The sequence below is a fragment of the Ambystoma mexicanum genome, chromosome 9 (genome assembly GCF_040938575.1).
Source record: "Ambystoma mexicanum isolate Mex_15411 chromosome 9, UKY_AmexF1_1, whole genome shotgun sequence".
In the NCBI taxonomy this organism is placed as follows: domain Eukaryota; kingdom Metazoa; phylum Chordata; class Amphibia; order Caudata; family Ambystomatidae; genus Ambystoma; species Ambystoma mexicanum.
Window position 1 is genome coordinate 1,502,073,482 of NC_090931.1, and position 288,358 is coordinate 1,502,361,839.

Below are 288,358 nucleotides of genomic sequence, written 5' to 3' on the forward strand. Positions count from 1 at the left end.
CTATCGCACCGCTGTACACCAATGTGTTAATATGGATTTCTGAACTTTGACCTGGTGGGCAAAGGTTCAGAAGGCCAGTCTAGTTTCTTGGAACAGGGTAAACATCTGGACAAGCCAGACCAATCAAGGTAGCATTGGTGGCGGTCAAAACTAGGTCTCAGGAGGGATGAGGATGATCGAAAGCCCACAATGAGCACACACAGTAAACAACACCACAAATTACTCTCAGTCAGGTATATATATCAAAAATACATATACATGTATTAAAGGCCTTTTAACTCAAACACAATGTGAAACCACAGCAATATTAACAATACTAACACTAGGAAATTAATATACTGTAACTATTTGTCTGAAGTAATATTCAACGAGTAGAGATCCACAACCTGAAACAGAAAGGGGTGATACAGTTTAAATATACTTTAGGCAGTCCTTCATCAACTCAAACCCTACCTAATAGGCAGTCCAATCCCTACGAACTGTGGAGCCTTGTGCTCAAAAGTAATTTCAGCGCGGCAGCAATCGATTGTGTGTTAAAGTACACAAGGGGTCTCTTCAAGGGGCTGTAGTGTTGCAGGAAGGGGGGGTAAGGTGATGAAGAATAAAGTTCAACTATTCAAGGAAAGTCTCCACAAGAGGGCAGAGTGATTTCCAGGAATCGGGAATAGGATGGTAGCACAGGCTACCTTTAGAAAGTAGAGTGGCCCTAGGGGGACACTTGTGCGTAAGTGCGTAAAAGTCTATGGATGCACCAGGGGCCACCGGGAAGTGATGCAAGTACTCGCCGACCCTCAACGCACTCTGGACCAAACTTCATCAGTCAAGTCCTGTTGGCTTGCAGGTTCGAATCCAGCAGTTGCGCATCTCTCTGGCTTTCAGGGGCTGTGTTCTGGACCTCAGTCCGTGGTGAGACAGTGGCGATTTCTCTGCTTCTGGCAAAAGAATTGTGCCCGTTCTACTGCAGCTACTCTTACGGCACAGCACCAAGGCACCCACGAAGCTCGTCACCACAGTTGGGTGACACAGGTACCAGAGTCAGGTTCAGGCAGACTCTCCTAATTCCAGACCTAGGAATGCTAGGTATACGAAACTCAGTGGGAGAGTGTCTTCTATCAAGAGCTTACGGTTCCCCAAGACTCACATCAAAACTCGAGACAGCAGCGGTTCCAAGGCAAAGGTCCCGTACAAGCTGGTCAGTTCACTGGGCGGTCCAGGAACACTTCCGAAAAGACTCGCTTGCAGGTTAAGCAGGAGGTGCCGAGAATAGTTAGTCCCATTACTCCAACGGGTCAAAGCACCCTTGAGGGCCTTCTGTGATCGATGAGAAACAGGGGCTCCGACGGGACAACAGCAGGGTATGGGTGAGAAACCATCCAGCAGGTGGTTCCACGGATCTGCTTCTTCAGTTCAGAATACTTGGCTCCTTTACTAAGTTTGGTGTGAACTCAGAAGATCGACCTGGAATAAGTTTAGAGTGCCCTCTCTTATTAAGAATCTCCTTCGCACCAATACAAAGAGAAACCAATAGGCGATCTGCTCACATTCAACCATTCCAGACGTGGACCAATCACGGACCATGGTGGTCCCAGTCCTCCCAGCACACCAGACATCATGGCACCCAAGAGGTGTATTGGAACTAGACCGCTCCAGCCCACATCCTGAGCTCACACACACAAGGCATGCAGAAGCCCACAAAAGCTTCGATTGGCACAGGGTTCTGCATGACTGAATAAGGAATTTCCCATGTCTGCTCGACTTGGGGAAGGCAAAGGGACAAAATGGCCAAAGGACTGAACAAAGGACCTTGTGGCATGGCCATTTTAGGCACTGGCCACTATCCTGGGGCAAACACGGTAAACACGGTTTGGATCATAGAAAAGAGTTAAATATGCTTTAAAAGTAACTGCTGCCACTAGCTATGTCCTGGGCACACTCACTTGTACATTCACCAAAGGGTGTAAGGCCTTAAAAATGAACATGAGACCCCAGCGCACTGTACTGTAAGTTACATTGTGCACTGATAAAATATTACCAGCAAATGGCAACAAACTGAAAGACTAAGGGGAAAAAAAGTCTCCCAGTACTGACAGTCTGAAGGGCAGGTCAGTTTCCCCATAACAAAATGAGCAAAACCCAGCGGAGTACACCAGAAGGCTGGGTTCCACTGTTAAAAGTCAGGCTAGGATGGTCAGACAAAAGCAAAAGTTGGGGGGTTCACAACTGGAGGGAACATTTCCCATAAATGGAAAGCTTTCCTAACAGATGTCGAAGTCTTTCGAATGTGCGTGGTGTTCTTACAGACCAAGACCACTGCAGGACTACTTCGACTCAATGTTCACTATTTTACTTTCACTCTTGTCATTTATTCTCCTTTTAGCTTCAATGTACCTTTCACTGAGACTTTTGAATGGGCTACTTCCTTTCACCGGACCACTCCATTACTTAGTATCACTGATCTCTCTGCTGCATTTTACTTTAAAGTTCATTCACGGGTCTGCCTTCACTTGTAATATGATGTTGCTACTTCCATCACTTTAACAATTTAACACATACTGGTCTCTCAGGTCAATTGCCAACTCACCGGCTGTGTGCGCTTCTGATGCAGCTGAAAAGCGTGTTGGGCTTTGAATACTGCTAGAAGCTCCAAAAGGTTGCTCTGATTTGGGATGTGATCTGTGTCCACTTGCCATGCGCTGTGTGGTGGAGGCAATGGGGTCCCCACGTGGAGAGTGAGGCATCTGTTGTAAGTTTCACTTGAACTGGTGGATTGTCAAAGGGTTTTCCCTTTAACAGATTTTTCATTGTTCACCAGCGTAGCGCTTGAACTAGGGTTACCAAAACAACCACTACATTGTCCCACTGACTGCTTTCCTGAGACCATTTTTTCGCTAGCACTCTGCATTGGACACATGTGCAGCCGTGCATGTGGAACTAGATAAATGAATGAAGCCATCACCTAAGCAGGCTCATTGCCTTGCATTCGGTTATTTGGCGACAGGCAAGATAATGGGGTATCTGTAGCAGCATGTTTTGAACTCTTTCATTATAGGGGAAGACTACCCCCTCTCTTGTCCTTATGATAGCTCCCAGGAACTGCTTGGTTTGGTATGGAACGAGGCTTGATTTCTTCTCCTTGCTGTAAAACCCAAATTGGAACAGAAGGTTGATTGTTCTCTGGATATTCTGCTTGTAAATTTGAGGGCATTTCCCTTTTATCAGTCAATTGCCCAGCTACGGGTACACTGGATTATCTTCTCTGCGTAAGTGCGCCCCCACTACTGCCAATACCTTGGTGAATACCCTTGGAACTGAGGCTATGCTAAAGGGGAGCACCTTGAACTGGTAGTGTTGATTTGCTATTTTGAAGCGCCAGAATTTTCTGTGGGCTGGGAACATTGAAATATGAAAGTCTGCATCTTTCATATCCAATGTTGCCATGTAGTCCCATTGCTTCAGTAGGGGGATTACTTCCTGTAGCCTTGTCATGCGGAACCTTTGTGGCTTGACATATATGTTTGCAGGGCAGAGGTCTTGGACGGGGTACATTGTTAGGTCTTTCTTGGCACAAGGAAGTACATTGAATAGATACCCTTGTTTATCTGATTTGCTGGGACGATTTCTATAGCGTCCGTTTCCAGCAGTGCTTTGACCTCTTCTAGCAGAATGCATTCTTCCTGCTTTGTTTTACTGTCTTGGTGGGAGATTGGATGGTCTTTGTATACGTTTTATATAGTAGCCCCTGTGAGAAACCAAAGGGTGTCTCACCTACTAGTCCCCAGGGATCTCTCTCTCAGGTGGCCAGGGCACAGCCATCGCCTTTGGATCCAGACCTTGGGGGTGGACCAGTGCGGGAGGATTACCTTGGTGGGGGGTCTTCGGGGAGTGGTTGTAAGATAGCCGATGGTGAGACGTGGTATTCCCTACTTTCCCGTATACATGACCCATTCTATTTAGGATTCTCCACTGTCCCAACTCCCTCCCCTTTTCACACAAACACTGGGCTGAGGAAGAGGGCGAATGAGAGTAACAAGGCTTACACATTACATGGGACATGTCCCGCTAATCGGGTCAGGCAAAGTCAGGGACTTGACGTTAAGTGCATACATCTGATACAAATTAGCTCTTCTCACACTGACAAAAGGCGGAACATAGAGACCCACTCAGAGCAAGGTGGAACACTAGCAAGAGCAGTACTTCTGGTGCGAAGGTGAACCTACTAAAGCAGAGTGACAGACCAAGGAACGAGAGCAAAGGCAAGAGAATCCCAGGAGTTACCTGCAGGAGGTTGTTGCCTCCAGAAGGCCGTGAAAGACACATGGAGAAGGCCAAATCGCAGACAAAAAGGCTGCATTGTGTTTCAAGGACACCAGCGACCCTCCCGGGTGAACGGCAGAGGTGGGCAGGTGAGGCCAAACTTGTGGTATTAACCTTGACTCGTGAATTGAGAATGGCAAAGACAAAAAAGAAATGCACACAGCCGGTGAGTTGGCAAGCGACATGAAAGACCAGTGTGTGTTGAGGAAAGTTTGAAGTAGCAACAATATATCGCACAATGGAAGACTGCACACGTGTGGATGAGACGTGAAGAAAGGCCGGCCTGTGATGATCTTTGAATTACCGACAGCTGTGAAACAGCAATACTGAGCAGCAGAGTGGTCGGGCGAAAGGAAGTAGCCCACTCGAAAGTTTCTGTGAAAGGTGAAACGTTTGTGTTATGAAGCGATAAAGTGAAGGAACTATAAAAAGCAAAGTGATCTAAAGTAACCCCAAGAAAAGGGGAAAAGACAAACGTTTAACTTTTGTGCTTATGACAACGAACTACCCAGACCAAGAGACACTGGGGCAAACAACATAAAAGAGTAAGCTAATGGGAAAGTCGAAGTGGTCCTGCGGAGGTCTGTAGTAAAAGCCACGCATATTTGAAGGTCTGCGGCATCTAGAAAAGGTCTGAGCCCGAAGTGTAATATATTAGGGGAAGGGACCCCTTAATGGAAATTAATTAAACTTGGGCAAGGGAATCCCTGCAAGTGTTGTACTTGAAAGGTCCGATCCGACTAAGGGAGACCTTGGTGAACTTTGGTGTTGAACTGTGTTTTGGAAGTTGGAAAGAAAGACTAAGGTGGAAGGCCAAGCCGGCCTGGCTCCACGTTTTGAACTGCCTTGGTTTTGAGAACCTGAGCCAGAGTGTGTCATCCTGCCTTACTCCATGCTGTCTAACGTGGGGAGGAGAGCTGACTCAGCCACACTTATTCTTTATATTTAATTTTTTTATTTATTTATTTGATTTAATTGAATTTTAAATTTTTACAAACATTTTCAAGATTTATTACTTGTCCTCCTTTCGTTATTCTTGCTTTACATTTCTGCCCCTAGTTAGCTCAAAAGTCAGCTCGTTCATATTCAGCAAAACAAAGTAGAACTTTTTCACTTTAATGCAAGGTGATTAGTGATTTGCGTGTGGCGTGCATGTTTGGCAATTTCACCCTCAGTTCAACTGCACTTCCATTGCAGATTTATGTTCCTATTTTCCTTTAGGATTGTGCTTTATAAGATTAAACTTTGTCACTATTGTCTCAGTCAAAAGATAGTATATAATCACCTTGAACCCTTCAAGGTCCACCCCTTCGACTCAGGGCTTCTCCTGTTGCCCATCAAAGCCCAATGATCGAAAAAAGTGAACAGTCGCCAGCACCCATCGGACTTTCTCTCCACTCATTAACCTGGCCCACCATTCCTCTTGATCAAAACAGCATAGGTCTTTAAATAGGGGGCCTCGGTGTACAGTGCATGCCAGATTTGTGCCTAGGCATTCGAGAAGAAGATGTTTGATAGTTTCCACCACTTCCCTCTTGTTACAGAATCTGCAGTGATTTATACTTGATTGACCTCTAGCTGACAGGATTTCATTAGTCAATAACTAATTCATCCGGATTCTCAAAAAACTCTGCCGGATTGAAAGATCAAGAAAAATTGCCAATTATGTCCTTACTTCATTTAGCTTGATCGGGAAGTGTGGTAGAAATGAAACCAATTTCAATTTTGCTGTTTCATCCAAGGTTGTAATCCAATCTGCCTGAAGCAAATGCCTGTACACCTTGGTGGGGTTTCTTGTCAGCTCATCCTCTGAACTGCCTATTACGTCCAGGAGAGCACGGTTGATTTCACCCCAGCTTGATAATACTGTACATAGTCCTTTAGTTAGTTCATTAGGTAACTCCCTCAGAATCTTCGGCGGATTCTGTAGGAGTAATTTCCTGTAGAGCCTCAACTTGTTTCTGGCTACTGTGGATTTTAACGACGTAAGGCTCAATTCCTTATGGATAGCTGCCACTGGGGTAGAGTTTGGAAGATGCAGAACACGACGCCAGAAGAGCCCTTCCAATTCGGGCCACAGGTTATCAGGTAATGATGGCATGGCTTCCACCCCGTAGGTCAAACTAGGAACCACCTTTGCCTTATAAAAATGAATGGTAGGGATCAATGTGAAACAACCATATTTTTTATTAACAGTTTTTGCTTGCGATATATGGGCTTTGGTCTTTTCATAAAGGTGTTCCTGCAGAGGCGTTTCCTTTCCGTTGTTACTGATTATTACACCAGGTACCGAAATTGGTCCACCTTTTCCAACAGATCCCCATCAAGCCTTATTTTCTTTTTTTCCTTTTTTCTTGTTTGTTTATCAAAGGACATTATTTTTGTGTTGGCCTTGTTAGGTTCTAGGTTGTTATGTTTCAAATAATTTTGCAAATTTGACAACTGTCGCTGTAGGCCGATCATGGTCATATCCATCAATATAATATCATCTGCATATATGATTCTCGAGATTTTATCCTCGCCCAAGAGAGGGGGGAACAGGGCCTCATTACGACCCAAGCGGTAAGTTACCGCCTGGGTCGTACCTTTACCACCATGGCGTAAACTACGTTTACGCCATGGTGGTTGGCGGACTTACCGCCCCATTCCGAGGTTGGCGGGGCGGTAAGTCCCCAATCCCCATTTACCCTTCCCCATTCCCATTTTTGCCCCATAGGGCATAATGGGAGTGGGGAAGGCGTTAATTACGCCACCGTAAATTACGGTGGCGTAATTAACAACAAGGTCCCTTAGCGCCATGGATTTTAACACCTGCTAAGAGCAGGTGTTAAATCCTCCATGGCGCTAAGGGACCTCGGAATCAGGCGGTAAGGGTCGGCGCTGTTTACGCCGCTGTAAACCCCTTACCGCCTGGGACCTAATGAGGCCCTCTGACTTTACTTTCGTGATCTTTATAATCACTAGTATAAGCATTGTAAAGTGATGGGGCCAACCCCTCTTTCTGTACTTATCCCAGTTGATAATAGGCCTGCGTTGTTCAGCCTGACTTGGATCGATGTATCTGTATACAAGGCTTGGATTGGTTCCAAGATTGTTTCTGGACAGTTGTTTGCCTTCAGTTTGCTCCACAAGACTTCCCTGCTTACCTGGTCAAAAGCCTGGACCAGGTCAACGAATGCAAGAAAAGAACAAGTTACTCCTTACCTGGTAACGCTCTTTCGATGGGATGTTCCTCCGACGTATTCCTTATCATTTGTATCTGCAGCTTGCTGGCCTCGTAAAAAAAATTTCCCAGTAGAGGGCGCTGTGCGTCGACATCCGTCGAGTAGGTGTTCCTCGACAGCCACCGTATCGACGCCGACATCATCATGCCTATAAATGGCCACGCGCAGCGTCCGTTGCTCAGTTCCGTTTTGTAGAGTAAGGTAGTTATTGCATGAATGGTTACTACCCTTGAAGGAGCGTAAACTGCAACCACAAGGGAAATGTTACTGCGGGGATGGATGGGAGGGGCGATAAGGAATACTTCGGAGGAACATCCCATCGAAAGAACGTTACCAGGTAAGGAGTAACTTGTTCTTCGAATGGATTGTGTCCTCCGACGTATTCCTTATCTATGATAGACTCCCATAGCAGTGGTATGTGATTGGAGGCAGGAGTAAGAGATGCCATATTACTCTCTAAGAATGAACACAGCTTTGCCAAATCTAGTCTCTTGACTAGAGGAGGAATCCAGGCTATAAAATTTGGTAAAGGTATGTGCGGACGACCATGTGGCAGCCGCACATATGTCTCTAATTGGTACCCCTCTTTAAAGAGCTGAGGAGGCTGCGATACCCCTGGTCGAATGAGCCCTTAGATTTTGAGGGGGCTCTTTCCCTGCCAGTTTGTAGCATTCCAGAATGGCTAAAATAATCCATCTGGAGATGGTTTGTTTGGTTATTGGTAATCCCAACTTATGTCCTGCGTAACCTACAAAGAGTTGGTCTGCTTGTCTAATTTTAGCAAGTCTACTGATATAAAAACTCAAGGCTCGCTTAGGGTCCAGCCTGTGTAGTCTCTCTTCCTCTTTCCCCGGATGGGGAGGAGGATAGAATGAAGGTAAAGTAATCTTCTGAGTAATGTGAAATTCAGAAACTACCTTTGGGAGGAAGTTAGGCTTCACCTGTAGAACGACTTTGTCCTTGTGAAAAATTGTATGAGGAGGTTTACAAGATAGGGCTTGTATCTCGCTAACCCTTCTAGCAGATGTTAATGCTACCAATAAAACAGTTTTGAGGGTGAGAAACTTCAATGAACAAAAGTGGAGTGGTTCAAAAGGAGCACCCTTTAGGAAGTTTAAAACTAGATTTAAGTCCCATAAGGGAACTTGGAATGGTCTTGGAGGGTAAACATTAGTTAGACCTTTCAGGTATTGTATTACCAATGGAATTTTGAAATACGATGGCTCCTCTGCAGAGCCCTTAAAGATAGATAGCGCTGCGAGATAGCCCTTAATAGTACCAACTTGAAGGCCTGAATTTGCCAAATAAAGAAGGATAGCACCGCAGGTGTACCACATGAAAAGGGTTCGATATTCTTTTCTCTGCACCAACTGCAAAATTTATTCCAACGGCAGCGGTATAGAGTTTTAGTTGCTGGCCTTCTGGCCGAAAGCAACACCTCCATGATGTCATCTGGAAGGTCCCAATCCTTGTACCTCAACCTTTCAGATACCAAGCGTGAAGGTTGAGGGTCTTGATGGCTGGATGGAGAACCTGACCTCCCTTCTGCGAGAGAAGATCCTCTCTGTACGGTAGACGAATTGGAGGATGGATGGACATGTCCAGAAGGTCCGGGTACCACGTTCTCCTGGCCCAATCCGGGGCAATTAGGATCATGGTCTTCCGAAACCTTCTCAACCTCCTGATCATTTGAGGAATGACAGGGACCGGAGGAAACGCATACAGAAGTGGGAACTCCCAGTCCACTACGAACGCGTCTCCTAGAGCTCCTCTCGGGGGAAATTCCCTTGAGCAAAATCTGTCGCACTTCCTGTTAATACTGGTGGCAAACAGATCCACTTGATGGGTTCCCCAAAGGGCGAAGATCTCTTTAAGGACTTCCTGAGCTATCTCCCACTCGTGGGAGACTGTGTTCTGCCTGCTCAGAGCGTCCGTTGTCAAGTTCTTCTCTCCTGCTAGGTGAATTGCCGATAGAGAGATTCCTTCCTGAATTGCCCAAAATCAGAGCTGCATCGCCTCTCTGCACAGTGGCAGTGACCCTACGCCTCCTCTTTTGTTGAGGTAGTGCATGGCCACTGTATTGTCCATCATTATCAGGACGTTTCTCGCCCGTACAGACGGCAGAAAAGCCTTCAGTGCCAGTCTGATGGCTCTCAGCTCCAACAGGTTGATGTGTAGTCTGGACTCCGATGGAGACCAACGACCGCTGATGGTCAAGTCGTTGGCATGGGCTCCCCACCCCGTGAGTGAGGAGTCTGTGACTACTGTTATCTCCGGCCATGGTTGCCAAAACAGTTCTCCTTTCAAGATGTTCTATGGAGAGGCCCACCATTGAAGGTCGTGGGCTACCTTGTCCGGAATCCGGAAGAGATCTGTCATCCTCCCTGAGAATTGTGACCACTGAGTCCTCAGTGCCCACTGAAGGGATCTCATTCTCAGGCGAGCCTCTGGCACAAAGGATATGCAGGATGCCATGAGGCCTAGCAACCTCAAAAAGTCATAGGCTGGGAGACGTTGGGCATTTTGAAACCTGGTGACCATCTGCAGAATATCTTGAGCCCTCAACTCTGGTGGCGAGGCTTTTCCCAGGCACGTGTCCAGGACTGCTCCAATGAACTGGAGTCTCTGTGATGGTATCATCTGTGACTTCTTTAAATTGAGGGAGAAGCCCAGCTTGTGAAGGAAGTGGCAGACATAATCTAGTTGGATCCGAGCTTGTTCCGAAGAAACTGCTCTGATCAACCAATCGTCCAGGTAGGGGTAGACGTGAATCCCTTCCCTCTATAGACTTGCAGCCACAACCGACATTAGCTTGGTGAAGACCCTCGTGGCGGAGGTCAGCCCAAATGGCAGAACTCGAAATTGATAATGAGAGTTGCCAATTGCGAACCTCAGGTACTTCCTGTGCTTGGGATGGATTGGCACATAGAAATAAGCACCCTGAAGGTCCAGAGATACCAACCAGTCCTGAAGCTGAAGGGCCTGAAGGATCTGAGAGAGAGTTACCATCTTGAACTTGTCCTTTCTGAGGAACTTGTTCAATTCTCGTAAGTCCAGGATGGGTCTCAGTCCTCCGTCTTTCTTTGGTATGAGAAAGTAGGGGGAGTACCAGCCCTTGTTCCTGTCCGCTACAGGTACCGGTTCTATGGCACCTTTCTCTAGCAGGTCTACAATTTCCTGCAAGAGGAGCGGATCCGGCACTTTCAGAGAGCTGTTCCCTGGTGGATGGTTCTGAGGGATGCGTAGAAAAGGCAGGCAGTAACCTTGGGCAACTGTCTCCAATGCCCAAGCATCTGACGTAATAGCCTGCCATTCCATCAGATGGTGAGTTAACCTGCCCCCTACAGGTGTCTTGTGATGGGAGACCTCAGAGTGGTTTGGGAGCGGCTGATGCAGTTGCCGAAGGTAAAGCGGCTCCTGCTGATGTGGCTTTGTTTCCTTTACCCCGTCCACCACGGGTAAATTTTCCTTGGCCTCTTTGAGCCGGCCGTCCTCTGCCTCTTCCATATGAGGAATAATAGCGAAAGGACCTTCCTCTCCAAGAGGATCCTGAGGGACGAAAATTAGTTTGGCGGATTGCAGCTCCTAGTGACTTGGCTTCTGCTTTAGATGTTTGCAGTTTTTCCAAACTGTCATCCGCCTTCTTACTAAACAGGAAAGAGCCATCAAAGGGCATATTCAAAAGTCTGGCCTGTACGTCAGAAGCAAAGCCGGACTTTCTCAACCACGCATGCCTGTGGATTGTGGTACTTGCCGCCATGGCCCTGCTGATACTGTCAGCAGAATCAATGCCAGTTTGAATGGACTCACACATTGCATCTTTACCATCTCTGATGATATTTAAAAATGCGTCCCTTTCTTCTCCTTCCTGGAGGCAGTCAGCCGCTGATGAAGCACACTCCCAAAGAGTGTGGCTGAACCTAGCGAGCGTACAAGTCGCATTAACAGATTTTAAAGCCATGCTACAGGCCGAGAAGACTTTCTTAGCCATGGCATCATATTTTTTATCATCCCTATCCTGTGGAGCAGTGGGGTATGCAGATGTACTGCCTGATGAAGTTGCAGCCTGGACCACCAGACTCTCTGGAGTAGGGTGCTTAGATAGGTATTCAGGGTCAGCAGCAGATACCCTATATTTCGCTGACAACTTCTTGTTAACCGCAGGGACAACTTCAGGCGTTTCCCAGTTAGTTAAAATCTTTCTTTGTAAAGCAGAATGAAAGGGAACCACAGGATCCTCCTGTAAACCTTTATCCAGAATATCTGTGAGGTCATCCTGTTGAAAAACAGGTGAAGGCGCAGACCAACCCATGAACTCCATAATCCTTGACATTAGGGTTCTATAAGGGGTTTCAGCATGCTCCCCTGGGTCTGGTTTGACAAATTCCACTTCTGGGGAAGTGTCTAGGCCACTTGCTTCTTGTAATGCATCCTGAAGGTCTTTCAACCTTCTTTCCTCAGAGGCAAACGTCTCTGGTTCAGGTGATGTGGTCCTCTGCAGCCCAAAAGGCCTTTCTTGATCAGATTCTTCCCTTTCTTCATAAATTGAAGTTAAGGGGGGATGCTCTGGCCTGTGAAATGGTATAAAACCCATCTCTAAAGCAGAGGGAGCCATCATCAGTGGCCTTGAAAAGGTCGATGTCGTCGACGCCGATGTAAAAATCCTCGAAGGCACCGACAAAGGCGTCGAGAAAACTGGAAGAGGCCTCGAAGAACTCAAGAGGATCGGAATCCTGCTCGAGGATGTCGACGACGTTCTCGACGTCGTGTCGGAGGCTCTCGGTGTAACCGTTGGCTATGGAGTAGCCGTGGGTTTTTCTTTTATCGGCGTCGATGTCGGCGTCGACGCCGGCGTCGTCGTCTCGATCGACGGATGCGTCGAAGAACCCTTCGATAACGGCGTCGATCTATGCTTCGAAGGGGCTTTCGACGATGCTTTACTTCCCGATGGCTCATGGCGCTTTCGGGTCGACTCTTTCGCCGGGTGCTGCGACTCACAGCGTTTAGATTTTTTGGGCTTTTCACCCAGGGTATCACCCTCAGCTGACTTCGAGGGGGTCGAGGCCGCTTTCTCGAAGATGCTTAGCATCTTTTTTCTGAATTCCTCCCACTCAGCCTGAGAGCTGTGTTTTGTGGGGCAATTTACTCTTTCAGGGGAACTAGAAGACGACGACAAAGGAGATCTTCTAAGTCTCTTTTTCGAGTGTCTAGACCTCGACGAGTGGTGGGAGCCACTTCGAGACCTAGACCGAGAATGCTTTCGACGGTGAGGAGACGAATGTCTCGACTCTACCGCGGAAACTTTCGAGGAAGTTAAAACTGACTTACCTCTCTCGAGCTCCCTCTTACGCTCCTTCAAGGCTTTGGCCGTCATGGATAGGCATTCCTCACACTCCGAACACTGGTGTTCGATTACCAGACACCACAAACAGATCCTGTGAGGATCCGTCAATGACATTTTCTTCCCACAGTCTCGGCATTTTTTGAAACCGGACCGAGGAGTCGTCGGGTCGGAGGAGGAAGCCATCGAGTATGAGTCGGTTTTCTCGAGGAAATATGAATATATTTCAACTGACGAACTGAGCAACGGTATTCCGAGGCACACGAAGCATGGAAAAATGGAACTGAGCAACGGACCCTGCGCGTGGCCATTTATAGGCATGATGACGTCAGCGTCGATACGGTGGCTGTCGAGGAACACCTACTCGACGGATGTCGACGCACAGCGCCCTTTACTGGGAAAAAAAAATTCCGAGGCCAGCAAGCTGGAGATACAAATATCATAGATATGGAATACGTCGGAGGACACAATCCCTTCGAAATTGGTGGTTTATTTTCCTTGCATTTCGCCTTGAGGATATTCAATGCAAGGATATTTGCTGAGGTTCCCAGGCCTTTTACAAAACCCGCTTGCATTGGATCTGCAATGTTACTTTCTTGAGTCCACTCTTGAAGCTTATCCAAAGCCAGTGATCCAAAAATCTTGCCTATGGTATCAAGAAGGGCGATTGGCCTGTAATGTCTGGGGTCGTCCCTTGCGCTTTTCTTAAAAATTGGGATATGGGCTTTTTTCCAAGAGGAAGGGATTTGTCTTGCCCTCTTGCAGTTATTGAATACCTTACTTATAAATTCGGCCCACGCCTCTGGATGTTGTTTTAGATACAGGTTGGAGATCCCGTCAGGTCCCCCAGCTCTTGAAGTATTTAACTTTTTTATTTTGTCCATGATGGTTTCCGGGTCATGTGATATGGCCCAGTCATCGCTCGAGGGTACCGATGCTAGTGTAGGAATTAATTTGTTCGATGGCTTTCTATATAGAGTGGTAAAATGGTCTATCCATTTTTTTTCCTCCACGTTATTCTGGAGTTGATTTATTGAGGTGGTTGTTGGATTATTTATTAATGACCAGAAGGCGGAAGATGACTTGCCACTCAAATTTTTCAGCATTAATTCTGAGTAATGTTGATATAAAGTTGCGTGATGTTGTCTTAACCATGCTTTATATCTTTTCTACACCTTCAATGCTTCTGCATATAATTCTACAGTCCTATATTTGGAAGTCAATCTTTTTTCTTTCCTTACCAACCTGCGTTGCTCCACTAACTGTGTGTTAAATTCGTGGAGATGAACTTGAGCTTTCGGTTTCCCTGAGATTGAGGATTTCTTATAGACCTGTAACAGTGGTTGGTAATCAACTGGGGGATCTGTCTCCCCTTCCGTCTGGGTGGAGAGTCTGACGTATCTTGACTTAAGAGAAAGAATTGCTTCCTTTGTTAATTTCAGTTGTACTCCCTTTCCGCTAAGTTCGATTTTGGATTTTGGCGGACATCACTTGTTTTACATAGGGGGCCGATTTCCATGTAGTCGCAAGTAAGTTGTGATCACTGTGAGTAGTACGCTGGATTTTCGAAGGCTGTAATCAGAGCCAAAAATTCTCTAGATACATATGTATGATCGATGTTGAGCCCTCTCCCCAGATTTTCCCATGTGCAGATATCCGATGATTGTTCTGATTTCAACCAATGTAAATTGTGGAGATCCAGCCGGTTCATTAAGGAATCCCATTGCCGGCCGCGGGCTTCTCCGTCCATTGATACAGGTTTTCTTTTTTCCTGTTCGATTGGTTCCTGGCAACGGACATTCAGATCTCCAGTAATTATCACATGGTTTATATTGAAGTTGTCCCTTGCATCTTCTATTAACATTACCATACTCTCTAGAAAGGATTTGGTGGATATTGCGATCGGATTCCAGTACGTATTTACCAGGAGAATTAGTTCACTCTTAACTACCCCCTCAGTAGACCTGGATTGTTGGCAATCTAAGACCGTTGCTAACATAAATTCTGTAGTTTGTAAACAAGTCTTTATTGATAGGCTGCATTCTCTGAGAACTGCGGTGAGCAGACCCGATCGTGGGCACCCCTTTGGACCTTTTTTTGCACAAGAGACAGAGATGTCATATCCCTCCAGGGTTGGCTGTTCACAGAGCCAGGTTTTCTGGAAACACAAGATGTCAAAGCCTCCCAAATTAACGCCATTGTCGGAAGATAGGTGGCTAAAGCCTCTTGTGTTCCAAGTGCTGAGTTTAAGTGTTGTATCTGCTGATCTTTGGGGATTAGTCAAAAGTAAACCAATCCTGGCTACCTTTTCCTTCCTCTCTGATGGCTAACATCTAAGGTTTCTCTTTTCCTTTGATACTTTAGCCCCCCATCCTACTGGAGGCCTCCCGTTTCCTCATCCTTGCTTCCCTCTGCGGTGATGGAGAGCGGAGTGTTCTTGTGTAGGGGCCTCTTGGTTTTCTTCTCCTCAGGGTTCTTTCCCCTAAGACACAATCCTCTTGGTTACTGGTCTGCGAGATGTTAGATCTTTTTTCTCTCTTTTTCCCCTCTACATCCTGTGTAGAGGGGAAACATATTCTTTATATTCTAATCTCCTTTACACACTTTTTGTAAAAGAAGTAGGGCAGGCATCAGGTTTTGTTAATATAGGCAATTTTGATTTGAGAGACTCAACTAGGCCAGTTTATTCTTTGATGGTTGAGACTACTCCCATACTAGCTATAGGCAAAAGTAGTTTTTTCAAACCCCGAAAATTGAATAAAGGTTTTACAAATTGTACCTCTTGTGTCAGTGTCATACTTGTAATACCATGCCACCCTTAATCCCCCCACCATGGTGGATAGTACCCACTTGTCTGAGGTGATCTCCTTCCATGTGTGGGTAAATTGTAAAATGCAACTTCCTACAGGAGAGGCATGGGAGGGGACTTGGAGCAGGACGTCATTGTTTTGGGGGCGTTGCGCCTCTGGCTGCGGAGGCCTTGCCTCTACTCCTAGACCTTTTGTAGCCCCATTGAACATTTTGAGAGAAGGACTGTCCTTGCGAGGAACCCCAAGATGACATTTGTCCACCTTGACTATAGCTAGAGGAGTGTTGAGATTTTTGTACTCAAAACCGCTGTGTGTTGTGTGCGCCTCTTTGAAAAAAGGCTTGTTTCTTAGTTGTCCAATGAGGGCATCATGACATTATTTGACATGTACTGGTGATATATATGATTAGATTTACATTCACTTTCTTTTGAAAAATGTCTGATAAGAGTCCCGGCTGTTAAAATCAGTGTGTGCTTCTTTGGCTTAATCGTCAAAATAAAGCTACTGAAAATTCTACCAGGAGTACTGTCATGGGTTTTCTCAGCAGTACCCAGAAGTTGAAACTATACTTCACTTCAACAGGAGCCAGACAGCCTCCAAGTTACATTTGTTGGTCAAATGTATTCTGAATAGTCCTTTTGATAGAGCACAAATACTTGTTTGACATAACTAATATAGAACATGTATCAAAGAATATATCCATATACACCACTTTTATTATATACATGTATATTAACATAACATTTGCAAAGCTACATGTCTTCCTATCGAAAAACATACACGAGAACAAATAACAGGGCCTAGAGCACTGGTAGACCTATTCATCCAAGGAGTACAGTAAATATGCATATGTGCAGCATTCGTGTTCAATAATATTCAGCCAAGCAGTTCTTCTCATAGGGCAGCTTTCAGTTCTGCAATCTTTAGCAACCCTTTCAGCCAACACAATACTAAAACTCACATACAGTGTCACCTGCTGTGATAACCGTTCCACATGCATCAGGCCTGCTCAGGCAGAAACTGGAATCAGCCAGGGCTTCACCTGGCATCATTCCAGCTTGCGTGTCTCTTGCTGGCTGAACAATCAGATGTTCACTCTATTCCACTGCATTCTCAGAGCCAAAGTCCTTACAGCATGTATTAAGCCATCAGAGGCTCCAATTACGAAGAAAAGACCAAGCTTTCCATTTTTTTGAATATGTTGCACACATTCATTGAAAATCATGAAATAAACCAGGTGAAATGCAGAAACCCCAGGAGTAAAAACTCAAGGAAAAAGCGAACATGAAATTGAAATTCAACTTGCAAGATCCATCAGAAATGCTCCAAGTGTTTCTAAAAGTTGAAGCCCCAAACTCACTCCAATTTACCATTCGCTTGTCTCGCTGTGGCTTAAGACTGAATTTTTCCAAGCCCTGCTCTCTTCCAAGTCCACGTCCTGTTACCGGCGGCCACCTGCATAGAGAAATGTACAGCTCATTTCTCAATTCCCACATCATCTTTGCAACTCTGAGATTAGTTCTCATGTCAGTCACTGCTAGGGGAAACTTTGATGGAAGGAGTACTACTTAATGTGGAAAGAACCAAGAAACGAGATGCATGAGTACTTTGCGTGAACATAGACTGAAGGCACTGTAGGGTACTGAAGCAATACAGATATGGATAGGTTACCTTTGCCAAGACCTACTGCACTGAAATAATTTATAAGAGTGCAGCCTTCAGGACCTGGAGAAGACCTGACCTCAACATAGAGAGCTTTCAGTCGCAACAAGCACAAAAGCCTTAATGTATTGCACTGGTAAAATCCTATGTGTACATGGGACCACATAACCGTACGTAGATTAGGATCAGTGACTATAGCTAGAGACATTTAGGATTTTTTACTTTTCTAAGCCAAGTAGGAGGAATGGTACATTATCACCTTGCAGCGTTTGGTGGCAGCTCGTCGCAGAGAGATGTTTTTGCATTGGTGAACCTCGTTGGGTGGTCTGGCAAACACTTCCCTTTATAATGAGGCATGTGGGTGTAAAATAGAAACACAGAACCCAAAATGGTGTCTACGCTGCCATTAGATAAGTACAGGGTTCCCACCTCATTGGTCCTACAAACTGCAGATCCTTACCTTCACCAGGATTTTCATTGCCTTCATGCCTTCATGTCTTCTGAACACACCTGCACACAGTTCATTGAATACAAAATAAGTAAACACTCACTGCATTCATTAGTGCCAGGCTCATACGCATGCCATTGCTGTACTAGGCCTTCGTAATTTGCACTATACTTGAGAAGTCTCTTGTCTTTTCAAGAGGGACATAATTCATTGATTATTGTACTACTGTTTTTTTTATTTGTTGTTCACTTTTCTCTAGGGGCACATTTCTGCTTATTTGGGACATGTGTACCTAAATGTACTTACAGGAAAGTTGTAGCATCATAAATCAGCTTTACAGAGGACTAGCACAACAGCAGGAACTGTGCCAGTTTACCAAGGTGCATACTTTTCCAACCACTTCGAACCCACCAACATCCCCCCATGTTTAATGCAAGATGAGATTGTTTCCACACTGTTGCACTCCTAGGGCTTGTTCCTAGAATGGATCTTCTGATGCCTGTACAGATTTGATATCTGACTGAACCTTTTCTTGCACTTTGTGCACTCATAGGGCTTCTCCCCTGTATGAATCCTTCTATGCTTGATAAGATCAGAGTCTTGACTGAAGCTTTTCTTGCACTCTGTGCATTGATAGGGCTTTTCCCCCGTATGAATCCTCTGGTGGATGCTAAGGTTTGAACTCTGAGAGAAGCTTTTATCACACTCTGAACACTGATACAGTTTTTCCCCTGTGTAGGAACTCTGATATCGTCTAGGAATCGATGGCTGATTCAAGTACGTGCCAAACTCTGTGCTTTTGCGGGGTTTCTCCCCTGTATGGATCCTCTGATGGCTGTCCAGCTGCAACCTATGAGCAAAGCTTTTCTCACACTGAGGACACTTGTATGGTTTCTCCACAGAATGGATCTTCTGGTGCTGGTACAGACTTGAGCTTGAAGTAAAGATTTTCCCGCACGCTCTACAGTCATAGAGTTTCTTGCCCGTGTGTAAGGTTTTGTGTAGGATTAGATTGGTCCTGTTAGTGAAACACATTCCACAGATGCTGCAGGTAAATGCCTTCTTCTTCATGTGGCTCTTCATATGCGCCATCAGTTGCGAGTGATCGATAAAGCTCTGATCGCAGTGAGTGCATCTCCCAGGGTTCATATGCAGGCTCTCTATTCTGGTAATGGTGCCATCGCCTGTTGGAAGAATTAAAGGTTACAGGTATTATGTCAGGTGCACGTGCAGCATAACCATTAATAAACATATAAACTATTGTGATTTGTGCATAAAAATATAAATATATTAGAAAGCACACTGGAAAGTGTCCAGTCCCTGCTCTTCATTTCTGTGATTGAATGGGGAGAACATGGGTAGAAATTCACCTTTCACTATTTGATGCATGGATTTTTTATCATAAAAAATTCAGTTGAAACAAAGCTGATAATAACATTTGAAACTTATACTTGGCATACCCTGCTGTGTGTTCCCTCCTCACTGGCATCATTTATAATAGCAGCACATTGTGTAAAAACATGTGGAATTCAAGGACTGGGTTAAAGTTCATCAATAAGGAGTTAAAAATTCAGAGAAACAGAAATAAATTGTAACGTGAGGAGGACTCCACACACATTCAATACATTTACAAATGTTTCATGTTCATTGTTCTCAGCGGTTCAGCAGAGTACTACAGTTTGATTCACAGGCACAGGGAAAAGGGACAAGATAATGCATTCAAAAACCTCTGAATATTTCTATAATTGATTATAAGAGCTGAAAGATTATAGGTGTTATTTCATCAAAAATGCTTCATAATGTTTTTTATTTAATTTGATTTACAACAAGTGTCTGGAGGAGCTGGGATATTGCTGACTGTCTCTTTAGATTTTTGACAGGCATTTGGGATATATTTAGTGATGACTCGAGGACAGAGCTTCCAAGGATTTGAGAATATTGCAGGTTTTTTTATTAAACTGCTCATCTGAGAGGAATGGAGGTTTCTTTACATGCTGTTTTACCAAAAGCAAGTATCGGCAGAGCTTGGAGTTTATTATTTTGTTAACAGGATAGAGAGAGGCTAGGTAAGTAGTTTAGAAAATTGACAAACACAAAATTTCAACACACTTTGTGATCAGGGTAGTGTTGGGATGAATGCCTATGGGAGACTGGGGTGGTCACAGGTGGGGACCACAGATCATACAACACATAGGCACATTTAAACATATTCATATTGATGTTTAAGGGGGCTGGGATCAAGGAAGGCCTATGAGAAAGGGGAAGAACTCAAGTGGAGGGAGGTGGAATAACTAAAATCTAACGAGGACCTATTCTAATTGGATAGTGTGTGAAGAGTTGAATTTCCATTCCCTAAGGTAGAACAAAGACCACTGGCATCTCCACCCATAGGACAGAGTCCTCTAGATTACTCATAGTCTCAGGGTTGTTACCAGTGTCCCAGTGTACTTCCCAGTCTCTGCCTTAGCTGTTAGTCTCCGCTTGTTCATTTCCTTTGGTTCGCCTCAAATTGTATAGGTGTCGGTCTACCTGAGCAAGCCAGGTACTCTGTACCATACCCTTCTTGCCCTAGCGGTTTTCGGTGAAAGAACACTCCCCCATACTTAGGTATGTTCCAGTCATGTTTGCAATCAGGTTTCTGCTCACACAAGAAATACATTACTCACCATAATCATATTTCTGGTGCTTATATCTGCTTAGATTCACATACTGTGCATATAGACAGACACCTAGTGGTTATTGCAGAGTATTGCATCTTTTTTGCGAAAATTGAAAAGAGGCGTCGACATGGGCGTGACTGTAACACTATCCCTAACATGATGTGTATTGTACTCAAAATACTTCACATGTCGAGGTCCCCCCGGTTGTTTATGTTCTGTTATGAGCGAGCCTGATAGAATATGTGAGACAGTACAGAAGAAAATAAGGTGTCACATGTCTATGTTCCTTCAACGCCAAGAGGGGAGGAAGGGTGGAGCATGCAAATCTAAGTAGATACAAGCACCAGAAATATGGTTATGGTGAGTAATGTAGGTCTTCTGATGCTTGTGAATCTGCTTAGAATCACATGCTGTGCATAGACTAGCGAGCAGTACCAGGAGATGGTGGTGGGATGTTTGAAGGAACAGAAGCAAAGAGATGTCTTTGCACCGCCTGCCCCACCTGAGAATCAGTCTTAGAGTGGATTTTGATGCAGTAATGTTGCAAGTGTGAACAGAATTACAAGTAGCTGCTTTGCAAATAGAAACAAGAGGAATAGTTGCAAAAAAAGCTGTAGTAGCTCCTGTGCCTCAAGTGGAATGTGCTTTAGGTGTAAAGGATAAATCTCTCTTAGCAGGAAAGTAACATAGTTTAACAATTCATCTAGAGATTACTGACTTAGACAGGGTCCCCTTCTCTACCATTGGCAACAGAGACCAAGAACTGGTCTCTCTGTTAGAGATTTTGTTTGATCAAGGTAATACATCATTGCTCTCCTAACATCTAGTGTATGGAGGCTTCTTTCTGCTGAGTTAGTCAGATTCTGACAGAAAGTTGGACGTTTGCTTGATTGGTTCACATGGAGCTTTGAAATGAATTTAGGCGCAAAGTGTGGGTGTGGGCGTAGTACCACTTTGTCTTTATGAATGGTAACAAATGGGTCCTGAACTGAGAGAGCCTAAGGTTCACAAACTCTCCTGATAGAGGTACTAGCCACCAGGAAGGCAGTCTTAAAGGTGAGAGCCTTAAGACTAGCCTTATGAATTGGGTCAAAAGGAGGTCCCATTAGTCTTGGAAGAATAACATTCAAGTCCCATCAGGGAGATGGGTTAGAAAAAGGAGGGGGAAGTTGTTTTACCCCTTCCATGAATGCCTTAATTACTGGAAATGTCCACCAGGAAACATTGCTCTGAGCTGTGGTGTACGCAGAGAGGGCAGCAAGGTAGACCTTTAGTGAGTTTAAAACAAGTCCTGAATCTAAGAGGTGTGTTAGATAAAGGATTGTGGGCCTCAGTACAAGTTTGGCGGTCCGTAAACAAGGGTGCCGGTAAACTTACACTACGAGACTGCCTGACAGAGCCGCTGTGCCCGACAGGTCTGAACCTGCCCAGTGCAGCTGCCCTGGCAGGCAGAGTTGCCATGGAAGCACTGGCACCATCAGCAACAGTGCTGATGCTTCAGAGTCCCCATTCCCATGGAGTCCGATAGGGACTTACATTTTCTGGCGCCTGACTTCCCGGGCCGCTGGGACTTGTAATGTCCTGGTGGCGCCGGGAAGCTAGGTTCCAGAAACTGTGTTACGAGGTCGGCAGCAAACCGCCGGTCGCACCGGTGAGTTACTGCTAACCTCGTAATGAGGCCCTATGTATTTAGGTGAACAGTCACAATAGGGTTGTCAAAACATTTCCATTTATTGGAGTAGCAATGTCTGGTGTTAGGTTTCCGTATTCTCTAAGAATATCCATACATCTTTGATGCAATTGGAGTTGCCTAAACTCTAGGACTTCAGGAGATAGCTGCTACATTGAACATTTGAGGGCACGGGAGTAGTGTCTTCCCCTGGTCTTGTGACAGCATATTGTATGGGTAAGGCAGTTTCCTTAGTGGGGAGTCATTCTCATGAGATGCGAAAACCATGGCTGTCGAGCCCACATTGGTGCCAACAGGATCAGTGTGACCTGTTCCTGGTGCATCTTGTCAACTATCCCGTTGAATAGAGGAGCTGGGGAAAACAGTGTGTATTCCCGTTGGACCCACAGGACCCACTTATTTTCTAATCCACCCACCAAACGTGTTGCAGTATTAGGTCTAGGGTATTTGAGATTCCCCGATGACCAGCTGCTACTGAATCGAGGACTTCTTTCTGCAGATCAGTTGTTGGAAGAACACGTGGTTTCCATGAAAGATACAATTCCCTTCATAAGTCATCCCATGTTCGGCTGCTACTTGCTGACATGCCTCCAGATGTTCCTGGGTTTTGCAGGACAAGGTGTGTAAAAAGTAATTCACCACTGCTATAAAAGATGCATAAGGAAACAACCGTTCCGACTGAAACCCTGGAATATTCCTGAAAACCTTTCGGGATCAAGCGTCAGCTTGTAAATTGGTTTTCCCTGGTATAATGGTAAAGTGATGCCAGCTGTTACGTGTTTCTGCATACTGGAGACTTCACAGATTTTGATTATAAATTCTTACAATAGAATGCTGAGAACCCAAAAGTAGATGCCTAACTTTTTTAAGGCCCATTTTTATCGTGAGAAGTTCCTTTTCCAGGACTGTGTAGTCGATTTCGGAGGGAGTGAAAGTCTTTGGCATGTATGCTACCAGGAGTTCTTGACCTAACGAGGATGACTGTTTGAGCACAGCACACATGGCATCATGAGAAGCGTCCGTCTCCACTATGAAAGGTTGGTTTTGATCAGGAGTGCGTAGTACTAGAGCCGTATATAAAAGAGATTTTTAGCAACAAAGTCAGGGGAAGCACTATGGTGGATAAATTAGTTATAAACTTCCTGTAGAAGTTATTGAAGCCTAAGAAACTTTGTATCTCCTTGATGGTTTGTGGGAATGGCCAATCCAGGATTGCTGAGACCTTATCCCAATCTATCCAAAATCCCTGTGGAAGATAGTACATAGCCTAGGTACGTAACTTTGGGTTGGTGGAATGCACATTTTTACGGTTTGCAATAGAGGTAGCTTTCTCGTAGTCTCAGGAGTACGGTGCTCACATGTTTGTGGTGCTCTTCTGAGTTCTTTGATTCTTTGAATAGACCAAGATGTCAGCAAGATACCTACAACTCAATGGAGTAATAAGTCTGCAAAAACATGATCCATGAAGAGTAGGAAAAAGGCTTGAGTATTCGATAGCCCAAAGGGCATAACCCTATATTCAAACTGTCCAGAGTGCGGCAGGCCGTCTTCCACCAGTCTTCTTTCCTGATGTGGATGCGATGATAGGCGCACCTGAGGTCGAGCATTGTGTAAACTGAAGCCCCTTTCACAGCTTCCAAGATGTCAGGAAAGAGGGGCATGGGATACCGTCTCGAATATTTATCTTATATAGACCCCGATAATCGATACAGGGGCATAATTCATTAGTGTTTTTCTTTGGTATGAAAAAGAGAGAAGCCCCTGCTAGAGATGTGGATTCTGTGATCAGGCCATTCTTGAGATGGATTTGTAGGTATTGTTTTAGACCCAACTTCTCTCTTTCAGAAAGGATGTACATTGTGCCGAAAGGTAGCGGTTGATCAGAAAGGAGATTAACGGAGCAATCATCCCTATGATGAGGCGGGAGTTCTGAATACTGGGGAGGGGTAAAGATATCCAGGTGGTACTCATATTCTTTGGGTATGATGCTCACTTGATCTACCACTGTCCGAGCGCCGCAAGGTGGAAGAGGGCAGGTCTGACCCTAAAAATAAGTACCCCACAGCCCAGTTAATGAAAGGATTGTGCTGCCTTAACCAGGACAATCCCTAGATAACAGTGTAGTGGGCGGCATTAATTATGTTTAAAAAACAACTCTTCTTGATGGGAGGCAATAGACATACATATTGCTAGAGTCTGTTCACTTATGGGTCCCGAAACCAAAGGGTTCCCATCTACGCCTTCTACCGGAATGGTCACAGCTTTAGCAGACGGTGGTATATCTGGTTCTTGGCCATTGATCATCAATGAATAAACCGGCTGCTTTGCAGTCGATTAAAGCAGGAATGTTTGAGAGAGTCTTATCAGAAAAGAGTTACTTTTAGAACCACCATACTTGAGGATAATGCAGATGCTGCACGTACCTGGGTACCTCCATTGGCATCCTTCACCGTGGTTCCACCTATGGTTGGGATCTGGCGTTTCCCAACTTGCCTTGTCTTCTAGGAGGGACTACTGGACAGTCCCACACTAAATGTTCTGGAGAGGCATAATACATACAGAGACCTAAACTCCTTTGTCGAGTTCTGGAGAGGCATAATACATACAGAGACCTAAACTCCTCCGTAGATTCTGTTTCTCTGCTGTCAATGGACCTTGTGTAGCTCCCACTTGCATAGGTTGCATAGGTTCGTCGGGTTCTATACCTCTTGAGGAAGTACAAGGTTGTTCCATGTTTGTTCTTAAAGGACGGCTCCTTCTTCGTTCTACCCAACGCTCTTGGAGTCGATAGTCCAGCTGCATGGTGAGGGAGATAATTTCTGCTAATTACGTGGCTCTAGGTACCCGAGCAACCTCATTTTTTAGATCTTTGGCCAGAGCCCGCCTAAATAAAGTGACTAGGGTGTCACCTGGCCAAGCCGTCTCAGACGCTAATTGCTTGAACTGGGATATATAAGCAAGGACATCCTGTGTCCCTTGCTTATAGTCCAACAGCTTTTCTTGGGAGGATACTGTTATCTCTCTCCGGCCAAAGATAGCCTTAAGACTAGCAACAAAGGCGGGGAAGGAATCTAGCACTGCGTTATTGGTTGTTACTATGGGGGTGGCCCAGGCCAATGCTGACCCTGTGAAATGAGACACCCTGTCTCTATCTGTGGGGAAAAACAACATTCTAAATGCGAATTGCACTCTGCAAGCATCAAGAAATTCCTTGAGGCAATGTGGACTGCCGTCATACTTTCCTCCGGGCAGGGGACTCGTCGTACTTCAGGCACAGATGGCGGTCTGGCAGCCAACTGCTGCCTTAGAGTCGTATATTCTTGTTTTACAGCCTGAACTCCAAGGGACAAGTTTTGTACCACTGCGGCCAACTGCTGCACTTGTTCCATATCGGAATGATATGCAGGCGTCGCAAGCTGTAATCATTTTCCACTACATATGGTTCAAATATCAAATATCAAAATTACTGACCTTCCAAGTGCAGCAGTGACCTACCTCCACTACCTTTAGTTGTATGAAGGGAAGGGGCGTGGTGCTCAAGGTAAACCCTCTAGGGGGAAAAGAAACCTGCAACACTGGTATTAAGCGTAGTGCTGTGCTGCCTCTCAGGAAGCTGCCTGTGTAGATCCAGCAGTGCGGTAGTAGGTGTTGATTATCTGGAGTTCACTCACCCCAGGACCCCCAGACTAGCAACGAGAAACACAAGAGAGTAAGTACGAGAAGACCCATAAGAAGAGGGAAGAGTCAGAAGGTCGGTTTTGCAGCAGTTCCTAAGTGCTGTGGTAGGGGGGCTAACGGGAGTCTTTGAAGATGAGATCTTGTCGAGTGGAGTAATAGCAGGAGAGCCTAACGGAGAGGGGGCAGCAGGAGTTAGAGAATGGAAGAGGAAATCAGGTCAGAGAAAGAACAGGTAGGTAGGGATGCCTAGAGTTCATAATCACAGAGCGTCGGAAACAACAGTACCGAGTCAAGCCTATCCAAGACTAATTCCTGGTACGGGAACCAATGACGTCTGCAGCAGTAGGCACGCTGAACGTGAAACGACTGCATTCTGTCTTCGTACAGTCGCCGCCATCATAGGTGGAGGGAAACAGAGCAAACATGTAGCTTCCAATAGTGCCAGAACAAACAACACTGCACCCGGGACATGACAGCTTCTTCTTGGCGGTTCCGAGGGCTTCGTCCACCGCTTTTAAGAAATTGGGCTGAGTCTTCCACAGGTTTACTAATAAGTGAGGGCTGTGTCTCTGGCATGAAACCAGAATTCTTTAGCCATCCATGGCGCTTAAATGGAGTGCCTTCCACTAGTACCCTACACCTGGTCTCTGCCGAGTCCAGGGTATTTTTCAATATGTTTTGCACCACTTGACGACCTTCATGTACTAATGCCAGAAACTGAGATCTAGTAGGTGCTGGAACATTCTGCAGGCCTTTGTGCACTAGTCCCCACTGTACATCATTATACCTAGCAAGGAGTGTTGTGTTGTTAGCTATGCGGGTACTATAAGCAGCCAAAAAAGTGATACGCTTTCCAAGGGCATAAAGCGTATTGCAGTCTCTGTTTGGGGGATACTCAGATGAGGACAGTGGAACCCCTGCATGTTTCCTGGTCGCGGTAATGACCAGGGAGTCAGGAATGGAATGCCCTCTGTTGTATAGACGATCAGAAAGTGTGGGGCGATACATTTTATCGACCCGCAGGTTGACGGCTCGAGTAGGGGCAGGTGTCAGCAAGGAGGGGGCAAAGCGGTTCTTGACAGAGGTCAAAAGTGGGATGGCCTGGCTGACAGGGATTTTACCTCAACAAAATCCGAGATAGGCACTGACTCCTGTATCACAATCTTAAAATGGTCCACAGCCTTCCAGAGGAGGGTGTTGAACAGCATCTGATCATCTATTGGGGAAGCCTCCCAGGCACCCGAGAGATGGGAAAAGCATCCAGGAATATATTGTCCGGTTCAACCTCATGGGCAGGGGAAGAGGGCCAGGTCCCCTGGTCACCAACGGTGGTCCAGGCATCTGGATCCTGAGAAACTGGGTCCTGGGAGACATCATCCGGATTCGGGACATAATGGACATCATTGTCTGAGTCATATTGATCATCCTGAAATGTCCTCAGGGGTCCTTCTGCCTAGGAGAAGAGGAAAAACGAGCCCCAGGAGAGTGGTGCCTTGGGGACTTTAAGGGCTTAGGGATGTCATCCGTAGGACGTTGGGCCTCATTCGAGTCCGGCAGTAGCCGTGCCGGAAAAACCACCAGGCTGTCGCTTGACATGTAATACCATTCTGCCTCCGTGATTGCCGGAATCACCGGGGCATTACAACCCCGGTGACCTGGTAAATCCGGAGGCGGAATTTAGTAAATCCCCATTCCCATGGAGTCCCATCGGACTCCATGGGGATGGGGACCATGGAAACACTGGTTCTGTCTATGACAGAGCTGGTGTTTCCATGTCCACCTGCAGGCGGGTGGTGTTAATCCCGCCAGGTCAGACCTGGCGGGAGTGACACCTTCTGCCTGCAGGACTCTGAATCAGTCGGTCCGGAAAGAACAGTGGCAGCGGTTTTACTGCCACCGTTCTTTCCGGACCGGCAGGGTCGTAATAAGGCCCGTTGTCTCTTAAGGATGTTGTCAAATTTTCCAGAAAAGTCGATAAATTCCAACATTTTATTCATGCAGGCCACAAACCTTTCCCGTGTCTATGCAGAGGAAGAGGAGTCTTCAGGAAGAGGGAAAGATGAATCAGAAGGAACAGGGTCATGTTGCAGGGCCTGTGACAAGGGTGGTGAGGCTGGAGAATACCCTACAGGCAAACGGGAGGCCTTTGTGGAGAATCCTGCGATTCCCCCACTAAAGCCCTACCTGGAATCTCCTCCCAGGTGGCAAGCAGAGGGCAAACTCTTCCTGATCCCAATCCTGGGGGTGGTGTACGGCGGGAGGATCACCTGGGTGGAGACCAGGCCCAGGGAGGTGGTGAGAATTTGCAGGGTGGGACGTGGTATGATTTCTTGGACGATAGTAAGATAATTCCCAGAGAGGTTATGACGTCTTGTCATTCAGATGAAGGTCAGTCTAGGATTACCAGTAAACCGGTAAAATCTGGGACAAAGATGTCTAAAGATGGTTTTTCAGAACCATTCTTTTATAAACCCCAAACCCCACATCCTCCACAATATCAAAGGTATTCCAGGAAGAACAGTGAAAATTTGACCTTTTTGGACCCTTCCATTTCCCAAAGGGCTAAATCTTATAATTCTTCTCTTAATAACGTCTGGGCAAGAAAATGTATCTTAAAATCTTGTAAAGAATTAGCAAAATCGAATTTTCCCAAGATAAACTACAAGTCCCAGAATCCCTCAGGGACTCTGAAGAAGAGGGTTGAAGAGGCAGACAGGAGTCCAAGTCAGGCAGGCAAGTCTAATGGGTCTAAGCAAAGTCAGGCAATTTGTCTTAAGAATCTGTACCTGAAACCAATTAGCCCATCTGGGAGACATAAAAGGCTGCATCAGGGGGGAGCAGTAAAACAAGGCTGGGGCAGGAGACAGTAGCAGAAGCAGAAGAAGCAGGGCACATAGGAAGTGTGAACACAAAAGGGACGCTGGAGTAGAGAGGAGTCAGATTTCACCTAGAGACTCTGAGTTGGTTCTGTGCTCGCAGAACCTGTATAGCTGTGGCAGCACTGGAAGGGACTGTAATCAACAGGCAGTCTTTACAGGTGTGCTTCATAGCTGTGAATGCAGAGCGGAAAATTGCTGTTGTCCCGAAGGCCTGTGTGCAGAAGCAAGTCAACGGAAACTGGAAAGTCTGAGTCTATGCCTTAATGAGGCCAGATCGGAGACACCGGTGCAGCAAAGGGGTGTGGATCTCAAGAGTGCCCAAGGAAGTAGCAGGAGAAGAAACAGTGTCGGGAAGCAGCAGCAGCCTGCAATCTTTGTAATTAGAAGTCGGAAAGATAAGCTCCTTACTCCTGAACATCAGAATTTCCTTGCTGGTAACTGTAACCAGCTTTAATTGCACTTGCGCTGTCATCTAAGCGAGTAAAAGTTAACCGTAGAAGTGGGAAGTCTTTTTGTTAAGGGGAAAGCAACACGCACTGATAGTCAAAGCTCGTGTAGTGAAAGCCTTTCTTTCCCCAACATCAGTAATACTTTGTTGCCGAGCGGTCGCGTGGCTCCAGTTAACACAGAGAATGTTGCCAGTAGCCTAATTGAAATAAAACCGACTTTCCCAAAGTGTTGCAAGCAATATTTTACAAGCCTGTGCGCAAGACAATGTTTCCCGATACCTTGGAGGCTGAGTGCTGACTGTGAGGTGGGAACGTGTCTCTCTTTGAAGTGGCAGTTTGAGAGGGTAGCGAAATGGCATGTGCCTTGTTTTATTTGGAGTAGAAAATATATATCTTGCAACACATTAAAGGCTTAAGCAGAAGTCGTAGAACAGGTCAAAGCTGAAGGCAGAACATGTTTACCCAAGCCTTTAAAGCAAACTCTATAAAAGTGAATCCTTTTCTCTCAAGAACTATACACCATTGTTCTGAAGTTGGTAAAGATATTGTTACTCAAGATTCCTCTAAATTGAATAGGACAAGAACATCCAAAGCTGAAAGAGTGGCACAAAAGCTTTGGGGTAACCACTGAAGGAAGCGTGCATATGAAGCTGGCGAAGCGAGCTGGGTATTTGTTAACAGAAGTTGTTGTTTTCAAATCTGCATGGCGACGACTATATAAAGGAAGAACAAGTGGTCTAAAAGCAAACAGCTAATTTTATGGTAGGTGCAAGACAGGCAAATAGGCTGCCCTTTCTTATGGTATAGATGGAAGAGTTCCTTGCCAGCCTGTAGAGCGCAAAGAAGTCTTGTTAAGTTGTGTATCTTTGAGGTTGCAGTTGTAGCATCAAAATTACTTAATTTCAAAAGTTGTAGTAGTAGCATCAGCAGTCCTGTGGCCTAATCTCAGAAGTTGGTCGTCCTTATTCTTGTCAAAAGTATAAAAGCTGGAAGAAGTAGACACTGAAACTAACTTTGGGGCAAGAAAGTCTACTCTCACAGTGCTATAATAAAAAGGAAGTTGCTGAGAAGAGAGCAAATCTTAATGCATTGTGACAAAATTTGTAAATAAGACGCCGTAGATGTTGAAAGCAGAGAAGTTATTGTCAAAGTGGATGTGGTACATTTGTCTTCAACTTTATCTTTCCTTAAAAGTCATCCAGGAAACCCCGTTGGTGCTATTATTTTCTTTCTGGAGCTGTAAAAGGAGAATCTTTTCACCAAGCAAAGAAGAGACTTTTGCCGGTGGATTTTATTTGTGTGAGCTTTTGTTTCTTTGGAACTTTTCAATACTTTGGTTAAGACTTTTTGGATAGTGGAGGATAGGTCGTTTGACAAATTTCAGAAGGAGTATGCACTCAAACTATAAAAAAAAAACCTTTTTAAGGAGTTTGTGCCACACACAGTTACTAAGCAGGCTAGTCACGCATTACAGCCTCATCCTCCAGTTTTAGTAAAGCCTCCTCTGCCATCAGATCCAATTGCTCCTAAAGAGTCTTCATTACCAATGCCTGCTCCTGAAGCATCCATACCTGTGTCATCAATGGGCTCCAGGAAAGATGGTGCCCCTGTAGGTAGTGCTTCAGGCACGTCAGCCAGAGCTATGCAGGTTCAACCCTTGGCAGGTTTAGACCGTGTGCTAAATGATCCTACACGTGGTACAGCCAATTATGTGACACTGAGGAAGGAGCTCTCTTATCACAATGAGCTTGTCGAAGCAGAATGTTTTGTTATGTTATGGAATATTTATACTGTTCCCTTCAGTGTCAAAGCTGTCTTACGGTGCCGGATGCTTGCCCGAATGGTAGCGTATTGTGGCCTCGCCAGACCTTAGTTTGCTGAGGAGTAGGAAGGCGACTAAAGGGTAGGAGATAAAAAAGGGAAGTTAGCCAATAGCCAAACAAATTCAGTGGGGTAAAGATCTGGAGGGTGTTAGTATGGTTCCAGCAGTAGGGATACGTGTTTCTTAACTGTGAGTGGTTATAAGTAAGTGTGAGAGAAAGTTTCAGGAATGTTCTGCTCTGCTCTGCTTGAAGAGAATGCTTTAGTTACATGAGGGAGTTGAGATGTGCTGGAGTGGGCACTTGTGTGAGGCTTTCACTAGATTGTCTTGAAAGAAACACTCCCTTATCCAAGGACACACCTGGTTTTTCCAAGCCAGCTGTGTTGGTGGCAAGAGTTGGACGTGTATAGATGGATGCATTGGGAAAAAATGAGGTAATGTTAAAGGTGAGGAGGAGAAGGCATGATGAATCTGCGTCTCATTGTAGTAGGTTGCTATGTGTTCAACTAGGAATAATGTATCTTAAGCTTTTAAGATCACTTACCTATAACAATAAGGACTGTGGTGTCCTTATAAGCTAAAAAGGCATACGGAATGTCTGTTTGGCTCCCGAGTGGTAAGGGTCATTGTGCAGGAAAATCTGTTGTAGAACCGTCTTTTGGGGTTGAATCACAGTGTAATAATAAAGATACTCGTGTATGTGTGGTTCTAATTCTGTTATGTTCCTTGATATCTGCACTGTGCTCACTGTCACATGGTTTACAGCCCCTCGGCAGACCACAGTCCGAACAAACATGATAAAGATAAAGGAGCATTACATTGCATGCTAATGTGATCCATGGCTATACTGCGGCATCAACGTCATGGAGGCTACGCAGATAATACTGATGCAAACAAAGATGTACAAAGAATGGAAACAGACAACCCAGCGCTAAAATGCAAACTTCTCAGATTCACCATTAAACCGCCTTGAAGAAAACAACAAAGGCTGTATTGCGATGAATTAAGTTAGATAACAGGTGTACACGCCGACCCCATTCGCGAGCGTCTGAACAGCCCTACTTCCCGGGCAGCCAGCTTAGAATCTTGATAATGCATAGTAGTATTGAGTTTTGGAGAGAGGATAAATAGGACATAGAGGAGGAGTTCTATAAAAATGTGCTTGCTGTTCGCAGTTCTCTGTCCTGTACCATTCATAATTGTAAGGGATGATGTCGATTGATCAGGAGGGTCTGGCTCATTTGTCATTAATTTTAAATCACAGATTGTGAAATGAAAAGTTCTTGGCCCTAGTTGTCAGAAAGCAATCAGCTTTGTGAGGCTTTGCACAGAACTTGTATCCGGGTCGGAGATTGTTCAGTGAGTACCAGTGTTTGTGCGGCTATCGGCAGTCACCAGTTACGTAGAGAGAGCAACATATTAAACACCATGGGGTCTTGGCATCACATTTGATTAAACTGTTTCATGAAACGGAGCCAGCTGAACATTCCTGGGCAAATGCGCTTTCGGGAAGTGGGTTTAGCTCGTATTGTGGACCTCTATTTAATTTCCACAATAGTAACCTGTAACCTTCTCCCTTTCCTCATGGGGAGGTATAATAAAAGATAAACATAAATAAAAGAAGAAGAAAACACACTGTTGTTCCATAAACATGTGCTGTCACCAAACACATTACACAGAGTTAAATCAAATTGCATATTTATCCTTGATGTTTTAATCAACAGTACTTGCCACGTGTTTGGACCAATTTTGGGTTTTTTCAAAGCAAAGTTGCAAAACTATATTGTACACATTTGGGTAAAAAACAAGTACAAACATTCATTCATGTTATAGTTGTGTGACGAGTCAGTTAAGTTGGAAGCGTGTAAATGGCCAATGGTATATACACAAACCCCATTGTATAAAAAGGTTATAAACAACAATGGTAATAATGTTGTCCGTGATCATGAACAAAAAATAAGGGACATCAATGAGAAAAGAACAAGAGAGGGAAGAATGGGAGAAAAAAGAAAAGGGAGAAAGGCAAATATTATTATTGTCAAACTAATTATAAGGACAGTAAAAGAATGACTGACTATCAACCTTAAATCACCCATTTGGTGATGTGTTCCAATTAGCCTAAGTTGGTACATATGATATTGCTGAAAATGCATCATCTACCACCATTTGGTAAACCGTATACTGTGCTAAAGAATCCACATTCCAGGAGCACTGCCTCTTTATTGTGCACATTAAGGAAGGATGAATGTAACCATTTCCCTGGCGCTAAATATGATATTGGACAAGCAGCGGTTCAAACAATCCACCAAACATTACGTTCCAAGCCAGTAGACAATATGTAACCAGTAAAACTTCTCCCTTTTCTACCCCAGGCCATGCCTTAGATATAGGGTCTGCAGCATTATGGGGCTCGCTGTGAAGGAGGGTAGAGGTAGGCAAAAGTCTTTACCTCTCGAGATCCTTATAAGAGATAAACCCTGATATAGAACTATGGAGTGCAGTCATTCTCTGATAGAAAGTCATATAAGTAAGAAGTCCAGCATACTAGTGGTGGCCCTAGACCTCAATGCAGCGCACTGTAAAACACTCCTGCGTCTTGGCCAGAAAGCTATCCAAACAAAGAGTAGGACTCTGAATTAACATCACAAGGGTCACAGAACAAAGGTCCCTTTCCTGGTGCAATATCCACTATTATAATTCACTAGACACCTAGCCATAACTACTAAAAGCATGGCTTGTATATAGATATATTTGTATGCTTAAATATAATTTATATTATCTTACATTGTTAGGGCATCTTTGAAATAAAATAAAAGATACATTTTCAATAATTGAGATCATTTTGATGGGAGAACTAAACAAAGGCTTGAGAATCCCCCGAATGTATAACCAAAAACAAGGCCAGAAAACGTCATGTGGTCATGGCTGCACATACACAAAGGGCAACCAGTCCAGTCTGGCAAAGAGGCACACCCCAGCTTTACTGAGCATTTCAAGCATATATCTAATTATTTTTATTTTCGCAATAAATTGAGGCAGATCAATGCCTTGACCCATCAAAACATGCAAATCAGATGCAACTTGGAGAAAGTAGAGAGGCGAAAGAAAAGTGTCTTTCCACATCTATCTGTGATCCCCAACCAGACAACGGGAATGTTGCCTTTTGTTTCAGATCCACTGCAAGCTACAGAGGACTCAACATGACCTACTCCCAAATACCAGCTACTTCGTCTTCATGGAAAACTGTGCTTTCTGGGACTTGCAGTCTCAGACCCCCTTCCAAATGAATCAGGCAGATCAATATAACCAGTCAAAATGCATCCCAAAAGAAACAGCATTTGAACCAGTGTTTGATCAAGGATCAGACACCCAACAGGGCAAAGCAAAACAGCCAGTGGAGCCCCAAGCAAATCAGGAAGGTATGTCAGCCCACTACACAAAACACCTAATTCCCTGCGCGCCTCCCCAAAGAACTCTTGCACGCTATTCCATCCTGGCAAAGCCTGAACAAAACCTAGCATACACCCTGTCCCCAACTGCATCAAGCAACACGAAAGGGAACACCATCCACCTAAACCCGAACACCCCTCACCCCCGAAAGAACAGAACCCCACCTAAGAGGGCCAGCGCAGCTGAAAGCAGCCTGCAAGAGCTACATAGTGTGAACACCAAGTCTAAAATTGAAATCACAACAGAACACCATGTCTAAAAGCCCCTCCCACTGCTGCATTCCACAAATATGCCCTGCTCCTACTGCTCCAGACACCCTGCACCGAGTGGCCAGAAGCTGTCTAATAAACGATTTTTGCTATGAGCACTAAGCCCAGAACTGGAAAGGCCACAAAGCGCCATGTTTCAAAACCCAAAAAAAGGGATATAATCAAAAGACCAAATTAAGGCAATGAGAAGCTCTGCCGTCCTGACAAAAACAGACCTACAAAGGGAACTTCTCTGCTTTTGGTGAAGCTAATTTGAAGGAGTAGATGGCATGCAAAAAAAATGTATAATGATTGGAATTTTACCTGGGTCCAGGATAATCTTGAGGCAGTGATTTACCTGGTGGCAATCTTGCATGAAAGTGGGAAGTAAAGATGGGTAAAACCCTTGGGGAGTACAGGAATTCTCTGGCCTTCATGTCCCAGGGGAAGCGTCATCCAAGCTTGTCTCATCATCACGGGATTCCAATAAGTCTTATAAGTAAATAAGTCTACCTCATTGGGTAGGAATAACAGCACTTCGAAGTTGGAGAAATCTGGTATTAACCACTAAATACCTTTTTTGTTAAAGGTCTCTCTGATTGGCAGGTGTGCTCATTAGGTCACCAGACTCTCACTGTGAAAGATTACCAAGCAGCATTACAGGCTATTACAGCCTTTATCTATGCCATAATTGTACATTCCCAGTGTAGTAAGAGGGAGTAAACCAGGAGGAATGAGGGGCTTGTCCTCAAACTATGCTGCAGTAAAATGTGGTAAGCTGTCCCATGCGGCCAGATATCATGGATCCATGTTATCTAAGATCAGATTATATACAAGAGGAGCTTTGGGATACTTTAAGCAGACAAGTTCTCACTACTCAATTGCTGGACACCAGATGACAACCGTATCCAACCTCCGATTCTACCCACTCGGAGAACTCCCTGAGATTTCTTTAACGACAGATTCTAACCACCTGCAGGACTCTCGAAGCAGTCTCCAACCTTTGATTCTACCCACCTGTAAAACTCCCACAGAGATCTCCAATCTCTGATTCAACTGACCTGTATAACTCAAAAGGAATCCTTGTGCCATCTTTGACCTTAGATTCTATTCACCTGCTGGACTCTCCAAGACAGCAGCCACAAACCTCTGATTCTACATACTTAAAAGACTTCCTGTGCTAACATTAACCTCAGATGCGACCCACCTGTAGGGCTCCTATAGTACTCTCAAAACATCTGATTCCACTCACCTACAGGACTCCCAGTTCGTTCGCCAGTCTCTGATTCATGGAACTCCATGGAATAGGCGCCCGCCTCATCTTTAATGCACAAAATATCATTTGTTGCGATATCGCCATGTCCTGTAATCACATGAAGATATCAGTCCAATGAAAACAGGCACAGGCACTACTGATACTGACATTAATCATCAGTAATAAAGAAGTTGTAGGTATATAGTATCTCAACAAAACAGGTTACGCAATAACATGTTCCATATTTAGTCAAATATGTATATATTTTGGATATGTATAGTTCTATATGATGTACGAACCGTGGTAAAAACATTAAAAGCCCTCACCTCCATGATGGACATGGCAACAGATTGAATTATCCAGAACCATGGCATAGTGGTTCTCTCCTACTATGCAGCTCCATGCATTACATCTTTTCTCACATGATGTTTGATATATTAATCAATGCCTTTTGTTACAAAGCCGAGAGGGAATCAAAGAAACACATGGACCAGAGCTTCAGATTTCAATTAGGCTTAACAACACAAAAAAGGGCATCAACATACAACCCAAAAGCAGGATGGATTCTTCCGGGATTCCAAAATAAAGAAAACAAAACAATACTTGGAGAGTTTTCATTCACTCAGTTGGGGGAATTAAATGCTCCTGCCCTTCTTTTCCAAGTGTGTGGTGTTAGTTGTCCTCTTCTTAAATTTTCTGGTGGGAGCCTCATCCAGGAGTCACTGCCTGCCGCTGTCCAGATCTGGGCGACCACAGCGATGAGACTACAGGTGAACAGGCTGAAGTCCTGAGGCCTCTTGCTTGTCTCTGTCTGGGTGGTTTGGTAGCAGACAGGTTCTTCTAGCCTGAATCTGTGGACTATTTTACTGACACCCAACTCCCATTCTGTATATTCTCCTTGCACCTGCATAACAATATAATTCCATAGGAAACCAACCCTGTTGCTCTATGCACTCCAACACTATACTGCTCCTCACTCTGAGCCCCTGTTACTCCATCATTGCTTTGCCAAACAATTGCACCTCCTTTCCTACGCTGGTTCACTATGTCTGTTGTATACCTGAGAGACCTACCCATCTCTACATCAGCCTTCCAAGGCTCCTTATTATTTCTGTCCACTCTTCTACTGGCCTCACAACCTCCCAGCCTGTCGCCTTCACCTCCAGCTGATGTATCGCCCCCCCTCTTTACTTATTTGTTATCACCCCCCTCTTTACTGAATTGTTCCTTTAGGTGACTTATCGCCTCCTGTCCTCTCACCAAGTCCTCCTGTTCTACCTCTTCTCCTGTTGTTCTTGCACCACCTCTTCCTATTGTTCTCTTAACACATCCTAATGTTGCATCCTCTACCCTTTTGTCTCCACCTTCCTCTGTCGTTCACAATTTATCCATTCTCTAATCGCCCCTTTCCTCTACGCCAATCCAGAGATTCCAACCTCTTCCACTCCTCCTCTCCAGCCACTAGCAAACCAGCCTTATCCTCTTCTTTTGAAGACATTCCTTCATTACATCTCCACTCTCTCCAGACTCCTAGCCTCCACCTACTCCCTAACCAGGCCTTCCCTCTACATAGGGTTTTTGCTCCACCCCGGATGTGCCTTCCCTACAATGTGCAGTTTGATTAGCAAAGCTTTCGTAGGATTTGGTGTGTTTGAATGAATGTGCAGTTTCATTGCTGCTTCAGTGGCCTCACTCCCAGTGCCGCAGCACAAGCCATTATGAAAGCCGGCAACATCTTGAATCCGCACAGAGCTCATGCGTGCAGAACGGTGTCCACAAAGCTTCCAAACCCTCTGCTGTATCTCGCTCAGTGTCAATACACACTAGGTGCACAGCATTCAAAATACAGAAGTCCAGAGGGACTGTGTTCTAGACACCCTCTTTGCTCTCTACATTCTCCTTATCATAGAACATCAGGCACAATTCAGCAGGCATTCCGCTGAGCAAAAGCAAAAGATGTATAAAAGGGATTTCTACAGTGCATTGTAGGGAAGGGTAGGTCAATAGGACCCCCCCCTCCCACTACATGTCCCACCCTGGTTAAGACCCATGACTCATCGGCAGCCCCCGGCCTCAGGCGGCGGGGCGGCTGCAGGCCGACAGGTGGGGCTGCACCACCACGTTATATGGCAGAGCATAGACACCATCTTGTATTAAGCCATCCCCATCTTGCTAGAAACATGCATATCTAACCCAAGGCAGAGACACTGAACGCTGCAGAGTGACCCCCACTTGACCGCGCTCACAAAGGGCCACACTTCCCCCACCTCCCACTGCATGGCAGATCCGCTGAGGACTCGTTCTCACGAGTCACCAGAAGCGAGCAAACAACAAAATAAAACACTGTAGCTGTTAACCTTCCGCAGTACATCATTGACCCAGCAATGAACAGAAACATTAGGATGTAACTGAGACCAGCCCTGCAGGCCCTGACCCCTGCACCAAGCCCCCCCAACTATAGATGGCGTGGCGCCTCGCACCCATACCCACCCCGAAAGCCCTTGCAACGTGTAGAAACCATTTATGTAATATGTCCCTTGTTGACTAACGTTCGCTGCTAATGTAAAGGAGAATGGGTAAAGAGAAAATTGTGCAACCTATATTGCATATATTGAAGAGATATACAAAGACTGGACAGCTGATAACTGTGAACAATAACCTGTATTGCTCTCTTTATACACTCTTTATGCACACATGCCTGACACTACCTCATGTTCGTATGACAACTGTAGATGTGAAATGCTATGTAAAAAAGTATGATCCTCAGCTAGTATCCCATGTAAATGCAAATACATATGAGTGCTTTTAGAAACCCCATGTGTTGTTAGTCGCCCCTCACCCATACGACAGTTAAACCGCCTTGTGCAAGATGTCACGAACGGAGCTGCAAGGTCATTTCCCCCTCCTCCTGCCCAGGCCCTCTCGAGATAGACGGTGTTCAAACAGCACAGCCCTGCCTTCCCTCCCGACCCTGCTGGACCTGTTTCAAGCATCCGCCACCCTCCCCCGTGTCAGAGGCCGCCACAGCCTGACTCCATGACTTACGAGCTACCTGGTCCTAAATCCCACCGCCTTTCAGGCACCAGTCACATGCCCCCCACAGGCCAGCAGTACCTCCATCGACCCCGAATTAAAAACCCTAGAAAGAACCCCCGCCCATGCCCCAGACCATGCCCATGAGACCTGATTGTTTGAACCTGAGCTATCCCCCCAAACTGATATATTGAGACACTCCGGATCGCATATCAATGTTCCTGGCCATGCATTGATCTAAGGTCAGCGCTTACAAGAGTTGCAAATCAAGAGAACACATGAAGTGTGACGAATGGGTGGGAATGTGTGGCCAAAAGGGCAAATGTTAGTTTAGTTATCAATCGTTGTTACAAGGCATGTCCGGCCCGGCGCTACACCCCGATGAGCCCAGCTGACCTCCCACCCCACGTGGTGCAGCACCAATGTCCGCCAATCCCGGAGAAGCAACTGTAGACATTGTATACCACCTAGCCATCACCACCCAATCCCTAAGACTCTGTGGCCCCTATAGCTTACCTCATGCATGACGTGTATTTGTAATATAACTGACTGTCTTTGCTATTGTCAGACAGAGCGCTCTCGGAGTTTGCAGAGTCCTTTGCATGCCCTATATTGAATTAAATAAAGCTCTTTTTGATCTCACCAGCACTTGGTCCTGGCCTCATTCCCCTTCTGGGGTGTGTCCATTATTGCCTCTCACTAAGGGGGGTGCGTTTCTGGGGATACTTACATTCAGTGGTGACCCCGTAGACGTGATTTGTTTTGTTAACTTTAAACTGTCCCCTTGGCACGAGACGACCCCGGCTGCAGTGGAGACGCATGGCGCGCCCGCTCAACAGAGCTGCCCACCTACGGCAACTGGTACGCAGAAACGTGTGCACGCAGTTAGGGCGAGAGGGTATGGGTCCCGTTTCAAAAAACCCTTAGTACCGCTCGCGGGAGCCGGGTGGGGCCATTGAGTGTGAGGCCGCGCTCCTTGGACAGACCAAATCCGGAGAGTCTCGGATCAAGACGGACACGTGAGTATTAAGTGCGAGTGATATTAAAAGGGAACATTTTTAGTTCTTTGAAGGACAAGGGGAAACGAGAAAAAGGGAGTGGGGAATATAAGGGGAACTTTCTTACTTCTAATACTTTCTCTTTCTTTGCATATGGCCATTAGGACACTAAAGTGAAAAGGGAAAAGAGGACGGGAACCTATCTCTTTAAGGGGGTAGAAGGCGGCGCCGCGTAGTGCTATCTTGACTAGTGCTGGGAATAAGTAAAACTGTGAAATGATAAACTAAGGGTGTCTAAGTGAAGAGACACAGAAAATACATTAGAACTAGCTTTTCTTCTTATTATTCTCTAAATTCCTCTCATCTCAGGGTAGAAATAAGGTCTAAAAAAAACCTAAAAGAATATAAATACATTTTTTTTTTAAAAAAAAGGGTTGTGTAAGGGGTAGAGGGGGTCGCCGTAGAAGGCGAAGAGCAAGACAGGGAGGGTAAATGCTATATGTGGATGCTGAGGTATGATGAATGTCTGGAGCCTGTTGTACACATTGTATGGTTGTGATTTTCTGTAATTACGTGACATTATATAATTGTACTGTTTCCAAGCACTTTTCTAGGGGGGTATGGTCATTTTAAGTATGGCCTGGTAAGATTTGACAACCCAGCACCTTTTTCATTGAGCAAAGTGTGAATTGTTTATTATAACGTGAAAGGGGTTGAAGTCGCATGTACACAGTAACCCACACATAGTGACAGAACAGACTAATACGGGAGAACAGAGTAACACCGATCTAGGGATGGGAGCGGAGACACCCCTAGCGCACATCTGTAAAAGTTTACCAGGCCATGCAGAAAGAATAACTAAGTACCATGACCAGTGGATAAGGGAACTGAAGGGGGAGGGTCTCCCCCAGGTCTGAGTACAAGGAGGGTCCTTTGATAAAGGTGTTCTGGGCATGGTAGCCACCTGTATATTCCTAAAATACAAGGGGAAATAATTTCACAATAGGAGAGAGATACTAGATCTATGGCGATTATTCGAGGAAATACCTCCACCAAAGAAAATAGACACCACACTCGATCAACCCGCCCTCACGGCTACCCCATCAGCGCGAGCAGAGGGTAGCAAGGAGGATGAGGGAAAAGAGGGAGTCATAGAGGTGACTCGATTGTACCCACTTCTAAATAAACCCCCACCCGCTGAAGGATACAGCGATCCCACATACGTGCCCACTAGCACCCCCACACTAGCAAGACCAACTGCACCACCGCCATACGAGTGCCCCCGATCAAATGGGCAGGTGAGTACCCCCTCGGTAAACATATGTAAATTGACAGAAGATTTAGACGCCAGACTCTCAATAGCAAGGGAAGAGTTGTCAAGGATACAAAGCCTATGTGAACAAGGTGAGCCAAGTACAACAAGGTCAGAACGATTGTCCCGGTCCCACCCCATAGATAAGACAAATGAGGAAGGGTGGAAGAAAGGGGAGATACTATTCAGAATACAAGAGGAGCCCACCCAGATAGTAGAACTAGGAGCGAATAATATGGGAGGAAGTGTAGAGGGAAAAGGAGTGGAAGGTGATGGGAGAGAAGAGCTGTGGTGTGACCTAGATGAAGATGAGCAGGAAGCTGGGAGATTGGGAATGGCGGCAGGTGGAAGTTTAGTGGAATTAGGGGAAACACCACTTGGGAGGACAATAGAACAAGAGTGGACAGCGAGGTTAAGAAACAGGACGGGAAGGATAGCCATGGTGGGAAAAAAGGGAACAAAGGTGAGTATTGGGAAAGGATGTAAGGGATGACTACAACTCCTACTAATACATCGGGGGCGGGGAGACCGAATTATATACCTTGGGCACAGATGGATAAGGCAAACCTATTAAAATCTTTGCCCCCACTATCAGGTGGAGCTAGCAAATGGATATACGCCTTTGAGAAACACACTGCAGGGGTGCCCCTGGCCATTGGAGATGTAAAGAGTTTACTCGTGTCAGCAGTAGGGGACCAATCAGACAGGGTGTGGACAAAAGCAGGTTTCCCGGGAATAACGCTGGATAGTGACAGACATGATGGCACTGCCTTCAATACCGTGCGCGCGCGCGTTTGGGACCCATTGAGGGAAACATTCCCAGACACGCCAGATTTACAGTCAGTAATGCAATGCACTATGAATGATGGGGAAGAAGTTACGGATTACATTTTTCGGGTACAGGAGATGTGGAGAACTGAAATGGGTACACCTTATGACCAATCAACATCGTTATTTTACTTCATAATAAAGAGAGGGCTCCCGAAAGAAGTGCAAAAAGCGCTTGACAAAATGGCAGGGATCGAAGCGAAAGGATGGCCAGAGATACAGAGCATAATAGTGCACCATTTCAAAAGAATTAAGGAACGAGAAAAGGAGGTGGCGCAAAAGAGGTTGGCAGACGAAGCCAAGCTAGTACAAACGAAACTGGTGAAGGTCGCAGCAGCTGTAGCAGTACTCCCACACGACAGAGACCCAGAGGAGGAGGAGGGGGGATTAGTAGCAATACAGGGGAGGATGGCTGCAAACTGGGCAGACAAAGGGCAAAGGCAGTAGAATGGACAGGAGGAGTACGGAGGACTGAGTGGCAAGCGTGGCACCCCAGCAACAGAAGAGGTGGGTACAGGGGGTGAAGAGGGGGTGGACAGGGATATGGAGGTAATGGCGGAAATGGGGGACCAGGACCCAGAAGGGGGCAAGGAAATTGTTGGAATTGTGGGAGGTGGGGACATTTCTCGCGCAAGTGCAGGAGCAGGCCTAACCCGAGTTACCACGATGATCAGTATTACGGGCACCCCCATCCGGGGAGCCCATATGGGTTGCCCTGGGATGGAGGACGAGAACAGCAAGACCAAAGAGGGCAAGTACAATACAGGGAAAGAGCACACCACACTCAACAACATCCACAAAGCAGTGAACACATACCATACACACAAAACAACCCATTCACTACGACATCTAACGGCGCGCCTGCCCCATATGGAGGAGTAGCAGTAGTTTCAGGTAACGTTTCAGCCAAAGGGGAACAACTAGGCATCCAGCATAGGACAGCCCACAGAGAACACTTGCATGTCCAATCCTATCGACAACCTTCAATGCAAGTGAGGAACCATTGATAGGAGCAGAGATAGGAAACAGACAATTCATCTTTATGGTAGATTCGGAATCGTGCATACGCGAGGGCCGGTTTCTGCTATCTAATCGTAAATTGGAGACGCAGGGGTTCTCTGTGGCGGTGGTCGAAGTTCCTTACACTGATGATTTGGACGTAACAGTGGGGGGAAAAACAGTGAGGGCACCCCTATTGTATTATGAACAATCACCCGTGAACCTGCTGGGATGGGATCTCCTCAGTAAGTTGAACATGACTATCTCATTCACAAAAAGGGGAGGGATTGTATGCTCAACCCCAGGGATGTGTTCTATGCGTGCAATGCTAGTGATATATTCAAGAGCGACATGCCCAGAGGTGCGCGGCATACCCGTGGACCCAGATATGTTCATTCATGGGATGGGCTAAAAACATTAGCTAGGGTGGACCCGGAGTTGAAAAAGCTAGAATGGAGAGTACCAGCAGAATGTGTCTTTCGCCCAATAGCCATCCCCGAGATAGTGCCAGGAACAGTAATGTCATTGGACATACATGCTGTACAAATCACAGCCAAAAGAATAGTTGTAATTGCAATGGATATGCACGGCTGCGAGTGGCGCACGGTATTGTGCATAAACGCTGACATTGCACTCCAAGATCTGTCAGATGAGGAGCTTTTCACAGATTCAGAGAGTGACGGAGAAATAATCATGGAAATAGCCATACCTTGTGAAATAATGATACAGCAAAGGCAGGTGCCAGTACAGCTGATGGCAGTGCTGGGTGCCCCACCTTCATTCTTTAATAATGACATGCAGTCAGTGCCCTGGCAATTGTGGACGACCGGTCCCCATGACGTAGGGCTACTACACGGGATCACACCAGTAAAGATCAATCTCAAGCCTGGAGCGATTCTGCCCCGGGTCAAACAATATCCCTTGTTCCGGGAAGCAGAGGAAGGGATAAAAGAAACAATAAATGCTCTACTCGCACAGGAGATAATAGTACCCTCGAACTCCCCGTGCAACACCTGCATTCATCCAATCAAAAAAGCGAAAGGAGGAGCCTGGAGGATGATCCAGGACTTACGCCCACTAAATGACGTCATCCAGAAAGAGTTCCCTTTCGTCCCAAATCTGGCATCCATCCTATGCAGCATATCAAAAGACGCATCTCACTTCACTGTAGTGGATTTAAAAAACGCATTTTTCTCAATACCACTCGCAGAAGAATGCAGATACCTGACAGCATTCACCCTAGGGGGAGGAGGTACGAACACTGCAGATTGCCCCAGGGATATTGTGAAAGCACCAGCATATTCAATAGAATATTGCATGAAGATCTTGGAAACATGACTGCCGACAGCACAATCATACAGTATGTGGACGACTTATTGATTTGCAGCAAAATCGAGGGAGAGTGTAGAAAAGACTCCATAGCCCTTTTAACATTGCTATCCCAAAAGGGGTACAAAGTGGACAAAGAAAAGTTAAAATACTGCCAACATGAAGTGCTATATCAGGGCGATTGATATCGAAAGAATGCAAGAGAATAATCCCAGACAGAGTAGCGGCTATCTCGGCCGTGGGAAGACCAAAGACAGTAAAAGACATGCAAAAATTCCTAGGGATGTGCAACTATTGTCGGGCCTGCATATTAGACTATGCTGCATATACACGCCCATTGCTCCAGGCACTCAAAGAGGCACAAAAGGAAAAAACAGAAATACAGTGGGACTCAGAGACATGCGATGCATTCACATCACTCAAAGAACTCATTTCGAGCGCACCAGTACTCGCGACCCCAGATTATGAACGCAAGTTCTACCTATTCTCGCACTGTAAGGGGGCACTCATGACAGCAGTCCTAAACCAGAAAACGTCACTAGGTCACAAGCCTCTGGCATACTACAGTGGGACACTAGACGCTGTAATGCAGGGACATTTCGCATGCAAACAGGCTCTCGCAGCCGCCGCGTTCGCCATTGAGAAAAGCGCCACCATAGTAATGGGGTGCTTACTGACACTGTATGTAGAACACTCATTGTTCGCGATCAAAAAGCTCATTAACCACACAGAGAGCCACCATGTATGAGGTAATACTGTTGAGCGCCAATATACAAGTGGTAAGATGCAAGGTGGTTAACCCCGCAAGATTCATCTCAGAACCATGCACTGTAGAGGATATCCAGGCACATGATTGCGCAACATATCAGGGAGGACAATGGCACAACTGTGGTAAGCGAGAACGCACTGGCAGAAGGAGAGGTATTTTTTATAGATGGGTCAGCTTCCATAAATTCAGAAAATGGAGAAAAACATGTGGGGGTGGCAGTCGTGCGAATGGAAGAAGGTGAGTACGAGATCCTAATACAGCCGCGACTGCCGGCTCATTTTTCAGCACAGGCAGCGGAACTGGTAGCATTAATTGAAGCATTACGAGCAGCAAAAGGATGTGCAGTAACGATTTACACGGATTCAGCATATATGGCCACAACAGTACATGGTGGGCTTGCCAGGTGGGGAAGAAGGGGATTCAACAGGGCAGATGGTTCACCCGTACAACATGCCAAATTGTTAAGGGAACTCATAGATGCATTGAAAGAACCCACTATGGTAGCAATAGTAAAATGCCAGGCCCAAACCAATAACACTGACTTTGTCTCTTTGGGAAACGCGGCAGCAGACGCGGCTGCCAAGGAGGCGTCATATTTGAGAAAAGAAAACACAGGTGAGTACTTAATGTGAAGAGAAGCGGAGGAAAGTACCCCAGAAGGGTACAATGCCATGCCAGTGTCTCAAATAATAGAGCTACAGGAAGAGGCACCTGAGGACGAAAAAGAGTTGTGGACTAAAAGAGGATGCAGCCAGTCGGCAACTGATTTATTATGGCGGCAAAACAACACAGGTAAAGTAGTGATGCCAACTAAGTTATTCCAGCAGCTACACTTCCCAGCACACAACGCAAGGCAGCACATCGCAGCCGAGATACAAGAAAAATGGTTTATTCCAGGATTACAGGAACAGCTCTCCAAGCTAACAATGGAATGCACAACGTGTCAAATATACAACACCGGCATGACTTTGAGAACACTAAGAGGAACGATACCCAAGCCAATAGGACCTTTCAGAGAACTGTATATCGACTATGCGGATATGGGTGAGAGATGCAACGGAGTGAGGTACATGATAGTGGTAGTTTGCCCCTTTTCACGATGGGTAGAAGCAGGTCCCTCTGCCTGCCCAGATGCGAAATGCGCTGCAAAATTGATGTGCGGGAAGTATTCCCCTGCTGGGGAATTTGCGACGTAATTCGCTCTGACAATGGCACACATTTTGTGAACGATCTCTGTAAAGAAGTGACATCATTGCTAGGAATAAGGCATAAATTGTGCTCGATTTATCACCCGCAAAGTAACGGAATGGTAGAAAAGATCAACGGATTACTAAAAGGCAGACTCTCAAAACTCTCAAAACTGTGTTTCACCCTTAAGAAAAATTGGGTGCACTGTCTCCCCTTGGCCCTTTTTGAGCTGAGGTATCAGCCAAGCAAGGAACACCATTTGTCGCCCCATGAGATTGTGACAGGGAGACGAATGCACACAGCACACTCACCCCTCCGAAGACATTCAGATGCACACAGAAGTGCAACTGTACTAGGAGAAGAATTTAATGACTACCTGACTAAACTTACTAAGGCAGCACGAATGATAGCCAGACAACTTGCACCACCATTCATAAGTGATGGGGAGAATGAAACGCACACTCCAGAGAAAGAAAGCCCAACAGGTCAGCTGGAACCAGGGGAAATGATATACGTCAGGAGCTTCGTGCATAGGTGGAATGCTCCAAGATTTCATGGCCCATACAAGGTGATGTTTTGCACACCCACAGCGGTGAAAGTGAAGGGCCTGAGATATTGGATACATTTGACAGATGTTCGAAAAGCCTATGACAGCGTGGGATCAGTAGAAGTGCAGAGGGCCCTGACGGGGTAAATGTGCATAAATAAAAGAAATGTAAAAACAAGAGCATGCGAAATGGATTGAACTGATAACTGTATTATAATAATGTTTATGACAGCGTGTGAATCAGCATAAAATGATATCTTTCTCTCTCTCTCGCTCTCTCTCTCTCACTCTAAAAGATTACTGAAAAGTGGAAAATGCAAAAAATAATTGTACTGTATGCTTAATGCACCCTTTTCTATGTTTCAACATATAGGAGTAACCATGGCAACGAACAGGCAGCCTGCAACGATTAGCAATAGGGACACTAGGAGTAGAAATGTTTTTGATTTACAAACATACTCATACGAATGTGGGTTGACTGTCTGTGCTATTATATTTTTTACACTCATGTTTGGCCTAACAGCATATTACATAATAGCATTTATCTGCATTGAGATAAATGAGGGGGGAGATAATAGAACTAATATGGAAAATGTAAGCAAACCATTTAAGGAGGGTAACTATTTAATATGGGATGGCTTTCAGCTGGTATGGGGGTATGGCCCACATCCAGACGAGGCAAAACGTCAGAACAATACTGACAACAAGCTGACCATCCATTTGAAGCCCCAAAGCCACACCACAAATTTTAGTGTACATGAACTAAATGATCGACACCCATCTGTTATATCCTGGTTATATGGCACTACTGCTACACCGCCCACAACGGCAATCAGTCCTCCCAGAGAAAAAGAATACACCACAGAGAGAATGAAGGAAAATATTGAAATGGCTAACAAATTCATTACTCTGTATGACGAATGGGAGAAGGAAGGGGCCGGGGAGAGGGAGTACCTGTTGCACGCAACTAGGCATGCTAAAACTTTCCTTAAAAACAGGAGAAAAATGGAAACTGGTAGGAAGAGATATGACGAATACTATGGCCTGGGACTTGACACGGTAGAGGAACCCAGGCACCCACACCAGTCAAATAAATGGTATGCAGACATGAGCTCCACAGCCAAACGAACAACTAATGAAAGTTGCTACGTGTGCTCCCTAATCCCCCATGCCTCAGGCACACCTAACGTTTTAATGCCACAAGAATTGCCTCTTGGGGACACCCATTGTCTCCTCCATCTCGCTCTGTGCAGAATTAAGAACACCTTCCAGGCACACACGGTATCTTTTGAAATGCTGCAGAACGAAAAAACGTGCTACTCAAGAACAAAGGGAGTGGTATGCTTAAAAGAACCATTTTTAGTAATAAAAGGAACACTATTTTCAGAAAACAAATGGAAAGATGATGTGGTAACGTGCAAAGCTGAAGCACTGCGAGGGCTGCCAACCGAAAAACTACAATGGATTGCAAAGACGTGTGCCGCGGTGTGGTCAGAACATGTGGCAAAATTGACCTGGGTGAGCGTTATAGAAAAAGCATTCAAACTACAGAAAGAAATCTCAAATGAACTTTGCTTCCTAGGAGAAGGGAAAATCGACATGGGAAGAAACACGAACTGCAGCAAGAGCCTAATGATCCCAGACATGAAGAAAGGAACAGCAGCCCTGATGGACACTTACTGGGTCTGTGGCAAGCGGGCGTACATGCACCTCCCACCATCATGGAGGGGCACGTGTTCCCTGGCGACACTGCACTCAGCCTTAATGGTAATACCGGAGAGCCACCTCGACCAAGGGGGCCGGTAAGCGACTCAAGCTACAACAAATGCCTCACCCACTGAAGAGTCACCACTGTACGCCCTATCAGAAGGAAACACCGACGAAATCATGTCCAGAAAACGGAGATCATCAAACTATATCTCAAAGGCCTCCTCAGAACTCTTGGCACAGATCCCAGACAGATAACGGTTATTCAGCTCAGTGGAAAGCTTCTTCGCCTCCCTCATTCCAAGCATTCAGGCCCGAGCAAATGCAAAATGGCTGCAGATCATACGGTGGGAGCTGATTCAATTGGCCAACGACACTGAAGAAGGGTTCAACGTGATCAAAGTGGGACTAAGGGCACTGAGGCTGATGACGATGCAAAACAGGTATGTCCTAGACCTGTTGACAGAGATGGACGGAGGTGTTTGCCGAAAAATCGGAAGTGCCTGTTGCACTTTTGTACCTTCTGAATATGCTGATAATGGAACACTATCACACGTCATTGCTGCAGTCCACAACCTAGGGCAACAAATGAAGACGGAAGGCGGCACCGACCCAAGCACGTGGTTCGACAACCTTTTCTCCTGGGTACCTTCCTGGATGGGGCTCGCTGTGAAACTACTAATGCCCCTCATCGTGTTTTTACGTGTGATTTTTTGTGTGTGCCAGTTGGGTCTTCGATGCTGCGAAAATGCAGTCCCCAATGGAGCAATGATGATGGTGACAATGGGCAACGCCGGAGGAAGGGCACGAGCGCAACAGGAAGCACACGTAGAAACTGGAGTGGTTTCAGAATCCAAGTATAGAATGGTGCCCAAATATTATGACTGGGATATAGTGGATAGGTTATATCATACCACAATAAGGGAGCCCCGGGAGCTACAGTGGTACACGGAGGTATGGGTGGACCTGGAGGAAGTTATGGGATGTATATATATATGAGTTGCACCCCTGATGAGTATGCTAGAAGGGGGGAAAGCCTCCGAGGGGTGTGCAGAGCATGGATGCCAATAAAAGGGACGCCAGCCTGGGAAGAGGCAGTGTTGGCTGAGAAAGAGAGCGAACGACTGGGGGAGCTAAGGTATTCGTTACTTAAGTAACGAAAGGGGGGAAATGTAGGGAAGGGTAGGTCAATAGGACCCCCCTCCCACTACATGTCCCACCCTGGTTAAGACCCATGACTCGTCGGCAACCCCCGGCCTCCCGGGCCCAGGCGGCAGGGCGGCTGCAGGCCGACACGTGGGGCTGCACCACCACATTATGTGGCAGAGCATCGACGCCATCTTGTACTAGGCCATCCCCATCTTGCTGGAAACATGCATATCTAACCCAAGGCAGAGACACTGAACGCTGCAGAGTGACCCCCACTTGACTGCACTCACAGAGGCCCACACTTCGCCCACCTCCCACTGCATGGCAGATCCGCTGAGGACTCATTCTCACAAGTCACCAGACGTGAGCAAACAACAAAATAAAACACTGTAGCTGTTAACCTTCCGCAGTACATCATTGCCCCAGCCATGAACACGAACATTAGGATGTAACTGAGACCAGCCCTGCAGGCTCTGACCCCTGCACCAAGCCCCCCCCCAACTATAGACGACGTGGCGCCTCGCACCCATACCCACCCCGAAATCCCTTGCAACGTGTAGAAACCATTTATGTAATATGTGCCTTGTTGACTAACGTTCGCTGCTAATGTAAAGGTGAATGGGTAAAGAGAACATTTTGCAACCGATATTGCATATATTGAAGAGATATACAAAGACTGGACAGCTGATAACTGTGAACAATAACCTGTGTTGCTCTCTTTATACACTCTTTATACACACCTGCCTGACCCTACCTCATGTTCGTATGTCAACTATAGATGTGAAATGCTATGTAAAAAAGTATGATCCTCAGCTAGTATCCCATGTAAATGCAAATGCATATGAGTGCTTTTAGAAACCCCATGTGTTGTTAGTCGCCCCTCACCCATACGACAGTAAAACTGCCTCGTGCAAGATGCCACGCACGGAGCTGAAAGGCCATTTCCCCCTCATCCTGCCCAGGCCCTCTCGAGATAGACGGTGTTCAAACAGCACAGCCCTGCCTTCCCTCCCGACCCTGCTGGACCCGTTTCAAGCATCCGCCACCCTCCCCCGTGTCAGAAGCCGCCACAGCCTGACTCCATGACTTACGAGCTACCTGGTCCTACATCCCACCGCCTTTCAGGCACTAGTCACAAGCCCCCCACGGGCCAGCAGTACCTCCATCGACCCCGAGGTAAAATCCCTAGAAAGAGGGGCGCCCAGACGTGTACCAACAGATCGTAATACCATCCCTCACCGAAATTGCCAAGGATGGTTTGTCAAGAACCCCCGCCCATGCCCCAGACCATGCCCATGAGACCTGATTGTTTGAGCCTGAGCTATCCCCCCAAACTGATATATTGAGACACTCCGGATCGCATATCAATGTCCCTGGCCATGCACTGATCTAAGGTCAGCGCTTACAAGAGTTGCAAATCAAGAGGACACATGAAGTGTGACGAATGGGTGGGAATGTGTGGCCAAAAGGGCAAATGTTAGTTTAGTTATCAATCGTTGTTACAAGGCATGTCCGGCCCGGCGCTACACCCCGATGAGTCCAGCTGACCTCCCACCCCACGTGGCGCAGCACCAACGTCCACCAAGAAGCAACTGTATACATTGTATACCACCTAGCCATCACCACCCAATCCCTAAGACTCTGTGGCCCCTATAGGTTACCTCATGCATGACATGTATTTGTAATATAACTGACTGTCTTTGCTATTGTCAGACAGAGCGCTGTCTGAGTTTGCAGAGTCCTTTGCATGCCCTATATTGAATTATATAAAGCTCTTTTTGATCTCACCTGCACTTGATCCTGGCCTCATTCCCCTTCTGGGGTGTGTCATTATTGCCTCTCACTAAGGGGGGTGCGTTTCTGGGGACACTTACATTCAGCATCCATGCTTTCCTTTCTAGTGCGGATACTGGTTTTTCTCTAGATCATGGGTTTAAATACTGCCTCTGGGTTATAATTCCCAACTTGCTTCTTAACCCTCTCAAATACAGTCTGAAAGATGTAGAACACTATTTATGCAACTCACTATTTATAACTCCCTTGACCTCGACATCCTCGCTCTTACCGAGACATGGTTCAGGGCCAGCTCAGTCACTGCTTTTGACTCCCTTCTCCCTGATGGCTACAAGATCATCTCTACGCTGCACCCAAACCATGATTGCAGTGGGGTTGCCTTGATCTTTCCTGAGTGGGTCCCTTCTTCTCTTATACCCACCCAGCCATACTCCTCCTCCTTCGAGAGCCTGGTCTGCAAGCTGGTCATCTCTCCTACCTCCCCCTTGACCATTGCCACTATCGACCACGTGGCTCCATCACACTGTTCCTCTCAGAATGGGCGGATGTCTCCTCCTCTGCCCTCTCATCTACCTCTAAACTCCTTCTACTGGGGGACTTCAACATCCACCTTGACTCCTTAGTCACAGCCACCACTCTCTTCTGTGACCTTTGCACCTCGCTCTCCATCTACATTCTCCCCTCTGGTACTATTCACTCGGCTGAACACACTCTCGATTCCTTCATCCACACTGATCCTCTGCCCTCCCTCTCCTCACCCCTCTCTCCTGGACAGACCACTCCCTCCTCTCCTCTCACCTGGGCCCTCTCAGCTCCCTGACCTCACCTCCCCAGCTCTGCCAACCTCCTTCTTGAACATTTGCATGATGAAATGAGTATCAGCTGCTGCCTTCGCATCCATTTCATCCCCCCCACATCCCACTGCAGACTCTACCGCTGACATTGCTTTTAGCAACCTCCACCTCGACATCACCAACACTCTCGCTATCCTTGCCCCAGTCATGAGGATTTGCCTGAAACATGCCACCAAGCACACACTTGGTACGATTCTGATCTAGAAACCCTGAAGCGCAGGTGCAGAGCGGTGGAACGGAAGTGGCAGACCCCAAGCTCATCCTCTGACACACTGGCCTGTCGCTTTCTCCAAAGGCAATATCGTCCTTCCATTCGCTCAAAGAAGAGGACCCACATCCAGGCTTGCATCTCTGGTGCATCCAACAACACGGCTGAACTCGCCTCTTCCCGCTCAGGTCTCTGCACTGCATTGGCCACCCACTTCACTGCAAAAACTCAGGACATCCTGAGCACTCTCTTCTCTCCATTTCCCCCCCCCCATCTCCTTGCCACCCCTGGCCTCACATCCCCCCTCAACCTTCCTCTCCTCCTTCTCTCCTATCACCCCGGATGAGGTCTCTAGGGTTGTCCGCTCTATGAAAGTCTCCTCATTCTTCCAGAACTATTAAAGACAACATCGGCTCCCTTGTCCCTGCACTTGCTGATTTCGGCAATCACTCTGTTACTACTGGGTCTTTCCATTCTTGCCTGAAGCACTCTCCTGTGGGCCCCTCCTGAAAAAGCCTTCTGCCGACTCCTCATGTCCGGTTAACTATCACCCCATTTCTATTAACCCCTTTCCTTGGGGAACTCCTGGAGAAATTGTTTGTTTGTTTGTTTATTTTATTTATATAGAGCGCTTGACCCAGGGGTATTTGGGCGCTTGAGGTGTAGGTAATGGTTACAAGATGCGGTTTATACAGTTTATACAGTTTATACAGACAGAATACATATAATACATTCAATGAGCAAAGGAAAGGCATGGATAATGATTTATACAGTTAAGGGAATGGGCCCTCCCACAACTGACTCTGCATACCGAGCTGGTTGGTTGCCTACCGGACCATCAATCTGGATAACTAGCATCCAGAGTCACAGGAATTGCTCTCCTGGACACCTGTGAAGAACTACTCGCATCTCTGGACTCTTAACTCTCCCGCTGTTTTCATTCTACTCAATCTCCCCTCTGCATTTGATACGGTCAACCACTCCATCCTCACAAAATGGCTCAATGATACCCTTGGTATATCAGAGCGGGCATTGGACTGGTTGACCTCCTTCCTCACCGACCGTCCCTCCCAGGTTATCCAGGGCTCTTTCTCCTCTCTCACCTCTATCTCTACATGTGGCGTCCCCCAGGGCTCTAACCACTCACCCTAGCTCTTTAACATCTATCACGCTCTACTTGCTCACCTTATTTCCACTTTCTCTCCCACTTCCAGGGTTATGCAGATGACACCCAACTCTTCTTCAAACTTCCCTCTGACCCTCTTGCTACTTCCACTGCCATTCCTGACTGCCTTTCTGCTATCCAGTCCTAGTGTGCCTCTAACGATCTCTGCCTCAATGCCAGCAAGACTGAGATCCTTCCTATCGGGATTCCTGCTCCCACTTTCCCCCTTCTCTCTGGCCAACCACTATGCCCTCCACCCCTTCGGCCATCTAAAGCCAGAAACCTCAGAGTCTTCTTTGAGTCTTCTCTTTCTTTCCTACCTCACCTCATGGACCTTGCCAAGAAGGCCCACTTCCAACACCACCTCCTCAGAGACATCCTTCCTTTCCTCACCTTTCCCCAAAGCTCAATGTCTCTAGAGCTCTGGTACTCTCTAGGCTGAACTACTGCTACAGCCTCTTCATTAATCTACCCTCTTCCTTTCTCTGCCCCCTCCATCTTATACAGAATAGGGCTTTGAGACGTGGGGCCTGGGACCACACTAGTATAGCTTTCTCCCACCAAACACTCTCCCTCCAGGTCTTTACATTCCTCCGGCTCCAACTATCTGTGTGTTAAACTATTCTCTAAGCAGCGATCTGGAGGTCTATCCCTTTCCTTGTCTGCCTCCCTCCTCTGGAACAGCCTGCCTCTCCCTCTTCGTCTTGAGCCAGATCTCCAATTCCAAAAGTGCCTCAAGACTTTCCTCTTCACCTCCTCCTTCCCCTTCGCCCTCTGACATTGGCGGCCTTGGCCCTTATGTGTCCTTCTGGGTCCTGGCCTTCCTCCCAATCGCTTTCAGCCCCCAACCCCGCTCCCAGCACTTGCCCTTGGGCACCCACTAGCCTGTTTTCCCTCACAGTACTGCACTTATTGTATCGGCAGATGACCACTCTTTACTATGGGACCTCTGCCAAGCACTTACCGGTTCCTGGCAACTTACTCCCTGGCACTTCCCTCTCTGGGGAATTTCCTAGTACTTCCACCCCCCCTTTCCCTGTCCCTTCTCTCGCTCTGCACTTGCATGATCCGAATGCTCACAATGCCTAGTAGGTCCACCTCTATCCTGTTCATTATTGTATTCTATTGCCTTTGTCCCATGTTCCCTCGCCTTAAGCAAATTGTACCCTAACCCTGAGTCTTAAAGGAACAGGTGGCAGGTAACAATGTTGGTTGGCGAATAATCTATTGACTTGACCAGCCCCTGCTATCGCCTTTTGAAATGGCAGGGTCTTGTATTCAGTTTCTGGCCTCACATGGTATGCCCATGCATTGCTGAGGAAGTTTTGTAGAGGAGCCGACGTACACAACCGCAGGAGATCCTACCCCCTACCTCCCCTGTATTGGCGACATGAGACTGTACCCTGTCTAACACCAGCTATTGTACCAATACTGCAGTGAGTATTTGGAAGATGGTATCCATTAAAACAACCATATCGAATGTACCCTCAAGTTGATGATCGCTTTCAGGTGGAAAACCCTGAAGGAATATGAGAAAGAGCATGAGAAAGAGCTAAGAAAATAGACTGATAACGTCATAAGAAAGTGTGCACAAAGTCCTGAAATACTGAATGAAGACAATGTATGAATCCTAGAGGAGAAATGACAAAGTAACAAATCAAGTGAACCTTGAAAGTGTAAAAGAAGAATAAAACATGTTAGAAAGTGTTGTAGAAATCCGAAGTGTAATGAATGTACATATGCTGAACGCAAGATAGTTGAAGTCATCGTATAAGCTAGCTACAAGTAGTGAATAGAATGCAGGCGGAGCCGCCATTGTACAAAAACTTGACATTGGTATCATGAGATAACTAAGCCAAAGAACCATGAAGAGAAAATGAAAGCCTGTGTCGCAGTAGAATAGCAGGTTGTTGGAGCTGCGTTGTGAGGCTGTCTGGCCTGAATTCAAGATCTGAAAAGTCGAGGACAGCTATCTAAGCTGAAGAGGAACATGTGTGGCAAGTCTAAATTCATTAAAAACATGTAAAGGCTTGCAGAATGAACAGAATTGTGGTCTCTTGTCATGTGAGTCGCGGCTGAAAATAGGGCTTGAACTTTGAGCTCCAGAGTGCCCTCACTCCTGTTGCATTCCGAGGACAAGAACACTCTGCAAGGCCAAATACAAAGAGAATTTCATGGCAGAAGGCATGGGTGATGAGAGATGTTCGGATAATTGGGTGGTAGGGCAGCTTCATGTCCTATCTATCTGCACCTGGGTCTTGGCGTATGTGCTGCTAATTGAACCAAATGTTCCAGACATGGCACGAGCGTACCAAACCATTATTATGTATTAGTCCATATAACAAAGGACCGTGTAGCTTGAGAAACCAATGAAATAATGCGTAACTGATTTTTCTTAAATGACACGTATGAAGGGGTAGGCATAAGTTGTCCACCTGATCTTTGATATGCAATCTTAGGAGCTAGGTGTGTTATTGGCTATCTAGATGTGACCCTTAACCAATCCTGACCCTTGATAGGTTTTTTACTAGTGCTACACAGGATGACGTCATTCTGACACACGAAGAGAGTATATAATTGTTTTTCATGTGGAAATCGCTAAGAATGGCGTACGTCTGTTGATGTTCATTGTCATTCCCTGTTTTAGATAATTGCTAATAAAACAGAAACTTGACATCTTCTTGAGTTTGTCCGGTTATTTGGGCTCAGAATTATTCTGGTGTAATACCATCCAGTAAAAGATGCACATTTCCAAGGGCCATTAGCTCATGTGCTAGCAGTGCGGATGGTTTCAATCTAAACTTGTTTGGCTTTAGAGTTTCGGACGATCGGCCATCCTCTGGCATTAGCTGGAAGACTGTGGAGTTTCCTGTGGAGAGAGGCTGATAGAAATAAACTTGCAAGAAAAAATGAGACGTGGGCAGGTCCCTCTTTGAAGAAATTCATGCTTGGCTTCCATGGGTGCTCTGCGGACGGAAGGCGAAATTGGTCGGATTGGAGGAGGAGTCGATACCGAAGGACTCAAGTCGATTAAACAGATGTAAGTAGACTAAGGGAAATGGCAATATAAAGGGGCATGATTGTAATATTTTATGTACAACAGTTGGGTAAAAGGAATTTTATGTGGATAAAGTAACGCCTAGGTAATCCTATTTCAAGGGAGATAAAAGAAGACGTCTCAAATTCCATGCAGAATATTAAAGAGCGAGGATACCCACAATCAGGACTGTGGAAGGTGATGGCTTAACTCTGTACAGGGTAATATAATTGGAGGCGAAGGAAGAATATCTCTTATTATAAATGATTATAGAGAATAGAAAAGGTGATCACAGGAGTTAACAATGTGTATTGTGTTATTATTTTGATTGTTATTTGATGAATAACGCTTTGAAAAATTGATATGTTGTGAAATTTGGAATTGGAGTTGTTTTGAGTTAAGTGTAGCAAACGATCGGTGCCACTTGGAAGACAGCGCCAGTTAGAAGATAGGTTGTTGAGATAAAAAAAGATTGAGCAGCGATTGATGGTGCTTGCTCATATTTATTGTTTTTGTGATAAAATGTGTGACCAATAAGCTTTGAGATAAGTAGAGATTTATTAAATATAGCAATGTAACGATCTGGTAAGTATGATCAGTTAATTGTGACTTGTCATTAAGGAGGACACTCCTCTTATGTACCTTTGTAAAACATTACCACGACATGTGCCCAAGCTCAAACAGTACAGTGCAGAACGGGTAAAGGACACAGCTGATAAAATGTTCATGCCATGGCCACAAGGGGGATCATTGTCAAAGGCAGTATTACAATACATGACCACATATGTGCACGCTGCATACACAGGAAAGAAATTTGAGAAAAGACTGGCAGTTTTAGAACTCTGGAAAATGTATCAATAGGAGAAAGGGGCCCCGCCACCGTAGGAGTGGATGCTTAATCAGCATAAAGGGGAGGGCATCGAGCCCTCAGCTCCTCTTACTCTGCCTGAAACTAAGAATTGTATGGGAGGACAGGTCAAAGAGACCCCCCTCCCCTGCAGTCCCCTCCTTGTGATGTCTATGACTCGTCAGGGGTCCCCCTGACACCAGGGCTCAGGTGGTGGGTGGACCACTGGCCGACGCATGGACCAAACATACTGTATTAGGCTAGACCCTGGGAACCATTTTGAAAACCAGAACGCCATCTTAAGACATGACTCCATGTGCGCAGCAGCACGGCCCCCACCTTCAGAGAGTCCTCGTCTACCCTGTTACCTCCGCTCCCTGGCAGATCCGCTGAAACACGACCAGTTGGACATGAGCTAGTGTTAGAGCAAACACTGTATCATTCACCTTCCGCAGTACATCATTATCCTCAGCGTGACCCGGGCAGCTGAGCTGGCTTGGAAAATAACTGTAAACCGTCCTCGATGAAACAAAAGCCTTAATCCCACACCAAGAAACTGCTCATACATACATACATATATACATATATTGTATTACAATGATATCCCTTCTGCACGACCTCTGTGTCAAAAATCTACAAACACTGTACGAACTGCAGAATGTGTATATTTGTGACCACATGGTCACGATACTCAAACCTCCCCAGTATGCGCACACACTCAGGGCCCCTGGCCTCCTAATATGTGCTTCTCCAAGGGTAATGTAAAAAGAGTGATACCGAGTCCTTATGCCATGACTACCCTGATGCTGCTAGAGTGCAAAGGAACACAAGCGTGACAGTATTGTGAGCTCTTGTAAATTGTTTAATGAGATACGTTGAATGCCATCAAATTTGAATGAACGAGTTTAACGTGTATTACTGCTGTCAACCGTATTGGTCTGTTGCTCCTGCGTGCTCCACCAAACCTAATGCTACCTCACGTATCGTGTTTACAATGTGATGCTAAAACTGCTAATATTGCAAATATTTACCCCATAGTGACTAATGGAGCTGTAGATATAGTTAACGAATTCTGAAATGAATATGTACTGATGTAAATACTATAGATGTGTAACCCCTTAGCCATTTTTACATTACACATTATACATTATTATATTATACAAATCCCTTCATCTTCAATGCAATCCAATACGATTTGCAGCTTGCGAGAAGGCTATCATCGCGGGCATATCCAAGGCCACATCCCCTCCTTTCCCATTGAAGCCTGCCAGAGAAAGCAAAGGCCCGAGCTACACCGCCTCACCTCCCCTAATTCGGCTTGAGCCGTGTCAGGCATTCATGATTCCCCCGCAGCTCACATGGCCACAAACAGCCACTTGAATTATTTACAGCCCAGCAGCAAAATCCGGCCATAACCAGAGGCCAGAGGTTCCCCCTCATAGGTCCCACGACCCACCAGTTCACCCCAAATTAATGACGCTTGTAAAAGAAGACACCTAATATTGCACCAACATTATGTAAAAGCATCCGTCATGACTTCTAACGAGACCCAAAGCTCAGACAGCCTACCCCGTGCCCTGAGACCCAACCCCATGGCCTATGATACCTACTCAACAGGATAACAGCAACCCTGTATTGATGTATCGCCACATTACCCCACCTAATGCGCATTCCTCCTGTGTTGTATTAACCTTTAGAATAACCTATTGTAGGATTTACAGGGCTACTGACATTGCAGCATTGAATGAATGGGGTGTGCCTGGCCCTTAGGGCAGAAAGCCAAGAAAGACGTCTATCAATGACATTGGCCACGCCTGACTGGACAGCGCCTCCCGGATGAGCCCAGCTGACCGGCCCACCCCACGTTGGCACCCGGCGGTGTCCACCAACCACGGAGCGATGCATCACAGCTGCACAATAGTTATTCGACGCCACCCAATCCCCATGTACATGTGCCCCCTATAGTGTGTAGGTGCCTATGACACTTTTTGTAAATATAAACGCCTGTCTTTGCGATTGTCAGACAGAGCGCTCTCTGAGTTTGCAGAGTTCTTTGCATGCCCTATTTGACTTAGATAAAGCTTCCCTTAAGCTCACCCGCACTTGGTCCTAGCCTTATTCCCATTCGTGGGAGAGTCCATTATTGCCTCTCATTGCGGGGAGGGTCATGCTATCTGGGGACGCTCGCCTTCAGTGGTGACCCCGACGTGATTACATCTCCTGGTACATCCCTTCCGTCCCCTCTGGCACGAAAGGGGAGACGCACGGTACGCCTGCTCCGGAAAGCTACCCGCCTACGGCGACTGGTACGCTTAGAAGTGCGCATGTATTAGAGAAAGGGTAAGCGATCCCGTTTCAAAAAATCCCCTTTGAGTACCGCTCGCCGGAGCTGGGGCTGGCCGTTGAGCATGTGGCAGTGCCGCCTGAACGAACCCAGTTCGGAGACTGTCGGTTCAAGACGGGCACGTGAGTATTAAGTGCTTTTGATCATAAGGGATAAGGGGAGTAGGGGAAGGGAGCAGGATTTTTTAAAAAAAACTTTTAAAAAAACGAGGCCATTTAAAGGGGACAAGTTTGGGATCATTAGAATCAATACTATACTTTCTTTCCTTTTTCTTAGCATATTGCCATTAGGATCAAAAGGTGAAAAGAGATAAAGAGACGGGAACCTAGCTCTGCAAGGGGGTAGAATGCGGCGCCGCATAGTGCTATCTTGACTAGTACTGGGAATATATGAACAAGTGGAGAATAAGATAAAGGTGTCTGGTAGAAAAGGGAGACACAGTGAATATATTAGTAAACGCTGTTCTTTCCTTCTTTCTGGGTCTATAAATGTAAATAGGTCAATACTGAGTAAAGACAAAAAGAGATTTGCGTGAAAAAGGGGGACCTCATATCAAATAAAGAAAGATTGAGTGAAACAAGGGAGGGAAGAAAGAAATGAAAAGGTTAACTTTCAATAGGGTATTGACTGTCATTGTATATGCATTATATGTGTTGAACCAGAGCCATGTTATGATGATTGTAGTGAATTGTAAAATGTGCATGATCATGGTGTGGTCATGGTAAGTGTGACCTACAGACATTATAAGGTGGTAAGCCCAATGAATTAAGCTGTTTCTGTTGAATATTTGTGCTGAAAATACTGGTAGTGTGCAGAAGGTGGGTTGCTCTTGTATGTGCCCCCTAAGTAATTTTTAGTATAAACTACACAAGCACACACTCCCTTATTGCCAAGGTGTCAAAAAAAGTACAAAGTTTTAGAGATACATATCTATATATATATATATATATTGTTATACAAGCCAACCGCATACAATGGGGACAGAGACACCCCTGGCCCATATCTGTAAGAGTTTACCTGGATATGCTGAACGCATTAGAAAATACCACGATCAGTGGGTCACACAGTTAAAGGGAGAAGGTCTGCCCCAAATATGGCCCGAAGGTGGATCGTTTGATAAAAATGTTCTAGACATGGTGGCTACCTGCATCTTTATGAAATATAAGGGGAAACAGTTCCACAATAGGAGGGAGATATTAGATCTCTGGCGAATGTTTGAAGAGGTGCCTCCTATCAAAAAGATAGAGCTGACAACCAATTTGCCGTCCACGACAGACAACTGATACTATTACTGATACCCAAAGGCGATAAAGAAATGACTGAGGAAGAAAAGCCAGGTGAAGTGACACAGTTGTACCCTATACTTAATAAACCGGTACCCGCAGAAGGGTATAGTGACCCCACATACGTGCCCCCAACTCAAGCTACAACAACACACGGCCCGACTGGACCCCCGCCGTATGAAAGTCATAGACAGAGTGGACAGATAAGTACACCCGCAGTAGACATAGAGAAGTTAACAGAGGACTTAGATTCAAGGCTCTCATTAGCAAGAGAGGAATTATCTAGAATTACAAATATCTGTGAGCAGAGTGGGACTATGACTGCCCGATTAGAGCAAACACCAAGGGCACAAAACAATGACAGGACGATTGAGGAGGGGTGGAAGAAGGGGGAAATATTGTTCAGAATACAAGAAGAGCTCACGTAAATAATAGAAATAGATGGGGCAAGTGAACATGCAGATGATGAGATTTTGGCCACAGGGGGAAGAGAGGACTTGTGGTGTGATGTGGAGGACGATGAAGAAGAAGGTGGGAGATTAAGTGTGGCAATGGGAGGAGAGAATGGGAGAATGGATAGTGCACATCTGGGGAGAACAATGGATGAGGAATGGACAGGGCGACTAAGAAATAGGCTCGGGAGAATGGCTCCACTAGGAAAGAAGGGAACGAAGGTGAGTACAAGCAAAGCGACAAAGGGGAAGTTACAACTCCCATTGATACACAGGGGAGGAGGGAGACCAAACTACATACCCTGGGCTCAAATAAGGCCAATCTGTTAAAATTGTTACCACCACTGTCCGGAGGGGCAAGTAAGTGGATATATGCATGCGAGAAGCACACAGCAGGGGTCCCACTGGCGGTAGGGGATGTAAAGAGCCTACTAGTATCAGCGGTTGGGGACCAAGCAGATAGAGTGTGGATATAAGCTGGTTTTCCGGGGGTGACATTAGATTGTGACCGTCATGATGGTGCCTCATTTAACACAGTGCGAGCACGAGTGTGGGATGCATTAAGAGAAACATTTCCAGATACACCAGACTTACAGTCGGTTATGCAATGCACAATGAACGAGGGGGAGGATGCTATGGATTACATTTCCCGGGTACAGGAGATGTAGAGAGCGGAAACGGGCACGCCCTGGTACCAGTCAACTTCATTATTTTATTTCATAATAAAGAGAGGCCTGCCTAAAGAGGTACAGAAAGCACTTGACAAAATTGCAGGGATCGAGGCGAAGGGGTGGCCCGAAATACAGAGTATAATAGTACACCACTGCAAACAAATAAAGGAACGAGAAAAAGAAATAGCACAAAAAAGATTGGCAGATGAGGCCAAGTTAATACAAACGAAACTGGTGAAGGTCGCTGCAGCAGTTGCGGCACTCCCACATAGTAGGGAGGGAGATGAGGAAGAGGGGGGGCTGGTAGCAATACAGGGGAGGATGGCAGCGAATTGGGCAGGAGAGGGACAACCACATTGGAACGGACAGGAGCAGTACGGAGGTCCGGAGTGGCAGGATTGGGCCCCTCGAGGGGGACGAGGTGGGTACAGAGGTCGCAGAGGAGGGGGCAGGGGTACGGTGGTAATGGAGGATTTGGGGGGCAAGGCCCCAGAGGTGCACAAGGGAGTTGTTGGAATTGCGGGAGGTGGGGGCACTTCTCACGAGAATGTAGGAACAGACCAAACAACGGATTTCAGGATATGGAGCAATACGGTAACCCCCACCCAGGGAGCCCATATGGCCTCCCAATGGGAAGACAACAGAGACAACAGGAGCAAGGGTATGTAGACCAAAGACCCGCTCAACACAATGGAACACAGGGTCACCCACAGAACGATGAACCTATGCACTACACACCACGAAACCCTTTCGCAACAGTTGCAAATGGGGTACCTGCCCCAGCTCCCTACAGCGGTGTAGCAGTAGTGTCAGGCAATGTATTTAGTCAAGGGGGAGCAATGCGGCAGCCAGCATAGGACAGCACACAGGGAACACTTGCGTGTCCCGCCCTATCTACCACCTACAATGCAGCAGAGGAACCATTAGTGGGGGCACAGATAGGAGACAAGCAGTTCATATTTATGGTAGATTCGAGAGCTGAAACATCATGCATACGTGAGGGTCGGTTTCCGCTTTCTAACCGTAGGTTGGAGATGCAGGGGTTCTCTGGGGCTGTCATCGAATTTCCTTACACAGAAGAGTTGGATGTGACAGTGGGGGGTAAGACAGTGAGGGCGCCCCTACTGTACAACGAAGATTCGCCAATAAACTTGCTCGGAAGGGACCTTCTCAGTAAGCTCAATATGACTATATCCTTCACAGAAAGAGGGATAGTTTGCTCCACCCCAGGAATATGCCCGCTGCGTGTAATGCTAGTGGTACATGCGCGAGCAACATCACCAGAGATACGTGGCATGCCGGTAGACGAAAGTGTGTTCATTGAAGGGTTGAAAACTCTAGCCAGTGTAGTACCTGAGCTAAAAAGGTTAGAATGGAGGGTACCAACAGAATTCATCTTCCGCCCAATAGTACGCACAGACATCACACCAGGGTCAGTGATATCTTTAGATTTGCATGCAGTACAGATATCAGCCAAAAGTATTGCAGTAATTGTTATGGACATAGATGGGTGTGAATGGCGCAATGTGTTGTGCATCAATGCTGACATTGCCTTACGTGATCTATCAGATGAGGATCTCTTTTCTGACTCAGAAAGTGACATAGAAATAATAATGGAAATAGCTATACCAAGTGATATCTTGGTACAAATGAGACAAGTGCCTGTACAGTTAATGGCTGTGGTGGGAGACCACCTTCCTTTTTTGATGACAACATGAAACTAGTGCCAAGCAACTTGTGTACGACAGGCCCTCATGATGTAGGGTTGTTGCACGAGGTTACCCCAGTCACGATAAAACTAAAACCAGGAGCAATCCTGCCCCGAGTCAAACAGTACCGTTGTCCAGTGAAGCTGAGGAAGGGATAAAAGAAACGATAAGTGCCTTATTGGCCCAGGGAATAATAATACCCTCAAATTCCCCATGTAATACTTGCATTTACCCGATCAAAAAAGCAAAGGGAGGAGCATGGAGGATGATCCAGGACCTACGCCCACTAAACGACGTCATACAAAAAGAGTTTCCCCTAGTCCCGAACCCGGCATCGATACTTTGCAGTATCCCAAAAAACGCATCACATTTCACAGTAGTTGATTTGAAAAATGCATTTTTCTCCATTCCCCTGGCAGAAGAGAGCAGATACTTGACAGCATTTGGGGGGGAAAAGATATGAGCATTGCAGATTACCACAGGGTTACTGTGAGAGCACCAGTATATTCAATCGTATCCTCCACGAAGACTTGGGAAACTTGACAGCTGAGAGTACAATCCTTCAGTACGTAGATGACTTGCTCATATGCGCACAGAATGAGGAAGAGTGCAGGAAGGACTAAGTTACACCCCTAACACTGCTAGCCCACAAGGGGTACAAAGTGGACAGAGGGAAACTACAATACTGCCAACCAGAAGTATTATACCTGGGACAGCTGATATCAAAGGATGGCAAAAAGATAATACCTGACAGAGTAGAAGTGATCACAGCAGTAAAAGAGCCAAAAACGGTAAAAGAAATGCAGAAGTTTTTAGGAATGTGCAATTATTGCAGGGCATGGATACTTGACTACGCAGAATACACGAGACCCTTACTACAAGCACTCAAAGAGGTCCAGCGGGAGAATAAAGAAATAAAATGGTCAAAAGAGATGAGTAACTCATTTGCGTCACTGAAAGAGCTAATTTCAAGCGCTCCAGTACTCGCCAACCCGTATTATGAGCGCAAATTTTACCTGTTTTCTCACTGCATTATTGGGGATCAAACACAAGCTTTGCTCAACTTATCACCCACAAAGTAATGGCATTGTCGAGAAGATCAACGGCCTATTAAAAGGAAGATTGTCCAAACTATGCTTCTCACTCAAAAAGAACTGGGTGTATTGCTTACCCCTAGCACTATTCGAGTTGAGAAACCAGCCAAGTAAGGACCAGCACTTGTCCCCTCACGAGCACTATGCGGCGCCGCCTTCTACCCCCTTGCAGAGCTAGGTTCCCGTCTCTTTAACTCTTTTCACCTTTTGATCCTAATGGCCATATGCAAAAAAAAAGGAAAGAAAGTATAGTATTGATTCTAATGATCACAAACGTGTCCCCTTTAAATGACCTCGTTTTTATTTTTGTTTTTTTTTTTAAATCCTGCTCCCTTCCCCTACTTCCCTTATCCCTTATGATCACTCGCACTTAATACTCACGTGCCCGTCTTGAACCGAGAGTCTCCGAACTGGGTTCGTCCAGGCGGCACTGCCACACGCTCAACGGCCAGCCCCAGCTCCAGCGAGCGGTACTCAAAGGGGATTTTTTGAAACAGGAACCCTTACCCTTTCTCTAATACATGCGCACTTCTAAGCGTATCACTCGCCGTAGGCGGGTAGCTTTCCGGAGCAGGCGTACCGTGCGTCTCCCCTTTTGACTGGAGATTTTCGTGCCAGAGGGAACGGAAAGGATGTACCAGGAGATGTAATCATGCAATCGTGGTCCCCAGATAGCACGACCCTCCCCGCAATGAGAGGCAATAATGGACTCTCCCACAAATGGGAATAAGGCTAGGACCAAGTCCGGGTGAGCTTAAGGGAAGCTTTATCTAAGTCAAATAGGGCATGCAAAGAACTCTGCAAACTCTGAGAGCGCTCTGACTGACAATCGCAAAGACAGGCGTTTATATTTACAAAAAGTGTCATAGGCACCTACACACTATAGGGGCCACATGTACATGGGGATTGCGTGGTGTCGAATAACTATATGTGCAGCTGTGATGCATCGCTCCGTGGTTGGTGGACACCGCCGGGTGCCAACGTGGAGTGGGTCGGTCAGCTGGGCTCATCCGGGAGGCGCTGTCCAGTCAGGCGTGGTCAATGTCATTGATAGACGTCTTTCTTGGCTTTCTGCCCTAAGGGCCAGGCACACCCCATTCATTCAATGCTGCAATGTCAGTAGCCCTGTAAATCCTACAATAGGTTATTCTAAAGGTGAATAGAACACAGGAGGAATGCGCATTAGGTGGGGTACTGTGGCGATACATCAATACAGGGTTGCTGTTATCCTGTTGAGTAGGTATCATAGGCCATGGGGTCGGGTCTCAGGGCACGGGGTAAGCTGTCCGAGCTTTGGGTCTCGTTAGAAGTCATGATGGATGCTTTTACACAATGTGGTGCAATATTAGGTGTCTTCTTTTACAAGCGTCATTAATTTGGGGTGAACTGGTGGGTCGTGGGACCTATGAGGGGGCACCTCTGGCCTCTGGTTATGGCCGGATTTTGCTGCTGGGCTGTAAATAATTCAGGTGGCTGTTTGTGGCCATGTGAGCTGCGGGGGAATCATGAATGCCTGAAACGGCTCCAGCTGAATAGGGGGAGGTGAGGCGGTGTAGCTCGGGCCTTTGCTTTCTCTGGCAGGCTTCAATGGGAAGGGAGGGGAGGTGGCCTTGGATATGCCCTCGATGATAGCCTTCTCGCAAGCTGCAAATCGTATTGGATTGCATTGAAGACGAAGGGATTTGTATAATATAATAATGTATGATGTATAATGTAAAAATGGCTAAGGGGTTACACATCTATAGTATTTACATCAGTAGATATTCATTTCAGAATTCGTTAACTTTATTTACAGCTCCATTAGTCACTATGGGGTAAATATTTGCAATAGTCCCACGTGATCGCAGCGGTACACAACCTAGGAGAAAGAATGAAAACGGAAGGTGGGGCAGAAGCAAGCACGTGGTTCGACAACCTCTTCTCCTGGGTCCCATCATGGCTGGGAATGACTGTTAAACTACTAATGCCCACAGTAGTGTTTTTACTTCTGATTTTTTGTGTGTGTCAGATGGGCCTTCGATGCTGTGCAGGCACGGTACCAAATGGTACATTGATGATGGTGACAATGGGCAATGCTTGAGGCACAGTGCAAGCTATGCAGGAAGCTCAAGTGCAAACAGGCGAAGAGCCTGGGCTAAATACCAGATAGTGCCGGTATACCGCAATGTAGATGCAGAGGAGACAGGATTCTATCCTTTAAAAGAATTAAAAGCAGCAGCAGGGTATAGTAAACCGGTATATGCCTTCCACCCCCGCTTATAGTAGTGATGACAGTGCAGAAGAGAATAAAAACAAGCAAGATGATTGTAGGTTCATACGAGATAAAGAGGAACGAGGCAAGAGATCGAATATATCAACCGATATAGACAAGGAAATTAAGAGATGGAAAGGAGAAAAGAATAGGGCTGATGGGGTAACAAATGGATAGAGGGCAGATATTACTCAAGTTAGATGGGAAAAGCATCAAGGAGGTTAGGCAAAAGGAAGACAAAGGCGAGCAAGAAAATAAGGATAAAGAATGAGAAAAGCAGTTTAGGCAGGATGAGCAAGGAAAGAAAAACAGGGAACGAGGGGAAAAGATATATAGAGAAGAACAAGAGAAAGATGAAAAGCGGGCAGAGGAACAAAGAAAGTATAAAAGTCAGAAGATAGAAAAGGAAGAAAGGGATAGGAGAGAAGGAAAGAAGAAGAAGAGACATAATGAGTGAAAGAAAAAAGATTACAGAGAAGAACGAAGAGAAGAAATAAGAAGGGAAGCTTCAAAGCAAGATGAAGAGAGGGTAAGAAGAGATGCGAGAGAGCGAAGGAAAGTGGAAGAAGGAATAAAACAGAATAGAAGGCAGCAAGATCTTGACGCAAGTCTCGTTCTTAAAGAATGAATAAGAACGAGCGACGAAATACAGGGGCAACAGGGAAACGATAAGAGAAGTTTTCCCAATGGGAAAAGAGACTCAAGAAAAACCTAAAGTAGCACAAGAAGAGGAAAGATATGAAGAAAGTATTGGAGAGGATTGATAAGATATATCAGCAAATAAGATAGAACAATGAGTATGGGACCCATGGGTGCGTCAGACAATCCCCGATAACAAAAACAAGGGATGAGGAGGAAAACGTGTTTGTTGATGAACATAGAACATTGTCTTTCGAAAAGATCAGATTTACGCAGGGAAGAGGAGGATGATAGTCACATCATTTGGGGTGTAGCAATGTCAGATGAAGAAAGGGAGTCAGGTCGTAAGTTAGAAGGGGAGGATACATGTGCCCCTTGGGAAGTCAAAATCTGGACAAAGAGGTAAGATGGCATATCTGGAACACCCTAAAGAAAGAACACCAAATCCTATACCATATCCCAAACTTTCCCGAAGATGATCGTGTAGTGTGAAAGGAGAATCCCCCACCCTATGTGAGTATGTTAAGATCATTACCAGCACAAAGACGATAAGGGGTGACTACCCTTGGATTGAATAAATGAATAATGGAGTCCAGTTATGGGATGGGGTACACACAGTTTCGATTGTTACAAAAGGGAGGGGTAAGACCGCAATATAGTCCACGGCCCAAAATGGATAAGTATAACTTCAAATGCAAGTTACCTAGTTTGACTTCGGGGGCTGGAAAATGGACACACGAATTAGAAAACATGACAGGGGTAAATACGTTGGCCATAGGGGACATAAAAGGTCTACTGGCAGCTATTCTTGGCGAGAGAGCTGACGACATTTGGAAACGAGCGGGATATGCAAGTGTGACAGCACAAAACACGGTGCATGATGAAGCGCCATTTAATAATTGCAGGGCAGATGTTTGGAGGGCTCTCAGGGTACAATATCTCGATACGTCAGACATGAGTGCAATTATGACACGTAAAATGAAAGAAGATGAATACCCTATTGCTTATATTCAGGATATTCAAGAAAGATGGCAGCTTGAGGAGTGTGAGCCTTGGGAAAAAACAGTGGCATTATTCTATCATATTTTGTGTCAGGGACTGCCAGATACAGTACAGAGACAAATGAAAAACAAGTAGGAATGGAAGTGAAACTGTGGGCTGAGATACAGCTGACTATTGTGCATCATTGCCAATTGTTACACAAGAAGAATAGAAAGAAAGATGAGAACAGGAAGATTGAGGATGCCAAGTTAGTTCAGAGGAAATTGTCGAAATTTGCTATAGAAGGGGCAGTATTGACAAGTGGAGAAGGAGGAGGAATGTAAGAAATAACGAATGCATCACAGCTGAATAATGTACACCAAGTGGATCAAAGTGGGTATGGGTTTTGGCCACAAGGTAGAGGTGGAGGATTCAGAGGAAGAGGAGGTGGATTTCAGAACCCCCCAGGTGGATTTCAAAATACCCAGGGTGGAAACCAGAACAGTCAGGGAGGATATAATGGTGGGTTTGCCAGAGCGCCAGCCCCATCGTGTTGGAATTGTGGGATAGTAGGGCATATTGCACGTGTATGCAGAAACTGAGGAAACATGCAACAAAATGGACAAAACTCGAGAGGGGACAGGTCATCTACCGCCATACACTACACATTCGCAAGAGGGTTGCGCCCAGGATCACACATCGTATCAGATACAAGCGCCAAAAGCACAGCAAGCACAACAGCAGGGTCCAGTGTATGTGTACTCACTGCAATGGAAGTCGCAACAAGCACTCATGCAAACAACAGAATGCAAACACAGGGCAACCACTAGCACCTAGGATATGGTAGGAGAGAATCCTTTTAGGGGGACAGGGATGAATTTGTACCCTCAACAGGACCGCTCAGAGGGTGACTTGATGTGTTCAGTACTATCAGTAACACCAGACCCCCAAGAGGAACCAGGGGTTGATGTGACGATAGGAGGCACATCTTTTTCTTTTCTTGTAGACACTGGGGCGACTCGCTCTTGTGTAAGGGAGGAAAAATATTGAATGTCGGGTATTGCCATGAATGTTCAAGGATTCCCTGGAGCTATTAATTTAGTTTCTTTTACTGATAAATGACCAGTTTCTAAAGGGGAATGTGACATGTCTGTCCCCTTGTTATATTAGCAACAAACGTCAGTTAATATTCTGGGTAGAGATTTGATGACGAAACTTAATATGACGATTTTATTCACGTATCAAGGAATAGTGTGCTACACTCCAGGAATACAGTATTTAAACGTAGGAGAGTTTATACTAGCATTTACAGGACAAGTGGCTCTATGAGGAGTCACTGTAGAGCCAGATTTCTTCATGTATGGGGTGAGCATTTTATTAACATTAGTAGGTAAAATTGTAAGGATACCTGATTAATTTTTATTTAGACCACAACTACCTATGGATGAGGAAGAAGGGCAGATTATTCCCATAGAATTGGAAGCAATGCAGCAAAGATCTGCGTTCTTTCAGGAAGATATAGAAAAGGTGGCAAGTATCCTTTGGAAAACAGGCCCATACGACGTTGACCTATTGAAGGGAATAGGGAAGGTTAAAATAAAACTCAATCCAGAAACAATTTTACCCTGAGCAAAACTGTACCCCATGTCTCGTAAAGCTGATGAAGGCATATTTGAGACTCAGCGTTGATGAAACAGGGAATCCTACTGCCATCAGAGTCATTGTGCAATACTGCTGTGTATATGATTAAGAAATCAAAAGGGGGTGTGAGGAACTAATGGTGGCAACAAGTAAGACAGACACAAGTGTTCACAGTTCAAGGGTGTTTATTGAACAATGAATACAGGGAGGAAAAATACCTAATTTAAACCTAAATCTAAGATGGGAGCAAGCGTCGACCATCATATGAAAAATAAGGCAGTCCTAGGGGTGTTGTGTCAAATAATAAGGGCCTATACTAAGAAACATATTGCCAAATCCTACACTAATACAAAAAGGGTGTGGGATCGTTTTTCAAGAAAAGAACAAAGTGTTCTCAAATCATAAGTCAGGATGTGATTGCCAGGGGTCTCCCTTCCCTCACGTTTTCAGCACGGTACAAGGTGGGTCTCCTAAGCACAGCACACACTTGAGCTTTCCCAAGCATGAGTCGACAGTTCTGCTCCAGCTATCAGGTTCTCCAACGGGTAAAATGTCTCTTTCCTCTAAAAGGTCTCTTGCCCTTGAGGGCCTGATAGTTCCAACCAAAAAACACACAGTTCTGTTCCACAAATGTTTTGGGTGATGGCTTAACTCATGGGCCCGCCTCTTCTGGGCGCTGACGCCCAAATAACAATCTGGATTCACTCCCTGTGCTTTCTCAGATTGTGGGATTCACTTCCTTACTTTCTCACTGTGCGGGATTCACTTCCCTTGTGGGTCCCCCTTCTGGGCGTTGACCTCTCTCCATTTTCACAAATCTCTCAGACACAGTTCAATACTTATGGGATTAGCTTCCCTTGCATTTGAACAATTTGTAGATCAAAGACTTGCGATTGTACAGGGATTTTGCTTTACCTCCAGTATGACCATGTTGACCTATGTTGGCGGCCCTCCTACGGCCTTCTGGTTTCTGTAGTTTTACTCAACATGGGATTGACCAGAGTTCATTTAGCACCCACGTGTTATGAATCAAGGGGCGCCGGCCCCTCGTGTGACATCTGCACTTACCCATTTCAACTTCCGGAAACGTCCCGCCAGGCATGGCACTTTTTTCTTCCATAAAATACGGCGCTTCTGTACCCCTTCCCATAGGCGTTGGAGGTTGCAGTTATGTGGGCAGTAACGCGGCTGAACTATGTTTCCCATCATCCTTGGGTTGCCGTTCTGATGCCTCCGATGGGAGACACGGAGCCTTGCTTTGATTATTATTTCCGTATCTGAAGGATGTGGATGGTTGCTTCCTATTGAAGTTACTACAGAGGTTTCTGTTCCCGAAGTTCCGTCTTCATTCGTTCACAGATCCTCGTGCCCTTGTTTACCTTCCTGCTCTCCCGAGTACCTTGGCTCATCCTTCCTTCCAACTTGTGTTGTTTCCATACCTATGCTCGTCCAAGGATTGATCTCTGTGTACCAGACTCCCTGCCTGCTTGCGGACTGCCCTTCGTAATCCTGAATTGGCCCTTGGTTATCTTCTCTTGTACATTAGGACTTTCGGCTTGCTCAAAGACTTCCTTTTGGTTCTGATTTTGTCTTGGACATCTACTGGCAGTGTACCGGACCCTGACTTCCCCTTTAGGGATTGGCCTCATCTGTCTACCTCTGCACCAGTTTAAAGAAACACTGCAAGTATAATTTGTTTACCTGGGCATACCTTACTGTTGTTATCTAGTGCCTACTAGTCCATTATCCCGTGTCTACAAGATTGCTAAACCGTGTCTACAAGTAGTTGTGACTTTGTCCCATTTGATAACTTAACATTCTGCAAGTGCACACTGGTACGCTCTGCTGAGACGTGCACCACCCCGGCTCTAGTACGGTCTGCATGCCGTCGGGGTATAGTAGCACACATACTAACAAATCCTGTTTGTTGTTTTGTACCAGTCGTTTTGGGACTCCCTTTTCTCTGTACCTACTTTACCATCTTAACACGGAAAGAATCGTGACCCATTATTAGATACCTCTTCTCCTTGATCTGTTCTGCCTATTGGAGTTTAACGCTTAGTCCATTGTCTGTTTTTTCTCCAGGGTCAGGTTGTCTAGAAGATGATTAGCTGCTAGTTAGTCCAGGTATTATTAAATTGCAATCTAACTGTGCTTTAGCTGTTATCATTACCTACTATTAAAACACTGCTGTTTTCTTTACAGCTGGTGTTCATAGCAGTGTGTGTTCCCGCTCTTTTGAGTGATCAGCCTCCCTTGACGGTCTGTTCTTAACAGTCTGGGGGCATATCGCTAAAAAGAGTTATATTCCCTTAACAGAGAGGAGGCCCTGGTTTAGGTCTAACTATGGCTCAACTATCAAGTTTGACCGGTTCGCCGCAGTATCACCAGGAATCACACCTGGTGAGTGACACACGTGGTGCCGGTTCCCGCTGCACCTGGTTTTTCCCTCTTACAATTTACAGTTTTTTCAACTTCCTTCAAATTGTCACTTTGCGACTTTGATTCAACACAGCCTGCTTCTTATTGATTCTCCCCTCGACTCACCGGCTGTGATGAATCGCTTGGCGTTCCTCTTTACTGGAGTCAAGAGCGATACCACGGTCGCGGGGGCTTCCCTTGCTCCTGCTTATCAGCGTAGGTGTGCCCCGTGTACCGTTGACATCTGGTGCAAGACACTTGTGCTATTGTTTGCGGTTTTATGTCCTCTTCCACAAAAGTTCCGCAAGCCTGGGACGAGAACGCAAGGTCACTTCTCTCCTCGCTACCCTCTCAATTCCTGCCATTTTGCTCCTTCTCTTGATCTGCCGTGCCTGGTTAGCTGTGCCGTGGTGCTGTCTACCATGCTGTGCTCTCTCGCTCCACCTTTTATCTTTATCCCTGTGGGGAGGGGAAAGGGACATCAGGTGTGTGTGGTTCTGATCAATTGCCTGACTTTGCCTGTCCCTTGTATTGGGACAGGTAAGGTAAATGGCTCAGGACTAAGTCCGTTCTCTGGTGTGTCATGCAAAAGTGTTTGTGTAGGAAAGGGGGGTGGGAGGGCAGTGGTTTTGAATGTCGTACATGGCAGGATGGGAAAAAGGTGTTGAAAGAAGGGTGATATCGCATCTCACCCAAGGATCCCCCATCCAGGTGATCATACCACATTAGTCCACCTCCAGGAATTGGATCCAAAAGCGATGGCCATGTCTGGCCACCTGGATGACAGATCCCCGGGGACTAGACAGGGAGACACCTTCAGGTTTCTCACAGGGGTTGTGGAGATTTATTCAGGACTTGCGCCCTCTTAATCGGATTGTAGAAGAAGAATTTCCATTATTCCCGAATCCTGCTACAATATTGTGTAGTATCCCAGTTGAAGCTAAGTATTTCACGGTGATCGGTTTTGATAAATGTGTTTTTCTCCATCTCATTGCACAAAGACTCACAAGGCCTTATATCCTTTATGTTCAGACAAAAAAGACTAAAATATACTCGTTTGCCTCAGGGGTGCTGCAAGTCCCCCTCTATTTTTAATAGGGTTCTACAGATGGATCTAGGTAATATTGGATTCAGAAGTGCGTTAATTCAGTATGTAGATGACATATTAATCTGTAGTGAAACAGAAGATGAATGTAGTGTGAGAACACTGAATGTGTCTCCCTGGCTAAACCCCAGGGATCTGTCATCCAGGTGGCCAGGACACGGCCATCGCTATTGGATCTAGTTCCTGGAGGTGGACCAGTGAGGGCGGATTACCTGGATGGGGGTCCTCGGGGAGTGGGACACTGATGGGTAAGACGCAGTATCCCCATTCTTTTAACACTGTTTCCCCATCCTTGGATTTTTTTTATGGATTCTCATCTTCCCTTCCAAAGGCACACCTCCCATCTTAAATCTACACGTGCCTTCTTCTCCAATCTTCTTTGGCAAATTCGCCCTTATCTATCCAAGCCCAACTTGGCCATAATAGCTGGCGCCATTGTTAACTCTAAATTCGATTATTGTAACAGCTTGCTGATGAGCACTACTAAATCGAACTTAAGAAAGTTGCAAACCATCCAAAATGGAGCCGTTAGAGCGGTAAATGGTTTAAGCAAACATTCAAAGATATCGGTTGAGAAGAGGAATCTTCACTGGCTCCCAGTCGGTCAAAGAATCAAATTTAAAAGTGCTGTAATAGTCTTTAAATGCCTATGTGGTACGGCACCTAAATATTTTTCGGATAAAATACAGAAAGCACCTCTTAGGAGAAACCTGCGATCCAACAGTAATCAGGATTTACTTCAACCTCATCAACTCATCAAAAGAGTTGGGAGTTTCAACTTTAGCTTCTGGGCCCCTAAGACTTGGAATGCACTGCCTCTGTCCTTAAAAAACTGTGGCTCCATTAGCACCTTCAAAAAGCTGCTTAAGATTTGGTTGTTTCACGATGGCACTGAGTAATCTTTACTCTGCGTTTGGTCTACTGACTTCCCGCCTGCCTGCTCTCTATGTTTTTATGTTTGTTTGTTCCTGTGAGCACGCTGAGGCCTATACAAAAACCAATATAGATAGATCCTATCAGGTAGGACATTCAAAACTACTGTCCCCCCATCCTCCTTTCCAACACGAACACCTTTGCAGGACACATCAGAGAACAGACAAACACCAGAGCTGTTTACCTGACAAGTCCCAATACAATGGTCAGGCTAAGTCAGGCAATTGATCAGCATCACATACACCAGACGGCACTTTCCCTTCCCCACAGGGATAAAAGGTGGAGCAAGAGAGCACAGTACGAGCAAGGCAGACCGTACAACGAAACAGCTATCCAGACCCGGCAGTTCAAGAGGAGGAGAAAGGCGGCAAACATTGAGAGGCTGATGAGGAGAGACAAGATCTTTCCCTTTTCGAACCCCACCAAACCTCTGCTGATGGACTTGTAAGACTGAGGACTATAGCCCAAGTGTGCTGCAACAGATGTCAACGGTATACGCAGCACAGTGACTCTGGTAAGCTGGTGCCAGGGAGACTCCTGATACTGTGGTACCGGCCCTGACTCCAGCAACATCGAAAGCCAATCGGTTCATCACAGCCGGTGAGTTGAAGGGCGAACCGATAAGAGCTGGGCTGTAGTGAATGAAAGTCACAAAGTGGCAAGTTGAACTGAGTACAAAGAACTGTAAAAGTATTAAGGGGAGACCATCTGCAGAGGGAACCGGCACCACGTGGGTGCTAACTCGAGGGACTCTGGTTGATCCCCTTCTCAGTGAAACTACAGACACCAGAAGGCCGTAGGAGAGCTGCCACGTTAAGTCAACGTGGTCATACTGGAGGTCAAGCAAAATCCCAGCATAGTCGAAAGCCTTTGATCTAAGAACTGTAAAGAAAGTAAGGGAAGTAAATCCCACCTTGTGAGAAAGCAAGGGAGGTGAATCCCACAAACATTGCAAGCAAAAGTAAATGTGAAGTTGGCACGAGTGAACCCGGATGAGGGATGCTGACGAACAGGGGGCAAAGTCTATAGTTCCAAGAAACAGTGTGTTGACAAGAGTGAACCTGGCCATGGGATGTCGACTAGAACGGTTTAAAAAGACATTAAGATTTGTGAAGAAAGGGGTGAGCCATTATCACCCTGATCAAGTGAACCTGAGAAAGAGAGCTTCACAGTGAACTGTTTGATAAAAGTTGGTGAGAGGGAACCAGTAGAGAGAAGCCGACCAAAGGGGCAAAGCCCGAAAAGTGGTTTAAAAAGATATTAAGATTTGTGAATGCAAGAAGTATTGAAAGACAAGAAGTAAACTGTCCCACTTGTCATTTGGGATCTGAGCCCAGCTGAGGGAGAGCCAGGTGTGAACATGCATCGCCCAAAAGTTCACTGAAAGAGGAACTGTTTGGTTGTTTTGTTGAACGCATCTGATGGAGGGTCAATGCCCGGAAGAGGGGGACCCACAGGTGAAGAATCCTCACCCTAAGTGAAACCAGGCAACAAACTTTCATTTGGTTAAAGGAACTTGTGTTTTGTTAGTTGAATACGTCAGGCACTCGAAGACAAGAGACTTTCCAGAAAAAAACTAGACCTGCCCATCGAGGCTCCTGATAGACTGGAACAGAACTGTCGATGCATGCTAAAACAGCTCGAGTGTGTGCTGTGCTCCAAAATCCCACCATAGCCAGTGCTCAAAATGTGGGGAAGGAAGACCCAGGCTACCACATCCTGACATATTTGTGAACACATCTTTCTTTTCTTGAGAACCATCCCACACCTTTTTTGTATTAGTTGTAAGGTTTAGCAATAGGTTTCTTATTATAGGCCCCTTTTTTAAAAAATACTTTATTTATTGTTGGCATGGCAGTTGGCAAATAACAGACATATTGTTTCAAACATTTGGGAGAAACGTATTCTAATTCAATTCAACCTTTAACCATAATAGTGCTTCACGTTGCACACAGTTCTTATTGATTGTCTCTGTCTAACCCTCCTCTTCATCCAAACTGTTAGTCAATGTGTGCAGGTATGCTCTAAGTGGGGCCCAGATGTCCTTCGATCTGGATTGGGTTTCTATGCCCTGCACATGCATCTCCTAGTTTTCTTGCGTAAGAACCAGGTTTCAGAGCCATGTTTGGACCGTAGGAGAAACCTAGACTTCCATCCCAGAAGTATGCACCGCTTGACTACTGCTCCCGCCACAGCAAACAGTCTACAGACTTTTATCGAGGCCTTTACAATATCTCCTAGTAAGTATTTTAACGGGGTCACCGGGATATGGGTATCCAGTATGTCGCTCATCGCCTCTGCCATGTCTTCCCAGAACTGGCGGATCGGTGGGCAGTACAAGTACATATGGATCGCGTCCACTGCAATCGTTCCGCATTTGGGGCAGGCTGCTTGTTTGGATGGATCAAATTTGGCTGCCTTTTTTGGTGTAATACGTAGCTGGTTTAGATGGTACTGTAGTGTCGGGGTCAGGCAGAATCCTATTCTGTCCTGAATTTCAGCAATCCTAATAAAACAGCCCTCCGGAAAGAGGTCTCCCACATTGGCTCCGCGTTACGGGTCCCATCGTTTCTGCAGAGTATGGTCCATGGTTGGTTCCCGGTCCGGGTATGCCCATAGTGGGGCATGTGGCCAGTATGGTGTATCACATTGGACTCTCTTCAGGATCTGCATCCATCCACAAACTGTGGATGTCACTGGGTCTGCCCACACCCTCTTTTCCTTTACTTTAGTGAACATCAAACCCTGAAGGTCTTTCGGTGCCGCTGCGAACTCTTCGACATGTATGTGTGCATATTGTTCAGTGTCCTGGTACCAATATCTGGTAAACTGGGCTTGGGCCGCATAATAGTACAGTAGGTAATCCGGCGCTGCCAGGCCCCCTGTGTCATAGTGTTTGCACATCTTGGTCCAGCTGATCCTAGGTGTACTCCCTCCCCACAAAAAATGTACACTACTTTACTGTATAGCTTTGAAGAATTTTTGACCCGGCCAAATAGGAATGCCGCTGAAGAGGTATAATAATTTGGGGATGATCACCATTTTTAGTAGGGATATTCGGCCATACATGGATAGCGGTAGTCTTGCCCAGAGGTTGAACTTGGTTTCCAGCTGTGTTAGGACCGGACCATAGTTGTAGGAGTATAGCGTGTTCTTCTCTGTTGCCAGAATGATCCCCAGATATCGGGCAGTAGTAGGTGACCAGCGAAACTGGGTAGTGGTCTTCGACTGTGAGTCGGATTTGGTTAATGGTATTATTTCGGATTTGAGTTGGTTGATCTTGTAACCAGAATATTTTGAAAATTCTGCTATGTTTTGCATTATCGGGGGGAGATGTGTATCTGAGTCTCTGATGTATAACATAGTGTCATCAGCGTAGAGTGAGATGAATTGAGGTTTCCCCATGATGCGTATCCCCCTCCATGCGTGTTTGGTCTGCAAGAATGCCGCCATTCCCTCTATGGTAAGCGCAAATATCAGCGGGGAGAGGGGGCAGCCCTGTCTTGTACCTCTTTATAGTCCAAAGCTGGCCGAGAGGGTCTTGGTAGTCCTGACTCTTGCTGTGGGATTATGGTATAATATCTGTATACTTCGCAATGATTCCCGGGTCAAATCCCATCTTCTGGAGAATGGCGTACAGGAGATGGAATCGGACGCCTTTTCGGCATCTAATGTCACTGCAACTGTCTTCTTCTCGGGGTCCATTTGAGCTGAGATTGTGAAAAATCTGCGGAGGTTTAGGGCTGTGGAACGGGGAGGGTATAAAGCCAAATTTATCTGGGTGAATCAGTTTATTCATATGTGGATTCAGTCTGTTTGGCAATGGCTTTGGCTATGATTTTCGCATCCACATTGATGAGAGATAGGGGCCTGTAAGAGGAGGGGTCTTGAGGAGGTTTATGTGGTTTCAGCAGGACGGTGATTATGGCCTTGTGTAAAGACGGTGGTAGGGTTTCTCTCTCCAGGGACTCCTCCCATACTTTCAAGAGCCGGGGGGCCAGCTCTGTGACGAATGCTTTGTATAGATCTGTCGTAATGCCGCCAGCTCTGGGTGCGTTACCCATTTTTAGGTCTTTAATTGCTTGGGTTATGTCTTCCACTGGCAGCGGGGTGTCTAATATCACCCTGTCTTCGCCTGTGAGCTTTGGAAGTGGATAAGAATCCAAGTGTTGCTGAAGATATTCGGGTGACTTCTGATCCCTGTTTTGGTATAGCTCAGAGTAAAATCATAGGAATACCTCATTAATCCCTCTCTGATCCGTGAGTGTTGTTCTGTGTTCATCAGTGATGCTGGTGATGTGGCCATGACCTAGTTCCGACCTGACAAGATTGGCTAGGAGTCTGCCAGATTTGTTTCCCTCTCCGTACCTCTTGGCTTTCATGGGTCGCACCATGTAGTGAACTTCCTGGTTAGCCAGTGTGTTAAATGTTTCAGTGGCCTCCTGTAGGGGGGCTAGGGTATTTTGCCCTGGTGATCTGGTACATGCTTCTTCTGCCATTTTTATGCAGACTTCTGTCTGGGTCAGGGTCGAGCAGATCTCTTGGAGTCTGCCATGTACCGTGGCGATCAGATACCTTAAAGGTTTCCCATATTGTGTTGAACGATGACACGGAGCCCTCGTTGCGTTCAAAAAAGTCAGTCACTTCTGTGCGGAGTGACTCCACCAGCGCCTCATCACGTAGGAGTTGCAGTGGCATTTTCCATGTTCTGGGGCTCTTGGGTGTAGATCCAAATTGGATGTCTAGTATGATCGGGGAGTGGTCTCGAGAGGGTGCGGGGTAATATGGTGCATTCCTTAGTCTCCTGGATACACTCCGTGGAGCATAGCCAGTAGTCGATCCGGGAGCTCAAACCATGAACATATGAGTGGAATGTAAACTCTTTGAGATGGGGTGTAGCTCTCTCCATGCATCAGCCAACGGTATTAGTTGCATGGCATGTTTAATGGTTGATGCCGCTTTCGTTTCCTTTCTGCCGCTTGTTGTTGTTCTGTCCTCCTCGGGGTCTAGGATGGTATTGAAGTCCACACCCCATATTATCTTCGCCTCTCCTATTGGCAGTATCAGTGTTAGTATCTGGTGGTAGAACTCTGGGTTGTCAACGTTAGAGCCGTATGTATTGAGGACTATCATGTCCTGTCCTCGAAGCGTCCCCCATATTATTATGTATCTGCCTTCAGGATCACAGTTCGTTTTGGTTATGATGAAGTCTGTTCTTCGGTGGGTGATTGTTGCGACCCCTCTAGACTGTGAGGAGTAGTCAGTTGTAATCACTTGTTGACGCCAGGCGCGGCTTAAAGATTTCACTGGGCCTCATTACAACCTGTCAGGTCTGGACCGCGGTGATTCCGTGACGGCGGAAACAAAGTTTCCGTGTCCGCAAGGTTGCGGGAAAACCGTCGGATTACGTGATGTCGGTCGCGCGCACCACTCGGACGCGGAAACGTTGTTACCGCCATCACGGAAAAAGCCACGGAAACGTACATAGCGCTGCCACGAGCAGCGCAAAACCCATGTCCGCCTCCGTCGCCACGGACACGGAACCGGAAATACCATGATCGCCGAAACCGGAAACATAGAGGCGGCGACCATATAAAGTACAATCCATTGCCATCCAGAGTCAGCACAAGCTCAATCCACACAGTGAGAAGGCAAAAGGGAACACCAGCATGTCTGCCAGGATTCCAGCTCAGAGGCAGCGCAAACAGCGCTTCAGTGAGGCGGAGCTTACTGTTTTGGTGGAGCATATCGTTGAGCATGCCGAGATGCTGTTCAGCGCCGATCAACGGCGTGCCACACAGCAGCGGAGGAAGGAAGGGTGGGCTGAAGCAGCACACAAGTGCACTGCTGTGGGCGTGACTACGAGGAGCGTCAAGGACTGCCACAAGCGGTGGGACGACCTCAGGCTGAGGGTATGGAACCTGATCTTCAGACACCGCCAACGCAGCAGTGGGACAGGTGGAAGACCCCCTTCCCCAATGAGGCTGCAAGTATGGGAGGAGCGTTGCAGCAGTGTCCTCCACCTGGAGGGCATCCATGGGATCGGGGAGGCTGAGGCAGGAGTGAGCCCACCTGCAGGTGCTGGTAAGTGCGCAAACATGAATGCCATATGAGAATAAGTTGATGGCATGACAGGGCCAAAGGACCCATTAACAACCCCCCTCCCCCCGGGCAGTGCATGACAGGGCCAAAGGACCCATTAACAACCCCCCCCGGGCAGTGCATGACAGGGCCAAAGGACCCATCAAGATCCGTATGGCCACCAACATCACATCAATGCATAACCCCAACAATCAGATGCATGAAACTAACACTATTGAATGATCAGCCTGTATGATGCATGTGATGCACCCAGCAGGCACCACCACAACACTAATTACATATCCTCTGTGTACTCACAGCTGAATCAAGTGACAGTGACACGGCACAACCCGCCAGCCAGACTGCACCGGCATGTTTCCAAGCCACCGCACATGCACAAGAGGATGCTGCCAGCAGTTTGGCATCACTGCACCCAGTAACAACAGCAACAAATGTGCCGGCAACCACCACCGAAAACCCCAGCATCTCGACGCTGCCTGAGCCAACACAGGTGCCACAGGAACCCATCATGGTCACCAGAACCAACACAGAAGGCAGCTGCACTGCAGTTGAGGCGGCCTGTAGCGACAACAGTGCCGAGGCAGATCACCCTGATACTGGCCCTCAGGGGGAGATGGCCACATTTGATGACCTGGGATCCTTTCACCAGCTTGAGTTTAGCCCCACATCATTCAGAAGTCCCCTGAGGTCACCCACCCCATCTATGGCAGAGCTCAATTCCCGCATGCAGCGGATGGAGGAGCAGCAGGCTACCCTCACACAGCTGGTGGAGAGGCAGCTTGAGGAATCTCGGCTGCAAAGGGAGTGCTACAGCACGTCAGTGCGTCGACTGTCAAGGTCAATAGGACGCTTTGCCAGCACTATTGTCACCCTGGCACGCCATGTGCGGGAGGGCAATGATAACACCTCCAGGATCATAGAGAGCCTGTTGATTGGGCAACAGGCAAATATTGCCCGTATGCCATCCATACCTGATTCGGTGCCATCAAATACCACCACCCCATCCAGCTCCACTACTGACAGTCCAAGGAGGCGCTCGAGTCACCTAACGGGGCTCTCGGGCAAGGATACACAAGCCCAGAAGCGCACACGGAAGTGATGGCATGTGTGCGGGGCACTGCAGGACACATGTGGACTTGAAGGGTGTGAGGGGAGGGTATGTTTGGGTGGTGGGGAAGGTCGTTTTGGGTGTTTGGACATTGGGGCATGGGTGGGGGTGGGTACGTTTGGGCGGTGGGGGAGGTTGTTTTGGGTGTTTGGACATTGGGGCATGGGTGGGGGTGGGTACGTTTGGGCGGTGGGTGGGCACGGGTGTACAGTTTCCATTACCATTGCACCTCCTTCCCTGTTGTCAATTCTTCAATACATCTTCATTTTAAATCTAAACATACATGTGTGGACATCTATCATTTCATTTGCAGTACTACAAATCATTTATTGTCATCATGATGTGCATGCATTGCTGTGATTGTGCTGTGTCTCAGAAGTAGATGCGAATCAGTTCATCCCGTGCTCTTTGGCAATCATGTGGCCCCCCCCAGGGGGAGGTGGTGCCATCCCATCCCCATCCCCATCCCCATCTCCGTCTCCATCTTCTTCATCTCCGTCTGGGGGCATTGGGATGTTCCTGCGCAGGCAGCGATTGTGCAGCATGGCACATACAAGCGTGATTGTACCCGTCTTCACTGGGCTGTACAGCAGTGCCCCACCAGATCTGCTCAAGCAGTGGAACCGAGCCTTCAGCAGTCCAAATGTCCTCTCAATCATTCCACGTGTGCGGATATGTGCCCTATTGTACGCCTCTTCATGCCTGTTCCTTGGTCTCCGTACAGGTGTCATCAGCCATGGCGTGAGTGCATATCCAGCATCACCTACATGGGATGGAGATGGGGGGACAAGTCAGTGTTTGTGGTATCATGTCTTCACCTGATGCTGTGCTATCTTGTATCATTGTTCATTCATGCATATGTGCCATGCAGTGGTTGGAAGTGATTATTGGCCATCACAGTGGATGCAGCCAACTGGATGTCGGCCTACACATGTACGTGCACGTGTACTCTGACCTGTGGGTGACATTTGATTGTGATTATGGCATAGTGCAGTGCTGTGCACACATGGCAGAGTCACTCCATTGTGTAGAGGTAGTTAATGCAGGACGTCTCATTTACAGGCATCATGTGCATTGGGAGGTCAGTGTCCCATTTGTGGGTGGGTGTTAGCAGTGGCACAAGGTGTATGGGACAGTGGAAGTATCGGCTGTGTGTGTCATGGGGCAGGGTGTGTACGGGCACACAGTGGTGACCTGTCATGTCTTACTTCGTGATGTTTGTGATACACCATCTATTTGGTTGATGGCAGGTGCCGTGATGCATTGCGGTCACAGCACCACACTCACATTGCCCATTGTCCTGGAGACACACACACCACTTCAACAGGGTCAGAGCATTGTCAGCTGTACTCACCTAATAGCCAGGTGTTTTGTCCAGCATAGCATTCCATGTACCGTGGCAACGTGGAATTGCGCAGTACCATTGAGTCATGGGTTGAGCCTGGGAAACATGCGCAGCAGTGTGTAATCAGTTGCATGGCATCACATACCATCTGTACATTCAGTGAGTGGTACTGTTTCCTATTGCGGAAGACCATCTCAATTGCACGTGGTACTGTCAGCTCGATGTGGGTGCAGTCGACTGCACCTATGCAATTTGGCATGGCTGCTATGGCATGGAAGGCCAACTTGGTGACAATGACGGGGAGGGTACGGGGTAGGGCTATGTGTTTGAACACATGGCGCAACAGGGCATCCAGTACCTGGACCAGGATTTTTGAAAAACAGGGTTGTGATATGCCATGCAACTCACTGACCGTGTGTTGATAGGTGCCAGTGCCAAGGAAATGCAGCACAGACACTACCTTCAGGGGGGGGGGGGTGGCGGTGTCTATGTGGCTGCTGATGTTGTCCTCAATCATGGCAGTGATGTACAGGATTGTGGGACGGTCCAGCCGGTATAGTGTGTGGATCTGTCCAGGGTTAAGATTCCAGGGTGAGGCCCTGATGCGTGGTATTGCTGGCTGCCTGCGGGGTTGTGCCGGATGGACAATGGGGTTGGCCATGGGTGCAGGGTTGGCTGGTTGCGCCTACGCCTCCTCCGCCTCCTCCTCTGCACCATTACTGCCATCATGTGCAGTGTTGCCTGTTGGTTGAGTAGGCCCAGTCCCAGTGCTACTAGAGCTGCTGCCTGCATGTTTCTGTGTTGTGTTTGGCTGAGTGTGGCCCTTTTGTAGGCTCCCAGTGTGCTGCTGGGTCCAGCTGGGCTGATTCAGTGCACCTGTGCCCTGATTCAGTTCAGCAGGCACTGTTTAACGTCTTGTTCGCGGTGGCGGCGGTACCGCCTCCGTGATCACGGTTTTAACGCAATTTTTCTGGCGGTGTTTCCGTGTCCGCGCTAGTTGTGATGCTTGCGGTGTTTCGTATTGCCGTTAACGGGGTGGTTTCCGTGCAGGCGGATTTTCCGGGGACCTTTACTCCGCGGTGGCGGTTTGGGGAGGTGCTATTTCCGGGGACGCGGGTCATGATTGGGCGGACGTAGAAACGGTGCCGGTATGGTTTTAACGGCGGTGTTAACTCCGGACCGGTGCACTTGTAATGAGGCCCACTGTCTTTTCAGTTGCATGAGTCTCTTCCATCAGTATTATGTCGATTTTGTGTCTGGCAGCATATGCCATGACTTTCCTAGCTTTGATTGGATTAGACAGACCTCTTATATTCCAGGATAAAAACCTAGTGTTCACCCTCCTTTCCTGCGTTGCCATTCTTTCCACCATGTAAAATGTGTGTTGCGACTGTGATGACCAAATAAGTGTCTCCCAGGTTTTGCCATGCCAGGTTTTCTATATAACTTAACATAGTCCAACAGTTCCCCCCAACGTGGGGTAGCTTCCCAAAACCCCCTCTTCCCCCCTCCCTCACCATCCCCCCAATCGGGCGGTGTATCCCTCATAACTACTTGCAGTACTGCAATAATGGAGGTGGCGTGTTCCGTCGCCGTCTCCGGGGCCGCAGCCTTCTAGAATGTCGTCTCCTCCTTGGCGTACCTCCCCCTGTGAAGTGTTTGTGTAGGACCATCTGGGAGGCTGGTTCTGCATCCTGTAGGTTGGTATTCAGCTGTTCCTAGTTGTATTGGGGACATTCGATTCGACATGTCTCAGGGCTTCGCCTGGTGTCTCAAAAAAGTGGGATCTGCCGGCATGTTGAATGCGAAGTTTCGCCGGATACATCATGGCATAGACAATCTTTCTTTCTCGCAACACCTCCTTTACCCCGTCAAAGGTGCGTCTGGCAGATTGCTCCACCGTCGAGAAGTCGGGTATATGTGCACAGGTGTAGAGTCGTATAACAGCGGGGCTTTTTCACGCGCAAGTTTCAGGATCAAATCCCAGTCTCTATAATTCAGTAAGCATGCAATGATGGTCCGGGCGGGGGCCCCTGGTTTCGGGGGAGGGGTCAGTGCCCTGTGTGCCCTTTCCACCAGGAATTGGCTGGAGAACTGGTTATCTGGGCACAATGTGCAGAGCAGCTCCTCAAGGAAATGCTCCATGGGTAGGTTGAGTTTTGATTCGGCTACTCCGACCATGAGTATGTTATTACGCTGTGACCGTGATTCTAAGTCTTTGCATTTTGCCTGCAGGGTCTTGATGTCTTTATGGATGTTCTCTATGTCCTTGTTGTTTGAGGTGGTCGTATCTTCTAGGGTACTCACTCTCCCCTCCGCCTCTGAAACTCTGGCGTTGACCTTTGGAAGCTATACTCTCGCCGATGTCGTTCAGCTTGTTGTTAATTGCTGCAAACCCCTTTTCCATCGCTGCCATGTAGGGGCCATGCATTGCTCAGGTGGTTCCGTCGAGGGGTTCTGTAGGGGTAATGACTGAGTTGGATCCGACGTGAGGGTAGAAGTAAATGTATCCAGTGGTCCTTTCTTCTTGTTTTGGATACACTGCCCATCATGCGTGCAGTGGTGTCCCCAAATCTGATATGTAATTGTGCTATCTATTTGTTGTCGTAGTGCTGTGCTGTCTTGAGATGGCTGAATGCTGTACGTACTGCACCACGCTAGGAGCTTTCAGCAGAGGTTCAGTGGACGTTATTGGTCGCGGGGCTCTTGTTGCTTGCAGATTCCCCCACAGGAGATGTCCCTGTATGGTGGGGTGGACAGGTGGAGCGTGGTCCCCAATCCGGGGCAAGAGCCCAAGCCAGTGTGTTATTGGAGTGCTGTGAGGCAGACAGAGTGTTGCTTCTAAGCCCAGCTCAGACCCGGTGGTGCCTCCACTTGCACAGTATCAGTCTGGGCCCGGGGCTTTGTGTTTCTGCGTGTTTCTGTGTGGCCATGCAGTGACAGGTTAACATTCTGCTTGATCAGTGGAGCCAGCTTTGGCGCTGTGTTGTTGTGGCCGTCTACCCAGAAAAGGCACACGTACCCCACGGGTCCCACACCAGTGCGTACCTTCAGTGGGTACCAGGCGTGTTTCGCTGCTCCACGATCCGAGGTGTGTGGCCAGTTATGTAGGAGGTATGGAGCTGCTCCCTTCGTATGCCTCTGGGGAGCTCTGCAGCTCTGCTGTTGCCGGGGAGCGGGCATGCACAGCTAGTCTCTCCGCCCATCGTTCCGTGCATGCTTGGCGCCTGCTTCAACCCGGGTCAGGGTTTGACGGCCTCAGTGACGGAGGCACTCCAGAGCCGCCGGATCTTTGCCCTGGTGCTCCGGTCTGAATGGCCGCAAGGGGCTGGTCCAGTCGATGCAGGCAGTGCCTCCCTTCCTGATCACGGCCCAGGCCCTACAAGATACAGCACGAGGCCTCACAGGCCAGCCACTTGCAAGGGGGACAATTCTCACAGAACGGGCCGTGTTATCGGCAGATATTCAGCCCAGTTGTGCCCCCAGGTCTCAGCTCCTGATATTCGGAGAGCAAGCGACAGTTGGAAACGGTAGGCCGCAGGATTCTTCTTGTAGGAGTTTGCAGCTGCGGAGCACTCGGATCAGGCGGCCATTTTTAACAACGTGCAACAGCGCCCCCAGGCCCTTTTTATTTGACATAACGCCACTAGGACCACCTTATTTGCATTTGATGGTCGACACTTGCTCCCATCTTAGATTTAGGTTTAGATTAGGCATTTTTTCAACCTGCATATAGTTTGATAAACACCTTTGAACTGTGATCACTTGTGTCTGTCTTTAGTGTTACCACCATGAGTTCCTTACAGTAGGCAGGACTCTGTTCAGTTAATGACGACTGTATTGGCAGACAAGGGATACAAAGTAGATAAGGAGAAATTACAGTTTTGCCAGGAGGAGGTGTTGTACGTAGGCCAGTTCATTTCACATGTAGGAAAGAAAGTGACACCCGAGAGAGTTGAGGTTATCATGAAAACCCCAAAGCCAAATACAGCGAGACAAATGCAGCGGTTTCTGAGCCTATGCAACTATTGTATGCCTGGGTGTTCGACAACAGCACATACACAAGACCACATTTGCTAGTGCTTAAGAAAGCACAAGTTGGTAAGGAAGGATGCATTTGAGGAATTAAAAAGAGCAATGTGTACAGCTCCAGTTTTGGGAATTCCCAATTATAGTGAAGATTTTATTTGTTTTCACACACAAATGGATCAGTAATGACAGCAGTGCTCACACCAAGAACAACACTACGGTATACACCTTTGGAATATTACAATGGGATTTTAAATCCAGTTATGAGAGGACATTTTCCATGCAAACAATCGTTAGCTGCCGCTACATTTTTAATTGAGAAGTCCACAATCTTTGGCTGCCGCTGCATTTGAAATTGAGAAGTCCACAAGTCTTACTATGGGCTGCGCAAGGACGATATATGTGGAGCATGCTTCAGAGGGAAACCCAAAAGTACATTGACGTCACAAAGAGCATCTGCATATGAAGTAATGATTTCTAATCCAGCGATTAAAATTGTGATATGTAAAATAGTGATATGTAAAATAGTGAATCCAGCTACGTTTGTAGCTAAACCTATAGAAGAAGGTGATCATGTACATGATTGCACATAGGTTCAATTTTATGATATACCTTGTGTGAAAGAAAATGCTTTAGCGGGAGGGGAGATTCTTTTTATTGACGTGTCATCAAAAATTGAACGGGCTAGTGGGGAAGGCATACAGGATCCGCAGTTCTAGACACAGACTGAATGGTGAATTTGAGGTAGTGGCAAATGCAAGACAACCATCCCATTTTTCAGCACAGGCAGCAGAATTGGCAGTGAAACACAAAGATCAGGAAGTGACAGTGTACAGTGACTTCGCCTATGGGACGTCAACCATACATGCAGGGATGTCCCGTTGGAAAAGGAGGGGCTATCTCCGCGAAGACAACATGTGTCTTTATTGGACAGGCTCATTAAGGCACTACAACTCCCAGGGGCCGTAGCAGTCGTAAAATGCGCATCGCATACTAAACAAACAGACTTTATTTCTTGCGGAAACAAAGCTGCAGATTGGGAAGCCAAAGGGTTGCGTATTCCTCAGAAAATTTGAGTTTCAAAACTGAAAATGTTAAAGATGTATCAAATAGAAGTATGCTGGTACGAGAGGGGTTTAATATGCTGCCAATTACACAACTAATAGAGTTACAGGGTAGAGCCCCACAAGAAGAGCCAGAGCTATGGAGACAAAGGGGTGTTCTGTATCCCCCATGGAAACACTATGGAGACAGGAAAGCACTGGAAAACCAGTGATGCCAGCAGTATTTCTAAAAGTCGCACTTGAGCAGCTGCATTACCCACGCATATAACCCGAGAAAGTCTTGCAGCCACTATTGAAGAAGACTGGTTTGTGCCCAATTTATTGGAACATGTTGCACAGTTCATTGTCAATTGCATTGTCTGTCAAAGGTTTACAGCTGGGCATACACTAAGAACAAACAGAGGAGTAATAATACCACATCCAAATGGCCCGTTTCAGCATTTATATATTGACTACATTGATATGCTGCAGACATGTAATGGATATAGGTATCTATTTAGTGGTGCTGGGTCCCTTTTCTTGATGGATCGAAGCCGGCCCTTGTACACATCCTGATGCCACCTGCGCAGAAAAGTTATTAATGCGCGAGGTATTTCCGAAATGGGGTGTGTGCGAAGTGTTAAGGTCCAATAATGGGCCCTCATTTTGTCAATGAGTTATTTGAACAAATATGGCTTTTATTGAACAGAAAGCATACGTTTTCTTCTGCTTATCACCCACAAGCAAACGGGATATGTGAGAGGCTCAACAGCCTCCTTAAGGAAAGGATAGCAAAGATCAGATTAACTTTGAAAAAGGGATGGCTATATTGCCTACTCCTTGCCTTGTATGTCCTTCAAAATCAACCAGGTACAGACCACCACCTTACGCCCCATGAATTAGAAACAGGGTGCTGCATGAGTATGCCCCTCATGCCCCCACCTAGAGTCAGGAGTGAGACCCAGAGTGTAGCGCAGACTCAAGGTAATGAGATGCACGATTATTTGGCATGTATGATTACCACAGCTTCTTTCATTTCAGATCAAGTCAAGCATTGGTGGGATGAGTTGAGGAACACAGATCAAGTGCTTATCAAAAACTTTACCCGAAGATGGCATGAGCCAAGATTTAATGGACCATACCAAGTAGAGGAAGTTTCCCGTACTGCAGTTAGGGTGTCTGGAAGAAGAGTGTGGTTACATTTTGGTGATGTAAAAATCTACAAAGGCAAGACCCACCCTCAGTACCCGCTGACTGGGAAGCAAGACAAGAAGAAGAATTGCTGCGTGTGCTGACTTGATCGCTGACCAAGCACAAGGACGATAAAGCAGGGCGCGATTAAAAAACATTTCTTTTGGACTGGAATTCATTGGCCACACCTTAAAAGATTAGCAGGAAGTGCATGGACTTGCAGAGAATTCCAGAGTTTAAGTGTACTTTTTAGAGAGTCTTTGAAAAAGTTAAATCATATTGGCGCTATGCCCAAGCGTCAATTCCTTATTAGAAACTGGAAGCGAGATTAATACCCAGATTCATTTTGGGGAACATATATATTTTAAGAATAACAAATAATGCCAGTCAATAGCGATACACATGAGATTGTGGTTGCAGTTTTTGTGTTTATACTATACCCTACCCTCATTAGGAGAGGTGTTAATATTCTCACTTTTCTCCATGATCCGAAGAACAGCCCCGTTATAATAAGGCTTTTGATTGCATTAATCGGGCAGATTGTGCAACTATGAATGTGATTCGAGTACAAAATGATTCAGGGAGAAGAAAATGCAGTTGCAGGAAGACTAGCAATTCAAGAAGAAATGGCGTGGCACACACACTGTTTTTCATATGCATGTGTTTTCTATTGTTTTTTTGTATCTTACATTCCAAAGTCTTTATCATTCTGATGGTTCAATTGAAAACACGACATATGTGATTTTTCACAGTATAAGTACAAATTATGATATTTGGACCTGTTAAGCGACATAAGAGGGATGTAGAAGAAGATAAGATAACCAGGGGATAAATACCTACCATGATAATTTGGCTCACTTGGGGATTATTATGTGGTACCAACACATGAAAAAGGTGGGAAAGAGAAAATCTGATGAGAGCTGTTATGTCTGCTCGCTCATTCCCTATGTCACGAGTACAGTAAGAACATTTATTTAAAAAGAGATGCCAGCACCGGATGCAGAGTGCCTCGGCCATCTAGCAGCATGTACTATCAGGGGACAGTTCCAAGCAAGCTGGCAACCCTGCAATGGTGATCAAGACAGACATTCCCATACCAGAATGACTATATCAAGACAAAGCAAATAGAAAAGGAGCCTGGATGGACAGACAAGATGCTTGTGTATCCTTCCGTGGGACAAGACAAAGTAATAGTTGAAGAAATGAAGAGGATGAATTACTCTGACAAAACTGAAACGGCTAGGATGCCTGGATGCTGGGAGCGCTCACAGCTGTTAATCTATGGATGAGTTATTATGACCAAAGAATGGGACGATGGGATGCTGTCCTGTGAAGCTCATCTACTAAGGAAGGAAGCAGTGCACAAAGTGCAGAAAGTGAATGATGAGTGCCTAAAGTCATGGACCAAGAACGCTAAACTGCTGACATGGGTAGATGATAAATCAGGACCAGTGGCTGTAGTCCCATTGACTAATGCAACAATGTGCTTTTGAAGCAAAGGTAAAGTCAGAGTTGGAGAGAATAAAGGGTGCAAGAACATAATTAATATCCCAGGAATGAAGAGAGGGACTGCTGTCCTAATGGATCGATATTGGGCCTGTGGATCCAGCGCATACATGAAGTTGCCCAGGAACTGGGGAGGAGTGTGCTCCTTTGTACTCATCCATGTTGCAGCCTTGGTGATTCCCCAGAGCGACCGGAATACCGAGTGGAGGAGCACCTGAGAAAATGAAGGGCACCTCCATTCCGGCGGATGAAGAGAGAGAATTATTTCTCAGCTAAGTAAATAGAAGCCTACAATGAGATTCCGAATGAGCACAGGTTGTTCAGCAAGACTGCTATGATAATGACTACTATATATATTTTTTCAACATCTTTTTATTAAGTTTCAATAAGTAAACGTACAGGCAGTAAACAACCCTCCCTCGCCTCGCTCCCACCTCTCCCCATCCCCAAAAACTGTGGTGGTAGAGTGCACCAGGAAAAGTAAATAGTACAAGAAAACATTACAGTACGTAATTATACAATGGTACATGAACAGGACGGTACGTGATATCGTGCTTATAAGGACGTGTTACCAATTTCACGTTCAGAGGGAGGAGCAGGCTGTCAGGATTCGTAAATCAGGGAGGCATACTGGCAGTCTTTCCCTTCCTACTCGCCTACCTTCCTCGCCTGGTTTTCCTCCGCTTTTGTCACGAAGACGCTGATTCAGGACACGGAAGTTTGCTCAGCCAGTTCGTTCTGTGTCATTTAAGCAGCGCTGGGCTTTACCATGGAAACGCAGTCACTCTGCGTACTTGAGGTCACGTGTCTTTGCACGTTGTTAGACTCTCACGTGACTTTTTGGTTTTTGTTCTTATGCCCCGCCTCCCCGCTGCTTCTGAAATTGTTATTTCTCTTGCCGCTACGTACCTTTCTTTGCTTCTGTTGGATTAGTGTTTGACCCGGATCGCCTACTGGACTCCTGCTGGTTTTCCCTGGTCTTGTCCCTCTTGTTGGTTGCCTCGACCCTCGGAACTGCTCATTGGAATTGTTACGGATCACGGATGTCTGCTTGAATTTTGCCCGCTTGGTTTTCGATTCTTGGAACTGTTCACGGATTTTTTCTTGTCCTCATTCGACTTGTGCTGCTATTTACGTCCTCCATTCTACTACTACCGGAACTTTCTACAGACCTGTGGATACAGACTTCCTCATTGTCCCATGGAACTGGAGACTCTCTAGTGTACTAGGCGTCCGCGTGCTGTCGGTTTCAGGTGGACATTGTTGCTTACCGGATTCTTGGTTTAGGCGTCCTCGTGCCGGCGGTGGGTAGGTGGATCTACGCTCCTGCTTTGCGGATTGCTCCTGCTTTTAATTTATTCTTCCGGATATTGAACTTCCTTGGAAACTCTCAACCGGTAAGACTGTTCCTATATTTCTAATTCAAGTTTTGATCCTTGTTTGGGTTCCGGTGAATTACTGGTTATTTTTGTCCTCTTAGAATTCTGACGCCAACCTTACTATTCTGATTTGCCATTCAGTCAACTACAGTCAATTTTTAGGTACTAAGAGTTTGGGTTGTCTGTACATTGCTATTCAGGTTGTCTTCTGTCCAAGATGTGTCTGCAGGTGTCCGCAGGGGAAGCCAATGAAGCCAGCAACTAACAGACACCACCAAAAAACCGTGAGTGTGGTGTGGGTGGGGAGTAGAGCAATCACTCCACTCCTGAAAGCCCATGCCACTCTATCTTACATCCAAATAACATAGACTGCCATAATGTTTGCATGTCCACACTTAGATGGAATTCTGAAAGTTATCATGTCCACTCTTTGATGGAATTGTGAATATTCGCATGCCCACACTTGGTTAGAACTGTGAATATTCGCATGCCCACACTTGGTTAGAACTGTGAAAGTTAGCATGTCCACTCTTAGATGGAATTGTGAATATTCGCATGCCCACACTTGGTTAGAACTGTGAAAGTTATCATGTCCACTCTTTGATGGAATTGTGAATATTCGCATGCCCACACTTGGTTAGAACTGTGAATATTCGCATGCCCACACTTGGTTAGAACTGTGAAAGTTAGCATGTCCACTCTTAGATGGAATTGTGAATATTCGCATGCCCACACTTGGTTAGAACTGTGAAAGTTAGCATGTCCACTCTTAGATGGAATTGTGAATATTCGCATGCCCACACTTGGTTAGAACTGTGAAAGTTAGCATGTCCACTCTTAGATGGAATTGTGAATATTCGCATGCCCACACTTGGTTAGAACTGTGAAAGTTAGCATGTCCACTCTTTGATGGAATTGTGAATATTCGCATGCCCACACCTGGTTGGAACTGTGAATAATCGCATGCCCACACTTGGTTAGAACTGTGAAAGTTAGCATGTCCACTCTTAGATGGAATTGTGAATATTTGCATGCCCACACTTGGTTGGAACTGTGAATATTCGCATGCCCACACTTGGTTAGAACTGTGAAAGTTAGCATGTCCACTCTTAGATGGAATTGTGAAAGTTAGCATGTCCACTCTTAGATGGAATTGTGAAAGTTAGCATGTCCACTCTTAGATGGAATTGTGAAAGTTAGCATGTCCACGCTTAGATGGAATTATGAAAGTTAGCATGTCCACTCTTAGATGGAATTCCGAATACTATCTTGCCCACACTTAGTTAAAACTTTGAAAGTTAGCATGTCCACTCTTAGATGGAATTGTGAATATTAGCATGTGTTAGGAAAGATTTCGTAAGTGTAGGGAACTTTCCTTCCATGTGGCAACCCCTAAACTTTTTGCTATTGTTTTCAACCTGTTTTCTTGACTTTGCCAGAGAAGTGCAGCCTTCTGCCGTACTCCTCTGGGCTTTCGCTCCTTTCTTACGGGGAAACTGACATGCCCTTAAGACAGTCAGTACCGGGGAACGCTGTTTCCCGTAGTTTCTTTTATCGTGTCGCCATTTTAGTGCAACACGACACAAGAGGGCACTGTAAGCTAAGTTACAGCTCTCTTGGGTCTCTAGCCTTCTACAGACCCTAGACACTCTTGTAGGATGGTTTTTGGATCGGTGCAAGTCATTCAGGGACTGGGCTGGTGGCAGCGATCATTTGGTTTATTTTGAGCTCCTTTTGCCGTTCTGAGCACCTTTTTGCCGCGAACACAAAAGGGTGGCCCGGCTACCCAAAATGGCCGGACCACGAGGCTCCTTTGTCTCGTCCACTGTCCGTCTTGCTCCCTTTACCTTCCCCCGGGTCAGGCGACCCGGGGCCTTCCTTATTTGGGCATGTAGTTTCCCGCGAAACACGGTTGCTTTCGCGGGCTTCTACATGTCGTTTGAGTGCCCCCAGGATGTGGGATGGGCTGTCTGGTCCCAATACACATCCTGGGTGCCAGAGAGTCTAGGGTGGTGTGAATGCCTGGGACCACCGTGGTCCGTGATTGGTCCACGTATGGTATGTGTGTTGATGAGCGGATCTCCCATTGGCTCCCCTCCGTTTTGGCGCGAAGGGAACCATGGATAAGAGGGAGCTGGAAACACCACTGCCATGTCGATCTCCTGAGTTCTTACGAACCCAGGGATACAGGAGCCAAGTATCCTGCGAACACGAGGCTGGACCGAGGAATCACTGGTGACCCCCTGAAGAACTTCTGCTCCTCATAGCTGTCGTCCGGTGAAGCCCTTTCCACCTAAGATCGAACAAGAAGGCCTGTACTGGCGCTTCGACCTATTGGAATAGCAGGACCAGCTATTCCCGGCACCTTCATCAACTCCTGCTGTAAGCCTTCGGAAGTGTCTCTGGGCCATCCAGTTGACTGACCAGCTTACTAAGGAGGCCTGCTCTGTAATCGCCGACAGGTTGGGTGGTATTCTGAGTCCGGGGCATGCTCACACGCTTCGTTTGCTTAGCAGTCCTAAGCTAGAGGTGAGCGGTGCTCGTTTGGCTTGAATATACCCGGCCGTTCCGTTGCCCTGCCGTGGCGACAAAACTGTGCTTGTTTCTTCGATCGGGACGTCTTTTTACTCTGCACGACGACGAGACGTTCCCTGCTCTTCAGAACCTGCCAGAAGCTGCATCTATCGAGGAGAAGCTCGGGCCTGCTTGCTTCGGGGACCGGTGAGTAGATTAGCTAGGATCTGGTCGCCCTCCTGCAGTGCCCTTTGCTTTTCCCCGCTGTAAATACAGCACCCCTTGTCCGTACTCGCGCCCTGCTTCTGCCTCACAGTGGAGGCTGCGCTAGAGTCGCGGACCGTGTTCTCCTTCATTAGAGCTCCCTACAGAGCTGTTCAACGTCCTCCGAAGAGCTTCACCTTCTGCCCATTGGCACCGGCGTGTGCAGGTACTTTTGAGCGCTAGGCTCCACTCTTCGTAGGGATTGGACTACCATCCAGTTAGGGGCCTCAGAAGGCGGACATATCACACGCATTGGTTCGCACTGCCTGTTTTCCTTCCCCTGCAGGTGGATAACATATTTCGTGCTGCTAATGCTGTGAAACTGTGTATTCTGTATATATATTGGGTGGATAGTGTATGTGTTGGTTTAATATCGTTGTATGTTGCTGCTTTTACTGTGGTCATTAGTTTTGAGGCCTTATAATAAATGTGTATCTATTTTTGATATAAACAACTGTTTGGAGTAGTTTGTAACGCGCTCTTGCTTTGTGTGCTCATTGCGGGCTTTCAGTCACCCTCACCCCTCTTGAGACCTAGTCTTGACCGCCGCGATCGCTACCTTGATTGGTCTGGCTTGTCCAGAGGTTACCCTGTTCCAAGTAATTAGGTTGGCCTTCTGAACTTCTGCGCCACCAGGACAGAGTTCAGAAATCCGTCTTAACAAATTGGTGTACAGCGGTGGGATACGACTGAAGGTATCCAGTGTTGCGCACGAGCTAAGGCGTTTTCAGGTTATTCCAACCAGGACACGCAGTAAAGTATTGAATATAACGTTAAAAAGGCCATAGTCCTATCAACAGTATGGAAACGAATACTTTATTAACCTTAAATGCTTCGAAATCTGAAACATTGAAGAAGATGTGTGCGGAGAGAGGGGTTTCCTCTCAAGGCACTAAATTGGAAATGATCCAGAGAATCGTGGCGTGGCAAGAAGCGCAGCTTGACGCTATAACTTCCGAGGACAGTGCAGAAGGTGGTGGGGCTGCTCTCACTGGCAGAACCGACGGTTCTGCCGCTGCACTGATCCATCACGACCACGAGGACAGGGAGGATGTAATGTCTAATGTTTCCTCTGCCAGTATTGATGGGGAGGCTATGCTTGAATTCAAGAAGCAAGAGCTGCGGTTTAGGCAGCAGGAGCTTGAATTCAGCATAGCCAAACTGAAAATCGACCAGGCAGAAAAACAAAAAGACAGGGATCACCAGTTGGAACTGGCCAAGCTTCAGTTCGCAAATGGGTCCAAGGGTCCTGGACATGGTTCTGGGGCTTCCTCTCATCCACGGTTTCCAAAAGATCTGCTCAGTGTGTATGAGGAACGAAATGACATTATGGACTGGTTGAATGCGTTTGAGTATGCATGCGAGGTTCAAGAGGTTGATAATGCGGATAAGATTGCATGGTTACTCAGCAGACTGCCCCATTCTGGTTGCAGTGCCATTATGGAAATGTCGAAGGCTGAGCGCGCTGATTTTGCAATGTTGAAGCAGACTCTCATTTTAAAGTTTGGGAAGACTCCGACCCAATATTTGAAAAGGTTTAGAGAGTATAAGAAAAAGGAAGGTGGTACTTGGGTGTCGTATGTAGCTGAGTCCCTGAAAAACTTGACTGGCTGGGTTGAAGGTTATAAGGTTTCTACCTTCGAAGGCATGATCAATCTGGTCATGCTGGAACACATTTTTGCTTCTTCTTCCCCGGAGCTTAAGCAGCATTTGGCCGATTCGAAGGAGATAGATCCTAAGAAGCTGGCCATTGCAGCAGACTTATGGGTGTCACATCGAGTGTCCCATAAGGACAAAACTCATCCTGGTAAGCAGGAGGAAGGGAAAAAGTCCAAAGATATGGAGGGTGGGGAATCTGCTAAATCTTCTTCCCATAAGGGCCACAAAAAGAAAAATAAGGGTAAGCCATACGAGAACTCACAGGGTAGCGGAGGTTCGCCTCCGAAACAGAACTCTGGTTATAATAAGCCTCCCTACGTAAACAGACCCAATGGGGCTTGTTTTTCTTGTGGAGCAACTGACCATGTGAAGGGGGATCCCCGGTGTAAGGTTAAACCTTTGGGGGTCCACTCCGCTAATCTGGCCTTCTCCTCCTACGAGGAAGAAGAGATTACAGGAGCATCCTTCTCCTCAGACTCATTTCCCAGCGGAATAGAGGCTGAGGTAGTTTTAGTGTCCCTGGGTTCCTGGGAACCTAAAGTCGCAGAGGCGTATGCTAGGATTCCGGATAATACCAAGCACTACTTTAAAGACAGTGTGCTGATCAATGGAGTGGATACTCCAGCTCTTAGGGATAGTGGGTGCAGTCGAACTGTAGTGGATTCTACCTTGGTAGACTCAGAGGAAGTTGCCAGAGCTACTCTGATGCCCACTAAGTTGGCTGACGGCCCCCTCCGTATGTTTCCCGTGATCCCTGTTAATCTAACTTTAAATGGTACAGCAGTTAGGATTCCAGTGAGCATTCAGAGAAACGTCCCGGGAAAGGTCTTGTTGGGCAATGATCTCAGAGCTCTAGGGCTCGTAGGAGACACTGCCGAAAGACCCTACACACGGTCTCAAGCACGGGCAGCATTGGCCAAGTCCAATACGCCGCCCCAGCCGAAGGGGAAACCCAAGGCGAAAGGAGTCAACAAGTCCCGACGGGGGAAAGAGAATATTCCCCCGAGCTCGCCTACCACTGCGGTGGAGGGAGTTGGTCAATCGCCCGAGCCTGACGAGGAGGTGGCGATGCCTGAAGTGTTCGACCCCAACGACCATCCTGAACTAAAAGACTTGTTAGTTGAAGGAGGTCCTGATAGGGACGACTTCAGTAAGGGCCAACGTGAGTGCCCATCTCTGGAAGGCCTAAGGAGACAGGCCTGCTCCCAGCTTGAGGGTGAACCTCCTGGGAAGCATCGGATTTATTGGGAAGGTGGACTCCTGTACAGTGAGCCCACAGAGTCTACAGAAGGAGACCATAGGAGGTTGGTGGTTCCCCTTGCTGTTAGACCCTTCCTCCTGCAGTTGGCGCATGAAGTTCCCCTTGCTGGTCACCTTGGAATGAAGAGGACCAAGCAAAGGTTATCTATGCACTTCTACTGGCCCAAGATGGGGGTGCAAGTAGAAAGTCACTGCAGGAGTTGTGCCTCCTGCCAGTTGTCTGGTAAGGTTGGCGCGACAATCCAAGCTCCGTTGGTACCGCTCCCAGTTGTGGGGGTACCATTTGAAAGGGTAGGGATCGACATCGTTGGTCCCCTTGACCCACAAACATCCTCAGGCAATAGGTTTATCCTGGTGCTGGTCGACCATGCAACCAGGTATCCTGAGGCCATCCCATTAAAGACTGTAACTGCCAAGTCAGTTGCAAAAGCTTTACTCGGCATATTTACTAGGGTTGGCTTCCCTAAAGAAGTTGTGTCAGATCGTGGCAGCAACTTTATGTCGAAGTATATGCAGGCTATGTGGAAAGAATGTGGGGTCACCTACAAGTTCTCTTCTGCATATCACCCCCAGACCAATGGTCTGGTGGAACGTTTCAACAGAACGTTAAAGAGCATGATTGGGGCTCTGGAGGAGCCCCAGAGAAGAAAATGGGATCTTCTTTTACCATGCTTGCTGTTTGCCTACAGAGAGGTACCACAGGAGGGTGTTGGCTTCAGCCCCTTCGAACTTCTGTTCGGTCATCCCGTACGGGGACCCTTAGCCATCGTCAAAGAGGGATGGGAGATGCCCACTCCCCCTGTTACTACCAATGTAGTTGACTATGTGCTAGGGCTCAGAAAACGGATGGTACTCCTGATGGGCTTGGCTAGTGAAAAGTTGAAAGCAGGACAAGCGCTGGTGAAACATTGGTACGACCAGAAAGCTTCCTTAATTCACTTTACCCCTGGTCAGCAAGTCCTGATCATGAACCCCATAAGGCCTCGCGCTTTACAGGACAAATGGTCAGGCCCTTACACAGTGGTGGAGCCCCTGGGTGAGGTGAACTATTTAGTGGACCTTGGAAGGCCTGGACAGGCTCCAAAAGTGTTCCACGTAAATAGGCTGAAGGCTTTCGTCCCAAGAGTCGAAATCGCAGCACTGCTACTGGCTTCAGATGTTGAGGAAGAGGAGTCAGAACCTCTCCCCGACCTGTTCCAAAGCGGTCCTTCAGATAGCTCCGTTGAGGGTGTCCGAGTGGCCCCTCACCTGACTTCTGATCAGCAGGCTGAGGTGAAAAGTTTGCTTAGGCAGTTTTCCCCCCTGTTTTCACAGTCGCCTGGTTTGACACCTTGGTGCAAACATAACATTGACACAGGAGACAGTGTACCTACCAAAAGTAGGGGATACAGGATGTCGGATAAAGTACGGTCTTATATTAAGACCGAGGTCAACAAGATGTTAGACCTTGGGGTGATTGAACCCTCTAGTAGTCCTTGGTCCAGTCCTGTGGTATTGGTTCCAAAGGCAGGCACTTCTGAATTGAGGTTCTGCGTGGATTACAGGGCTCTGAATGCTGTCACCAAGACAGACGCTCACCCCTTGCCTCGAACTGACGAGCTGGTGGATACCTTGGGTGCCTCCAAGTACCTCAGCACGTTTGACCTGACTGCGGGCTATTGGCAAATAGCTTTAGCAGAACATGCCAAGGAGAAGACAGCATTTTCAACTCCCGACGGGCTTTACCAATTCCGGGTAATGCCGTTCGGATTGAAGAATGCACCTGCCACTTTCCAGAGGCTTGTGAATCATGTGTTGAATGGGTTGGACGAATTCTGTCTTGCATATCTGGACGATATAGCAGTTTTCAGTGCCACCTGGGAAGACCATGTGAAACACCTCGGGATTGTGCTCCAGGCTCTTCAGAAAGCCCACTTGACCATAAAGGCGAGTAAATGCCAGATTGGACAAGGCTCAGTGGTTTACCTTGGGCATGAAGTAGGTGGAGGAAGGATACAGCCTCTCCCCAGTAAAGTACAAGCAGTACAAGACTGGCCTACCCCCACTACACAAACCCAAGTGAGAGCCTTCTTAGGACTCACGGGTTATTACCGCAATTTTATGGCAGACTATGGCACCATAGCTGCTCCTCTGACTGCCCTCACCACTCCGAAGAAACCCAAGAAGGTAACTTGGACTGACGAGTGTGAGAAGGCCTTCAATGGCTTGAAAGACTCCTTGTGCCAGGCCCCTGTGCTCAGGGCCCCTGATTATCAAAGACCTTTTATCGTGCAGACGGATGCCTCTGACACTGGGATAGGAGCTGTACTATCACAAGTAGATGAGAAGGGTAAGGAACACCCTATCGGTTTTATTAGTCGCCAGCTTAAGGACAGAGAGCTCAGATGGTCCACGGTAGAGAAAGAATGTTTCTCTGTTGTGTGGGCCCTAAGGAAGCTGAGGCCCTACCTCTATGGGACCCACTTCACTGTGCAGACTGACCATAAGCCGTTAAAGTGGCTAATGAACATGAAGGGGGAGAATCCAAAGTTGCTTAGGTGGTCCATAAGTCTACAAGGCTTCGACTTCACTATTGAGCATAGGCCAGGTGTCCAACATAGCAATGCTGATGGGTTGTCCAGAATGTTTTACCGACCTGAACAAGAGACTCATCCAGGGGTGGATTAGTTCCCCCTGTCCATAGTCTGGGAGGGGCGAGTGTTAGGAAAGATTTCGTAAGTGTAGGGAACTTTCCTTCCATGTGGCAACCCCTAAACTTTTTGCTATTGTTTTCAACCTGTTTTCTTGACTTTGCCAGAGAAGTGCAGCCTTCTGCCGTACTCCTCTGGGCTTTCGCTCCTTTCTTACGGGGAAACTGACATGCCCTTAAGACAGTCAGTACTGGGGAACGCTGTTTCCCGTAGTTTCTTTTATCGTGTCGCCATTTTAGTGCAACACGACACAAGAGGGCACTGTAAGCTAAGTTACAGCTCTCTTGGGTCTCTAGCCTTCTACAGACCCTAGACACTCTTGTAGGATGGTTTTTGGATCGGTGCAAGTCATTCAGGGACTGGGCTGGTGGCAGCGATCATTTGGTTTATTTTGAGCTCCTTTTGCCGTTCTGAGCACCTTTTTGCCGCGAACACAAAAGGGTGGCCCGGCTACCCAAAATGGCCGGACCACGAGGCTCCTTTGTCTCGTCCACTGTCCGTCTTGCTCCCTTTACCTTCCCCCGGGTCAGGCGACCCGGGGCCTTCCTTATTTGGGCATGTAGTTTCCCGCGAAACACGGTTGCTTTCGCGGGCTTCTACATGTCGTTTGAGTGCCCCCAGGATGTGGGATGGGCTGTCTGGTCCCAATACACATCCTGGGTGCCAGAGAGTCTAGGGTGGTGTGAATGCCTGGGACCACCGTGGTCCGTGATTGGTCCACGTATGGTATGTGTGTTGATGAGCGGATCTCCCATTGGCTCCCCTCCGTTTTGGCGCGAAGGGAACCATGGATAAGAGGGAGCTGGAAACACCACTGCCATGTCGATCTCCTGAGTTCTTACGAACCCAGGGATACAGGAGCCAAGTATCCTGCGAACACGAGGCTGGACCGAGGAATCACTGGTGACCCCCTGAAGAACTTCTGCTCCTCATAGCTGTCGTCCGGTGAAGCCCTTTCCACCTAAGATCGAACAAGAAGGCCTGTACTGGCGCTTCGACCTATTGGAATAGCAGGACCAGCTATTCCCGGCACCTTCATCAACTCCTGCTGTAAGCCTTCGGAAGTGTCTCTGGGCCATCCAGTTGACTGACCAGCTTACTAAGGAGGCCTGCTCTGTAATCGCCGACAGGTTGGGTGGTATTCTGAGTCCGGGGCATGCTCACACGCTTCGTTTGCTTAGCAGTCCTAAGCTAGAGGTGAGCGGTGCTCGTTTGGCTTGAATACACCCGGCCGTTCCGTTGCCCTGCCGTGGCGACAAAACTGTGCTTGTTTCTTCGATCGGGACGTCTTTTTACTCTGCACGACGACGAGACGTTCCCTGCTCTTCAGAACCTGCCAGAAGCTGCATCTATCGAGGAGAAGCTCGGGCCTGCTTGCTTCGGGGACCGGTGAGTAGATTAGCTAGGATCTGGTCGCCCTCCTGCAGTGCCCTTTGCTTTTCCCCGCTGTAAATACAGCACCCCTTGTCCGTACTCGCGCCCTGCTTCTGCCTCACAGTGGAGGCTGCGCTAGAGTCGCGGACCGTGTTCTCCTTCATTAGAGCTCCCTACAGAGCTGTTCAACGTCCTCCGAAGAGCTTCACCTTCTGCCCATTGGCACCGGCGTGTGCAGGTACTTTTGAGCGCTAGGCTCCACTCTTCGTAGGGATTGGACTACCATCCAGTTAGGGGCCTCAGAAGGCGGACATATCACACGCATTGGTTCGCACTGCCTGTTTTCCTTCCCCTGCAGGTGGATAACATATTTCGTGCTGCTAATGCTGTGAAACTGTGTATTCTGTATATATATTGGGTGGATAGTGTATGTGTTGGTTTAATATCGTTGTATGTTGCTGCTTTTACTGTGGTCATTAGTTTTGAGGCCTTATAATAAATGTGTATCTATTTTTGATATAAACAACTGTTTGGAGTAGTTTGTAACGCGCTCTTGCTTTGTGTGCTCATTGCGGGCTTTCAGTCACCCTCACCCCTCTTGAGACCTAGTCTTGACCGCCGCGATCGCTACCTTGATTGGTCTGGCTTGTCCAGAGGTTACCCTGTTCCAAGTAATTAGGTTGGCCTTCTGAACTTCTGCGCCACCAGGACAGAGTTCAGAAATCCGTCTTAACAGCATGTCCACCCTTAGATGGAATTTTGAATATTAGCATGTCCACCCTTAGATGGAATTTTGAATATTAGCATGTCCACCCTTAGATGGAATTTTGAAAGTTAGCATGCCCACACTTGGATAGAACTGTCAATAGTAAATTTAGAAGTATACCCAATCGCCTCTCTGTAAAAAGGGAATTAGAAGTGTACCCAACAGCCTCTCTGTGAAAGTTAATTTAGAATTGCATTTAGAAGTTGCATTTAGAAGTGTGCCCATTAGCCTCTATGTGGAAAGTTGCATTTAGAAGTACATTTAGAAAGTTGCATTGAAAGTGCATTTAGAAGCAGCATTTAGAAGTGTACCCAACAGCCTCTCTGTGAAAGTGAATTTAGAAGCATACCGAATATCCTCTCTGTGAAAGTGAATTTAGAAGTGTACCCAACAGCCTCTCTGTGAAAAGGGAATTAGAAGTGTACCCAACAGCCTCTCTGTGAAAGTTAATTTAGAATTGCATTTAGAAGTTGCATTTAGAAGTGTGCCCATTAGCCTCTATGTGGAAAGTTGCATTTAGAAGTACATTTAGAAAGTTGCATTGAAAGTGCATTTAGAAGCAGCATTTAGAAGTGTACCCAACAGCCTCTCTGTGAAAGTGAATTTAGAAGCATACCGAATATCCTCTCTGTGAAAAGGGAATTAGAAGTGTACCCAACAGCCTCTCTGTGAAAGTTAATTTAGAATTGCATTTAGAAGTTGCATTTAGAAGTGTGCCCAATAGCCTCTATGTGGAAAGTTGCATTTAGAAGTACATTTAGAAAATTGCATTGAAAGTGCATTTAGAAGCAGCATTTAGAAGTGTACCCAACAGCCTCTCTGTGAAAGTGAATTTAGAAGCATACCGAATATCCTCTCTGTGAAAGTGAATTTAGAAGTGTACCCAACAGCCTCTCTGTGAAAAGTTGAATTTAGAAGTGTACCCACTCTGTGATAAGTTGAATATAGAATTGCATTTAAAAGTGTGCCCAATAGCCTGTCTGTGGAAAGTTTAATTTAGAACTACACTTAGAAAGTTGAATTTAGATGTGTGCCCAATAGCCTCTCTGTGATTCTAGAAATGTGCCCAACAACCCGCTGAATTTAGAAGTGTGCCCTGTAGCCTCTCTGTGAATCAAGAAGTACGCCCAAGAGCCTCCCGTGGAAAGTTGAATATAGAAGTGTACCCCATGTAACCCATCATATCTCACCAACACGCTTACTCTCTCCTTACATCACCACTCAAATAGAACACAGAGATACTATGACACCATTCGGTATAACTGTTCTCATATCAACATTTGCCGCTCACCCCACATCACTCTAAGTAATCACTGCTGGTTACGCACCCCCCAGCGAGGCGTTCTCCTCAGGCCTAACGCAGCCACATCCGATCTGGATAAATCCTGCCAGAACGAACACATACCCCTAACCTCTCAACCACCACACCTACCGCTAGAAAACAGCTATTACACCGATACTGCACGAGCTGTACACATACCCGGTGCTCACACGCACCTTTTTAACTCTCTCGACTCTCTCTACTGATATGAACTTCGGTTCCCAAGGGCGTTCAACCTACCAGCGCCTTCAGACCATACCAATGGTATATAAGGCGCTATATAAGTGCAGAATAACAATAACAATAACAATAACAACTAATGTACGGTTCCTTTGCAGGTTGACCGGTTCCTGTGACGTCCTCTCATCTTTAGGTCAATTGACCGTTCAGAGAGTTTCTTCTACCTCTCTGTTGGGTACATTGACAAAAAGAACTTGTCCTCTACACGACGAGTTCAAAATCTTGAAGTCAGGATTCTGGTTACCTTGTCAAGGAATATACCCTGACTTAACACAGTCTGGCTCAGATACAAAATTCTGAAATGCGGACCAATAGTCCAGTGGTCTGCTGCTGGTAGGTATGGAGACTGCCTGGACTCCAAATGGTTACAGATCACCAGATGAGAGCTGTTACAGACAATCAATGCCACTACAAAAGGATTTAACACCATAAAGGAAGAATTAAGGGCCATAATGTTAAGGACCCTCCAGAACAGGTATGTTCTCGACATGATTATAGCAATGGAAGGAGGTGTTTGCGCGAAGGCGAGCCTTCTTGCTGTACATGACGGTGAGAAGGGGACTCTGTCAGATGCTATATATATGTTGACAGAACTGCACACGAAAATGGAGGAGACAAGGTTATTGTCTTCACGTTCCTTGGAGCAATATGGTGATGATAATGATCAGATTCTGTGTTATAAGGATAATATTTAGACTATCTAGTTCATGAATCAAAGTGCAAAGTACATTACTGCAATATCAATATCATGATTCTAAAATGCTAAGTGCCGAGCAGCGTACCATATGATGAAAAATGTATTGCTGAACTCTAATTTCTGATTCAAAATGCAAGATACATTCATGCAATGTCACCAGTACTCATGTTGTGTGGCTGAAGGTCAGTGCCTTCATTAAGTCTGGCAACTATTTTAAAATAAGCAAAGTGCCAAGCAACATGTCAACATGCCAAGCACTGCAGTCAATGCTGCTCAGCCTTAGGAGTAATTCCTGGGGTCGTCAGCGGGTTGCTTTTCTTTGTAGGGGTCTCGCCTCCAACGATGATCTGTCAAATGGCTGCAGGAGCCCTCCTTTTTTAAGATTTGGGCTGTGAGCTCACCCAAGCACAGCAATGGCAAGGATATGAACCATTCAAACTCGAAATGGCAATCATGGATAGCCATTGAGCACAACATCTGCCCAACAGCAGACATGTAGGCACCTGGATGTGTACTGGGACAGTTTCATCGATCACATCCGAGGTCACACACAAACCGTATTTTAGCCCGGTAAAGCAGCATCTTTCCCTGGGAGTGGACTTTCCAAATATGGCAATTACAGACCGAAGATGGCAGGAAGAAGGCTACAGAACAATATGGCCAACGGACAAGCAGACACCTTGTGGCACAGACATCTTAGGGTGCATACCACCTTTAGTACCACCTTTAGTATCAATTTGCGGGAAATGCAAAAGTGCACAAATAAAAAGGTGAAAACACGGTAGAAAAATATTAATGCCACCAGCTCACCTTAGGGCACATTGTAAAAGTAGCAAAAAGTGATGACAGAACAATATATAAGGATACAAAGAATTCTAATCCCACTTCAATTTAAGGTGATGTGTGCAATTGTAACAATACAATAAATCCACAAAGAGAGGCCTAGTCTCTCAGAGCTGATGGATTTAAGGAGTGATCAGTTTCCCCACAAGGGGTCATAAACAATTTACACAATTATATTCTCGGGAGGATAGTTTATGGACAACAAGCTTGCCTTGGAAGCAAGACGACACGGAACAACCGAGGTTCGATCCCATGGGTCCCCACTTAGAAACCTCTGGGTATTCAGTGCATTATAAATAACCTATCATATATCATATAATGTTTGCATGGAAGTTAGACTGAAGAACACTATGTACTAGCTCCTCATTTCCCAGTGACAACTCCTGGTTACTGGTTAATACTGGATATGCAGGAGGTGCTTTTAGCTCCTGCTTCTAAAATCTTAATTTCAATCCCTTAACATCCCTGAATCCCAGACGCACAGAACATTGATCTTTATAATGCGATCTTTTGTGCGTCAGGGTTTTAGGGATTCAGTCAATGGGCCTCATTCCGAGTATGGCGGTAAGGGATAGCGGCCACCGGTAACGAGACCGGTGGCGGTGATCCCTTACCGCCATACTCCGAGTTCCCTTTGCGCCCTCGCCCTTAACGCCTGCTTTGAGCAGGTGTTAAAGTCGAGGGCGCAAAGGGGCCTCCAAGCCAATAACGGTGACCGTAATGAACGGTCACCGTTATTTGCATCTTCCCCATTCCCATTGAGCCCTATGGGGGCTCATTTGGGAATGGGGAAGAGCCTTGGTGAATGGGGAATTACTGCCCCGCCAACCTTGGAATGGGGCGGTAATTCCGCCATCCACCAAGGCGCTGTCGGTCCGGGTATGGCGTCAACCAAGGCGTTAATAGCGCCATTGGTTAGCGCCGTACTCAGAATGAGGCCCAATATCATTCTACAGTCTGTGAACTTCTGAGATACTTGGTCAGAAGGGCTCATCACTCCTACGCAAAAAGATGGTTGGCGTCCTGGCGAAAACCACTACAGCGGAATCTATGTTAAGCGTTACCTCAACAAAGTATTCTCCAGTCTTATGAACCAAAAAGCAATGAACTTCCTGATTAACTGTAACATTATTGTTAGGAAAGAATTCTCTTTTAGGCAACTTTTCGTTACATATTCTATAGTCCCCCAAACTTGTTGCTTTTGTTTTGCACCTCGTCCTGACTTTTTACAGAGAAGTGAAGCTTCCAGATTCCCTTCCTTGGCCTTTTGCTCATTTATTGTGGGGAAACTGAGTAGTGCTACAGAATGTCAGCATTGGGGAAACTGTGGGCCTCATTACGAGGTTGGTGGTAACCTGCCGGTGCGATTGCTGGATTGCGCCGACCCCGTAACATCGGATCTGCCGCCTGACTTCCCGGTGCCACAACGACATTACAAGTCCTGGCAGAGCAGGAAGTCAGGCCGCAGGTTTTGCAAGTCCCCATTCCCATGGAGTCCTATAGGGCTCAATGGGAATGGGGACTCAAAATCACTGGCACCGTTAGCTTCCATGGCAATGGCCAGGGTCAGACCTGTCGGGTGTACGGGCCGCGGCAGGCAGACTCGTAGTTTCTTGGATCTTGTTTCCGGACCACCACACTTGTAATGAGGCCCTATGTTTCCCTTTTGTCTTTTGACTTGTTATCTGTTTGGGTAACCTTTTCATATAACACAAAGCATCTTTCAATGAAGTGCAGTGGCGATACTTTTGTATCACCCTAGACTTACACCAAAGGGATTTTTTGTTACTTTTAAATGTGCCTAAAGACAAGTTGGTAGTAGCAGTTACATTTTCATAATTTTTGCTGTATATTTAGTTAGCTCATTTGTGTTTACCGCGTTAGGCTACTAACTGTGGCTATTGTCTTAAGATGGCCGTGCCACTCGATTTTTTGCTTCTTCTTTCGCCATTATGTTCTTTGGTATTCTTCCTGCCTTCTCAAGTCAGGAATTTCCTTTTATGGCCATGCACCTGCCCAGGAAAGAAGTGGTTTTAGCAGGCTAGTGCATGCCACGTTTTGGGACCCAGGAAGTGGGTTGGGACTGTCTGATCCCAATCCACATACTAGTGCCAATCAGTCTGGTGTGAATACATGAGTCAGCCTCACAGTGGTCCCCGATTGCACCACTGCTGTTGTACATGAGTGGTGCAGATACTTGCTGTTGGAGGGCTGAGTTTGATCCCTCACCTGAATTTAGAATAAGAAGGGGAGCCCTGCAGCCATTCCAGCAGATCAAAAAAGGAGCCATGTATCCTGTGTAGCCGTGCAGATGACGGAAGACCTGAGGACTAATCCTGCAGAGGCCTGCCGACCATTTCTTGCTGCTGTCCCATTGGAGCCCTGTCTGGCTACTGATCTCAGAAGACCCTTGCTGGTGCTTCAACCCTTTGAACTGGTGGGACCAACCAGTCTCAACGCCTTCTCACGATCCTGTAGCCTCGAGCCTTCGGAAGAGTCCCTGAACCACCCAGTGGACTGACCAGCTCTGTTATGGGCTACCGTGCTTGAAGTGTTGCTGTTATATGTTTTGGCCCAGAACTTCGGGGTCACTAGCTAGACCTGCAAGTCGTCTTCTTGCAAAGTTTCAGAATTCCATCATTAATGGGTCCTGTACTAGAATGCTTCCATTGGATTGTGACTGTGAGACGCCTGCTGTCACACATGTGTGGTGACTGCTGCTGGACCTGGCCATCCCCCAACTGATAGAGTGTCCTGAAGAGTGCTGCCATGGTGCCTGCTGCATTTCTCTACTAGAAAGGGTTGAACTCAGCTCCTGGGCCCGACCAGAACTTCGCTTGCACCCGCATCTCCTGGGAATCTTTTACTGGATCCAACCGCAGCAAACCCTACCTCTTGCGACCCACCCCCCTTCAACCTGCAAAGTCCTTTTGAAAAGTCAGAGTACTGGTGGTGAGTGGTTGCAATAATTACCAATGCCCCTATCTCCTCCATTATAACGTTTGTGAAATTCTTTGATTGATTTTACAATCCATTACTTTTGAAACACCTGTTGAAAAAGCCCTCCAAAAAATAGGAAAAGTATTTTACTCACCAGTAAACCCCTTTGAAAGTCTTGTGGAAAAATATTCACATCCACAGGAACAGGTTGCTAACTTTTTCCCCAACTTCTGGTGGTTTGTGAACTTTTAGGAACAAAGCCCCATTCAATTTAGGGTTGGACTTTTCAGGTTAGGTATCCCATTCCTGGGGACTGTTGGTGCAATTGTTAACCACTTACCTTTGCTTTCAGGTATTGGGAAGTGAACTTTATACTTTGCATCAAGTGTGACTGTATAGTTGTTTTACATTTAGAGTGATGTGTGATAACATTACCTGCTTGATCAATTGTCCCAGTGTGTTTTTGGGCCTATAATAAATATAGTATTTTTATACTTACTGTCTATGTAGAATCATTGTGTATATTTCACTGTATGGACTCATTGTGGACTCCTGACCCCACTGACCTATCCTGAGACTTATCCTAGCACTCTCCATGCTACCTTGATTGGTTTGGCTAAACTCCCAGGGTTCAGTTCACTATTACTTGGGTGCAACCAGGTCAGAGTTTAGAAATCCATCTGAATAGTTTTACACAAGAGTGTATTAGGATTCTTCTTACCCAGATACCAAATCACAGACCATATCTTGATCTTGCAAGCTCTGATCAGTGAATTTAAAAAGAACAAAAATAAGATAGGGGGGTATTTGCTTGCTTTATAGATTTCCATGTAATGTTTATTTATAAATTACTGCTGGCTGAAATAGGGGCGAGAATTCATGTCATAATAAAATCCATGCAGTACTCAATCAGCTGCAAGGTAAAGATTAGCCACATTTAAACTGGGCATTCTAAATAGGAATGAAGAGTGATACAAGCGTGCAACCTTAGCCCAACCCTGCTCAACCTATTGCTAAATAGTGCAAAGGCTGAGCATGTTAAAGACAATGCTTGCTTACGTTTCAGAATGAGTGCATCTGGAGGTTTTAAACTGACGATAAAAGCACTCAAAGTTAAAGCCCTCTAGGTATTATTTCTCATCAAGAAGCTACTGCTATACTTCATTTGCACCCGGGGAAGGATGTTCAGCTAATCAGGTGGCTGGAAGAATGAGCGAGAAAACAGTGTGTACTGCTGCTCTTTCCATACACCCAAGTCCCTTCTGTCATGCACTCCGTCCCTCAGTCTACTGTTGTCCCTGTTGCACGCACACCCACATCTACCTCCAGGTCCCAGTCAGGGCGGCAGCAGTTTGGTGTCCGTTGGCCTCGTTTATGGACTGGAGACAGCTATCATCTGGGGAGAACGATTTTGCATCACACGGGACGTTTACGTCCGTTTCCTTACTGGCAACTTCCCTGGCGTATAGGTTCAGGCAGGGTCAGGCATCCTGTTGCTAAGCAGCCACGTTAGACTACGAATCACGTGACACGGAACACCCGCTCACGTGACGAAGTCCCCATGGCGACAGGTTAAAAGCCCTGGCCCCGTGCTCTCCAGTGCTTCACAGCTGTTCCTGTTAGCACTGTTTGGCGTACTTCTCAAACCTTGACTACTGGCTTCTTCGACCACGGACTACAGACTTCCTTTTGCCTTACCCTTTGGATTATTGCCTCTTGAACTGATCTCCTGTTGCCTCGACCTCCGGATTTTGAAACTTGGATTCCTTTTGCTCCTATCCTCGAATTTGTTGTGGTCTTCTGTCTTCCCCGGATTAACTCGATTTTGGACTGGGTCACAGACTTCTACTGGCTACTCCCTTTTACCACAACGCCTAAAGGTACTCCTTCCTTCTATTTCCGATTGCAACTTCTGGCATCTACAGGTGCTTCCAGTGTTTGGTACGTTCAAATCTGGAGCGGTGACTAATCATCTACATCCCTCTGCTGTCGCCCTTACCATAAACTGAGGGTACTACCAATAACGCCTACCACGGTACTTGCCCCAGCGTGTCCTTGCTTTTGCCAAAGTTGCACCCTTCCCACAACAAGGTAAGCTATTTCATATTGGCCTGATTCAGTTGTCCCTATTGATATTCCCTTACATTGGTGTTCTGTGTTAACTGCTTGTTTGCCTTGCAGCGGCCTGGGTTTTCCGGCATTCGGGGTTTCCGGCGTTCCAGTACCTATCACCTGTGGCCCCAAAGATTGCACAGGGAGCTGTTTGATACCATCCTGACCATTGACCATTACCATCACGTCCGTCATAGAGCATAACGGGCCCCTAATGTTCCTTGATACTGTGGGACCATAACAGAAGCATAGGCAAATGCACGCCAAATACAGACCCAGTTACCACAAGCTGGAAACAGAGAATGACTGACACAGATCAAACAAGAAGCTCAGAGAGGACAGAATCCACCAATAATGAGACTTAGTAGAAGCAGAGAGGCACTTTCTCCTCCACTGTCGTACATGCAAAGATATTTGTGACACTTATTTATTTAATTCTCATAAAGAGCCGCTCGCCTATAACCCTCATTTGGTAAAACAGTCCTGCATCATCTTTTCAGACAACCAACAGAATTAGTAGAGTTCAAAATACGTATTCACATATTTCAAGGCAAAGTGCATAAAGCAATATGGAGTTTTAGGAAAAAAGTTCTCTATTGAAGAGAATATATCATTGTATGCATCCCATGTATTTACTTTGTAAATAGTTGTCTAACTTGTCATAGTAATAATGTACTTGCATTATATTTTGCAATTATGTGTCTGTAGACTGTAACTTTACAACCAGCCTGCTCCACTCCTAAGAGTGAAATCTTGAGTGCTATGCCCAGTTACTACTGGAAGAATCAGGTGACACTTAAGAGAAACGCGGCTTATCACTAACCGATTTGCCTCCTAAACTCTCGTCAGAGGTAATGTCTGAAATATTCCAAAAACTCGGGAAACACAATCATTTCATAAAGGTTTCTCTTGCTCCTTGACTTTAAAAGAATGCACACAAACATTTCAGAGGCTGCTTTGGCTGCTTGGCTTTGTCAGGTTTGAAAGAATCTTGCAGTAAAATACAGACAACAGATTCTGAATTAACAATACAACGTTATTAACTTAAAAGTCAGTATGGAAAAAGGCCGATCTTGCCTTATACTATCGTGGGATTTCCCTACCAAACCAAAACTAAGGAAAGTCAAAGTCCAAGAGGTCAACTTAGGAATATGTCTGTGCCGCAAGCCTATACTTACCCTCACACTATTCTATACAAAGTGTAGGGATGGTAGCAGCCAACAAACCATTGTTCAACATAAAGTTCAGAGCTCTGTTCAGCTTGCAGCCACCTTTCGATCAGCTCACTTCCCCAAGTCTAAAACAGTTCCAACAACAGTCTCAGGGTTGTCTTAAGTTCAGGATGGTATGTAATTAACCAATACTTGGGTTTGCCTTACCTAAGTTCGAAAACACTGTTCAAAATACAAAATATCTTGAGGCTCTGCCCTCAAGTCAAGAAGTAGTTCCAACATCAGGGTTCCCTTCCCCAAGATACAGTTCCATTCACATTTTGATATAATGGAGTTTCACAGCTTTCTTAAGGTTCTGTGCCACATTTGCACCCTCTGCATATGGTTAGTCTGTGTAGAACAATCATTTCTTGGCTGAAGAGTCCACACAATGTATTTATTTAAATTGTAAATATTAATTCATTTATAATCTTCATATGAAACAGTTTTCTTTCAGTTCAGCATTCAAACAGTATGAAGATACATTTGTTTAAGCTTTTTATTCGGTTCGGCATTCAATAATGGTTATAGGGTTTCATTTAAATCACTTTGTTGTTATATTCAGTTAATTCTGTTTTAATATATCTTTGTTGTTACCTTTAAACGGGCCAAGCACTCAGAGACTTTCAATACCGTGCTTTCATGTACACGTGCCAACTCTGTAACAAAGTATTGTAAATTGTCCAGTGATTAACAAATTCTATTACTCACTGTTTCGCAAGGATTCGGATCGGAGACTTTCTACAACGTGTATCATTATCCACACGACCACTCTGATACAAAATAACCTTGCGGTTAAGATCAAACCCTTGCAAACCGGCGTTCTGCTTTTATAGAAACTCACTAGTTGCTTTGTTGCGAGTTCCTGCAGCGCAGATCTCTCTGCCTTTTGGTCTCCACCTCAGGGCTCCACCTCCTGCCCCTCAGGCACTCCTGGGTCGGGTTCTGTCCCCAGGAGAACAAGCACTTTGAATGCCATAAAAAGAGGCAGCCTCCCTGCACAGCTCCCCTTTCAATGCTAATTCGGTTCCACAGAGCCGCAGCTTACGAGCCACTCTCTCCTAAATTGCTAGTGCGCTCTGCACGTACAGCTGCCCACTGCCTCTTGGCCTCTCTGCTGCTGCTCCTCCATCACCGCCATTGCTTCCCTAGCCACTGCTTCTCTCTTTGACATCACTTGATGGGGATTTTTATACACCTGCAGCCCTTTAAAAGGCTGCAGGTGCGAATATACAATTAGCTGTGCCTGACCATCATTAAGGGGACATGCCGGACATCTACTATTCTCAGCAGGACTCTTCCTAGTCCCAGTAACAGAGTGGTCCATAGTGGTCTTCATTACTCTCGTTTGCTTCTTCTACGCCCCCGTACTTTAGGAGTTATGTATGAGGATGTCAGGGTAGTTGACACAAAATACCTCATGAAGGGGGGGGGGATTGCCCATTAGTAGGAAAAAGGAGATACCAGGTCTCTCCCAAGGGAATCCCACTCCCAGTCCACAAAGACATTCCACCCAGGTGATCCTCCCTCGCTTGTCCACCCGCAGGGTCAGGATCCAAGAGTGATGGCCTTTCCCTGGCAACCTGTGCAGAGGATCCATGGGGAACAGGAGGGAGAATACCCTCCGGTTTCCGACATAGGATACACAAGCACTTCTCAGGATTGTCAAGCAATAAACCTGGGCATCCTTTGCACACAGAATGAGAACCACTTCATTGCCACGCAGTGGACGTGCTATGCATCTCCAGCCTATATCCCATTGTTTTCACCAGTTCCTCAACTGTCACATGCTGGCCTTGACCAAATCCATGAATGCCTTGACGGCCATTTTGAAATGCATGGGATTGTGGGCTATCTTCCCAGTCTCTGTGGTTCTTGGCAAGTGATTGTCAGACAGACACCGGCATCCAAACCAGGAATGATGTATCGTACCTCAGAGCACTCCATGGGCCCTGCTCTTTAACCAACATCCTATATGGAAACAGTGTCCCACAATGTTCATTTGTATCTGTGGTGCCATTCTGAGTACATTTCATGGGGTTTGGTGTCCCAACATGGTCATTACAGGCAATTCATCATTGGTGAAAAAGCAACGCTTTCAATGCAATGGGCCTCATTATGAGTTTGTCGGTGTGACCAAAAACAGTGGTAATGCCGTGGTAACGGAGTAACTACTGCATTACTGCCGCATTACCGTACCACCAAACTATGGATTTGGGGGTAAGGTACAGGACAAACCTCCAGTAACGCACAAAAACAGTTAAATCTGCAAAATTACCGCTGACCCCATGGACTTCAATAAATGGGAACTAACAACACCTACCATCACTTGAAAACCGGCGGTGATTCCGCTGGACAAAGTGGTGGTAACGGTAAATCCATTTGGTGATATTTTGGCAGATTTACAGCCAAACTTGTAATGAGGCACAAGGTTCTGACACTTGTCTCAAATCAGGACCAAGAGTGCTCAGCAAAAGCATGGAAGTAGTGCCAGCCGGCCAGATGAGGTTCCAAGAAAAATCAAGGTTTACCCGTCTCTCGAAGACTGGCTGCTCAAAGTGAATTACACCAGAGAAAGTGAAATAGGACTTCCCAGTGACATGACACACTGACAAGAGCGTGGCCTGCATCTAATACGCAGAAACGCGTCTCTCATCGCAAAGCAAACTCTTCAATACTTAGAAGCAGTTCTAAACACTGTCAATGCCTATCTGTCTCCCTCTTCAAAATATCCTCAACCCCCCTGATGAGCAGAGTTTTAACACCATAGAAATAATGTCTTGCTATTGGAAATCACACACATGCTTTGGATGTGATGCGTGATACCACACTGTGGTGCACCCACTATTTTTCCCTACTCTTTGATTCCTATTCTCATTGTGGCCACTTTTGTTTGGAGCACAGACCTATTTTTCCCCAGTTTGACCATGGCCCACGGTCTCCAGAGACCAATCCATTTTCCTCAATTGAGTGACTTTATCACAGCTGTAACAGTACAAAAGTAGAATAAACATAAGTGTATGATGATCCGTTGTGAACTAGGTCAAATAAGCACTTAGCAAACAGTTCATACTTCATTTATAAAGTTTAAAAAATGTATATTTCAGTAAAATAAGTGTTGGCAGATCCTGCTCATAAGCAGAGATATTCAATGTTTGAGTCCCATGGTGGGGAACCAAGATTACAAGTAACAGACTACTCTCCCAATTCATAGTAATTGCACATTATTTGCTCACCTGTGGAACTGCTGGCGTGTCGCTTTCTCTCAATGTTTTCATCATGCACTTTTATGCGTAATCCTGTTAAAGAGGTAATGCAATGGCAGAGTATGATTCCACATAACAAACATAATGAGAGCCATCACACGGCCAGAACCAGATGAAGGTGACTCAAGGGTGCACATAGATTATACAAAGCACACCTATGTATGTTCTATAAACATAGTAAACTCAAAATGTATTTATTTAAATAAAGGATAGCACATGTGTCTCTGCATTGAACCTGCTAGGGATAGGATTTGCGCCTTTGTGGATGCGCATAATAAATAATGTAATGTAATAGTTCCCTCTTGTTAACAACTCAATCCTACGATTCCCAGTAAATACACATGATTTGCTCACCTGTGGACCTGGGGGTGCTTTGCCTTCTCTCAATGCCCTGTTCTCCACCATTGCAATAAATCGCTTCATCCTCTTTTATGAAGAATTCTGTTAAATAAATGATAAAACGCTAAATATGCTACTGCGACATGAACCAGTGTCCTCTTGTTAACATCTAAGATGGATGATTCTCAGTAATTACACAAGCTTTGCTCACCTGTGGGCCTCCTTGGGCTTTGTTGCCTCTCAATGTCTTGATCGTCACCCCAATATGGGGTGTCATCCTCTTTTAGGCAAATTATTTCATATTCTGTGATATAATAATAAAAAGAGAAGTATAACAGATGGCAAAAGGATTCGTCAATGAGGTTTTTGTCTGTGAAAAAACAAAATGTGTAGTAAGAGGAATGCATTTGTTAACAATATATCAGACACCTGTATATTTAGCTGGGCTGTGCTGGCCTGGCCTGGGGGAGATCTGATCACTTGCACATGTCAGATAAAGGGCAGGGCAAAGAATGAGATATACAATCACATGCTACACATCTACCGTCCAATCGTAGCAGAGAGCTATGGAGAGATTCAATCAGCCTGTACACTCCTTCCAGAATCTGTTCATGGATGGGTGAAACAAAGGATTTAATCAGCCATACACTTCTATCAAAGACTACTGATAAGGGCTGGATGAAACAGAGAGATCCAATCACCCTGTACTGTCATATCAGAGTCTACTCAAAGCCAGCAGAGTTTGAGATTTGATTACTCTGTACGTGTTGATAATGTCATGTACTAGTAACTATGGATAGAATGGCAAGCCTCCCCGTGAAATGTAATCCTTTCATAAATTCTCAGAATTTGTTCATGTGCTGAAGTGGTGAAACTACACACATGTCTACTTTATATAACTAGATATCATACAGAGTGGGTCCATCTAAGTTCCACTAGTGAAAACACCAGAGCAGACGTGAAACCACTCAGAGCTGAGAAGCGACCATGTGTTGCTAACTGACCACAACAAGCAACATACCAACTCAATAACTAACTGCAACCAGCAATTCATCTACTTAGAAACGTCCGCTGTGACCAGTAGCATGACAGCTCACAGACTGTGCTCCACTATTAATGGGTCAACTGGAAAACTAACCATGACTGACAAGTCTCGGGAGGATAGCTCAGAGGCAACATGCTCACCTTGGAAGCAAGTCGACACGGAGCAACACAGGTTCCATCCCCAGGTCCGTGCTTAGAAACCTTTGGGTATTAAGCGCGTTATAAATAACCTATCATATCAATTCCACAACTCAAGAACATCTGTAGCACACTGGGATGGGATCATTGACTGACGACAACCAGCAACAACTCAGGAACATCAGTAATTCCGCCATGAAGAGCAACTTGTCAAATCACTAAGCACAACCTGAATGAACAAATAAATAGACTGTTTGGACATAGAAAATCATAAAAGGCATAAGAAGTCCAAATAAAACACATCTATGAGAAATGTGGTACCATAATTAAAATCCTGAAATCACCATAGTCAATAGAATCATCAGCTCTCAAGAAGCGGCGCGTGTGGTGCAAAGTACCACCCCACGTTTCTTATATGCTCAATATAACTCTAACTGCACTGTTCAGAAAGCGTTGTAACCGCAAGCAACAGAGTCATTTTAAGATAAAATAGGGCAGGGAGGCATTTTGTAAACTTATGAGATTTTAGCAGAGGAATTAACGTCTAAGACCCCTGTCTATTTTTTTATTAGAAAAACATAATGTAAAGCTTGGTCTCTACCTGCCCCAGGAGAGAGGTTTGGTTCCTCGCTTAAGGTTTACCCAGTAAGCAAGTTAGCCCCCTCCCCCAAAGCCCAACCGGAATTTGGTCAGCCAATGCCTGGATAACAAATATTGATCACTTTGGTTAGACTTATTAATTATAAATTGTGCAAGATTCCGCTTGCTGTGCATGTGCAACTCTCCGTCCTCTTTCAGCACTGTCAATCTCTCATCGGTGAGCATGTCTTATATCAATCACCTTTCGCTATTAAGTCTGGTGATTTGCACAGATAAGTGCTACCCACAGCAAGTTCAGCAAATGCGAATCCCAGCTAAGGGGTTTTTAGTGCAAAGTTGCAAGTCAGTACGCCATTAAAAAATAAAACGTGCAAGTGTAGTGGACAAGTTCAATCATATGGATAACAAGAATGACATGGGTCTCGTTTGCCGTCTCCTGAGATGAAGCGTTGACCAACCTCACTATGAATTGCAAAGTTGGCCAACCCATTAGGGATGCCCAATACCGGTTTCAAAATGATAACTTCTTGCCATTGAATTTGGGCTAGGAAGAGATCCCTTATCGCTCAGATGCATACATACCTATACTCTTCGCTTTGGTCTTATAAACTCGCAGGACCCCTTTTAATGGTTCTTTCCCAAAATGTTTCACAACCCTTGCAATGCCTGCATTTTCCTGGGTCATATGTACTGCTTGCTTACAAATATGATATAAGGCTGTCAGTTGCTGCAGAAATACTACTGCAAGATATGTAAAACATGTAACCCTGTAACTAAATGTATGGTTCATATTACGTATTATTGCGTGTAGGTGAGAATCATACACTTCACCACTGGTAACCTTTGAATCACTGCTTTGGGCACGTCCTGGTTTTGTGCAATCAGAACTTTTTCCAGTGCATTAGCATAAGTGGCACAGGACTCATCCCTGGCACACTCCCCATGCGACTCTAAGAACTCTAATGCACTCACCCCCTCTGCAAATATAACAAAGGCTACATTTTCAGTCTGGAGTAACTTCATTATTCCCAAGAGTGGGCGGAGTATAGACATGACCATCAGGACCGTCCACAAAATAGAACGGTAGCCCAGACGGAATGTCGACGAGAGATCCATGAAGGCCAGGTACAATGGTTGCCGCTGTATATAAAATTAGGGTGTCCAGTCAACTCGTCGAAAAAAAACTGGTCGACTGCAATTTGGTCGACGCAATTTGGTCGAAAACCAAATGGTCGATTTTTTTTTAATTTATATATTTATTTTTCGGGTTTTCGTTTAGTTAAAAAAGGGGTTTTTAGAGAAAAAAAGGAGGTTGGGGAGGACCCCCCCAAAAAAAAAGGGTTAAAATAAAAAAATAAAAAATTTCGACCATTTGGTTTTCGACCAAATTGGTTCGACCATTTGTCTGGTCGACCAATTTTTTTCGACGAAATGTCTGGCAACCTAAAATTAGCACTTGCTCCATTGACCCCAGGCCAGCTCTGCGGCCTGCAAAGGGGCACGATGCTCACTAACAACAATTAATGTGTCGCCTCACTAACTATACCTCACATGCTTCAACTAACAAGACACAAAACTCAATGGATTTGTTTATTAAGTAGCCAAAAGAGATAAACACACTAACCACATCTTGCAGGTATCCGCAGAAATTATCGCCAATAAATTTTCGAATGAAGAAATTACTGCATCTTTTTTCCGGAATGTTGGGAATTTTTTTTTAAATATAGGGGTGGAGTGGAACATGGGTACGAGTTAAGGTGGGGGAGACGGAGGGCGGGGGGTCTCTCACTGTATTATTTTTTTTAAAAATGCACTAATTTCTCCTTTTGAAATTTCTATAGACATCCCATCTTACAATGGATCCACTCACTATCTCACCAAAACTGTGCCCATTCACTACCCAAACATGGATACAATTGTGACAACCTACTAACCATTAGCAACATAGTACCAGCTCACAGCCTGACCGCAACCAACAATGTGTCACTTCTCAAACCAACCATGGGCTCCACTGTCTCAAAACCTCAACTCGATAACGAACAAAGCTGTCAACATTTCCCCTCACTTGTCCATCAAACATGCAAAGAAGGGTCACCTCGCCACCCAGTACTTGGAATGGAAGAACCAGAGAGCATGTATATCTTACCAGAGTCTGGGTCCATGCTGCGTCCTCCTGCTTCCTCGCCAAGATTATCAATGAAAATAGAAGTTGGGTCTTCATCTTCCCTCAAGCAAATGACAATATTTAAAAACAAAAATCAACTCTGATGTGTTTTAGAAACCAAGGAAAAAGTGGCTTAAAAATGTTTTTATATTTGTATTAAACCAACAGCACTGTCCTCCGCTAAAGCACTTCATTGGCTATGAAGTTAGACAGAACAGCATTGCAGAGTAGCGTAATGAAGCAAATCCATTGAAGTGGATGTTCTCAGGTTTGCACCATTTAACATGGCTTGTCTTGGCCAATTCTTGTTCAATAGATGGGGTTTAGAGCTTAGGGGCCTTTACAATACATTTGAAATCAGACTAGCGCAGATAACACACACCCTCCTCCTTACCTGTACTAAAACAATCATTTCTTTCTCCTCGTTCTGTTTTTCGAGGACGCTTGAAGTTCAGGTGGCCGTCTCCATTCATGCTGAATAACTTCTCTGGACCTCTAATGCTGTCACCTGTGGCATAAGAACAACAATCCATGACTCCCACCAGCTGCAAAAGATTCCCATCCTGCTTTTATGCCCAAGTCCCTTCTGCTGTCTTTCTGCCTGCTACACGTCTACAACAGATTCAGAGTTGGTGAAAGGAACCAAGTCCTTCTATTCTCTGTGCACCTCAAGGACAGGAGGACAGCCAGACATATGAAGATGTCTCCCACCACTGTTTAAAAGAGGTCCAGAGAGGGGAGAAAACAAAGACACCATAAACAGAATGGAAGAGATCAAACAATTACACATATATAGACTATGTTGAAAGCTATTAAAATATGTAAAAAAAGAAATCAACTCTCCAGCCGCTCCCCATGTCAAAGAGCTATTCTAACCAAACCTGCCTTGCTCAACGGTCACTTCCAAACCATAAAAACATTTCTGTGGCAGAAGAGAAAACTTCTTCCAATGGACACTCATCTTAATCAGAAATGGCATCACTCAGCCTTTGGTTGCCCCAAAAAATTCAACACTGAAAAGAAAGTGTCTTCCCAGTACCACCAGTATAATGTGTCCAGGCAAACAAGCATACATTTCAGACAGCATACAATCCCTACAGCAGGGCATTTTCCCCATATACCATCACCCCATGTCAAGTACTGACTGGCTGCTCCCCACCATCATGTGGGTAGTCCCCAAAGTCCTCAATGTGTGCTCTTTATCCCAAGTTTAACTGCACACACTCTAAAAAAGGCAGATATTACCCTCATTAAAACAACAAGTGTTGAGCCCACAAAGGCAGAACTAAGACAACCAATAGCCAACCTTTCAAATCACTTCCAAAGCAGCAGCCCCACTATTCCAAAAACATATCAACTAACTGTCATTTCCACACAAGATCCAATAGGATTCCAGCAAAGGACATACATCAGACTTAGCCCCAATGAACATCAGCAATGCCTTCCTTACTAGCTCAGATCAAAGTCTTTGTGCTCAAATATTGCTGCTGGGCTCGGTACATAGTAAACCATCAACAGAATATTCCATCCCATCCCAGACTGTTTGGGCTAATGTGGTCATTTCCATGGAATGGCCTCCCCATCCTAACTTTTGGGGGTAGCGAGCCACCAAGGGGATCCTGCATACCTGCTACTTCTGTGAGAAACCGGAGGGTATCCTCACTCGTATTCCCCATGGATCTTCTTCTCAGGTGGCCAGGGAGAGGCCATCGCTTAGGATCTTGACCCTGGGGGTGGAGACGTGAGGGAGGATCACCTAGGTGGAGGGTCCTTGGAGATTGGGAGTGGGTTGCCCATAGGTGAGAGGTAGTATACTCCTTTCTCTGTAGGAGCATGAAGCAGGTCAAGTAGTCTATACCTTCTTAAATCAATGCTAGTGCCACATTTGTATGCAGGATCAGTTATACTACCAAGACCACTTTGCTTGAACCGTCAGAAACTGCGTCAAGTGTATCATTGCATAACACATGAAATACAGTCTTTTCATCCTCGGTCAAGAATACAAGCTTAATTTTAGTCTGCAAGCCAGCACAGTTTCCCCGAGAAACGGTCCTTTAACTCAGGCAGCTGCGCCAGGTTCTCCCATGGATCCATCTGACTACCATCACCTGGTTGTAGGGTCCTTTATCAATTCTGCATGGGATTATGCCTAGAACCCATAAAATGGGCCTTCCCTCTATCTTGCTGGATTCCCACTGTGGTGGACCTTATTTTTGCAAACAGAAAAAAGACACAATCACACCACTTTGCCGCTCTCTGCACATGTTGCCAGTGAGATGCCAACTCATCCTCTGCCTTGTTTTCAAGTCTGTACATGGGACTGGCACCTGCCTGAATTATCCTGTACATTCTCAGTCAAAATTGGACTCCTCCAACCAGCCTCTCCTGACAATACGATTTGCCATTCAAGCCCTGCATTTGTGCAATCAATTCTCTCCGTGTGGAGATTATCTGCATGACCAACCTCCTGACTTTCCATAAGACCCTTCATTTCTGCCAAAAGCCTTATGTGTAATCATTCACCTGGTACCATACCTCACGTTTCTCCAAGTGATTATATCCTCATGCCAAGATATAATCTTATAGTGTGTGGGGTTGCGCATGCCTGTGCCTGAGTCTCCCATTCTCTGTTAGGGGAGTGTATAGCTATCTGTGTTTCTGTGAGTGAGCCTTGGAAGCAGGAATATATGCCTAAACATGACCGTCCATTCACAGCTAACGCACCATCCATAACGTGAATTCTCTCCACATCCCGGCTGTCAGTGGGAATCATGGCTTGCATTTCTTTGGTTCTTAATGAGAAGACAGTGGTGACAATGAGGGGACCTGTTAATGAAAGAAAACAGACATTAATTATTCTTCTACTTGGCTTTGTGTAATGAAGATAATCATTTGTCATTTACCAACAAGCCTCTATTGGATGACAGTACTTAACTCCATGTCACTGAAGATGCTATACACAATCTTAATAAAACACTTCTGTCCCATTCTCACGACATCACATTTGAGAGTTTACTTTAGAGTTGGCAGCTGGCCATTCCGTCTTGCCTTATTGGTGAATAGTTTCATTTTTGGTTCCTAGGTGGCTCACGCCACCCCTCGGAAAGTGCAATCTCACACCTCATCAAACCTGCCTTCTCTTCAATACTCATCACATTTCCTTGCCAGCTGAGGTGGTGCACTTGGAAGCCGATGATGGACTGGCCGTATGGGATAGCAGGATTTTTCCTAGAGGGTTGTTGGGGATAGGGCCGGTTTGGTCCCTTCCAGTGCCATAGAACTGTGGAGGGAGCAGCCTATGTTTCACTTGTGAATGTGGGTTTCTATTTGGACGTTTCCAGGCTCTGACCCTCCTCCAGGCCCCACCAGTCCTGGGTGGCAGACGAAAAAGGCATGGTCAGTGCACTTCATCTGTGGACCTTACATCTGAGGGTACTGTTTGTGTAATCCACTTTGTGTCCTTAATCTCAGTCTGCTGGGCCTACTTTCTAATTTTACCACATAAATTAATACACTTTTGGGGAGGGCCAGCTGTGCACATTTAAATATTTGGATGGATTATAACAGGGCGACACACACCGGACCAGGACCCTTGGTCTTAGCCTTGGATGTAGCGCGCAATTGGAATACTTTCTCTTTATTTTCTGAGGATTCAATTTGAAATGGCACACAACCCGTCTCACATCCCCTTTTACAAATATCCTGGGTCACAATGGACCATGAACCAGGCTGGTAGGTGGGAATGCAATATTTATTTTAAAATTCAAAGAAATCACACACATTTTTATATTGGGCAGCAATCACCAATGGGGTGATAATTACAAAGTAAATCACTGAAATACACTTGGCTAACCTTCTACCAGAACAGATCCAGAGCACAAATGAATAGGAGCACTTTTTCAATTTGGATAGATAACACCAGAGTTACAATTTCCCCCTGCAATGTTCCCTCAACCCACAATTAATCTAATTCTGAGTGGATAGAATGAAGCAGCAGTTGGTCAGGCATAGGTGGCAGCAAACAGAATCAAAATCCGACCTTCCCTCACAAAATAAGAAGCAAAACCCCTTTGCAATAGCATAAAATGACACTCGGATATTGACAAATAAATAATTAATGTGCGGTTAAATCTATGAGGCAAAGATGATTTCTCACGATAGCAGGAAGGTATAAACACTGACAATCACAAGGCAAGGTATCAACAAAGGCATACAGTTCAAAAGCAAGTTGAAAATAAGAACACAATGCAGCCAGAATCACGCCTTGGAAAGTTGCATTTTACACAGATGCATTTTTTAAATGGCACAAAAGATTTTTAAGAAAAATGGGTGAAATACTCCAAATCGGAATGCGGTTTTTGGGCTGGGGGTAGATTCACATCACAGGGACAATATAGAAGTGAAGGGATGGCTATAGCTGAGGAACTGGATGAGATTTGCAAGATAACAGGAGGTTTGGCTTTGGTAAAATGAAGCCATGAAAGAGAAAAAAAAAATCGGTTTGGAAAGAAAAAGACAAAGGGCCTCATTACGACCCTGGCGCTAATAGGTTAACGGCGCCGTAAAAGGCTGCGGTGCCGTTAACACATTAGCGCCTTACTACGAAGTCCCTTTGAGGGACCCAACCTGAACGGCTGGTCTAGACCAGCCGTTAAAGTAGGGACCCGCAAAGGGACCTTGGTGCTAAGTACGGTACCGCAATTTGCGGCTTCCCCAGTCCCATTGAGCCCTATGGGCCAAAAATGGGAATGGGGAAGGGCCAATGTTCAATGGGGAATTACCGCCCCGCCAACCTTGGAATGGGGTGATAATTCCCCATTGAACATTGGCGGACTCGTTACAATACCGGCACCAACCATGGTGCTAATAGCGCCATGGTTTAGCGCCAGTATCGTAAGGAGGGCCAAAGTTTACTTATGCTAGTTTATCAAGTAGATAGCACTGCCCGTGAAACAGGTTAAGTTGGCCGCATTAACCCGCTCCATGCCACGTGTCTCTTTATGTGGAAATTAATTAAATTATTCAAAATATTGCTAAGGGGTTACTAGATGGGGGGAATGAAAGAATGACGCTAACACTAGGAAATCACAGACAAGATGCGCAGAGAATTCTGACAGTTGGATACATTACCAAGGCATGGATAGGATTGCTTAGAGAGTGGAACAAAGACAAAGGGTCAAGATGGGGTAGGCTATATTGCTATGGGATGGGGAAATACTCACAGTCCACACTTGAGTTTGGGATTTAGGACAGTCAACCGGGTTCTGGTCACCGCACGGCAGGCGCCTCTTACAGCAAACAGCTGGGCAAGTCTGGTCGCTGAATGGCAAAGGTACTGCGGGCATGCAGGTAATGGACACAAAAATCCGGTCTGGTCACAGGATGCTGCCCAAAAGGGTACCACAGCTTTTCCCATGGTTCTTGGTTTTCTTTTTTGGGGGGGATTTTTGGATGAAGGCCTTGCTGGAATAGGTTCAGCTATGCTTTGGCCTTGCAGTGGGATCTGGAATCTGGCAAGATGAATGTTGAATATCAGGATACGCAGGCGCTGGAAATTCAGGAGAGAGTGTCTCCAGAGTTCTGTCAGGCTCCCATATTTATAAGGCATCTTGACATCATAGAATATATGGTGGGGCAGGCTTAAGCTAGGCACGTCTCTAATAACTGGATTGGACAGGGGTGATAGTTACCGCCTTCCTGTCAGCTGGATGCACTTTTTAGAGACATGACATCAGCTTTATGATGTGGGTTTACTATGCATAGGATCATCCCACAGTTACTTTAGCTAAAATCCTGTTTTGACATAAATGGCACATTTTTAAAGTTGTGGCATCTTAACAAAGTATATTTTACGCAGAGCATGGCAGTCCAATGAACAAGTTTGTACGCCACTGTTTCGCCCTTCTAATAGTTTTTCACGATTTTACTGAGAACCGCTTCACCATAAATCCCACACTTTTAGGTGTATGTACATATTATCATAGGGCATATTTCTATACATTTTTAACGTTCCACCATATGTACTTTCCTCGTTATTTACATTCTCCTGGCGTTTGTGTCCCACACATGCTATGGACGGCCGCGATATCTTGTTTAGAAGCCATGAAAATCACATTTAAACTGTACTGTACAACTTTTACATTTCTATGCTGTCCGGTTACAGAATTAAAGGTCTTAAAAGTTTATTCCTCAAATAGTATTTTGAGACAGCCTTTGTCCTTCAACTGGGAAGTTTTTGTTTTCTTCAGCTACCACCAACTGTCAGTTTCAGCCCAGAGTGGCCATGGGGGTTTCCCAGTTTCATTGAATGTTTATTGTCACTTCTACCACTTTACACATTGGTGTCCCAGATCTATTGTCTCAAGCTGAAGCCGAGACAAATGTCTGACGAGCATGTGACATTTCTTTGTGTTGGTCCATTCAATGTTTTCAAAGGTGGCAGTTAACAGGTAGGTGTCCTAGAATCTAGTGTGGCTTCTTTTTGGGGGGGAAGAGGGGCAAAGCCTCTCCTGCTTGTTAGCAACCCCCCAGTAGAAAACCTGTTTGGGCAGATTGCTCCAATGTAGCCAATGCCATTATTTCTTGATTTTATTTTATTTTATTTTGCATCAGAAGCAAGCCTATTGAATATAATATCCCATATGTGTTTCCCAGCACAAACCCCTTCACATTGCTAGGCACGGACAGTGCCTTATCCAACATATACTTTTACAACAGGTATGTTTCTTATTTGCAAAAGTACATTTAAACATGTAATGAAGCCTGCTGCCATGTTCCTTTCAAAAGGTTCCATCTGAAATTTCTACAGTGTTAAATCAACATAGTCAGTTTCTTTTATACAGTACCTTGTTTGAAACACAGATGCACTGAAATTGACATAGGCCCAGAGAGCCAGGGCCTCTTTGAAGCATTATTTTTTTACATTTTGTAGCCCAAAAGTCAAGCGTTTTCCCGCACGGCTGAAAGTAAAACTTCTTTTGATTTCCCAGTTCTGAACAACAGCCGGTCATTCAGGGATACTGCTCTTCTCTTTTGGAGCACAATGTGAATATGGATGGGCATGGCAGGGTCTCACTGAAAAAAGTAGTGCGATGATTAACAGATGAACATAGCTTCAGGGTAGCATCCTTTTTCATGTAAAATATTCCCTTTTTGATGGGAAGCAAGCAGCAGAGCAGCGCTGCTTTTCAATTCACTTCTTTTGGTGCACACAAGAACACACACTGGCACCTTTCTCGGTGTACTCCCTGTTCCAACTCGCCCAATAGGTGTTTGGTAAAATAGTGCAGCCATCATTTTGCAGCTGCACACCGCAGTTTTGATGCGGGGCAATGGTGCGCCAAGGAGCCAGTGCAGCCATTTTGCTGTTGACAGCTGTTGGCTGCAGAAGCGCAGCTTGGTTATCAATGGGAATTCTGCTGAATAGGTCAATGTAGCCCACACCTCTTCCAGCGTAATGACATCTGTTTAGTGTTGTTACATAATTTCGCCAAAGAATCTAAACAGAACCTCTGGAGAACATATGTGTATTTGAGTTTGACTTTCTGCCCCACCGACTGCTTTTATAAGAAAACATAGATCCAATCACTTGTGGAGCATTCTCCATTCCTACATCCTCCAAGCCCCCCCTCTCTTGTTTCATTATTGCATTGACTAATTTCCTCATCCCTGTCAATTCCTGAACTCCAACCTTGCTACTCTTTTTCCCCCGCTGCAGAACATCCCACTTGATTCGTATGCCATGAAATTCTCTCTCACCTTTCGTGCATGCCCCCTTCTCCTCTCCCCACCTGAATGTCCTCCTTCTCTTGGCTTACCATCTCCAGTTCTGAGCTCTTTCCGTTCTTTTTGTTCCGTCGTTCTCAGTTCCTGGACTCAGCCATCATTTATTCTCTCTCCAGTTCTGATCTCTCATCTCTTTTGCCATTGTTCTCCAGTCCTGATTTCTTCTTCATAAAGAGCACAGCTGTGGGACGCAGTGCAGCTCTGTACTTCAGTATGGGTCACAGGTGTCGTAAATCTCCCCCGTCTCACCTGTGATCGGGATCTCCCTTGTTCGGCCGCAGGACTCTTCCTGTGGATCGTTCGGGTCTTGAATAGGCTCGCCCGAGCCTCGTCAGGTTGCAGGACGAGTTCAGAGTTCCGGGAAGTTTGTGGTTCCAGGGTATCCAGGATAGCGATGAACGAGTAAGTAGGGGGGGAAATCCAGGGACAGGATAAAAGGCAAGGAAGGAAGTAAGAGGATCAAAGGAAACTAAAGTAGAGAGTAAGCACACGTCGGGTCACTACCGAAGATAGCGTTGAGACGCGCGGACCCGCAGGGGCGTGACCAATTTATAGTACGTGCCACGACGTGAAAGCTACTGCGTAACACGTAGCTTGGTACGGCCATGTTGGGAGGAACAAGGAGTACAAGCCCTTCGTGACAATGACCATGAGGTCCAGAAGCGGCAATTTCGCCGGGTCATGACAGCATGCCCCCTCCGAAGACTGGTTCCTCCAGGCTTGCCTGGGTGAATAAGATGGAATCTTCTGAGCAAACGAGGGGTCTTTAAATTAGAAACTTGTTCCTATGTTCTCTCGCTAGGGGGGTAGCCTTTCCACTCGACCAGATATTGTAGTCGACCCCTCCTATACCTGGAATCACATATCCTGGACACCTCATATTCCAACTGTTCGTCCACAACAACAGGTGTGGGTTTGAAGGGTTTTCGAGTAGAACTAACATAGGGTTTCAACAGGGAAGGTATGGAAGACTGGATGTCACGTCCGCTCCCTCTAGGGGGCGGCTCACGTGGACTTTCTGGCACAGGTGGAGGAGACGAATTTCATGCATCGCCTCTACCCCCTCCAACATGGCGATAGCAAGGAAAAGCAGCGCTCCAGCCTTCCGAATCCGACAGTGTCGGATGACTCCGCCCCCAACCTCGCAGAATGGATTTCCTTCGGCGGCGTCTTCGGTCCAGCGCGTTGCTACTGCTTTCAGAGGCCACGCTCCGTGAGTTCGTAATTCAAGGATTACTCTCTTTACCCTTAGAATACTCAGCTTGTCTGTAATCTTTCAACCGTCTCTCCCTTTTCTCACTATTAGACTCCTCTACCCATGGTCCTCTTCCCTACCCGCTCTCCATACACTTACACCGAAGGCATTGATTCTACACTCTGCAGTACGTATAGTTCCGTACCCGCCCCCAGCATACAACATACTTTTATTCATTCCAAAACTAATCTTTCTCCATTCTTCAGTCTCTTCTGCAAAGACAGGGAGTTACTTTTTACCACGCGCTGAACAGAATACAACCTCCGTGCAAGCCGTCTTACACCCCCTCAACAGACATTCAGATTTAAAGGTATATCGCTCACCAGAGTCCTTCAGCAGCAATCTCTCCCTTTTCTAAACACCATCTGGTTTCTCTCTTCAGGATAGTTCGCGATCGCAAGTCCAACTCCCGAAGTCACTCCTGGGAATCAAGACTCGCCCATCGCTTCCTTTCAGTTCCTGAAACAACAGGGTTTTTTCCCCCACGAGGGTTTCCCTGACTTCCCCTCCTCGACCTGGGTTTCTCCGGCGCAGGGAGAGGGGGTTAGGTGAGCTTTCCATTCTTCTCTACGAAATTCTACTGGACCAGGTTAGTGTTGTCTTGTTGTTTATCTGATATCTGCAGTAGGGACTGTGAACACCAAACCTTTGGAATAGAAAGGTACATAGATTGTGACAGTTAGCAACGCCAGAAATTTTTCAATTATTTACTGGCCTCACAGTCTTTATTGACAGAATCAGAGGATCCAATATGGAACAACAAATACAACAATTAATGGCAGCGGTTCAGTCCCTGTCATCCGAGGTACAGCTATTAAAGCTAGAGAATACCAGCTTAAAGCAACAGGTGGGTCGAGCAGCCCATAGCTCGGAAGTACCTCCTGGCCCATTACCCACAGGACGTTTCGATGGTAATCCCCATGCAGTCAAGGAATTTCTTGAGTCCTGTTCTGTACAGTCGCCTTTAAGGCAGCCTTTTTCCCGACAGATAGAGACAAGGTGGGCCATATGATTGCCCAAATGTCAGGGGCTGCGTTAGCTTGGGCCACTCCTTTGGTTACCAGTAACAATCCCATGCTTGATTCCTACCCTGCTTTTTGTAACAGCATAAAGAGTATGTTTGGGAGACAGGAGATAACCATTGCCTCACAGGAAAAGTTATTGGATTGTAAACAGGGTAGTCAGGATCTCCTTTCCTATATCACACGCTTTAAGCAACTAGCTTCTGACACGGCATGGGCCGATGAAGCTTTGATGACCATATTCCGAAGAGGACTTTCAGAGGATTTAAAGGACGAGGTGTCCCGAGCCCCACGTCCACATAACATGGCGGAATACATCTCACTGGTTATGCAGTTAGACTATCGACTGCAAGAAAGACAGAAGGAAAGAAGAAAAGGAAAGAGCAGACAAACCACCGAAGGTACCCTGTCTCCTATTAGACCAGTTCCTTCCGAGGAGCCGATGCAAATAGGCAATACTAGAGGTCCTTTATCTGTGGGTGAACATACAAGAAGGCGTACTCAGGGTCTTTGTATGTATTGTGGAGAGAGCTCTCACTTGGTTAAGGAATGTCCCCATACTCCCCCTAGGAAGGCGGGAAACGCCAGCGCCCGACCGTAAGGGGAACGACGGTGCAGGGTTCCAGAGTTACTAGTTCCCTTCAAAGCATTCCCAGGGTTCAACAAGATTTATCCACAGAAAACCAGATGATAGTACTTGAAGTTACGCTAGCCTGGGGTAGCACAAGATTGGAAAACGTGCCCGCACTTATCGATAGCGGAGCCGCAGGAAACTTTTTAGATGACACCTTTGCTACTAAACAGGGGATTCCAAAAGTACCCAAGGCGTTAATGATCCCAGTTGAGAGTGTGGACGGTAGCCCTCTTACTTCCGGTCCCATAAAAGACCACACTTCTCCTATCACGATGACTATAGCGGCACATCAAGAGATCCTGAAATTAGATTTAATCAAGACTGCACATTATCCTGTAATCTTAGGACTGCCATGGCTGAGATTTCACAACCCCTTTATTAACTGGAGAGCAGCAACTCTTTTTTTGGGATCAGAACATTGTGTTCACAACTGCCATAACTTAGTCACCTCCACCTCCAAGAACAAGCACTCTCAGGAGTCTTTTAGTGTCTCAAATAAGATTCTTAACGAAGTAAACACTCTTCCTTAGGAATATCAGGTATTCCACCAGGTCTTTGCAAAAACAGAATTCACCGAATTACCACTTCACCGCAGAGATGACTGTTGTATCGATCTAATTCCAAATAGTCCTCTTCCCTTTGGCCGCATGTACATATTGTCCGCCAAGGAAAAAGAGGCACTGAAGGAATATCTGAAGACAAATCTAGAAAATGGCTTAATCACAGAATCCACCTCTCCTGCAGCGGCGTCACTCTTCTTTATTCCAAAGAAAAACACCACCGAGTTACGTCCCTGCATTGACTTCAGAGGATTAAATAAGATCACAGTGCCGGACAAGTATCCCATGCCGCTTATCCCGGATATCTTGGAAGCGCTTAGAGGAGCTAGACTCTACACTAAACTAGATCTACGCGGTGCTTATCACCTCATCCGCATAAGAAAAGGGGACGAATGGAAGACCGCCTTTCGGACACCATTTGGTCATTTCCAATATAGTGTAATGCCATTTGGATTAGCCAATGCCCCGGCAATATTCCAAAGGTTTATGGACCACATTTTTGCAGATATAGCCCTACATTTTGTCATTGTCTATTTAGATGACATTTTGGTATTTTCATCCACTCTTGCAGACCATGTCATTCATGTTAAAGAAGTCTTACACAGACTACAGAAGAACCATCTCTTTTGTAAATTAGAGAAATGCGAATTCCATAAAGACAAAGTGGCATATCTAGGGTATATTCTGTCCGATCAAGGAGTCTCCATGGACCCCTCAAAGGTGTCAGCTATCCTTGATTGGCCAGCCCCCAAGTCAGTTAAAGAAATACAGCGATTTCTTGGCTTCGCAAATTTCTACAGGCGCTTCATTCCTCATTTTTCTACCCTCACCCATCCCATCACTCCTCTGCTAAAGAAAGGGGTTGTGTTTCGGTGGACAAATGAAACTCAGGAATCCTTTCAGGAGCTAAAAGCTTTATTTACTAGAGCTCCTATTTTGGCAATGCCGGATCAGCTTCACCGATTCATAGTGGAATCAGATGCTTCAGACCAGTGTATTGGAGCGGTTCTGTTACAACCGGACGCCAGGGGGTTCGAAAGACCCATTGCTTACCTATCGAAGACTCTGTCCCCGGCAGAAGTAAATTACACGGTTCTCGAGAAAGAGTTGCTCGCGATCAAGAGGGCTTTTGAAGAATGGCGTCATTTGCTTTTGGGAGCATTATTTCCTATTGAAATAAGATCCGACCATCACAACCTCCGAGCACTACAATATGCCCAAACTAACAACAGTAGACAAGCTAGATGGGCGCATTTTTTTTCACCCTTTCGGGTTACATTCACTTTCATACCGGGCAAGACTAATCTCAAAGCGGATGCTTTATCCCGCAGTAATCCACTAAAAGGAGCTCCCTTTCAGCCTGAACCTATGTTTCCCAACCTGGTCACAGTGCCTGTTGTCCATTCTTTTCTTCAAAAGGTAGCACAAAGGACGAGGAATCTAGACTTGGATCAGGACGATTCCCTGCGAGAACTAGGTCTTACTGCTGATCGGGGTCTTCTTTTCAGAGAAGACAAGATGTACCTTCCCGATCAAGAACTACAATTAGAGGTACTTAAAATGTGTCATGACTCCAAGGCAGCCGGGCATAGAGGTACTCTCAATACTACAGAACAAATTCAACGACACTTCTGGTGGCCGACACTTCGCAAGGATGTAATGGACTATGTCGCGTCTTGTCCGGTGTGTCTACAAACCAAGACCCCTAGGATTTCTCCTATTGGCAAACTTATCCTAACCCAAATTCCTACGAAACCTTGGCAAATAATATCAACAGACTTTATCGTGGATTTACCAAGGTCAGAGGGTTGTAATACCATCATGGTGACGATAGACTCTTTGACCAAATTGGCGCATTTCGTCCCTCTCCCATCTGTTCCATCTGCACCTGTTATGGCCAGGGTATTCGTGGAACGCATTTTTTCACTCCACGGACTACCAGAGGTCATTATCTCGGATCGAGGACCACAATACACGTCACAGTACTGGAAACATGTTTGTTGTTTACTAGGGATCTCAAGGGCGCTCAGTTCAGGATACCACCCTCAGACCAACGGCCAGACTGAACGTTTAAATCAAACCCTGGAAGCATATCTAAGATGTTATATATCAGCTTTACAAGACAACTGGAAGGCTTTACTGCCTATAGCAGAATTTGCCTATAATAATGCGGTTCATACCACCATACGTGTTAGTCCTTTCTTTAGTACATTTGGATTTCATCCGGAGGTGTACCCATCGACTGTTCCCACGGACACTTCCTTTCCGGATTTAGACGGGTTAATCACCTCCATTCAACAAGGACATCGAAATGCACAGGTAGCTCTAAAGGATGCTCATGAACGCTATAAAATACAAGCCGACAAACATCGGAGTCCCACGCCTTCCATTCAAGTTGGTGACAAGGTCTGGTTGTCGAGTAAATATCTCCCCAAGAGTTTGAAACCTTCAAAATTATCGCCGAGATACTTTGGACCCTTTTTGGTTCTTGAAAATAAAGGCCTAGCTGCTTTCAAGTTACGTCTCCCTTTTTCTTGGAACCGCATACACCCTACATTTCATGTTTCTCAGTTGAAGCCTGACGTACAATCCCGATTCCATGTGTCCAAGAAGGGAACTCCCCCTCCGGTCCTGACAAGTGAAGGACCAGAATACGAAGTCTCCTCGATCTGTGATTCACGCTATAGAAGAGGGGTGCTACAGTTTCTTATAGACTGGAAGGGATATTCTCAGGCGGAACGTTCTTGGCAACCCGCCTCAGCGGTTCATGCTCCCCGTTTGGTTAGCAGGTTTTACCGCCTGCATCCTGGTAAACCGGGTTTCGTCGCCCTTCGGAGGGGGCATACTGTCACGTCCACTCCCTCTAGGGGGCGGCTCACGTGGACTTTCTGGCACAGGTGGAGGAGACGAATTTCATGCATCGCCTCTACCCCCTCCAACATGGCGATAGCAAGGAAAAGCAGCGCTCCAGCCTTCCGAATCTGGCAGTGTCGGATGACTCCGCCCCCAACCTCGCAGAATGGATTTCCTTCGGCAGCGTCTTCGGTCCAGCGCGTTGCTACTGCTTTTAGAGGCCACGCTCCGTGAGTTCGTAATTCAAGGATTACTCTCTTTACCCTTCGAATACTCAGCTTGTCTGTAATCTTTCAACCGTCTCTCCCTTTTCTCACTATTAGACTCCTCTACCCGTGGTCCTCTTCCCTACCCGCTCTCCATACACTTACACCGAAGGCATTGATTCTACACTCTGCAGTACGTATAGTTCCGTACCCTCCCCCAGCATACAACATACTTTCATTCATTCCAAAACTAATCTTTCTCCATTCTTCAGTCTCTTCTGCAAAGACAGGGAGTTACTTTTTACCACGCGCTGAACAGAATACAACCTCCGTGCAAGCCGTCTTACACCCCCTCAACAGACATTCAGATTTAAAGGTATATCGCTCACCAGAGTCCTTCAGCAGCAATCTCTCCCTTTTCTAAACACCATCTGGTTTCTCTCTTCAGGATAGTTCGCGATCGCAAGTCCAACTCCCGAAGTCACTCCTGGGAATCAAGACTCGCCCATCGCTTCCTTTCAGTTCCTGAAACAACAGGGTTTTTTCCCCCACGAGGGTTTCCCTGACTTCCCCTCCTCGACCTGGGTTTCTCCGGCGCGGGGAGAGGGGGTTAGGTGAGCTTTCCATTCTTCTCTACGAAATTCTACTGGACCAGGTTAGTGTTGTCTTGTTGTTTATCTGATATCTGCAGTAGGGACTGTGAACACCAAACCTTTGGAATAGAAAGGTACATAGATTGTGACACTGGATGTATCTTCTTCCAGGAATCCGGGAGCTTAAGTCGGAAGGAGACAGGATTGATGATCTCCTTTATAGAAAATGGACCATAATAGCGAGGAGCTAATTTGTTTGGTCGTAGATTTCGAGGTAACATTTTCGAGGCTAACCAGACTTGATCGCCAACTGAATAGGAAAGTGATGGTCTTCTCTTAGAGTCTGCATATCTTTTGGTTCGAGTCTGGGCCTGTTCTAACTGATCCTTTGCCTCTCTTTGTAAGTCGATTAGCGTCTGAATCCAAGAGTCAAGGGTAGGTACCGGAGTAGATTCTGGAAGAACTGATGGTAAAACAGACGGGTGATAACCTTGACTCCAATAGAAAGGGCTGATCTTGAGAGCTGAATGATCTGAGTTATTGTAGGAGAATTCGGCTAAAGGTATGAGGAGAGACCAATCGTCTTGAACCTTGGTGGCAAAACAATGAAGATATTGTTCCAGGGTTTGATTTACTCGTTCTGTTGCCCCATTGGTTTGTGGATGATAGCCTGAAGAAAGGGCACATTGGATTCCTAGAACACGACAGAGATGTTTCCAGAATTGTGAAATATACTGAGGTACCCGATCCAAAATAATCTAGGAAGGAAGGCCATGAAGACGAAAAATATGTTCCAGGAAAATTCCAGCAAGTTCTGAGGAAGATGATAGTTTATACAATGGTGTAAAATGAGCTAGATGAGTGAACAAGTCAATGGTTACCATGATGGTTGTATATCCTCGGGAAGGTAGTAATTCAACAATGAAGTCAGTGGCAATAACTTCCCAGGGTCTGGTTGGCAACGTAGGTTGTAGAAGCAGACACGCCGGCCTCTGATTATCGTATATGTTCTGACTACAAATAGCACAGGTCTTGATGTATTGAACTACACTGGACTTCATCCCTGGCCACCAGAATTGTCTTTGTATAAGACGGAAGGTGTTGGTTACTCCTCAATGGCCGGAGTGAAGAGTATCATGGCATAGATTCATTACCTTCTGTTGAAGTTCTTTTGTCGGAATGACCACTGAATTGTTCTTGAATAAATATCCTTCCTTGATTGTCAGACGCCAGGGATTCTTCTTCGATATGTCCTTCCAGAGTTCAGATAATTGAGTCTGTGCTCTGATTTCTTCCAGGAGATTGATCGCTTGAGCTACAAAGATTGTGGGTGGAAACATTTTAGGATAGATCTTATCCTCCAAGGGAACGTAGTCGGGACGCCGTGAAAGGGCATCAGCAATCAAGTTTTGCGATCCAGGAACATGTGAATTTTGAAATTGATATTGAGCAAAGAAGTAGGCCCATCGAGCTTGTCTACTGTTCCTGCACTCCATGGATTGTAGGACCTGAAGATTTCGATGATCAGTACGGACTTGAACTGGATATTTAGCACCCAGGAGTAAATGTCTCCATTCAGTGAAGGCATGACGAATAGCCTCGTTGGTGGTCAGGGTCCGTGAAGATAAGCAATGGGATGTTCCAAGTTATCATCGGATTCTTGTTTTAAAACTGTTCCAATGGCCTAATTGGAGGCATCAGTTTCCACTAGAAAAGGACGATTTATGTCAGGTTGGTCCAGGATGGGGGCCTGAGTGAATTCTTCTTTCAAGCGTTGGAATGCCTTGTCTTGTGGTATAGACCAGTTAAATGGAACGTCTTTCTTCAGGAGATTAACAATGGGTTGAACAATCTCGGAGAAGGTGGGAATGAATTTCCGGTAGAAGTTGGCAAGCCCCAGGAAGGATTGTATTTGCTTAACAGATGTTGGGGCGGGCCAAGCCAGTATGGCCTTCACCTTTGAAGGGTCCATACTAATTCCTTCTAAACTAAGGACAAATCCCAGATAGTGAACTGATGTAACATGAAACAAACATTTTTCTGGTTTGGCTAAGAGTTGATTTTCACTGAGACGTTGAAGTACTGCTTTTACATGTTCTTCATGTTTCAAGGAGTCCTTGGAGACGATCAATATGTCATCCAAGTAGACGATTACATTGAGAAATAACATGTCAGAGAACACCCTATCCATAAAACGCTGGAAGACTGCGGGAGCATTAGTCAGACCAAAGGGCATGACTAGGTATTCAAAGTGACCAAAGGGTGTTCTAAAGGCTGTTTTCCATTCGTCTCCTTCCCGGATACGGATCGAATGGTAAGCACCTCGGAGATCCAGTTTCGTAAATATCACTGCACATCTCACAGCTTCAAGGATATCCGAGATCAGGGATAGTGGGTATCTGTCTTTCAGGGTGTATTGATTTAGGCCCCGATAGTCCAGGCAAGATCTGAGCTCTTTGGTATCCTTTTTTGGAACGAAGAACAATGAAGCACCAGCTGGTGATTTTGAAGGTCTTATGGTGCCATTCTCAAGATTAGTGTCTAGGTATTCCCGGAGGGCTCTCTTTTCGGGTTCTGAAAGGATAAACATCCTGCCAAAGGGAATCACTGCTGAGGGTTCAATATCTATGGCACAGTCTTCGGGTCTATGTGGAGGTAAGGCTTGAACAATGGCAGTAGAGAATACATCAGCATACCCTTGATAGATCTCTGGACACCTTGGTAGACTTATAGGAGCTGTGACTGAGGTATCCAGGTTTAAACAATGGTTCATACAGAACTCCGAGCCCAGGAATAAGGATCCGGCCGTCCAGTTAATATATGGATTGTGCCTTTGTAACCAGGGCATGCCCAGAACCAAGGGGTAATGGGCTGATTTTATAATGTCAAACACAATCCTTTCTTGATTATGATTTATGGAAAGATGGATCTCCTTTGTTTGCAGACTTATGGGTCCTGACGAAAGAGATCTTCCGTCAATTGCTTCCACTGGCTGTGAAAAACTTCTTGCTTCATATGGAATGTTATGACTTCTGACCCAATCTTGATCAATGAAGAGTCCCATTGCTCCGCAATCCACCAAGGCCAGTATGGGGTAGACCTTGTCCTTGGATGGCGATAAAAAGGCCTGTAATATCACCACTTTGTTTTGTCCAGGAGACTTCAAGGATGGAAATGATGTGGAGCAAACATCGCTCTCCCGAAACCCTGCTCTATTTAGGATCGGGAGCTGGCGTTTCCCGAGTGTCGGGGAGGAGCCAGAGGACACTCTTTAACTAGATTTTTATCTGAGGCACAATACATGCATAAGCCAGTGTGTATCCTTCTTAACCTTTCCTGCGGGGAAATTGGTCCACGAAAGGCTCCAAGTTGCATGGGTTCAGAATCAGTGCTCGGATTCTTGGCAGATTCTGTCCTTGTAGTATTCTCTGGGGAGTTTCTTTGAATTGAAACTTTATTCCTTTTCTTTTCGGCCTTTCTTTCTTGGATTCTGAAGTCTATTTGCATAGACAAGTCCAGGAGGGCCTGGAATGAACTAGGACGTGCCACCCTGGCTAATTCGTCCTTAATCTCTTCATTTAGACCTCTGCGAAACAAGGTAAAACTGGCTTCCAGGGGCCAGTCCGCCTCTTTGGCTAGCTGTTTGAATCTGGTAACATAGTTCAACATGTCTTGGGATCCTTGTTAGAAGTCAAGTAACTTCTCTTGAGCACCGTGGACCACCTCTGGACGTTCGAACATGGTCTTGAGTTCCGTGATGAACCCTTCATAATCATCCAGGAGAGCATCCCCTGAATTGAGTAAAGGAGTGGCCCATGTAAGGGCATTACCGGAAAGATGTGATATTATGAAGCCCACCTTAGCCCTAGGAGTTGAGAAATAGTAGGGCTTGAAGGTAAAATGTATTAAACAAGAATCCAGGAATCCACGTAAGGTTTTTGTTGAACCGTCGTATTTATCAACCACTCCTCCCAATAATACGCTGTCCTTGTTCGCGGAGTCACGTGACAAGACAAGCTGTCTTAGCGCCGCATTCTCGGCTTTTAAATTCTGCATCTCTGTGGAAAGTTCTTGCATTATGCGCATCAGGTCCTGAATAGCATTCTCCATGGTAGAATCCGTATTGATTGTTTGGCGTCTCAAACTGTCGTAAATCTCCCCCCGTCTCACCTGTGATCGGGATCTCCCTTGTTCGGCCACAGGACTCTTCCTGTGGATCGTTCGGGTCTTGAATAGGCTCGCCCGAGCCTCGTCAGGTTGCAGGACGCGTTCAGAGTTCCGGGAAGTTCGTGGTTCCAGGGTATCCAGGATAGCGATGAACGAGTAAGTAGGGGGGGAAATCCAGGAACAGGATAAAAGGCAAGGAAGGAAGTAAGAGGATCAAAGGAAACTAAAGTAGAGAGTAAGCACACATCGGGTCACTACCGAAGATAGCGTTGAGACGCGCAGACCCGCAGGGGCGTGACCAATTTATAGTACGTGCCACGACGTGAAAGCTAGTGCGTAGCACGTAGCTTGGTACGGCCATGTTGGGCGGAACAAGGAGTACAAGCCCTTCGTGACAATGACCATGAGGTCCAGAAGGGGCAATTTCGCCGTGTCATGACAACAGGCATGCATCAGATGGCTAGGGTAGGGAACGCTCCTTACAACAAAGCATTTATTACTGACATACCATTCAGGATAGCAGGGAACAGGTAGTATTTACAGTAAGCAGCGGACAGGCAACAGTACTGAAAGGCGGGTAGAGGGTGGGCTTTAGACAGTGGGCATCTAGAGGGATGCCGTGCTTTCCTTGTGTTTCTAACACTTGTTTCCTGGGCTCATCTTGCTCTTTCTTCCCCCTCCATTTTCAAGCACCTTCTGGCCTTCTCCACATCTTCCCTTCTTGCCTCTTTCTACCTCTTCCTCCATTGAGGAGTTCCCTCATCCCTTTTAGTTTGGATCCCTCTCTGTGACTCCACGTTTACTTCTTCTATGGATGCATTTTTTCGGAGGGACTTTGGTGAAGGCCATGGTGTGATGACTCTGCCAACAATATGATGCAAACCAGGTATTTCAACTTCCTAACTGGAAATAGTGAATTTGGCAGTCCCTAATGAAAAACACAGAAAATAAAATATACACAAACCTGAGCAACGGGAGTACTTGCAAGTAATGAAGTTGAAATGTTCTGCTTCACTCTGCTGGGAAGGGGCAGTCCCGCCCTACACCCCTAGGCACTTTAGAGTGAGGCGATAGGGATGAGGGGGGTTGGTGAGAGGACCACCTCCCAATACAAAAGCACTCCACTACAACCCGCATAGTGTAGCGTAGGGCACGAGCAGCGTCACTATTTTGCATAGATATTAGTAACCATGGGTAGAAGGGAAGGCCTGCGCGGTAAATGCAGCATTGCATGAACTAGACCCAAATCACGAGACCAAGAGAAATCCTCGGCCATGCCTGAGCTCTCATGAGGGCAGCCCACACCCCAACCACCACAACGCCTATTCATTGTCCTAACAGTGTTGCAAAGATGTTGGAGAGGAATGTGCCCTACAAGGCCGTGATCACAGACCGACGCCTGGTGTGCTGTTATCTCACACTGGCCATCTCCAGGCGACCACGAGTTATAGCCCATATAAATGACTAAAACTTAAGACCTCTGTGTTCCATGGCACCAGGTGCCCTTTGACCACCAACGCCAAGGTAACAAGTCCTGAGATGTTCAAAGAGGACGGGCAGGGCACATTGCTGAAGCCACAATTGTGTGATTTGTATTGGAAGGCGCTGGGAGGGATACATTATAGTTTAAAATGAGGGTGGAGACCTTGGAGCCAGAAGGCGCAGAGGGGAGTGAGTGAAATGTGTGTGTGAAGTTTAGAGTGCACCAGAACCTCCTTGTGCCCATTTTAGGGCCTGCCAAGTGCACCGTATGAGTGATAAAGTAGTTGTATGGTAGGAGTATAATTAATTTGACCTTCAACATGACAGAAGACGGGCGGATTAGGCTCGAACCAATGGCCTGGCATCCCCTTATGGGGCAGGCGGATCCTGTTTAGGCACACACCAACAAACTATTCAGGATTTTACCCTATGTATTGCATCATGTATGACAATGTTTTTCTTTACAAGATTCTGCTTGTACTACATTTCGGCAGAACGTTCTTAGCAGCAGAGTTCTGTTCTGTTGCTCTCATCAGTGTGCAAGATTAAAACTTGTTATCCTTACAAGATCGACTTGGGCCTTTCTTCCCTAGTGGGTTGTATTCTCTCTGGTGTGAGCGATTAAGGACTTATCTTCAACTCTGTGCACTCCTTGTTCCCGATATCATTGGCTATCCCGCGGCACTATGAGCTCTAAGAAGTATTACGTTTTATTAAATGTACATGTAGACATGTACAATGTGCTGGTCAATTCACCTTTTTTGTCACTTTCTTGGAAAGAGTACCTTGGTAACCCCCGAAAACCGCTACAGTGCTGGCGTTGCTTTGCTGCACTTGCTTAGTGTAAAAGCAATGGAGACTGACACAACTTTCCAGGGTTTGGTTTAGTTCCCAGTCCAGCCTTGTTTGTTGTGAGCAACATATATTTGACCCTGGCATTTAAAATGACAATTAAGCTTCAACTGAAATGACATTTTGCCCCCATTAATTTAACAGTAAAGATTTATGGCAACAGAAGTCTAGTTCTTTAAGCAGATATCAATGGTTCCAAAGAACTCTCAATAGTATTAATTGTGTTGTCGAAGAACAAATGTTAAATCTTCCCCACACGGGGTGATTGATTGCAGGGCTGGGGACCTCCAAAACCAAAGAGCTAGAGCTACTAATCCGTTCTGAGATCATGCAAAGGAACGATTCAAAAGTTGAAATAAACAGGAGAGAGAGGATGTCCCCACCGCACCCCTTGATGGATCTTGAAGTCCTCTGAATCTCCCTATTATTGAAGCATTTACCAAGAGCGAGCCACTGCTAGTTTCATGGCCTCTTGGACTTCACTTTATATCCAGAGTAGCTTTGCACCTACCGGAAGAGGGGGCTTACTCTATACATCTCTTCATGTGGACTATATCCAGAGTAGCTCTGCACCTACCGGAAGGGGGAGCTTACTCTATACATCTCTTCATGCAGACTATATTCAGAGTAGCTCTGCACCTACCGGAAGGGGGAGCTTACTGTATACATATCTTCATGCAGACTATATCCAGACTAGCTCTGCACCTACCGGAAGAGGGAGCTTACTCTATACATCTCTTCATGCAGACTATATCCAGACTAGCTCTAGACCTACCGGAAGGGGCAAGCTTACTCTACACATCTATTAATGCGGACTATATCCAGACTAGTTCGGCACCTACTGGAAGGGGGAGCTTACTTTATACATCTGTTAATGCAGACTATATCCAGACTAGCTCTGCACCTACCGGAAGGGGGGGCTTACTCTATACATCTCTTCATGCAAACTATATCCAGACTAGCTCTGCACCTACCGAAGGGGGAGCTTACTCTACACATCTCTTCATGCAGACTATATAAAGAGTAGCTCTGCACCTACCAGAAGGGGGGCGGGGGGGTTACTCTATACATCTCTTCATGCAGACTATATCCAGACTAGCTCTGCACTTACAGGAAGGGGCAAGCTTACTCTACACATCTCTTAATGTGGACTATATCCAGACTAGTTCGACACCTACTGGAAGGGGGAGCTTACTCTATACATCTCTTCATGCAGACTATATCCAGAATAGCTCTGCACCTACTGGAAGGGGGAGCTTACTCTACACATCTCTTCATGCAGACTATACCCAGAGTATCTCTGCACCTACCGGACGGGGGAGCTTACTCTATACATCTCTTCATGCAGACTACATCCAGAGTAGCTTTGCACCTACCGGAAGAGGTAGCTTACTCTATACATCGCTTCATGCAGACTATATCCAGAGTAGCTCTGCACCTACTGGAAGGGGGAGCTTACTCTATACATCTCTTCATGCAGACTATATCCAGACTAGCTCTACACCTACCGGAAGGAGGAGCTCACTCTATACATTTCTTCATGCAGACTATGGGCCTCATCACGACTTGGGCGGTAACGCCGGCGCTATTAGCGCCGGCGCTGTCTGCCCTACCGCCGAATCACGAGTTCGGCGGTAATGTTAATCCCCATTCCCCATTGAGCCCATTCGGGAATGCCCCATTCCCCATTGGGCTCAATGGGGAAATTTCGCGCTAATACCACCGGCGGATTTCCCGCCGGCTGTATGAGCGCGAATTTTCGGTGGATTTCCCCCCAGCTCAGAGCAGGGGCGAAATCCGCCGAAGTCCTGATTTGGCGGACCCTTAAATCCGGCGGTAATAGTGCTACCGCCTGATTTAAGGGTTACCGCCAAAGTCGTGATGAGGCCCTATATCTAGAGTAGCTCTACACCTACCGGAAGATACATCTCTTCATGCAGATGGTTTTGAGAAGTATCCATTTGCCCGGCACATCAACATCTTGTACCTTAAGTGGGATAAGAAATCCAGGGGAGCCCTGAAATTAGCAAATCAATATTTGGGGACAGGATCTAAAAAGTGTCTGACACAGCCTCAAAATCCCAGCCCAGCTAGCTAAAGAAACCTTAAAGGACGGGAAGCCCACGTGAGTAAAAGAGAGGCCGAACAGATGCTATCCAGTTTTCATGCTTGGGTGGGGGAAGCTGTAACATCTATTTTAAAGGGATGAGTCAAATACAATTAAGGTACAGTTAAAAAAAACAGACTTAAATGAAGATATTTTCCCACACTTGCCCTGCGACTCCTCGTCCTAATCTGTTTTGTTCCTATATGTGTGTCCTTGCGCTCTAATGCCTACCATCCTTGTCAATGGGCACTACAAATAAAATAAATAAATATTAAAAATAAAATCAAAATAGGTCAGTGTATGTTACGATCCCAGAGTTCTTTTGAAGGAATGCCATGGTTCTTATGTATTAAATAAGTCTCATGGCAAGACTTTAATATATTTTTTCAACATCAAACAATGCATTCTAGATGATACCTTCGACTCAGTATTAGAAATCAAATAATCGAATTCGGAATGCTCATAATTGATGATGTGACTCAAAACATGGCTGATAGTGACATGTGCGGGGGAAGGGCAGTACTGTCACACATTTTCTTTTCATTTCCTTTAGCATGCTAGGATGTCAGGTGGGAGAAGTCATTTTGGGGAGCACTGGCAGACCACTGTGTCGAAGGCTCTTATGAAGACTGCCGGGGCTAAGCCCAATTTCTCTTCAGCCTACCTACAACCATGCCAACTCCTGTTTGGGACAGAAGTGTTCAGGTAGAATTTCTGGCAGTACTTGCAGCAATAATAATGACAATGTGGGAAACACATGGGCCCTCATTACGACCCAGGCGTTGGACCATGGTGCTAACAGCACCATGGTCCATGCCGGTAACTTACCGACTCCGCCATGGCGGAATGGGGAATTACCGCCCCATTCCGAGGTTGGCGGGGCGGTAATTCCCCATGCCGCCATGGCCCTTCCCCATTCCCATTTTTGCCCCATAGGGCTCAATGGGACTGGGGAAGGCGCTAATTACGGTTTGGTTTTTTAACGCCTGCTAAAAGCAGGCGTTAAAGTGCCACCCGCAAAGGAACCTCGTAATCAGGCGTTAAGGGTTTAACGGCGCCGCCACCTTTTATGGCGCCGTTAACCCCTTAACGCCTGGGCTGTAATGAGGCCCATGGGATACAATTACAGCGGTAAAGAGAGAGACTAAGGGGCAACACCCACACACAGCACCCTATACTCCCTGTCAGCCATCTCTAGGCGCTGAGCAGTAATTAAACTGCAGAGATCCCAGACAACAGAGTGCAATTACAACTAGCGTGTAAAGAGTGAAGAAAATCATAGATGTGTGGAGAGAAAAACACAAATACATTAAAATATGTTAAACAAAGATGTACTTTGCGGTCCGATAGAACAGCGAGTAGAGCACTCGCTTTGACATCTGTGCAGAGCATGCTGACACAGGTTCGAATCCCGACATGGCCAAACTTAGCCTTTAATCCTTCTGAGGTCGATAAATGAGCACCACACACTGTGGGTAATAATAAGCAGTGCTCAGATTCCTGAGGGTTTGTAGCGCTATATAAATGCTAAATTATTATTATTACTCAAAAATGAAGTTCACTTAATTTTGGAGAAATTGGGCCTCATTACGAATGTGGCGGAAAGGCAACAACAGCGCTGGTAGTGCTACCGGCGCCGTTGTTACCTCTCCGCCACATTAAGAGTTCTGCTTGCCAGTGCTGGACTGCACGCATGGTCTGCTCCTATGGGGCAGAATGGGGATCGGGAGGCCGGCCATACCGGCACCGCGAATGGGCAATTACCGGCCCATTCATCTCGTAATGGGCCGTAATGGCCCATTCGCGGGTGCCGGGGCTGGTAACGAGTTTGGTGCAGCAGTAATAGCGTTACCGCCGCATTTATGGGTTACCACCAAACTCGTGATGACCCTGTATATCAAGTGAGCGTACAGAGCCTATTGCCAACTTACAGACGGCGATTATTCAAGTGAAAGAAATGGGAGACAGAAGTACGAGCAGGGAGATAGAGACAGAGAGCATGAGAAAGATGAAAGTAAAATCTAGAAAGCAAAATGTCTCGAATTTAAAAAGGCAGACTCAACAATGAGTTGAATTTAATAATAAATATCCAGAAGCTGGGTGAAGTGAAGAGAGTTGGGGCAGACAAGAACAAATGCCAAGCATGTATTAGGTGATGGTAGGGGAGGGTAGAGGTGCTCAGTTGGTTTATCCCCCGTTTAAGGTGGTTTACAAATGTTATGACAATGGTAGAATAGAGCACCATAGAGGTCAGCTGAATTAATATGGATTGTATTAGTTATTTATAGAGCGCTCTTTCCCTATTTGTATGGCCTCAATGCGTTTTGTGGTTGGAACCCTCTGGGTGCTCGCAGTCAGTGTGTAGGCGGTTCTAAGAGTTTAGATTAACAGATGCTTGTGTGCATTTTCGCCGGTTTAGGATTTAGGTGGCTGCCTAGGCTCCAGTAAGCAGCCCAGAGGTTAGGCAAGTAGGTGGGCGCTGTTGGTGGTTTAGGATAGAGTGCTATTGCTGAAGATTCAATGTGTGGCTAGCTATACCAAATTTTATTTTCGTTGGTAGTCGCTGTATGCTAGTGGTAGAGGTGTTGAGGTACGTCAGGGGTTTCGGTGGGGGAAAATCAAATTACAGTTTCTGCTTGATTGTTCAAGCCATTTAATTGAAACTTTCGATTTTATCCTGCTATGATGTTCAACAATTCCATCTTTTGGGACTGGAGTATTTTCATTTAAGATTTCACATAGAACAATGGCAGCAGTATACAGCAGGACACAATAAACAGATGTAAAGCTGAGGAAATACATACAGACAATACTAGAATGATCAAGAGAGCATAGAAAGATATAAACAAGAAGAAATGAAAAATAAAAATGAAAGATGTCACTTTTCTTATATAGCGCTTCTTGTAGGATTCCTACCACCTCTGTGAGCTTTAAAAGCAAGAGGTAATACTACTCTATGTAATGGCACTCCTGTTGGGCTATAAGCAAAACTTAAGGAAAGAGAGCATTGTGCATGAAAAATTGCAGTCACGCAGTGGCAAAGATGGCGTGTAACTTTACCCAGAGAGAGCAGAGCTTGGTGAACTTCCTGCATCACATTCGTGTAAAGATCCTTCTGCCATTCCTTCAAAAACTTCCACTCCTCTTCAGGGAAACAGGCAGGAGCATCATGGAAGGTGACCTGCTCGCAGAACAGAATATGTAACATCAATTAATTACAAGTGAAATGTAGTACACCTCTTGTTTGCACTTTCACTACCTACTGTCACAAAGGCAAGAGGGGTCAATGATCATGACAAGATGGAAAAGCGCTTCTTTGTCATTTTCCCATTTTCTGGAGGTTGCATTTCAAAAAACCCGATTTATTTTCAGTCGTTTTTTGTGCGACCCCCAGAAAACGTGAATGGGACATCACTGCTTTTTTTTATTGGGGGGTGGGGTTTTCACCCCACGCACCCCTCACTCCCCTCTCCATACACACACATTTTGTCACACTCACGCGCACATAGACACACACACACACACTTACCAGCTGGTCCTCTCCATCTTGCCATGTCGGTCAGCCCCTGCACGCACTCGTATGTGGCGCAAGCGCTGACAGTTCGATTAAGAAAGACCGCGCTATGCGGTCACAGAGCGGTCTTTCTAAATCAGTCTTTTTTTCCTTTAGGAAAAAGAAAAAAGGTAATTTGACCTAATCCAGAAAAACACAGACATCGGTGTCTTTCATCCTGGGAATATAATGCAGGTTGGCCAAAATAAATAACGACACCACAGACTATTGAGGGAAATGGGTTTGGTGCAATCCTGGAGGAGATTTCTGCTACGTGACATGGAGTTTGGATGACCATCCGAGATTCTATGGGCACCTACGGGGAGTAATGAAGATTTGGCTCCCGAAGTTGAAGGTGAATATGTTTGGAGGAGTGGTCGACAGGTTGCCCAGAGGGGGGACTGAAGAGAGGGTCCCTGGAATGGCCTTCATGTCCACTATGCAAATGTCAACCCGCAGAATGAAGAAAGAAAGATGTAACTCGCTATTCGGTTCAGCACCAGCTGCACCAATGTATTCTACATATGCAAAGAGATATTCTCTCAGACAACCTTTCAAACCATAACCAATTGATGGCTTTGAGGAGACAAGTGTTCCATCAATGGATCAAGTTGATTCACGGCTAAGTCCAACCATGATGATGTCACTATTTACAACACGACATAGCAGTGTTAGTCATGAAGCAATTAGCACTCCTGCATGAAGATACGCAGACGCACACAAGTATACATGAAAAACATGCTTGAAAAACAGATAATTTACATACTGCCAAATGTTTTTCTTTTTCTTTAGCCAAATACAGAAACGCAAGAAAGCCAAACATGCGTGGACCAAGCTTGCAACCGATTTATTGCAACTAATCATAAGGAGCTACAGGAACATATAAGGAACCTATAGGGGTCTATTGCGACTAACCTCTAAGAAGATATTAGAATACATGAGGAAACCATAGCATGACTGTAGTGAATACACGAGACCACAGGCCTCAAATACATGGAGAGAGAGATACAGGCTCTAGAGCACAAGGCACAGAGATGGTGTTCGGAGCCAAGGACAAGAGCCGGTGAAAAAATCCTTATTCCCGAGACAGTGAGCCACCTACAAGAATTCAAAATAAAATCCTCATAATTGTAGACAGGAGAACTACGCCTTCGGTCTGCGCCCACGTGACCCAGCAGAGCCAACAAATTGCTATTTACTCATGGTGAGAAGAGAAGCAGTTCCCAATGAAGCAGAGAAGACTGATACATCCACTGCCCACCAATCCTGCAACCTGAAGGCACTCTCTCAGGCTAGGTGATCAGACCAGTGGCAAAAATGGGGACACATGGGCCTTCTCATTACCATGAAAAGGTACACTGAGCGATGTGAACAGAACAGGGTCCCAGGCCTGGGAGGACCCGCTTTAACCAATCCAGACGCTCTGATCATGGGGTGGTGTAGAATGTTGCACAGACCAATGGTCTTCGTGCGACCATGCATCAATGTAATAGATAGTTTTTGGGGAATCTCAGACGAAGTCACCTGACATGCTAGACCAATGAGGATTCAGATGCATACTTGCTCTATAGGTGATAGACTCGAACTAACCAATTGGGATACCCCATAGGTTTATTGGGATGGAGTTGATGTTTGTGACGTCACCCGGTACAAAACTGGGTGGCACCAGTTCAGGAGCTGTGATTGCTGGAGATTTTTAAAATGTCTTTTAAACTTTTGTATTCATTGTGCGTTTAGTTAAGGTAACTTTAAGCATATTTTTTATACATAAAATACAGTGAAAACAATACATTATACTATAGCAATTGAATAAAATAGAACATAACAAGTAAAACAAGAAAATAAAACAGTTAATGAGCACTTGATAATTTGAAAGTCTACACAGCAGGTATGCAAGTATAGACAAAGTATTGCTTTTTCAATCAGTGCTTTGATAAATTTATATGGAGAAAATTAAAACATCAGAGCAGCCGCTTTCCAGATGTGGTGAGTTGCAGAGACTAAGACCATAGATCTTGCCCCATTAATGTTTGACCAAAATTGATCCGTTTCAATAGATACAATATTTGTGCTGGAGATTTGTGATTTCCTGTATGATTCCTGTCTATTGGAGAATAAAGACAGTAAACTTTGCCCCATGGCTGAGTCTTCTGTTATTGCCACGGGAGGTGTTGATGGGCCTTAGATACTCTGCTGACTTGTGATATCATTGATGCAAGCCCCCAGTCCTCTGGCCTATTACATTTACTTCTTCTGATCACGCACTAATAATAGTAGTTTCTTCCTGTGGCACTATGTGCACTGCTAGTCCAAACATATTCATGGAGCTGTGTGAGTGAAAGCAGGGGCGCAAGGTCATATATGTCGGTTTCCCATTTTTTGTTGCGTTTTTACTCCCTATTTTTTGGGGGTGGGGTGATTGTCCACACGATGGGCCCCATTACAAGTACAGTGATTAAGGAAAAAACAGCTATAAAGTGGCAGGAATTATATTACAGATGCATTACCACACATTACCGCACCACCATTGTACTATGAGTTTAGCGGTGAAGTGGAGGACTTACCTACAGCAGGCTGGAGGTAAATCTGCCACTTTACTGCCAAAAAACGATGGAATTACCGGAACGGAATTACCACTAGCGGTAATTCGACCGAATTTCCCATGGAGTCCTACGCACTCCAAAAATAGGGACTTACATTGCCCTGCCACCACTTGTAATCCAGTGGTAAATCTATAGGACCAATTTAATCGCGTTTGGTGGATTTACCGCCAAATTACCAGCCCAATGCATTTCTTATACAGTTTTATCTTACAGATCAACACTGGAGGTGAGTATTGAAATAAAAATGTATCTTACAAGTGAATGTTTTCATGGCACAGGTAGACCGGAGCAGGTTCAGGCTTTGGGAACTTGAGCTATCCATCTGCACTCCAGGTGACTTAAAGTACATTTCCACCAGTCAAGTGAAGATAGAATGCAGAACCCAGACCTCGAAATATACTTGCTAGTTTAGAGTGGTTGTTCTTGAGGAGAGTGGGCAGAGTGGAGACCACAGTACTGTGCTGTGACTTTACTTGCAGAGAGTGGGTAGTGTTGAGCGGTGGAAGTGCCTGGGGACAGTGGTAGTTCCTCTATGGCAGAGTAATGAGGAATAAAAGCACGAGAAGGATTATGTGGCAATGGAACTTTACAGACTGCAGAAAACTGAGCTATGCAATGCCTGATGACAGTGGGTAGTTTTAGAGATTGCAAAGTATTGAGACAAGCTAGTGTCAGGGGATAGTTGATAGGTATGAGATGGCTGGGTACTGCCAAGATACCCCTCTAGGGATGAAAGTGTGCTCTACAAATACACCTGTTATCTGTGTGTGCGCGTGCACATGCACATATCCAGTACACATCGGACCTCATTACGGGTCGGGTGGTCCAGAATTAACAGTGGCGGTAAACCCGCCGCCACTGTTAATTCCGGACCGCCCGATCCCGTCCCCTGCAGCCGGAAGGTGATCTTCCCGCCAGGTCTGACCTGGCGGGTTGAACACCTCCTGCCTGCAGGCGGACGTGGAAACACCAGCGCCATCACGAGATGGTGCCGGTGTTTCCACTTCCCCATTCCCATTGAGTCCTATGGGACTCAATGGGAATGGGGATTAAGACCATTCCGCCTCCATGACTCCCAGGACTGCGGGGCTGTAATGCCCTGGTAATTCCGGGAGTCACGGAGGCGGAATGTTAATACGAGTCCGGCGGTAACCAGGCAGTTTTACCGCCGCGGTTACCGCCGGACTCGTAATGAGGCCCATCATATTGTTAGTGGAGTACAATAGTGTGCGATTTCACAGATAGGCTCCTTACACAAATTGCAATATGAACATAAAAAACAGGAGCATTAGCAATCGCTGCAAAGCTTCCAACTGCCTCATGTCATAAGGTTAACCGTCAGCAAGTCCCGTTATTTACCCAACAGCACTCTGCACATTTGGGAATCAAAGCCCCTTTATTCTGGATGGTGAAGGGCGGTGTGAACAGCCGGAGTTAGTGCAGTGACAGACTGCCAAGCAGCTGTCTTTCTTCTTCTTGCCGATAGATTTTATCCATCAGTGGTGATTATTGAATACCGAGGCTTGAGACTCACTTATAGCTCCCAACCTTTTTTGTCAGCATGGCGGGTGAAAACACCAGATTTTCTTTTTTGCGTGTGAGAGCCCATAGAAGTGAAGGGTCATTTGAGGGACTTGGCGGGTGATTCAGCTGCTTTCAGAACGGGCGAGTTGAGAGCTATAGCCTCATGACTCCATCTTCTCGGGTTGAGTATGTAGTCGTGGGTCTTGGTCTCTTCTTGGTCTGTGTGGAAGCCGCTCAGCCTTTTATTGCGCCGATGACACAACATGTGGCTTCTGCACCAGCCAAGGAGGGGCGTCAGTTACAACGTGTACAACTCACAGAATCCTAATTGCTGTTTGTAAAAACATGTTTTTTTTAAAGACAAGACTGGCTAACATGAGCCTCATGACATTGCTCCAGTTGGCAGCAATGAATCCTATCCTCCAGTGATACATCTCAGGGGTCAACTCACCTCATTTGCAGCCTGTGCATGCATTTCCCCCCAGTGATTCATGGTGGCTGTGTCTCCAGGGGTCTTGGGTGGATGTGTCTCCAGACAAGCTGAAAAGATGTATTCCTGTGTGTGCGTGCCTCCAGTTATCCTGCGAGGGCTTCTCTCGCGGGAGCCTGGCGGGATGTGTCTGCGGGGATCTCTCTGGGGATTCAGAGCAACACCTGCCTGAGCGAGGTGAAGTGCTTCTGGGGTAGCAAAGCCCTCTCCCCGGTGACTGATGTGTTGAGTCTCGAGAGCTCAACTGAGGCTGCGCAGAACAGAGGACGGGGTCTACAAGCTCCCCTTCCATCCCGCGTGCCTGAACGTGCCGCGACATCGCTGCGCGCGAGACCTGACGGCCTTTACCTCTGCGCATGCTCAAAAGTGTCTCTGCTTTGCGCTTGCGCAACAGGAACCGGAAGTACACTGCCCCTTTTTTCTGTTATTCCCCAAGTTTACAGGTTGTCTGAACACGCTATAAGGCCAACTTTAGATAACGGTTTCACAGGAAATTCTTCAAAGCTGAAGCTACAAAGTCACCCTGTAATGCTCGCTGTTCTGTACGGTGTCATTCACGCCTTTCCCACCAACATACATGCCAACATTTTGGATCCCCTGCTGGGAGGGAGATTGTTTAACGGGAAGGGGAGAATAATATTTACCCATTGAGATGCATTGGGGTTCGGCATATTTTACGTGGGAGACAGTCAAAAATAGTAACATTTTTAACTGGAAACCCGCAGTTTCCAGTCTAAATAAGGAGGGTTGGCAAGTATGCCCAGCACTCCAATTTACTCATACCCCGATGACAGGAAACCATTTTTTAAATATTTGTATTTCGACATGCCTGTTCTCTCTTTACCAAGAGTACATGCCCCCAGCAAGGACGGCGCCAGCACCTTTCAATCTTTTCATATGAAACGGGCCTCCTGCAGCTGCACCCATGTTGCCAGTCAGCAGTTTTGTAACATGGCACTATACTAATTTCGTTCTGGGGTTTAAAATGTGTGATTTGCAGCACTCCCATTAGACGCTGTATTTTCTCTTCCCATGGGATATACAGAAGTGTTATCACTTCTTTGCCTTCTAACAGTGGTTCCTCCACATCAGCCACTTGCTGACAAAGGACTGTTTAGAGCTCTTCAGTGGGCATTTTGTGTTTAAGCTCTCTGCTAGCTGACCGTCTTGTGATAATCAGAAGCTTTTAACCTAATCTTTGTTGTCATTGTAATCTATATACCCTGTTGCATGGCACCTCTAAAATGTCGAAATGATCCCCCACACAAAGTGGGCTGGGGCCTGCCGGGGCCGGGCCCCGGCAGTCTCCAAAAAGTGGGACTAAGCCGGGGCCCTGCCGGGGCGCCCATCCTACCGCAACATTGGCGGGATGCATTATCCCGTCGCAGCCGCGACGGGAGATGCGCCTGCCATGAGGTCAGGCGAGCTGACAGAAGTGGCAGCCAGCCACAGCAACGCTTGTGACTGGCTGCCACTTCCGTCAGTTATAGTAACTGCCTTTGGTGACCCCTCGCGCGAAAGGTCACCAGAGGCAGTTACTGTCCCTTTGTTTCCCTAGTTTGCCGAGGCGTCTTTAACCCTCGGCGAACCTGGGGATTCCTCGACATATTTCGAGGTTTATAAAAGATGGCTTGGAAAGTACACATTTCAAGCCATCTTTTATAAAGCTTTGCCGACGGACAATTTTGTCTGTAGTCAAAGCTTTATAAAAGATTGCTAGAATTGTGTACTTTCAAAGCCATCTTTTATAAACCCGAATTGTTTAAAAAAGATGGCCTGAAAACTAGGCAAACCGTAGGGTATGCACACAAGTAGATATACATTTTATATATTTGTGTGCGTACCTTACTATGGTTTGTGTACTTTGCAAGCCATCTTTTATAAACGTAGAAATATGTTACATATCTCTATGTTTAGAAAAGATGGCTTGCATAGTACACAAACCATAGAAAGGTACGCACACAAATATATAACATTTATATATATTTGTGTGTATACCGTACGATTTGCGTACTTTTTAGGCCACGCCCCTCCCACAAGCCACGCCCCCAAATGAGGGCCCCCCCTCGATTTCTTACCCCACTTAAAGCCCTGCCCCCAGTGTTGTGATTTGGTATGTCTTCTTGTCCTGCTGGTCATCATTGTATGATAGTGGAATGTTGATGCATGAGAATAACCGGCCGCTTAGGAAAATGTTGTAGAGGGTTGTGTGCAGGACTTTAAGTGGGTTTGGGCACTCCCTGGCAGTCTCCCAAAACTTCAACCGAGCCAGGGCATTGCCATGGCTTCCATCACCCGATGTTCAACCCAGGAGAGGTTGCAAATGCACAGAGTCTGAAAGCATGAACGAGGATTGTTTGAAAACAGTGAAATAAACTTGCTTTCACTACTTGTAAGTGTACCTGGCTCATGCTTTCAGACACCCCACAGCGCTTAATTACGCTCCTAAAGCAACATATTGAGGGGCCAGAGCAACTTTCTTCATTTAAATTGTTATAGGCAAAGTAGTGTTTGCAGCTAATGGGAGGGGTTGTGAGTGGCTATAGTCATGGGAATGTCCCTTAAGAGGTGCCAGTGATGGGTGATTGGAAGGGGAGGTTGCATAAAGCTGTTTGCTGTGGGGGACAATGACACACTAATGGGGGTCATGTAAATGTATATTCTTTCACTATTTTCTTAAGTCTTGCTAGAACTATTGTAAACACAGTGTTGTGGGGTGGAGGAATGGAAGAATCCACATAGGTCTGAATTGGGGGAAAGAAGGTGAGCGGAGTGGGCAGAAAAGAAGGCCGGCAGAGGGAACATCATTCCACTACTTTCTTTTTTAAACTTCGACCACTGGGACTAGACTGTGAGTGACGGAGCAGCAGGAACACAAAAGAGATAGACAATCTTATGAGTTAGTGCAGTGTACAGTGTAAAAAGATAGCTTCGGGCACTCACTTATTTGTCTCTGATGTTATTTTGCCAGTTAAATGTGAGATGGTGAGTATTAACATTTTTGAACATGTTTGAGTTCCACACCTTGTACTGACACACACAGCACACATCACGCCACGCCCCCATCATGTAGGCAGCATCATCTCATTATAACCTCCTCAATTTCTCACCCCACTTAAAGCATTGATTGTGTGCATGAGTGTTCTGAATGTATCAGTTGGGGACTTGAGTTGGAGTGAATGAGGCTGTCAGTGTAAAGTTTTATCCTATTTCATTGTTCATTAATACGGGGTCGAGGGACGACGGGTTTGACGCGCCAGGGAAACGATTGTGGTCATAACACTGTAGCTGTTGATTAAACAAGAATGTGATTCCCTTTACTCCTGAGGGGCCTATTATTTGTTGGCACGCTTGTGTCCCGTCTCACACCGAGACCTGGGAACACAGCACTGGCAACGAGAGAACACTAGGTAAGCCTGGAACTGCACCGCGTATTTCAACATCCAGCTTCACGGGAGAGAGCGTTCTCTTGTGCCGTGTAATCCCTGGCCTGGGTGACTAGGCGGGTGTAGAGCCCTCCTACAACATCATTATCACCTGAACAGCGAGGCCTCAAATGCAGTGCAGGCGTATACTGAGGATTTGACACGCAGGGGATCAAGGCACTCCCATTCCTTCACAGAGGCAAAGCATAGCTCTCAACTCACCCGCTTTTGGCGGGTGTCACCCGCCAAAGCATCTACACACCCGCCCACCCGCCAGCTCATCTGTTTCACCCGCCTTGGCAAAGGTGGGAGCTACGATTCATATTTTTGCCGGGACCCGATTTCGAGATCCCGAAATCGGGTCCCGGAGCGACTCTTCCTGCGCGAATGGAGGCGTGAAAAGCAAGTGTCATGCTTTTCACGCCCCCATTTCCTCCCCCTTCCCCTCCCTGAGGCTCTCCTCCAATGAGAGGATTGTGCCTGGGAGCATTCCTCCCCACGCCCCTCCCGTTTTTACGGCAGTCCTACTTTTATGTTTATGGCCTTTCTGGGTTTTCACCCGCCTTGGTATCAAAAAAGGTTGAGAGGTATGGGCAATGTAAACCCTCAGATATGGCACAGTTTGAAGTGGAGGGACACCCATCATAAAAGGGTGGGAAAAAAAATACACAAAGAAATCAAAAGGTCGAATTCAGACACATCCATGGCTACGTCATTAAACCTTTCTCCCGCAATACCCAGCAGAACTGACACCACCCATGAGGCCATACAGCTACAAGCATTGCTGCTGTTTTGACATGGCTGATACAAGTAACCTCAGGCCAAGATGGTCCAAGTGGCTCAAGGATTTCTACGTATACTTGAATGCCATGGGCGTAAAAGAAGATAGACACATTAGAGGGATACTGATGCAATCCATCGGGCCAACAGTAAGAGATTTTGTACACAGGATGCTGAAAGAGACTACAAATACGTTCAGTGGGCTGGTTGACTGCCTAAATGCATATTTTTCTCCACACAGGAACATTGATTATGAAAAACATGTCTTTTACACCAACACTCAAAGGGTGAGTCGATGGGTACATTTGTCATGCGACTGCGAAAGAGAATACAGTATAGTGACTTTGACAACTATTTCACCAAAGAAGCCCTCCATTGACAAATAATTGCAGGGTATGAGTCTTCAGTATTCCGGAAAAAGCTGCTGCAGAAAACAAGATCATTAGAGGACATTCTGAAGCTGGCCGGCACGGCAATGACCATAGGCATGGAAGCTGATGAAAATATTGCAAAGAATCCCAGCACCTGGATGTCATGTCAATGCAGCCAAAAAAATGAACAAATGCACCCTAACGTAAGTCCCATCAATGAAGATATGAATTTCTCCATGAAGGGACATGCCCAGCTATTGGGCACATGTGTGATGCCTTCTGTGGAGACAATCTTTTACAGTCGATGTGCGGAAACCTTAAATACGGACAGCGTGCAAGTGACACAAGAGGGTCTTGGAGGATAGTGGTGCTGTCTCAACAGAACAGCCGAAGGTAACCGGAACTAAGTCAGAGTAGATCACCAGAGAAAGGTCAAATGTCCCCACAAAGACCCCGAAACTGGCAGGATGTTGTCAACAGTCGCAGCAAAATTCTACCCCAGAATAGTACGAGAGGCGGTCAACGCGTTACAAAGTGCAATACATTGAGGTGTCACCAATGTGTCAAGGAGAATCAGATTCATCATCCAGCGGTGATAGAAAGAGAGGTTGTATACAAATTGTTAGCACTACAATTGTTCGAATTACAATTGACCTTTGCACAATTGACCGAAACCCCCCGCAGCCCCCCATTATATATTCCACAGCCACAGTAGTGGCTGTGTAGTTATAGTTAAGTTGCTAATTCCATAGGAAGAGCACTTTTGGGCAGCTTATAACTTTGCTCCCCCTGGACGAATCCTCACCAAACTTTGCAAAAAAAAAGTATATAGCCCACTCAGATTTTTTTGTGCAAATTTAGGGAGGTTTGGTCCAGGGGGGGCAAAGTTATAGGGGGGGACCCAAAATGAATTTTTTTCCATAGACATAATGGGAAAAAACTTTGCGCACGCCTACCGCTCAAACCGCTGGATGGAGTTCCACCAAATTTGCGGCAAGAGCGGCGGCTTTGTCCCGAAAGCGTGCTTTTTAAAATTTGGTGTAAATCCATCTAGTAGTTTTATTTAAATGGCCAAAACGTAAGGCAAAACAATTAGTGATATCTATGTCCGCTCCGCAGACACACTTCCTTGTTCACTCCGCAGACAGGACACCGATTGGCTAATCGGCTTGTGTCATGTCCGCGGACATGCAACGTGTTCTCTGAATGGCTGGGATGAGTTGCGAGGTGCGTCACATTGTTTGGATGCGCCCGCCATCTTGGATCCACGACAACGTGGCAACGAACAGTGGCAAAATGCAATTTTGGGAAGTGTGTTGGTGTGCAGAAGTGCTTGGGGAGGGTTAGGGAGTAAGAGATGGGTCAAATACTGTATTTGTTTAGGTGGCAGGTGCCCCTGATGTGTTCGCCATGCCCGCGGCTGTCCGGGACATAATAAATGCACTACTGCCTAGTTTACTTTAGTATGAAGTTGGTTTTGGGTTGTTAGTAGAGGATTGATTGTAATTAATATCCCCTATAAGCAGCTCACATACCACAGTCAAAATGTTTGGTATTATAGGTGTGTTATGCTGCGGTGGTTGTGGCCAGGGCCTAGAGTCTTGGGTGCATGGCCTACAGCCTAAGGCCTTAGGCCATGCACCCAAGACTCTAGGCCCTGGCCACAACCAACGCAGCATAACACACCCATAGAATCAAACAACCATCAAATATCCACAACCCAAAAGTTTGTGTACTGTTTCATTTGTAGAGTTTGTATGTGAAGGTTTGGCTAGATTTTGCAGTTAAGTTTGTGGAGTTTTTAACAAGGAGTGCAGTGTTTCTGAGTTTATTTATTGTATACTTACTGGTTGAGTTTTTTGTGGTTGTATGCAGTTTTTTCATGACATGGGTAACTCGACCAGATATACTTTTTCGATCTCTGTGATAAAAGAAAAGATCATATGTTAGAGCAGGTAGTTCATAATGAGTTATTGCATTGCATAATAGACATTTCTGTGTTTTTTTAACCCTCATATTTAGTACATTACAAGTACTATAGTTCAAACCAGTGTACTGTGCAATTTGCTCAGTTTCTGTGTTTGCTTTCTAAATCATTGGGTCTGAGGGAAAAAAAATCCATTCTGGATTGAAACAAAAACCTTCCATGTTGTACAATATATTTCTTTCATTGTTTTACTGTTTATTTCTTGTTTCTTGCTAATCTTCTATCTTTGGCTTGTTGCAGATTTTTGGGGCAATTAGATACCTGTTGGTGTATTCTAATTGTTTGTTTCTACTTTTATGCTATTCATCTATCTGTTGGGTTGTTGCAGATTTTTTGGGGCAGTTAGGTAACTGTTGGCATATTCTAACTGTATATTTCTTGTTTGATTTTAGTAGTATTTGTTTATCTGTTTGCTTGTTATAGATATTTTGGGGCAGTTAGATACCTGTTGGTGTATTCTGACTGTATATTCCTTGTTTGATTTTAGTGGTATTTATTTATGTTTGCTTGTTGCAGAAACTTGGGGCAGCTAGATACCTTTTGGCATATTCTTTTTTTAAAACTTTATTTATTCGGCTTGACAACACACACAGAGAAACACAGGTCAGCGAAGGCACATCGTGACATCAGTTTGCAATTACAAATACAGAGGTTTCACTGTACAATGCAGCATTACCATACAGAACACAAGAAACATATAATAAAGGAAGAGTTGCAACCAGAGTAGAAGAGGAAATACATCCCATAGAGGATCACTGAGGGGAGTGGGACGGAGAAGAAGCCTCCGAGTCTGAGGCCAGGGCAGACATGTAGTCACAGAATCTGTAATACAATAAAGAGCAAGATGATACGTGTTGTTTACTTGCCTCCAACCCCCTCACACAGGAACTCTATAAGGTTTTCAGCATCACTAGTCCTGAAAAAATGGACCGTATGCTATAACTGATTTACACAAATGTATAACAAGTTTATTATTCAAATAATTCAAACTGAATTTAAACAAAAAACACTAAACACTACCCTCACCTAACACAGTGTACTAAACATTAAAAAACAAATATAAAACAAATATAAAACATCAGATGACTTATTTATACGACACAGAAGATATCACATAACACACAAAAAAATCTCAATGTGTCACTAAAACAACAAGCATCCCAACATGTTTCTGTTCTTAACTGCCCAGTTCAGGCGAACATTCTTCAGGGGATAAATTTAAAAGCATCCACTAATCTCTTCCACACCGTGTTGAAAGGGTAGATTCAGGCACCCATGAGGGTAAAAGGAAAACAACCTCCAAGCCTGTAAAAATAAAGGAAAGGCGAAACCTAATGAGTTCCAAAAAGGGAAGGAAGTACTACAAAATGTAAAAGGAGACATGGCACAGGGATTATGCCACACTCACAAGGGTCCCAAAGGGGACCCGCAGATTTACCTTTAAATGGTGAAACTTCAAAGCACGTCACAGGATGACAAATTTGCTGGTTTCCCTCCAAATGAGAAATCAATACTTCAACAAAGCGTCACAGTCCGCTAGAGTATCGCCACACCTAAGTGAGACAAAACCAATACACAGAGACCACATGCTCTGTTATATCCAGAAATCACACTGGCTTCAAAACCACTGCACATAAAATCAAGGCTCAAACTAACAAAGTGAATTACCTCCACAGATGTAGGGATCAAGACTGCAATTCACAATTCAGTAATGAACAAGTTGAAGTGGAAACATCCATACGATCAAGCAATAAAGTACAGAGTCAATCTGGAAAGCAATGGGAACATAACAGTGAACACCATTTATTTGGCATTACCAAAACCTCAGCTAACAACATGCCGTCAACATGCACTGGAGGGCAAACAGAAGGGGGTGCTTTTATTTCACACACGTGAGGAGACCATGCATTATCTGATGTGAAAAGACAACTCAGCGTCCATGCTGTCCAACCTACACAACGTAAAAGAAATGCGGAAAATGGATAGCCACACAACATGTGTAAAATAAGTGTAAAATAAAGTACCCCAACCACCAAGTAGTGCGGAAGGTGTCCCGGCATGGAGATAATATCATGCACAGAGTCACACCCAGAAGCAAAATGCTGGTAGCGCGCTCACCTGTACACATGGAGGGGTTTATTCACTCCACTTGCAGCATTCAAACATACTCGGCCAGCACTCGATTCAGAGGAGCCATGGCTGCTGCATAATCTCAAAGCGTCTATGGTTGCACGGCAACACAAAGAAAGGACTCTGTCAAAGCGTCTATGGTTGTGCGGCAACACAAAGAAAGGACTCCACTTCTCAAAGTTAAACAGGAGTACAACAACCAAGGGGGCCATGTTGGAACAGACCCAGGATCAACTGGTGTAGAGGAGTTTAGTGGACACTCAGAGCATCAAAAAGATGTAAATTGTACTAACTTCATCAATTGAACAAAAAACCAAATTGTTCACCAAAATTGGATGCTCACATGGTATATGCATCACACAATGTCCAAAATTATATTTGGCTAACCAAATGCCAATCAATGCTTTCATTGAGACCTAGCACATTGCTTTGTAATTTGAAAATTATTTTTTGCTCTATATTCAATAATTTTCGATCTGTTTCAATTTTGGTATTTCCATGCACCTTTTTCAAAATCAGCCATGTGAAGTCATTGAAACCATGTTTCTTTTCAATAAAATGTTTCACAAGAGGGGCAGTTATCACTTGATTCTTGATACAGCTGCGATGTTCCACCATTCGAACTTTACATTGCCTATTTGTTTTTCCCACATAATGTAGGCCACATGGACAGGTGATCAGATATACAACATTAGCTGTGTTACAATTCGTCATTTCAGTGAAGACCCACTTAACATCAGGTAGAATTTGCAATAATCTAGTTTCTTTTGTTTGTCCACACATGCTGCAATTCCCACATGGAAAATGTCCTTTTACTTCAGGCAAACCCCACAGTCTAGTTTGCCTAACTTGTGGTATCTGTATTTCTGTCACATCATTTCTGATCAGAATATTTCGTAAATTCTGGCTTTTTCTGAAAGCCACTAGGGGAGGCAACACTTCTTTACCACGATATACTTTCTTCCAAGTTTTCATCACAATGTTTTTGATTTAGTAGGACAAATTTGAGAAGGTATTAACAAATACAGTGCCAATCTTTTTAATTGACCTACTACTTTTCTCCAAGAGTGCCTCACGATTGTTATTGTAAGCTCTTTTTTGAAGCATTTCTTATAACTCTAGGCGGATAGCCTTTGGCCAACAACTTGTTGGTCAATACATCCGCACTTCGGGCAAAATCATCTTTAAGACTACTATTGCGCTTCAGCCTCAAAAATTGTCCAAATGGCAAATTGTTCTTTAAATGTTTAGCATGGTGACTATTGAAGTGCAATAAAGAGTTCTTATCAGTAGTCTTGTTATAGGGCTTCACTTTTAAAGAACCATTGTGATGGAAAATGGTGATGTCTAGAAAATGAGTCTCACAATCACATATAGACCCAGTGAACTTCAGAAACCGATTTTGTTGGTTAAGCCATGTCACAAAACAATCTGCCTCTTCTCTTGAGCCGTCCCATATGATCAGTATATCATCTATATACCTCAGCCACTTCCTCAAATGATTGCTGAAAGGGTTGGTGGCTGGGTATATTACTGCCTTTTCAAAATACTCAACATAAAGATTGGCTAAATTCGGGGCCATGGCAGCACCCATGGCTGTACCCTCAATCTGTTGAAAGAAAGAACCCTGGAATTGGCAAAGATTTTGAGTCAGGGCAAACTCCGTGCACCACAGAATGAAAGCATTACTCACAGGATGGCCATCCTCTCTATTCATCAACACTTCTTCAACCACCTCAAGTGTGGCTCTTTGGGGTATCACAGTGTACAAAGATTGAATGTCCAAGCCTATCAGCAAGGATTGGCCCGGAATAAACTCAATGTTTTCCAATTTATTAATAGCGTCAGTGGTGTCTCGCAAATAGCTTTTCATTTTCACAACAGACGGTCTCAGATAGAAGTCTGCAAATTTGGACAAAGGTTCCAAAATCGAATTCACACCAGACACTATAGGTCTACCAGGGGGATCAACAAGTCTCTTGTGTACTTTGGGCAAGGTGTAAAAAACAGGTACTCTTCCTTGATCCCTAATCAGGAATTCAAATTCTTGCTTACTAATCATTTCGGCATCAAAAGCTGCAGTCACCTTTTCTTTGATAATTTTCATGAGTCTGGCAGAGGGGTCATTAGCCAGTCTCAAGTAACTCACATCATCAGATAGCAGTCTTTCACATTTTCTTACATAATCACTACGGTTCATCAACACAATCGCTCCTCCCTTATCTGCTTGTCTAATAATCAGGTTCTTGTCTTTTGCTAACTTTAGTGCCGATGCTCTTTGTAACCTACTAAAGTTGGAGTTGCGAGACTTTTCGCCAGACTCCAATTTAAGAACCTCTGCCAGCACCTGTCTTTCAAAAACCGTAGATTCGGCAGTATGAGAATAGCTGGGAGCACAGAACGTAGATGTATTGCGCATCCCACTGAGATTACTGCTGGTGTATCCTTCATGTTCATTAAGTATTCATTCAACCGTACCTTGCGCATAAATGCAAAAAACTCTGTTCTAAATTCAAAAGGATCATGAGATTTAGTAATGACAAAACTGAGACCCTTATTCAGGGTGCTTTCCTCTTCCGAGGAAAGGACATAGGAGGACAAATTCATCACCACTGATTCCTTGTTCGACTCCTTGTCCTGACCTGGTTGTCCCAGTCTCCCCGATTCGGGCCTTGTCCTAAAAAAGGCATCCTTTGTCTTTGTCTATTGCCCCCTCTAGGACCTCTTCCTCTTCCTCTACTCATACTGGCCTGAGCTCCAGGGTCATTATCTCCTGTCGTACTTTCTTCACTAGTGAAGGAACAAGGAATCAGTGGTGATGAATTTGTCCCCCTATGTCCTTTCCTCGGAAGAGGAAAGCACCCTGAATAAGGGTCTCAGTTTTGTTATTACTAAATCTCATGATCCTTTTGAATTTAGAACAGAGTTTTTTGCATTTATGCGCAAGGTACGGTTGAATGAATACTTCAGTGAACATGAAGGATACACCAGCAATAATCTCAGTGGGTTGCGCAATACATCTACATTCTGTGCTCCCAGCTATACTCATAATGCCGAATCTACGGTTTTTGAAAGACAGGTGCTGGCAGAGGTTCTTAAGTTGGAGTCTGGCGAAAAGTCTCGCAACTCCAACTTTAGTAGGTTACAAAGAGCATCGGCACTAAAGTTAGCAAAAGACAAGAACCTGATTATTAGACAAGCAGATAAGGGAGGAGCGATTGTGTTGATGAACCGTAGCGATTATGTAAGAGAATGTGAAAGACTGCTATCTGATGATGTGAGTTACTTGAGACTGGCTAATGACCCCTCTGCCAGACTCATGAAAATTATCAAAGAAAAGGTGACTGCAGCTTTTGATGCCGAAATGATTAGTAAGCAAGAATTTGAATTCCTGATTAGGGATCAAGGAAGAGTACCTGTTTTTTACACCTTGCCCAAAGTACACAAGAGACTTGTTGATCCCCCTGGTAGACCTATAGTGTCTGGTGTGAATTTGATTTTGGAACCTTTGTCCAAATTTGCAGACTTCTATCTGAGACCGTCTGTTGTGAAAATGAAAAGCTATTTGCGAGACACCACTGACGCTATTAATAAATTGGAAAACATTGAGTTTATTCCGGGCCAATCCTTGCTGATAGGCTTGGACATTCAATCTTTGTACACTGTGATACCCCAAAGAGCCACACTTGAGGTGGTTGAAGAAGTGTTGATGAATAGAGAGGATGGCCATCCTGTGAGTAATGCTTTCATTCTGTGGTGCACGGAGTTTGCCCTGACTCAAAATCTTTGCCAATTCCAGGGTTCTTTCTTTCAACAGATTGAGGGTACAGCCATGGGTGCTGCCATGGCCCCGAATTTAGCCAATCTTTATGTTGAGTATTTTGAAAAGGCAGTAATATACCCAGCCACCAACCCTTTCAGCAATCATTTGAGGAAGTGGCTGAGGTATATAGATGATATACTGATCATATGGGACGGCTCAAGAGAAGAGGCAGATTGTTTTGTGACATGGCTTAACCAACAAAATCGGTTTCTGAAGTTCACTGGGTCTATATGTGATTGTGAGACTCATTTTCTAGACATCACCATTTTCCATCACAATGGTTCTTTAAAAGTGAAGCCCTATAACAAGACTACTGATAAGAACTCTTTATTGCACTTCAATAGTCACCATGCTAAACATTTAAAGAACAATTTGCCATTTGGACAATTTTTGAGGCTGAAGCGCAATAGTAGTCTTAAAGATGATTTTGCCCGAAGTGCGGATGTATTGACCAACAAGTTGTTGGCCAAAGGCTATCCGCCTAGAGTTATAAGAAATGCTTCAAAAAAGAGCTTACAATAACAATCGTGAGGCACTCTTGGAGAAAAGTAGTAGGTCAATTAAAAAGATTGGCACTGTATTTGTTAATACCTTCTCAAATTTGTCCTACTAAATCAAAAACATTGTGATGAAAACTTGGAAGAAAGTATATCGTGGTAAAGAAGTGTTGCCTCCCCTAGTGGCTTTCAGAAAAAGCCAGAATTTACGAAATATTCTGATCAGAAATGATGTGACAGAAATACAGATACCACAAGTTAGGCAAACTAGACTGTGGGGTTTGCCTGAAGTAAAAGGACATTTTCCATGTGGGAATTGCAGCATGTGTGGACAAACAAAAGAAACTAGATTATTGCAAATTCTACCTGATGTTAAGTGGGTCTTCACTGAAATGACGAATTGTAACACAGCTAATGTTGTATATCTGATCACCTGTCCATGTGGCCTACATTATGTGGGAAAAACAAATAGGCAATGTAAAGTTTGAATGGTGGAACATCACAGCTGTATCAAGAATCAAGTGATAACTGCCCCTCTTGTGAAACATTTTATTGAAAAGAAACATGGTTTCAATGACTTCACATGGCTGATTTTGAAAAAGGTGCATGGAAATACCAAAATTGAAACAGATCGAAAATTATTGAATATAGAGCAAAAAATAATTTTCAAATTACAAAGCAATGTGCTAGGGCTCAATGAAAGCATTGATTGGCATTTGGTTAGCCAAATATAATTTTGGACATTGTGTGATGCATATACCATGTGGGCATCCAATTTTGGTGAACAATTTGGTTTTTTGTTCAATTGATGAAGTTAGTACAATTTACATCTTTTTGATGCTCTGAGTGTCCACTAAACTCCTCTACACCAGTTGATCCTGGGTCTGTTCCAACATGGCCCCCTTGGTTGTTGTACTCCTGTCTAACTTTGAGAAGTGGAGTCCTTTCTTTGTGTTGCCGCACAACCATAGACGCTTTGACAGAGTCTTTTCTTTGTGTTGCCGTGCAACCATAGACGCTTTGAGATTATGCAGCAGCCATGGCTCCTCTGAATCGAGTGCTGGCCGAGTATGTTTGAATGCTGCAATTGGAGTGAATAAACCCCTCCATGTGTACAGGTGAGCGCGCTACCAGCATTTTGCTTCTGGGTGTGACTCTGTGCATGATATTATCTCCATGCCGGGACACCTTCCGCACTACTTGGTGGTTGGGGTACTTTATTTTACACTTATTTTACACATGTTGTGTGGCTATCCATTTTCCGCATTTCTTTTACGTTGTGTAGGTTGGACAGCATGGACGCTGAGTTGTCTTTTCACATCAGATAATGCATGGTCTCCTCACGTGTGTGAAATAAAAGCACCCCCTTCTGTTTGCCCTCCAGTGCATGTTGACGGCATGTTGTTAGCTGAGGTTTTGGTAATGCCAAATAAATGGTGTTCACTGTTATGTTCCCATTGCTTTCCAGATTGACTCTGTACTTTATTGCTTGATCGTATGGATGTTTCCACTTCAACTTGTTCATTACTGAATTGTGAATTGCAGTCTTGATCCCTACATCTGTGGAGGTAATTCACTTTGTTAGTTTGAGCCTTGATTTTATGTGCAGTGGTTTTGAAGCCAGTGTGATTTCTGGATATAACAGAGCATGTGGTCTCTGTGTATTGGTTTTGTCTCACTTAGGTGTGGCGATACTCTAGCGGACTGTGACGCTTTGTTGAAGTATTGATTTCTCATTTGGAGGGAAACCAGCAAATTTGTCATCCTGTGACGTGCTTTGAAGTTTCACCATTTAAAGGTAAATCTGCGGGTCCCCTTTGGGACCCTTGTGAGTGTGGCATAATCCCTGTGCCATGTCTCCTTTTACATTTTGTAGTACTTCCTTCCCTCTTTGGAACTCATTAGGTTTCTCCTTTCCTTTATTTTTACAGGCTTGGAGGTTGTTTTCCTTTTACCCTCATGGGTGCCTGAATCTACCCTTTCAACACGGTGTGGAAGAGATTAGTGGATGCTTTTAAATTTATCCCCTGAAGAATGTTCGCCTGAACTGGGCAGTTAAGAACAGAAACATGTTGGGATGCTTGTTGTTTTAGTGACACATTGAGATTTTTTTGTGTGTTATGTGATATCTTCTGTGTCGTATAAATAAGTCATCTGATGTTTTATATTTGTTTTATATTTGTTTTTTAATGTTTAGTACACTGTGTTAGGTGAGGGTAGTGTTTAGTGTTTTTTGTTTAAATTCAGTTTGAATTATTTGAATAATAAACTTGTTATACATTTGTGTAAATCAGTTATAGCATACGGTCCATTTTTTCAGGACTAGTAATGCTGAAAACCTTATAGAGTTCCTGTGTGAGGGGGTTGGAGGCAAGTAAACAACACGTATCATCTTGCTCTTTATTGTATTACATAGATCTATATCCCCGTTGGTGGATTAAGATTTTTTCATGTTAATAGGGATTCTTTATACCTATTTAAACATGTCACAGAATCTGTGCCAGATGTCCCTTGGTCTTGAATGTGGGTGTTGTGTTGCCCCCCAGGCCTCCTCAGTATAATGTGCCCAGGTGACTGCCCGGAGCCACTGAGCGTACGTGGGTGCACTGGGGCGAAGCCAGCACAGTACTATACAGCGGACTGCCAGCATCATACAGAGACCTGCCAATTTCCTAGAGTCACGTTTCAGACCGGGAAGGTCGTGAAAGAGGCAGCACATCGGAGAAGGGTCTATGGTGCAGTCTAGTATGTCTGATATAGTGGAGCATATGTCCTGCCAGTATAGTGTTAGGTGTGGGCAGTGCCAGATCATATGAATGTAATTAGCTTGGTCAGCGCCACATCTGGGACAGTTAGGCGAGATCTTGTGAAACATACGATGCAGTTTAGTTGGTGTGTGGTGATACCTGTGCAGTACCTTAAATTGTAGTAGTTTGAACCTGGAGTTGTACGATACTTCATGGGTTCGCATGCACATAGGGGCCCAGCGCTCATCAGTAATCTCGACTCTGAGATCTTCCTCCCATTTAACTCTAAGTTTAACAAATGAGGGGGCGGCTCTGATCTGTGGTAGATTATAGAGTCTAGATACTTTCCCTCTGAAGGAATCGGAGGTGCAGAGTTCAGCTATTATAGGGTCATCTGGTGGAACTGTAGGAAATTCTGGGAATTTGGCCTTTAGATTCTTCCGAAGTGAGGAGTATTGTAGCCATGCTGATGGTTTACGCCTAAGGGCAGGGGGGAGGTCCGACCACTCCAGGAAATTGCCCTGTTCAAAGACATCTCGAAGAGTCAATAAACCTGCCCCGTCCAGTGGGTAACAATGGATTGAGGAATATAAGGGACATCAGGGAGAAAATTCCAAAGTGGGAGGTCACCATGAAACGGATTAGGGGTTGCAACCACTGCCCATATTTTGGTGAGAGCAAGTGACGTACTTATCACAGGGTCTGGGGAATCAGGGTCCGGTGGGGCTGGCTTGAGAATGAGGGAACCAATCGCTCGCTCGCTGACCTTCAATTTTTCAAGTCGGACATGAGGAGGGGGATTCGCTGTGCTAAACCAGTAAGAGGCAAATTGGGATTGAGCAACCACCCAGTATCTGAGAAAGTCAGGGGCACCGAACCCGCCCAGTTCCTTGGGAGCGTGAGCGTATTCAGTTTGAGTCGGACTGCCCCGGAGTGCCAAAGAAAGGTATTAGTAATGCTGCGTAGCGTCTTAAAGAATCCATCGCACGGCCATAGTGGAATGTTTGTAAAGCGGTATAGGAGTTGGGGCAGCACGACCATTTTTAGTATTCCTATTCAACCAGCTAGGGAAATGGGGAGTCTGGCCCAACTTGCAGCTTTGGTGGTCAGAATGGCTAGGTAATTCTGATAGTTGTCGACGCGCAGTTTCTCAACATGACGGGAGACCGATACTCCCAGGTAGGTGAAGGTGGATTGGGACCAAGTGAACCCCATCAGGTCGGAGGGTGGTTGTGTGTTGTCTGTGAGTGGGAATATGGTCGATTTAGAGCAGTTAACTTTAAGACCAGATATATGCCCAAAACGGGTAACGTCATTAAGGATTGGAGCGAGGTTTATTTCTGGGGAGCGGATGTAGAGCAAGGCATCGTCCGCGTATAGGGAGACAATATCTGCCTGTCCCGCAGAGCATAGGCCTCTGTGGGAGTGTGATTGGCGCATCATGTCTGCGAAGGGTTCAATTGCTACTGCGAAAATTAACGGGGAGAAGGGACACCACTGTCGCGTCCCTCTGGCTATCTGAAAAAGGGTGGAGCACCTATCTTCGGTACGGACTCTTGCCACTGGGTTGGTGTAGAGTAGTCTGACCCAGGACCGAAAGTTGGGGCCAAACTTACATTTTTCCATGACTCGCCACAGATACTCCCAAGACACTGAGTCAAATGCCTTCTGCATGTCCAGAGTGACTACCACACCTGTGTTTTTGGATTAATCCTACTGATCACGTTGAAAAGTCATCTAAGGTTTAGGGATGTGGACCTACCCAGTACGAATCCCGCCTGATCAGGCGGTATGATATCAGGCATGAATGAAGCCAGGCGGTTAGCCAATAGTTTAGCAAATATTTTAACGTCACAATTTATTAACGAGAGGGGGCGGTATGAACCACACTGGGTAGGAGGTTTACCAGGTTTAAGAAGGACTGTTATCATGGCTTCGCGGAGTGAGGGGGGGAAGTGTACCTTTTTCGCATGCCTCCTCCCATAGAGCTAGTAATTGCGGGGCCAAAACAGATTTATAATGCTTATAGAAGTCCATGGGAAGACCATCTGGTCCGGGGGCCTTCCCTGCAGCGAGTGTTTCAATGGCCTCAGTCAGTTCCTCCGCTGTGAAGGGTCTGTCTAGAGAAGCAGTGGCGTCAATGGACAGGGCCGTGAGAGGGAGTTCCTCCAGGTAGGAGTCAATTTCTGAAACATGGGGCCCATCAACCCTCGAATATAGGGAAGTATAGAACATGAGGAACTCTGTGTGGATGTCTTGGGGTGAAGTAGCTAGCGTACCATCAGATCTCTCTATCGCCGGGATGTTGGGGGCTCCAAACTCGTGGCGAATTAGCCTGCCCAGCACACGGCATGGCCGCTCTCCCTCCCCGTAGCGTCTAACTGCCCGAGGGTTATCAAGGAATTTAACTTCTCGCTCAGCAAGATTACGGAATCTATCCAGTTCACGACCCAGTGATGCCAGTGCGTCGGGGGAGTGATCGTGCGTGTATTGGGACTCCAAGCTAGCAAGGGTCGACTCGCTGTCAGCGATATCCTCCCGGATGTTTTTCAGGATGCCACTCCCCTTGGATATGGCGATACCCCTGATATAGGCTTTGAATGATTCCCAGAGGGTGGCTCGAAGGGGTACTGAATCTGTGTTGACTTCGAAAAACTCCTCAATGGATGACTCAAGCTCGGAGGCAAAGGTATGGTCTAGGAGGGCATGGGGTCTCATTTTCCATTGCCTTGATCTTTCAAGGTCATGTCCCCAGTTCAGGGAGATGACCACCGAGGAGTGATCGGACAAAGTTCTGGGAAGGATTGCTAGATGGGACAGGCACCTAATTAGTATGTCAGACAACAGCCATCTATCTATCCTAGAATGTGAGCATGGACTGAGGAATAGTAGGTATATGTGCGGGAGTCAGGATACATTAATCGCCAAGCGTCGACCACTGCCAGCTGGGGGAGGGTTGTAAGGATCGTGTAGGCTGCCATTGAGAGCTGGCGAGGTCTGGAGCCCAATCTATATAGGGTGACATCCAAAATCGTGTTGAAGTCACCGCCCCATATAATCAGGATCTGAGGGTAACTCTCAAGGATCGAGGCTAGGTGAAGGTAGAATTCAGGGTCGTCAATATTAGGGCCATATATATTCAGGATGGCTACCTCTTGATTCTGCAATTTACCAACAGTAAGTATATATCTTCCAAGGGGGTCTACATGCGATTGGGAGCAGCTGAACTTAAGGTTTCTGTGAATTAAAATGAGGGTACCTCTGCTCCGAGTAGAATAAGTTGTGTAATACCTCTGGGGTCCCCACTGTTTAGCAAACCTCTCGCACTGTTTAGAACAGGCGTGAGTTTCTTGTAAGCATAGGATTTGTGTACCGTGGCGCTCAGCGTAAAGTTGTATTTGCCGCATCTTTTTGTGGTTGCCCAGACCCCTAACATTCCAGCTCATAAAGGTTAAGCTTCTAGCCGCCATTAATATGGAAGGGTCGTTCGGGTTTTGTTCTATGAGTTTGGGTTGGTCCAGTCCATCGCTGCCTAGACCAGCGTTCTACTCCATCTATAATTCTGTGTTGCGATAGTGTGTCATGTGTGATCTCTCTGGTGGCTGACTTTTTTAACATAACTTCCCCTCCCCCCCGTTCCCACCCATATCCCTCCCCTAACTTGAGGAATGAATCCCAAACCCCACCACAACAATAACACACGTCTCGGCATCAGCGCCTGGGGCCTGTTAGCTGACCGAGCAGTGGCGCAACAGACTGAGGAGGATGAGGAGAGTGTAAATACAGCTGGAGTCTCTAGTGTATTCAGTTTAGAGTCCATATGAGAAGCGTTCACGGTACTACCAAAAAAGGGCTACCACAACATGTTGATGCATTACCATAAGCGCTAGATATGACACTTTATAATCATGAGCCTTCCCGGCCCCGGCACACCGGCAGGAAGCCTGCGTGTATTTAGAATCTGAAACACCCATAGGGCATCAATAACTGACAAACATAGTCAGGTGATACCTCCCCAAGGGGCCAAAGCTGAAAGGATCAATATAACAACAAAAACAGACGAACATTCAATGCCTTTTTGCATAGCATCAAACCATCATGAATAAGGCTAAATACGGCCTATCGCCGACCTGGACCAACTTAATAGGCAACATTCCAGACTGGACTGGTGGTGACGAGGGATCAGCCAGAAAAGTGCTCATCAAGGAATATAGAAGCTTCCTCTGGGATCGTGAAGAAAAAGGTTTTGTTGGAATGTTCGATACGCAATTTTGCAGGGAACAGCATGGAGTACTTGACTCCCAAGTCTCGGAGTCTTCTCTTCATAGCTGCAAATGTTTGGCGTTCCCGTTGCACCGCCACAGAGTAGTCCGGGTAGAGGTGGATTTTGGCCGCTCCAAGTATAAGTTCACCCTTGATCCTGGCTGCTCGTAGGAGGGCATCACGGTCCCGGAAGTTTAAGATCCTGGCTATAATGGGCCGAGGGGGTGCGCCTGGTCTAGGTTTCGCAGTTAAGGATCGGTGTGCTCTCTCGATAGCGAACTGTGGGGAGAGTTTAGGGGAATCCAGGAGTGTCATGAGGATCCATTCCACATAGTCTTCCATGGGTTCTGTAATATTGTCCTCCGGTATTCCAACAATACGCAGATTATTTCGTCTCGAACGGGATTCGAGATCATCATTCTTCTTCTCTACCACCGACACCCGGTTGGTGAGTGTGGAGACCTCAGCACGTAGAGAGCCCAGTTCATCTTCAGCAACCCCCAGTCGAGTTTCGACTTCCTTATTTCGTCTCGAACGGGATTTGAGATCATCATTCTTCTTCTCTACCACCGACACCCGGTTGGTGAGTGTGGAGACCTCAGCACGTAGAGAGCCCAGTTCATCTTCAGCAACCCCCAGTCGAGTTTCAACTTCCGCGACTCACCCATCCGTTTTCTCGATATGGGCTTTTATGGAGGAGATGGTCCCATTCATATCGTCCAGTTTAGTATGAAGTGTAGTAAAGCCATCACGGATTTACTGCAGCATCTTCTGTGAGTCGTCTGAGGTCGATGGGGCCGAGACGGACGGGAGCTCCTCAGGGTTATCGGGGGGCAGCTTGGACGGCGTTTTAGCAAACATGTTCAACGAACTTTATTTTTTCCCTGTACCGGCTCCTTTAGTCATGATTGAGGCCGGGTCAGGGGCCTAGGATCCTGGAGGAAAGCGGATGAGCAAAGGTAGTGGAGTTCCCGGCAGCAGCCGTAGATCAGGAGTATCCGGGTCGGTAGGTATGTGGCTCACGGGCCAGTGGGTCAGTGTTCTGCTTGCGGTAAGAATTATGCTCCAAGTCTACTTTTTAACCCTGTATGCACGTGTCGCAGTGGGTTGGATTCACAGCCGTGGTGGCAGCGCACATGGGAATGCAGCCGCCGGTGTCGCAGCACCTCAGGACCGGCACCGTACAAGGCAGGCCTAATTGTTCAGGGCCGGGTTCTTCTCATCTCCAGTGCCCGTGCGGTAAGTATGGAGTACAGTGCTGACCCAGGTTCACAGGGTGGGCCAGCCGGGTGAGGCACCAGAGTCAATATGGGCTAAGGCTGGTGACTATATTTCATGCGTCAGAACCCAACAATTCCTGCCATATAGAGGGGGGGAGGCCCCATCACCTGACGTGGTTAGTTGGTAGGGGGGCAATCCCTCGGCCTGGTGGAGGTAGTGTCTAGTAGGGGTGCCCCACGGGCAGCACCACCATCAGGGCGCCCTCACTGGTGCACCGGGAGGAGTCCTAAGCGATCAAGGGTGTATTTGGAATGGGATGGCACCACAGAGTCCAAGACCCGCGGGACGCTCGAGACACAGGCCTCTCAAGGCGCCGCAGGCAATGGGATCAACAATCCCCAGCAGGCTTCCCCAGTGTTGGGGGGATAGGAGGTGTCCAGAGCAAGGCAACAGCCACGGGGGGCCAACACTGCAGACCAGGGGGGGTCCACCCGCCCCCAGCAACCCGTCCTCCTTACCTTGTTGAGAAAGTCTGCAGGAGCGCTCCGGGAGGGGGATGCGGGCAGGCGAGCGGCTCAGCCGCGCGGAGTCGGTCGCAGCAGTTCCGGTGGTGCGGGGCGTGCAGCCCAGAGCGAAGGGAGCCACGAGTCCGGCGCTCCAGCCGCCAGTTCGTAGTAGCGCAGAGCGATCCCCGGTCCGCCGGCTGATCAGGCAGGCAGCACGGCCACTCCGCGCGCCTCTAGAACCCCGGTGCCCCTCCCCCACGGAGGCCGCCCACGCCGGGTGGCAACGCAAATCGGCAATCCTTGGAGCCCTGTCACGGGGTGAGTTGGATGCCTGCGGCGCCGCGCTTCCCACAGCAACAGCAAGGCTCACAGAGGGTCTCCGAATCCCAGAGTTAGGATGGCAGTGGACTGCAAGCTTATACAGCGGCCACAGCAGTGACAGTTGGCACAGCTGTATTTTTGCGGTTACATCTGCAAATATGTGCCCTCGTAGTTCGGAGCTTCACACTCAGGCGGCCATCTTGTTTCGGCGCAACAGCGCCCCCCACCTTTTGGCATATTCTAACTGTGTATTTCTTGTTACATTTAGTAGTATTTATTTATCTGTTTGCTTGTTTCAGAATCTTGGGGCAGTTAGATACATGTTGGCGTACTCTAACAGTGAACAGTTTTGAAGTTGAAGTTTTGTTTATGTTCATACACAGATTACGTATTAAATTTTGGTTTTAAGAATATTAAGTAAACATTTACAAGATTTGCTGGCAATCTCTGCTTTAGAGTAATGGTACTATCATCGAACCATCCACAAATTCTTTTTTATATATGCAGTGTAATGACCTGCATTGGTTGTGGCTCCTGCGTGGTAGATTATACCTATTCTTGTGAAGGTTTTCTTACCCAGTGATACTTGACCATGTGTGAATCCAGTCAGTTTACAGTTGTTTTTGGTACCGTCTGCTTTGTAACGTAAAAGCATTACTATTACGTATTTACTATGTGTCTGTATTTGTAAGGTGGAGCGATTATCTGAATTGCAGGTAGTACATAATCTGCCATGGTTTGCATTTTGTAGAAGTTGCTGAAATGGATTGGGCCTGATCACGACTTTGGCGGTAACGCCGGCGGTATTACCGCCAGCGGTATTAGCCCTACCACCAAACTCCCCGGCGCTAATAGCGCCGGATCACGAGTTTGGTGGTAATGTAATTCCCCATTCCCCATTGAGCCCATTGGGGAAAATTTGCGCTCTTACCGCCGGTAATAGCGCACATTTTCGCCGGATTTCCCCCCAGCCAAGAGATGGGGTGAAATCCGCTGAAGTCCTGATTTGGCGGACCCTTAAATCCGGCGGTAATAGCGCGACCGCTGGATTTAAGGGTTACCACCAAAGTCGTGATGAGGCCCACAGTTAGGTATGGATACATACACAAAGCGTTCATTAGGGACTTCTTCCTGTGCCACATGGTTGCAGAGGATGCATTTATGTTTCCACATGTATGAAATCTGAAAGATTGCATTTATAGGTATGTTTTTTGTTTTCCAGTACTTGTAGTAAGTAAATTAGAAATTCTTGTGGAAATTCTTCTGTTGGTACTCTTGTTCAGAGGAGAATTGCCTAGCATTTCGGTGCTGGACTGCCCCAGGGCAGGACAAAGACTGATATGTTTGGGATATTTCTTCTCTGTGAAAGATAGTGAGCTAAAGACTCTGGGTAAGTCTCTCGTAACCAGGACTAATGTCTGGCAGAGGGACTCCAAGGACCCCACTTGTTAATTAGTCAGGATTGTTGGTTGCATTTCTGTGAAGGACTAACATTTGCAAACACAATTGGTCTGTACTGTGTAAGTAAATGTTCTCAATAATTGGTGGCAATTGCAATAGAATATGTATTGCTACATTTGTGTAGCAATTTACAGCAGTTACATTTGAAAATTTGAATGGACATCACAGTTCTGTGTCGAAGTCATTTGTTCTGAGTGTGTGTTGCTTTTTTGAAGAAGTAGTTGAGTTACTTTAACCAGTAGATTCTTCTTTGGTTCTGGTACTTGATGAAGTATTAGTTCTTTTTTGTTCTTTGGAGGAACTGTAGTGATATCCTGTATCATTTCAGTTTGAAGTAGTTTTCTTTTACAACATTTTGCTTTTTGTGGAACAGGATAGGTTTTTAGATGGGGGTGTGGAGTGAATGCAGCCTATTGTATTCTAGAATGCAAGGAATATCTGCATTTACTTTACTTACATCAAAGTTGATTAGAGATAGCCTGTCAAGTGTATATAAGCGTGATAGTGCTACATAGCTCATGCCTTCTTTGAAGACTGTGCTACCAATATCTATTAATGCTTTATCTAGGGTAAGACCTTGTGATTTGTGAATGGTAACTGCGTATGTGAAAATTGTTCTCTGCGTACATACATGTCTTTGAAAAGAAGGAAGCGGGCTGTTGAGCGTCCTATCCTTTTAACTTCTGATAGTTTGTCAAAGAGAATATTGACAAATTGAATGTTGTTGTCACGTGGGTATGTTTGAAAGCCAACAACTGTACCAAGTGCTCCATTAACTAGTCCTTGCTCCACGTCAAGGTTACGTTTAAGCATTACTTTACAGTTTAAAGATAATTTTAATATTTTCTCCAAACCAGCTGTGTTGGAAATAGAGTTTCCTAGGGTATTTAGCGGGTAATTCATAGAATTTGCGCACAAGTGGCACACGCGGCTGGCGCACAGTGTGCGCGTGTGGCAGTCTGCACCAGCCGCGTGCGCCAAAACCAATTTCAGCACACAGCGTATTCATGGATCCTAAAATCCATAACCAGCCACGGCGCAGAGTGCGCAGCGACCCTGCAGCAGCGCCAGTTACGCTCTCAACCCCGCCCCGTGCGCCATGAACAGCGCACAAATCCAGTACATGGTGCAAAGGCCAGTGGACCAGCATACAGCCCCCCAACCACGAAATCACGTTTAAAACTCCCCGCGCACCCCTCGGAATACATGGACCCCGCTCGCGCTAGCAAAATCGCATGTAAAACTCCACGCACACCCCTCGGAATACACGTACCCCGCTCAAGCTAGCGAAATCGCGTGTAAAACTCCCCGCGCACCCCTCGGAATCCACGAACCCCACTCGCGCTAGCAAAATCACGTGTAAAATTCCCAGCGCACCCTCGGAATACACGTATCCCGCTCGCGCCAGGTAAATAGTGTGGAAAAAGTCCCCCCTGTGGTGTGGGCTGCCTGTGGGGCATGGCCAGGGTGGATGGGCTGCCTGTGGGGCATGGTGAGGGTGGATGGGCAGCCTGCGTGATTTAAGGGGTGTGCGGGAAGTTTCACACGTGATAGGCCCTGTGCAAGCAGGGTACGTGTATTTGTGGGGTGCGCGGGGAGTTACACATGCGATAGGCCCTGTGCAGCAGGGTACGTGTATTTGTGGGGTACGCGGGGAGTTTCACACGCGATTTGGCATCATGGGCTCTCCCGGGTGTTAGGGAGAATTCTCTGTTAAGGCTAATTTCCCAAACCTAGTGAGTCCCCCAGCAGCTTTGCTGGATTTTTGGGGTTTATTTTTTTCTCCTGCTAAGAGCGAGACTCTTTCTCCCACTCTTAGGAATGATTTGAGAATGTCCTTTGACTGTGAATGTGTTTTATGGGCTATGGGGTCTTTTACTCCATAGGGCTTCATGTGTTTTTGGTATATGTGTTACACAGCACCCTCAGTGCAGTAACACAGGGTTGTCATAGTGACCCCCAAACATAGACTCCATACCCTGGGACTGACTACTGTCTCCCAGGGCATGTAAAGTCACCATTGGCTTTACTAGTCTCAAATTGTGAACAGAACTAGTACAAACCATCATATTGTGGAAGTACTGGTTGGGGTAATTCGATTGCCCCTGGGTCTGTTTTCCAAGGGGGCCCTGTCCAGTCCCCCCTTGTCGAGTTTCTGGCTGGTGGCAGTGGATACCACGCAAAATATTCCACCGGAATATTTCTTATGGGATTTTCCCATTGATTTTAAACGCACCACTTTTTGGTGCAATGTTAAAGATACCGCCGGGTTATTTATTTAATATTAATTTCCCAGTTGGGTCTTTTTGCCAGGACTCGGTTTTAAAAAGGCGTTTGTTTTCGCTCTCTGAAACTCTAACCTATGTCAAGCCCTTTGTTCCACTTTTTGGCGGGCTTCTGCACAGAAGCCCTCCAAATGGTGCCACTCTGTCTGAGGTCTATAGGATGTGTGGGAGGGGGATTAGGCACCCTGGACTGAGTTGCTTCAGCAACTCAAGTCACACTCTTGTGTGATTGGCCCAGTGGTGAGCCGCCCGGCTCACCACTTAGCATGTTTGAGTGACGGCTAGGCTGTTGAATGGGGGTTTTTCTGCATAAAAGCAGGGCTTTGGGGACTGGAACTTCAGAAGTCCCCACAGGACCTAAAGAATCCAAAGAGGGGAGAAGCTGAGCCATCTACAATGACAACACCACCGGTGGAGCCCTGCTGTACGAACTCACCACTTCCCCGACGACAGAGGAGATCTTCTTCCAGGAGAGTCTTCTTCCCTTTGAGCTGGTGGGACCAGCCAGTTCGCCTTTTTCGCCTTCCAGAATGTCTCGTGGTTGAATCGCCGTGCCCAGCACCCCGGCCGCCGGATAGCCACGCTTCATCACTGACCACGAATAAAAGGGTGATACCTTTTAATCGGGAACTCCGCGGCTGGTTTCTTCCCTGGCAGTGCAACAACCTCCAGCTTTCTTCCTCGTCGAGATCCTCTCTTCCTCTCGTCGAAGCCATGACTTGCACCCGCTGCCAGGAACAACTACCCCCGCTGGAGCTTTCTCACCATTTCATGAACTGTGTCCCGCCTGGTCTCCCTTGCAACGGATTGTCCAAGGTGTCCCATAAATCCTTGACTTTCCAGATGGGTTGACCGCAGACCAGCTAACTTTGCCTTTCTGAACTGATCCAAACTCTTTTGACCTTTTCTGCAAAGACTCTGAATGCATTTCCACTGTGTGATATTGGGCACATTCTGCCTTGCTCTCTCCAAGAGTGGGCCTGACCTATGAACTTTGGCTCTACAGTGGACCCTGCCTTTCTTGACTTGCTGTGGTTTCTTAAAAGTGTTTGTACTGTGTTATTTCCATACTCTGCCTTTTCTCTCCCTTTTTAACAAATTATTGGAGTGCCATCTAAGGTTACGCGCTCACCTCTGTTTTGATAATAAGTGGTGTCTTAACCTAGACTTGTAAAATAATTAACTAGGGAGGTGTATATACTTATAGTGACTGTGTTTTAACTTGCTTGATATATTAGTGCCAGTGTATTTTCATAAGTGTGTTTTAAATAAATAATTATATACCTTTAATACCAAAGCTCTGGTCAGTGTTTGCTTGTTCTACTGCATTTTTAGCCCTATTGTGTATACTCTATATACTGCCTAACTCTTCTTGAGAGAAGTCTGACTGCTCAGCCACAGCTACCAGGTAAATCTGGGTGGTGCAGACTGCTACCAATTGGGTTTACTGCTTACTCCTGTGGTTTTAAACTTTTTGCAGTTGTCCCTAAGGGAACTGCACAGGTTTCTGCCTAACACCGGGCATGTGGTTTCCCCCATCCCCATGCCCTGCAGGCAGCCCACACCATAGGGGACTACCCTACAACCCTCACCACACCCTGCAGTGGGCCCACATGGCACCATGCACTTGTGAGCACACTTGTGAGCCCCCGACTCATGTCGACCACCCTCCACACACCCAGCATTGACGGGCACCTGCCAGCAGGCCCCGACTCATGTTTCCTTGCACTCCCACCCACCCAGCATTGACGGGCACCTTCCGGCAGGCCCTGACTCATGTCTACCTGCAACCCCACCCACCCAGCATTGACAGGCACCTACCAGCAGGCCCGACTCATGTCCCCTGCACCCCCACCCACCCAGCATTGACGGCACCTGCCAGCAGGCCCCGACTCATGTCCCCCTGCACCCCCACCAACCCAGCATTGACGGGCACCTGCCAGCAGGCCCCCGACTCATGGCCCCCTGCACCCTCACCCAACCAGCAGTGACGGGCCCGACTCATGTCACCCCCCCAACACGTCATCACAATCCACACTCATGGCCCTTATGGCCACCCAAATCCCACCCCACGCCACCCCAGTCCAAACACACAACCAAGTGTTCCATCCACCCCACATAGAAATCCCCATCACATGATGCATCCCAAATGGCAAGTATACACACCAATACATGTCCGTCACACACACACAATGGGTGCAAGTGAATAAGAAAACCCACATCGTGTCATGCATGAAACCAATGAGAGAATAACACACAAATGAAGTATGAAACCAAAATGTATTAAATATAAAAGCAAGGGAATGAAAGAAAATCACACAATAACAGAAATAATAAACAAAAGGGTGCATGTCCAAAATAAATGGGAAAAAAATATATGAATGCAGAATCAAAATAAATCCAAATCAAAGTGGCTCCAAAGCGTTCGTCCATCAAACCAAATCCAAAGGAAGAAAAAGATGAAAATCCATTGCTCCATGGTAAAAGAAAGAAAATATTGAAGTCAAATCCTGCTCTCCTGAACATTCGTGAGGACCTGCTCTCGAACCTTGACTCTAACATTCCATGTGTTCTCATTTTGCTTGATCTCTCTTCTGCCTTTGATACTGTCAACCATACCATCCTGCTCAACCGTCTCCGTGGTAACCTGGGTATCACTGGTCAGGCTCTGGCGTGGCTGACCTCTTTCCTCTCCAATCGACCCTCCCAGGTCCAACTGGGGTCTTTCCTCTCCAACATCTTTTTTTCTACCTGTGGTGTCCCCCAGGGATCTAACCTCTCTTCCTGGCTGTTCAACCAGTATCTGGCACTTCTCGCCCACCACATAGCCGCTCTCTGCCCCAACTTTCAGTGCTATGCGGATGATACCCAGCTCATTTTCAGGCTACCCTCTGCTTCCTCTTCTCCTTCCCTCATCTCTGACTGTCTTTCTGCTATCCAGGAATGGTGTGCCGCCAACGACCTCTGCCTTAATGCCAGTAAGACTGAGATTCTACTCATCGGCACACCCACTCCCTCCTTCCCTGCAGCTCTCTGGCCGGCCTCTCTGGGCCCTATTCCTGCTCCTACTTGCAAGGCTAAAAACCTTGGGGCCATCTTCGACTCCACACTCTCCTTCTCTCCTCACATATCCGACGTCTCTAAGAAGTCACACTACCAGCTACACCTCGTCAGAGGTATCCTTCCTTTCCTCTCCTTCCCCCAGAAGCTCACTGTCTCTAGAGCCCTTGTTCTCTCGAAGCTGGACTACTGTCAGCCTCTATCTAAATCTGCCCGCCTCTACTCTCTGCCCTTTGCAATTCATCCAGAACAGGGCTGCGAGACTTGTCCTTGGCCTCAAGCCCAGGGACCGTATCTCTCCAGGACTGTAATCACTGCACTGGCTCCCAGTGACTGCGAGGATCAAGTTCAAAAGCCTCTGCATTGTCCACAAGGCCGTCTGGGGCCTTGGGCCAAAATACCTTCAACTCTCTCTTCCTAAATATCTTCCTTCTCGAGCTCTTCGCTCATCCGCCTCCAACTCCCTCAGGGTCAGCCGCTTCTCCAAACAACGAGTTGGGGGCAGACCTCTCTCCGCTGCAGCGGCATCCCTCTGGAACAGCCTTCCTGCCTCCCTGAAACTTGAGGAGAACCATCTCCGGTTCCGGAAGCACCTCAAAACCTTCCTCTTTGCTTTCTCTCCCCCTCTCCCCTGCTAATACTACTGAAACTGCATTGAATCTGCAACTGGGCCACTCACCGTTCTCGGTCCAGCCACTCTCCCCTGCACTGCCTCCCTGGCAACCCCTGCAATACGTGACTGTGTCTGTATCCCTACAGCCCCCCTTCCCAGCACTTGTCTGCACTTGCCACCAGCTGGCCCTTGTTATTTATCCTGTATGCTGTATGCTAATAACCCTGTACTGCACTTTCCCCTCTCCCTTTCCCCCTTGCACTTTTCCCTTCCCCTCTACCCTTTGCACTTGCGCTCTGAATGATACCTGGCCTAGTAGGATCGTTGTCTGTCTCCCCTTGTCCCCCCCTGCCTCTTCGCGCCTTGAAACACTTGTGTATAGGCGCGTTACAAATGCCATATCATATCAGTCTTCAACTATATACAATGTACAAATCCAGGGTCCATGAGCCCAACAATCCAAATGAAACCTACAAAAAACCCTACCTAATAAACAACTATATACAAAAAGGTGGGGCATAGTCCATGCGCCCCAAATGAAAGGAAACCTAACACTAATTAACTATATACAATGGCGGCGGGCAAGTCCTACGGCTCATTTGTTGATTTCTCAGGCCATGGCATCATCGAACTCCTGTTCTACGTCCTGGGGGTGGGCATTTTCCATGGCCCCGAGGTTTGACAGGGATAACGCCATGTCCACCTCCAACTCCCTGTGAATTTCCTCGAGGCACTCAGCCCGCCTCAGCGCCCTGCGCATGGAGTTCTCCACCCTGACCATAGTGAGCCGTGCCTCTTCCGCCCACCGCCACTCCGCATCTATCTAATGGCCCAACCGCTGCCACATGGAAGACACTCCCAATCCAGGGTCCTCCTGCCCTCCGGCCGATGCCTGCGCCTCTGCTGTTGATGGCCCCGAGCCATCATCGCTCACACCTTGAGCCTGATGCTGCCATGCATGTGCCCTGCCTGTTGTTGCCTGCAAATCCTCCTCCTGCTGGGGTTCAGTTGTTGGGGTGGCCACCCCTGCTGGACCTCCGACTCCCGACTGTGGCAGGGATGTGTCCTCCACCAGCCTGGCCGCTGGGTCAGGGGCAGCTCCACAGGGTGCCCAGGTGATACTTGGGCAGGAAGATGGCACGGAGGACGACTGGCGCATAGGGGGTTCAGTTGAGGAGGGGGTTGCTAAAAACTCCAGCACACGGAGGAACCCTGCACTGGTGACCCGTCCCAGTAGGTCGACACGGACTGCTAGGCATCCAAAATGACGTGCACGAGAACCCTGCACATCATCCCAAATGCCACGTACACGCAACGCCACCCCAGCCAGGACAGGCTCAACACGGACCCGGATTGCCACGTCTGCAGGGAGAGGAAGGCCAGTTGTGCGCGCATCTCCTCCCTGAAAACGGTAAATAACCACCACACCCAAGACTCACGATGAGTGCTAGTAGTAGGGACTTCCACTACCTCATCCTCTTCATCCATCTCCTCTGCATCCTCACGCCTGTTCCAGTCTGCAGGCCCTTGGGGACGTGGTGGTGGTGGAGGGGGTGGGGGTGCTGATGCGGAGGCAGTAGCAGCAGAAGCAATTTGGGATGCCATCTGGAAGGTTAATAACCAGGAACCAAGAACAGCAACCTGCACAATTGTCATGTTGTAAATCCTGGAAATCCAAAGCAGAATGAGGATCAGCTCTGGGGTGTGGTCTTTTATAGGGGTGCTGGGGCGCGCTTCGTGGACACCCGCGCCGTCCCCGAACACTTCGAACACCAAGAACGGGTTCAAAAAGTTCCAAACAATATGTAGATCAGCAGGGACATTGTCTGGGACATGTGCAATGGTGTACTTTTACTGTAAAATACCTTGGATTGCTCAAAAAAGCACTTTTTAAATGTTCGGGGGCCCGGACAGTGTCCGCAAATAAGGACACACGCTCAGCATGGCTGCAGTCACATGATGACATTGCGGACACATTCACAAATGGGATGGCTGTCCGCAGGACACTAAATGTGCAGTGACGGATGGGCACGGGTGTTTTACGGACAGTGTTTGGGTCCCCGAACTAATTAAAAGTGCGACACACGTGCGTCAGACAGTTGCAGAGAGGCCCATCAAGTGTGTGATGCGCATGTGCGCAGGTGTTCTACGAACAATGTTGAAGCCCCCAAATAAAATAAATGTGCATCAAACCATTGCAGACAGGCGGACGGGATATGTGTTCTACTGATATATTCATTCTGGTTGCGGACATTACGAACAGCGGGGGTGTTATTACCGAAAGAGAGAGTATATAGTGAGCACTCTATCACAGGTAAAGATTTTCCAAGGAATAGCCTACCCTTTTCTCACCCTCAATATGCTAACTACATTCCACCACCTGATTACACGCTAGGCACAATAAAATCTTAATGCTTTATGCTAGAATGCAACCGTACCCATGCATAGACTCCTCAAGTCCCACTAATCGCACCATGACCAACATTACTACGCCTGACCTTCTTACTCTCCACACCACACATGCACTCACTCCAGTTAGGTAACTGCCACGATAGACTTCTCAGATTTAGAACACGCACTCTACCCATGATCTTCATATCCCTCTCCACACATGCCACACAAAGGAACCTCATACTAGGAACTCGTACTTCTGCTAGACCTAACACTCCACACCTTGGACTGCGCTCCCTCAACTCTAGTACTATGCTGCCACCGGCCAATACAAAGCCCACTCGTAGCAACACCAAACCACATAATCCTACGCCTAAAGGAGCTAAGCAGCCGCACCTCAACAAAAACTACAGGGCACCACACCTCAAAGGCGCCCTACTGAATGTCCGATCTCTCACCGCCCATGCTTTAGAAATCAACGACCTCATCACAAGCAAGGACTTCGATATATTAGCCGTCACCGAGACATGGCTACATGAGGCATCTGGCCCGATTTTAACATTAGCCCTACCCGCAGGCTACTCTATCCTTAGACAGGATAGATCATCTAAAATAAGAAGGGGGCGGGTTGTAGCTCTGATCTTCAAAGATGCTGTCTATTTTAGGCATATACCTCACCACTGGGAAGGCAATGCAGACATCCTATCGGCTAAATTGTCTCTCTCCCCAAATAACACTATCAATATACATGTTATTTACCGGCCTCCAGGACTCCCAGTTGACTTCCAAGGTCAAATCACCCACCTACTTAGTGAGAATATAAAAAAAACCTACTCATAGGAGACCTCAATTTAGGATTTAATGATCCCAATGATAAAGCAGCACCCTCATTCCTCAAGGACCTCACAGATTTGGATTTCTCCCAGAAAATAATGACCCCTACCCACTCCAAAGGCAGAAGCCTGGACTGGTTGGTTGACCACAACTGTGGCTCCACCATCAGCTCAAACACTATCCACACATGGACAGACCATAGCTGTATACAATTTACCATCCCCAGAGCTCCAAGTACTAAAACCATTACACACGAACTGGCCACTTTAGCTAGAAGCTCAAAAATGTTAACATCGGACAACATACAAACCCTTCTGGACATCCCATGCTTAGCACCGCCTTTCTCGAAAGACCCAAACATCCTAGCAGACATTTTTAAAGACACCCTAACTAACGCTGTCAACACCATTGCCCCTGTAAAAGAAAAAAAAGAAAAAAAGTCATTCCACTCAAATTCCTGGTTCTCAGAAGACCTCCAAACCTTACGCAATAACAAACGTCAGGCGCAAAACAACTAGCAGGCCAACCCTTGCGACTCCACCAGAGAACTGTTCAAACTTATTGCCAAAAAATACAAAGATGCCATTTTCAATGCCAAATCTCAGGCCTATAAACGCCGAATATCACACGCCAACTCTCATTCCACAGAACTCTTTACTATCTTTAAGGAAGTCACAGACCCTCCCATCTCCACAGATGAAATCATTAAAGATGAAGCATGGTGCAATAGCATACAAGCTGCTATGCTAAAAACAATAGACCTTCTTCAAAACAAAATCAGTGACCATTACAACGCCTTACAGAAACTGCACCAGCCAACACAAACACTGCCCATCAGCAGAACTATCAACGTCCCTAAATTCGTCTTTAACAACATCTCAGAATCAGAAGTCAAAGACATCCTGAAACACCTGAAGCCATCGCAATGCAAAGGTGATATATGCACCCCCAAGATCATCAAGGAGTGCGCAGAGCCACTCGCTTCACTCATCACCGCCTTCATTAATGCCTCTTTTAACACAGGCATCATCCCTGACAACCTTAAAGAAGCATGGGTGCACCCCTCCTAAAAAAAAGCCAACATTAGACCCAGCACAGCCCAACAACTACAAGCCTATAACAACCGTCCCATTCCTTCTCAAAATATTAGACAAGGGAGCTCATAGCCAAATCCAACGATACCTAGAAACTAACTCCATCCTAGGAAATAGACAGTCGGGATTCCGCAAAGGGCACAGAACCGAAACAGCCCTATTGGATCTAAAACATCAAATGACCCAAATCTTGGATAATGGTAAAATCCTCCTCCTCCTCCTCCTCCTCCTCCTCCTCCTCGGAAGGCGCTAATTACACCACCGTAAATTACGGTGGCGTAATTAGCTCCATGGTCCCTTAGCGCCATGGATTCTAACACCCGCAAAAAGCAGGCGTTAAACTCAACATGGCGCAAAGGGACCTCGGAATCAGGCGTTAAGGGTCGGCGCTGTTTATGGCGTCGTTAACCCCTTAACGCCTGACTCGTAATGAGGCCCCACATCTCACAAGCAAGACAGTCCATTCACTGGCTCCCGGTCAAAGAACGCATCACCTTCAAGATACTCACGACTACACATAAATGCATACACTTTACAGCGCTGCCCTATCTTTCAGACACACTCCATAGACCCATTGCTACAAGGCCTATCAGATTATGCTACACCAACCAACTCACTGTACCGCGAATTAACAAGGGCAAAGCAGGAGGGTTAGGCTTCCCATATATAGCTGCAAAAACTGCACTCTCCACGACAAGACAGGTCAGTGCCATTGCCAAACTCATCAACGCCATAAAACCCTATCTCTCCAAGCTGAACTGTCTCTCAATAGCCAGAGCTACAATAGGGGCCAAACGCGACTATTTTTGCGCCCTCCTTGCCGGTATCTCAGCTAGAAACAAAAACAGACTCCAAATCACCCATAATAATGCCATAAGAGCAGCACTGAGCATTCCTAAAAGGGACCATATCTCCCATGCAAGACAAGCAACACACTGGCTCCCTGTAAAAGACTGCATTACTTTCAAAATCCTTACTTTCACACACAAATGCCTCTCACTCGCAGCACCCTCATACCCGTCAGAAACCATTACGAGAGTTACCTCCACACGTCCCACATGCACACTCTACTCTAACCTTCTGGTCACCCCCCCACACCGACTGGGCTAAAGCAGGTGGGCTAGGCTTCCCATACATAGATGCCAGACTATGGAATAGGCTTCCCACTGCCTTCAGAGCAGAAACCTCCCTACTGACTTTCCGCAGAAACCTAAAAACTTCTCTCTCTTCAACTAACACCCCTCGCCCCTCTGTCCCACAACCGCCTTGATCATCACTGTATGTTATTTGTCACTGTACTTTTTACTGCTTCTGTAACTATATCCTCCCCTGTACGAAGCATCTCTATGCTTCCCCTTCTCACTATTTTGCATATCACTGCCATGTATGTACTTGTCACCGTGAATATGTTTTGTTTATGATCTGTAACTAAGTCCTACCTGTAACAAGCGCCACGATGCCTTCGGGCTGCGGCGCGCTATACAAAAATGAATAAATAATATATTGTGCACAACGCTCTTCCAAAGACTCTCAATATGTCCTCCATTGTGACTGAGTCGAACAACGATGGTCTACTGTCGGAAATAAAATGAAGAGTGCTATCCGGCAAGTGGCACTGTAAATAACCCTGAAGAGAGACTATCTGAAGAAGAGCAGAAAATGCTGCAGACATTTACGCTCACGAAAGAAGAGCTCTCTATATCACTGCAAAGTGTTCTTCTGAAAACAAGATAGTGATTCCATCAGCGCTACAAGACAGTTATAGAACTTGTGCATGCTGGTGATACGGGCATGGTATCAACCAAGAGGCTGTTCCAGAAAAAGGTGTGGTTTAACAAGATGGACATCAAAATAGAGACAGCTCTTGAGATCTGTGTTGTCTGCAAGTGAGTAGCACCCAGAACATATCCAGAACCACTGAAAATGACATCTATGCCTTTAAGAGTATAGGAAGAGGTGGCAGTGGAGAGGTTCATGACCCACATCAAGAGGACCCTACACATATGCAACATCACAAAGGGGTAATTCATGCAGGCCATTTGCACACCATTGAGGGAATACCACAACACCCCACACAGCACCACAGGCGTTTGCCCCGCAGCGCTCATGTTCAGTCATGAACTGCCGCAGGTGTCAGAGGGTTCGCCTGATGAGGAAGGGGGGTTCAGAGAGCGAGGCAAACTAAGGAAGATAATAAGTCCAAGATGAAAAGGTCTGATGATCCTTGGTGAAGGGCAAAGGCGGCAGATTTCCAGACCAGTGATTGTGTGATAGTACGCCAAACACAATTGTGAAAGGACATGCCCCATTCCACTGACGTCAACGGAAGTCAAAGAATCCATGGATTCGGAAGAACACCAGAGTCACGTCATTACCCGAAATGCGTCGTTCTTCAAGAAAGCAAGCGCCGACATAATGGCAACAGACGAAGAATCAGATTATTCATGCTCTGTGGTAGATAGCTCTGACTATATGGATGGCAATGTCGACACGGCGGATAGCAGTGATAATGAGAGGAATGAACCCGTCGTCTGGAAAAACCCATCTCAAAGAGTGATCAAAAAAACATCCAGATGGATTGAAGAGATGGGGTAACCTCTGTATGTATTGATTTATGCAAGTGGGAGATGTAAAGTCTTGCCCAATTTCATTTTTCATTTACACAGGCTCCAAAGGATGACAGACTGGACGTGTCAGGGAAACAACAATGGTCAGAACGCTTTAGCTGGTTAATAAACAAGAACGTGATTCGCTTTACTCCATGTGTTACCTAATATTTGTATGTATGCTTGTGTCCTGTCTCACACAGAGACCCGGGAACACAACAGCTGGTGGGTGGTCTCTGTGGATATACCTAATAGAAACTGGTACCCTGATGAATTGTACACATGTAAAATAAAGCTACCTGGACTTTTCTATAAAGAGGCTCAAGGCTAGTCTGTGTGGGGGTGCAATAATTGTACACCTAGCACGCCTAGTTGCCAACATTATCAATTCCATTCTGTAAGTGTTTCCAGTCCTGTTTTTTTCTTTGTATTTTGGAACTTGTATTCAGAGTTGTATAATGGGAAAAGCACAATTACAGGTCCCAGACCACACAGAAAAATCCATGACCAAATAAGCACATACATATTGGAATGGATCGTGTTGGCATCTATGCAGCATTCCAAAGGTATTTTTCAGACATTACATCTTTACAAGATTGGGAGTAGCAGGTCCTAAGTACTGCAACGAGGAAGACTAGGAGTAATGTAAGGATTACATATGGTAATCTTCATTACTCCTAATCTTATTCCACACAGTACATATCAATGAGGCACCAGCCTCCACACAAGGACCTTATTCCCAATCGTTTTAGCTTTATCTTTCTCCCTCTGGAGGGTGAGGCGGGCTGTCAGTACCGTAAGGAGGAAGAGAAGGACTAGGAATAATGAAGACTACCAGTAAGTAATACTTACAATAGCTCCATGCCCCTCTTCATCATCCCAGTACTTACCAATGCGATATACCAAATATTGAAATGGAAAAGGCTGATGGCAAACCACAATGATCCAAAAGTATGTTGCAACACATAACACACCCATCACAATGTTTATTTGACACAATTGCCTATGCAGATTACCTTAGGTCATACCATAAAACAAGACACCTGTGCCCAGAGACCCAAAGGCCTGTCAGTTTGTAGTGTTTGATGAATGTGTTGGGATCCACCCAAATAATCACCTGGCAAATCTCTTTTGCAGCACTCCTTGGGTGCTTGCCTATAGCTCTGCAATGCCTGTGTTACACCCCCCCACCCCTCCTCTACCTGTGATGGTACAGGCCATCCGGCTGCCTTGTAGGCTACTGTGATGACTGGATGAATCCATTGGCAATTCGGGTACTACTGACGCCTTCCTGCCCGTCCCTAAGGGCCCAAAAGTCACCAAAAGATTTTCTATTGAGCTGGCTTCCTCTGAGCGCACCAGGAACTCCAGCACTGTTTGCTTTGCACCGAGACAGTGCCAAACTTCCTCAGGTATTCTGGAACAGTGCTGGTAACCGAAATCCCAGGAAATTTGGACACCACTTTATATAGTGGCAAGTCATCACAGAGGGCAGACAAGGACAGGGTTCTACAAGCCAATGCTCCGATTTCAACTAGCCCATGGGCAATTGAATTACTACAAGGAAGGATGTCTTGAGGGTGAGATGTTTGTGTTATCAAAGCCTCCAACAGTTCTGAGGGAGCCACCTATATGGACTTGAACACTAATAGGGGTTCCTGTGGAGAAGAACCTGAGTGGCCCACCAGTCCTTCTCAATAGAAAAGTTCTTCAACCACTTATAGAGCAGCATTTCCTATTTCACCATTGCATTCCAGTGTTCCTTAAAGATCCAGACTGCTACTCATTAAGCCCTTAATGGCAAAGCCAATCCTTCATGGAAGGAATGCAGCACTTTAGGAATCCTACTTTCCATAACTGAGCTGCTACTCTTCGTACACCCGGTTGAAAAGCTTGCTCAAGCCCTCATAGGATTTCAGAGTTCCTGACCACCGCCATTTCTGCAAGAAGGAGGCATCCTGATAAGATACACCCAACTTCAGAGACCCTCCTCCTAACCTTCAGAATAAGTCCTGCCCCTGATGGTTTTCTCAGACTCAATAGGGGAGAAAGCAGCCGCAGAATAGCCCACTCCTCAGCTGTCACCAAATCCATCAGATCCGGGAAACATGCTTGCCTGTGCCAGAAAGGAACTAGTAGTAGAATCTTTGTTTTTTTGCCAGGCTATTTTTACCAGGACCTTGGGAATCAATGCTATTGGGGTAACAGTATATATTAGCCTGAGGCCAAACGAAATACGGCACATCCACCTTCCAGCCTCCCTGGGTCAGGTAGTTTGGGAAAACAGTTCCACATGGTTTCCACACCTTTCCTCTCCTTCACGCACAAAACACTCACTATCGTCGCCCTAATCATGTCAAAAATCGACTATGCAAACAGCCACTACCTCGGAATACCAAAATACCTCATGAAGAAACTGCAACAGATCCAAAATGCAGCAGCAAGACTACTCCTCAAACTATCCAGAAGAGACCACATCACTCCAGCCCTAAAGACACTACACTGGCTCCGAGTAAAACATCGCATCACCTTCAAAACAATATGCATAACGCACAGGGCAATCAGCAGACAAGGAGCAGAATTCCTACAAATGAAAATAATCTACAAACCAACGAGACCCCTCCGATTAAGCAACGAAATCCGCCTGGAACTCAAACCATACCTTAAGAAAAAACTTGGAGGCACCTCCTTCTATCACTTAGCCGCAAAAACCTGGAACAACATCCCAAAAGAAATAAGAAACAAGGAAGATCACCTAAAATTCAGGAAATCACTAAAAACCTGGCTCTTCCACACCACATAACAATCATACGAAATGGATCAGTGGAATGGGAGGACGCTGGTTAGATTCAATACATATCAAATTTTATTCAGAAACTCATCGCAGGACAATTCATCTTGCTGTCATAAAATTTCATAAAAGATCATAACTCAATTCATACCTTCATACGTATCCACATACAAAAACACATTCAAACATACATGAATAAAACAACCTAGTGTAATTATAACATCAATTCATATTATTCCGAATATTTTCGGTTAACATTTCCTATAGTGACCCAGTCCATAGTATCAGGTGTCATTATGTAGCTGGTATCAAATTTCACCAGTTATCCCTCACAGAGACAACGTCGACATGTGTTTCGGTCAGAGACCTTCTTCAGGACGTCGGGTAACGAGCAAATACTCCGCCCTGTTCTCCACGTATATGGGCCAGTAATAAATCTAAAATAAATAATAAAAAACCAAACTGTCATCCCTATTTCTTGACAAACGTGACAGACAATGTCACAATATGCTTCAATTAAATGACCACATATGCCCTACTCACCCCCAAGTTCCAACTTGCGGGACGGTGAGTCAGGACAGCGGAAATGAATCCTCCACTGGCGTCAATATCTATGTTGAGCCTGTGGAACCAACAGAAACAACTCTCAGTATCTATCGCAGAGCAGGTCACATAATGTACCTGCCTACAACGTTACAACACATACAGTAGTAAAAAATACCAAGAGAAACAACACTTACAAACACAACGTTGCTGGTAGAAACTCCTCTCATACAATGCGACCCAGGAAATACCTAGGGTCCACGTAAAAATATGCAGGGTCATTTTAGCTGTATCTTAATCACAGGATCCTCCACAACACTGCAAAAAGGAACACACAATGGCAGTGTAACAGTGGAAGAACGCTCACTGCAAATCATGTCATGATAAAAAATGACACCTCCACTATTGCCCCATACAATAGGGGTGAACCCGCTATACACTACCATTAGCCACATGCTGGAAAAATGTCGGTGTTATAAACTAGCCAACCCAAAGCGTGTTACAAACTAACGAAATGCACCAGGGCTCAATATACTGTATATATTACTCAACGCGGCACCGTAAGCATGATATATAGGAAACACCTGCTGTAGTCATGCGAGGACTCTGCTACAATTACTCTTAAACCTATGCGGTAGAATTCTTCAAACCAAACATAACGTGACAAGCACCTCATATCTATTCGCCATCAATATATTCTGCTTACATCAATTCACAACGTCCCGCTCGCTCGTACCCGCCTTACCTTAACGGGCTGCACAGCTCCGTGTGTTATGGGGACTCCTTTCTTCGCGCGGCAGCCGACTTTAACAAAGTGACAATATCATTGCGCACTAAACACTGCCAAAGGACTAACACTTATAACATACGTCCAATACTAAAAACTAAAAACGGACTGGAAAACTAAAAAGAGACAGTCCATACCAGCTAAACACACCAAAAACTAAAAAAGGACTGTAAACACAGTGACTAAAAATGGGCAACCAAGCCAGCTAGGCATAGTTGGAACACATGGTAAGAGCACATCCGTAGTGGTAACTAGCGGGTCCTACAATCATTGGAAAAATAGCCCAAAAATGTGCACACAAAAACACAAACCGAAGGGGGCCAAATATCCCTTCTGCATTTGTCGCGTCCAACGTGAGAGGGCAAAAAAATATATGTACTTAATGCATTACACACCCTGATTGGAGGAACTGGGACATATGGAAAATGAAAACTCACATGTACATATTGCATTTGTGTGGACATATGTTGTCATTGACTCCTAGTTGTTACATTAGCTTTTAAAGGAAGGCCACATCAGGACGCTTTTCAAAATGTGCAACAGAACAAATAGGATAAATTGAGGCATACTGAACAAAACCATGTATAACAGTTCACCCCCAGTCCATATTCTCCTTTTATGGATTATGCACATGAGAGGAGATGAAAAAGAATGAACAAGATAAATATTTGTTCCAATGTGCATTATCATCATGCTCATTTCGGCTAGTGGGTGTCCTTCACAGACAAACAGTTTGTATACCTCAGTTTCTAGTAACCAAATTGTTCCATTCTACTGAAACATTCAGTCCCCTCTGGACTGTATTCAGAGTATGTATCCATTTTTGTTCAGTACGATGTAATATTATACCAATATCGCCCCCTCTCATATTACTCTTAATGTGTTGGAGTACAAACCACTTCATGTCTGTGTCCTTGTGTTGCATTTTAGTAAAATGTTCCACCAGCGGCTTATCTGCCACTCTGTTACGTATGCAGCTCCTATGCTCTGATATACATTGTCTGACCTCACGTATGGTCTTCCCCACATATAGGAGTTTGCATGGGCAGCTAATAATGTAATTTACTTTTTTAGTTAGACAATTGGTGTGACAGTTCATCTTCCAGACTCTGTTACCACAATGAAATTCCTTCTTATTTCAGTTAGCGGGCATGCAACACATTTATAGTGACCAATAATGGGTGGCAACCCCCATTGGTCATTAATAGTGGGTTCCTTTTTGGGCTCTCGATAAGTATGAACCAATTTTTGTCTCAGGTTTTGGCTACGTTTGAACGCAAACATCGGCTTTTTCAGTAATGAGCCTGGGTGTTTGATTAAATTCCAGTGCTTATTGATAATTCTTTTTACATCCACGCTCACTGGATTAAAAGTAGTAACACATACCAGTCGTTCATTCTTATTTCTTTCCCTTGTAGTCAAACAAATCTCACGATTAGTATTGTCAGCTCTCTTTAGTTGATCTTTCACTAATTTTCTTGGATATCCCCTGTCTTGTAACCTATCCTTTAGCTGTTCTGAATGGAACTTGAATTCATCCTTCTCAGAACAATTTCTTTTAATACGCAAGAACTGCCCAGATGGTAAGTTCTGTCGTAAACTGGCAGGGTGAAAACTGTTAAAGTGTAGTAGGGAATTTTTGTCAGTGGGTTTTCTAAAGAGAGTGGTTATGAGTCAATTAACAGATTTTTTTGATTACAAGGTCGAGAAAGCTCACCTGGCGATAATTATGTTCAATTGTGATTTGATATTCATATCACACCGATTCAACCAAACATGAAACTCATTAAGGGATGTCACTGATCCCCTCCAAATTAAAAAAACATCATCGATGTACCGCTTCCAAAGCTTCAGATGCGTTTTCAAAATAGGATGGCTCATAAGCAAATTGTGTTCTCCCAGAACAAACTGATCCTCAAAATCAGCCATATATAAATTCGCCACATGGGGGCGAAAGTAGCCCCCATGCTGATGGCTTTCTCCCGTTTGTAGATTTGTTTTTTAAACAAGAAGACATTTTCTGTCATGGCTAGCCTCATACATTCTTGTACAAACACGGTGGAGGGCAAATGTGGTCTGGTTCTTTTGTTCAGATATTGACCTAACACATGTAGGCATTTCAACTGAGGAATCGCTGTATATAGCGACTCTACATCCATAGTCACCAGGATATCTTCCTCCTCAATTTCAATGTCTTTAGTGATGTTGATCATATGGGTTGAGTCTTTTACATAAGACGTCATCACTTGCACAAATGGTTTTAAGAACACCTCTGCGTAAACAGACAGTGGTTCCAACAGTGAGTCAATAGCTGACACTATAGGTCTACCAGGCGGCTCAGTAGCATTCTTGTGGATCTTAGGCAATATATAGAAAGCCGCTTTCTTGGATCGAGTTTTGTTTAGGAAGTGACCTTCTTCAGTGCTAATCCACTGTTCTTTTACTGCATGGTCAGTGAGACTTTTTATTTTGTCTTGTAAAAGAACTGTCGGATCCCTCTCTAGTTTTTTGTAAGATTGTGTATCACCCAATAATCGCAGGCATTCTGCTCCATACATGACCGTATCTAGTACCACAATCCCGCCCCACTTGTCTGCAGGTTTTATCATAATCGAAAAACAGAAAAATCTCTGTTTGAATGATAACTCTTGGGAGTTCAGAAAGACCCTACTCAAGTGACGCCCTGCCACATTTTCCGCTCCTCTGATGTGAATGACTTGAAGAGAGAGAAGATGCTCCTCCATTCACTTCCCAATCCTAGCTGCCAGCCCCATGCCTGACCAGCTCCACACCACCGGGAAAAGGCTTCTCACAATGTAAATCCCACGGTGGGATGAGGGCGGGGGGAAGGAACCAGCATTATGGCTCTCCTTTCTCTTTTTTGTACATAGAGCCTCTTAGAGGGCATTCCTAATGTCTGGCATTACATGGGTGACCTGTATTGTACAGATGATGGTTTAAACATACCCCTCGAAAAGCTGGATTTAATTACACAGTAGCTTCAAAAGGCTGTATGTTCAATATTAAACAAATAATCAAAGATCGCACAAAAAGAGGTTACATTTCTATTCACGGGTGGCGTTCTCCATGCACACAGTCCTAGAGTTGAAACTGCAGGCCAAGTGTGCCTGTAAAGATGGCATATGTGTTTACTCGATGCACAGTGTGATTTAAAACACGGATGTGTGGTCACCCTAGAACAATAACCCTAGAATCTTTTGCCAGGGCTCCTTTGGGAGACTAGTATTCCCGAAGTAATAAAGTTTTTTGCGGGAAATGAAAAACCAGGCAGCCATGGAAAAAACTGCCTTTTTTTCAGTCTGACAAATTATTGGTTTGTTTGTTTGTTTGTTTGTTTATTGAATTTATAAAGCGCACCAGACCCGGAAGTAACAGGGCGCAGCAAAGGTTATGCAAGGCTTACAAGATTACATAGTGTACAACATACAATATACAGATAGTCAAGATTCACAACAATATATTTCAATATACAATATACAAGTAGTCAAATTTCATAGAGGACAGAGTTATTTACAACATAGTGTACAATCGTATGCAAAAAATTGCAAACTTAAGAGGCAGACAATGCTAGAGTACAGTACAGTAGTTTCCGAAGAAACTAGTTCTCGGTCAAATTGAGGAGTGTAATGAGGTTCTTTCTGAAGTGAGGGCAGGGAAGGTCAGGTCATGTGGCAGGGAGTCCCAGAGTTTGGCGGCCTTCACAGGGAAACTGTTGCCGCCGATCTTGGAGGATTTGAATCTGGGTACTAGCCGGCAGTTAGTATTGACGGTTCTGGTAGGTCTACTGGAGGTTCTTCTAGACAATCTGTCAATTAGGTAGCTGGGTGCAGTATTGTGCAATGCTTTGTGTGTCAGGGAGGCGACTTTTAGTTGTATTTTGTTATGGGTGGATAACCATTTGTATTGTCGTCTGATTGCAGTCATGTGCACTCTTTTGACCGACTAAACAAATTTGGCCACAGTGCTACCCCTTAGAAAACACTGTCCAAGAAATATTCCTTGTTCAGTGCATACAATTTGGGCAACCCTTAACCTTGACTTATATGTATACAGAATCTCACTTTGAGAGAGTGGGCACTCCCTAATAGTCCACCACACAACAAATCAGGCACATATAATGGCAGAAAGTGCCACTCTAAGCTACACAGAGGAACAGACATTAGACCTGTTATCAGGACCATCTTTCTTTGATCCTACTGGGCCCAATATATCTGGGCCCCCCACTAGCACAGGAGACGACCTCCTGAAACTTAAAAAAAAGGTATTTAGGACTGAACTACACGGACATTTCCTGAAGGAGTATTTACGTGCTAGTATTATCCCGACGGGACTAGTTGTTAGAAATGAACCTTGCTTGTTCCTTGAGGACAAAGAATACACTACGAACTTCAGCTACATCGCAACCAAGTGTAGCAGGGACCTAATGGTCCTAACAATCACAACAGCACAAAGAATCAGTCTAGAACTCCAAAAGACATTAGACGACGAAGAGAGAAAATTCGCAAATAGCGCGCTCATAATAGACGCCAAAAATCAAATAGAAGCAATTAATAAACAATTTGCCATTTTCAAAACAAACACGGTGAACAAAAAAACCAACAAACTACACAAAGATATTCAAGAATTTAAAACAGAATTAGTTTACCCCTACACCACAGAAGGATATTGCAAAAAATTGAATCAATCAGGAGGAACACAGTCAGGCAATCAGAAAGCCAAGGGAAGGGGTGTATCCTTCTATGGATCAAGTAACAGCTCATCCAGTGAGAACTCCAACCCTAACTATAACCCTTATTCATTTAACTCATTTGGCCAAGCCCAACCATATAACTATCCACCACCACCCTTCCAACCCCCTTTTTTAGGACGAGGAGGAGGGAGATGGGGCCCTCCGCCTTGGAACCCAGGTTTCCAAGGCCAACACAGACGTCCGAGACGGCGGAGGAGATGAACCACACGGCCGATCAGGACCTACCCATTTTCAATTTAGCTAATGCCCAACTAACTGCCACACAAATTTCAGTTCTTACGAAGGGCCTATCTTTCGTACCATCCGGCAATACAGATTGGTATAACACCGAGATGGAGATACGTCGGTTCTTACGGACCGTCAGATTACGAACTTTTTTCAACGAACATGAAACAAATGAAGATCCAAATGATACAGGGCTACATCCCAAGTCTTCTTTCTCACCCTCTGAGAATCAAGTACCTTCGGATCTTCTCACTTTTGAAAGATGTGTATTGCGTGATCTCAGAAGCCTGAGCAAAAGAAATCATAACCACAGACAACAAAATATTACACGCGCAGAAAGAGAAGCCCTACATGAACTAGCTAAAAAAACTGAGTTAGTCATTAAACCCGCTGACAAAGGGGGCGGAATTGTTATCATGAACTCTGAGCAATATTTCCATATGGTCATGGACCTTCTCAATGATACACAAAGTTACAAACCTTTAAAAAAAGATCCTACGAAGGATCTGAAAGTTGAAATTTCTGAGATGGTCTCCTTTGCTCTCGAAAGAGATTGGATCACGGAGAAGGAATCTGACTTTCTGAACACCACAGGAGGCAGAACTCCTTGTTTATACGCATTACCCAAGATCCACAAAAATTCCACCAACCCTCCCGGCAGACCCATTGTGTCAGGATGCGGATCCATTCTAGAGCCACTATGCAAGTTTGTGGACCATTTCCTCAAACCTATCAGCATCACCACAGAATCTTACATTAGAGACACGATGCATACAATTCAGATGTTCGAAAATTTAGAATTTGACCCACAAAAAAATGTGCTAGTGACTCTTGACATTAAGTCGTTATACACCAGTATTCCGCAACAAGCCGCGATTGATTGCGTATATGAATACCTTGTTGAAACTAATAGAGAGACGAAGGCTCCACCGGAATTCATTATTGAACTAATGACACTTGCCCTTTGCAAGAATTTTTTTGAATTTGACAAACAGTTTTACTTGCAAATTAAGGGGACAGCCATGGGGGCGTCATTTGCCCCAAGCTTGGCCATCTTATTTATGGCTAAATTTGAAAAGAATTTCATTTTCAACACGATCAACCCCTGGAAAGACAATATCAAACAATGGCGTCGATACATTGATGACGTTATTTGTTTATGGGAAGGAACAGAGGACACATTACACATTACAAAACTTCTTTGTCTGGCTGAACACCTGCAGCACAGACATACAATTTACAATGGAATGCAGTCATACCAGGATCAATTTTTTAGACCTTACGATTGGACATAATCAGGGTAGACTTATTTGCAACACTTTTCGCAAATCAACTGACCGGAGTACCCTCCTTCATTTTCAGAGTGACCATCCTAAGCACATTAAAGAAAACTTACCATACGGACAATTTCTTCGTCTGCGCAGGAACTGCACAGACCTACATGACTTTTACCACGATGCCGATCTACTCAGCAATAGACTAATCGAAAGGGGTTACCCCAGGAAGCTAGTGTCCAGATCTTTGAAGAGGGAACGCTTTACCTGCCGGGATTCACTCCTTACCCCAAGAACTAGAGCGGAACCGCAAAACCGAATCACATGCGTGATAACACACGGCCAGCATGCCTTTCAGGTTAAACAGATTATTCACAAATACTGGCCTATTGCCAAACTATGTCTCCCTGACCAACAATTACCCCGATTTGCATTCAAGAGAGCACGGAACATCAGAGAGCACTTAGTGCACTCTATGTACATTAAGAGACCACTTCAAAGCAATCTGTGGAACCTAAGGCCACTAAAAGGACACCACCCATGTGGGTCTTGTTCAGTTTGTCAATTCACGTCCAAAATGCAACATTTCCAAGTGGGATATAAAACCTGGACGCTCAAAGACATTTCTAATTGTAAAACCAACCAAGTGGTCTATTGCATAGAATGCCCTTGTAAGTTACGCTACGTCGGGCAAACCACGCGCAATGTTGGCACACGGATTTCTGAACACCGGTCACGGATTAGGTGTAAAAATCTCACATCACCTTTGGTACAACACTATATGGACAAAAAACACACCACCCATGACATCAAATGGTGGGTTCTCGAAAGAGTGCGCAACGGCCCCAACATCCAAGGCAGACTTTTGGACCTTGAAAGTAGGTGGATCCATCGACTGGATTCGGTACAACAGGGCCTCAATGAACAACAAATTTTCCCATACTAAAAAGAGGTAATGGTCTACTTTGCACTCTATACACGTACATTCCGCGGAGTAACACTCACCTGAGACATAGATGAAGAGACCTGAACTTCGAATTTGTTAACTACGGCATGCGGGCAACTCACCAGTGCATAGCCAGCATACACTGGCGTGCCTTTATTACCATTATTTTCTTCACAAGCAACACTATTTCTCACCCAGCTCCAGCATGAGCGCTTCCCGTAGTCAGCCTTCCTCTGACCACACTACTCAATCCCCCCCCCCCTTTTTTTAGTATCCCTCTATTATTCAATGCAGCATGACTTTTTACAGCCAACTAGGCGCACACAGGCCTGCCTCGCTAGGGCTAGTGGCCCACTCTGACTCACCCGAATCCATTTTTGCGGCATTGGATGCCGTCGCAAGCTCCTCTTCTTTGGACCCCCCTCCGCGAAGCATAGTGACCTCTCCGGTCAATCCCATCAGGTCTTGATTCAAACTCCACGCCATTTTCTGCCTTCCCTTTCTCGAACTCCTGGCATTGGCCCGACCTGGGAACTCCGTCCGCCCACTCAGCGGACCCTCTACATTCGGTTCCGCATTCCCGGTGAACTTACCAATCAGGACATGACACGCGTCGTGTGCCGATTGGCCAGTTCCCACACACCTCCAGGATATTAAACACGCCTACAAGACGTATGCTTTCAGTCTGCAGCAGCCCGCTAGACCAGAAGCATCGCACGCTCGAACGCGCACTCCAGTACCGTCTGGGATATCTGAAGACTTCTGACCAGACAGCATCTAATTGGAAGCGCCTTTGGCACCATTCAACAGGTACTGTTGGCCCTAATTATTAACTCACTATACGCCCCAATATATTCATATTGGGTGCCAAAGACTCGTCTCGCCCACATCCATAGGAGCCATCCACAATTGACCTGCAGTGACCACAGTCTATACCAGACTGCGCGCTGGCATAAATGAAGTCCCGTTTTGCTCATTTACATGAGCGACATCCATCCACCTAGGGATACAGCTCCCCCCAGCTAAGATACCGTTCATGCTCACACACGTGACGTCCCTGTATGGGACGCACAGACACTACTTCACCAGAATTAATTAACCTACCATTCATTTTTTGGTTCTATTTTCGGTGGCTTTTTACAACTCAGCACACCTTATAAATACTAGTTGAGGTCTCCCCAGCATATGCAAATGACAGCACTATGACACCGTCTTGTTTCTTGTCTTTCCTGCACAGAATGATGTTTCCTGCAGTATCCATCATTGTGGACTGAATTCAGCCACTCTCCACTCAATCAACCAACCTCTAGTGCGGTTTGACTGGTCTGATCTATAAGGAGTGCCTGCCCTCCAGCGAGATTTACTTCAAGGTTTCTGTGGTGAGTTAGGCATGTTTTCCAACCACTTCAGATAGATTACAGTTGCATTTCCTTGCACTTACGTAATTTAACTTCAGGCTTGCCCACCTACTAAATTTAGGTTTCTCAAGAATCCGAACACTTGGTTCGTTGCTACAATTAATTTTGTTTGTTATTAATTTAACCCTGTCATGTCCAGAAAGAATTAGGGTCTTTACACACAAGGATTTGACATTGATTTTCCCCCTTTCTTGTTTCTTCATTTCTATCGTCTTGCTACAGGGGCCACCCATTTGCCCTGATGAAGGCGGTTTATGTTGAACAAAAAGTGTCCCTCAGAAGCATTTCCAAATGGGACAATTCTTCCGCCGAAACGTGTACCATGTGCAAGGGGGCCGTATCGATCTATATGGTTGACTAGTACCTATCCATAGGCCAGCAATTGTATTCTATAAACTGACCTAGCTCCCCCTGTCACGTTGGCACCTGCAAGATGAGATGCTTCCATGGATAGAAGCAACTTCAGGACCTAGATGCCTACAGGTCCCATAAACCTTCTTGACTCTTACATGCACTATATACGAAGCATGTTCTAAATCCAGAACTATTTGGTTGTCTAGACTATTGATATTTGTCTTCACACACATTGCTTTCAAATGTTTCTTTGATATTCTCAAGTATCTAACCAAGTTATTCACTGTCTAGATTATTGAAATCTGTTTTATACATATTGTTTTTCAAATGTATCTCCTTGATGTTTTTTTGCTTTAATACAAAACTTTTTATGTTTATAACCCTTAGAAATTTGTCCCATATAGATTGTTTCCAAATATATTTCCCAGATGTTTCTTTATTTCAATACAAACCTTTTATGTTCACAACTCCAGACTTGTGTGAATTTCTTCATTTGATCTTTTTTCTTTCTGGACAATCCTTTGGGTTACTAACTTAGGGATTCATTCCATTAGTACTATCAAACCAGGCTCCCCGATTTCCATTTTTGTTTCATTCATTGACAAGAATTGGGTAGGAGTCTTGAAGGTAGCAGTTCTATTTCTTTTTTGTTTTTGTTTCACTCTTTTGTTGATGCCTAGTGCAGCTCTGAGGGCGTTGTTTTGTAATATTTGTATTTTTTGGATACTGGCTTTGTTGGCACTGCTGTAGAGAGCATTGCAGTAGTCTAATCTGGAGAGAATTAATGCTCTGGCCAGTATGATGCAGCTGTCATTGGAGAGGAAGGGCCTACCAGCTCTAATAATCTTGCATGTGTAGGGTGTGGTGGAAGCCAGAGATTTAAGTTGTTTGTTGAAGGACAAGTAGAAACCAAGGGTTTTTACCTCCTTTGAAACTATGGTATTGTTGCCATCAATGGTGAAAGAAGCGTATTCACGACCTAATTTAGAGATATGGAGGGGGTACCAAGGATTATGTCCTATGACTATGACAAGACTATGTCTTGTCATCATTCAGGCATAGGCCGCGAGTGGCCATCCATGCCTGAATGAGGTAGATGCTAATCACCAACGCCAGGTCCCTGCCATGAGTGTCATCTGTGCAATTAGTTTAGGTGACACCCAGAAGGTCCAAATCATCGAACAATGGTTTGGAGAATATGTTGTATAGAGTTGAAGACACGCATGAGCCCTGGGGGACCCCGCACACGATTGGGGTAGGATCAGCAGCTGCTGAAGGGGAGAATACTCTGATAGTTCTGTCGCTCAGGAATGATTCAATCCACTTGACAGCCCCTATGGAGAAATGAGCTGCTGTGTCAAGATGCCTACAAAGGACCTTGTGGTCCACCAAATCGAATGAAGCTGAGAGATCAAGTAGCAGCACTAGTGCTGTCTTTCCTTTATCTCTCAGCTCATCGATTTGAGTTTTCAAATCTATCAATGCGGTTTCCGTCCCATGTAGCGGGCGGAATCCTGATTGTCTGACCCCTAAGAGTTTGTGCAGTTCGAGGTATTTTTGGATCTGCAGGTATGCAACTTTATCCAGAATTTTAAGTAAAAATGGTACCATTGTAATGGGGCGGTAGTTGGTAGCGATAATTGGGTCTAAGGTCTGCGTCTTCAGAAGAGGGAGAACCCAGGATTGTTTGAGATTGGCTGGGACGGTGCCGGAGGCAAATGAGGCGTTAATCAGTTTGGAGATGAAGGGGGAGAGGTCTCTTGCGGCCTCTTTTATGATGTGTGCTGGGCAGACATATCCTTTACAATTGGACCGTTTGAGTGAAAGGATGGTTTTTTCTAGTTCAAGGATGGAGGTTTTGGTGAAGCAGAATCTATTATTTTGAGCAGAAATTGTTTTATTCGATGGGAGAGCGTTAGTTGGTTGAGGTAAGTTCAGGTATCTTTCTTATTTTTTATTTTGGTTTGTAGAATATTTATTTTGTTAGTTAGGGCTTGTTGTATCTCTGAACACCAAGTCTTGTTTTTGATACAGATATCAGTTGTGGCGATAGGGGACTCTAGTTCTCTTAATATTGTAAATAATTCTTTCATACTAGCGTTAGAATTGGCAATACGTTCATTGTAGGAGTTTCGTTTTGCCTGGCAAATTTCTTTTTTGTAGTGTGATGCGGTGGACGTTAGCTTCTTTTTGTTCTCATTGGAAGGGCAAATCCGCCAGTCGGTTTAGCATTTTCTTTTTAATAGTCGCAAGTCCTTTAATTGTCAAGTGAACAACTTATTAAGGTGTGCTTTGGCTTTGCTTGGACTCAGATTAAGCGGTGCAGCTTTGTCCAAGGTAGAGAGCATGATCTTATTATATTCCTGCACCAGGGTACTTGGGTCTAGGTTGTCTGGCAGAGAATTTAGGGTAGGAAGAATATTGGGGATCACCCTGTCCACAGTAATATTCTTTTTTGATCTGATTAGAGAGGGTGGCGCTACTTGAGGAGTTATGATTATAGGTCTGGTGGTGGAAAGCGTCAAGGGTCAAGGACACAAGGGAGTGGTCAGTCCAGGATAGGGGGAAATGGAGGTAATAGTAGCTGTGCAGCTGTAGTCGGCTATCCAGTCCAAGGTTCTGCCCTCGACATGGGTAGGAGCGATTACTTTTTGTGTTAACCCTAATGCATTGAGGGAGTTTACTATTTGTAGGGCCTGTTAATCTGCGGAATCATTAAGGCCCAAGTTAAAGTCGCCAAGCAGCAGTACTTGGGAGGTGGGTTTGAGATTACTGGCGAGTTTATATGCAGGTCCTCCTCAAATGTGCCAATGGGCCCAGGAGGTCTGTATATTACATGCATGATAAGTGACTGGGAGTTCTTTAACGGTAGTTTGATAGAGAGGGATTCGCAAGAATGCAGGTGTTGGGGAGCAACTATTCACATAGATAGACTCTCTCTGGATATGATAGCTATACCACCGCCTCGGGATCCATCTCTATCTTGTCTAGAGATAGTGTATCCTTCTGGGACGGTTAGCATGAGTGCAGGTCCTGCGGCATTGTGTAGCCAGGTTTCAGTTATGGCTAGGAAGTCTAGGCTGTCTTCTGTAATTAGGTCGGCTATGTCTATAGCATGAGACACCAGAGACCTTGCATTAAGGAGAGCTCCTTTGAGGGGTCATTTGTCTACTTTGACTGCGGTTAGGCAAGGGGTAGGGGTGTTAAGAACAGAAGCCTTAGAGGGGTGTGTGGTAGTCTGAGTGTCAGAGGCACAGAAGATGGATGGGGAGGTGGGCCATTTGGCAGTAGTAGGTGTCGTAATGCGGTAGCAATTGGTTTTCTTATTAGTAGGTAGTAAGGATCTGGTCAGAGGTTCGTATATTTTGGGGAGTCTGGCGCGTAATTTAAGATTTCTAATGAACGTAGTGCAAGGGACCATAGTGTAGTCTCCTGAGGACTTGCCAGTGTGGAGGTTGGAAAAGGAAAGGCTACTAGGATTTGGCGCCATGATTAGAAAGTTGAGTGGGTGGGATCTAGTCTCATCTGGGAAGGTTCTGTTAGGGTGGACTACTAAGCTGATGGTTGGTTGTACAGTGATTAGTAACAGGAAGATGTCCGAGATAATATGGCCTGGCATATTTAGTAGTGAGACGTAGGTCACAATAGGCAGATTCGATTTGTGGCTAAGTGGAGCTAAAAGCACAGTGTACAAGGTAAGCAGGATGCTCTAAAACATGGGCTTTATGCAGAAATCTTCTGCTAAAACAGTATGGCGGGGAGTGCTAAAGGGCAGTTATAACTGACACAATATGAGAAGATAGTTTAAAATGTCATATGCTGTCAATGAGCTACATACCAGGATGCGTTAGAAGGGTTAGACTAACCTTAGCTGTATAGCAAGATGCTATCGGCTGAACAAAGATTAACTAGGCAAGATGGACTAAAACAATATGCTATCACGAATACAACAATGCGGGGCGCAGTAAGTTAAAAAGCATGATATAGCATGGTCTGCTGAATGCAATAACTATCTGGATAGTGTATCAGGGTTGGGAACACGTGACATGGTTACTTGAGGTGGTAGGGTGCTAGTTAGTGGAACTTTGTACTCGGTACATAATGGTCGGTCAGACTGTAGCCATTGCAAAGTTTGGTGGGGCTTGGAGACAGATTTACACGGTTAAGCTGGTTTAATGCAACATGTGAACAAATAGCAGAAGTCTGACATTCATACATTTTTGTAAACTGCCATGGTTGGTAGCTCGGCTTGAATTGTTCTCACTGGATTGGAAATTCCTTTGGAAGGAGGCATGTATGGCAGTATTTTGCGTGTGCCGTGGTCAGACGTGCACAGCTTTACAACCAGGAGTATTCAATAAAAGGGTGTAAGGTCCCAGGATAGCGTCATTAGGTAGCTGAGTCACTTTATCGTGGTGTACTTACAGTTTTGAAGTAGGTAAACAGGGTGACTGCGCGATCGTCTGCGGTCCCTCGCGGACAGGCGCAGCCAGGTCCTTTTGCTTCCACCTCACCTATCGGTTCCGACCGAGGCAGATATTAGTGCAGGCAGCCAATCCACGTTTAGGACAGCAACGACAGGAAGTAGGTGGAAGGCATGGCACTGCAACGTGACGGCCATTAACCACGTTGTAAACAATGGCGATCGGGACTGATAGTGATTAATAAATATGCTGTGCGGCATAAAAGTGCCAGACAAATGCCCAATATGATTATAGTCGCTAAATCAGTTGCAATCTCGAGGGAGATCAGGCTGCAATACGGGGAAGGAAGCCTCAGCTCTCGTAGCAGCGGGTGGATGGGCTCTTACCCTTTACTCCGAGCGGGTGGAAGACAGGGGAGGAAGGCTCCCAGAAGGAGGAAATACCTTCAGACTTGCCTGGAGGTATTTCCTCCAGAAACATGAAGGAATTAGCACTAGCGTAATTATGGCCAGGGATAATTTATCCAATCCCCAGAGTCCTATGCTACCCCAGAATCGCCTTTTGATTTTACCACGGTTACCTACTGCTAAGACTTTTGGGATTAGTTCAGGGCAGTGTTTGGACTTTGCTAGAACATGACTGACATCCTGGTATGGCCAGATCCTAAGAATAGTCTATTATCCCGGTAAGAAAAAACTAAGGTAGGTAGAGGAGGTAACGCGCCCACCGTTCAGGCACTAGCTCTTCATGTGTGACTCGGACAGTGCAGATTCTGGTTTTGAGATGAGTGCAAGAAGCAGGAAAGGCGGACCGAGGAAGTCGACGATGGCTGTGGATTCCATAATTCAGTGCTGTTTAGCCCTTTCAGGCAGAGGTAAATCCACTGTGCTTTCGCCTTTGTTACCACCCAATTTCAACGGTATTACCGCAATGTTGTCAATTCCGCGCTCACAGAATGTAATAAAAGCAAGTAAACACAAATGTCACATCAATGAAATCCAAGACACAAGAGCATAAGTGTAACTGCTTTAATCATCACATAAGAACTGGCACGCAGGCGGTAGCCCTGCCTCTTATTTACAGGGTGGGCTGCAACCCACAACAATCATGAAAAGGGGACAGATAGGAGCCTACCCTTGGTGTCCTGCTGTGATGTGGGCATAGAGAGAGGACACTACATTGCCACCTGGTTCAGTAAAGAACTTGGGGTGATTAGCCCATTCCTTCAATCCATCTGGACGGCTTTCAAACTACCCTTCTGGAAGGGCTTCACAGTGAAGGAATGTCTCTAGTGTTGCAACCGCTCTGACTCATCTGTGTCTAAATCGCCATCCATGAAGTCAGAGTCTGCATCAGACGAGTTCTCACAATGTGTCGAGTCCTCTCTCCATGGGTCGCCTCACCATCGCATGATCGGGAGAATGAGGAGTTTTTGGTGACCGTGCCGGTGGGTCTGCCAGCAGTTACCATGGTACCTTGGACGTGGGTCACTGTCATGGACTCTGGCTTAAAGGCAGGGACTTCATTGGCGTCTTGCGTTTGACATACCAGTGCTTGATCCCCTATCTGAAAGTTACTGTTCTTTGCCTTCCTTCTGTGATCAGCATAATCCTTAATTTTCTGTTTATTGTCATGATTTTGTGCTCTGGCCTTGTCTGCACTCAAAATAATAACATCAAACACCAAAAACTTACATATAGAAAATGAGAACAAAATTCATGGAGAGAGCAAGAACAAGCAAGAATAAGAATAGAACCTCTAAAGAGGGATGACCTTCTCAAAGGCAGCAAAAAGCAAGGACACCTCAACACAGGAAAAAGGGACTTTGCAACTTGTGATTTCAGAAATGTAATCTATGCAGCGAAATGCCCCTGCTGGAAATTTTACGCAGGGAAAACAATGCAGAAAAGCCAAAGAACGTTGGACAGAACATAAATCCAACATTAGAACAAACAACATCAAGTCCCCGATTTACAGCCACTTCAGGGATAGTAAATAGACAATAGCACAATTGGGATGCTTAATTCTGGATGTACTACATCCTCTTCCAAGGGGTGGTAACATCTCTAAAATACTCTCACAAAGAGAACTATACTGGATCCACAAACTGGACTCAGTATCTCCTTTAGGCCTCAATGAAGAATACTACCCGGGGCCCTATCTCCAGATGACTTGGAGAAGTGATCAAACGGTATTGTCAGATTGTGAACTCATATGAGAGACAGATCAGTGACTAGATTTGACAACTATGAATCATGGAAATATAACTATGTGACAATATGAGAATAACTGTTTATTTCTCTGCATGAATATGTATTTCCAAGACAGACTAATATGTAAGATTTAATATCAGAAGACTATTTTGTGACATATATGTTCTATTCATAATTAGTGTTCTGAAGATACTCTGAAGAGACAGAAATTTAGATATGAACCTTAAAGAAAATAAATGACAATGTGGAATATATGTGTACGTACCAATACACATTATGATAATAAGGCAACAGATGAGTAACAACAAGAGGGTCTACTTCAAAGAAATGTTCCTAATTATTTTATTTTATGAATATGCACGAATATGAATGAAGATATCTAAATAAATGATCAGCGACAATCAGGGTGTCAAATTGTATAAGATAAATGACTGTTAAGATTCTATTTAGAATGTGCACTCTAAACGAGACAGCAAATAAGAAATCTATGGTAAAAACAGATTATGAGAATGTGGTGGACGTGAACATGTACCTATCTGTATCATACCAACTAGACAATAGTTTTACAACAATAAGGACGGATCTAACTCATTTATCTCTAGGATCACTTACTAGAAAAATCCAGCCCTATAGACCAAGATGTACTAAAACAACATATAACTAGGCACTATATAATAAGGTAGGCTCTTCAGACTTGTTTTAATAATAACAATAATCTTATTTTCCATGTTAGTACAACCATTAGAGTAAGGGGAGACTCTTCCTCCATAAATGATCACCTAAAACAAGATGTCAACATTATCTTAAATTATCAGCTAATTGCGCAAAATTGCTTTAACAACAAAAGACAGGCTCTACATAAGTATTGACAATGAGTTCTAATAGGAGACCATTATATTTATAATGGCGTTTTATGGCGTCATATCCATATTGACACATGGGACCACCTATGTGCATTGTGAGGACTCCTTTACTGAGGGATGAGTAATTAAATGGATTGATGTGTCCTCATAATTGGTTTATACACTTACTACAGTTCAGCAATGTAGTATTTTATACAAAACATTTTTTTTTCCAAACACAATCTTTTTTCGATTTGAAGTTAATCCAGACCAACCCTGGTCAAAGGTATTCTTAATGGCAACGTCGAATGCTGTGTTGACATTTGTGACGTCATAGACGTTCAACGCAATGACGTCAGCATTGCGTGATGACGCCGCTTCTTAAAGAGGCTATTTTGTAATTACATGGTTTGCAGAGCTAGAACGAAAACCCTTGTGGAAGCGCTGTTTCAAGACACAGGTAATTTATTTCTTTAGAAACAGGAATTTCATGATAAACCCACCATAAAATCACTCTTCTAAACAAAATACTACCACTATGATTTGTTTTTAAAAGATCCAATGAGGAACAACTAATTTTGACAACACGTGATTGGGACATAAGAATATTATAAACAACCTATTACCTCTCTATTCCCCCCTCTTTACCATATACAGGTAATTTCCAGAGTGAGTAGACAACTAATGTGAATCACGTTAGATTTCATTTTTTTAAAAAAACAAAACACTAAGATTTATCCTAACAGATTTGTAAATTGGAACCTGAATTTAGATGAATGAAATAAAGCAATAAGATCAAGAGTCATCTATCCCCTATTAACTCAGTTAAATCTGGATAAAGTCCATGACAGTAAGTTAAATGCCTCGTGATTATAAAGCAGTATAAGATATTACCTGAATACAACGCATCAGATTCTCATTCCAATTAATCTATCTAAGTACAACTGATAAAGTTGGTGGACAATAGAAATAGAAACCTGTGGAACCAACGGAAGAATGTGATCTCAGATACACGAATAGGACTATGTCCTCTTTGCTTTCTAAAAAAACAGGTTAGCATCCAGTTAATACATATTGAGTATTGTTATTAATTAATATGTATGGGCATAAAATATAATAAAGTCTTTTTTTTAAACTCATATGTAAAATGAAGACTAGACAAACACTATGTATACAAAACGCTCTCATTGGTGAATAGATGTCACGGTGTGCTTTGCATACAAAGGAGTATAAGACTGAAGAAGGAAATCTCTTTCTGCGCACAATGCCGACTCAGACCCAGATTTTCTTTTTTTTTAAATAACGTTTGAGTATTGTTTGAATTAATTACTAATTTGACATTGATGAAAAACATTCAAAATTGAAATATTGGATGATTGAAAAACTGATATTTATCTAATTGAATATACATTTTTTGTAGATATTGTTTAAAGTAACGGCCCCTGAAGAAGAGATAGATATTCCGGAAATGCGTTGGGCAATAAAAGAACAAATCTGAAGAACAACATCTTCAAAGTGTTTTTTTCTAATAATGAAAATATGAATACTGTGAAATTGTTCCCAAACATTGATGAATGAATCTACTTAATTGCTATCCAATTACAAGGCTAGCATTTTCTAAAAAGATAGGCTTAATTTTTGGGCCACAAACAGTTTGCAGGGGATGCGAGTTCCCTAAATCGAGAACTTATTTTACAAACTTGTCTGCACTGTTGTCAGGTGGTCCACTGTCAGGATTGTGTGGAAGGGTGGTTCTTACCACACGGTCAAACATGAGTACTGATGGACATACTCCCGTGGAACTGTGCAGCGTGTTCCTGTAGTCCTGGACTGGTGTGCAGATGGCCTGCATGAACGATCCCTTGGCGATCAAGCAGATTTGGAGAGTCAGTTTTAGATTTGCCATGAATCTCTCTACTGTACCATTGGCTTGAGGCCAGAGAGGTGTCATTTTGCAGTGCTGGAAATCAAGATGTTCTGCAAACAGAGAAATCATGTCCGCTAAATGGGGGTCCATTATCGGATTTCACAATGGTGGGAATTCCATAGTTGGCAAAGGTTTTGTCTAGCACTGGAATCACTGCTTAGGCACTCGTGGAGTGGATCAAGTGAATTCTGGGAAATCCGGACATCTCATCCATTTTTACTAGTACATATTTTGCTGTTGGCTAGCGGCCCAAACATGTCAACAGCAACTTCGTCCCACACCTGGCGTAGCATAGCTGTCATTTTGAGTGGTTCAGGAAATGTGCGCGGAGCGACTGCCCTGCACGCTATACATTTCCCTAGTGTCTGTTCAACCTTGTCATCCATTTGCGTGAACCATACTTTCTTCTGAGCTGTTTCTTCTTGGGCACGATGCCACGGTGTCCCGTGTGTGCCAAATCAAGTACCTGGCCTTGTAAGCTTGCAGGGGTGACCATTCTGTTTTCCTTTAGTAGTAGTCCTTCCGAGGAGACGGACATAGTGTGTCTTATGAGGCGGAATGTCTGGAACAATTTCTCTTCTGCTTCCGACCGGGACTCTTTGTGCTTATTTTTGTGAGGCCACTTGCCAGATGTTATATATTGTCTTACTGTTGTGAGCAGCTGGTCTTGCTTCGTGCCTTCTAGTATTTGTGGCAACGTAATTGATTTTGGAAGCGCGTTGCTCGCAAGGTAGTTTAAGTATTGGTTGGCCTTGATGGACTGTCTCTCATCTGTTCATCACCAACAACAATAACACCCAGATTCAGCTGTCTGCCAAGAACTTGGAGGGCTCCACTCCTCAGCTGAAACCCTGCAACAAGAACCCTAGAATTCCACAGAAACTGTCATGCTTTCCAACACACAGAAAAACACACCCATAGAGCACTGCATCAGCTATCTCTCCTCCCAAAAAAGCAAACACTCAGACACGAACTTTGGATCAGCCTTATAGACCCTGGTCCTACCTCGCTTGCATGGAGGAACCCCCCTTGCTCACGGGTCTACCTACCTCCCTCCTAGCACCTTTAAGTAGCATCCAAGATGGCCCTGCACACCTGATCAATGGTCTTCATAAATATGATCATATAACGTCCACATAAGCAAACATTACCTTCAATGCCAGATGCATCATGAACAAAACAGCCATCAACGTCATCAACCATGCTCCCTCCTACCTGGCAGGAAACGTCATCACTGGCAGCCATGCCATCACCAGACTACAGCAAGACTGATGCAAAACGGATATAACCAGATAACAAGCATTCTCTATCTAAGACGATGGACACCGCAACCACTGCCCGAGGCCTCACAGGCTGTCTTCAGTGGCGGCTCAGACATGCCTACCTACATCTGTAGACCAGAAATCTGGGGAATTACGTCACCGACACCCACCCCCTTTTCAGCAAGACTCTGCCTACATTTATTTACCAAATAAACGCCAAACCTGACGTCAATATAACCCGAGAATCGGATGCATTTTTAAACTTTTTAAGCAACACAATTTCCCGCTAGACTCCATGTTCATAAGAGAAAGAGTTTGATTTCCCACATCTTGCCTGGTTGTTGCTCAGGAGTCCTCAGAATTTGTAATATTGGCCCACAATAATTATATTCTGACTACATTGCTTTGTCGCCTTCAAGGCGTTAAGCGCTTTGACACCTTGAAGGGCCTGGGCAGCGCTAAAGAAAACTTTATAAATATACAAACTGGTGTGACTAATGAATGAGCAGGTGTCCGTGAGGGCCAGCATTTCTCACCAGTGGGGCCACAGAAAGTTTGACTGTTTGACCGTGGTCTGCATTTCATTTGCTGCAGGGACGAGGGTCACCTGATGTTTGAATGGGGGAACCTATCCCTTGACTGGATGGTCACTTGAGTGCCTGCAGTTGGTCATGTAGTACTCGGAGGAAGCAGCGGCAATGATGGCATTGGATATTTCAGGGGCTGTGGTCCTGATCCTTTGATGCCCTCCTCCACCCTCTGCTTTTGACAGTAGACGTCTGGTGCATTTCCTTTCCCTGATCCCGAGATTATGCCGCAGCCGCCTGGGAACTGAAGCGTGAACCTCGCCACAGCGCAGTGTTAAACCCAGTAGATCTGGAGACTCCATGCTCTTCCTTGAAGACTCGGAAAAAGAGCTAAACCCAGAGATTAGGCAGGCAAGTGCTCCTACCGGGGCACAGAAATAGTTTGAGGGGGATGGCCATTATGGGTGCAGAGGACCAGCGTCTTGGTTCCCGGCATGCACAGTGCGCTCCTCCTGATCTGTTGCCCATAGCAATGGGGAACGTGAGGCTGAGCCTCTTTTTCATGCAGGTGCCGTTAAAGGCTTGGGCTATGCCATGCAGGACAGGGCATCACAATTCTCTCCTGTAACCTGAGGAGACACTCCATGTCAGGCAGTTACTTTGGTTCTGTTCCATCCAGTTCCTATGACTCTCTGAGTCCTGATCTGAAGTCCTTTTGCAGGCCTCTTCTTTTTAGGGTTCCCACCCTACCCTTTGCTCCTTTACAGCTAAGGCCTCCTTTCTGTCTTTTCTCCTTACCTACCTGTCCTTTATCCCATTATCTATTCTTTCCTGGCCATTCTCTACCGGTCGGGCCTGCTGTCTATCTGGAAGCCCCCAATCACCTCACAAGGTATTTTCCCGTCAACCTCCAGCTACAGTGAATTCACTGTCCTGGCACCATGAGTAACGGGCAATGGTGATGAAATACGAGATGCTGAGAAGGTCCTTTTCCTGACAGTCCTGGCATATTGGTCTGCATCTGTCCAGAAGGAGGCACTTCCACACTGCCCAAACACCAGACCAGGGACACCCCCAGGGGTCATCTTGGATGTTACCAAAGGCTTCCAGGCCCAGTACCCACGTAAACAAGCGTGACAAGGAACACAGCATGAAGTGCAGCTTGACAAATGACAAGACGCATTTATGGGCTCCATTTCCAGGTGACCTCCATCCAAGGAGTTTTCACCAAGCTGATGCCAGTGGCGACGGCAAGGATAAAGAGGGAGAAGGTTCCTGTCTTCCCCTACCTGGGCAACTTGCTCACCAAGGCGAAATCCCAGGAACAAGCGGTTTTCCACCTGAAATGAACACACCTCCTGCAGGCTAGGGCATCAGAAGTCCCATGTGAGACTTTTTCAGACATGCATTTCATTGGAGCCTGGTTGGATACTTGCTCGGAGAAGGTTTTTTCTCCAGAAGACAGGGTTAAAATACTTTTCGAATGGGTGCACAATTCCAGAACTCAGAGCACCTCCCTGCCCTGGCCTAGTCACAGCTACTGGACTTGATGGCAACCCTTCAGGCATGGCTTCAGATGAGATCACAACAGTGGTCACTCTGAGAGCAAAGGTCCCAATTTTCAGGCAATATGGCAGATTGCCTTAGTCTCAGCACAAGCAGCTCAGAACTCGTCACAGTCGGCCCAAAAGGATAACTTGGAGGTAGGACCCTTCTGGCAACCTTGGCCAAATGAAACAGAAGTTACGAATGCTTCCCAGGTAGGCTGGGGCATCTGCCTTAGGTATCCCAGGGGGAACGAAACTTGGCTGAATTCGGGTTGCATGTCAGCCTGTTGGAGCTGCGGGTGATTAGGGTTGCCCTGAAAACATCACTTACCTGCATCAGGGTGGAAAGTGTCCTGATTTTGATGAAACACACAGCGGCCACTCAGCCATTCAACAAGAGAAGGGAGTGCAGGGTAGCAATGCAGATATGATTCTGGACTTTGGAGAAGCACACCTCCTTTTTGGCAGTCCATCTAACCAGAAAGAAGAAAGTGGAAGTGGACACCTTAAGCAGATCTACGTGAGCCGACCGCGGCTGATTTTCCCGCGGCCGGAAAGTTCGCATGAGAAATGTGCAAACCACCAAAGGTTTGCACATTTCCCATGCGGACACACGTACACAACCCCTACATACTCACACCCCCATCCACACCACCCCCACGACACCCCCCCAACAACACACCCCCAACAGAAACAAACCCTACTTACCTTTTTCTTCACGCCGAGTCCCTGGGGCGCCAGTTCCCTTTCACTTCCGTGATCGGGAACCAGCGCCACATGGACCTTTTCTTTTCTTTTCGGGAGCTGCAGGAGTGTCCCCCGCAACATCCCGCTCACTATACTCTAATAGTGAGCGGGGTGTTGCGGGGGACACCCCCGCAGTCTTGTTTTTTAATATACTTACCTACAATGCTACCACCAAAGGTTCAAACTTTTGGTGTTCGAACCATTGGTGATAACATTTTTCAGGTTTTTTGTACATGCAAATCTTTAGATTCGGTAAAAACGTACAAACCCCCTTAAGCAGGCCGAGATCAGTCTACCATAAATGGGATTTCTACCAGGGCGTCCTGTGCAATCTTCAGCCTTTGGGGAAACTCTTGGGTGGTTCTGTTCACCTCCAGTGTCAACACAAAATGCATACTGTTCTGCTCCAGGAAGTTTCCAAGTGGCACTGGGGGGATGTGGTCCTAATGGACTGAAGTTTCGACATCCTCTACGCTTTTCAACCATTTCCCATCATTCCGCAGGTCCTTGGGAGGCTGATGAGATTCTGGTCTATGATGATTTCAATTGCCACAGAATGGGCCTGGAAGAAGCGATATTCTGATCTCCTCAACGCAGCAATCTGACCTCCTCAATGCGATCCAGAAAGATCAGATCTTCTCTCCAAATCGGAGTCTCAATGCCTGGCTCGAGAGGCTGAGATACAGGCACTGTGCCTTCCCGGAAGTGGTCAAGGAGGTGCTCCTTTCCACACGAACAGCAGCTACCACCAAAGCCATCTGCAACTGCCGCTGCTTTATTGGAAGAGGTTTTGTTCATGATGGGGACAGAGATCTAGACCCCATAAGCTGTTCCACATCCTCAGCTCTTCAATTCCTGTTATCGCTCACGTGTGCTGGTTTGCAGATTGGAACAGTGAAAGGTTACTTGGCAGCCATTTCAGTCTTAAAAAGGATCCCCAAGCAAGATTTTTATTTTGGAATCGCTACGGTCATACAGTTCCTCCAGGGATTTGTCAATACGTTTCCTAAGATGCAGTTTGCTGTTCCATCGTGGGACTTGAACCTAGTACTCACATTTTTGATGGGTCCCTTTCTGAGACTATACACACTACGGCTGCTGACATTGGAGGCAGTGCTCTTAATGGCAATTAGATCACCCAGGAGAGTTAGCAAAATGTAAAGTCTGTCGGTAAAGCCTCTTTTCCTAGTATGTGCAGTGCAAAAGGCCACACTAAGGGTCAGACTTCAGACTTCCATCTCAGTCAGACAATACAACTGACAGTTTACTACCCACCACCACATCCCACCAAGAAGGAAGAAAGTCTGCAACGAGTGGACCGTAAGAGGGCAGCAAGTTTCCATGTTGCGAGGTCCACAGACTTACGAAAGGATGAGCAGCTGACCTTAGCACATGCATACACTAAACAGGGAACCCCAGTGTCCAAGCAAAGGTTATGTAGCTGGATCTTACTCTGGATTTTGGAGTGCTACATATTCTGGCAGATCCTACAGGTGTTAGGGCCCACCTCACTGGAAGTATAGCAGCAACATCAATACTACAGCGATTGTGGCAGTTATCGACATATGGTAGATGGGCCTCTATACATAACTTCTCAAAACACTACGGTCTAGACCCCATTGATACTCGATTTGGCAGAGAAGTCCTCGAAGGTTTCTTGGTTTAAGAGTGGCCTTGCTCACTGCCTGCCTCCAATGTTATGCAACACGGCTTTGATCTTAAGATGAGGAATCTGTGGGAGGCCACAGTCTATTAGAAGAGCAAATGACCTGGGCAATGCTCCTGCTGAAGGATGGCTCCTCCCAATCCCGCCCTCTAGCAGAGAGCCACAGTGCTTCTTTATTTTCCTACTGTTCCCATGGTTACTGAGCACAGGGAAAAAGGGTGGAACTGGGGTCACGGGGCACGGTGTGCCGAAGACTCCACTTCCAGAGCAGAGGAAGGGACAAGCAAAGTCGCTCCGCGCGGAGGCACACGGTGCCCCCTGGGGGAAAGCGATTAAGATACCAGCTGCGACAGTCAGGATATATCTGAAGATGAGGAATGTGTGGGAGGAGACATCCATCAGAAAGAAGATTGCCCCACTCAAGTAATTTGATATTTTCTGTTCATTAAAGTACAGGAAGCCACCACGCAGTGAGACGTTAAACTGATTTGCAGTGAATGTTTATTTAGCAAGGTTAAGAGCAGAAAGAAAGCACTGCTGTTTTAAGTGCAATTATGCATGATGCATCCCAAATGCTAATATAATCAACAGTTAAACTTGTTCTGCTATAGGAAGCTGGTTGGTTAACACATTTATGCAACTACTGGGGGGGGGGTTCTTTTTGGTAACACTTTTTTATACATCAAAAGGAATACATGTATAGACACGTGGCTAAATTTTGAAACCAGATCAATGCCAGTGGTTTAGAGTAATTCAAAACGTTCCTTCAGCAGGGTCACAGTGCAGTCCATGCAGGGCATGGTCAAGGCCCGGTACATTCAGAGCAGCGTCTCAGGGATGGGGAGGGAACCTCGAGACCAGAATAACAGCGCTGTATATCCAGCGCAATGTCAGAGCACAGACCCTCATAGCAGGGTCACAGTGCAGTCCATGCAGGGCATGGTCAAGGCCCGGTACATTCAGAGCAGCGTCTCAGGGATGGGGAGGGAACCTCGACACCAGAATAACAGCACAGTATATCCAGGGCAATGTCAGAGCACAGACCCTCATAGCAGGGTCCCAGTGCAGTACATCCAGGGCAGGGAGATCGTGTAGTACACCCAAACATGACAAAATAAAGTGAACACAGCATTGAAATCAGAGGACATCAAATATAGCACCCTAGATCAACCATGCGTTCAGGCTCCCTCTCGTCTTGCCTTACGAGTCTGGTGAATGCTTTAAAAACCTGTTTTTGTAAAGTCTGCTTTTATTGTTCACAGTGACATTAAAGAGGCAGCAGCGATACAGGCAATATTTCAGATTCTGCTGTTTTAGCACAGGCAGGAGCGCTAGCAAGGCCTTTCGTCGAGCTTCAGTTTCCCTGGCCACATCATACAAAAAAACACTTCTGTCATTCCATTTGACTTGACCTTTCTCCATAGCAGCTCTAATGAGACAGCGCAGACATAGCCTGCACTGGCTCCCTGTGCAAGCCAGAATATGCTTTGGGCTATTATTCATCACCCAGAAATGTATTGTACGGCATATGCCATCATACCTAATGGAAGCTGTGGAAAGACAGCCCACTCTGATCTTTAAGAGCCGACAACTCAAATCTTAAAACCACCCGTTGCAAAACCAACACAGCGAAGAATGGAGATTTTAAGATAGCAGCCCCACTCGCCTGGAATGCCCTGCCCCCGGATCTCAGAACCATTGGGCCTCATTACACGTTATACGGTAAGGGATTACCGGCACCGGTGCCGGTAATCCCTTACCGCCCTACTACGAGATCCCTCAGCGGGTCCCGTCCTTAACGTGTGGTCAGACCACACGTTAAGGACGGGACCCGCTGAGGGACTTCAGAGCAAATAACGGTACCGCTAATAGCGGTACCTTTATTTGCTGCTTCCCCATTCCCATTGAGCCCTATCGGGGCTCAAATGGGAATGGGGAATGGTTCCCGGAATGGGGATTTACCGGTCTATTCCGACCTTTGCAGGACCGGTAAGTCCCTATTCCGGGAACCCAGACTCCGACGGCGGTAGGGGGTAGCCATGGCGCTAATAGCGCCATGGGTACCGCCTACCGTGTAATGAGGCCCATTGAGTCAACTAACGTGTTTAAAAAAAAATGTAAAACCTTCTTATTCTGCTAGTCTCCCCACGGGTCTTACCCAAGTTACGTTGTAGATTATGTTTCGCACCCTCAAGCCGCAGGGTACCGGGAGCGCATTATAAATTCAAAAACATAAACACAGCTCTGTGTGCTCCAGCAACACAATAATGAAGCTGCTTGGTTTGCTCCCTGAGGCATTTCCAGCTGTTTGTGTTCCCAATCGGTCTGTGATCTGTATGTTCAGAGCCACTACCTCCCGTCACGCTCCACATTCTCTGGGAGGCCAGAAGCTACCCCTGTCATGCTCCACATTCTCTGGGAGGCCAGGAGCTACCCCCGTCATGCTCCACATTCTCTGGGAGGCCAGGAGCTACCCCCGTCATGCTCCACATTCTCTGGGAGGCCAAAAGCTACCCACGTCATGCTCCACATTCTCTGGGAGGCCGGAACCTACCCCTCGTCACGCTCCACATTCTCTGGGAGGCGGAACCTACCCCGTCACGCTCCACATTCTCTGGGAGGCCAGAAGCTACCCCTGTCATGCTCCACATTCTCTGGGAGGCCAGAAGCTACCCCTGTCATGCTCCACATTCTCTGGGAGGCCAGGAGCTACCCCCGTCATGCTCCACATTCTCTGGAAGGCCAAAAGCTACCCATGTCATGCTCCACATTCTCTGGGAGGCCGGAACCTACCCCTCGTCACGCTCCACATTCTTTGGGAGGCGGAACCTACCCCCGTCACACTCCACATTCTCTGGGAGGCCAGAACCTACCCCCGTCACGCTCCACATTCTCTGGGAGGCCAGAACCTACCCCCCCGTCACGCTCCACATTCTCTGGTAGATCATGGAGGTGAACATGATTCCTTCTTTTCTTGACAAACTCATTGTGCCTCTTCTTTGCTGAGAACTCAACTTCAATCTCTATAGCCAAGGATAGACATTCTGTATATCACCAGTTTTCTTTATTGTCCTGGCAAGGGGCTTGATGCGGTCAACCCCCTATTTGTCAATAGCTTTCAATCTCTCATTAGTGACCTCCATAAAAGATTGAATGGCCTTCACCTTCTCAAGGTTACTTTCCAGTAGTGGGTCAGAAGGTGATTAAGTCAGAGTGAGAGGGTCATTATTCACCTTTTTGAGAGATGCTGCACGCAGGGCAATAGCAGACCTCAAGTAGCTGCATAAACTGTGCCTTATAGCCCAGATAAGGAGAGATTACAGCTACCAGGAATTACAGCAGTGCCAGGTGTGTGGCTCCATGGACCAATGCATCACTCCAGGGGCCTGCGTTTGACCTCATGGTCACAGGTTTGAATCCCGGCAGGTCCACTCAGCCCATCATAATTCCGAGGTCGATAAAATGAGTACCATTAAGTTGGGTAACTAACACCTGCTATCTATCAATAGCACCAAGATGCCCTCCTGGTGGGGGAGAGGGTGACATTTGCTTTACAAATACACCCTTTTTCCTGTATAGTGGACGCCTTCCAGACCTGGACATGTCCTGACTTTAACTGAGAAAGATATTTAATGAAAACAAGTGTATAAACCTTGCAGTCTCTGCAATGACAATGCCATGTGTGTATATGAGAACACATAACGGTGCCTATGTAGCTAATGCACACTTATGGTTTGGTCTTTTTCATAACTCGTGGCCAGCAGCCTCACACCAGTCACAGCCTCTACAGTGTGTAGCTACGAGCATTCAGCGTCAGCTTGTCAGAGAGATGTTCTTTGTATCGTAGGATCACTTTTGAGGGACAAACATGTCCCTCCTCAATGATGAATCGGCATGAGGGTTTGAAATGGGTGCGTAGAATCATTAGGGGGCATCTACACCAATTAATCCTGCGTCCAAGCAGATGTGCAGAAAAGGGTCACCAAAGTAATCAACCCCCGCAGATCCTAGCCGTAGCTTTTGATCCTCAGCTACATTGAAATTGTCAGTGTGGGCACATCTTCTCGTAGTGGTCTTTCAGCCATATATCCTATTGCCACGCAGTGGAATGCATATGAAATTAGCAGACACACGCTGCATTCATTACTGTTCCAGGCTCCCATGCACGCCGTTTCTGTGCTAGGTCTTCGTAATGCTCACTATACTTGAGCCGTCTCACGTCTTTTCAATACGCATATTTTGTAAATATCTTTGACGGCTTCTGTCCTAATGGGGCTAATAGCTGCATATTCGCTATGTGTTCACATGCATTTAGATATGGGAAAGGTGCAGGGTACCAAACCAGCCTTCCAGAGGACTCCCACAACAGCAGCTAGTTGGTTAATTTACGAAGGCCCAGCATAGTTCCAACACCTTTGCAACCACTACTCCAGGCGAGACTCTAATATCCAGTCAGGGTTATTGCTTACCACACACTGTGCCATCCTAGGGCTGGTTCCCAAAATGGACCCTCTGATGCGTGTAAAGATTTGATATCTGACTGAACCTTTTCTTGCACTTTTTGCACTCATAGGGCTTCTCGCCTGTATGAACCCTTCGATGCTTGCTCAGGTCAGAGGCCTGAGTGAAGCTTTTCTTGCACTCTTTGCATTCATAGGGCTTCTCCCCAGTATGGATCCTCTGATGGTTTCTCAGGGTTGAGGTGTCACAGAAGCTTTTCTTGCACTCTGTGCATTCATACGGCTTCTCCCCACTGTGAATCCTTTGGTGACTTTTCAGATTGGAAAAGGTGTTAAAGCGTCTCCTACACTCTGTGCAGCCATAGGGCTTCTCCCCAGTATGAATCTTTTGATGGTCCGTCAGTTTTGAGGCGGCCCTGAACCTCCTCTTGCATTCTGTGCATGCATAGGGCTTCTCCCCAGTATGCAGCCTCTGATGGATGATCAGAGTGGACCTCTGGGAGAAGCTTTTATCACACTCTGTGCAACGATGTTTAACCCCCATATCAGAACGCTGACATTGTCGGAGGATCGATGGCGGATTCAAGTACTTTAACTCCGTGCCCTTGAGAGGCTTCTCCCCAGTATGGATCTTCTGATGCTGGTACAGATTTGAGCTTGTAGTGAAGGTTTCCGCACACTCTGTACAGTCATAGTGCTCCTTGCCCATGTGTAGGCTTTTGTGCCTGATGAGGTTGGGCCGGTCAGTGAAGCACATCCCACAGACGCTGCAGGTAAATGCTTTCCGCTTCGTGTGCATCCTCATATGTACCAGGAGCTGGGACTCGTCTATAAAGCTCTCACTGCGGTAGCTGCATCTTGCAGGGCTCATCTGCAGACTCTCTCTTTTACCAGTGACACCAATTCCTGCTGAAAGATACAAAGGTCACAAGTATTATTGCATGTCCACATGCAGCACAAGCATCAATAGACTTGGCTACAGGTGTCAACTATTGTGTACACACACTCCATTTGTCTCTTGTCAAAAACATTCATTCGAACCCCACATTTCTGATTAAATCTCAGAGCTCACCAAATTGTGATCTACAATAAATAAAAAACAGTTTAGCCTTCATAGAGGAGGAAACAAACACAGAAAACAGATATAGCCATATGCTAAAGAAATCAAGGGCTGCGCTATCAAGAGTTTAAGAATATTTCATGTTTGCTTATTAAATTGCTCAGGTCTGAGAGGGAGGTTTGTCATGGGGAGCAAGGATCTGCAGACGCTTTAGTTGTGGCTGTGTGGCCGAGTGCTAGAACGTCTCTTTTTTGCTCATGATGCACAAGTCCCCAGGCATGGCGGTCATTTCCTGACCTGTGAAGCTGCTGCAGACTCGGCACACTTCAGTGAGGACCCGAGGGGGTGGTGGGAAGTGTGGGGATGTCTGGGGTTCCTGCATGCATCGCCAAAAGGGGTTGCATCATGGAGAGTGTGGTTCCCCCCTGCCTCCAAAACGTTGAGTCCCCCTAAATGGGAGATGTACTGGTGACCTTGTCATGGGGTGTACCAACAAGCTCGAATGGTCTTTCCATCTTGGAACGTAGTATGTCCAGCATGGGGGGAAACTTTAATGTCGAAGAGTTTTTAGTCTCCTAGGGTTACTGTTCTGCCACTGGGCATGGGTGCACATTGTTCACATTAAACTCAGGAATATAGTGCCCAGCTCACACAGCAGCAGTCTCAGGACTTTCAGGAAATGCAGGCTATTCAGCCTCTCAGGCCTCTTACCACTCCAAGGAGTGAGAGCATGAAGAGGCCCTGCAATCACCGCTGGAAGTTCAGCTCCCTTCTCGTTCTCAGCCGGCCCAGTCAGACCTGCTTTTCTATTTCTCCCTGCATTTGAAGGATTGTTCGGTTTTCTCCTTCCTTGCTGACTCAGCCTTTTACAGACCTCCCTCTTCACGTGCCACCCTTCAGGGCCTCCTGGATTGGTTTATCTCTCTGCTTGTGGCTCTGAAATCTTTGGGTCATACTATTAGCCTCAGCTGTTGTGGGTCTCCAACCATCTGAGGCTTCAAAAGCATTTGGTCTATGCTGAAGTCCTGCTTTTAGTATCAGGCTTCTCTCGGGCTGCTCACAGCTTCTCGGCAGCTCTGTTCACCCTCACACCCATGCCGTAATCAGTACGCTGAATCTTTCTTTCAAAATGCTAAGTGCTCGAGGGGATACCATCAAGTATATGGGAGCCCATGAAGGTGAATGCTACGCTGCATGTTTAGTGGTGTTCCCAGCATTGCAATCCTCTCTGCATCTTACCGATAGCGTCCCTGCGGTACAACATGGCTGGCCATGCTGTTCCTTATTACAAACCCCAAGTTTTGGGGAAGGAGACTCCAACAAGATCCCCATGGGAAGATGGGTCCCAGAGGCGAACTTTATGGTTAGTTGGACCCATCTGCTGTAGAGAGAATCTGTGAATATTACTGGTTTTCCTTGACCCTCACCTCATAGATAGAAGAACAAGTCCCTCAGGGTTAGGTCTTTGTGAGGGGCATGGACAGTGAGGGGCATGGACTGGGAGGGTGATTCTGCACCTCCCGCCCTGTGTCACCATTAGGTAAACATATGGCGCTGCTACTTGCGTAGTCCAGTTTCCTGCTCATAGTGCTGCTGCCACACTTTGGAATGGGGCTAGCCTCTAGACTTCATCACAAACCCTTTTCTTTTCCCTGATGCTCTCCATTATTCCCTCATTACTTGAGGGCTTCATGCCTCACGTCTCGATTTGAGGGCATGTCTTGAGCAACAAAAACACAAGTCCTTCCACAGAGGCATCAATAAAGGAAGCTATATATCTATGGAGAGCCTACGGCTAAGCTCCCCGCCCTCCACTACTGTTGCTTATCTTTAGCTTCAGAATATATAGAGGAAACAAGGGAAGGCCTCAGTAGAATTGTATATATTATGTTTTTCAGGTTCTTGAATAAACTTGATCACAAACCATTATGGGTGACTTAAAAAGGGGAACTTTATGTTATGCCTTCACACTGCACCAAATCCCCCTTGCAATAGTTTGACTGCCTGATCCTAGCCATCCACAGGTGAAAGGAGATTATTGCTGATGGTCGTGAGGAGTGGGCTACTGTCAGTTTGTGTACCGGGTTTCTGATACTTTAGAGATGTATAATGGACAGAAGGGAGAGGTTGTTGCACTGCATATTTGATGGGTCTGGTGTTGGAGGTGGCAGTGTAATTGTTAAGCTGTGTATTTTGGTGTAATGCTGTGCTGGCTTTCTTTAAACAACCACCAACAGCTCCGTGAACTTCGCCAGAATACTTTTTGGTAGGTGGTGTGTGTGCTGCAGAGTTCTTTCTCAATGAGCGAAGTCTAGCCATGTGAAGTGCTCGTCTCTGAAACGGGTCCAACCTGCATTTCACAAGTTTGATTTCCAGTAGGGCCAACTCAAATTTTCATTACTCCAAGGTTAATATACAATATATATTGAGGACCCTTATATTAGGAAATAAGAAAAGCACTTAGAAGTGGGAGAAACCGATCATGAACCACAATTTACCTTCTAATGAAAGTTCTCTCTGTTGAGCAGTTGCGCTCGAGAAGTGAACAGACTAATGGCCTCATTACGATCCAGGCGCTAATGGGTTAACTGCGCCGTAAAACGCTGCAGCGCCGTTAACCTATTAGCGCCCAATTACGAGGTCCCTGGTGTAGACCAGCCGTTAAAGTAGGGACCCGCAAAGGGACCTTGGTGCTAATTTCGGTGCCGCAAATTGCGGCACCGTACTTAGCGCCTTCCCCATTCCCATTGAGCCCTATGGGGAAAAAATGTGAATGGGGAAGGGCCATGGAGGAAGGGGGAATTACCGCACCACCAACCTTGTAATGGGGTGATAATTCCCCCTTTCTCCATGGCGGAGTCGGTAACTTACCGGCATGGACCATGGTGCTAATAGCACCATGGTCTTCCGCCAGGGTCGTAATGAGGCCATAACACTGGGGAAACATGGTCAAGCAGCATTAAATGTCTCTGCATGCTTTATCAATGCCGTCATCTGGCATTATGCAATTACACAATGCATGCTGGAGGGACTGGCATACTTTAGACAGACCTGCCCTACACCCATCTGCAGCAGTCTTCAACCTCTCATTCTACCCATCTTAGTATCCCACAGTGGTCTCCAATCTCTGATTCTACCCACCTGTAGCTCGAAACTTACATTTCACCCACCAACCCACTTCTTACAATCTTCACTCTTAGTTCTACCCAACTGAACACACCATCTCAGATTCTACCCACCTACAGTTCTCTGGTTCTACCCACCTACTGGACTTCCAGGACAATCTCCATTCTCCGATTGATGACACTCCATGGAATACGCATATGCCTCATCTTTAATGCATGATGTGTCAATTGTTACGATACCGGCATGCCCTGTAATCACATGGAGATATTGGTTCAATGAAAACAGGCACAGAAACACCTTACTTTGACAGTTGGTATCAGCAAGAAAGAACTTGTAGAAATATAGAACCACAAAAGAACACGTTGTGTAACACCATGTTCTTGATTTAGTGAAATAGATCAAATATAATAGCCCTCATAACAAGTTTGGCGATAAGTGTTAAAAGTGGCAGCAAATCTGTTACCGCCGCTTCTACCACTCTGCCGAATTACAGGACACAGAAAAATGGTTTTAATTCCGACAGAGGAATTTGCCCCAATAGAATTACTGATGGTGGAAATTTCGATAAGTGGCAAAATTACCACCAGAAACACAAATTCCAATTCCATTACGTAATGAGTGAAAATGCTGCCGAAAATGCAGTCCAGTTACCCCCAGCTGAAAGTTGGAGGTAAAAGCATCCAGGAGATGGTAATCAAGTATAGGTGCCAATAATAGCCCCCAAAAGTGTATTTAAGCCCCCCCCCCAACACAGTTCCAAGTAACATGCAGCCACAACCAGACGTGAATTACAGCATCCACAACCTGCTGCTGTTCACTGAGCTCCAGGTGCATGCAAGACCACTGCATGGAAGGATACAGGCAGCACAAAGGCAGAGGAGACGTGTGTTGCTTAGGCCACCCATAATGCGTGTCCGTCCATCCCGTTGGGCTCTGACTGACGGACAATTGGTCTTGCTGTATCTCTTGGACAAGAACACCATAGCAGACCTACTGACCCCGACAGAGGCAGATCTCCAGACCGTGAAACAGATCAGAACTGCCATCACACATCTGCTCAAGTTGGTGCCTGTCCTTTACTTCTGCACCACAGGCGCATCCCAGAAGACTGAGGATGCTGCATGCATGGGGAAAGAAGATCTTTGCTTCAGGCAATCTCGCCTTATGGGCAGTGAATGCTTCCTGTGCCATGTCCCAGCCAATATTCTCAATAGTGTTGGATGCGCTCATGAGACAGCTCACTGCTCACCAAACAGGCCCAGGTGCATGAAGCAAAGGCACGATTCTATGCCGTCGCCCATTTCCCTAATGTCATTGCACTACTGGACTGCACACATGTGGCATTGGTGCCTCCCCACACAGGAATCGTAAACAGTACCTTCACGTAAACATCCAGATCATCTATGATCCAGATGCGAACATGAGCCACTGCTGCGCACGATTCCCAGATTCCACACAGGATTCCACGGCACCGAGGAGCAGCACCCACCCTGCATATATGGACACACACCAGAACAGCGTACCTGGCTCTTGGGCAAGCATGACATCTGATGATGATGATGATGCCGAACAGAGGCGCACATGGAGACAGGCATAAGATCATCCGTGAGGAAGCAACAAGTCCCATGAACCATATACAATGTGGCACTCAATAGCCCAAGGCCCACTACAACCCCTCCTCCCCTGTGCACTACAGAGAATCAGGCCCACACACATAGGCCACCAGCATAATAGTGAACAAAATTAGCATTTAGAAGCAAAACGGTATTGTTGAAAACTCCTTCCTACCTGCTGCAGGTGACTCAGGCTATGTGCTGCTACGGTCATTGCTGACACCAGTGAGAAACCCTGGTACACCGCAGGAGTCAGCCTACAATGAGGACATGCATGGAACGCACGTTTGGACTACTTAAAGGAAAGGTTCAGGTGCCTCCACCAGACAGCTGGGGCACTAATGTATACTCCCAAAAAAGTGGGCAAGTTTGTTATCACTTGCACTATGCTGCACATGTGCATACGCCGGAATATACCCATGCCTCCAGATGAGGCCATTGCATGCCCTGACTCCGATGATGACGAAGGTACAGGTGACAAAAGGGCACTTCACAATATACATGAGGAATTGAGGGAAGGACGTATTGTCCGGCAGGAAGTCATTGACCGTTATTTCTGAAAGCACATATTGACACCTGTCCCTGTACATTTAACTGCCACTGTAGTCACATGTGTCACTCTAATGATACGAGTACTGGATCCACTGGATGTAGCACAACTTGATTTATTGTAGAACCGTGCACCTCATCCCCCAAAACAATGACCCTCCCCACTCCATCATCCCCAACACCATCACCCTCCCCACACACCCCTGGTCTTCAGTCTGTCCTATTAATGTGTCCACTACCTCTTACTCGTGTCCCCTTTCCTTGCTGGTGTGGTGGTAGGACTGGTGTAGCACTATGAGTGCCTTGGTGGTGTGCTTGCCACCGCTTGCCATTGATCCTTTAGTTGGGGTGGTGGAGGTGCTGTTGCATCGTGAAGGTGACTGCCATGGACATGGTCTCATGTGTGACAGACATATGCTTAGCCAACTCCTGTACCCTTTGGCTCATTAGGGTGTTGCTGGCAGTGGCGTCTGCCGCACGGCAAGAGTCGGTCCAGGGCAGTTGCCGCCCACCTGGAGGAACCCTGCGATGCACCCTGCATTGCCTGAGAGTGTCCCAGTTGCTTCTGGGCCATCTGCTGCATGGCCTCCTGGCACTGCACGATCTGGGTGAGCCTCTCCCACGTGGCATAGAAGGGGTGTTCCTACACTGGCCTGGAAGATGGATGGAAGCATCTGCCTGAACCTGGTCATCCAGAGTGGGGGAATCTGTGTCCTCGGGACACTGCTAATGGAGGGCACGGTGAGATGACAAGGTGGGAGGTGTGGAGTGCATGGGCAGGATCTTGGACAGGGGGGGTGAACCTCTGGACATCTGCCTCACAGGAGCAGCTGCAGAGGTTGAGGCAATGGTGTCAGACTGCAGCGAGGGGGATGGTGCAGTCTCCTTTTATCGTGGAATATAGCAGGGCTGATTAAGAATGTGCAGACTCCCAGCTGGAAACAATTCATCAGAGAGCGCCAACTGATACGATTGCAGGAGACATGTGCCATGGACCTAGTGGAGTTCCAGGGCTATCCAACGGATCCACGGGGTACCCAAGTAGTCGCTTATCAATATGGGTTGATTCTTCCTTCAATTGGCAGGTCGTTTTGAGAGAAACCGGCCTATTAGATCTCCAACATCGGGTAGTGTATACGCTGGATGGGCTTTATTGCTTTATTTTCTGCTGTGTAGCTTCACGACTACTGTTAATAAGATACGTGAATTGGTAAGCACTTGGGAAGGAAACGACCAGCTAAACACTTATATAGTGGTCGCGGGCGATTTGTATTGACAAATCGAACAGCTGGTCGATCTGGAAGGGATTTGGGACGACCAAGATGCAGTGTGGAACATTCCATCCGTGTTGGCTGCCCAGCCTAAGCAAGTCCATAATTTGGCAGTTGAAACAGCTCGCTCATTCTATGCACTTGGATTAAAGGCGTGTAACAGCCACTTTTGTGACGACCAGCCAGCTGCCCATAAATTTCTTGAGCCCAACGGTTCTTCCTTGATCGATTACATCTTAGTATCTCTTGGGGCTTGGAGATTCAGAGTGAAGTTTGAGATCCTTGACAGGCAGCAGAGTGACCATCGGCCGTTACTAATCTCCCTCTCGCTTCCATCCAACTCTCCCTCTTCTCAAGGGTCATCATTGCTAACTCAAGTCGTGGCTGTAACAGGGCATGCTGGAAAGGGGGTGAAGTGGGTGAACCTCTGGAAGCAGGATATGATCCCAGATCTCTGCAAGGCCTCTCTCCCATATAGTGAGAATATTTATAGTTCCATGGGGTCCTTTCTGATTTTCGGAAGGTAATCCTAGGTATTTTTCCTCTTGAAACTCAGCCAAGATCAGTAGTAAAAAGACACAGAGTACAAAGGGGGTGGGGGGTTGGTATGATCTTCAGCAGCACCTATTGAGAAATCCTTGCTGCAAGCGTAGCTGCATGCATGTACCCAAGAACCCGACGGGCAGATTCAGCAGAAGCCCATGAAAACGGCGATTCAATTACCTTTTGGAAGCTAGCCTCTGGAACTGTGGTCAATGGGGATACAACTATTCAATGCAATATTACTTCTGATGCTTGGCAGAACCATTCTTCAAATGTATATGGGGGTGGCCAGGACAGCTGTAGGTTTAGCAATTCTGTAGAGAACTTGGTGGGTCGAATTAGTGTGTTGACCATTTTCTTGGAAGAGGTCACTAGGGCTATCAAATCATTGAAGCAGCAGGTCCCGACAGGATCCCTACGGACATTTTCAAAGATGAGCCGCTAATTTGGGCACAAGTTTTATTAAAACATTTTTCTGCTTGCATAAATTTGGCTCTTGTACCCAATTTGTGTCGACTCTTACGGAGATTTATCATTTTTATGCTTCATCCCCATGTAAGGAAGGCATGGTATCAAACAGTGAAGACAGACACAAGTGATCACAGTTCAAGGGTGTTTATTGAACTTCAATGGGTTGGTTGAACACCTATCTAACCCTAAATCTAAGAATGGGAGTAAGCTACAACCATCAAATAATAATAACGTAATCCTAGTGGAGTCTGTCAAAGTAAAAGGGCCTATACTAATAGACCTATTGCCAATCCTTACTTCTAAATACAGAATGGTGTGGGACAACGATGTATGGTATGGGATAACGATGTATGCAAAAGAAAAGGGTTCAAGACCTGTTATGTCAGGATAGTTGAGCAGTTGGCTTTCCTTCCCCACGTTTTCAGGATGGGGCAAGGCGGCACGTGCGAGCGTCGCACACACTCTGGCTTCTTGGCCATGAATTCACAGTTCAAAACATAGGCATCAGGGCCAAGATCTCTCTTGCAATGACAATCTCTTATTGCACATGGCTTGATGTATGAAACAAAACACAAAAGTTCCTTTCCTTCGTCAGGATTCTCACATTCATAAGTTCAAGATTGGTCTGCCTCCTTTGGGGTTGGACCATGAGTCCCACTTGCCCGGGCTCAGTCCTCTTTTCTACAACATTCATAATTCACAATTGCACAATTTGGTATCCCTCATCCGGGTTCGCACCAATGACCCCTTCTCGGCCAGCCTCAGATCCTCTCGAAATTTGAATTGATGACTTTCGAATGTGCGATGTGTTTGCTTAAACCATTGCAGGACCACTTTGATTCCCGTTACACACTTATACTTCACATCAATCTTCTACTTTCGTGTCTCTTGTCAGGATACCGTATAGAGACCTTAGATTGAGCGCATTCATGGTGCCAGTCGACTCTGTCAAGGGTATCGTATCCTTCCTTCTTAAGTTCAAATATTCACCAGCAATTTAGCTTTACCCGTGTCTTTCATCAAATGCAGTTAACAATGTTCGTTTGTTCGTTCGTTTTACAATGTTGCTGCTTGCAACCTTGACTTCAACACAGACCAGTCTGGCCTCGATCTCCCCAACTCACTGGCTGTGTTGTTCTCTGTCATTTCTTTGTTCTTGGAGCAGAGGGCAATACCAAGGCGTTTGCAGGATTCTTCAGCTTGGTTTCTTGGTCTTACGCTTTATGCATTGAACGTTTCTTGAAAGTACCGGTTTCCTGTCGAAAAAGTCAAGGTGGGTTGTCCTTCTCGCGATACTCTTGTGCCTTGCCGTCTTTCTCCTCTCGTTCAGCTGCCAACTCGAAACTGCTGTACCTTCATGTGCTTTGCCATGCTCAGAGTGTGATCTTGTGCTCCGCATTTAATCTGTGTGGGTAAGTGTAATGGAAGTCAGGTGTGAGTGTCGATAATTGCCCCACCTCACCTGACCATAGTATTGGGGCATGTCAGGCACACGGCTCAGGTGCAAGTCTGTTTTCTCCCAGAGCAGGCTGTATATGTAAAAGTGTTTGTGCAAGAAAAGGAGGGATGAGGGGTTTGATCTTAAATATCACATCAAGTAGGATGGGGGGAAAAAGTGTTACAAGGAGAGGGATATTGTGTCTCACCATCCGGTGTGCCACTCCCTGAAGACCCCTCACCCAGGTGATCCTCCCACACTGGTCCACCCCCAGGGTCTGGATCCAAAGGCGATGGCCGTACCCTGGTCACTTGACAGAGAGATTTGTGGGGACTAGTGGGTGAGATACCTTCTGGTTTCTCACACCCTCTCCTAGTGAGACCTCTAGCACTTTTTGCTGGACTTCTGGACCTTTTTCCTTCAACCCTGAATGAGTGGAGCCTTTTTCCCGTCATTCATTCTTGTGGCCCCTGTCGTTTGGAACTCTATTCTTTGTATTCTATCCGTAGTATGGAGTCTCTCTGCTCCATAGCTCTTAAAGGTATCTGTGTTTTTACTTCTGCAGCACACAGCTCCTTTATGGGCAGTGTTGCTGGGGGCCCTTCAGGGCCTCCTTTAAGATGATTTTTCTAAATCCTCGACTAACTACAGTTCTTGAGGATGGAAAGATATTTAGTATCTCTCCCCCAAAAACTCTACAGTCTGCGAGATTGGCACACACCACCTTCAGAGGGAGTGTATGAGTGTGTGAGCGTGTGTGTGTGTGAGCGTGTGCGTGTGTGTCCCCCTCAACCATTGGGTATCCCTGCCTAGACTCCAGAGTGCTTGGGCAGGCAGGAAGTGGGGGAGGTGGAGGGGAAGTCTTCCGCCCCCCTGTCCTTTGTCTGCCAGAGTGCCTGAATAGGACAAGCTCTCACAGGGGTTCTGGATGTGCTCATTGGACAGCAAAATGCCCCTTTCTGTAAAATGCTGAGAGGGATTGCAGAGGATTGATTGATTTATTTATAGAGCGCTTTACACCACGGCGCTGTACAATGGAACAACAGAATACAGCATAACAACAACACTTAACAATGGGAGCAAAATTTACATCTTGAATCATTCAACAAAACAGTGCAAAGAGCAATTAACTGAAGGGGGGAGGAAATGGGAGTGGGGAGAGGTGGAGGGAGTAGGAGATGGACAGGGCGAGGGAAAATGGAAGGGAGAGAGAGAGGAGTAGGAGAGGGGAGAGAGGAATCAGGGAGGGGGAGGAGGGGAAGTGGAAAGGGCAGAGGGGAAGTTTTCAAGGGGGAGAATGGAGGAGGAGGGATTTAAGGGAAGTGCGAAATGAGGGGAAGGTCGTTGTAGAGCGGATTGTAAGAGGGAGTGAGTTCCAGTGGAGAGGTGCAAGGAGTTGGAAGGAGTGGAAACGGGAGGAAGCACAGGGGGAACGAGGTACAGAGAGAAGGAAATGGTCAGCGGAACGAAGGGAGCGGGCAGGGGAGTAGAATGAGAGAAGGGGAAAAGAGATAAGGAGGAGCAAGTCCATGGAGGGATTTGAAGATAAGCGTATGCTGTAACTGTATAAAAGGTGAGGCTTCTGGAGTGAAAACCAAGGCGAACACTGAAAGCTGAAGTAACCAAACAGGAAGACGACCAGAGACACCTGCAGACCCTTTGCAATACTGTGAAGCAACCACTGCTGTCCTGACCCTGTTTTGTGGGTGACAGAGGAGCTACAAAGGATTTCCTTTGGCTGGTGGGAACAACCAGTCCCGAGACTAACTTGGAATTGAGCCATCTCCCAACGTCCTAGCAGTTTCCAGAGCTGCAGAACCTCAATACCAGGACACCTGCTGCCCAAATTTAGTGCATCGTCGTGGAAAGGCTGAATCCGTTCGAATCTTTGCTGAATCCATAAGGACACTACAGAGATCCAATCAAACTCACCCACACCCCCTCATCAGAGTGTGGGACTGCAGGAAGCGAAGAAGATTGGCCGGGCGTACTGTGTCCTTTGTTGGTGCTGCAGAAAAGGTGCTAAAGTCGCAGAGTGAACCATGAAGTTGCTGAAAGTCGTGCCCCAGGTACACCCTTAAGACTGCTGCTTAGACATCCCGTCCATTGTCCTGCCTTCAGTCATCAGACCAAGGAATCCGGAAGTCGGGTCCAGAGCTGCAGCATCAAGCACAAACATTCTCTTCTAACCAAAGGTACTTTGGGGAAAAGGGTATTGCTTACCCGATTCCAAGAAGTCGCTCTAGAGTGTTGAGTGCACCTAGAGGTGTCCCGGGTCACCCCCTCTTACCTCCGACTCAAGCCACTGCTTGTACCACTTAAGAGTCCTTTTACAGTTCTCCCTCGTTTGTTATTAATGTGCTGCTTCTATAACACTGTAGATTGGAAGAAATCCTCAGGAACTCTTTGTATTCTGCTGCTTGACAAGACTGAGCCGTCTCCAAACTGCCTTTGGTTAGGGTTACGTTTTGGGACTTGAAAGACTTACTGGATGAAGAAACCCTCTCTATAACCTTGAACCAGGCTAATGTTATACTAACTAACCCTTTTCCTCCCTTTAAGTGACTTTACTATATATGTTAGCAGAGTAAATGTATTACCGTAGGAACTGTTAAAAACGCAGGTGCGTGTAGTAACCGATAATAGGATACCATTGTCTTTCCTCTTTCTAACTTTGCTACAAATGTAACCGCAAACAAACACAAAAGGAAAGTGTCCTTTGAAGTAGTGTATTCTCAAGTATTCCTAAGTGTTCTAGTGTAAACGACTAAAGTATTTCAAGTGATTCCGGAGTGTATATATCATTTTATATAAGTTATAAGTGTAAGTGCTTCTTTGATGTGCTTGTCTAACAGGGTTCAGTATACTTACTTACAGCTCACATCTTCCTCTTAAGATAAGCCTCACTGCTCTGCCACTCTACAAAAGGTACCAAGTTAGTAAAGACTGACACTAAGAGTTGGAGGATCTACAAACCATTGGGATATCTTACTAAAGTCTTACTATCAGTAGGACTTTACGAAAACTACTCTAACAGCGACACGCCCCAAAATAATCCCAATTTACAAAGATTGTGGGGGACAGGATCTACCAGTCAATTACCGGCCGATTTTTTTGCTGGATAGCTCAAAGAAGCTATTTGCTAAGGTAATTCTGATTCATGGTTGGAAAGCAACAACATCATTAGCTTCATCCAAGCAGGGTTGCAATTCGGTATGGGTACCACTGACCAAGGTTTTCAACCTTCATTTGCTGGTCCATAAATTCACTGGCTTTCATGAAATTAAAGTGTATGCAGTTTTTTTCGACCTCAAAACAGCATTCAATGGTGTTCTACGTGATCTTCTTTGTCAAGTGTTAGAAAGGAGAGAAATGCCATCTCAGTTGATATCTTGTGCCTGACTGATATACTGCAATAATAAAGCAGTGGTAAGGTATGGTTTTGCTAGCCAAATTACCCCACAGTTTGACGTCAGGGGTGTGTGTTAGCCCCCCTGCTCTTTAGTATCTATATTAATGAGTTGATAGTAGCCCTTTCACAAAATTGTTTGAATCTGTCAAAAATGTCTACTTTTTGCGGACAATGCCACACTGTTGGCTACATCTCCACAAGATCTTAAAGTTACCAGGGTGACGTTTACCAGGAAACCTTAGGGACTAAGACAACTCTTTAATATCAGCAAAATCAAATCCCTGGTTTTGAAGCCCAGGTTTGTTAAGGGCCAGGTTTTGGATATCAGGGTAGATGGCTAAAAGCTTCAGCAAGTTTTGTTCTACGACTCTCTTGGCGCTCGCTTTCATGAGAACGGCCACTGGTGTGCACAACATGTTAAAGCTTGTTCCAACCTTGAAAATTATGGTGGAGCTACCCGTGCCTTGTTCACTCTGCATGGTATGGGTGAAGTAAAGCCAGCATTAGAATTGCATGAAAAGCAGGCCATATCAGCCATCACATTTGGAGCTGAACTTTGGGGCTGTGCCAATACATCCTGAAACAACTTTCTAAAAAACCTGCTTCAATTCAGTGTGCACCCAACATGGTACTTGATCTGGGTCCTATAGAAAGTAAAGCCTCTATGAAGCCTGTAGTGTACTGGCTAAGATTAGGGTACTCTCTGTCACTTGAAAAATGTAGGAATGAACTGATTCATGTTATGAGCTTGGAAGGGAGAAAGAGTCTGCCATGGACTGACCATGTAAAAAAAATAAAAAATAAATAAAAAAGATTACGAGTCGGGCAAGCAAGATCTCTGGTTATATCCTAAGAATATCACTAAAGCCTTGACCAACAAATATAAGAAACAGGCAATGGTATCTCAAATAAGAAGAGGAATGGTCCTGGCAAGCGAAAAGCTTAAACCTGGTGCTGGTTATCTTAGGATAAACCAGGATTTTGTCACAAGCCTTATATCGATCCACTGCAACCTTCTTTTGCCCAAGCTCTTCTCATCCATTTTTGGATGGGAGGCCTCCAGCCAGCCTCCTTCACAAAATCTTGGGGTACTAACCACTCAGACAAATGTCCTCTCTGCAGCATTGATGAGGAAACAGATACATTTCCTCTTCCTGTGTCCGCAGCTCAGTTTGTTGAAGTCGATTTACTTAAAGCCATTTCTTAAGAGTAATAGGGACCTGCTCTGCCTTTGAAGCCCTGGAATTTTGCAAACGGACAGATCATAAGGATAAGGTTTGCAGAGTATCAAAATTCATCCATCATGCATGGCTAATGAGATCTAAAGCCAGGAGGGAATTTGCCTGTTGGCTGCTTGCACATATAGGATCTTGGGAATCAATGGCTATATTATATGTTTCTATGTTAGGGGTTGCAAAGGTTATCTTTTTTAAACTTGTGTTATGGTTTTGTATATTGTACATAATATATTGAAGGGGTCTCCACCCCGTATATTTGGTAGCATTTTAGTTCAATTTATGAGCAAACATCTTTTTGAATGAAATACACACTATCAACAATATGTCATCTATCATTCTGCTTTTAATTGTGCTCTTGTATTTTCAAGCATATCTAGGTTTTATGTCATACTTTTAATGGTTTTAGGCCAAATAAAAGAGAGGACGATGATGATTATATGTTTGTGTCTAGTCTGCACTTTACTACTACCCTGATCCCCTCATCAGAGTGAAGACTTGACTGTTCTGGCCAGCTTTTGCTGGAAGAATTAGGTGAAACTTAAGGGAAACCCTACAGACCACCAAAAGATTTGCCTAGCCAACCCCCCTCACCGGTGGACATATGAAACAGCTTCCAAAAGGGTCAAGATGCACAAACATTTAGTGAAAGTCTTCTCCTGCCAAAGCACTTTTTCAGAGGCTTCTTTGCATCTCGGCTTTCCCAGGATATACAGCCATTTTCTCAGAGGCGCACTAACACGTTTATTTGCATCATGCCCAAACGCCCCTCCCCTAGTCTCAGCCCCCATGCCATGTGTACTCCCATTACTATCAACAACCCTACAACTGCAGCCCCAGTAGACGAAGTTGCACAGATCAAGGGTGCACTTATCAATGCCAGATCTGTCACTGCCCACGCACTTGACATTGCTGACATTATCACGACCCAAAAGCTTGACTTTATTGCTATATCCGAGACATGGTTAGATGCAGTATCTGGTCCTACACTATCTCTAGCCAAACCTCCAGATTACAGTATTACACGCTGCGATCGTAACACTGCTCAATCTAGAGGTGGTGGAGTTGCCTTCATCCACAAAAACTCACTTGGCCTAAGAGCTGTTCCCAATGTTAATATGGAGTCTGCAGAATTACTCTCAGTCAAGCTTCCTCTAACGCCCAACCAAACTGCCACCTTACACCTTATTTACAGACCACCCAGCCCAGCCTCCTCCTTTGCGGATGAGATTTCTACCTTACTACTAGATAAATCCAAAACTAAATCGCAAATCATTCTCTTGGGCGACCTCAACTTGGGATTCCGTGACCTCAATGACCCTACCGCCACTGACCTTGCTAATACCCTAACTGACTTCGGATTCACTCAGCACATCCAAGAATCCACTCACAGTAAAGGAAGGACGCTTGACTGACAAGCCAATACCAATTGTAACATCAGTGTACTTTCCAATGCACCTTGCTTATCGTCAGACAGCCATATCATCACTTTTAATATTGAAGCAGCCTCACGCCCCCTACCAACGATGGCTCCGGCCCTCCCTACTAGAAACAAAAGGGACATAACTAGAGAGAAATTACTCCCTCTCTTGCTCCCCTCCCTCAACAAGGTCACACACTCTTGCTCTGATCCTACAATCCTATGAGACACTTACAACCAAGCGATGCTTTCAGCTCTAAACTCTATCGCCTCCATTAAACTGAGAAAGCCTAAAGCTCACGTGCACCTTAACTCCTGGTTTACACAACAGTTAAGAGTGCTCTTTAAAGTTAAACGCTGCGCTGAAAATCGCTGGAAAAGTCATCAGTCTGATGCTCACAAGGATGGCCTTATCCTAGCCACCCTCAATTATAAAGAAGCCATCTACCATGTCTAATAAGAGTCTCTCAATAATCACATCATACAAGCTGACTCGAACACCAAAGAACTATTCAAGATCCTAAAGGAACTCGAATCTCCTGCCATAGCTCCTGACACCTGTATTAAAGATAGCAAATGGTGCGCAAATATTCATACAGCCTTACTGAATAAAATCTCTTCTCTCCAATCCAAAATTAAAGATAAACAAAACACTCTGAAGCTGGATAATCGTCAGTCCACTCCATTAGTGACTACCCCATTGGTTTCACCTAAGATCCAAACCGTTTGCCTTCTCTCCACTCACCATTGCTGAAATGGAAGTCATCATTAACAGAATCAAATCCTTCAATTGCCAAGGTGATTCCTGCCCTGCCTCCATCATCAAAGAATCTGCTCATGACCTTGCCCCTTTTAGAACAGCCTTTTATCAATTCCTCCTTTAAAACAGGTATTGTTCTTGACAATCTCAAGGATGCTTGGGTGATCTCACGGCTAAAATAAAACCTTCCTCAGACCCGAGAATACCAACTAATTACAGACCCATCACCACTGTCCCGTTCATGCTCAAAATACTTGACTGTGCAGCCTACCTGCAAATCCAAGACTATCTGGAACTTAACCTGCTTGGACTAAGACAATCCGGCTTACGTCCCAGGCATGGAACTGAAACGGCATTGATAGATTTGAAAACTCAAATCGAAGTCCTGAAAGATAATGGGAAATTAGCCTTGCTATTACTCCTAGACGTGTCCCCGGCCTTTGATCTTGTCAATCACAAAATCCTGTGCCTGCACCTCCGTTCTGCTGCCCACTTCTCCGATTCAGCCACTGCTTTGATCAGCTCCTTTCTCAGTAACAGACACAGGAGGGTATTCTCCCCATCAGCAGCCGCTGCCCCTGCCCCTGCCCCTATCCAATGCGGGGTCCCCAAGGCTCGTGTGTGTCACCTACTCTTTACAATGTGTTTACCAAACCCCTCTTTGGTGTTCTTGATTATCTGCGTGTCTCCTACACTAATTATGCCGATTACACCCAGATACTCATCCCCATCACAGGTGACCACACTGCAGACACCAAGGCATTAAATGAAGTATATCTGGTAATCCAGGCTTGGATGGCCCAACACAAACTTTGCCGCAATGATGATAAGATGGAACTCCTCCTCTTGGGCTCCTCTCAACGGCTTAAAAAATTAGATTACTTTTATCAGTCATTCATCATTGATGGCAATGTCATTAAGGTGTCCAAGGACACTAAAACTCTGGGTATCTATCTCGACTCTACCTTGTCCCTTACAAGACAAACCAACGCAGTCAGATCAGCGTCGGCATATACCTGCAAACTCAATCGCAGCCTGGAGACCTTTTCTCACCACCCCAATAGCATCAATCTAGCTAGAACGCTCATCATGTCTAAGATAGACTACTGTAGTGCCTTTTATCTGGGGACTAGTCAGGCTAACCTCAACAAACTGCAAATCACCCAGAGTAACGCCATCAGAGCAGCTTTAAATATTCCAAGAAACCAACAGATCTCCGATGTCAGGACTAACCTGCACTGGCTTCCTGTCAAACAGAGAATCTCGTTGAAAACACTTGCCCTTACTCACAAATGCTTGAATAACAAGGCCCCCCTACCTATCCAACCGCCTTTCCCTCCACACTTCCTCACGCCCCCAAAGAACTGCTCTGACACACAGCCTATCTCTGCAGAGATTTAAACTTCAAAAAGCTGGGGGCGTGAGCTTCCCTGTTCTGGCCACCAAGCTTTGAAACACTCTTCCGTCCACTATCATGTCCGAGCGCTCATTGAATTCCTTCAAAACAGAAAATGAAATCTTGGCTCCTCGCTCAAATCTGATTCAGCCTTCTGCTTGCAGATATCACCTAGAGTTATCTGCCCCCAATGAAATGTTGCCTCGCTTAACTTATGTTCCTTTGATAAACTGCTTAAAGCAATTGACTATGTAACACTATGTGATTGACTATGTTCCACTACCTTCCAACCCACTCACTATTGTATGGTTCTGACACTACGCTCAGCGTGACCAAGCCTGCGTGTTCTGCTGTATATTTCTGTGCTTCACTGTTAGTTTACGTTTGGTTGTATACTCCGCTTATTTCTGTAATTATGTCTATTATAATATATTTTATATAAATACACACAATTTCTGTATTCTACTGTAAATTTACGCTTTGTTGTATATCATGTACATGCTGTTTATTTTTGTAACTATGTCTACTAAGCTTTCGCGCCCAGATGCCCATGGGCCTAGCGTGCGCTACAAATAAATAAAATACAAATACAAATAAAAATACTTCTTTTGACTCTTTCGGTTTTCCCAAGCACTTCCTCAGATTTCTTCTATTGCTTGGATTGGTCAGGATACCCAAGGTGTACTACTCCTCCGGATTCTGAAGACATATACTCAGGCTTCCCTGATCACCTTGCTTCATCTTTATTCTGCAGTACCTCATATCCACAGCATGGAAGGATATAACTTTCCAACCCGGCTTTAAGAGTTCCCGCTGGTTTGTCCAGATACCCGTTGGCAGGTCTTCAGAGTGTAGCTTTTCCTAACAGTAGTATTTCTAGTGGTGGAGTCCTGATCGATCTCTTCCTCGTGGTGAAATGCCTCTTTATAGCCCTTCGCTGACTTCTTGTTTGGCAGGGCATTTAGTGCCATATCCTTTGGATTTTCATTGGTTTCAGGTCTTTCACGTTCAGCCTCGTTCCCAGGTTTCCTAACTTCTTACCTGTCACATGCTCAGTTTAACCAAGCGCATAAAAGCTTTGTTGGCCATTTTGAAATCCATATGCTTGTGGGCTCTCTTACTTACCTGGTCTTCCCCCGGCGTGGTCATTACCAGCAATTCATCACAGATGAAAAACCAAAGCCTTCATTACAATGGTCTGCCAGTCGCCCTAAAATCAGTCCAGCGTATGGTGATAGTGATTGCCAATGGAGGAAATCCAGAAGATCCAAGCCTACCCATGTCTTGTTGAATGTCTGGTCAATGCAAATATCATTGGGAAAAGCTAAACGGGATTTGCAGGTCATGTGTCGCACTTGAAAGCTTGGCCTGAAAGTATATATGATCTCAAAATACGTCTCAAAATATTGCTCAAATAGTTTACTGCAAAAAGTCACACAATACATTTGGGACAGTTATTTTGGTGCTTGGACCTACTTTTTGCCCCAGTCCGACCATGACCACAGGGCTTTCGGAGACCTATCCCCAGCCTCATTTGAATGACTGCCACATGTGTATCGGTACAAAAGTAGTTACATGCACGTTTATGGAACTTGAGTGCAAATTCGAAAAAGAAAGTGTGTCAAAGTCCCCTGCCTAACCTTGGGGTACAACAGTAGGGTGGCCCTAGGGAACAGGTGCCACCCCTGGCTTTTGGATGCTGGGGCTAAAGGAGGTATATCAGTGATCCCTACACAACCCTCACTGGGCTGCCGCACTATTATCCCTGTCACTCTTCTGTTGCGTGGAGTACAAACTTGCAAATTCTTTGCAACAAATGCACGTTAATAAAAACAAGCAACTTCCCATGCTTACCAGGTGATTTTCTCTACTCTGGATTAAAACACAGAGACCAGAAGAACCCAGATTACAGCAGGCAATGTTACCAGGAGTTGAAGAGCAAGAGAAAGAAACAGCATATGCATCAATCGTCTTGCGGATATCCAAGTAGCCACAGACCTTCATCGAACCTCAGGCCAGCCCCCTTCCAAACTACATGGCCAAATCACAAAGAAACCTTCACCTCGGTACATAGCGCCCCCCAGATCTCCAAGCACCAAGCAAGCAGACAAGGCTGCCAGATTGGTATGTCAGTGTGAGGCGTTTGAGTAGGAGTTTGAGGAAAAGGTTTGGCAGAGTGGCAAAAGAGAGGAGAGCGGCAGGAGAAGGTTGATGTTGTTGGAAAATCTGGGACCATCTGGAGAAAGAGAGAGAGGAAGGAAGAAGAGAGAGAAGGAGAGGGGAGGTTGAATGTGAGGAAACAGAAGAGCAAAGTAGACAAGTGAAGGAGAATAAACCCCTTCACATTGCTGGTGAAGGAGAGAAAGTTCTAGAGGAGAGATACAGCTAGCAGGCCAGAGGCCGAAGAAGAATAGGTAACCCTATTAGAGCTAAAGAAGAGGGGGTTCTGGTAGACCAGGTTGGCTCAGGAGAGAATGTAGATTTGGCTTCAGGAGCAATGAGAGGGAAAGACACCCCATAGGACATGGGTGGTTAACAAGTATCAACTCGGGCCAAGGACTCTAGAACAGGAAGTTGTTCATCTGCCAGAGAGTACCCCGGGCCTGGCCCTGAGAACCTGGGAGAGTGAGCCAGTGCTGAAAAACTCACCCAGTGCCTCGACCTGCTAGAGGAGACTGTCAATCTTTTTCAAACCTGAAATGCACCAGCCATGCAGGACTTAGACATTATACTCAAAAGACGAGAGACAAGGCCATTCGAGAAGTGGTCGATAGGCCCCTTGCTAGGACTTTGTCGAGATACTTCCTTCCATTGTGGTCTATTTGTGCAGAAGCATCCTACAATTTCTTTAACGCTGTACTAACTCCCTAGCTTTATTAAAACAATATTCTGGTGTCAGCCTCTTCTTCCTCACACCCAGTTACCCTGTCACCAAAGTTAGACATGTTTGGATACACTGCTCATAGGCAGTGTGTTTCGATGTTTACCTTAATGTAGATACCCAGGACGGAGAACCAGCATTGCAAGTGAGTTACTTCAATCTCCCATTTCACAGTAACTACACATTCATTTCTCACCTGTGGACATGCTGGGGATTGGTTTTCTCTCACTCTCCTGGTCATAGTTACAGTAGTTTGCTTCATCCTTGCTAATGCAGACGTCTGTTAAATAAAGATTATAATCGCTAAGGATGGTGTACAGCACACACATTGAGCACTTTAAACTCTGGCACTGCCAGCAACAAAGGAGGAAGGGCTTAAAGGTGTAAATGGATGAAAGAAAACACACATGTATGTTTCATAAGTGTATAAAAGGGTCCTCTTGGAGACACCTCATGCTGCTGATTCGGCGTAATAACAGTTACTCACCCGTTGCCCGGCTGTGGCTTTGTTGCCTTTCTCTGTCCCGATGGTCACTGCTGAGGATTTGTGGTCGCTCACTGTACGGATTGTCACTCGAAGAGTGTGCATCATCCTCTTTTATGCAAAATGAAATCATTTCATATTCTGTGATATAATTAATAAAAAGAGAAGCATAACAACAATAAATATTTGTCAGGGAGGTGGAGAAAAGCAAATGAATGGCATGCACTGCTCACATGTCTATCAAACAGTCCTATATTTAGCTGGACTGAGTGAGATCTGATCACTTGTACACATCTGATAAGTGTCATGGGAGGCAGAGATCCAATCACAATGTACATGTATAGAATGACCTGATCAGGGCCAGCAGATGAGTGATTCAATCACCCTGTACAGAATCGGAACCAAGCGATTTAATCACCCTGTGCGTGTCTATCAGTTGACACAGGGCTGGCAGATTCAGAGAGATTCAATCACGCTTGACTCTTTGGTTAACCTCTGCTCAGGGCCAGTGATGCTATGGAATGTAATCACCCTGAACAGATCCATTTAGACTTTACCCAGGGCCGTCAGATACACAGAGATTCAATCACACCGCACACATCCATGAGACAGACATTTGGTTGGCCTGTGCACATTCATTTCAAGGTAGGGTTCAAAGTTGATGGGAGCTATTTAGCGCCTGTTTCTAGCCTAGGAGATCCTACTCAGGTCCACAGGACAATTGGTGCCTTACAAGCACGCGTGTGACATTAACATTAAGTATTTGAGAATGGTAATAAAGACAAATTAGGACACTTCCAATACACTCATCGGCATAATGGATGATACATAATGGATCATACATAAAAGGCAAAAAGTTAAAGTGTTTATCTGCTGTGGAAGTTAGATTCGAGGTGCGCTGGGTACTCGCGCTCCTGGTTTCCCAGTGGTAGCTCCCGACAACTGGGTTATGCCTGAAACCCAGTAGCTGGTTTTAGCTCCTGCTCATCGAGCCCTCAATTCGAGCCCTGCAAGTGCTAGTAAAGAAGCATAGTATGTCACAACCCTGTTATATGCAATCCTCTCACAAGCTCATCACAATCTTTCATTCGTCCAAGAAACATAAAAATGTAAAACCACAAAAAAAGGCTGCTTTACATAACTATGCATCATGCTATCTAAGTAGATTGGCTCACTGTAAGTAGCAGCACTGTAACACAGGAGTAGACTTGTAACCGCTCTGAGAAGAAATAATGATCTGCCTAAATGCAATTAATGGAACAACGCAAGACTGTATCATGACGAGGAAGGAACATTAACATTAACTCGCCACAACTAACAATACCTTCAACCCACTAACTAGCCAGGAGCCATACTACACCAACTGCTTAACTTACCAACACGACCAACAACGGATCAACTCACTATCTGGCCATGACAAGCAACATGTCACCTCAATAACTAACCACAATCCTCATTTAATCAAATTGGGAGCTCTGGCCAAGACCAGCAATGGCAGCTCATTGACTAAGCACAATTTGCAATGTGTCAACTGGCTAACTACGCCCCACAATTCAACTCAGGAGCCTCTGAGCCACAATTCAACATAACCAGCAGCTTGTCATCTCAGTGAATTGGCCCGTTACAGGTTGAATTGAGTAACTAGCCACAAAATGTAATTTATCAACTCACTAACTAGCCACAACCAGCAACACTGTGCAAATGTAGCATCCATGACACAGCTCCCTGCAATCGTAGCATGATTCGAAAGTCTTATTCATTGCCCTGATGGGACTCCCAAACTCCCAGAGCCAGATGGAGCAAAGGGAAGGGACCACCATAGGGTTGTGGGAGCTTAATGCTTCCTCCAGCCAGACTCGCAACATACCATTCCAGTTGCAAACTCCTTCCCTTTAAGGAAACCAACCTGCAACATTGCCATATTCTCGACGAATGAGAATATACATTGTTTTTGCTAAAGTAAACATTCTACATTAGAAACTATACTCACATGGGCCATAGAAGCCTCATAGATCTGCAAGTACTCCTGAATAATGGGTAACTGACTTGTGCTGCAAGCGAGTGACAAAAGAATAAACAGAACATGTTGTCCCGCTGCACCGAATGCCCCAGGATAAACAAAGTTATCAAGCTTGTCAAGCTTAGTATTTTATGATGTGGATTCCACATGGTGGGAGGACAGATTAAACGGGCAGCAACAACAGTGCTTCCTATGTCAGAGGGTAGGAGCACCTGTTGGACCAGGCCAGTTAAAAAAATCCAAAATGGTGGCAGGTTGTCAAATAAGTATAAGCAAATGTCCTCTCCGCGCACTTGACCCTGAGCACATGGCCTAACCAGAAATCAGTCCAGCCCTCACAGCCCAGGGGCAACCAATGTCCCAAGGCACCACCCAAAGTGGCGCAAGACTGGCCTTTATAAAAAAAAGGCAGCTAACACAGTCAGTCCCTGCCATTCCATTCCTTGGAAGAGCTGGCGGGAGGACAGCTGCAATCCTTGGAAGAACCTGGTCCTGGACACCTTGAAGGAAGTGAGCTTGAGTGTGAAGACCTGGCAAGATGTGCCACTGGCAAGTGGTGAGGTGAGACAAGTGTGGGGTAAAGAGAAAGGAGAGAATGGTTTCAAAGAAGAACTTTTGGGATCAGAAGAGAGAATCAGCAGCATGGAGCAGAAGGGAGGTCTTGGCTCGTTGGAGACAGAAATACATACTTTGGAAAGCAGGCTGTGAAGGCATCATGTAGTAGACACAGACAACAGAAACTAAATTCTGGATACAAATCGGTTGGAACAAGACCTATCTTGCACTATGTTAAGGTGGGATTTCCCTACCTAAAGGAAACTAAGGATAGTCTGCAACAGGAAGTCCAAAGAAAACAACCGTCTGTGTCCACATCCTACACTTGCCTTCAATCTATTTATATACAATGTAAGGGATTCTCGAAGTCAAAAGAATAAGTGTTCCAAGTAAATGTTCGGAGCTTCTTCCAGCTCCAAAGTAAAGATCAGAGCTTCTTCCAGCACCTGGCTTGCAAAGCGGTACCCTACCCAAAGTCTCAAGACCGTTCACAACATCACAACACGTTTTCCAGGGACACTTTCCAGCTCCTCTGATTTGTTTATTTTTTTATACAAGTTTTTCAACAGTTCCTCAATGCTTACATCAAACTTCTTTTATGTTCAATCACAGGTTTCTTGGCTAGCATCGTTAGGTGGCTTGCTTTTCCATAGGTGGGTGTCCTCGGTCTAGGAGCAGCTGTCCGACCACACGGTCCACCCATTACAGGTCACGCAACCGATGCACACGACTTGCTTCATCTTTACCATCGCTCGCTTGACCACATCTCATTTGTTGCCACTTCATATACTTCCATGGCTTTTGCCAATCTTTGGTTTCTTCAAGCATACAGTCTCCAATGGCTCTTGCGAATACTTAGTTTCACACAGTTTCAGAATGGCTCTTGCCAATGTTGGTTCCACAACAATCTTGGCTTTCAATACTTGCACATTACACTTTTCCAACCTCTCCTTAGACAACACATAATGTTCTCTTGTCTTTTATGCTTGCAGATTGTCTTATTGCAAAGGAACAGTATGCTCACAAGCTGTCTTTCTACAGCAAATCCTTCTAACAATGTGTTGCTACTAAGTTGCTGTTCGCATGAGAGTTCCTTTTCTCTTGCATACGTGTTCAACAATGCCTCATTTACTGGTGGTCAAGACCTCTCACTGTTTCCTACGTCAGTGAAACTCACTGGTGCTTGCGCTTGCCTTTCAGGTCTATGCACATATTCCTGCACTCTACTTGCGCCTTCAGGGGTCTTCAGCCTGCTCCTTGGAAACTCTGGTGTTACTGCAATGCCTGGAGGTAACAAGCACTCTTTGTGGGGATCAATGGGATGGATCTCTTTAGCCCTGCTTCTCGCTGCACCGACTGCATAGCAGAGCTCCCATTCAAGCGCGACTCACGGGACCCGACCCAACCAGCACTGGTTTCTCACAGCTCCTTCCTCGCCAGCAAACTTCCTTTTTGCTTTAGGTGGCGAAGTCTTTTATATCCGTTAAGCGTGTTAAGTGAGCTCAGGTGTGGGTCATTAATTCTAATTGTCTTACTATGTCCTAAGTTATTAGGTGGACTTGCCTGGTTGTTCCACCTACATACCTCTTTAGTCCCCTTCATCGTCTCAGTACCAGAGTGGTGTGTGTATGTATGAATGTCTATGGGAAATATGAGCCTGACCCTCAAGGTCAGGATCCAAAAGTGATGGCCTTTCCCTGGTACCTTGGGAGGAGGATATATGAGAAAAAGAGGTGAAGATGCCCTCAGATTCCTCACAGAACAGGCACAGAAGGATGCCAGCTTGGAGAGGAAAGGGGAAGGAGTCAGTTATGATAGGAAGATAACAGTTGTTGGGGGAGTAAAGTAGGACCACAATCGGAGAGAGAATTTCAAGGAGTGGAGGATTAATACGAGAGAAGACGAAAGAGAGGGAAAGAGAAACAGTGACACAGAGAGAAAGAGACAGAGAAAAAGAGACAGAAAGAGAACAAGAGAGCGCAGAGGTTGAAAGAAGTTGGATAGAGAGCAGGAGGAAACTTAAAGGGAGGACAGGGAAAAAACATGTGAGAGAAGGACAAGAAAGATCGACTGGCACAGAAAGAAGGGATGTCTCAATGTAAATAGGAAGGAGGAGAGTGAATTGGAACTTTGTTTTGGGGAGAAGGAAGAGAGTTTGTTGTGGGAAGGAAGAAGGAACAGAGTTTGGGGCAAGAGAAGATTACACTAAGGGGGGACACCATCACAAGGGAGAGTATTAACAGAAGACTAGAAAGAGGTACCATAAAGAGATCAAAAGCTATTCAATAGAACAGGCCCATCATCTGTAAAACTGAGATGATACAATCCCTTTAATTAATAAGAATAGCAAGGTTCTGGAGGACTCAGTTGGTCCATGAGAGATTGAGGCAGTGGGAAGAGGTTGGAGATTGCTCTGTTAAATCAGAGCAAGATGGACAGCCTTGCACTAAATGGGACAGAGAAAGGCCTAGAGTTGACATCAAGTGAGAAGTAAGTAGTAAGAGTAGGGCCGCTCGTCCCCACCAATCCAAACCAGGGTGTACCGGAGCATCCTGCAAGCATCAACCGTGCATCACGACTGGCACAATGCTTACTGCGATGGAGCCGTGGATCCACTACACAGACGTGATCGGCAAAACAAAAACAAAGATGATATCTGTGTACAATCACCCTTTTTGCTACAGACTTCAAGATGGAGACAGACGCCCTCCTCGTACGGAAGTCTTTTGTTTGCATTTTCTTTATGGTAGAGGCTTGAAAGGACTTTATGGACAAGTCCTTTTGGTGCCAGCACATTGGAAAGACTGGGAACATTTGATTTGCACTTGCTAACTGACGTTTAGATTTGCTGAACTTTGAAACATTGAGCACTTTATTAAAGCACTGCTTTGGAGTAATAAGGGCAGTATCTGTTCTTTTGGACACTATATTGAGGACGACAATGGGTCTTACCTCACGTTAAACTGACCCAGTACCAAGTCACAAACTAAGCCTACCCAACAATGTGCTAACTCCCAAATTAACCGTGACCTACACTGTGCCAACTGATTAACTAACCACAGTCACGAAAATGCCTTCTTCAGAGTCCATCCAACATGTATAGAAGGGCTCTTGCCCCATCCAATCCCAGCACTAAAAGAACCCAGGTGTATGTCTAATTTACCAGATGCTGGATCCATGCGACGTCCTCCGACTTCCTCAGAAAGGTCATCAATGACAATTGAATTTGGGTCTTCATCTTCCCTCAAACAAAGAATTTACAATTGAAAACGAATTTTGATGTGCTTCAAGAAATAAAAAACAGTAATTTGACAAGAAAAAACAAATTGTGAGCCTACACTGTTGGGCTCCACCACACCATTCTAGAGATGTAGCCTTGAAGGTAGCTTCATCGGCAACTAAGAGCAACATAGTAAAGCAAATGCAGTAAAGTGGGTATTCTTAGGTTAGTGCACTTTTAACACAGTTTGTTGTGTCCAATTCTTATTCTATGGAAGGATTTGATGTGGGTGCTGGAGCTGCAGGTCTGGGGGGCTATTTAATACCACAATAGTGAAATATCGCATCATTCTTCTGTACCTGGGCTGAGGCAATCATTTCTTTCTCTTCCTTCATTTTTCTGTGGGTTCGTCGAGTTCAGGTCGTCTTCTACATTGATGCTGTACAACACCTCTCTGTCGCCGATCCTGTCCCCTGTAGTATAAGGACAACATCCCATGATTTACACCCCCTGGAAACAATGTGCCTTCTGCATTTAGGCCCTTCTTCCTCCTACTGTGATTCTACATAAATATTTACTTGAGAGTCTGCATTGGCAAAAAGAACCAAGGCCATTGTCTCCTCTGTGCACCACAGGGAAGGTAGGTCCTCTAGAAATATATAGTTTCCTCCCAGCTCTCTGTGGGAAAGAGCCCAAACAGCAGAGAGGAACGAAAGTGACTAGAATCAAAATGGGAGTAATCACAGAACAACACAGACAAGGGCCGTATTTAAAGAGGACTTTGAAATACCAGTCTTGCAACCGTTAACAATTTCAGAGATATTCTAGACAAACCTGCCTGCCCAACGTTCAAAACTAAACGATGAGAACATCTCTATAGCCGTAGGTAAAACGGATGCCAAGGGAAGATCAAAAATCAGAATTGATGTCACATTTCCCTCGTCTGCCCCCAGCTCACTGACTGAGATGCCCTCCCACCATCACCAGTATAAGGGATCCATTCATTAAAATCACTTGCCTAATGCTGAACGGGTGCTCCCCCCCTGTCCTGTGTGTGCCCTCCACCCAAAGCTTATTTCTACTCTCTAAAAACCGCAACCCATCTCCCCTCTACTCAAGAAATAAGTGCAGAGCCCACAATGGCAGAACAGGCCTCCAATAGCAAACCTTCCAATCAGTCACAATACTGCAATAGCAGTAATCGCTCAATATAGAAAATGCACCAAACAGCTGGGATTTCCACACGTAATCCAATGAGCTCCTCCCAGGACAGAGTCTGCCTGACTGCACCTCAGGGATGACTTCATGATGAGGCAGGATGAAGGCCATTTTACAGTTCTTCATCACCCTTCAACACCATCCATCTAATAAACCCAATCAACTGCCCTTTGAATCAGCTATTTGTTCACAGTGCAACTCGGGCACCCTATGTCCCAGTACTGCCTATATTGTACCACAGGCATAGCAACTGCCTACCCCCTTATGCAACATATACATCAGACCCTTACTCTCACCCAAGCATATAGTACCATCTTGCCCCAGAGGCAGAGGACACCAATAAGTGAAAACCACCACAGTGCATCATGCCTTCCAAGTTGCTGCGTGGAGCACGGGGCAGGCAGTAGTATGCGTGAAGCACGGGGCAGGCAGTAGTAGGAGTGAGGCACGGGGCAGGCAGTAGTATGAGTGAAGCACGGGGCAGGCAGTAGTATGCGTGGAGCACGGGGCAGGCAGTAGTATGCGTGGAGCACGGGGCAGGCAGTAGCATGCGTGGAGCACGGGGCAGGCAGTAGCATGCGTGGAGCACGGGGCAGGCAGTAGCATGAATGCGCTGCAGTGTCGGGAAAAGGTGCAATAAATACCCCTTTTATTACATGGCCCTAAAATGCCTATCAAGTGATCTTTGCTCTTATGGATCTTTTCTCACAGCAGCAACATGCAAAGCAAATATAGCACCAGCCAACAAAACATTCTGGGTTCTAATTCTGGTCTTACAATCAGAGGAAATCTGGTTATATAACCATCGGCTGTTTCCTTACAGCAAAGCAAATGCAAGAATCCAAAATCCTCAAGTAAACAGAGTGAGATTTTTCACATTATTCTGTAGTTCTCATCTTATGCTTGTGTCCCGGGCATCGCAAGCCCGTCCTTAGCATGCAGCAATGCCTTTAGGCAACGTTTGATACAAGTAAGTACATTCAAATAGGCATCTTGCAGGAGCTGAAGTCACCCACATGTTGTGCCATGTCTAGCCTCTGGGGCCTATACCAAGTGCCACTTTCCGATTCCTAGTTAGATCAATTCCCAAAATAGCCTCACTGCCAGGATCTCTGAACTGCACCTGCAATTCACAAGGCACGATTCCAGCGTTTGCTTCTAGTGAACAAGACAATACTCCGCCACTACAATAACCTACTTTGTGAACCTCTTGAAGCAATCTACCTAAACTCCACTGCTAAAAAAGGTCTTCTCAAGAACCACTGGTCTTAATTCCAGGCCAATAGCGGGGATCAACGGGATATCAAACAGTGGCAACCACTTTGACATGTGTCAAGAGACCTCACGGGCTGCCGCCTGCGATGGCATCTTGCTCTTGGCTCATGAGGCTGCTCTTCCTCTCTCTTCTTATAATGTTGGAGCTCTCAGAAGTGTTTGACACTATTAATGAAACTCCTTGATTCGTGTCTCCAGAGATTATTTGGAGTGCTTTGGCTCCTTTCTTGAAACAGAGGGTTCAGCTGAGCACCTTCGCCACAAGTCCAGTGAATGTGGCATCTGGTGTTCCTCAGGCTTCATCCCCGTCTCTTCTGCTCTGCCACATTTACCGCAGCCACTCCTGGATCTATTCAGGGTTCTGAGCTTCTCCTTTCACCCATAGACTAAAGACGAGCGGATACATCTGCTATTGAAGGCCCCCAAGAAACCTTCCTTGTCATTTCAGAGGCTCTGACGAAGGTTGGACATGTGTTGGATTCATCAGGCTTAAGCTCAATGCTGTGAAGACCTATGTATTGTTGCTGGGACTACTCTATCTATTTCTGAATCAAGAATCCAACCTCCGTCTGTGCTCCAAAAGAAGGCGCTTTCTTTAAACTTTGGCAGCTACTATGGTCCCTGTACATTCCATTGGACTACAATCACGTGGTTGTAAAGTCATTGACACATTCTGCATAGGATTATGTCAATGGCCTATAAATCTGTCTCCCCCTCTTACCTGCTGGATTTGCTACCGGTGGTACAGTATACCGTCATTCAACTTATTTTTGGCAATCTGAAAAAGACTCCATGACCCCATTTCGCCACTCTCTGCTTTCAACACCAGTGAAATGTTGACTGATCTTTTATTGTTTTCTAGTGTGGGGATCGAATGATACCTTCCAACTTAGCTACAGAAATGATTCAAAACATACCAAGAAGCAAAATATGCTCCTCTAACCAGCATCGCCAGACCTCCCCCCATTATATCTTTAAAAAGAGAGGTGACAGAAGATTTGCCATTCAAGTACCACATTTGTGGAATTCTTTCCCAGTGGAGAATCCCAGCTGGATCGCCTCATGAATGTTCATAAGGCTTGAAATACCATTCTTTTCTACCAATAGGCCTTTATGAATAGTCATTCATGTTTCTGAAATACTAATGTCAAGATGCAATTTAGGTTGTGGTGTGAAGTTTCACTGCATTTGAGTCTCGTTCACTTTTGAGAGAGTCCATAAGGACCTGTGTTTCTGTGCCTTTGTATTGGGAATATATGCCCAAGCAAGGCTGTGCGTTTCAAACCTATTGAACAATACATACCATAATTCCTTGTCACATCCTGGCTGTTCGTGTGAATCAGGTCTTGTTGTTCTTTTGTTTTTAATGAAAATACAGTGGTGACAATAAGGGGACCTGTTAACAAAAGAAAACAGTCCTTAATATATCTAGTTCTTGCCCTTGTGTCATTAAAGAATAATCTGTTTTTTACCATGAGATGTTAGAACTGAACACAATGTCCCTGAATACGCTGCAAATATTCTCTATGAAGCTGTATGAAAACATTTCTGACCCAGTATGATTATTATTCTATATTCTTGTAAAAATCAAATTTGAGAGGGTTTACAAAGATGTCAAAAACCTGCACCTTGTTAATTGTGTTGGCTCTTAATAGTTTCAGTGTTGACTCAAGGGTGGATAATTAACCCACAGATGTTTCAACCCAAAAGTACAATCACTTTGAGGGACGAAAAGCTGTGCACATTTATATATTTGTATGGAATTCCTCTCTTAAAGCATGATAACACGTTTAATGATCTTACATAATTTTACCAAAAATACTAAAAAGAATTCTGTAGAGTCCGGATTGTGTCCCATCAACTGCTTAGGTGAATAATACTTGAATCTATTTGCTTCTGGAACATTCTGACACTCCCTTTTTCTAACTTCCATTATTGTACATCCTTCTCCTCAGCTCTCTCTTTTCCTCTTCTTTTTCTCACTCGTGTTCCTGTACTGCACACCTGCCTGCTCTATTCATGGGCTCGCTATTTTCATACATGCCTCATTCTTTACAAACCTGTGAAGATTTCAAATGGGCAATACTTACAAAGGTTAAGGGGATTAACCAACACACCATGGACAAAAGACTAATTAATATGCAACTGCAGTTCACTTTCATGACACAAAGCCACATTAACGGACTCAATGAAAATGTACAATGGCAAAACCTGTAAATTCGATGAAGAAGAGAGGACCGGTCATGAGTTTATAAACAATCCTTGGGTTGACTCAGAAAATTCTGTACATGTTAGATTACATCAAACATACATTTCACATGTAAATCCATTACAAGATGGAGCCCCCTGTTGACATAGACAAGCACAAGACTACTGGAAGCATGTGACATTGTCACATAGTAAGACGTCACTACGTGGCACTACGTACCATGCAACCCCATCACGTGAAGCCCCATACTGACACCATTCTACCGCCATGCTCTAATGCAATGCCCCACTAAAAAATACATACCTTTTGCTGAGATTATAGGTGCAAATCAGTAAGGCCGCCAGGTCTATTCTCCCACCATTAACAAAACTTTAAAGGTCAGTCTTACTTATCACACAATGATAACTAATCCTATGATACATTGGGATATTTATGTCACTTATAGGGCTATTAAGCAATCCTTTATTTTGTGCCTATGAAAAAAAAGATCCTCATTACAAGTATGGCGAAGCGGTAAAAAACGTCTGTAATGCAGTGGCAACTCCATTACCACTGCATTACTGCACCGCCGTACTACAACTTTGGTGGTGAGGCAGAAAAAAATAAACCTCCAGCAACATGCAGGAGGCAAATCTGCTGCCTTAATGCCCAAAAACAGAAAAACAGTGGAATTACCGCTGGTGGAATTACCGCAAGTGGTAATTCTGCCGGAATCCCCATGGAGACATATGGACTCCATAAATGGTGACGAACACCGTCATACAACCACTTGTAATCCGGCGGTTATTTCGCCAGAACAAGTGGCAGTAACAGTAATTTTGATTGGCTGTATTCCGGCTGATTTACTGCCGGAAAACGAGCAAACTTGTAATGACGCTCAAAGTGCCTAATCACACGGAAACAACAAGAATTGAACATACCATGGCCTTTACATCCACTCTTCCAAAGAACAATTTAGACAAACACATCTGAAACGGTATCAAGGTAATTAATATTGCCAATTACCTTAAAAACTCATTTACTTTAATAACAATTTTTTATATAAGATTTTTTTAATTAAGTAAATTAGAGTTACCTGTGTCATTACAGGTTAACAAAGCAAAGAACCATATGTCGCACATGACAATAAGGAACCACTAGAAGACAATGGTTTCCAGGTAATTGGAACTCTGCATATTCACGTAATGAGGCACTAAACTTAAAAGGACTGTAAATTGAGCCAGGCTTTTCTTTATTTCCCCTACAGCATTACAACCCCACAACAGGCTATAAATACACATCTAAAGAGGCTGCCGAATAATAAACCCTTACACCCCCTTTCTTCAGAAAAGGTAACTGTTACTACCTAGGAGATAAGAAGTTCTCCACCTTCTCCTACATGGAATGTAGGCGTTACATATCATTTTTGGGATATTCACAGAACGAAGACTCACTATGCCATTGACAAAATAAGTGAACAACGTGCAACATTTAGTCAGGTGTATTATATAAAAATACAATGGGAAGATTGTACTTCACATGTATAATCATCAAGATAACAAGAAGTTGGTAGACAGCAAGGTGTTAACACGCCAACCCCTAAAGAATGTCTAGCATTATGAGCAGTGAAGGACAGAAACGTGTCATGTTGGGTTCAGGTTAAACCCCTGAAGAATGTCCAGCATTATGAGCAGTGAAGGACAGAAACGTGTCATGTTGGGTTCAGGTTAAACCCCTGAAGAATGTCCAGCATTATGAGCAGTGAAGGACAGAAACATGTCATGTTGGGTTCAGGTTTATCCATAGATTGAAATCTATAGTTACCAGGTCTAGTATAATAAACTTTAATAGTAAGTAGGCTTTTTCTTTTAAATGTTTTTTACATTTTTCTATCCAGTTATATTTTTATGGCACATGTACGTAACACTGAATGTTGTTTTTGATGTCTTAAGCAACCAAAACAACTTTCCGTGTTACTTAAGTACTCTCTTCACAAATTTATGGTTTTCCTATAACTAGAACCTGTGATGTGTACGCTAATTATAAATAGATCTAGGCATTACATATGTTGGCAATATGCAGTTTAAGTGTACATTTGTCGATTAATCAATAAAATGATATCAATTCTAGAGGCTAGTCAACTGGAAAGTAATCCTTAATAATACCCCTTTTACATGAAAGAGATATTTGTATTATTACAGTTTTTGCTCCTTCCTTCTTTTTTTTATAAATACCAGAAGCAGCTGGAGTGTTAATGTGAGAAACACATGGGATATAAGTTACAAGTTGAGAGAGACCCAGAGACGACAACACAATCTGTAGCAACACTCAAAGCGCCCATAAATAAGCCTCTCTGCACTGTGCAGCAATGAAGCCTCAGGGACTGTAGAAAGGAAGTGCAGACACAGTAGCACAGTAAGCAGTGGAAGAGGTGTTCAGAGATGAGAGTAGGAGAACATGTGCAAACAGAAACACAGAGATAGAATGAGAATCTCGGAGAGGAGTGAACACATGCACAGACACACCAGTGAAAAACATGCACAGAAAAACGTTATGAAAACGCTAGCATTAAGCAGGATAGGGCGAGATCAAGCATTGTATGTTAAAAATCCAACTAGATTGTTTAAACTATTCAATTAAAAACATTTGATCGTATTGTACTCTCGATGTAAGAGATAATGCAGTAATAACAGGCGTGACATGTTTACTTTTTTATTCTCAAGACTGGAACATAAAATCGAGATTCTCTGTATACGATAATGATTTGAAGCTGAAGAAATGCACGTAGACAGTAATAGAGCTAATGAAAGCAACAACGCCACTAGTAATTGCTAATTCTTTATTCTGGTAACCGACAAGCAACAATGAATGCCATCTGAGGGTATGTCAGCAAGAAAACACAAGGGCAAACATCTCCTCTCAGGCATAAACTTGCAGCAGTATGTGTAAAGATTGGAGGGGGGGGTCTGTACTCCTGCTCTCTATATGGTAGAGGACAGGCACAGAGGAACCCAGCTAAGAGTCTCTATTTGGTCGAGCAATCAAGGTCTAGCTTCTCAGGAGGTGATGCAGGCTGGTTCTTAAATACAGTGTAGTCCCCAAGCACCCACAAAGGAATGTCTGCACACTATTAGTTAAAACACAATCTTTATATAATTTATGTTCACGGTCATGTACAATATCACGATAACTCACTTTGTACTCGGTTATCTACAATGGCAACCTACATGGTACCACAATCACTATTCAATCGCTTTAAAGTGCATCAACTGTACGATTTTTGGCATGATTAATGGAACGTTTCCCTATGGGATTGCGCCATCCTAAATGTCACAAATCAGTTTGTAAAGGAAACCAACAATAGAAATAAGAGGAAAGCAGTTGGTTAGAACAATTGGCAGAATACTGGCCCCATTACCTAGACACAGTTCTGTGTGGAGATCCCCCCCCACCGTGGCAATCTGTAGAATAAAGATATATCACAAGCCCAGTACATACATTGTTCACAAGAGTCTTTCCATTAGTTCAGCAACCCCAAAGTACCTGGTGTTGTAGAGTTCCTCGTCGGAAAATCGACAGCCCTTTTTAAGTGCACTCCCTTTAAGGAAGGAGCCACGGTTCTTCGAACGTCCGGCGATGAACAGGGTGAACTACGGCGGTAAAGCAGCAGCTTCGTTCCTAGCGGTGCTCGTCGACAGCGGAGCGTAGACGTCCTGCAAGGAAGAGGCGTGCGGGGCACCTCGAAGTCGATAGTTCAGGACTGCAAAGAATTTGAAGAACTATGGACCAGCAAGGGCGTTGAGTCGTCCGGCATCTCTGTGGTCTTTAGGTGGCGGGAAACCCACCGGTGGATGCTCCTCGGCGCGTCAACGGCCTCGACTTTATCCGGCGCGACAAAGTGGTCGACGGTGCATACGAGAATGTCCTTGGAGCAAATCTTCTTAGGCAACGGGAGCACTGCGGCTCCGGTCGGCGGCGGTGGTCGCCGATGGTGACGGACAACAGTCCGGGCGCTTCTCCTTGGGATTCCGCGGCAGTCCCCGTCTCCGGTCGGCAGCCTTTCGTAGGTCTGTCTACCAGGGAGCTTTGGCAAAGATCAGCTGGTGCACATTGGTCCCTTGTAGCTCAGGGAGAGGTCTCCTTACCAGGTCCTCTCTTGGATCAGTTCTTGGAGACACAACCGCTTTCAGATCGGCGAAGTAGAGCAACAGCAATTCTTCTCTTCCAGTAGGGCTTCAAGGTCAAGCTTCAGTTTCAACTCCAGTTTCTCCACAGCTTCTGAACGATTTCTAGCAGTGAGAGGCCCCAGATATACTAGTTGATCTCCCATTCATTCTGATGGGTCACGCTCAGGCAACCAATCACTCAGAAGGGCAGTCAGCAGTCAGTCACTCATAACACAGAATGTGGATTCAGACAAGTATCACGCCATTCAACACTACACACTGCATTCATACCGGTTTCGGGCAGGGCTGTCTCAGTCATTGTGTCAAACACCAGATATCAGACATCGGCAACAAGAAGTGTATATATTTGTCACACACTCCATTCACGCAGGTCCCACCCACAGGTGTACCCACAACATACGGTTGTTGGGAAGGCTCCAGCCAGTCTGGTTGGCACTTCCCCACACTACCATATATGCAACTTCCACACAACAGCCAGTCAGGGAGAAGGGACAGAGTCAGGGCTTCCCAGGACTTCGGGAAGATCAAGGTAACAGGTGATGGAAGGCAAGAGGCCACGGGAGCCATATTGTTTCAATTGAAATCTACCGATTCCAATGACAGGGCCTGGGCATCCCAAAATGGAGGACGCTCAGGGCACCAGTCATTTCAGCACAGAGCTGCCACCAGCTCGTACCCTGCTCTGTGGGCCACCACAGGTGCCCAAAAACATACACTAGGGGCACAGGCTTGCACCCCCACCCATGGGTGACATAAGGGTAGCCCATGGGTCTGTACACTAAATCAAAAGAGAGCTGCACCGCCAGGGGTCCCACATGAACTCCTGCGGGGAAAACACAACATACAACATGATAAAAAGCAGTGAAGGACAAGGATACGGAGGCCCTGTCCCTCTGATGTATTCCCAGCATCACAGTATACAAGAAGAAAAAACAATTGATACCTGGCTGTTAGTTGGAATGTTTTGCAGATGTACAAGACAGAACAAAAATAATGCAAGTATTACCCTTGTCACAATACACTTGTGATGCCTTTGCACAAACATTTCCAGAATTTGCTGCTGCAAGGACACCCGCGACAGCTTTTCCCATGTAAAATATGCAATCTATTAAATCAAAATTAGACATAGTAAAAAGACTTCCTGTCTCTGTGAGGAATCAAATTCTTTTTGCTATGTCTGCTTAATCTAATAGTGTTCAAACACAAACTTGTACATACCCTCCTTTACACCCCAATGCTCTTTACTTAACTCTACATGCATGTCCAGGCCGCGCATTAGCTACCACGTCATCTCCTCCACTAAAACACTGCCTCCTCAGATGGGATTCATCCACCCATAGGATTGAATGGTTGCTGTAATTTGACCATTTGGTTCAATGGGTGGGAGGTATTCCCCACCGGCGGGATGAAAAGAATGCAATCATAAACCTCATACTGAACAACACCGCTGCTGTTTCTGCACATAACGCTATAAACACAAGAATGTATAAACATCAGCTTTATGTGGGACTCCTTCTGCCTAAAGGAGTTGCAATAGCAAGAGGCAAAACACCCAATATAATGGCACTGTTGCAGGACTATGAGAAAGACGTAAAGAAAAACTACTCTGTATGAAAGACCGCATTCGCAAGTCATGGAACATTACCCAGCGAAAGCAGAGCTTGGTGAACTTCCTTCATCACATTCCTGTAAAGCTCCTTCTGCCACTCCTTCAAAACATTCCACTCTTCTTCAGAGAACCAGGTACGAACATCCTGGAAGGTGGCCATGTAACAGAGAATTGGTTTACAACATATTACATAGAATGAATCATCATGCGGAACTTAGCCGTCAATAAATACATTGCACCATCATATAACAAAGAAAAGAACAGCAGCGTTAAATAACTATGTACATCATTAAAATACAGTTGCGTGAAGATGCAAATGAAGGATTCACATAAAGGGCAAATGCAGATACAATTTTCTACCAAGACAAAGCGGTCCTAGGCTGGACTCATATGCAGTGAGCACGTTTTCTCCCAACAAACCATACATGATTTTTATTACTCTGATTACGGGTAATATTAGAGAATTTTGGTTACCCAAGAGGAGGTTGCTGCCAAAAATATTCACCATTACATGTCTCAAAATCATGACCAAATGGCTCAAACATCCTACCTCTAAGTAGGACGGTTGCCTCACAATCTAGAAGTAGATTTGGCCAAGTTTCAAGCACGTTAGAGCATTTCCAGAGGCGGCCGCCTCGACCTGATAGAGCAATGCCTCTGTGTGGTCCCATAAAGCCTAAGGTGCATAGTATATTAAAATGAAAGTGCTTAAAGTTCAAGATTTCCAATCAGATTATCAGGTATGGTGTTAATTTTCCTTATTATATTTGTGCAATGTTTGTCCACCCTATATTTATAAAGTGAGTCATGTTGAAGGGTCCAATAAGATTGACCTTATTGGGGTTATCAATTAAATCCTCAATCAATGACACTTTCATTCAGGTATTAGAAGCCTTCTGATCTAAATTGGCCTAGGAAGACAGGGATTTTTCAAGACCACCTGGCACATATCTTTAAAAAATGAATTAGTTGAGGGATTTAAAATCTTTCCAAAAACAGCTTTTTTAAAGCAAACAATAGAAAATATAGAGCAGGCCCGTTTCTACTCACATTAGTAAAATGGGTAGTGAAGATGATAAGCCCATCAAGCCTTCAAACGCATCCCTTTCCTCAGAGGAGTATTAATTACCGGTAATCCACATGTCAAAGTGATGATGCTTTGAACTTTATAAAACGCGATGAGAGGTTTGATGGCGAAGGTGCAATACTTGGAATATACTTTCCTCCTCTGGGCCACTAGAGAAAAGAGCTTGATTCTTAATCGAACGATGACATCATTTACCCTGCATCTCATGCCTTATGGATAACTGAAGTATACTAAATGAGCAGAAATATTTAGGGGCTTGTTGTACAAGAACTAAGTATGCTTCACAGGTTTCTTGTCATCCTTGTAGATCATGGCGGTGGACATTCGGATGTTAACATGAAAATAATGATCATGCATACAAGGCTCCAGGGGATGCAATACACACTGGCGCCTAGCAGCAATGTCTTGTCCAAACCCATAATGTAATCTGCAAAGAAAAGAGTCCCAATGAAAAAGATGATCGGTTTTAGGAGGGAAACATCCGATTAGGCTGAATTGTTCGAATAGGTCTGACAAATACAGATTAAATAGGCAGGGAGCCAAAATGCATCTTGAACCTATCAATTTCCTTGGAGATAGATCCTGAAGATATGATAGTGAACTGTATGTTAGTATGTGTATGCAATACAACTAAGATCTTTAACCCTCCCCCCCACCCCCCCTTGGAATATCCACAGGCGCAATCTGTCAATGCTGTCAGGCTGCGAAATTGCTGGTAGCTATTTAGCTACCGCTTCTACCCTGGGAGGCCTTTGTTAGCTTAAAACCAACTGCTTTTTGCTCCCCAGGACAACTGGTAACTTACAAACATGCACATCTGGCATTAGCTTTGAGCGTTTGAGAATTTGAATAAAGAAGAAGAATTAGAATACATCTAGTACAAATTTAAATGTAATGACTTGTACAGAATATAGAAAAAAGTAAAAGCGTGCATCACATGTCGAGTTATATTTGCAGTGCACTGTTTACTCGCTCCTGGTTCCTCAGTGGTAGCTCCTAGCTATTGAGGGATGACCGACCCCCAGGAGCTGGTTTTAGCCCCTGCAATAATTTGATAATTAAACCATTGAGGGAGTTGTTCCTGCCATATTATATTCAAATCATTTGCCCATTTTGCCACATCATACAGGGCCAACTTGGCAAAGATGTTACTGGTAGAGTCCAACAGGGCTACTGGATGGTGTGACAAATCCCTTAGTGTCATCACTTCTCCCTGGGGCCAGAGAGGTGAGGCCACTATCTGATAGTGCCCCTAGAGGGTGGTAATCAGCAGGAGGATCCCATGGCTGGGTACCCCCTCTGCGGGAGAAGGGAGGACTATCAAGAGGGAATGTGGTATGTCAACCACCATTCTGCCCTACATTATGCACTCCACAACATGGAGAAGGCCCAAGTACCTCCCTCCACTATGTCTCCTGTATCTGCTGGTAGTAACTTCATGCAGTGAAGCCTCGTCTAAACAATGGAAAATAATGTGATGAGGAAGAGTGGGGAAAGTATGGAAGCAAATGGCTCCACAAGTGCAAGGCAATGAAGAGACCTACGCGGAACCACGACAAACATACTAGCAATTCGGGGTTCAAGAGCCGACTAACCATAAAAACTGACAAAGGATTTTCCTCCTGGTCAGTTCTGCCGCAGAGAAGCATTGAGCTGTGAAGAGAGGCGGCATAGAGGACACGTTGCAGCCCCAGACACCGTGAGAGCAAAGTTGGCGTCCAAAAAGGTGGACGAAAGCCTAAACTCACCTGAAGGCTGGGGAACACACCATCTGGTGGCAGGAAGGAAACCAACTCAGTGGCCCAGGTGAGACCCAACATGCAGGGAGAAACCTGCATGGTGGAGCTGCCAAAAATCGAGAGGTAACCGCGAGAGCCATGGGGAAGCCAGAGAAGCTTGCTGGTATTGCTGAGGACCAGAACCCTAGCAGACCAAGCTAGAAGTTACGCACAGGGGGGGCCGGGAAGGAAATGTGAACCCCTAGAGCCTCTGGTTGGGAGGAAGTGGGGAACCATCTTCTTTGTCCCAGTGAAACAAAACAGACATACCGGGTGAGAGAGCACCCCAAAGAAACCAGAAGCGAGATAAGGCCATGAGGCCCATGTATTGAGAGAATTGGAGAATTGTATATGCAAGACAATGGGCCTCATTCCGAATGTTGCGGTAAGGCAACAACGGCGCCGGTAGTGCTACCGGTGCTGTTGTTACCTCGCTGCAACATTCCGTGTATGCTCACAGGTGCCGCTCTGGAACGCCTGGTCAGACCAAGCATGCAAAGCGGCACCCTCAAGCATTACCGGATGGCAGCAACAGTCCTGTTATCAACGGGGCCGTTGTTGCCATCCTCCCCATTCCCATATGAGCCCCTATAGGGCTCATTGGGAATGGGGACATACCGGGTCCGGGTCCCGCATAAGGGATTTACCGGGCCCTCCAAGGTCAGAATGGCCCGGTAAGTCCCCTTTTGTGGGACCTGGACCAAGGTTTGGGGATAGCCATGCCCTTACTAAGGGCATGGCTACCTCCAAACTCGTAATGAGGCCCAATGCCTGGCAGGGAAGTGAACCAGGCCTCATTAAGATGCAATATACACTTGAGAAAAGGACTTGGGACCCACATAATGAGAAGGCCAGGGGAAGATATATTCTTTGGCAAAAGTTAAGAAACGACCAGGGGAAAAGAGAAATGTCCTTTGGTAAAAGTCAAGAGAAGACCATGGGAGGAAAGATATATCCTCTAGTAAAAATCAAGACATCACTGAAACAATTGAAGGAGTGCCTGGGAAAGGCATGGGGAAGAGAGAGATTCCCCCACCTTTGTTGAACTGTAAAGAAATGCTTGAGAAGGCCAGGGCAAGGGAAACTCCCCTACCCCTTTTTTTAACTATACAGAAAAGCCTAGTGAAGGCCAGGGAAAGGAGGATATTCCTCCATCACTCACAAACTGCCTAAAGTACCATTCAGAATGAGGCAGGCATCCTTCTGGAATTAGGGTTTCACCCATTTCTATAACTTTATTTTGAGTTGAAGGGGATGGGAATAGGTTTGGGACACAGGGCAGAGGACTATTTGATTTTGATTAATATTTCTGACATCATCCTTAGTTTTATTTGAGGCAGAGAAACCCCTTGTAGTTACAGGGACAGAGAGTTCTTCCTTATTTTTCAGTTAAATAAAGGTTTATGCCAACAAGCATGCCACCTTTGTGTGCCACGCCTACGTCTCCACTCTTACAATGGTAATTTTCCAGAATACTCTCATTGCCCTTTTCTTAATAAAATCGGAGCAGGGCAACTATGACACAAGGATAAAGGAACAACACATTCTCTATTGATTTTGATAGTTTAAATAAAATGTGGAACCGTAATGGGGAGTCACTTTCAAAATGGCAATAGGGAGACCATCTGCCCCCATTCGCTGACTGTCAAATGATGTAAAAGATCCTTTCCAATTGGGTGAGCTGGAAAATGGCTTTTGTGGGCAAGTTGTAGCCACATTTAGCTGTGTAATAGGTGTGCCAAGTATCTTCAGAAATGGAGTTCACATGCCATTTGAGAGGGGCCAGTATGGTGCATCTTCACCAAACATTTTAGAATGTTTAGACAAAGTGCTTAATAGCATGTTTAGATCCAAGTACCTTTTGTAATTAGAAATGGTAAGATTCTTGTTTCTATTGGTTAGAACCGAGAATAAATGGACATTAAATGTATAATGTCAGAGAGCCGACCATCCGTTTCTCTTAATGGTTAACAATATATTTATTAAGGCGGGCACTATGGGTAGCCCTGACATGCTCCTATTAAGTATAAGCATTAGGCATCTAGGGTCACTTCGGTAATTTTCTATCACAAAGAGTTTGTACAAAAATGTCTATTGCACGTATATGGGAGCAATTGAGCTGCTTACCTTTCTGCGAGGTGAAACGATATAGAAGATCACCAGGGATGTTCCCGTTCACTGTTGGAAAATCCCAGTCTTTCGTAAAAATTGGCAATGCAGATCCTCTCTTGAGGGCCAGGGAACAACCCATAAGATTCAAAACGATTAAGCAAACTAGTGTCCATTTTCAAATATGTACAAATTAGATCCCCGGCTACAACTATGCAGTTTGAACCAGTAACATTATACTATCCTAACAATAGGTGATCAATCGCTGAGAATAAACAATAGTATAATATTATCATAGGGTTCCAATAAGTATTAACAACTATGACTTGGACATCACCCCAGAGCATGCTTACTGCCATTATAGCTTCTAAAGTTGTATAGCATTCCTGAATGGAAGAACAAATGGAATTATCAAAGCCAATCAATAACCCGCTAGAAGGACGGCCCAAGGGACTCGTATTGGCTTTTTTCTTTTTAAAACAATGTAAAGCCATCAAAATAAGAAATTCCAGACAACGAAACCTCCTCGAAGAAGAATACACAACAACTCCTGGATTACAGTTTTTTTAAACTTATTTTTTCTTCCGTCAATGGTTTACAAAAAAAGTACACAATATGTACAAATAAAATCACATATGTAAGAATATATTAAATAGATCAGTTTAGACTCATGTAATGACGCTTACATTACGATTCTCTACATTAGATTTCAAGAAGAAGATGTGATATCCCCTAGTGTTCCAGCATACAACTCTCAGATCGATTACATTAAAGATTCTGACAGTTTGTACCATTTTCCCCCCTTGAGGACAGCAAAGTAGATAGTCAGGACCAATTTGGTGCAGTAAGTGACTTGTTTTCTTCATTAGCATAAGACACTGCCTGCACCAAGTGGACGCTGTGGCCGGCCAGGGTGCAGCTAAGCAGAGCTTTATCTCATTTAAGCTTAATATCCTCCATCACTCTTGGCCTCAGGCCCTTATCCAGAGATTTTGACATTAAAGGTTTGGCCAGTGGAAATCTGTCAATTCCAAGCTATAAAAAGGCTTCCGCCTCATTCATTATTGAGTTGTAGATTATTTTGCAGTTCAGGTGGAGAGCAATTACATCCACCATCATTTTATCCTCAAATTAAATTTGAATAATATCTCGAGACTGCAGACGATGACGAGCAGGAATCAGAGAATAGTGATAGAATCAAAACTAAGAAATCAGAGTCCTGGAAGATAAATTTAGGCCCTATAATTAAGGGCTTCATGTCTAGATAGGTGGCCATTTGAGATGGTAAAAACCTAGCTGCGTTTGAATATTGAGGCAACCTTTGAAGGTAGCATTGTCTTTTGTATCGGAATGGTAGAGTAAGGTGAACGACACCACTGAATGCTTATCCTGATTATCACAATTGAAGATCCATAAAGAAGAAAGCAATTTTGTAGAGAATGCCTGGGCATTTGTTTCACATATTTCTGTCCTTTGCAAGAATGGAAAGTATCGATCAATTGATTAGTGGTATTTTCCTTTTAAGCTGATTTCTTTTTACATTTGGATAGAGAAAGAGATTTAGAAATGTCTATTTGTTTTTCTTTCATTTCAGTGGTGAATTTGCAAGTTCGGAAATAACTGAATTTGGATTCACCAGGAATTACTACCACCGCATTAGATTCGATAGTCAAAGATCAAGAATTTTCTAGAGATGCATTTCCTAGATTGACGAGATGCGGCTTGGATGCTTAAAACCATTTTAAACGCCCCTCCAATACACATCATCTCTTTTCCTCGATGCAACCCATCTTCTCACTCACCTATTTTCTTTATTCATAAAACATCCTAAATTTCATCACACTTCCTCATCTTGCATCCACCCCAAGTGCCCCTCTACTTTGCAGACTCAACATCAGTATGCTTCTATATCTCACTCTCTTTATATCGCTCTTTGGAATGCACAATCTGTCTGGAACAAGACTTCCTTTATCTCTGCTTTCCTTTTATCCCCCATTCTCCTTCTCTTGACCTCATTACCCTTACCACTGGATGTCTCCCTCAGACTCTGCAACCCTTGCTGTCCTTCACAACCCTGCCTATACCTTCACCCACTCTCCCCACCCAACTGGTAAGGGTGGTGGAGTAGGACTGTTCGCATCTTTCAAACTTATCTACCGCTATTTCTCCCTCTTTGGAATACACTATCCACAATTGCTGCTATCTATGGCATTCATATCATATCATTTATTATGTCATATTACATCTCTCCATTGGCAACCTGGTGCCGCTGATCAAGTTATAGACCACCTCTCCCAACTAATTGACTCCCTTCCTCCCATCATCACGGTTGACTTTTACCTCCCCTCTCTTCACTCCTCTATCCACTGGCTTTAGTTCTTTTCTCTAAACCACTCGCTCTCTTCTGTCCACTCTCTGCCCACCCATTCAAAATGGTAGCTCCCTTGATCTTATTCTCATCTCCTCTCAACTCTCCGCCCAACTTCCACCACACTCACATGAATGCTCAAATCCACACAAACACCTCCCCAATCACTCATCTCTGCAAGGAACGCCAGATTGTGTGCTTGCACCGCCAGGAGCACACCCACATACCTCGCAGCCTCTATCTTATTCAGAAAAACTCACCTGTGTGCTAGATGCAGCACTAAGTACCACCTCTCCCAAACACTACGACAGGCCCCACTCACATTAGCACAGAGTTCAACCACTCACAAATACCAACTACTTTATCTTCACGCCACCGTCCCATCCCAGCCCCAAACAACCCCCACCCCACTACCACATCAGGACCCATGGCCGAAAAAGTAAAATCAACTGCCACCACCATTCCTACCTTAGAATCACCCCCTCAAACATCCCAACCACTCCAGGGCGCCCTCATTAATCCTAGGTCACTCCAAGGCCACGACCTAGATATAAATGACCCATCACTACCCAAAAATTAGACCTCCTAGCTATAACAGAAGCATGGCTACACCACTCTTACTGCCCTGCACTCTAGCCTTTCGACCAGGCTACACCATTGTGAGGTGCGACAGGCCAGAATCCCAAGGGAGTTGCCTGTTTTTCCAATAGCCAAGCAGCCATTTTTCTGGGCTGAAGTATTTTAAGTTTTATTTTTGCTCCTAACATTTTTTTATGGTATTTCTTTTTTTTAGAAGTTGGACTCTTTGGCCATGCTTGTTGAGCTTGTCTTAAATTACGAAGAGTAATTTAAAGTGTCACTTTTAATGGGGAACACCACATGTTTGATTTGCATTTTTAGAGGTACAAATTGATCTATAATTCTTTGGAACAAGGTGGCGAACATGCTAAAATGAGAATGGAGTATATAGGGGACTCAAGAATGAAATCCCTTATGAGGTTGTACAATTTGAGTCTTTAAAAATGTAACTGGTCGAGTCTGTGTCATGGTCTCGGGCAGTATTTTCTACAATGGCACAGTCTAGGAGTGACTGAATGGCAAAGCGTGACTCATTTTGATGCCAGTGTTTGGGGAGAGAATCCGCTCTAAGGAATAGCCTTTATCATGTGTTAGGACTGTCTTGTTCTGTAGAAAGGGAGGCTACATTTGGGAGGACAATAGATCAGTACAAATAAATAAGAGAATGTATCCAACATTGCAAACGTGTGCTATAGCCTCCAGCCATGAATTATGATCAATGGAGGGATCAAAATGATCCCCACAGGCTTTTAGATCTCGTGGACATCTGGCTTCACATCCCTTTTCAAAGTTGGTCAAGATTAGTCTCTCTCTGCCTTCTCTGAATGAAAAAGTTTTTAACTTGACTGTCACCCTAAATTCACTTCATGTAGCCCTGCACTACAGCAAGTGTCTCTAGAATCAATGATGTTCTGGTTTCCCCAGTGTCCCTCAATACCACCATCAGTGTCTTCAGCATTAGAAAGTTATGCTTAGAAGGATTACATTCTTCTCTGCAGCTTCTTTGCCTTACACAACCAAATGTGAGATACATGTCTCAGGGCTTTGTATTTTCTTACACTTGTGGCCTTGTATCTGATTCTTCTAAGGGCCTGAACCAGGATTCCTAATTTGCCATTGGTTCTCTTGATGTTATCACCAATTCTGCGCTGAACTGTTATGACTGAGGCGCAACCCCCAATGTGCAACTCTTCTTCAGTTTCCTTGACAACCACTGGGCTAGGCTTTGGGAGTGATAGAAACAACAATCTGAACATGAAATTGTGCTTATAAATTTAACTGTACATGGTCCCTGTACTCTATTTTTGCGTCCCCTTTAGCTTTGGGTCCCGCTACCTCTTGTGCTCTCCTGTGTTTCTCTGCCTCAGCATTTGTTTGCCCACTGCCTCAGCCAACTCATCTGGATGCTCTTTCTATCGGTCATCTCGCTACAATAATAATAGGTGTGCCTGGAATGGCTTCACTCACTTTGCAGGGATCTTTACTGCAAGCTTGATCGCATGTTCGTCTCGGACTCTTGCGCTTTGGATAGCCTCTACAAAGTTACTTGCACACTTGTGTGCATGTATAGATTCATTTATTTATTCAATTTATTTGTAAAGCGTGTGGACGAAGTCCGCGGGGGCATGGCAGGGCTAGGACAGGACAGGAAAGACGACACAAATACATGAAAAAGTCAGGGGAGTAAGCGAGGTCAGGCACATACGGGAGGGTAGCGGTTAGTGGAAGAGTAGAGTTTCAATTTCACAGTTGAAGGCGGAGAAGGACGCATGATCCGAGCTGGGAAGCAATGAAATGCTGTGTAATGGGAAAATATGAGAGAGAGGGACACGGAGATGGACAGAGGGACAGACACGATGAGTGTGCCATTCAGTAAGTGTCCGTTAAACTGCAAACTTCCTCTCAAGACTGTTCAGTAAATATAACTACAGTATTATGAAACACAGAAGGACCACTCCAGGACAATGAGGATCATCCCAATAGAAGGACCCCTCCAGCACAAAGAGGATCATCTCAATAGGAGGACCCCTCCAGGACAAAGAGGATCATCTCAACAGAAGGACCCCTCCAGGACAACAAATAGGATCATCTCAACAGAAGGACCCCTCCAGGACAACAAAGAGGATCATCTCAACAGAAGGACCCCTCCAGGAAAACAAAGAGGATCATCTCAACAGAAGGACCCCACCAGGAAAACAAAGAGGATCATCTCAACAGAAGGACCCCTCCAGGACAAAGAGGATCACCTCAATAGAAGGACCCCTCCAGGACAACAAAGAGGATCATCTCAACAGAAGGACCCCTCCAGGACAACAAAGAGGATCATCTCAACAGAAGGACCCCTCCAGGACAACAAAGAGGATCATCTCAACAGAAGGACCCCTCCAGGAAAACAAAGAGGATCATCTCAATAGGAGGACCCCTCCAGGACAAAGAGGATCATCTCAATAGGAGGACCCCTCCAGGACAAAGAGGAACATCTCAATAGGAGGACCCCTCCAGGACAAAGAGGATCATCTCAATAGAAGGACAACTCCATGAAAACAAAGAGGATCATCTCAATAGGAGGACCCCTCCAGGACAAAGAGGATCATCTCAATAGGAGGACCCCTCCAGGACAAAGAGGAACATCTCAATAGGAGGACCCCTCCAGGACAAAGAGGATCATCTCAATAGAAGGACAACTCCATGAAAACAAAGAGGATCATCTCAATAGGAGGACCCCTCCAGGACAAAGAGGATCATCTCAATAGGAGGACCCCTCCAGGACAAAGAGGAACATCTCAATAGGAGGACCCCTCCAGGACAAAGAGGAACATCTCAATAGGAGGACCCCTCCAGGACAAAGAGGATCATCTCAATAGAAGGACAACTCCATGAAAACAAAGAGGATCATCTCAATAGGAGGACCCCTCCAGGACAAAGAGGATCATCTCAATAGGAGGACCCCTCCAGGACAAAGAGGAACATCTCAATAGGAGGACCCCTCCAGGACAAAGAGGATCATCTCAATAGAAGGACAACTCCAGGACAAAGAGGAACATCTCAATAGGAGGACCCCTCCAGGACAAAGAGGAACATCTCAATAGGAGGACCCCTCCAGGACAAAGAGGATCATCTCAACAGAAGGACCCCTCCAGGACAAAGAGGATCATCTCAATAGAAGGACCCCTCCAGGACAAAGAGGATCACCTCAACAGAAGGACCCCTCCAGGACAACAAATAGGATCATCTCAACAGAAGGACCCCTCCAGGACAACAAAGAGGATCATCTCAACAGAAGGACCCCTCCAGGAAAACAAAGAGGATCATCTCAACAGAAGGACCCCACCAGGAAAACAAAGAGGATCATCTCAATAGGAGGACCCCTCCAGGACAAAGAGGATCATCTCAATAGAAGGACCCCTCCAGGACAACAAAGGATCATCTCAACAGAAGGACCCCTCCAGGACAACAAAGAGGATCATCTCAACAGAAGGACCCCTCCAGGACAACAAAGAGGATCATCTCAACAGAAGGACCCCTCCAGGAAAACAAAGAGGATCATCTCAATAGGAGGACCCCTCCAGGACAAAGAGGATCATCTCAATAGGAGGACCCCTCCAGGACAAAGAGGAACATCTCAATAGGAGGACCCCTCCAGGACAAAGAGGATCATCTCAATAGAAGGACAACTCCATGAAAACAAAGAGGATCATCTCAATAGGAGGACCCCTCCAGGACAAAGAGGATCATCTCAATAGGAGGACCCCTCCAGGACAAAGAGGAACATCTCAATAGGAGGACCCCTCCAGGACAAAGAGGATCATCTCAATAGAAGGACAACTCCATGAAAACAAAGAGGATCATCTCAATAGGAGGACCCCTCCAGGACAAAGAGGATCATCTCAATAGAAGGACCCCTCCAGGACAAAGAGGATCATCTCAATAGAAGGACCCCTCCAGGACAACAAAGAGGATCATCTCAACAGAAGGACCCCTCCAGGACAACAAAGAGGATCATCTCAACAGAAGGACCCCTCCAGGACAACAAAGAGGATCATCTCAACAGAAGGACCCCTCCAGGAAAACAAAGAGGATCATCTCAATAGGAGGACCCCTCCAGGACAAAGAGGATCATCTCAACAGAAGGACCCCTCCAGGACAACAAAGAGGATCATCTCAACAGAAGGACCCCTCCAGGACAACAAAGAGGATCATCTCAACAGAAGGACCCCTCCAGGAAAACAAAGAGGATCATCTCAACAGAAGGACCCCTCCAGGACAAAGAGGATCATCTCAATAGGAGGACCCCTCCAGGACAAAGAGGATCATCTCAATAGGAGGACCCTTCCAGGACAAAGAGGATCATCTCAATAGAAGGACAACTCCATGAAAACAAAGAGGATCATCTCAATAGGAGGACCCCTCCAGGACAAAGAGGATCATCTCAATAGAAGGACAACTCCATGAAAACAAAGAGGATCATCTCAATAGGAGGACCCCTCCAGGACAAAGAGGATCATCTCAATAGGAGGACCCCTCCAGGACAAAGAGGAACATCTCAATAGGAGGACCCCTCCAGGACAAAGAGGATCATCTCAATAGAAGGACAACTCCATGAAAACAAAGAGGATCATCTCAATAGGAGGACCCCTCCAGGACAAAGAGGATCATCTCAATAGGAGGACCCCTCCAGGACAAAGAGGAACATCTCAATAGGAGGACCCCTCCAGGACAAAGAGGAACATCTCAATAGGAGGACCCCTCCAGGACAAAGAGGATCATCTCAACAGAAGGACCCCTCCAGGACAAAGAGGATCATCTCAATAGAAGGACAACTCCATGAAAACAAAGAGGATCATCTCAATAGGAGGACCCCTCCAGGACAAAGAGGATCATCTCAACAGAAGGACCCCTCCAGGACAAAGAGGATCATCTCAATAGGAGGACCCCTCCAGGACAAAGAGGAACATCTCAATAGGAGGACCCCTCCAGGACAAAGAGGAACATCTCAATAGGAGGACCCCTCCAGGACAAAGAGGATCATCTCAATAGAAGGACAACTCCATGTTGAGACACACAGAACACAGCGAGCCCTCTTTTTATGAGGCACTGACAGAAGGTGTAACATGAATCATTGCCTTCATGCAGGAAACGTGCAGGGAGCATTGCACAGGTCTAGTCATGTTGCCTGCCAGGTCCACACTCCTTTACACATACCCAAAGGTTACCTGGTGTCCTCCATTTAACAATGTTCTTGTTCTAACTGTCTGCCTTATGTATCTTTGTCTGGGTAGGTGAATGTTGAATGTTATGATGTAATGAATAGAATGTGTTTGTTATTAACCGTAGAAAGTCAAACCCTGTGTTCCATAACCAGTCATTTGGAGAGATGGAGCCTGGGTGGTGGGAACTGGTGAGTCCTCCATGTAATATCTTATGGACCAGCTGAGAAATGCATGTACCTTTAATAAAGCACTTGGTGAAATAACCAAAGATTGGTTCTTCCTCCAAGTACTAAGCTGGAGACCACAGGTAAGTTACTTGTATGTTTATTCGGTCCCGGTCTACAATTGTAGCTAAAGTGTAAAACATACAGATACAGCACAGACACAGGCCCATGCACACACCAAACCAGCTTCCACCAAACGCCCCTCACAAGACTCAGAGGAGTGTGCTTTACAAAAGATATCATCAAAGTCTTTCCTACAAACATTACCAGCATGACAGGTAAACTTTGAACTACACACCCCAACCATACTCTGCTGTATGCATGCATCAAAGCAGATTGTGTTGTGCCTTGTACTGCTGGGTGTTGAGTGTGTATAGATATGAATGGCCAGCTCAGTGGAATGTCGGGTGCATGGCACATGAATGTCCTATGTCTGCCTGTTGGAGCTAAGATTGAAAGAAGATGGATGGAGGGCATCTCCTTGCAGGGCTGCTAGAAAAATCTACTAGCCCACTAGCATTGGCGAGTAGTTTTTATGGAGGGCGAGCACCATTTGCAGGATACTCGACTTTGCTGGCGAGTATGGGGATGTTAGAAACATATTTTGCATTTACTGCCAACACATTTGTTTGGAGAAACTGGCAAATGCAAGTTTCACTGTGCATGCTTGGCAGCATTGCACCAAATATGAAGTGTGCTTATGGCGACATGCACCAGTTTATAAAAAGCACTAGTAAATATTTTGTTACCAGTCACCTTGGGGTGAGTGCATTTCTCTTAGGTCAAGTATGTAAACCAAGGAACTGGCCCTGTAGGTCTAGTGGGATTTTTAATAATTTGCAAGCCCTGCCTTGCCTGCATCTTAAGATCAACAAATCGGAACCTGTAACGTATTTAAATACAAAAACTGCTCTTCCAAAACCTGGGTCCTGCTAGATTTTTATGAAAGTCTCAGAGATGGGCAACGCACATTAAGAAATTGATCCTTATCGCAGAGTGGTTGGGTCAGCGGTGTTGAAGTGGACCCACCCCTGGTATTGAGATTACAGCCAAGAGAAAGTGAGCCACAGCTGCTGGAGCAGTGTTTTCTCTCCAATTACCATGGTTGAAAAGTAGCCTGCACCGAAGAGAACTAGAGTGCCAGTGAAAGGTATGGCAGCAAACGATCCCATATTCTGTGGCACGGTCACGATTTCATGGGGTGTTTTCCGCATTCCGTACAAACCTTGTCCTGTACATTCTTTGCTCCTCTTCAGTAAGATCACTGCCCCAAAGTCTTCCCAGCATGAGTTCAGAGAGTTTTCACGTGACAGTTCAAAAGCACATCAACTTCTCTGAGGTTCCACTTTGTGTCAAGAAAGCATCACATAAGAGAGTTTAAAGGTTGATGGCCCAGAAGTGAATGGTCCCTGTGCGAGAACTATTTTCTTTAACTGTGAATACAGTTAACATAAAAACAAAGGACATTTTTTTAGGCTTGCATTACTTTGCAGTACTACTGTAATTGGTCATTCAGGATAGGGAACACATAGTTATAATCGTTTGCTTGACATGTTTCTATAAAAATATACATTACCAGGTTAGTTTTTTATGTGATTGGTGTACTTTTTAAGGCATTGCTGTTAAATGAATTTTTAATCTCTCAGAACCGAACCTTTAAATATTTATATGAACTATAGCTGTGAAGATATGTTGTCAAATGCTTACATCGTAGACTGGGTGTGAATCCTCATTTCACCACTTAAGCAAAGTGTGTGATCCTGAGCAAATCATTTCATCTCACTGTTCCTTATCTGCCAAAATGTGGAGTAGAAGTGAACTAGTTTGCAGCTTTTGCTCTCCCGTGATTTACTACACTATAGAGTGTTTACATATTAATAATGGTGATTATTCATATACCACACAGCACGTTTAAAAGTATGTTAGCTTGCATGTGGAAACTTCTTTTAATGTCACTACCGATGATGCCCTAGAGAACCAAAGATGAATGACACTCTTTAAAATATTATTTTCTGTGATGTTACTCCTCATGATGTCACTGCATATACAAATTAAGAGGTCTGCATGTCTTATAGCGCACAGGGCTACGGACCTCCCAGTACAGAGCCCAAAGAAAAATCCAACAGGTCAGTGCTCTGTAGCTCTACAGATAAGCGGTGTGTATATCTGCCACTTTTACTCTAAAACAATAGTCAAATACAGTTAAAAAATAAAAATACGAGTAAAAATACTTCCACCAAAAATAGGAAACCGATACTTAGGAGGGCGTCCCCTGTTTTCATCCACACAGCTCGGTGTATAGGCTTGGACCATTAATACACAGTGTCAGGGATAATGTCTTTTAGTCTTATTGCCTAACCTGAAGAGGTACAAATATATCTTTTTAATATGCATGGATAACTTGGAGTTAAAACATATTTTACTCGCTTACAAAATACTCCCGTTCCAACTGGGACTTACTGTACTACTCCCTAAAAAATAATTTTACTCACAACTTTACATAAGAGAGAGTAAAATACTCTCACTTCTAAATGTTATCTAGAGCACTGGTGCTCTGTGTGAAGAACAGTCCCATATTCTTGTTGTTTTTTGATGTGTAGGGGACTTTTGAAATCAAGGTCACCATAAAATGGGATAGGGAAGGAGGAGACACAGGTTAGAATTGTGAATTGTTCCATACGGAACCGCACACACCACAAACTTCTTTAGATGTGCCATCGCATCTAAGTTAGACTGTGAAATCATGTTGTAAAGTTGTACACCCAAGTGAAGGCAGGTTCCGATATATAATGTAAGCCGCTGTTCTTCAGAAACGGATGCTCTGACCTTTCTTTCCTGTGTTCCCTGCCTGCCACACACGTGAGGCCTCAGTGGATATTCCAGCCCGCCCCCGGAATATGGAGGTATGAAGAGATCTCTTGTTCTGTGGGGTCTCCAGCAGCGTGTACCACAGATATGTTAAAGAGGGTCAGGGAGTAGGTATCCAGCCCATGCAGGGCTGGCGCTAGGCAGGAGCATCATGTGTGGCTGCACTTGGCCCCGTGCCTGCTGCAGAATACTCTGAGCGGACAGGCGGCACACGCTGCAGCATGCATGATGACGGGGAAGCTTGTCGGAATAGCTTATTCAAAAGCGGCTGTCCCTTGAGGTTTGGCTCCCTTTTGTTTCTTCAGGTGAGGTAACTTGTCACCGGTCAACCTCCTGCTGCGACTCTGGAGAGGAAAACACACCCCCTCAGCTTGGAGCGGCCCGATAGGAGCTGCGGGCCTCATAAGCACTGCTGATCACTTTCTTGAAGCCAAGCGTTTAAAGTGGGTGCAATTTACTATTGATGGCCTACAAGAGGCCATTGTTATGTTAGTAACTGCAATAGGGCATTTTTATTTTGAAAGCACATGCAAAGCAGCAGTTAGCTGACTAGGATCTGTGCCTTCTTCCAGCACAATTACACATATTGCTTTTACCATTTTAGCTATTTGCCTTATAGCCACTTGTTTATATTCCCCAAGCCAAAAAGAGTTTAAGTATAATATAACATTTGCCTAACATTATATTTGAAGCATGCAAGTGAGCCATGAATATTAACCAATACGTGACAAGAGAGGGTGTCATCCTAGAGACTGGAGGGGGATCATTTCTCTGGTTCTGGCCCTTTACTGATTTTCAGGGCACTTGTCGATACATGTGGGTGGACAGTGTCTGCCCACTTTTTTCAATGGCTAGACGCAACACCGGTTCTGTGTTTTTGAGGCCAGCATTACTAAAAGGTTTGCTTGCTGAAGTGTTCAGCTACTAGGATTTCACACCAGGTTGTCATGTTTACCCACAAGAACACATAAAAGTGCAAGTCTCATTTTTGGATTTTGTTTTCTTTGGAATATTTCATTAAAAATTGTTGGGCTTAAGAGGTGGGAACCTCTTATACTTTGCTAGTTTAGTTAATGGAAATTCTCCTCTCGGATTACCATGTTTTCGCTGCTGCCTACATAAATTGTGGTCATTATCTTGTGATGTGACTTCCTGTGATGTTTTCAAATGCAAATTAAGGGGCCCACACTTAATTTGCCGCACTTGGCCCCACAAATCCTAGGGCCGGCCCTGAGCCCTGGTACTGCGAGGGGTGATGTGCTACCACTGTAAATGCCCATTAGGAAAATGTTTACTGCAATGCAGATTTTCCGTTGACCTTATGTAGAGTTCTCTAGTTTACCTGTTCCATGCACGAGAAAAGCATCCCGTCGCGTTTTTCCCCTTTAGAATTCTGGAACTTGTAGTTTTGTATTAATCCTTTTCCATGTAGGCACACAAATCCCGTAATATCAAGGACAAAACAGCACTGGATACCTTTCTCGCGCATGGAACCGGGAAACTTGACAGCGGTGTCTTATATGCATACAGCTAAGAGGCCTGCCTTTGTCCTTAACATGTGCACTCTGGGTAGTTGCACGTTGGGCATTCAGTTCCTGTTAGCATATGATGGGACTTCAGCTTTGACCCAGTGGAGTTGTTTAAATATTATTTCACTTGCATTTCTTGGTTTTTGAGGTTTCTAATGTATTTAGAGCAGAGACTGCCTAGCAAGGACCGTATGCCTAGTGGCATGACGTTCCTTTAAGTGAAAAGGTGAAGTGTGTTGGCATTGTTGATTTTGCACTCTCTTGTGGAGTGGGTGAGACGGGCAGAAGGTGAGCCTCATGACACGGGTCCAGTTGGCAGCAACTGACTGATGCTGTCCTGAAGAATGAGGCGAAAGCGTGAACTCACCTCGTCTGCACCCTGCCCCGGCATTTCTCAGCTGAGATCTTGGGTGGATCGACGTCCTCCCTAGAGTGAGAGATGTGTGCTGTCTCCCTTCTCCCCCCCCCCGGCTCTGAACTGCGGCTGCGCAGAACATGAGACACTAATCACAGGCGCAAGCGCAGCCTGCTACAGAGCGCTATAATCACTGCGTATCGATTTACCCCTCGGACGGTATTTGTGACAGGTATATACAATATTATCGTGCACGCGATGTGCAAAACCTGTCTAGTGCGGGTGTGCAGCCCATCAAGTTCCCCGATGACTTTCATGAAGGTAATGTCTTCTTCCGTTCTGAGAAACGGACCTTGACGGCCTCCTCATCACGTGACGGCCACGTTACGTTCCGTGCACCACGCACAAGCAGGAATATGGGTGGGTTGCCACTGCAGGAAACAGACCTTTGGGTGCTGCAAGTGGCCACCTATAAGCAAAAACGAATGCATTATAGTACAGCTGGTGAGAAATGGTATATGAGGAGAGACAGCTTGTTGTTTGATTATTTGCCCACTGTAGTGACTTGAATGTATGTGTCTGAGTTAATGCATGGCTAGGCCTGTTAGAATGCTATGTGGAGTGTTGGAGTCCTGGGAATTCTAAGTAAGTCAGTTAGGACTTGGAGTGATGAGAGGGACCACAGTAGATGCGATACCTTCTCTCCCACCTCTATCCTGTAATTAAGAAGAATAAAGCATCCATGTTTAATTTGCAACTTACCTGGGTTAGTCTGGTTTCTGCTCCTTATCCTGACTCAGGATACTTCATTTTGGAGACGAGGAATCCTGATAAGAACCCAGAGGTAGGGGAGCGAGAAAGAGATAAAGTCCTGAGTGAAGAGAAAGGAAAGTCTCAGGCCATTCACCAGTGTTTGAGATGGCGTTGGTTTTTAAAGACTGGTGAAAATGTGAGGCTGATGAAGCTGTTCAGCTATCAAGAAGGATGGCAGTGGTATCGGTGAGTACTTAAGCCCATCCATGGGAATGAAGAGTACAGGCATGAATACCTCTGCCTGAATGAGGATTGCCAGGAGGTGTGCACACTGGCTGTGTGTATGCATGGAGAAGCCACATGCTGCGAACCGAGCCCTGTTGCGCTCATGAAGTGAAATGAATAAATGGGACTTCAAGTTTAATCCCGAGAGTCGGCATGAGAAAAATGAAGGCGGAGGTTTGCCAAAGTGATTGTCAAAGTGACTTGAGGCTTGGGGAAGGTTTTAGGGGCTATTGGGCAGTGCACGCTCAACAGAGCCCCTGCGTTCTAGCCAGGAAGTTTGGCTGGAATGCACCTGATGAACCAGACTCCATGATTCCCCATGTTCCGTCTCTCCGAAAACAGATGAAGCCTTCATTAGAAGAAAGGCCCTTATGACGTGGCCTGTCGTGACGACGTACGCGGAGAAGGACAAGTTTGTTCCAGCAGTTGGAACACAGTGTTTTTGTATATCGCGTTTGTTAAGGAAAGAGAAATTCATTCATCATGGTCAATGGTAGTAAGTACATGAAGCGAATGCCTCGCTAAGGATGACACGTGTGCATCGCAAGGGAGCTGCTGCATTTAATACTGAAATGGATGTTAAGCGCACATCATTTCATGGAACAGCTAGCATTAAATACAGGTTGCTTTGCCGAGTGAGTAATGAGGATTTATGTCAGTGTACTAAAGCAAGTGATGTCAGTGCAGCGGCACTGTTAAAAAGGGGATGTTATTCTATGCCAAGTTGACTAATGTTCATGCGACGAGTTGAAGAAATGCACGTTTATGTGAATTTCAATTTATGTGAATTCCAAACTGTGAGAACTCATGCAGTTTTAGAAAAGGCACATTTATTTTGCATTTATATTGAGACGGTTGAGGGGGACACATGGGTAGTTTTCAGTTTTATGGAGTGTTGCCTAATATTACAGAATTGTTTTCGAATTTAAAGAGATTTATGTGCAATACGTTTTTAAAGCATGAATGTTTTTGCATGATGTGTGATATGAGTGTCATGTGATGATGATATGATGACCTAGTTAAACTATGCGTCCCCCCAACCCTTACTCCTATAATTACTAATTTTGTTAATGCCTCGTTCAACTCCAATCTGGTCCCAGTTAGCATTAAAGAGGCATGGGTCACCCCACTACTAAAAAAAACCTACATTAGATCCACTAGCCCCTACGAATTTACCGGCCCATAACGACAGTCCCTTTTTTACTAAAAATCATTGACAAGTTAGCTTACAATCAACTACAAACCCACCTTGAACAAAATAACCTACTAGGAGCTAGACAATCCGGCTTTCGGCCCAACCAAAGTAAAGAGACGGCTCTCTTGGACCTGAAAATCCAACTAGACACCATCAGAGACTTAGGAAAACTAGCTACCCTACTGCTGTTGGACCTATCAGCAGCATTTGACTTGGTAGACCATGACAAACTATGTAACGCATTAAAAAAAATTTTGATTTTTCAAATAACGTCACACTCTGGATCAAATCCTTTTTAATGGACCGCACCTCCAGAGTTGCCATTGGAAAATATGCAGCTGACCCTATTGCAGTTCCCATAGGTGTCCCCCAGGGATCCTGCCTCTCACCTACCCTTTATAATGCATATACAAAACTCATATTCTCAGCCCTTGACGATATGGGTGTCATCTACACTAATTTCGCAGATGACACCCAGATCATCATCCCCATTACAGGGGATTGCACCCATGACACTTATACTATCATCAAAGTATATGCAATAATTCAAAATTGGATGGCCCTAAATAGCCTTTGCCTCAATGACGAGAAAACGGAGGTTCTCATTGTGGGCTCTCAAAAAAGATTAAGCGCCCTCGATCCTGACTACAAACATATCAACATTAATGGCACACAAATCCCAGTACTCAAACAAGTCAAAACTCTTGGGGTATACATTGATGCCAACCTCACTATGCACACACAATTATCAGCCCTCTCCTCTTCTAAAGCTTACACAGCTAAACTTATTGCACTCAGCCACCAATTCCTTACTCCCACAAACTGCATTACATTGACCAGAGCGCTGATTTTAACGAAATTGGACTATTGCAATATCCTATTTCTAGGAACATCCAAATCTAACATAAATAAAATTTGAAAGGAAGCGCCCCCAATTCAGCACGATCCTCCCCGCAATGAGAGACAATAAGGGACTCTCCCGTAGTGGGAATAAGACCAAGACAGAGTGCGGGTGAGCGTAAGTGGGAGTTTATCCAAGGATAAGGCATGCAAAGAACTCTGCAACCTACGAGAGCGCTCTGTCTGACAATAGCAAAGACAGGCGTATTTCTAATACAGAAAACGTCATCAACACCTAAACACTATAGGGGGCACAAGTTAATTGGGATTGGGTATCGTCGACTAACTATAGGTGTTGCTGCAGCATGGTTGGTCTTGGCAAGACGACGTCACTGGTCAGCCTCGTGGGTTGGGTTGGGCCTGGCAGGCCGGCTTGAGGTCATCCGTGCGGTGTTGGTGCGCTGGGGCAGCCTGTGACAATGATGAATACCTTTCCTGTCTTAGTTGCCCTAGGCCATGCACACTGCAGTTATTCAGAAAATGACATTTACGTTCACTAATAAATTGTTCCGTAGCTTATCTTATAAAATAAACGCAACACATGAGGAATGCACCTCGTGAGAGGTCTGGTGGTTGTTGGTTGGGGTGAGATTTACCTGAGTCTTATTGACCGGTATTTTAGGTCGCGGGACGGGGCTCTGGGACCTGGGCCGAGTGATACATGTCTGTCTGCTGCGTTAGAAGTTATTATATAGATGGGTCTCTGTGTCTTGTCCTTACACGGGGTCAGGATTCTTGGGGGGGTTCGTGGGGATTTATGAGAGGGTGCTGGTAGATCAGTGGGTTCATCCGTGGGTTTATTACCGTGCTGTAAATAACACAGGTGGCGGGCTGTGGCCTTGGTTGCGGCGCCGGGGCCTCTGACTCTCTGAAGTAACGCCAGCTTGGTTGGGGGAGGTGAGGGAGCGCAGCACAAGTCTTAGCTTTTTTATCTGGCAGGCTTGGTGGGGTGGGAGAGGGAATGACCTTGCATATACTCACAAAGGTATTTTCCTCGTGCGTTGCTGATCAGTGAATGCAGAAGTTTTTATACTGTTCTGCCTCATTTTAACGTTATTCAGACACACATATACATATATATATATTTCATTTTCGTTACACATTTCTTTAATACAGTCGGTTCCAGTACCTTTTCATTACCTAACATTATGTTCACTACATTGTGTGCGTATTGTATGTACATTAGACGTTATACGAGGGATATCTAGGTTATGGCCTACAGAGATTGATGCTCGCCGCTTTGGGTGATTCAGAAAACATATATGAGTTCAAGTTTCTACATACTATTGAAAAACACTTTTACAGATAGAGGTTACACGTTTGGTCAACATCTTTCTCCGTGGTTATAGCAGCATTAGTCCAGACCTGGAGGGATATCATATAACGTTACATTTTTATGGTTCGTTCACATTTTAAACAGAGGTAGTTCATTAACACCAATACTTGAACTATTTTCTACCTTCTTCAGATAGTGATGCTTCAGCTTTTTTCCCCGTTGCCCCGGCCTTGCGGTCTGGGTCATACGGGGTGCAATATCACATTGTTACTAATATAATGTTGCCGTGTTGGCATCTCGGGTTTAGCTCATCTCCGACTTTCTCATGGGAACGCGCTCGCAGCGGATCTGCCAGGGCTGCTGAGGCGGCAGAGATGCATGAAAGGCCCTCCAAAGGTGGGGGCCTCGTTACAGTGTGCTGAACTCACACCATGTTTGCTGTGCACGATGGCGTCTAGGCCTAACTTAAGTTTCGGTAAATGCAAAGACAGGGTGCGTGTGGGCAATGTCGTCGGCGGGTGAACCCCCCTCCACCTGGGCCCGGGTGGCATGAGGGTGCTCCCACCGAGCCATGGTCCTCACCTGGGGAGGGAGCTGTAGGTGAGGAGGGCCTCGTGGCCATTCCTCCCCTACATTTCCCCCCTTTCGTTACTTAAAGTAACGAATTTCTTTAGCTCTTCTAATCTTCTACATTCTTGTTCTTCTAACACTGCACCATCCCATGCAGGGGTTCCTTTTATAGGCATCCATGCTCTGCACACCCCCCTTAAGCTCTCACCTCTCCTAGCATACTCGTCTGGTGTACATGTCAAATATATACAGTCGCCGGTCTCTTCCAGATCTACCCAGACCTCCTCATACCATTCCAGTTCTACGTCTCGTGGTTCTTTAATCGTGGTGTGCCATAGCTTATCTACTATGTACTTGTCACGGCACATAGGCACTAACTGGTACCTGGGGGTGTTGTCTGTTCCTGTCTGCACGTGTACTTCTTGTGTTGCTTTAATTGTACCACCGGAGTTGCCCATTGTAACCATCATCATTGCACCGTTAGGGACTGATTCTACACAGCGTGAGATGAAGGAGACATTGGGCATCCACAATGGGCAATTCTCGTGGCAACAATACTTTAGGTGTGCCTGATGCATGGGGGATAAGTGAGCAGACATAACAGCTCTCATTGGTTGTTTGTTTAGCTGTTGTGCTCATATCTGCATACCATTTATTTGCTTGGTGAGGGTGTCGTGGGTCTTCCATTTTGTCTAACCCTAGCCCATAATACTCATCATACCCTTTTCCACCAGTCTCTCTTCTCCGCCTACTTTTCTCCCTTCTTCTGTACCTTCTCGTTATAGGAGGTGAAGAACCAGGCCCCCCTTCCTCCCTCCCACCCCCCTTTTCTAATTCTTCATATAGGGGCGTGTGTTCTGCCATCATAATCACTTTTCCATCCTCATTAATAAACAAGAGATCGTTGTTTGAAATTGGGGCGGGAGGGATCGTGTGGTTGTTGTATGTTCCAGGTTGGGACATTGTGTCATTATCTACATTTTTGGTTCTCCATTGTGAGAGGACAGCAGTGGGTGGTGTAGTATAGTATCCCCACACAAAGTGTGCTCCATCCCAGATCAAGAAATCACCTTCTTTGATACCTACAGTCGGAATTGTTTTCGTTCCAGGAGCAAGGGTGGTGTTGTTCCCCCCTCCCCCCTCGTTCATCTCGGTAGAGATGAACGCTATAATCCAGTGTAACACCAGACAAAACATTGAGATGAAGAACACGATAGCACACATTGATAAACCACATTCAAATGAATATGTTAATCTAGCCACTAACATTTCTCTAAATCTAACATATCTATTAGTTGCAGGCTGCCCATTCGATGCCATGATAAATCCTGTTTGAGACACAAAAGTTCATTAAATACAAACATGTAAGCATTTCCACATTGTAACGTTTCGGTGATAAAATATAGGGTTGGGTGAGGAAGGGGGTTTGTTGACAGACAAGGTAGCTTTCAGTCAATATTATTTGTAACTTACTATATATATATATAAATAATAAAAAAAAACATGACATTTCTAAAAACAACAATAATAAAAAACATCTTAAATAGTACAGGAAGGGGAAAAAAAAAAGAACCCCACGCAAAACTTTCAAAAATTGTAAAAAGAAAATTTACATATACATGTGTACATGTTTTAGTCCAGGACATTTGTTGCGCGCTAATTGTGTTCACTGTTCATCTCATGAAGCACACGAAATTCAAATCATTCATTCCGCACAACTTCATCGTCCGCTGTTGCCTGTGCCTCATCCTGCACCTCACTCTCCGCAGCGCTGTAAGCTTTACGTACATCTGTCAAATGCACCCAATATCGCAGGCCCTTAACCTTTACTGCTGTAGGCGTGCAAAACACTACCTCATAGGGGCCATGGAAGCGTGGTGCGTTCCACCTCCGCACAAAACTTCTAACATATATAAGGTCCCCAGGCATTAGCTGTAGTGGTTTTTCAGGCAAACCGTTTGGTTCAGTCGCGTTCCCCTCCTCTCTTGTCGAGGGGGGGGCTAGTTGCTTTGAAATTACGCGCGCTGCCCTTGTCAATTTTCGCAGGTATTCTGTGAACTCCTCCCCCAATATGGCTGCGCTTCTGTGTGCATCAGAACGCTCACGGAGAGGCGAATGCGCTGTGTGCATTCTTCTTCCCGTGACGATCTCGTGCGGGGACAAATGGTGATCCTTACTTGGCTGGTTTCGTAGCTCAAACAAGGCCAAAGGCAGGCAGTACATCCAAGTCTTTTTAAGGGAAAAACAAAGTTTTGATAATCTGCTTTTTAACAGGCCGTTTATCTTTTCTACGACGCCATTACTTTGAGGATGATAAATCGAACATAATTTGTGCTTTATTCCCAATAATGTAGTCACTTCTTTAAAGAGTTCATTAACAAAATGCGTCCCGTTATCTGAGCGAATAACGTCGCAAATTCCCCAGCGCGGAAACACTTCCCGCACTAGGAACTTCGCGGCGCCCTTCGCGTCAGGGCGGGCACAAGGGCCTGCCTCCACCCACCTCGAAAATGGACATACAACCACAATCATGTATCGAGCCCCGTTACACCTTTCTCCCATGTCTACATAATCAATGTGGAGCTCTCTGAATGGGCCACTTGGTTTTGGTATCGTACCCCTTAGTGTACGCAATGTCATACCTGAGTTGTAAATTTGACATGTCGTGCATTCTAGAGCTAACCTTGTGACATGTTCCTGGAGGCAAGGTGTAAACCAATCTTCTTGTATCTCTGCCATTATGTGTTTCTTTGTGTTGTGTGCAGGAAAGTGTAGTTGTTGAAATGCTATTTCTAACAGCGTGATTGGCATTACCACTTTTCCTGAACTCTCTTGTCGCCACAATAAATCAGTCGGTGATTTGCTGCATCCTCTCTTAGTCCACAGCAATTTTTCCTCTGCACTAGCTCCCTCTTGCAGCTCTATTATCTCCTGTGTGGACATCATGTTGTATCCTGTGGGGACTTCTTGGCTTGCTGTGTGGTGCAACATGTACTCTCCTATTTCACCTTTTTGTAGATATGAAGCTGCTTTGGCAGCGGCGTCTGCTGCCGCGTTCCCCAAAGATACAAAATCTGTATTGGTGGTATGAGCTTGACATTTTACGATGGCCACTGCCGTGGGGTCTTGCAGGGCCTCAATCAGTTCTTTCAATAATTCTGCATGCTGGACTGGCGTTCCGTCTGCTCGTCGGAACCCTCTCCGCCCCCACCGGGCCAACCCACCGTGAACTGTTGTTGTCATGTATGCTGAGTCTGTATATATGGTCACTGCGCACCCCTTGGCGGCATGCAATGCTTCTATTAGCGCTATTAGTTCTGCTGCTTGCGCTGAATAGTGTGATGGGAGGCGGTGTTGTACTAGTATCTCATATTCATCTTCCTCTAATCGTACCACTGCCATACCCACATGTTTTTCTCCTGTCTCCATGTCTATTGATGCTGACCCGTCCACAAAATACACCTCACCCTCGGTCAGGGCATTTTCAAAAATCACTTGATCCTTACTTTCGTCACCTATGTACGTGGCGCAGTTGTGGTTTTGCATGTCCTCTATGGTGCATGCCTCTGTGATGAATGTGGCTGGGTTCACTGTTTTACATCTTACTATATGGATGTTAGCGCTGGACAGTATTATCTCATATGCTGTGGCGCGTTGTGTTGTCAATGTGCTCTTTGTTCGCTCTAATATTGCAAAAAGTGAGTGTTCCACGAACAGTGTCACCGGGCAGCCCATTACTATCGTGGCACTTTTTTCAATTGCGAACGCGGCTGCAGCTAGGGATTGCTCGCACGCGAAATGACCTTGCATTACTGCGTCTAGGGTGCCGCTATAGTAAGCGAGTGGTTTGTGCCCTAAAGATGTTTTCTGTGTCAGTACTGCTGTCATCAATGTTCCTTTGCAGTGTGAAAATAAGAAGAATTCGCGCCCATAATCTGGGTTTGCTAGTACTGGAGCGCTTGATATCAGCTCTTTTAGTGAGTTAAATGCTGTGTTCATCACCTCTGTCCATTCTATGTGTTTGTGTTCCTGTTGTGCTTCTTTCAGTGCCTGTAGCAAGGGCCTTGTGTACGCTGCATAGTCCAATATCCATGCTCGGCAATAGTTACACATACCCAGAAATTTCTGCATCTCTTTTACTGTTTTGGGCTCCCCAATTGTTCTAATCGCCTGTGCCCTGTCTGGTATAATTCGCTTGCCATCCTTTGATATCAACTGACCCAAGTATAGGACCTCCGTCAGACAGTATTGTAACTTCCCCTTGTCCACCTTGTACCCCTTATTTGCCAATAATGTCAATAGTGTTATCGAGTCCTGTCTGCATTCTTCCTCAGCCTGTGCACAAACCAATAAATCATCAACGTACTGAATCACTGTGCTTTCTACAGACAAATTCCCCAGATCTTCATGTAGTACCCTGTTAAATATGCTTGGGCTTTCGCAATATCCTTGTGGTAGTCTGCAGTGTTCGAACCTCCTTCCTCCCAATGTAAATGCTGTCAAGTACCTGCTCTCTTCTGCCAAGGGAATCGAAAAGAATGCATTTTTTAAGTCAATTACTGTGAAGTGTGATGCTATTTTTGGAATGTTGCACAGTATTGTCGCCGGGTTCGGGACTAAAGGGAACTCCTTCATTACCACATCGTTCAATGGGCGTAAATCTTGTATCATCCTCCATGAACCCCCCTTCGCTTTTTTGATTGGGTAAATGCATGTGTTGCATGGGGAGTTTGAGGGCACTATTATACCCTGTGCTAGCAGTGCTTCTATTGTCTCTCTGATCCCTTCTTCTGCTTCTCGCGACAGTGGATATTGTTTCACCCGGGGCAGTATTGCTCCTTGTTTTACTTTTATCACCACAGGCTGAACTTCATGTAGCAACCCTACATCGTGGGGGCCATTAGTCCATAAGTTAGCGGGTACTGAACTCATGTCTTCATCAAAAAATGTATGCGGTGCTCCTACTACCGCCATTAGTTCAACTTTAGTTTGTCTGGCTGTAACTACGATGTCGCAGGGCATTGCCAGTTCCATCACTACTTCACCATCTCCCTCAGTGTCAGAAAATAGCTCCTCGTCCGAGAGCTCCCTCAGGGGGATATTTGCATTTGTACACAATACTGTCCGCCACTCACACCCTTCCATGTCAATACCAATCACGCATATTCTGTTTGCTGATACATGTATTGCATGCAAATCCAATGATAGTACTTCCCCAAGAGCAGTGTCAGGGCTTGCTATGGGACGAAAAAGGAATTCTGCTGGTATTCTCCACTCCACCCTTTTTAGTTCTGGTACTATGAGAGCCAATGTTCTCATGCCTTCAACAAACATCTCCTCATTTCTTGGTACCCCTCTGATCTCTTTTATTGTTGTGTGGCCGTGTATTACTGCTAATATACGGAGGGGGCATATGCCTGGCGTTGAACATACGATGCCGCTCCCTGTGAATGATATGGTCATGTTTAGTTTGCTCAAGAGATCTCTCCCCAGTAAGTTGATGGGAGAGTTTTCATAGTACAGTAAGGGTGCTTTCACTGTTTTACCCCCCACTGTCACATCCAATACCTCTGTGTAAGGAACTTCAATTACAGCCCCAGAGAACCCCTGCGTCTCTAACGTTCTATTAGATAACGGGAACCGGCCCTCTCTAATGCATGATTTCTCCGCTCCCGAATCCACCATGAATATGAATTGCTTGTCTCCTATCTGCGCTCCTATCAATGGTTCCTCTGATGCATTGTGGGTCGTAGACAGTACTGGACACGCAAGTGCTCTCTGTGGGCTGTCCTATGCGGGGTGTCTCATTGCCCCCCCTTGATCGAAAATATTCCCCGAAACTACTGACACTCCACTGTAAGGTGCGGGGGCTGGTGCCCCATTAGCTCCTGTGGCGAAAGTATTACCAGGCGTGTAGTGCACATTGTCATTATTCTGTGGGCTGGTTTGTGTTCGGTATTGATGTCCGTGTAGTTGTGCGTTACTCCTTTGTACTACATTGTCTGGTTGCTGGTATTGTCCCATGGGGAGGCCGTAGGGGCTTCCTGGATGGGGGTGTCCGTACTGTTCTATCTCTTGGAAACCGTTGTTTTGTCTGCTCCTACATTCCCTTGAGTAATGCCCCCATCTCCCACAATTCCAACAGCTCCCCTG

The 288,358-nt window shown here is 45.7% G+C and overlaps 2 protein-coding genes across 8 annotated transcripts; both read right to left on the reverse strand.

Moving 5' to 3' along the window:
• Positions 1-16,387: 16,387 nt before the first annotated feature.
• On the reverse strand, positions 16,388-152,341 carry LOC138489333 (zinc finger protein 1 homolog). Of its 4 annotated transcripts, none has more exons than XM_069617039.1 (10): positions 152,011-152,341; positions 146,940-147,060; positions 123,097-123,189; positions 120,758-120,871; positions 120,346-120,420; positions 116,629-116,721; positions 116,433-116,519; positions 116,049-116,111; positions 35,928-36,038; positions 16,388-18,983 (listed from the first exon to the last, which is right to left on the reverse strand). In XM_069617039.1, the coding sequence occupies exons 1-10, from the start codon at positions 152,050-152,052 to the stop codon at positions 18,265-18,267; spliced, it is 1,518 nt and encodes a 505-aa protein (XP_069473140.1). In that variant the 5' UTR covers positions 152,053-152,341; the 3' UTR covers positions 16,388-18,264. The 4 variants fall into 4 exon arrangements, with proteins under 4 accessions (XP_069473140.1, XP_069473141.1, XP_069473139.1 ...); XM_069617040.1 differs by having other exon boundaries at positions 120,346-120,375; positions 123,088-123,189; XM_069617038.1 differs by having other exon boundaries at positions 123,088-123,189; positions 152,011-152,340.
• Positions 152,342-217,212: 64,871 nt separating this feature from the next.
• LOC138489332 (zinc finger protein 436-like) lies at positions 217,213-277,383 on the reverse strand. 4 transcript variants are annotated; one of them, XR_011274780.1, is made up of 10 exons: positions 277,239-277,343; positions 259,156-259,264; positions 252,439-252,531; positions 249,002-249,115; positions 248,586-248,660; positions 242,851-242,988; positions 242,560-242,643; positions 225,512-225,622; positions 219,598-222,097; positions 217,213-219,318 (listed from the first exon to the last, which is right to left on the reverse strand). XR_011274780.1 is itself a non-coding variant. In XM_069617036.1 (9 exons), exons 1-9 carry the CDS (start codon positions 277,260-277,262, stop codon positions 221,214-221,216), a joined length of 1,629 nt encoding a protein of 542 aa, XP_069473137.1. In that variant the 5' UTR covers positions 277,263-277,343; the 3' UTR covers positions 217,213-221,213. The 4 variants fall into 4 exon arrangements, 3 of the variants coding, with proteins under 3 accessions (XP_069473137.1, XP_069473136.1, XP_069473138.1); XM_069617036.1 differs by having other exon boundaries at positions 217,213-222,094; XM_069617035.1 differs by having other exon boundaries at positions 217,213-222,097.
• Between the last annotated feature and the right edge of the window lie 10,975 nt (positions 277,384-288,358).

Bases quoted from the DNA above. Each gene is read 5' to 3' on its own strand.
- LOC138489332 (XM_069617035.1), bottom strand. From the start codon at position 277,262: ATGCCGGGGCAGGGTGCAGACGAG. The intron at 259,265-277,238 runs GTGAGTTCACGC...GCCACCTTCCAG, and splicing joins CGGGGCAGGGTGCAGACGAG to GATGTTCGTACCTGGTTCTC. The intron at 249,116-252,438 runs GTATGTATTGTT...CTTATACTACAG, and splicing joins GGATGTGACAAGGAATTATG to GGGACAGGATCGGCGACAGA.
- LOC138489333 (XM_069617038.1), bottom strand. From the start codon at position 152,052: ATGAATCACTGGGGGGAAATGCATGCACAGGCTGCAAATGAG. The intron at 147,061-152,010 runs GTGAGTTGACCC...TTCTGCGAGCAG, and splicing joins ATGCACAGGCTGCAAATGAG to GTCACCTTCCATGATGCTCC. The intron at 116,520-116,628 runs GTGAGCAAAGCT...TTTATTTAACAG, and splicing joins AAGCCCAAGGAGGCCCACAG to AATTCTTCATAAAAGAGGAT.